Source organism: Lepisosteus oculatus, chromosome 17 (genome assembly GCF_040954835.1).
Source record: "Lepisosteus oculatus isolate fLepOcu1 chromosome 17, fLepOcu1.hap2, whole genome shotgun sequence".
NCBI classification, from domain to species: Eukaryota; Metazoa; Chordata; class Actinopteri; order Semionotiformes; family Lepisosteidae; genus Lepisosteus; species Lepisosteus oculatus.
This window is the reverse complement of record NC_090712.1, coordinates 526130-805170: the sequence shown is the minus strand read 5'-3', so window position 1 is coordinate 805170 and position 279041 is coordinate 526130. Positions and strand designations below refer to the sequence as shown.

Genomic DNA, 279041 nt, shown 5'->3' with positions numbered 1-279041 from the left:
ACTCCACAGTGTACCACACACCACACCACCCCACCCCACAGTGTACCACACACCACTCCACCCCACAGTGTACCACACACCACACCACCCCACAGTGTACCACACACACCACACCACTCCACAGTGTACCACACACCACACCACCCCACCCCACAGTGTACCACACACCACTCCACCCCACAGTGTACCACACACCACACCACTCCACCCCACAGTGTACCACACACCACACCACACCACCCCACAGTGTACCACACACCACACCACCCCACCCCACAGTGTACCACAGACCACACCACCCCACAGTGTACCACACACCACACCACTCCACCCTACAGTGTACCACAGACCACACCACACCACTCCACAGTGTACCACACACCACACCACCCCACAGTGTACCACACACCACACCACACCACTCCACAGTGTACCACAGACCACACCACACCACTCCACAGTGTACCACACACCACACCACTCCACCCTACAGTGTACCACACACCACACCACACCACCCCACAGTGTACCACACACCACACCACTCCACACCACAGTGTACCACACACCACACCACTCCACAGTGTACCACACACCACACCACACCACCCCACAGTGTACCACACACCACTCCACCCCACAGTGTACCACACACCACACCACACCACTCCACAGTGTACCACACACCACACCACCCCACAGTGTACCACACACCACACCACTCCACCCCACAGTGTACCACACACCACACCACCCCACAGTGTACCACACACCACACCACACCACCCCACAGTGTACCACACACCACTCCACCCCACAGTGTACCACACACCACACCACACCACTCCACAGTGTACCACACACCACACCACTCCACAGTGTACCACACACCACACCACACCACCCCACAGTGTACCACACACCACACCACACCACTCCACAGTGTACCACACACCACACCACCCCACAGTGTACCACACACCACACCACTCCACCCCACAGTGTACCACAGACCACACCACACCACTCCACAGTGTACCACACACCACACCACTCCACCCCACAGTGTACCACACACCACACCACACCACCCCACAGTGTACCACAGACCACACCACACCACCCCACAGTGTACCACACACCACACCACACCACCCCACAGTGTACCACAGACCACACCACACCACCCCACAGTGTACCACACACCACTCCACACCACCCCACAGTGTACCACACACCACACCACTCCACAGTGTACCACACACCACACCACCCCACAGTGTACCACACACCACACCACTCCACAGTGTACCACACACCACACCACACCACCCCACAGTGTACCACACACCACTCCACCCCACAGTGTACCACACACCACACCACACCACCCCACAGTGTACCACACACCACACCACACCACCCCACAGTGTACCACAGACCACACCACACCACTCCACAGTGTACCACACACCACACCACTCCACCCCACAGTGTACCACAGACCACACCACACCACAGTGTACCACACACCACACCACCCCACAGTGTACCACACACCACACCACACCACTCCACAGTGTACCACACACCACACCACACCACCCCACAGTGTACCACACACCACACCACACCACCCCACAGTGTACCACACACCACACCACCCCACAGTGTACCACAGACCACACCACACCACCCCACAGTGTACCACAGACCACACCACACCACTCCACAGTGTACCACACACCACACCACCCCACAGTGTACCACACACCACACCACACCACACCACAGTGTACCACACACCACACCACACCACCCCACAGTGTACCACACACCACACCGCACCACCCCACAGTGTACCACACACCACACCACACCACCCCACAGTGTACCACAGACCTCACCACACCACCCCACAGTGTACCACAGACCACACCACACCACCCCACAGTGTACCACACACCACACCGCACCACACCCCACCACACCACAGTACACCACTCCACACTGTAACTTCACACCACACTTCACCAAACCACACCTCACCGCACTGTGCAGCGCATGGCCCGAACGCCTCAGGAAAGCTGCTCCCAATTTGTAATTCTTCTGTTTTGTTATCTGACAGATGTGGATGATAGATTGGAAGAATACCCTTCACTCTGTTCCATTCGTTTATCTAAACAATCCAACATCTTGCCTGGAGCCAGCGTTCCACTCTCCTGGCTGCAGTGCGTGACGTGATGTCAGAGAGATAGAAACAACAAATGCTTACTTATTTTTCTTTTTATTTATTTTCTTGGGCACTCAGAACAAGAGCTTTTTGTTTTTGTCCTTCATAACACCATTTGTAGGAAATTCAGTTGAGAAATGACCTGATTGGTGAATAAACGTCTGCGCTTTCCAGTGTAAGGCCTGGGTCTTCACAAGCTTCACATTGCTGACACTGCTGTGTCATTTCCACACATCGTCAGCGCCGGGTACAGTCTAGCAGATCTCCACACTGATTGTTAAAAATCACAGACTCAGGAAGAAAGTAAAACTGGCTCAATTTGCTCACAAAGAGCTCAGGCTCAGTGAAACCCAGGAGACCTTGAGGGTCTGTCAGTGCCTGACAGTTGCATCTCCCGAGCCGAAGATGCTCGTGGTCTGGGGCCGACAACGTGACGCTGGGAGATTCCAGCACCGCCAGGCATGGGCCAGGCTGTCAGAACCGAGTGTCTGAGCGCGAGAGGGACTCGGGCAGCGTGGCTGCAGAGCCCTGTGAAACAAGGCATGAGCAGGGCTGGGCTGGGTCTGACCGGGCGTCCTCCCTGTCACACTTCGCACTGCTTTCTGAAGGGCCACCAGGCCTACCAGCGGGCATGCCACAGGCATGCACACACCACCAGAGCTGGCCATTCAAAACATTGTAGCGTGCAGGAAAATTTCCACCTCTACTGCCCTTGTATCTTTAGAAGTTGTAGCAAAAGTTAGGGAAGTATAATGTCTTATTTTTCAGAATAGCTCTCAAATCTGACAATTAAGTAATGTTGCTGACCAAAATGGCCTTTAAAAAAACCCACTGTAAAGTTTATCAAGTGTAAACACATGCCTGCATATCACAGATCAATAAGCACGGTTAGGCAAGTTTTAAGCCTGTTACTGGAGCTGTCACAATTGGCTGCTTATCTGAAAGATGATTTCTGTACTAGACCACAGGAAGAGCCAACTGTACCAGCCTGCTATGATTCCCGCAGCCCCTTGTGTAAACAAGCAGATTCCTGGTTCTGTTCCAGCGTATATAAATGTCTTTGAAGATGTTCTGCTAATTTACACTGGAACACAGCATTGCCTTACACGACCCAGCTCCGCTCATGAGCAACACCCGAAATTAAACACCAACGCACCTGGAACAGAAGAGCTTCGGAATCTGCTGCTCTTCTCCTGTGCTGGTTTTTCAGGAATTTTATACTCGGTTTTACATTTCAAACCTTGAAATCCTGCCTTGATTTTGTAAGATGTACACCAGTCTTTCACTTTTTTCTCCAGGGTAATATTGCAACTACACTTCATGTTGACAAACTGAACTATTTTCTCTGCGAAGGACTGTTGTGCAAAGTCGGACCACAGCTAGTCAGGCCTGAAGGGCTGCCATTGGCAGTTCTTGGTGAGCTAGAGCTGCATTGTGTAACAAACAGGTCCTTCTAGGATTTTTAAACCTCTGTATATTTGAGAATTTAGGCTACATGAATGTGTTAGGTTACTAGATGCTACGGAATCAACTGTGCCAAAAAAAACAATCAGCAAAAGAAAAGTTAACATAATTTCCACAAGCGGAGCATAAGCACAGGAAATATTTTACACATGGTGTCAGGTGTCTGTGTTGTATAAGCTGACACCTTTAGGAATGACTGGCTCACCAGCCTCACCTCTTCTGTAAAGTCATTTTCTTGACAGGGACACACGTTGGTATTGAGGGAAACTGAGCAATCAAAAATTCAGTGCCTTGAAGGCATCTGTTCCATCTGACCTCCATTTACATAATTAGTGAAATGGTTTAATTAACTTCAAAACTCCAAGGTATTAAAAGTAAGAGTCCAGTTAATATAGTGAAAATTATGAGTCATCAACTTTAGGGCGCCTGAAGAAAATTCTTATACAGGTCTAAAAAACTAACAAGGCTAATAGATTAATTGACCCCAAAGTTGAACAAAAATGTGAAGATGTCCAGGAAATGAGCTTGAGAGCCCTGGAATAGCCTTATTTGTTTGAACTCTTATTCATTCAAAAAGATGCCAAAATAAATTTCATGAATGTATGATTTACTTTTGTATCCATTTCAAAATTTAACCTAACATCCCATGCTTGTGTAATGGAACATTTTTAAAACCTTTGTGCTGATGAAAGACTTCAAACTATTTCAGCCGCCTCCCATTGTAACAAAGGATAGACTTCCAACATCTTCCAATTCAAAACTAGCAACACAAAACACAAGAGAGGAGTTATGCTTATAATTTAAATGTTCTTTGACCTTCACATAATCAAATCACACAATCTATTAAACAGTTTTCAATTCAGAAAAATCTACTGCACTGATAACTACAAAAGATTGAAAAACATAGCTGTCCACAAACAGCTGTTGAACTTCACCTCATTTTTTATTTCTCGATAATAAGGTGTATAGCACCTTCCTATAATCTGTGCAGAACTAGATTAATATTTAGGTCAGGGGTCTCAGACTCAGTTGATGGAGGGCCTTGTGTCTTCTGGTTTGTGTTCCTATCTGTGTAGTCAATTAAGCAATTACACTTATTTACAGTCTTTCTTATGTCTTTAATAAGATGAAATCATTCAGTAGTTTGGTACTTACAGTGGTAGTTAATATTACATACACACAACACAACTAGTTCCTCTGTTCCCTAATATTCAGTACACACCCCTCAACTGGCTCCTCAGTTCCCCAATATTCAATACACACCCCTCACCTCTCTCCTCAGCTCCCAGATACTCAATTCACAGCCCTCGACTATCTCCTCAGCTCCGCAATATTTAAAAAAAAACCCTCGACTCTCTCCTCAGCTCCCCAATATTCAATACAGACCCCTCGACTCTCTCCTCAGCTCCCAGATACTCAATACACAGCCCTCGACTATCTCCTCAGCTCCCCAATATTCAATACACACCCCTCGACTCTCTCCTCAGCTCCCCAATATTCAATACAGACCCCTCGACTCTCTCCTCAGCTCCCCAATATTCAATACACACCCCTCGTCTGGCTCCTCAGTTCCCCAATATTCAATACACACCCCTCGACTCTCTCCTCAGCTCCCCAATATTCAATACACACCCCTCGACTGGCTCCTCAGCTCCCCAATATTCAATACACAAACTCACCTCTCTCCTCAGCTCCCAGATACTCAATACACAGCCCTCGACTATCTCCTCAGCTCCCCAATATTTAATAAACACCCCTCGACTGGCTCCTCAGCTCCCCAATATTCAATACACACCCCCCGACTGGCTCCTCAGCTCCCCAATATTCAATACACACCCCTCAACTCTCTCCTCAGCTCCCCAATATTCAATACACACCCCTCGACCGGCTCTTCAGCTCCCCAATATTCAATACACACCCCTCGACTCTCTCCTCAGCTCCACAATATTCAATACACACCCCTCGACTGGCTCCTCAGCTCCCCAATATTCAATACACACCCCTCGACTCTCTCCTCAGCTCCACAATATTCAATACACACCCCTCGACTTTCTCCTCAGCTCCACAATATTCAATACACACCCCTTGACTGGCTCCTCAGCTCCCCAATATTCAATACACACCCCTCGACTGGCTCCTCAGCTCCCCAATATTCAATACACAGCGCTCGACTCTCTCCTCAGCTCCCAATATTCAATACACAATAAGGTTATTATTCTTTATGATGTTCTGTGTGTTGCCTCCAATACCTTTGAACATCAATGATTTTTAATCCCTGATTCATTTCATCCCAAACAAAGCTTTTGGGAGATAAGTGGAACAGAGGACGATAAATAAAGGGAATTCCCAACTCTGTGTGAAGTGTGTTTACTGGTTAGGGTAAAAAGACGAGGTTGTGGATCTCAGTGATGTGTGGTATTGTGATTTCTGAGCCTCAGCATTGCTGCAGATTAAGAAAGATCCTTTAAGACATGACACACAAAGAACAAATATGGAGGAGGCAGCATATTTATCTCAGGTTCACTGCAAGTCACAAACTGCACACATCCAACACTTGACTGGGAACAATAACTTTCCCAGCAGACTCATGCCTTCCCCAGCCATACTGAACATCGCCAACCCTTTGATGTTAATATGAATAGTGATCGTTTCGGCTCATTTACGCCACAAGAGAGATAGATGTTTTGGGTTTTTTAAATGAATGGGGCAGTGTAGCATTCGTAAACAAACTGTAGATCTATAGGGACTCAAAAAGCACTTGTACTACATATACATTTCTACGGAAAGTGTTTGATGTAAAAATAACACACCCAATAGCATCTGAGATAAAAGAGGGTGTGGGATATCATTTATTCCAGTGAAAAACTTGTCCTCTGTAAAAATGATCTAAAATACACAATCCTCTTTTCCAAATATGTTGTTGTCTCTCTTGCAAGACTGTGAACTTTAAAAAGCCTTTCCATTACCCTTTAGGAGCAAACCTGAAGCCCAAGCTGTATGAGCGCATCAGGCTGATGTTTATTAATAACATTTTCAAGGAAAGGACATCAATGCTCTTTTGGATTTTTACAAATTAGTTCATTCCAATGCAGAGAGTGCAGAGGTACACAACCAAATGTGAGACGTCTACATCTTAGCAGGGGCCACAGTTCAACTGCCCCTCGACTCACTCACACACGCAGTCACATTCCAAAAAGCAAGATCGTGGGTCGAGTCCACTGATGGCTGGTGGATTTCCCAAAGCACGACCTCCTGAACGTGTGCTTTAACTGCCTTGGAGACGAAAGGACCCAGAGTCATAAAATGGCACTATTTCTGCTACTTTCTGATTTGACAGGAGGCTCATGACTGAGATCAGGTCAAACCAGAAACAATGACTGTTGGCTCAGGTCTTTCTTGGGCTCCATCGTGCTCGTAACCGAAAGATCGCAGAGAGCGGGGTTTCTCGTCTGTTTCTGCCCCAGGGGCCACAGACGGAGAAAGAAAGGCAAGCGGCCACCTACTCACGGCTCATGCCCGCATGGAGCAGCACTGGGCAGAGCTCCAGGGCACTTTGTGGGAAAGACTACAAAGAGGCATGGAGGAGCTTTGGAAACAATTGTGACGGGTGTGCGGCTCTCGCTGGCGTATCAGGGGCTGATACGTTATGTTTTAAGCTTCACATTATATTATGTTTCCCACTCTTATGAGCTAGGGTGGGAAATCAAAGCAGCAACTGCAATGAATGAATGAATTAGTTCTTCATGCAACAGCTGACTATTTACTTTACGGTACATGCACCAAAAGTCAGAAGTCAGAAGACAGTTCCATATCCTGGAGCATTGTGACTGGATGAAGGGATAGTTAATATTCACACACATAATTAATACCCCCCATCACACATGTAGCAGATGCCTTCAATGTTATAAAGGAGTTTCTGTCCTAAACCTGACAGCCAGGACGGCTGATCTCCAGCAGGTGTCTTGTCCAGCAGGAGAGGTACAGAGACACAAAGGAGGACAAAAGAGGGAGAAGAGGGTAGTGTCAAGAAAGAGTCAGCAGGAGAGGAGTGAAAGGATGAGGAGGAGCTAGCAGGACTGCGACAACCAGAGAAAAGCCACCCCCAGAAGGGCAGAGACGACAGCGGCCGATGTCCTTGTGTTGGTTTTGTGACTGCTGGCGAGACGCAAAACGAGTGTCACACCTGGACATTCCTCTTATTCACAGAGCGACAACATCGGACTCCCACCGGTCACTTGCCTCATGACTCGACTGGCCAGTGGACTGAAAATGTGAAACCTGGTAAGTGCTGCTCAAGAGCAGGCTTGTCCCAGCTGTCTTATTTTAGCCCTGACTCATCAGGAACTTCAGAGACAAACCTGGATACCCCATATCAGAACACTTTCAACGGGACTTCTGACTTGCTCCTTTGTGAGCATTAAAACGTACAAACTCAGACAAAGTTCCTATAATAGCAGGTACTGCAGTAACAGGGAATAACCAAGTGAATCAATGGTGATTCCAAAGTATGAAGTGCAGTAATCTTTAGCTTTTGGACATTTGTTTCCTTCACCAATGAAAACAAAGTAACATTTCTCAACTGTGAGATGCAAAAATGCCCAGTTTGGGCTATCTACCATAACAACTGCACATTTTCAGTCTGACTGCTATGTTTATAAACTCCCTTTTCAAGGAGTCTTCACTGATAGAATCAGATCAAAAGGCATTTCCTATCTACTGCACTCAGGAGCACCAGAATGGACTGCGCCCTGTTTGTTTCAAGAATGTTGCTTTAGCTGTTGTTGGTTCGGCTTTGGAAAGAGCAGAGAGGACATCAGGCGCCAGAGCCACACGGAGGAAGGAGGGTTTGTGCTGGACTGTGTGTGTGCAGAGGGGCATCCTCGTGCTGAAGATCCTGAAGATCGGCGCACAGATTTCGTGTTTTGATCAGCGCTGTGCACGGAGGCACTAAGGAAACAGCTCCAACAGGAAGAGAAAAGGCACCAAGCAACTGTAGCTGTCTATTTGTCCATGTTCAAGGCACGGTTCATCTTTAATTTCTGGTTTTACCTCATAAGAAAAGAAAACTTGTTCTCCGCAATTAATCCTAACACCTAGCAAACTTCAAGAACCACTGATTACTCTACAGTTTCTCTGGTACTTCTGAGCAGGTGTGACTCTGCCACTCACCCTGACATTTCACAGACGGTGTGCAAACCTGTGCCAGTCAGTGCTGATTAACATTCTTTCATTGAACTCATAAATACAAATATGAAACCAACGGCTTCAGAAATAAGTGCTAAAGAAGCAAACGTCAGAAATGATTAAAAACTCCTGACTCCACTCCTCACATGCTAAGTGTCATCAAGACAGAATTTTGGAGTCAGGCCTGCGTGAGGGATGAGCTCTTGCTTCCTGTTTTGTCTTAATGTGGCAAAAGTGGACATCACAGTTACAGAAAGGACGAAGCCAGCATTAAATAAAAAATAAAAAATCAATAGTATAAAAACTGCATTCCAACGCTTAAATCTTCTTTAGAAACGATATTCCCACGTGACTCTCTCCAAGCTGCCTTCCAAATGTTGCCTGAATTCAAAATGTACGGCTGAGAGAGAAACAGCACTCAAAAAGACTTAACAGCATCAGCTGTAGCAGCTCTCCTGAAAATGTCACCTAGAAATTCTACACCCAAGTTCATGAGCTTGTAAATGATATTTAAGCAGATATGGCGGGGGTATCTGCACCAGAGGTCGGTGGGTCCAAATTCCAGGTGCAATGCTGCTGTTGTGCTCTAAAGCAAGGTACTGCACTTGGACTTCCCCCGCTGTATTCATGGGTTTCCAGGTTGTCACTGTACACGAGTTTGCAATTGACATACCTGGCCAGGCTCTGAAAATCTCAAATAAATATCTACATCTGAATGTGTAAGGTCATCTGTGTTAATTGTACGTGATAGACGTGACAGACTTTAGAGATGATTTCATGGGGCTGTGAAGTTGCATGTGGTGTGGGCTGAGAGACACAGCGGATCTCTGCACACAGTGTGCCTCCCCTCTGGCTCTTGGTACTCAGCACTGCCATCGCCCTTGCCTGGCAGAATATAAGAACCAGATTTCTCAGAGGAGCGCGCTGTCGCGTAAGCAGTATTTGATACCATGAGGTTTCTGCAATAATGAATTTATGAAGACTGAGTCAATGTCTAGCCCTTATGCAAACTAAGCACTAAATAAAGCCCATTGAAGCACAAATGCAGCAGAAAAACTAATAGACTCCAAATGAAACAAAACCTTCTTCAGGATGAATGAGAAGGGGAATATAAACACTATAAAGATACACACGTATGGTTGTGTTTTAGTACATTGCAGTACCTTATTATAACTAAATAACTAAGGCTGAACACTCTTGTGCTTGTAGAAGTTTATGTTTTACATCTGTTGCTCATTGGGTACATCTATGATGTTTGTGTAAATAGAGTTCTTTGGGATAATAAAATACTGAGCTCAAGTCATGAGTGTTCGATACTGAATCAGTTCATTTGAGACTTGAGACTTGTCAAAGTGGACTGAATAAGAATATGTACAGAGTTTTAATTAAACATAGGAACAGTTTAAGATATGAGTAACCAAGTTCACCAGGTTGCTACTGGCATGATCTTGAGAAGCTGCAGTGAGAATGAGCAGCAACAAGCAGCAGACCAGGGCAGAGAAACCAGGAAACCAGCCCTGTGAGACACGGGCCATGTCCTGGAAGACAGACACCAAACCAGTCCATCACATCCAACTGATTCATCTTCTCAGATACGAGAGGCTCCAGGAAGAAATAACCCGCTCATTAGCCAAACGGCTGTAGCTCTCTGTCTGCAAGAAAATGAAAATGATCTGTGTGCTCTGGGGCCATTTGGGGAATTACAGTCAAGAGACAAACTCGACTGTGACCAGAGAACATCCAGCATCCAAGAAGAGTGGTGGTGTTTCATTCAGTGATGAGGCAGATTCCCCCCTGACGAGCCTGACAGAAGGAATTGCGGTGAGTGTAACACTGACTGATGTGTTGTCCAAGCCAACTGATGGAGCCAAGGATGGCGATGACGTGGAGAAGTGTCTCCTTTAACACAAGAAAGCCTGACGACAGCCTTGCAGCTCAGAGATACTTAAATAAAGTCCTGGTTCCAACTGTTTTTCCATTACTGCAATCAGGAAGAATCCAGTTTCCAGCAGAACAGCGCAGAACCACACAGTGCCAGGATTGTGCATTTCTGTGTAAATGAATTAATCTTGATTAAGGAAACTGCTCCCCTGTCCTCTAACAATGTCTTTAAAATGCTGTGAGGGACGATGAGTTGCAGGGACAGCACTATACTGTCCTTGTGAAGGTTCTTGGACAGCAAAACAATCTGCTGAAATGTGATCTGAATCTTTCATCTTTATCACAATAAATATATGAAAAACAGGTTGGCAGTCAAGCTGTGCGCCCAGCAACAGGGAACAGCTGTGAGGAACAGGATGCATTGCGTGAGAAGATAAACATCTATTGTTGTGTGAACTATTTATCTCAGTGATGCACACGTCTTGACTTGAAAAATTAATCTCTGATGTTGACCAGGACGAGGATTACCGGAGAGTCGGCTGAGCACTGCATGTTACGGTCTGAAGACCAGATCTCGAAAGATATACTGTTTTAGACATAATACACATCGCTGTGTGATATTTAACTGGTTCGGGTTAAAGGTACCAGGAAAGCACAACAGCTCTTATGCAGCAGTAGGGTAAAGGAGGGCTTCGAATTCTGGGCTGTCTCCAGTTCCGTCGTGTTTCGTGGTGGAGCACAGCCCTGCAGTGCAAACAAAACCAGTTTGGAGACGTGTGTGCCAGCATCCGGCAGGACAGAGTACGAAGGGATGCAGGGATGAAGGGATGGTTTAGCCTGAAGTGTTATGAAAGGAAAAGGAGGCAGCATCAGTGCTCTCTGACAGATAAGTTTTAAATGCTGGATCACAAGCTCTACATTTTCCAGGAGAAACTGGCCAAGAGGTGATGGGAGTTTCACACTACTCAGATGGCACATCCCCCGTCATTCCTAATACCGTACCTGTACTCCTGTCCTACTTCCCTGCTGTCCTCTCAGACCTTCGAACTGGGACTTCACTGCTGCACACACAGCAGAAGAACTCTATAAAACTGGAGAATAAAAACAGGAAGAAAACGACTTATCTAAACACAACATGAGGAGGTAATACAGCCAGTGACAGCTGTAAATGTGAGTCATGCACAGGCAGTCTTTAATCCAGTCAAACAGAGCATAATAAATGCGGTTAGAGTGTCATGTCATGACTCCAAGGGGAATTTACATCTATATCAACACAGAAGCCTCCAACATGATGTCAGCATGGAAGGGTCCTCTGAGTGCTGTTCTGTTTTGAACCGAAGTTTCTAAACGCAACATTGGGTAATAAAATACTATTTCAAAAACACGAAATCACATCCCCCAGGGAGCGTCAAGCTGCTGGACTGGAAAGAAAAGGCAAACATCTGCAAGCAATTAAAGAGTGGGTCATGCTGCATGTTTTACTAACTAATGACTTAAGCAAACTGTAATAGGCTGCTGGTGTCCTATCGCTGGTAGCCATGAGGCCACAACAAAGGCAGACTTCAACAGGCACACGAGCTAGGAGACTCGTGAAAAATCAAGCTGTCTCCGTGTTTTTGAAGTTTAAGTGGTTATTTTTTTGGGTGTCCTGTTTAACTGCTGTTCCCCTTTGTCTGATGTTTCTGCTAGTTATGGGGTGGGTCCAAACGGGTCTGTCACAGCAGCACCCACAACATCAAGAAAACTGAGCAGAACCCTCGACTTCTGGGCTTCATATCAACAAAAGTCCCATCCTTAAAGATACCTGAGAAAAGAAATTACTTAACTCACATCTTTTGCTTCACAATTGTACATTGCGTGCGGACGAGACTGCAATATTTCAGGAAAGCAACGTTACTGAAACATTTATGCAATGAAACAAAGTTCAGCGCCTGACACACCTGATTAAAATCACTGAAATGTTGAAACCTTCTCAGAAGACCTCTGTATTTTGGTGGAAACTCAAAAGTAGGACTCATTTAATGCTAGTTACGTAGGTTAGAATAAGTCTCATAATTCATAGATTTATTGCACATTTCTCACGTGAATTTAACTTGTATTAATATCCTAGTCAACTATCAGTGTGAAAGAAATGGGAAACAGAAAAAACTGCCTTAATTACAGGATATCTAAGAAATGGGTCTTCGGCCATTACTGAGAAGCCCTTGAATAATCACACAACAATGACAAAAGAAGACAGAAATCCAGTGGAAAGAAAGTGGATCTATGTCACTGGAAAGCTGGAGGTTTTTTCAATGAAAGCACCAGAGTGCAGAGAGAACCCTTGTAACAGCTCTCTAGAACTTTTCAAAGCATTTTTTAATGTTCATGTTTTCAGAGGAAACTGCACACTGGCCAAAAATATCTTACTGGAAGCAGCCTGAGTCAGTGTAACTTGGCATCAAAGGACAGGAACGAGAGCAGCACAAGCTGCCTTCAGCACAGTGTTCTGGATTTGTCAGCCGCTACTAAACGGGCCAACAGACAGAGCTTCCCGGAGAAAACTACTGCACTACATTTTACACACAAATAATGTAGTGAAATACCACAGCCCAAAAACCTACTGTAAATATACTCATTCATAGAGTGTGTATTCAAAACAAATTGTAATCAGACGTTGGAGAATTCCTATGTAGACGTACAGACAGAAATACAAAATGTGCTGACCTAGACTGCTTTCTAAACTGTGGAATAAACCTATTACTTGTTCCTTTGCAGCCTACGCATGCTGACACAGCTACCCACCTATACTTAGTAATGTTGCATAGTTGCACAGCATTTAATTTACTGCACTGTTATTGACAAAGATTTTATTCAGAAGTGTATACTTTAACATTGACAACATCTAAAAGTGTAGGGTGTTCGCAGTCCAAAATCACAAGAGGGGCCAGGATTTTTGTACATCAACAGGAACATTTCTAAAGCAAATAAGGACCTCAGAAACTGCAGAACCACGAGCGCTTGTTCAACTGGCTGCTGGCCTGATATATCCACACTCAGGAGAGGAAATAACCCCCCCCCCCCCCCGACAGGTCATTAGGAAGAAAAAAAACCTCCGGGAATCTCTGGGCAGACTGGCAGGCTAGCAGGTGTCACCGGAGAGCCTCTGCAGTCCTGCTCGTGGCAACAGATCTGACAGAGGAGCCGCGCAGATTTCCTGCAGCAGGGGAATGTGGACTGTGAGCTGCATGGTCAACACTTCGTGCTACAGAAGCGTGACTTGGACTGAGACATCTGAAGGGAGACAGAGTCCTGCAACAGTCCCCTGATTCCTTCAGCTCAATCAGATGAGGAAGGCTGGACTCGGGCAACATTTCTAAGGCGGAGGAAAGAGCACTTCAGCCACTGTCTGGCGTCTCCTGTGCTTTCCTTAGTGCTCAGCAGGAAGAACTTTCATAACAAGACAGGGGTTCCCCAGCTCCTTTATTCTCTTCTAACACCTGAAATAACATTGAGATCTTAAGTCTTCACTTGCCAACAAGAAATACTGGAATTGGTTGAATGTATTGATTTGCTTCACTAAAGTGGCGAATTTAAAAGCCTTAATATTTCATTTCCAAGCGGAACCTAGACACAGCATGTAAACAGCAGCACAACCTTGGCCTGCCTATTTAATATTTACTGATAGTAAATGTAATGATTTCATAAACATGCGTCCCTTCCCCAATTCAGCAGCATTTTCTCATTACGTTCAGTTGGCCTTCTTATCGAAGCGCTGCCTTCTGCTTGACAATCGGTCAGTTCTTCTTCCTGACTGTCAATTTTAAAGGGCTTTTTAGCTGGTCCATAGCCAACATCCCTTTGCGAAACCAATTCATTAATCCATTTCTAATGTCGAACGAGATCAGCCAAGATCTCAGGTGGACATGAGCTGCAGAGCTCAAGGGCAGGAGAAAACTAGGTACGAAACACAGATGCTCATGTCCAAGAACAGAAACGACCAGGAAAAGCAGCTGCTAGAACTGATCGCTCTGAAGGTGACTCATAACTGAGCCCCCCCGCCCCTTGTACAAGACCTTGTTGTGTAACCGTTGAGAGAAAGGGATCATCTAATCTGCGCTGGCTTCAGGAATAAAGAAGGAGTCACGGGACAGGGTGGATGCTGGTCGGAGTCCAGTGACCTCAGCTGGGGAGATTACACAAGCCTCCTGCGATGGTGCACTCCCCACAAAACTGCCTCGCGCGTCATCAAGATGAAGGATGTTTGGCCCTGGGGGACCCCCCTTTTCACCCTCTCCGAGGAGGGCAAGCCACCAGGGTAGCCAAAGAAGGCACCACCCATTCACACCAAGGCCACGCTCCACCAGGGTTCAACACAAATACGATGCTTCTCCATATTTACTACAAACACAGAGAGCAAGTACCTCAGCGGTCATGCATTTCTGATGATTTATGCTCCTCAGAGTGGGGCCTTGGGCTCCAAGAGCCCGAAAAGACTAAATGCTGCAGAACAGCATGATCAGGTCAGGCCCGTGGCATGTTTGGTCCCTTGCCATCTCACAGATGGGACAACAGCTTCAGAACTATGTGATCGAAGCAGCAGACCTCTGAGAAACAGTGTTACACATCACCACACAACCCTGCAGCTATTGAAATCGGTGGCTGGGTTTTTTAGCCATGTTGACATGCTGAAGATGTTGAATTTCTGAGTTTAAAGTTCCACAACACTCACTTTCAGGTCCAGCTCCCACAGTGTGCGGTGGTCCTGTCCTTGAAGCTGCTGTCTGTCTGTCCCTGTGGGCTCTCCCCTCACGCAGGCTCAGAGGCAGGAGCCAGAGAGAGACACAGCCTGCACTGCAGTACCACCCCAGTGACTGGAAGAGTGGGGAACAGTCTCTGTCTCCGAGTGGTAAAAGTTGCAGTGATGTAGCCCATCCTGCTGTTTGATCCTGGACCTCTGTCCTCTCTGACGAATCTCAACCCAACAGAGCCTCCGAGCCATGTGGCCACAAGGCTGATCTTCTGACTCAGGGGACCCGGCAGACCGGCAGCACCACCTCAGACTCACTGTGATGTGACAGGCCACTCTCAGAATACTGTACTGTGTGGGCAGGTCACACCTGTTACCAGCTCCTGGATTTACACTACCCCCTGGCTCAGGCTCGCCATTAAAACTGCAGAGCTGTTACCTTTCCTGTCCAGCACGCGCAGAGGAGAGAGAATTAAGATAGGTTGCCAGGAGCTCCCAAGCTCTCTAATCCCAACTCAGCTCTCCTCTGGACCTTAGAATGGCCTTGCCAGTCTGCTAACTGTGTCTCAGGCCCATGGGGTAACGACACAGTTAACACATCATGTGCTTTAGGGAGACTGGAGGGTGGCTGAGACCTGGTGAGCTTTGAGGGCAGTGTGGTGTTTTTCTTTCCTTTCATGCAGTGCAACGTTTCTTTACAGCAGGACGGAAAGAAACACTGACCATCTCATGAATGCAGCAAAATTCATGAACTAGCTTTACAATTCACATTCCATAGTTCTGAAAACCACTACCGTGGACAGCTTTCATGACTTGGCTAAAGGACATAGAGCTTTCCTTCAGAAATCCTCTGTGAAAAGATTAAACCACACGCTTCTTCACACTCAAGAGCAGGTAACCTGGGGCCCCACTCTCACTTTCTTTTTAAGACGGACCAAAAAACAGGGAGGAGAAACACTGACATTAAACAATCTCCCAAACCTTAAACATCAGCCACCAGTTACAGCACTCGTGACTTGAGCCTAGAAGCTGTAGGAACCTGTAGGTCCGCACCCATCCAGGAACAGAAGAGTTTCCCTTCATGCAATCGCAGGCCAATCGCGACAGTGTTTCAAACTGACTCCATGAAACTTCTCATTCCAACGGGAAGGTGACATTATCTACGCCATCTGTGTGTCAGAGGAGTCCCAGGCTGTTGTACTGTGTAGCAGATACCAGGATGGGCTCAGCTAGAATAGGGAGAAATCAGGAACTCTAAAGCACAGCTCGCCAGCACAGAAGCCAGAAACGAATGCAGGCTAAGAATGCGTGTCCTTGATTGTATAAATGTGTTCAAGAACAAGTCATTCACATGACTCCCTGCGCTGATGTACGAAGCCATTTCTACAGTGGTCCGAAAAGAACAATTAACACTGGTTGAAAAAAAAACAAGTTGCAGTTTTTGAAAAATGAAATGTTTTTGAACCAAGTACAACACCAGCTGGGTGACATCGGTGGATCAATTGGCTACTAGATACCAATGACTGGCCATCACTTGTGTGCGACTGTCCCTGGGCTCAGACTCTAGACTAGAAGATGGGATGGTGGCTCTGCGATTCCCGCCAGCATGCGGCCTGCTGCTCGGGCGTGCTGGGGCGTGTTTAGCGGGGCGCCCACGCCCCAGGGGTCGCGGCAGCCGTGACGCGCCCCGCTGCCCGCGGGCGTGAAGGCCTCACCTCTGCAGTAGTTCTGCTCGTCCGGGGCGAAGCCGGGGGCGCAGCGCATGTGTCTGTGCAGGACCTCCCGGTGAGGGGTCGGCGCGGGCGGCGGGGGCTCGGTGAAGATCTGCGCGGTCTTGGGGAGGCACAGGTAGCCCCCGTAGTGGTTCACACACTTCATCCCCCCCTTGCAGGCGTCCGACACCGTGGAGCACTCATCGATGTCTGCAACAGGGCAGGGGGAGGAGGGTTACAGGCGCCCGGTCGGTCTGCGGACATCGCCTTCTCGGGGTGTACGAGGGGTCATTCAGACCTGGCAAGTGCTCTCTCACAAGTGTCTAGACTTTCCAAGGGCACCATCTGAAGAAGGACTAACAGCTGAATTCTGGAGCTACTCTAGGACTGTCCCTTGCAGCTTGTGAGGAAGATAACAAATTGAGCACCGAGGACAGACCTCAGGCTGGTCCTGAGAGAGCAGGGAGGATCGATCCCAGGCGCTGATGGACGCCGTGTCACTAAACACTCAGGCTTAGGGCTTGGTTTAAAAACCAAGCCGTTCTGAAATACAGCCAAACTCAGCCGTTTTCGCATTTTGCAAGGCCCGATATTTCCCTTGCCATAATCTGGAATTGGCGGTAATTCATCAGCTTGTTTTATTTAGACTCTCAGTCCAGCATGGGGTGGGTGGTGTGGACCTTTCTTGCTGTCCTCCAGCGCGTACACCTGTCACAGCCTCCGCCCCCGCGCGATTCCCAGCATGCTCAGGGCACAGTTAGGACTGACTGGTCAGCCATGTGCCACCCACTGACGTCAGGATGCCACAGTGGTCCCGGGCCCATAGTGCATCTCCAGTCAGCTAATGACACAGCCCAGACAGGGCAGCCTGCGCTCGAACCCTGGCGGCACCACTCAGGAGCCCAGACAGCCCATTCTGACAGTGAAGAGCCAGACTACTAGCCTGAGAGCCGAACTGGGAGGTGAACTTATTTCGTGATGCTAGCAGACCGATAGTGACGGGCTGTCCCGAAAGAGGTGAGGATCGACGATATTTTTTGCTGTCTGGATGGACAGGAAGCGTGTGAAACCATGCTGCACTAAAGCAAACCCATGATCACAAACCTACCTGGGCGTACGTGGACCGCAGAGGGAAAAGAGCAGAATTCAAATTCAACAAGCCCTTCCCAGAGTTTGTATTATCACTGTTTACCTGAACTGGATCTCCGAAAGGAGTTCAGAACCACAAGGTCAGGAGAGAAGACAACCTCCTCAGCGCTCTGAACACGGGGCTCTGACTAGGGTACCCCACACACCCCTTTTCTCAACCCCTCTGTCTAATCACACCAGTACTGTAAGTGTTGGACAGTTTCTTTTTGTCAAACTTAAAGGGGAACTGCAACCCTATTTTTATATTCCGGGGTTAGAAAGAATCAGCACGGATGAGTGCATATTAAACTGCAATGAAAGTAAAATACACAGTAGCATGTAAAACGTCCAATTTACATCACAACATAGAGGACGTTTCCAGGTATGCGAAGCACTATGTTCTGCGATTCACAATGAGGCAACAAAACTTCTGATGAGTTGAAGCAGCCCTTTGACATTTTAAACAGGCAGGCTTGTGAATCCATCTCTTTTAATCCAATAGAAAAACTGCTCTCGACTTCGAGACGGTTTTGCAGACAAATACTACTTACTTGTTAACTCTGCATGCAGATCACATTGGAACATTTATGTGGGGAAATATCTGCTGCACAACCTGTACTTATTCGCTCTACACCACAGTACATCAGTCATTACAGGGACTAGTGAGCAGGAAGGGCCGCCTCACATCATAATTCTCGCAAACTCTTGCTCTCACCTGTGGCGAGACGAGGGGTTTGCGACAGCATGGCGAAATACAGTACTTTCACAAAGTTCACTATCTTGTGCTGAATTCAAAACGTGTAAACGATTTCTGATACCGTCGATGAAATCATTTTGGTACTGAGATTTAATAACTGGTCTGAGAAATTGGGACTGCAGTTCCCCTTTAAAAGAAACACAGTACCCAGCTGCAGTCCGAGTGTGAGAGAGACACCAGAAGCAGCAGCAGCACTCAGCCTGTCGGCTCTGTGACTCACCTTTGCACTGCTGTCGCACGGGATCGAACTCGTAGCCGTCGGTACACTGCTGTGGGCGAGAGGAGAGAGTGAGCGTTCACTTCGCTGGCCCAGAAGGCATCAAGCAGGAGCTTTAAACCTTCTTAACTTTATTACATAGAAAGCTCATGTTTTTTTTAGGATTAAGATCAGTGCAGCGGGGTGTCTGAAGGCAGAGGATATCCTGGTGTGCACTGGGTTTGGATGCTGTTGCATCAAGCGACGACGCCGAGCCCGCCTGTAAACAAGGTAAGAGACGATTCTTTCGGTTTTCGCTGCTGCAACAGAAAAACAAAAACGGAACACTCCGGATTTCAAAATGGAACAGAGCCTGAACTAAACCTTTTAGACTTTCAATATTTCAAACCTTTGGGCTCTGGGCTCTCTCTGGGGCTCTGGACTCTGGACTCTGGACTCTGGACTCTGGGGCTCTGGGGCTCTGGGGCTCTGGGCTCTCTCTGGGGCTCTGGACTCTGGGGCTCTGGGCTCTGGGGCTCTGGACTCTGGGGCTCTGGACTCTGGACTCTGGACTCTGGGGCTCTGGGGCTCTGGGGCTCTGGACTCTGGACTCTGGACTCTGGGCTCTGGACTCTGGGCTCTGGGGCTCTGGGGCTCTGGGGCTCTGGGGCTCTGGACTCTGGACTCTCTCTGGGCTCTGGACTCTGGACTCTGGGCTCTCTCTGGGCTCTGGGGCTCTGGACTCTGGGGCTCTGGACTCTGGGGCTCTGGGGCTCTGGGGCTCTGGGCTCTCTCTGGGGCTCTGGGCTCTGGACTCTGGGCTCTGGGCTCTGGACTCTCTCTGGGGCTCTGGGCTCTGGACTCTGGGCTCTGGACTCTGGACTCTGGACTCTGGACTCTGGGGCTCTGGGCTCTGGGCTCTCTCTGGGTTCTGGACTCTGGACTCTGGACTCTGGGGCTCTGGGGCTCTGGGCATCTTCACAAAACGTAACTCAAGTAGATCATTCCTGCCGGGAACAGTCCAGTCCAGGATTTAAAACAAAGATTTACAAATACAACAAACCCCCTGCGTTGAAAAAAGAAAGTTCTGCCTCACATTTCGCACCGTCAGTTCAAGGATGACTATTTAGGCTTCGTTAAACATATCTCAGGACCTTCACTCAGCCCCGAGACGCGCACTGCCCGCCCTGCGGGACCTGGCTGGCGCGTGGATCGGCTCCCGCCCAGGTGACCGCGGGACAGGTGCGACGCTGGCTGCGCGCGCCTCCCCGCCTTCTCGCCCCCCCCCCCCCGCGCCCGCTCGCCCGCGCACGCATGCACGAGCGCGCCCCTGCGAGACTTACCGTGTAGGTGACGGTCTCTTCCACATCTTGGGAAACAGCGCATCTGACAAAGACGCTCAGGTACAAACAGGCTCTCAGCATTGTGAATCGTCTTGAAAAGAGAGTGGATACGGAGAGAAGTTAAATTGCGATGTTTTTCGCTCGTAGCGTTTCCCCCTGACGATGAACACAATTTACACACCAATAATTACATCAGTAGTCGAATTGTTGAGCAAGTGTGAACTTCTCCCAGCGGACTGGCTCTGTTTTTATTGGCCAGTATCCAGCTAAACTTGAAATACTGGGAGGCAGCAGCTTGCTTGCGTCTGCAGTCAGAAGACCCTCCGTGCGCTCGGGACGCTCTGATCAAGCGCTACCGCTCAGCGATCAGGGCTTGCTCTCACATCAGTGGAAACAGATTCTAAAGATACTGTAAAGATACTGCTTGTACTCATGAACATACAGCATGGCATCGGCGGTAATGCAACATATTTGCACATTGTACAACAAGTCTGATCACTTATTATTCTGTTCTGAAACAGCGACATCCCAGCGTTAAGACACAATCAGAAACAGTGCTGCACTGAAGTAGATTAGTCATCATCAAGTTATTTACGTGTCGCGGCTCTCGGCGATGGACACGCGAGCACGTTTACTGTCAGTGTCTTGCGGCGCCTCGAAACGACACGAGTCCAGGATGCGGAGCGTCCGCGCAGGTGCCGCGTGCAACCGGAGAGTCCGCGCGCCGGGCAGGTGAGAGCCGACAGCGGCGCACCGGGGTGGGGGGGGGGTGGTCAGGGGGGAGCGCGCCCCTCCCTACCTGGGGGACATCCTCCTGTCCGCGGGGGACGCAGGCTTCAGGACGCGCGGTGGCCCGGCGGGTGATTCACGTGCTTCACGCGGCGGCGGACCTGCGGCTCGCGGCGCTCCGCATGGTAGAGTAACTGGCGGCGGCAGCTCGCGGGGTTTAATACCGACTACAATCGCGGCGAGCGCGCGGCGGCAGTGGAATGCAGGGGGCGGCGCTTCCCGCAGGTCGCACACGCAGCGGCGAGCACAGGGGGATCTCTGTGCGCTTCATTTCTATCGTCTTCTTGATCGCCCCGAGCCCTGCGGCGCGGAAGGCAGGGTGGGGCGCCCCCTGCCGTCGCCTCTGCGCTGCTGGCTGAAAGTGGGGCACTGTGAGTTGTAAGACCGTTACGCAAATGTTTCAGATATTTAGTAAATGCAATGGATTTGATTTTTTTTTCTTTCGGAGAAAGAAAAGAAAAACTGCTATGATTAAATAATGAGTATCGACACAAAGTTATAACCGGCATTAGGAGAAATGAGCAACAGGAGACGGAATGGAGGTAAAGAAATGTTTGTTCAAACCCTGCTTTGAAATGAGTTAAACCATTACAAATAAAGTGGTCATGAACTGTGGTCAGTGATCCTAGAAAAGAAAGTGCAACTAACTGCATTTGATACACTTGCTGAGGAAACAACATTGGTACACCGGTGACTTAGATTAATTATTTGCGCAGACGTGACACGACAGAATGTCAAGTGAGCTGTTAGCTGCGTTAGTCTTTCAGGTTTTGTTAAGTAAAATCCAAGAATTTGTGCAAACGACAACACGCAGAGGGGTCCCTCGCTGAAGACGCAGAGGTTTCTGCCGCTGAGACACCTTGTGTTTTTGAAGTGAGTCTGGGGTCTCCCCGGCGCTGAGCTGGACCGGACGGAACAGTTCGGCTGGGAAGTTTATCTTAAGGCTCAGAGGAGAGTTGACGTACGTCTTGGCTGGATGAGGATTGCTCCTGAGATGATAGAACAGTTATTACAGTTTTCCAGATGCGGTGCTGTCCTGTCGTTCTCGTATATATGCGTACATAATGTATTGTAAGTATATTAACTGAACAAATACCACTTTGCTGGCGTTGCAGGCTAGCTTGTAATTTAACATCAATATTCACTTATAAACAAATTGTATTTTTATTCTTTAAATTATGTTCCAGAATAAAGTTTTTTTAAAACACAAGGCGGTCACCGTGTTTTCGATCTCGATATAATCTGATAAACATTTACAAGACTGCATCCCGGAAGAGAATACCGGCTTTGAAGCCATCACCCCTCAGGCTGATATCGACTGGGTCTGTTGTGACCCCACAGTTACATCTGTTAAAATATTACCCGGATGTTGTGGTGAAATTCGTCAGAGTACACAGCAGATACAGTAAACCACAAACTGGTCGATCGATCAGGTCGCTATTCGATGTCTACCTTAGCGATATAATGTTACTGTTTATCAAACATTATGAATTTAAATGACTGGACTATACTAAACCATTGTGGATCCGTGGAGCCAGTGTCACAGTAAATATAGTCACCAGGGAACTCTCTGCGAGCTCCTTTCAAACCGGCGTGTGCTCTTCACCTGCCTGTTGTTCACCAGACTGCGATTACATCAAATCCGACAGGTTGTTGTTTTATTCAGGATACCAATTACACCTTTTCCTGGAGCAAAAACATATTTGTGACAATTTTTGTTAGACACACGTAAGATTTAAAGAGATTAATATTTCGTGTTTTTTCACACGGCACATTGTGAGAGGGTAACGTTTTTGGCTCGTTTCTCTTATGTCTGAGATTCCCCGGATTAACAGATTTGTAATCATGCTCGTTCTTTTCTCCAGATTTACACGGTGGTTGACATGAGAAAAATAAATAATAAATCCCTGTTTGGAACTGATTGGATTACGAACTGGCGGTCCAGTGGAGTGTTGGGTTCTGGCTCTGTCTCCTCCGGACTGGTTTCCCGGCTCTGCCCAGTTCCGCGGCGCGACAGGCGCTCCAGGGTGCAGTGGGGAACCCCTACCCCCAGACCCAGTCTGCAGGGCCCACACCGCGAGGGTTTCCGGGCAGTGGCGTTTCGGCCATATGTCCCGCTCCTGGCACTGTGGTCCGTCGGCCCCTGGCTGGAGAGAGAGGGAGCCAGCAGCTCCAGGAGCGGCTCTCTGTGTGTGGGTGGAACCGGCTCAGGTACTGGATCTGGATCTGGAACCGGCTCAGGTACTGGATCTGGAACTGAACTGGAACCGGATCCGACTCAAGTTGTGGATCTGGATCTGGATCTGGCTCTGGCTCTGGGTGTGAATCCTGCTCCGGTTCTGGTTGTGGTTCGGGATCTGGATCTGGATCCAGCTCTGACTTGAGCAGGACTTGAGCAGGAGTTGAGGAGGACGTTAGCAGGACGTGAGCAGGACTCAAGCAGGATGTGAGCAGGAGTTGAGCAGAGTTTAGCAGGAGTTGAACAGGACCTGAGCAGGAGTTGAGCAGAGTTTAGCAGGAGTTGAACAGGACGTGAGCAGGAGTTGAGCAGGAGTGGAGCAGGATGCAAGCAGGACTCGTGCAGGATGTGAGCAGGAGTTGAGCAGGACTTGAGCAGGACATGAGTAGGAGTTGAGGAGGACGTTAGCAGGACGTGAGCAGGACTTGAGCAGGACTCGAGCAGGAGTTGAGCAGGACTTGAGCAGGACATGAGCAGGAGTGGAGCAGGAGTGGAGCAGGAAGTGAGCAGGACGTGAGCAGGACTCATGTAGAACTCATGCAGGACGTGAGCAGGAGTGGAGCAGGACTCATGTAGGACGTGAGCAGGACGTGAGCAGATATGAGCAGGATGTGAGCAGGACTCGAGCACAAAGAGTAGGACTCTGGGGAGTCTCTGCAAAGGGTTAAACTGGTTAAACTCCACTTTTAACAGATCACTTCAGCTGGCTGTCCGAGAGCCGAGCTGGAGAGAGGAACAGAAGTCACTGAGTGCAGGGACATGAGTCACAAGCCCTGTCTGGAATCTGTACGTCTTCACTGGTGCAGAAGCTTTCTGCTGCTTCTTCGAGACCTGAGCTGAGTCTGCTCCTCTTTGCCTTGAGGTGTTGGCAAAAGTATCAAGACATGATATATGATATTAAACCACCAATATAGGAGCTGTTTTTTTCTTCAGAAGCCCCTGTCTTATCTGCTGTCAGTTTGTGCGGATGGCAGACTGCTTACAAAAAATCTGTTATGTACATTAGTGCACATTCAGAGGAAAACAGCCTCTGGGTGACAAAGTTATTAAAATCACTCTCTGCTTCTTGTTTCTTGTTTCTCGCTGAGCTGCTCTATCCCCAGTTTCAGGTTTCTGCATTGATAATCCCCCCAATGACAGATGTGCTAAACGAACCGGGGGTCTGTCACTCTGTGGTGAGGTTAAATATCTTACATGGCATCACACATAATTTATTGAAAACCGATACACACCTTGGAACACATGTGATCTTTTTTATTATTTTGCATTACAACATGTGAACGAAACCTGCATTCCAAACCTGCTGCTTCAGTAAGTGGAGAATACAGAAAAGTCTCTGAAGGTCTGTTTAGTATATTACTTTCAAGGTCCATTATTAAGATGGAAACAGCTTATGCAGGAATACGAACGAACCGAAGCTGCAAATGTAAGTAGTTTTCCGTCCACTGCTTGTACCCGCTTGTTTCAGACTTTGCAGGATCGTGTTGATGCAGCACGGCCGGGTTCTTCTCTCTCACACACGAATGCACGCATCGATTCAGAGAAACTACGACCTGCGACACTAACAACTACCCCCCCGGCGCTCTGCTCTGCTCTGCTCCCCTGACTTGTGCTGCTTATGTTCGGACTGTAGGGGCCCAGTTCACAAAGAAGAACAGCTGTTGCTGTAGCATTTAGCCAATACATCGTAGGGATGCAAGGAGTCACAGCGCAGTTTGAGGTAAGTTTAATTACAACGAAAATGGACATTTCCGGGAAATGGTGACGGAGACACACACACAGGATGCCACAAATTGCAACAGTTACAGAGGGTTTTGTAGTCCGGCCATGTGATTACAATTAAAGAGAGTTTAAGAGCGATGATTTCCCTGATTAGCCCAACGGCTATTCCTGATTACTTTATCCCACCTTTCAGCTATTCTTGAAGTGTCACCTACCAAAGCAGGTGTCTCTTTAACTTCCCTCAAGCCAGGTCAACGGTAACGGCCCTAGGCCAGAGTTAGATCTCTGCATCGTACAGTGCTGGATGAAAAAATACATTATCTACTCTCTGTGATGGGTCATAAGCCAGCGCAAAGGCTCTTAAAAAAGTTATCCTAATCTATTTACCATTCAGTGGTGTCGCCGACAATCCGCCAGTATTTGCGAGTTGAACCTGTGATGTCGGGTTTGCGGTGAGCTGCTCGGCTCGGGGAAAAGGAACACGGCGCCCAGGGCTCGGACCTCGTCAGCTCACAGCGGGGCTGTGAAGTGCGCAGGGCTGACCACAAGGCGGCACTCTTCATCTGCTTTTCGTTCCCAGCGCACGATAAAGGGAGGAGATCCCGCACGACGGCAGGGACCTGATGCGAAGCTGACTTGGTGCCTGTATCGTCGTAGCTGGATTCAGGAGAACTGGACGGAAACGCTCCGTCTTTTTGACTCACTGCAGCCTCCTGCTTGCGATTCAACAGCGAGTATGAAAGACACTTTCCTGTCAGGGTTGCTAGTGGTTTGATAATCACTACCCACAGTCACAGTGCTGTTGTAGCCACATGCCTTCTGTCTGGCCTTCCCATGCCTGTGGACGAGCACTGCACTCCCCTGGTCTGAACTAGACCTAGGCAAATTATTCACTCCCCTGCATGGACTTCAAAAATATGTAATATTCACGACTGATGAGGTCTAAATTCCATTTGAATGTATTTTAAACATTTCTTATGATAAAATCATCTATTCCTGATCATCAAACGCTGGTTCACTGTGGAGCATTTCAACAAAGGGGAGACCAAACAGCCAGAAAGGCAGGACGGTGTCCTGTGTAGGATATATACACACACCCCACACACACACCCCACACACACTTATACACACACACACACCCCACACACACACCCCACACACACTTATACACACACACACACCCCACACACACACCCCACACACACTTATACACACACACACACCCACACACTTATACACACACACCCCACACACACTTATATACACACACCCCACACACACACCCCACACACACTTATACACACACACACACCCACACACTTATACACACACACCCCACACACACTTATACACACACACACCCCACACACACTTATATACACACATCCCACACACACTTATATACACACACCCCACACACACACCCCACACACACTTATATACACACACACACCCACACACACTTATATACACACACCCCACACACACTTATATACACACACACACCCCACACACACTTATATACACACACACACCCCACACACACTTATATACACACACCCCACACACACTTATATACACACACACACCCCACACACACCCCACACACACTTATATACACACACACACCCCACACACACTTATATACACACACACCCACACTTATATACACACACACCCCACACACACTTATATACACACACCCCACACACACTTATACACACACACCCCCCACACACACCCCACACACACGTATATACACACACCCCACACACACTTATATACACACACCCCACACACACTTATACACACACACACACCCCACACACACTTATATACACACACACCCCACACACACTTATATACACACACACACCCCACACACACTTATATACACACACACACCCCACACACACTTATATACACACACACCCCACACACACACTTATATACACACACACCCCCCACACACACTTATATACACACACACCACACACACATTTATATACACACACACCCACACTTATATACACACACCCCACACACACTTATATACACACACACCCACACACAATTATATACACACACCCCACACACACTTATATACACACACCCCACACACACTTATATACACACACCCCACACACACTTATATACACACACACACCCCACACACACTTATATACAGACACACACCCCACACACACTTATATACACACACACACCCCACACACACTTATATACACACACCCCACACACACTTATATACACACACACCCCACACACACTTATATACACACACACACCCACACTTATATACACACACACCCCACACACACTTATATACACACACACACACTTATATATACACACACACACACACACTTATATATACACACACACCCCACACACACTTATATATACACACACACACCCACACTTATATACAGACACACACCCCTCACACACTTATATACACACACACCCCACACTTTTATACACACACACCCCACACACACTTATATACACACACCCCTCACACACTTATATACACACATACACAGGCACACACCCCTCACGCACTTATATACACACATACACAGGCACACACACCCCACACACTTATATATACACACACAGGCACACACACCCCACACACTTATATACACACGCACATACCCCCCACAAACGTATATACACACATACATAGGCACACGCACCTCACACACATATATACACACACACAGCCACACACACTTATATACACACATACACAGGCACACACACCCCACACACTTATATACACACATACACAGGCACACACACCCCACACACTTATATATACACACACAGGCACACACACCCCACACACTTATATACACACGCACATACCCCCCACAAACGTATATACACACATACACAGGCACACACACATATATACACACATACACAGGCACACACCCCCCCACACACTTCTATACACAGATACACACACTTATATACAGATGCACAGGCACACACCCCTAACACACTTATATACACGCATACACACATACCCCCCACAAACTTATATACACACATACACAAGCACACAAACCCCACACACTTATATACACACATACACAGGCACACAAACCCCACACACACTTATATACACACATACACAGGCACACAAACCCCACACACTTATATACCCACATACACAGGCACACAAACCCCACACACACTTATATACACACATACACAGGCACACAAACCCCACACACTTATATACACACATACACAGGCACACACACCCCTCACAATTATATACACAGGCACACATACCCCACACACTTATATACACACATACACAGGCACACACACCCCTCACAATTATATACACAGGCACACACACCCCACACACTTATACACACACATACACAGCCACACACACTTATATACCCTCATACACAGGCACACACACCCCTCACAATTATATACACAGGCACACATACCCCACACACTTATATACACACATACACAGGCACACACACCCCTCACAATTATATACACAGGCACACATACCCCACACACTTATATACACACATACACAGGCACACACCCCACACGTCGTATACATGCACCCTCCACATATCTGCATGCACACCAGTACAAATTCAAGCCACTGACTAACCCAGTCAGCATGTCCCAGGGAGGCGAGAGGAAATCTATATGGGCTCGAGGATTTAACCTGTTTTTCAGTAAGAAAAAGTTTGACGTTTGTGCCATAGAACAATTCACTGAAATGGCAAAAAAGAAAGTCGTAATTCAGTTCATAGTAGAGAAATATATGCTGAATTGTTATGTTTCACTAATAATGTAAAGGAGCATTAAAATTCTAAAGTTTGGCACAGTAAGTACAGTGTTATGTTTTTGCTGGTCTTGTAACAAAATTTCCTTCATAATACCTGAGATTAATGCAATCAGTTGAAGACAAGACCTGTTTCAGCTCTTGGGGCAGAGATCAGAGAGTGGGAGGTCATACAGAAAGTTAAATACAGCTGTTTTTGGAGGTGTAAAAATAAAATGGTCTCTTCCTCTTTTTGATGGATATTTATAACATCAATTTCACCTTAAAAAACAAAAGGAAAGAAAAGCAATTGGAAGAAAAAGAAATTGTACAAATAATATGAATAATCTGGATGAACAAATGTAAACATTTAACTATGCAATTTTCTAACTTTCTTGTTCTGTAATCTATGTTTACAATACACAGAAATAAAATGTCCATATACATAACCCTTAACTGAAATCATCTTATGTGTATTATTGCTATTAATACTGGATTATTAATGATTGTGCATTTCAAACTCTTTCTGATGAATAAGACAAAACTGTTGAGAAACAGTCACGGCCTTCCAGTCTGCATTACTTTCCAGTGCTGCCTAAATGATCAATATATTGGTATATCGTGACAAAGATAAACCGATCAGTTTATTTGTGCAGGGATATTGCACAAATAAACAAATAAATTATACTGCTGAATCAGAAATAGCTTAAGAACCAGAAATGATTTTATTTCTTCTATCTTGTTTCTTCTCATACCAAATAAAAATGTATTTTCTTTCCAGTACTGCATCTTTATTTTGGTGACACGCGCTAGACTTTGTGCTGAATAGTCCCAGCATGCTGTGGTGCTTCATTCGATGCTGAAGGCAATGCATCAAGAACTGATGGCCCCTCTACATCATCCAATCAGTTCCTGATGCAGTATCTGCCACATCAGAAAGCTCAGGGTTCCCCCAGCGCGCACGCTGGCTCAGCATCTGGTCCGCATCTGGAATCAGCAGAGGTGAGGCCAGCAACTGAGGAAGGCGCACTGGATTTAAATGAAAACATCAGAAAGGTGAGGATGAGGATGAGAAGGAAGGAAGAAAATGAAAAACAAAAGAAACAAAGGACATAAAAAGGCCAAGAGAAGAGGCAGCAGGCGGTACTTTCGACCGGGGCAGTTGAACTCGTTAAGACACGCTTGCTTAATTGCAGTGACATCCCTTTTCAGAGCCTCCTGCCCCCAGCCTCTGAGCGGTGGCCGTGGGGGCCGATCGATCCTGGGGCGCGGTAAAATCGCTGCGTTTAGCATAATCCCAGCGGCCACCATGAGAGGAGCTATTAACTGCTCACAGTTGCCAGCTGAGATTACGCCAGACCGCAGCCGCCACGGCGGGTGGCAGGAGGGCGCGCGTGGGCACACACCCGCAGGTCAGAGCTGGCGCATGGCGCCCCTGTGGCACAGCCTGTGGGGGCTGCGGAGCCAGATCCTCGCAGGCCAAGAGGCAGGAATATTCGGGATCACCCCTCAGTGCAGTCTGGAGACGCCCGAGCTGGGCTCTGTCGGCACAGACTGAGCCACAGCTACTTCCTTCCTCCGAACTCCAGGAGGGACAGACAGCGATGGGAGCTGGAGGAGAACGATCAAAGGATCTCTGACATATAGGAAGATGTTTGAAACATATTAAAGGTTCCGAAAGAGAGCGTTCAATCCGACTTGCTGGGGTTTGTCAGCTAGTAGCTTATTGATCTGAAATCTTATCCCAGAGAGAATCCGTCTCATCAGTATGTCAGGGTGGATACATTTGCCCAATGTGAAACAGACAGAGGACTTCTTTTAAAAAAAACAATCTAACCTTAACTTTTATTTGAATAACCCGTGATTTCATGTTCTGTATTTGTAGTTCCTAGGATCTGAGAGTTAAATTGATTTTATTCCATATTGCTCAGAAATAAAATCATATCTAACCAGCTGATGTAAAGTGGGTAACTGTGAACAGGCTAATCTGTTTTTTAAAGACTCGCTTGAGGAAATAGCACAGTGGGATAGTGGTTGGCTCTACTTGTCCCACAGTTCCAGGGTTATGGGTTTGATTCCAGATTGGGGTATCTGTGTGGAGTTTGCATGTTGTGTCTTACTTGAAGCTGTGTTCAAATAAGCTTTGCTAGGTGCTTCAGGATCCCAGCCGTGTGCAAGTTAGGAGCGGCTGCTTATTTTAAAGTCATTTTCTAAATGGTCCCTATCCAGGAGGGAGATCAAAGGGATTTGACACTTCATTCCCAGCACAACCAGTCCTGACAATGAGGCTCCAGAGAAACAGAACCAAACGAGCTTGATGGAGTGAGCGGCCTCGTCTCACCTGTGATCGTGTTCTGACACTGCGGGGGCGCGGGAGGTCCGCAGCAAAGGACCCAAGCAGGCCGGTCCCAGTCCCGGCACGGAGCGGACGGACTGCCGAATCTCTCCAGGTGATTGTGAGACACGGAAACACGTCACAGTTGCCTGCAGAGATTACACAGTCAGGCCCCAGGCCGGCAGGGCGGCCCTCCTGCTTCCCTTCCGCTCCGGGAGGAGGCCACAGTCTGGACAAAAGTCAGAACATAATCGCTGAGAAACGAACTGGGCGAATTTACAGCCTTCAGGTTTAAGTATCCTACCTGTCAAATAACTGAACGTGTGTTAATGTTCCTGCTGTGCCTCTGGAGTGGCATGGTCTTTTCTGCTTCCAAAGTTCCCTGTGCATTAACCCACAGGGCTGGAGGGATACTGGAGCAATCAGCTCCACATTTACTGGCAAATAAATACCGCTTTCATGTTTTTAGGAGGGAAAAAATAAAAATCGCTCTGTCGGATGTGCCTCTTTTTTAAAAAAGACCCTTTAAAATAAAGGTCTGTTCTGGATTCAGCATGCTGATTTTCTCCCTGAACTTGTACGGCTGTTATACAGATGTTTTTAGCTGCAGCAACAACAGTCACATAAATGAAACCACAGCCGGAGGTTTATGTTTTACTCTTCAGCTCTGTTTGCTCCTGTAGAAATGAAACGGCAGTCACTTGCACATGCAGCTGGGCTTGTGAGCTCCAGTACTTCCCAGAGAGCTTCCTGGCCTGTCCCTGGAGCTGCAGCAAGGTCTCCTTTCGGGATGTGAATAAACGTGATGCAATGGTGTTCGGGGAGAAGTAAACAACAGCTTAACCTGCTGCCCAGCCTGGCGAGTGGCAGAGTGCCCGCTGACGGTTAATCCCCCGCTGGCGAGCAGCGCAACAGCTGCCACACGTCTTGTCCTCAGTGAGCCCCCCGCAGCTCGGACACCTCTGCCATTGGTAGAGTCCGGTGGTTACCGTGGCGACGGCGGAGGCCGCACGTGCCCCATTGTTGGCGCCCCCTCCTCCGGGGTGAGCCGCGGGCCCCGGGGACGAGGCGCCTTTAAAGTGAGGTCACGACCTTTTGACCCCCCTCCCAGATTCGGCAACAAATTGAGAGGCAGTAAAGGCAGGAGACGTGGGGGGGTGGAGAAAGATGGATGGGGGAGAAAAACAAACACTTCATTGCTGTTGCCTACAAAAACAAAATGCTGCACATGCTAAAGTGTTACATTGAATCTGATTTTTTAATGTGGTAAACTAATCTACGCATATGGTTACCAAGGATACTTCTCATTTTCCATTCCTAAACCTTCCACTCAGAGCAACACCAGACGTCTGGGAAGGATTCATACGGATACCGCTCGCAACCTCGTTTCAGCAAAAGGCACAAAATATCATACAAGTTTCTTTAAATTCTTTAAATCTAAATTAGAACTATTCAAATAGAACAGTTTTTTCTTACATTCACAAATGATTAAACGTTCGCGTTTTGTTTTACTCCACAACACGGAGAAAAGTAAATGTTTCTGAGTTGCAACTGGTATTCGTGCTGTTGCTTAAGCTGTGGGCTCCCTCTTCTGGTTTACTAATATGTCGGTACAGAGGAAACACTGCTTAAATGTCCTAAGGTGAGGAGTAATTTCTCACTTTGTAAACTTGGGTCCTGCGGCCGCTCCTTCACAAAAACAACGCAGAGTCTGACGTGATCCAGAAATCAGTGTCTGTGTTATTCGTGCCATTCTGTGCGAGTATTGTTTTTGCTATTCAGAATAACACCATTATGCCTTTAAATATCACATTTCAAGCTACAGTGAAATAATACGGGTTATGTATTTTTCAACTGAAACACCGGGCTGTAATGGTCATAAACCATAGGTTTCGGTAAAAAAAAATATCGCACAGAATTGAAACTAACAGAATGTGTAAAGTGTTTCCTATAAACCCAGAAAACAGAAATCGGAACACGACTGCTGCTTCTATCAAGATGATTCCAGCCTGCGGTAGCTGGGCTCCTGTGCAGTCTGACAGCAGAAGAGTCCTGCGATTCAGCTCCCAGGAAGTTGCTACTTGTAAGCTGTCAGACTGCCATTCAGAGAAGTACAATTATTAACATACCAAGAGAAGGGGCATGTTTAAAAATCTCCTAAAAGATAACAGAAATCGAAATCATAATTAAAAACGTACAAATAGTAATTTAAATTGCGAAAACCTAATGCAATGGTGATGACCTAACATGCCGTAATTTCAATCTCCTTTCTTAAACTCTGTCATTCTGTTCAGAGAACATCCGAACAGAATAAGACACGAGCATGTTTATTTTTTTATTTTAATATACTGTTTGCGAATCAGCATTAAAATAGCCAATATTTCCCGACCGATTAAACTGAACCATACCTAAATCACGTTAGCTAAAACGTGTATTAAAAATAGTATTGGAATTAAAACATATCGGTATAAAATATTTGATGACATTTCTGTAAAAAAATATCGAATAAAATATCTCAGTATACCCCAGTAGCAACATTTGTTAAGGAAAGCTCCGTTTCCAGACCTGAGAAATTCGGCTGGTTGCTTGTGTGACAGAACTAGTAACTCGCTAGTGAAGGGACTCAAAATATCTCTAACTTGATTCAGAATCCGTACTGTAACAGACGCCTTCGATATTATATAGGCCAGATGAAAACAAATGACTGTCTGGTCCAAAACGTAAATAAATTGTGAACAGAAACTTAATCTTAAAAATTAAAAGTGTTACGTTGAATCTGATTTTTTAATGTGGTAAACTAAACAGAACTAAGTTCGAAGTGTGCACCTAGTAAGAACTAAGACATAACCACATGCACACTCTTGTTAAATCGTCAACTCTTTCATGCTTCTAATGAGCTTAAGTTAACACGGAGTATTTTCTCTACTTCATTACAGGTAACCGCGTTAGCAAGAAAAGGCTTCGAGAAACGGCCTACCTGATTCTAAGCTTGTGATAACTGCGCCTCCAAGATGAAAGGAAGAATAAAACGTGTACTAGTCATTCTTACAAAGCTGCGGGTCTCCCAGCCCTGACACAGGCCAGTGCTTAGTAACTCTGGAGTGCTCTTTTCTGTCCGACAACAGAGAAATGTAAAGTTTATTGGACGGAGCAGGCTGGCGGTGCTGGCTGCGTTATTCAGTCAATGGGCAGAGTCTTTCTGACAGTCCTGACCCTCCGAGCCGCGGCCCCGCTGCGCGCAGCAGGGTCGATCGCTGGACGCCATCTGTCAGGGCACCGGTCTGCTGCAGCTTTACAGCTGAAAAAAGTGTACAAAAGCAGAACAATTTGTCCGACATAGCTAAACGACGATTCAGCCATTAGCCATTTAAAAAAAAAAAGACCAGAACAAAGGTCTTAAAAAACACTGGCGCATTTCAACAAACACGTGCCCAGTCGTATTTGTTCTACAAGCAGGCTACGCGACAGAGAAGTTGATAAAGTCAGGGATCGGGCCGCTGTTGGTACAGCTGAGACAGGACGAGCACCGTTAGTCCACCTGTCCAGGCGTCAGTTCCTTCTCAATAATGGTTTGCGCATCTAAAAAAACAAAACATTTCAGTACTTGTTGCCATTTTGCAGAGATAATGTTGTGAACTCATGGTCAATAAACGTAATCACTGATTACAATTATTAGTACAAGACAGTGTATACTAGCAGTGATTAAAAGGCTTTCGCAAACAGAAATATCTGACTGGGAAGAGTAGCAGCTCTCTAGCCTCACCGGACCGAGTGGTCCGCAGTGCCTTGTCTCAGCACCTGCTGCCTTTCTGCTGCCCTCTGCTACTCTTCTGGTGGGTATTGGTTATGTGTGTCGCACCAGCTGCCGGCCCGGCGTCGGAGCCCGCAGTGACGCAGGGCGGGGGCGTCCTCGCTGTGGCCGTGGTCCGCGAGCCAGTTCACCGTCCCTCCGCCACACTGGAGCTGCTGAATTTGAGAAAATGCTCCCGGAACTTAACTGTCGCGAAAACGCCTGCTGTTACACAGTGTAGTTTTCCTATGTCATTACTTCAAAGCTAAACTAATTTTACAATACACATTCAACAGTAACATTATTTTTTCCTTTTACCTCAAACATATAATTAGCCTAAATTGATACAAAATAAGGACTTTAAAACAGGATGCACACCAGAACAGATCTCAACATCTTTTTTCTAACTCCAAACTAAATAAAATTCTATTTTTGTCAACCTTTTTAACTAGATGCAGGGGTAGTTTAACTATGTTGAGGTTCAATAAAAAAAAATAACAGTAACCTTTGAGCGTAAATAGTTATTTATTACAACCACACTGGAGAGCATCCTCCTCACCATTCAAAACAACATGAAGAGCCCATGCAACAGCTCTCATTATCTGGTCCTCCTCCTTAGTGTTGTGATAACAGTTATACCACATTTTCCTAAAACTGCAGGTTTTAATCAATACGTTCCAAAATGTAACTTCTTACAGATAACACCGACTGGACAATTCTCACCAGTTACACGGGAAAAGCGTTAGATGTAGAATCCAGTGGGATCACACTAATGTAACCCCTGTGCGTAATATTATCTTATTTGGGATTCATCCTTAAAATCTTCACCACCTGTATGCTACTTCAAGAAATTCCAACCCCTAATCCTAGATTTCTCCAAACATAAAAGATTTAAAGTGACTGCAGAGGCCACTTAACAAAAAGCTCTGCTGCTTCCAGATCCCACTGAAACATGAAGTTATGTGACCAGTCCTACCACAGCATTTTGGAAAAGTACAGCAGCTGTCAAGTTTTGGAATAATCCTGGAGTTTTTTTTCCTCAACTAGCAGACTCTGTTTGGCAGCTACAGTTTTCTCCCAAGAAAAAACAAGATGGAATTTGTCAGTTGGAGGCAGTTTTCAAAGGCCCGCTGCACAATAGCCCTGCCGCCTGAAGTCTGAAGGAGTCGGGGCAGCGGTGACCTCCTGCAGAGGTTAATTGTACTGCAGGTCTTTAGGCCCGGAGGACACAGCACTGTGCAGAATGACACTGAGGGAGGGGCAAGGAGGCAGGCAAGCACTGCAGGAGAACCGGCCTCTTGCGGATTATCCCAGACCTGGTCCTGGAGGGCCACATTGCCTGTAAGCCTTCCGTCCGACCTCTTAACGAGCTGAACCACCTCGTTACTGGTTTAACTGGACCTGTTGAACAGCTACTGTGCTTTAAACAGAGCTGGAAAGCCTGCTGACAGCCCCCTGCTAGGAGCAGGACTGGACACCCCTGTGTGAAATATTAAGCAGTGGGTTACATTATAAAAGCAGACCTGGCTGCTTTTTCATCAACCAATTAATTTCATATAAGGGCATCACAGATTACAGGAACCTTTTCAAATTACCAATTCATCTACTACATTCCTCCTTGTCATTGCTGTTAGCAATGAAATAGGCTGGTGACACATCGTGCTCTGATTCCCATCTAACAATATTTATTTCAGGTCTTCTTTATTGGACACATAATTTCTCAACACCCCATTGTGTCAGATGACATAGAAAGCTGACAGAGGAGGAGTGCGATTACATTTTACAGGTTTGCATATATCACCCCGGCGATTTGCAGTGGTTTAAATTTGCATTTATGCTGCATGCAAATGAAAGGAAAGCAATTTAGAGCTTGTGAAATCAGTGACCTTTCTGTTGCGTTCTCTGTTTGGGTGATCACAGCGATCAATACAAAACACGCATATGAGGGGTTTATAGCTGGATTTTCATTATGCTTTTTGGCATTTCATTCTTTCCACTAATTCCACTGCCTTTTGCTGTAACACAGATCTTCGGGCAAGAAGAGTTCACAGAGGCCCTGCACTGGCATGTCTACCTCCAGTGCAGTAACTTGAGCAAACTGAGACCTGATAACAGGGTGTAGGCAGCAGTGTGGAGCAGGAGTCAGGGGCTACACACTCTGAACCAGATGGTTCAAATCCCATGCAGGGCTGTACAGTTGTGACCTTCACTAAGACTACTCAAGTAAAAGCCCAGCTGTATACAGTAAATGGGTCTCCAGGTTATCACTGTAAATGAGTGTGAATTGTACTCAGTTCATCCATGTGCTAAAGAAAAGAATACAAAAATTACTAAAACAATCAAAGCTCAGGAAGACCTGACACATTTTTAGCTACTCCTCAGGTTTATCAGTGTCAATCTTACAAAGCCCTGATATAGCTTTCTGTTGTGAAAACCTGGCGGACCGTGACCAAAAACAATTCTCTCCTAATTTTTCGAATGAAAATGAAGCATCAAATATGGTCCAAATCATGTTCCTTTTACCTTAATATTGCCATTATAGACAATATTATTAATCACATTGTTCTGATTGGAATAGGTTTTTCAATCAATATTTATGATACTATTATAAATGGATCTTGCAGGAATATTCAGTATTCAGTCAGAAAAACTGACACCCAGCATCTTATCGTGTAATCATGAAGTTGCAGCAAATAAGTGAACAATGAAATACACGATGATTCCAATACTTATTTCTGCAATTCAAAAGACCTTTATAATGCACCGGAACCTTTACTCTTTCAAGGTACCAGATGACTTATTGGAACACCTTTCATACCTCTTGCAAGGATCAAGAGGTGTTCGGTACACTTGAAACTAGATCATTTTAAAATAAATGCCCCTTGACAAGCAATATTATCTAAACTGAATAATGTAAGAAAAACACATGTTTCAGATGCAGGTAAATACTCTGGCAAAACCAGACTCCAAAGGTTCAATGTTTGTTTATGCCACAACCTGTGCTTGTGCAGATCCTAGCTTTATTAAGGCCACACTTACAACAGCCACAAAAGCCACACATGCTGCCTTTGAAGGTCTTTTCCAGAGTTCTGCATTAAGACTGGTGGCATTGTATTGAGTAGATCCTTGGAGAGTCTGGTTTGGAGACAGCAGATCACCAGCATCTCTTCAAGGCAAAATGAAACGATGTGAAACACATGCCACACGTCTCCTTACCTTCCTCAGGAGAGGCTCCCAGCTGGCTCCCGGGGCTGGTCTTGCAGATGAAATGGCCGCGGGACTGGGGAACCTCGTGCCCCTGTGGCAGCGTGTGGGGGTCAGCAGTGAGACGCCCCTCTGTGCAGCCGGTCCAGCAGCCTCGCTCCTCGTGTGATGAACGGCCAGATTACATCGCCGTTGTACCGTTCCTCATCCAATTACCAGCTCGTTCAGATGAAGAACAGCCACAAAAGGTTGTGCATTCTAATAAGTGACCTTTTAAAATGATTTTATGACGGCACTACACGAAAGGAAGACACAAGCGTATCTCCGTATAAATCTGCACAATTCAGTCTCCGGAGCCAGACTGAGGGTAAGGCGTCTGTCACAGCAGGCAGGCTGTCTGTCCACCGAGGCCAAACTGCTGCTATCAGAAGGACCCCTCTGGCAGTTCTGTGGTGGAGGTTATTCATTAATGTGCTGATGAAGGACACTAGACTCCAGCTAGCTTCTCCAGTCTCAACAGACTGGCGCTGTAGTTCACTGTTAACATCACAGAATCGCAGAAAGTAGATGTTACAGGTTGACAGATGAAAAGTATCCCAATAATAGTAATATCGCCTTTATAAAATCTGTTCAGCTCTTGCAATGCAATGCCATCCTACATCCTACATCCTAGAGATTATTATCGAAGCTAAATTTAGGATGGACACTGCTCTTCAGATATTCTGAAGGGGGCTTTCTTCCACTCCCTGGTGAGATGGGCGATGACGTGCAGTTCTCCATCGCTGGAATGAAGAAATCAAGGGACGTCAACGCCAAGAAGTAAAAAAAAAGCTTTCTGAGGAGTCAGGAACTTTGCAGAACTGACCTGATTAGAAAAGGCTATTTTTATCAACACAACCGAAACTGCCCACTCTGAACAGGAGAGAGAGTTGGGTGCTATGCCTGTCCATAAGCACCCTCGCAGAGGAAGCAAGGCTGGGCCTCAGCGGGGCAGTGTCACACAACAGCTGGGCCCAGGCGTCCTGCCTCACTTATCAGAACCTATGGACACCCGCTCAGTATGTGACCTGACACCATGACCTGCTCAGCATCAGTGCTCAAGGGGTTGAAATAATAATAAAAATTTATAATTGCTTACACTTATATAGTGCTTTTCTGGACACTCCACTCAAAGCGTTTTACAGGTAATGGGGATCCCCTCCACCACCACCAATGTGCAGCCCCACCTGGATGATGCGATGGCAGCCATAGTGCGCCAGAACGCTCACCACACACCAGCTATCAGTGGGGATGAGAGCAGAGTAATGAAGCCAGTTCAGAGATGGGGATTATTAGGAGGCCATGATTGGTAAGGGCCAATGGGAAATTTGGCCAGGAAGCCAGGGTTACACCCCTACTCCTTTCGAGAAACACGCTGGGATTTTTTAATGATCACAGAGAGTCAGGACCTCGGTTTTACATCTCATCCAAAGGACGGCACCTGTTTACAGTATAGTGTCCCCGTCGCTATACTGGGGTATTAGGACCCACACAGACTGCAGGGTGCCGTCAATACTGGCCCCCACTAACACCTCTTCCAGCAGCAACCTTAGTTTTTCCCAGGAGGTCTCTCATCCAGGTACTAGCCAGGCTCACACCTGCTGAGCTTCAGTGGGCTGTCAGTGGTGAGTTGCAGGGTGACATGGATATGGCTGCTGGCATATAAGTCACAGTTCCTGAAATGGCACACTGGTGTCCGGGGTATTAAAGTAAGAAGCGTTCTGCTGGGCCGCACTTTGCCCCCTCACTGCTGATGGGGTGTCTTATCGGTCCCCAGCGCCAGCTGGCTTCTTCCCGCTGCGCGCTCCCACCTGTCCGCGCGCCGGTATCGGCGGGGCTCAAGGCCTCCCGCGCGAGAGGGAAGCCCGCAGCGCGCGGGCACAGGTGAGCCTCCGTCCTGCTTTCCCAGCGCTGCAAGTCAGACCTCAGTACAGTCAGACACGTCTATTTAAATATCATACGTTTAAAAATGATCACAATCTCTGCTGTCCGATATCCAGTTGCACCCAAAGCTTTCAGGGAGAAACGAAGCTCTTCCTCCGGTCTTGTCAGTTCGTGCTGGTTTTCGAGTTTGTGAAGCTTGAGCATACCCCTTAATCCCGGCTGCGGATTCCGGGACGGCCTTTCAGCCTCTCCGTGAGATGACTGATAGTTGTATTAGCAGCAACACTGTAAAAACAGCGAATGCCCAGACCCACCTGCCCGGTTTCTTGCCTTTTATCACCGCAATGAAAATCCACACCTGTGGGCAGCTGTTCCGCCTCCCTGCAGCAGCACCGCCCTGCTGGTCGGTCATCTGTGGGAATGACGAGTTCATATGATTCAAAAATAAAAATTCCACATCTGGAAAACTGAGACATACTGGTCATGCTTCCAGGCCATGCACAAATTCTGTGGTGGCTGTAAATTGCATGTGAGACCTGACAGTTTCTGTCACTGTGCGAAAGCTATATCCACTGCTCGGATTGTACTACGGAAGATCTGCTACAGTATATACAGTATGGCAAAATAAAATCGAGCCTCTTTTTTTCGCAGTAGTGCTTGTAAATACATGTTAATTTTTAGTTAACCCAGAAGATATTGTAACGCATATGAGTGTAACGCATATGGCCATCAGAGCGGGGACGTCACCGCCGTTCCCTGTAATAGCAGGACCACAGCCCCTGGGCTCTCTCTTTGGCTCACCGGGCTGGGTCCCTGTTGAGTGACGCGGGAGTCCCGGGTTCGAGGGGCCGACCTAACGCGGCAAGGGCGCCCACCTGAACTCCCGTTGCGTTACAATATGATTCTTTAAGGAAATTGCTTTCCCATCATGAAACTAAGACCTGCGATGATGTTATACACGTGGAATGCGGTAATTCTGCGAAACTCTATCAGTAATTTGAGTGAAACTCATTCTTTAGTTTTTCAAGACGGTATTTCAGCTGGCGGGATGTTCTGTAATGGACAGTGGACACAGCTCTCAAGACTGCGAGCGGCGCGTTTCCGGCCGTGTTTGTGTCGGAGCAAAGACCCGAGAGCCCGGGCGCCTGGGCAACAGCACGAGCCGGGAGCGAAACCGGTTCAGAAAGCGTTAACAAGTCGTGCGAGCGACACGCGCCACGTTCCGACGCGCAAGTACTCGCGCGGACAACCACAAGAGACGTCAGGCTGCCTGGCTAGTAACAGAAAATAAATAACTGCACGTCAGTCTAAAACTTCTCTGTAGTCCTTCCCTGTGTGGGCAAGCATTTAGTGGATATCGCTGGAGTTTGTCAATATTCAAACATGTTCCCGTTCAAAAAGTCTAAATTTTAAAAGTAAGGAATTTCATCTTGCAGTTAGACATACAAGTAGCTTTCCTTCTAAACAGATACTGGACGTAAAAAATGCACAAAGTGTGAATATTTGGAAATCCCCAAAATAGAGATATATCAATTGCCCAGTGCATTTTTGTTAGTTCGGGTTAGATTTTCATGTTTCGTACAGAATGTCCACTACCTCAGTCCTGTTTCCAGATCAATCACTCCCAGTGTGTTGTTCACCCTGACACACTGGTGCCACGGTGCTGTGGACACTGTGGACATTCCTGTTGGCTGAGGCTCACTTGCACTCATTTTGCAGAACTGTAATGATTATGACTTTCAGGAAAAGCAGCACACCTCCCTAGTTGGTGCAGGAGCCCTGATTCAGACAGCTCATACAGTGGTGCAGACAGGCCATCAGCACCAAAAGCATCTTATTTTCAACTCATCTGACTAGGGCCAGAGGGTCATCAGGTTGTCCTGCCAACTGAGCTTGTAATTGGTTAATTGAACTTAATTAATCCAATTGAACACCATTACCTGTCTAATAACCAGGAACTGATAAGCAGGATGCTGCTCCTGTGTTCTGAGAGGAGTATCTCTAAACTTTAGGAGCCCTGAGTTTGAAATGAAATCAGGGCAAAGATATTGGGCACAAAGACTTTTCCAATAACCCGACACAGGGATCCATTAAGGAGAGAGCAGTGTTGCTCACAGTCCGAGATCTCAATCCAGCTCACCCTTTGGCATTTCCATGGTAAAAGGAGGAAGAAGGCTGTCTGATAATACAAGGTTATCAGATGCCTGGTAGACAGAACTGCAGTGTGTGAAGACCATTGGCTCTCTGATGCTTTTACCCAAAGCAGCTCACATCTGCAGCCATTTCTGCAGCTGGGTGTTCCACTGCAACAGTGCAGCTGCAGACACACCTCCCTGAGCACCTCCCCGAGCACCTCCCTGAACAGCCCTGTCTCACCTGGCAGGTGGGAGGTGTGTTAATGAGCGCTGACGTCTTACGTTCCTGCACATTTGCAAATGTAACTTTCTTCTGTAAAATGTAGAGAAAGTTTTTTATAAATGAAAACATATACTGCATAAAAATCAACTACAATAAAGAGGGCATTAAATGCAGTAGCTTCTACATTCTATATTGATAACATACAAAAACACTTTTACTGTGATCTGTGCAAGGTACCAAATGCCTAAAATGTCTTGCAAACCAGGATTATGGCAGCTTCAAAATCTTTTACAACAATGTGTTTGTTTCTGCACATAAAAGACCAAAAATGACTCTCAAAAGCAAGTGAATTCTGAACACCTGGAGCAGGAAAGGAGATACAGTCTGGATGCCCTCCTGTGACCATCCCATAATATCCCATGACAGATGCTTATGTCACAGTCTTAAATTTCAAAACACTGCAAACATTTTGACAAGAGTTGTTTTAACAGGGCTGATTGTGGCTTTGCAGTGGTGATTCTATAATAGTGGCTGCTGTACCTTTTCCTCACATATCAAACTGTCGCTCCTTCACAAGGTTTTCCCTGCTGCTCGTCAGCAGGGTGGTGATTCACTGCGGGTGCCTCCTGTCCAGCAGTAATCTCACGGCACAAGCATGACTCACAGACAGGGCCTGTGCTTGCTTCAGACTCGCTGCTGCCTGTCCTGCCGGGGGTGGGAACAAGCAGTCTGCTTCACGCTGGCGCAGCGCGGGCCGGCTGCGGAGTGTTTCAAACCAGGACTCAGCGATCCGGACCCAGGCGGCCTGGTGTGTCTGCAGGCCCTCAGGCCAGCTGCGCGCAGCTGATCATGGACTCAATGGGACCAGTCTGATAGCTCCTCCCAGCTGCTCTGAGGAGACCGGGAATACCTGCAGTCACAGCGCCCCCCGCAGGACTGGGGCTGCCCTTCCCTGCTGGATCTGATTCATCGGGATCCTTCAACGAGGGCTTAGAATAGATTTGAGGCGTTATGTCCTTACGGTTATGAGACAGAGTTCTGAATTCAAATGTGCCTGAATTATTCAACTCCAAAATGATGTGCAATTTTTTAAAATTGTTTTCCTTTCCTTAGCCATCCCATTTTAAAAGTGAAAGAACCATGTTGCTTCAGGTTAAACTGAGACCAAAAAGGGAGAAACTTGCAGAAAGTCCAGCCCGGAGAGGGAGGAGACAGGGAGATAACGACCCAGAGACAGGAGCAGAGAGGCCCCGATGCTCTGGAGTGGGGTTTGCTGGGGCAGCAGATGGTGGCAATGTGCTGGTCAGATGATCAAAGCTTAAGCCACAGGTAAAGCCAGCTGTCCAGTTTAATTGGATGGTGACCCGCCCCCTTTTCCAGAGGCCCAAGATTATCCCAGGCAATCACAGGCAACATAAATTGGATTCAGCTATCTCTATAACATGTTATATACAGTATACTTCAACCACTTCAGTATAATCAACTGTTACTCTTGCATCTAATCACTGTTCCTTCTTATCAACACAGAGTGTTTTATTGAAACTACCAGTGAGTTCACCTGGCCTGCATCAGCCTTGATCACAATGTTTTGGTGTAGAATGGGAACAGACAAACTGATGATTTACTGTCATGAATTCAAGCTGTTTTATTTAGTGGGGTCAGGTCTTACAATTAGTCCAGATTTAAAAGTGTTTTTCTAAGACATAGGAAATAAGAACAGATTATCCCGCTCTTTCTGTACTCCCTATAGCTGCATTGTTTTGTAAACAAAATGTCCACTGGATATGAATTACAAGCCTTATTTGTGTCTCACAAATCCATAATCTTAAACTATTATATTTTCTAAAATTATTAGATATTGTAAATAATTTAAAAAGTCAAACATGAACCTTTAAGATGTACACTACGTCTACTGGTTATGTGCTTTCCTCACACCTCCCAGAGATGTGCTGGCAAGAGTGCTTGGTGTCTCTATAGTGTCCCTGTGTATTTGCAATGAGTGAGTGTGTGATGTAATGGGCTCTCTGTGATAGACTGTCCCATCACATGTCCAACCACAGACTCTGTGATGGACTGGTGTCCCACTTCATGCTCTGTGCTTCTGGGATGATCTCTGGGTTGCTGTGGCCTTTACCTGCAATAAGCATCTTTCTGACAATAGAAAGATGGATGTTTTTGCCATACAAGCTGGATTAAAAGAATATTTTAACCCATCCCCCAGTCACCAAAGACAAACGCAGCACTCAGTAGTGACTTTGTTTGACAGGGTCTCCATCCTCCACAGTTTCCAATGTTTGCTATTGGAGTAAACAGGTTCTGTTTTTACAATGTGTGATAACTGTGACTTCTGAGCAGTGTGTTACAAACACATTAGTACTTGTCTTAAAATGAACTTTTTATTTAAAAGAATAGTATTTCAAGCTACTACAGGTCTAAAATCATTTTAGATGGCCTGCTGTTCAAATAATTGACCTGTCAAACAATAATTTATGAGCATTCAAATGAAAAATTGTTTACATGTGCAATCTTCAGCACACAATAATTTAAAAATGAGATCTTCAAAGGCTCTTGATTTAAAATTATCTTTATATTCTGCTAAAACAAAACCAACAACCCAATAAGAGAGGTGACTCACAAAATAACTTATGCAGAATTGTTACATGATTAAATCATATTGATTACGTAAAGGGGCCATAAATATTTACAATTTAGGAAATAAATTAGCTAAAGTGCAATATCCCTGGAAAAGAGTCTGGGTTGAGGGCTATTTTGTTTGGAATGGTATCTTATAAGCTGCAACCCATATCAATAAATATGGCTGGTGTATTCACCAGAGGGGGTGAAGAATTGAGCACTAAGGTGATTGATTGGGGACCCTATTCCAATAGCAATCTGGGTGACCTTGCCCTCTCTGGGGTTAAACTAATTAGCCTCTGCCTCAGAATGACCTCCGCTGACCCCTGCCAAGAAAGGAGTGAAATTGAAAGATGACCACAAGCCAGTCCTCACTGGCCTTCTGTTAACCTGCTTCCCGGCCTGAAGAAAGTGACCGTTAGGGCCACACAGGGAAGCTCCCCGGCTCAGCTGCATGCCCAGGGCTAATGCCATTAAGAGCGCAAAGCATGCAAATGGAACAGAAGAAAGGACTCATCCCTTTGTGTTCCGTTCCGGGAGATGACCTAGAGTGGCCTCTGTTCGCCTGCCTCGGCCACATGCAGGACCCATACTAACCAAGCAGTAATGAAAGCCAAGGCTCACGTTAATACGCACAGAGGAAAGGACAGAGAGCTGCCCTCAAGTTATGCTAGGAACACACGGGATACAAAAAAATAAAAGGGTGAAAAACATTTAGCTGAGATTTCATAAAAGAAAAAAATAATAACCATAAATATAATGATATTAAATATATATGAATAAATGAAAAGCTACATTTTGAGAAGCACAAACATTGTATCAGAGGAAGCAGAACTCTTCAGCAGTTTCAGTGCTCAGGTTGCCCTTAAAAGCCAGGGGACAGTCTAGCAAAATAAGTCACCCTCCCCGCCAAGTGCCAGCGATTCCTAAATGCCTTGTGTCACCTCTGGACGAGCCACATCGCTGACCACATCGTCCACATGCTTCGTCACGCCGGCAGCCCTGGCTGCAGCGGTCAGCCTGTACCCTGGCCATGTCTGGCTGGGGCCAGCACCGCCTGCACGGACGTTCCCACCTCCTTCCCAGATAACAAGTGCACGGGCTGAGAAAACTGTATTTGTGTGCTACAATGCAAAAAGCTGTCTATGTTATCTACTGTACTAATTCTGTTCTTAATTTTTTTTTAAATAGATTGGATTCTGTGTCGGCACACACACCTGTTTATTGTAAAATGCCGTGAGCTCAGGGCTAATTTCTCTTCTAAAGCGAGTGGAGGCTGAACGCTGAATGTGTGTTGAGGGCCTGGTGTTGCCAGTCTCTCTTCGTCCATCAATAGGTAGCTCTGTCGCAATGGAAATGGAGCTGCTCTTGTCGTGAAAGGGGAACATAGGGTTCACTGCTGTCCTGCTACAGGAAAGGACAATAATTCTATCTCATATTATTTAAACCTAAAATAACACCAAATATCTCTCCATGCACTTCAAAATGTTTATGTGCTACAGTATCACTGGCACACCTAACATGTCTCAAATTGTAACCTGCTTGTTTTATGCATACTAGAAGCATCAAATATATATACTCTTCAAAGTTTAGCACTATATCTGACAAGCATAGCTGTTCTCATTTAATGGTTTTCTAATCTGTATCAAGGCTTCAGATTTGTCTGACATATGCATACAAACATACAAACATACCAACACGAATACAAGTACAGTGCATCTATCTGTAAGAATTGAAATACTACTTGTACCAGGGATTTAATCATAGTTAAAAAGCACCATTTAATAAAATTAGGAAATGCCTGTAAATCTCACTGGCTTCATTAGTATAATTTAATACAGTATGTTCATGAAATGCAAATACAATCACCTTCCTTTAAACTGTGGAAACTGATGCCGTGCTACAACAAATCACTGAGCGTGTTATCAGCATGTATCAATAAGCATAGAGTCCCAGTCATGTTTAAGAACTGTCTGTATCTATTCTGTTGAATATGCCCTAGCGTTCATCTCTCTGCACACGATCATATCATAGACAAGAGGCTGGCGTCTCAAAAAGTCTAGTTTTGCAGAAAGTCTGTGCAGTTTGACAAACAAGGTGGGCACGAAAAGGACCATCACAACAAGAACTGCCAACTACTGTCTACAAGTGCAAAAACACTGCCAGCCGCTGCCAACTGCCAACTGATCAAGTCTGTTTTTGTGTCCTAATTCCACAAAGTTGTGAAAACTCAGTATTTGCAATTTTGATCACAGAAAAAGTACATTCGCCAGGAATGAAGAGCTTACCAGCAGGTACTACTTCAAGGCAATGTGTAAAAACCAGGAAAGAAATTACCTCTTGAAACTAGTCGCCTTTTGTCTTACAGGAGAGCCACAACTGTCAGCTGCACAGCAGGTGTGCCAGTCCGTGGCGAGGTGCTCGGTGAGAGCAGCCGGCTCCTGGGGCGTCTCGGCTCCGCGCGCTGCAGCCTGCGAGCTGTCCCTCGGACTGACCTGAACTGGGGCCGAGACGCTGGGGGAGGGAGGGTGAGTGACCGCAGCCCATAGATCAAGCTCCAGCTCTGTCCGCGCTTCAGCCCCAGCACCCTCCTTGTTAATATTAATACAGAGCCATTCATCTGTAGGAGACGCAGGCCGGGCCAGCTGATGGTCCACAAACTGCCGCTCTGCCCTTTGGTGTGCGTCGTTTTTCGTGGCCTCACTCAGTCTCATTATACTACAGCCGGGATTAAAGCTGAAGAATAAGGAAAATCTGGTCCCTGGAATAATCGCTGCAGTCCAGCTCTCGCGCCCTGCACACACACACACCTCTCCCTCTCTCGCTCTCTGCACGAAGCCCCAGCTGATTCAGGCTGTATCCATCCATACATAAATCATTCCCTTATTCCATTGGCTACATGCTACATGGCAAGTATTGATTTTTCTCCTCTCTCCTTATTGCTAGGGAACCCATGGTTTTAGCAAGACTGGAAGCGAAATACAAAGGAAAAGAAAGAGAGAAGGAAAGAAAAAAAATAGCTTGTGCACCAGGTTACATTTCTGAAAGACGTCACAGCGGCTGTAATATTTGAATCCCAGCAGCTCTGGGGTTCTCCTGTACTTGTTTCCTGCACTGCACTGAAAGCCAGAGGGGGTGAGTTTCACCTTCGGGAAGTGGGATGAAACACAGTGCACACCCAAGACACAGGTCCAAAAACGAGTAGGCTTGGATGAAAGCACATTTGTGCAAAGACCTGAACTTTAAAAGACCAGAGACCGGCAAGCACTGCAGCTCATCCAAAGGACAGAAGACCTGGTGCAAAAATAGACTTTTTCATCACATTACGCTGCAGTAGCAAGGAATAAAATGGATTAGCTGTGAAAGTGAATGAAAAGCTCTGCTCAAATCGAATTTATTCGCTGAATTCAAGGATCTTTAATTAGATTCGTACTCCTGCACAATTTATTCCAAAAATATGCATTAGCTAGAAAAACAGACGACCTGTTTATGCTGTAAATGGAATAATTCAGATTTCCCGTCTCATACCAATCACACTTCTGATCAGGCCAGTGGTGCTTGCTATGGAAGTGAAGATTAAATGCATCTTTACCAATGACTGTCCTAAGTAAAGAAGGAATAAGAGGAATTGAATGAACATAATTCGTATTTTAGTCAGCGCTGAAAAACCAGTACTGCAGTTTGGGTCTTTTTGCTGAGAAGCCATGGTGGCGAGTATGTTACTCATTGTGTTTCCTGAACTGATCTACCTACGAGATACCACTGCTGTTAAAAACCACAAGAACAGCCAAGAGCAAATCCATTCAATGTAGCCTTTTCTCAGAGCTGGGAAGTGAGGAGTCCAGCTGTACTTTGCATCTTCTGAGAAACAGTTGTGCTGATGGACCTGAGATCACTTTGATACATCCTGCCTGTTCAGATCGGAAGGTCTGGGCGCCTCTCTCGAGGTCCGATCTAGGGCTGTTGGTTTCTCTGCAGGTCAGCAGGACCCCTCGACATGTCTTGTTCAGTCTCCCGGAGTTTTACAGCGGGACACCATACGACAGCCACAAGCACTGACCCAGAAAGAAGACCGCTGCAGATGTATCCCTGTGGTTTGGGGTGAATGGGTGGCAGTGGCTGCTCAGGGTCTGGAGCTGAGCCCTGGGCTCAGGTAAACTGGAAGAGTAAAGCAGGAAGAGGCGGCAGAGACAGACACCTTCCGATGCCCCTCTGCTGCAGGGGAATGTGGACAGTGTCACTCGGAGAACTGCCAGCGGTGGGCCAGCACCCAGTCCCATGTGATACACTGGAACTGCACTTAAACTCTACACTGTCTGATTGAAAACTTTTCTAGCAAAAAAATGAAAAGAACACAAAGCATTTGTATAATTGCTGTACCTTTATCCAGGACAGACTTATTTATTTGTTTTTAATGGTTTAATTCTTCCTGTGTTCTTGAATGTGTGCCTCATGAGTGGTGCACCACAATTAAGCACTGACAGAAACCTTCCTTTCGCTAACAGACACAGCTGAGCTTGGTGAGAAGTGTACTGGCCTTCTGATGTCTGATTGCAGGTTTAAAGGCAGCTTCACTGTCTAGAAACAAACTCTAGACACACTGAGCACAATGATTAAGTCAAGTCAATGGCCCTGCAGAGGAAACACCTGGCTGCAGTATTAGGCATCAATCCATTTACTGACCCACTAGAGCAGCACAGCTCTGAGTCACTACCCATCCAGCTAGAGCAGAACCAAACACTGAAGATAACTGTCCACACAAGAGTTTTTTATAAAAATATTTCAAATATCTGCAAAATCATAGGAGTTTCTCTAGGATGCAATTGGGTTACCAAATGGTTGCTTTAACAATATACAGTATCAAACAAATGTTTGCCCAATAATAAGTGTCCTGGAAGTTAATATATTATAAAATAGTAGCGCAGACCTGAAACATTGATTTAGAACTTTCTTGTGAGGTGACAGTAAATATGTTTATAATGAATCAAGTCATTTTTGTGTGCAAAGCTCAGTAACTGACAAAGTCTGTGATTTTAATGGGAACAGTCATGGACTCAGGCTGTGGGGAACTCAGTCTCACTCCCTCGATGGAGATACGCCTTGGAAAACTCAGCTGGGATGACCGGGGAAATCACAGAGGAGCGCCAGAATCCCAGGAATACCAGACAGGATGAAAGGTCATCTACAAGAACAGCACGTGGGTCGTCTCTGGAGGAGTGACCCACTGTTGCTGCACAAGTGGTTCACAACAAAATCTTTTCTTTGGGTCCTCTAGAAAGCAGAATGCGGACTTTGTTGACGAATAAGAGATAGTGCTTCACTTGCCACCAGAGGGAAGAAAGACAAGCGTGAGGCGGTTCAGGGGTCAAGCTGTCAGCAGCACTGACTGACACTGACCTCTGACCTCTGACCCGAGCTGTCATCGGGGGAGTTCACTGCGCAGGCTGCACGGGTGCGAGGGAGGGCGTTTCCCTCATCCGTTTTTTTTCTTTAGAATGGGCCTGTCACAAAATCAAAGGAATAAAATTGTTTTGATTCTGAGGGTTTGCCAAAAAAACATCATTTTCACACAAATAGTCTAGATGAACAAACGCACAGGTGGGGACAAATCTCTCAGCAGGAGACAAACCCCACACCTGTTAGGACAGCTCACTGCACGGGCCGGGTGGCAGAGGGGAGCCTGGGCGTGGCACCTTACTGGGCACAGTAGAGGGGGGCACCAGCCTCGCCATCTGCTACAGAGCCGAGGGCTTGTGTACAGCTCAAGCTGAAATGTACTAATGGAAACGATTGTCTAAATCACTGAAATTAGACCAGACCCCTGCAGGCTAAGCTGTAGGGGCCGGCCAACTCTTTCTTATTTTCTCATGTTTGATTAGCGCCGCAGTAATTAGAGAAATTACTGTCTGGCTAAGATGAAGCAGCATATGTAGCATGCTTCTCTCTCTGGAGTCCACCCCTACACCCCTGCTTAGTGTTTAAAAAAACCTCTCTTATTCCATTGCTCAGACCCCCTCTCATTATCACAGCTCTTCGTCTTCAAAGTTGGGTTAACTGCAGATAAGCGTGGAATCATTTTCATATGCAACACCTGTCTATTAAGAAAATGTGGTGGTAAATACTCAGTATCGGGGTAACTCGGTGTTGGGGTGCCACCAGGAATTTACATTTGTTTTGATCCTTCTATACAAGATTGACAGCCACCACCTTGGGCCTGATGTCTTCAGATGTCTTCAGGAGCTCCGCAGGACTGGGGCGGGGACACAGCCTGATGATGCATTCAGTGTTGAACCAGGAGGTGGCGCTCTTCCCCTAGAACCAGAATTTCCATTCCAACATCCCAGTATGATGGAAGGGGCACCGTGTTGGAAGAGAAGCCATCTTTCAAATGAGACATTATATAGAGGTTCTGACTAATTGGTCATTAAAGTTCCTTCAGAACTGTTCGTGAGAGTTGAGGTGACCAAGCATCCTGGTGAAATTCCTCTCTGGGCTGGTATAGTCCGGCCTCCCTGCAGTTGCCCTTTGACTCAGCTGGAGCAGCTGAGTTTCTCTCTCTTGGCTCTGGCCTGCAGTGCATGGGGTTGCACTTCAGTGGGGGATGAAGTGTATCTTCACTGTATTTGTATATATCCGGCTTTTAAAGCACTTTTGGACGAAGTGCCATATAAATGCAAAGAAATATGATGCATTATTATGTATTATGTATATAATATTATTGTTTTCTGACATGACTCTTAGTATTGGAATATTTGTCCATCTCACCCTGGAGCTGAGGAGGGGAGAGGCGCTACCTCAGCTGGAGCAGTGCTGCAGTGCACCCAGCAGGGGGTGAATGCTTCGGCTGGGACGCCCCTCGCCAGAGCAGCAGAAAGAACCTCATTCGAGGTTTTAATGAACAGCGTGACACTGCAGCTGAAGTAAGGGTGAAGTAAATTGATTTTTTCTCCCCTGCATTTGAGAAACTGTGTTTGAGTCCTTTACTTGTTCATCATCTGCTTTTACCTGACTGAACTAGGCAGAAGCAGGAGACCAAGAATTCAGCTGTGCCCTCTGAAAGCACGTCCTGGCAAGACAGCCGTGTTGAACTAGAAATCTTCAAACAAACAACAAGGATAGTAGATAAATTAACAACACAACCTGATACAGTCCGACTTTCAGAAAACTATTAATAAGGTTCCTCATATAAGGCTGATTCACAAATTAATGAGCAATAGGAATCCACACTAACAGGAGACTGCACCTTGTCTGACTGAGCAGACGTAAGCTGTGGTGTACCTATGGGATCCGTTTTACATCCATTGAGCTTCTGACCAACACCAACAAGTTGGATTTCAACAGTTAGTAAACAAAGTGTTCGCTCTAGGAATTGGCAAACAGGGCAACAAAGGTTTACAAATGACTTCCTTGTAGAATGGGCAGACACGAGGCAGTGAAATTGAACATGGACAGGTCCGAAGTGATTCACACTGGGTATAGGAAAACATGCTGTACAGATCATGTGGGTGATTAACACTGCAGGGGGCATTTCGACACCTTGCAATGTAGCCGGATAGACGGCTCTGTGTGACATAACAACATTCAGTGACAGGCTCAGGGCAGGTAAGGACAGTGTATCAGGTAACAGAGACTGCCTATAGTGCCTCACACACAAGTTTGCGCTTCACAGATCTGTACTGCAGTTAACAATGTGATAACAGGAGACCATGTGGGCACAGAAAAGAGAACAAACTCCTGTTGGGAGAAAGCAACACTTTGGGGCCTCAGACCCCTCTGTTCCCTTCCCAGTCAATCCCTTAGTGGTGCATAAATTATCTGTTATCCTGATCAGTTTATGGAAAGAAGAGGGCTGGTATTCTGCCCTCCTGGGTCTAATTTGAAGCCTACAGAAGTGGAGATGGACAGAATCACCGAGTGTCTCATTCAAGGTCTTCGATTTGCACTTAATGATTCACCAGCTGTGGAAGGAAGCAGATGCATTGAACTCCTGGGTCCTTCTGTCCCAGGAGATGAGCTACGGACAATGATGCAACAAAAATGCTCAGCATCCCTCCTAAGCTGAAGCAAATTCCCAGTTCCAAAGGCCACATCCAACAAAATCCGGCGCCCTCCGGCATTCAACAGACCCTACAGAGCCTGAACTGTGAACAAAAAAGAAGCCAAGAGCCTCAGAGGAGCCAAATGCTGCGTGACTTCAAAAGATATAATTTACCTGTCAGGATGATCACAAGTCTTGTTTAACAATCAGCACACCAACAAAGGGACAGGATCCAGAGTTGGGCTCCATGTGATTCACAGCGCTGTTGGACGTTTGAGAAACCAGGCTGTCTTGTATGTGCTGTTATCCACCAGCACAGTGTCACGTTCCTTTCTGCAGCCCATCAGAAATTCTCTTTGAACATTTAAACTCTACCAATATTTATATTAACATTCTGCATCCTATTGATTACAATGACTATCAAAGACTGATTCTATATAAATCCAGACTACTAGTATTGCCACTGTATTTTCACGGTTGTTGCTCTGAGCTTGAGAAATGTGGACACAGAATAACTGAACAGATCAGTTTTGGTCTTAACCTGGAGACCAACGCACTCAAGTACTTGCGCTCTTTCCTGAGTGGAATTTCAGCAGCGGAGAGAGCAGGCTCAGCCTGGCCTGGCTCTGACGCAGCAGGCAGAGAGATGCACGGGACACAGGCACAGCAATGGGAAGCCAGGCTTTAGGAAGATCAGACTGGGCCTGCCATGCAAACAATGTGCTTGGAGGTCATTACTCTCATTCTGAGCATTTGTTGCCGGTAAATCTTTTAGAGACGTAACCAAAGGGAGAAAAAGGGGGTCACAGACAACGACAGATATTAAGACATAATCTGAAAATGCCTGTAATCCTTGAGGAAAAGCTTGAGCAAGACAGAAGCAAGACAAGGCAGCTTACATTGGGGACGGAAGTAATTGAAAATCTGTCTCTTCAGCAATAATGAATTCACAGGGTACTAATTTATGGACAGCTATCACCCTCTCTAAGGTCCCACATTACAAAAATTCAGCACGTTTCTTACCAACTGCCTGCCATGTGGACAAGGAGATAATACTGTTAAGCCTCAGCAGAAACTGCAATATATTCCACATTCTTCAGGTCAAAGGGGAAATTAGTACAGGCAAAAGAGTTGATCACTAGAAGGGATGCAGCTCTCCATCTTAATGGCTTGAAAAACAGATTTATATCAGCCACAACATCTCTCCCATGCACAGACAGTGGTGTCCCAAATCCCCTCATCTAATAGGATTGACTGTGGTTGGTTATTTTTCATCCAAACATACATAAAACATGATTATTGCAACTAAAATGTATGAATCACTTTGGAAAAAGTCCAGTCTTTAAAGGGACAGTCAATATGTAACCCACCTAGAAGAACATAATTTGAAAAAGAAAAATCGATTTCTAAGAAATATTGTAAATATGAATCATGGTTAATAAAGTGAAGATGTCTTTCAGTTATAATTCTTGATGTGCTTTTGCACATTTCCAAATCATTCTCAATTGTGCTCAAAAAGCACAGTATTTCCAGTATAAGCACAGGCCCAAAGTATAAGCACAAATTTCGTTCCGCTTCCCAGTTTTACTTCTCACCTGCTGGAGGGCATCTGCCACGGCAGTCCTCTCCCTGGACTGTGGTCCCGAGAGAGGAGTGCCATCTGCTAGTACACCACCCCCTGACCCTGATCCTGACCAGACCCACTCAGCTCCTGGGGTCCTGACCACGCTTGCACAACCACATCAGTTCTCGTTCTCTGTGGACTGATCCTGAGTGGCACCAAACCTTCCTTTTCAAGATCCTGCCCACTAACCTTCACCACCTCGAGTTGAGTAGCGGTTCCCAATCCAGAGTACCCTGTGTCTTCTGGTTTTTGTTCCAGCTCATTTCTTAACTACAGGGTGACTATTTCAGTCATCCATTTTGTAAAAAGCAGGGCAGTTTTTGTTATCCGTGACACAAACATCTGAGTGAGCAAACCCCAAAAATTAACTAACTGGACCACTGCAGAAGGAAAAACCATTCTTTGTGGGGGTGTTTGAGACACTGTCTTTCTCCCTTGTGTCCATTCATCAGAAATTGTATTTAGACAAAAATTGAGCAAACCTGATACAGAGGTTGAGGAGAGACTGCATGAAGTTCTGTGGACTGCAGTGTCTTTTAAACAAGACTCTTGATTGAGACTGGGAGCTCAGGTACAAAATTCTACTGCACATCCCTATGATAAAACCTGACAGCCTGCTGTGTTTTCCACCTGGTAAAGCAGAACAAGGACCTGCTCAGCTGTAGCGAAGGATGTCCAGTAGGTGGCACAGTTTGCCATCGCTGAATACGATGAGGTCGGCCGGCACAGCTCACCATCTCCCCTGCCGAGAGCGATGCCAAGAACTCCCCCTGGCACCTTCCCCTGCTCCAGCCAGGGCTCAGACATGCTGCAAGGACAGGTGGTTTACTACCCCCTGCCCGTGTCCTGTCAGCATGACAGCAAGGGATAACTTCAGATAAAAACCACAGTGCTCCTCGTCTGGGAACTAAATCAAGTCTGAGACAGTTGATGTGACGAAGATCACTAGCTGGCTTTAACTAGTGGTTACAAGTGAGAACAAACTGCAATTCTCTGTGGCACAATGATGCCCTGCAAGCAGACCCATCCGAGTGGCTCAGTTTATCTCCACTGACGGCTGCTTGTTTCTCACAGGAGCTCCAAGAGTTTCTGCAGCAACTTCACAGAAGACAGGAGAAAGGACAGGACGTCGTCGTCTACATTTATTGAAAATGCTAAAATAATATCAACAGCACAACATACTTGCTGATACTGGTTTGATTCCTGTACAAATCTGTTTCAGTTAGTGTTCTACAACCAGTAAAAAATAAAACGAACAGAAGGCAACTCTGAAAAATGTACAGGAAAGGGGGGAAAAAATTGGAACTTTAGTGGAATGTAGTCCTTGCCAACCAAAATCCATCAATAAAAAGGAAAAACAGACTTTGGCAGAGATATTTCTCAAGAGTGGCTGGAGAAATGCATTCAATTTTAAAGGCCTTTAGCTGGCTGCACTTAAGATGTGAGGCTCCTGTGCAGAAAACTGGGAGCCCTGTCCACACCTAACACAGAACATCAAATCAGCCACTTTTTAACTGCACTCGCTTACTTAGAGTCTACTACCAAGTGCAAGGTTTTTCTGAAGGGCTCATCATTTACTGCCAGGCTTATCCACAAACTATAGTGACCTAAGTGGCATTACTTGTCACACAAGCCTGATCATTAAAATTAACATTACTAACGAGTACCATCCGATGAGTGTAGTGCAAGATCACACATTTTGAAATGTGTTCAAAAACTGCTGCCAAACGAGGCTGAAAGGAGGAAGAAATGCAGTCAGGCAGCAGAGAGCTTCTGAAAGAGAGACTCTCTCAGCCACTCTCCTGTCTGTATTAGAACAGATGTCCAAGGACTGACACTGCATGAACAACTTGCACCTAAAATCTACTCCAGTCTCATCTGTATCACACATAAATAGTTTTAAAAAATATATAAAATACTGAACATCAAAATAAAGAGGTTTTGTATACTTAGGTTTCAAAGACCATACCAGACTGAAAAGAGAAAAGGATTTTAACTGTCCTGTTCTCTGCACTATTCAGATGTACTGTATGAGGTCCTTTAAATGTAAATACCCATCCCTACTGATGCCTTCTAGTTAGGTTGTTTTTACCTGCAACTTTTAACAAGACTGTCAGCTTAAACAGTCATCCTGTTTTAGTCATTACCTCATCCTCATCTTGGTGGGAGTAAAGGAATCTTTAAAAAAAGAACTGAACATTTAAAATTATTTGCTTTCACATAATGTCACGACTAAAACATTGCGGATTTTGTGAAGATGAACAGCACTAAATGATCTCAGGACATCTTGAGCTCCTGGAAATACCCCATTCAGCTCTTTTTAGGCAAATCTCCGTCGTGTACATGCTAACAATAAGAAAATACTCGCCCCTGGACAGAATTTACATAAACTGTAACAGTAACTTGCTGAGGTGTGTGGACAGGGCCCAATTAACCAGCCATCGAGAAATCGCATTGTTCTCACGCCGTGAAAGTACAGGTGCTGTCGTACAATGAAATATGTATTCTACATTTACTCTTTAAAAAAAGTCACGCGCCGTTCGGGTTGGGCTGGGGATTGGAAAGTCCAGTGGATGCAGGCTGATGGCCGCTGGGATCCTGGCAGGCGTTGGTCTCTTCCTAGAGGTCTTCGGGTTGGGGTGTGAAGAGAGATGAGAGATCCGAATTCTCACCGTCCACAACTTCCACACCGGTCTCCGGCTTCACCTTCTTGAAGAGTGAAGGGAGGTTGCGGATGTGAACCTCCTTCTTGAACTGCTGTCCCACTGGTTTCTGACAGGAAACAAGAAGCTGCTCATTCCCAGGTGACACTGAGGAGCCTAATCCAACTGTTACAGTGAGGTAGCAAACCATCTTCAAAGAGTACCATCTTAAAAACAGATTTGTATCCACAAATCAGGAAGACTTCCAAAACAACCCATCAGGGATTTTCTTTAACCTCAAGAACTATTTTCGATAACATGCTAAAAACGTTTTTGCATAATACTGTTACTGAGACGATTCGTTTCCAAATAAACCTTCCCTTTAGTCAGGTGCCAGCAAGCCCCCTGCCTCAGTGTGGGGGTGTCTAAATCCACTCTGAACAACCTTCAGTATTTCAAAAACTCGGCTGCCAGAATCCTCACCAGGTCACGTGCAAGTGATCACATTACTCCTGTCCTAGAGTCCTTGCATTGGCTTCCTGTCGAAATCCTCATGCTCACCTGTAAAGCTTTATATGGCTTGGTATCACAGTACCTTTCTGAGCTACTATCATCCTACTCCCCACCTTGCAACCTTCATTCGTCTGACTCTGCTCTCCTGTCTCCCAAGCTTGTCTATATTCAATGGGTGACTGGAGCTTCTCCTGCTGTGCCCCATAGCCCTGAAATTCTATCCCCAAGGATATCAGAGAAAGAAATCTTACCTGAGTGCTTTGAAATCCAGATCTAAAACCTTTTTAAAAAAGTGTATTTAATCAGACTGCTCTGTGCATCACCTTTCACATTCTAAACCCTTGATTTTAATTGTGTAAATTGTTACCCCATTGGCCTTTATCAATCATGGCCTCATAATAATCCCCATCTATGAACTGGCTTCATTACTCTGTTCTCCTCCCCACTGAGAGCTGATGTGTGGTGCGAGTACTGGTGCACTATGGCTGCTGTCGCATCATACTGGTGGGGCTGCACACTGGTGGTGGTGGAGGGGATCCCCATGACCTGTAAAGCGCTTTGAGGCGAGTGTCCAGAAAAGGGCAATAATAATAATAATAAATCATGACCTTCAGGTTGCGACTGTTCTTACCCCAACAATGCCAGTGATGAGCTTTTTGAACTGATCCTTCCTTTTCTTGTCCCCCTGCTTCTGAGGCACGGGGTTCAAGACCTTCTGCTCGAACAGGTCGAGGGCTTCAATCTGGAGTTTCGGGATCTGAACCATGACGGCCCGCAGCTCTGGGTAGCGCGGCCTCTGTGAAGCACAAGAGTGGCTGAGCGGGGGGGCGTGCCTCACACCTGCACACAGAGTGCCCTCTGCAGCACTCAGACTGGTGCACAGTGGCATCCCAGGCAGGTGCAGGGCTTGACTGCCGTTTCAAAAAGAATATTCAGCTCTCTCTTCTACTGAAACATTCATCAACAAGAATTTAACAGCACCAAAGAACCCAGGAAAACACACGAGACCAGAAACAAGGAAAGTGAAGGAAATAAACCTTTTCCCCAAACCATTCCTGCTCTTCTAATTCATCTATATTAAAAACCTTCTCTTCAAAAAATGTTTAAAACAGTCCACTATTTGTCTTCCTGTATATCACTGTTCGGAATGACCTATTCATCCTGTTCAGGATGATCGTTTTTCAAAAGCAAATTCAAAAGCATTTTTCAACAAACGCATGAATTTTGGCATCAACCCATAAGTCTGGAGAAGAGTTTTCTACAGTTACTGCTGATTGCGGTAGAGGAAGTGTGGCCACAACAAATCTGTCCATTTTGTTCCTTACATCAGTACCATTTCAAACCTGAAGCCACTGCTGAGACCTGCATCGAGGTGCTAAAGGATAAGAAGAAGCTATATTGGAATGAGATGCCTTACAGCTCAGTGTCCTTTCCGCCAGTTTATCCGCTGCTGGAGAGAAGGTGCTGCCATGTGAACAGGGTAAGCGGAGGTCAGAGCAAGCAAGCAGTGATGACTGCTGAGCTTCGAGCCTCTGCTGGAGGCGAAGCAACTATGAGGAAGTGATGTTGAAAAGACACTTTCCAACACTGGGCCCGTCTGGGCCTGTGAGCGGGGCGCAGAGCCCCAAGGACTTACCAGGGCGTCGTAGATTTGGAAGGCCAGCTGGGTGAGCGCAGCATTGCAGCCCTCATGCTGCCCGTGCACCTGCAGGCCCTTCAGCACGCTCATGTAGAACCAGCTGACGGCGTCAGGCAGCAGAGTCCCGCCAACCACCTGCACACACAGACAGGAGAGACGCCTCTCAGAGCAGAGTCTCCCACCGACAGGGGGAGACGCCTCTCAGAGCAGAGTCTCCCACCGACAGGGGGGGACGCCTCTCAGAGCAGAGCCTCCCACCGACAGGGGGAGACGCCTCTCAGAGCAGAGCCTCCCACCGACAGGGGGAGACGCCTCTCAGAGCAGAGCCTCCCACCGACAGGGGGAGACGCCTCTCAGAGCAGAGCCTCCCACCGACAGGGGGAGACGCCTCTCAGAGCAGAGCCTCCCACCGACAGGGGGAGACGCCACTCAGAGCAGAGCCTCCCACTGACAGGGGGAGACGCCACTCAGAGCAGAGCCTCCCACCGACGGGGGGAGACGCCACTCGGAGCAGAGTCTCACAGAGCCAGGAGACAGGGGATAGACGTCCCAATATGATCAGTGTTCGCAGCAGGTTCGGCAATTTCTTACTCCATTTAAGAACAATTCCGACCCAGTTGTACCGATCATCAGTAACGAGTGACCCACCTGTCTGAGAAGAGTCCAGCAGACGACGGACGCTGTCCTCTGGCAGTTACTGGTGTCCTTCCAGGACAGGCAGCTGAATGCAATGGTGAGGAGGGTGGAGTATATGTCCTGAAAGAGCAGAGGCAAACATCAAGCAGGAACATTCTTCACGCCAGACAGCTTCGTCCCAGCCTGATCCCGAGGGTGACCCTGCCAAGTTACCTCGTGTTTCAGCAGACACTTCCCCAGTTCCGTCAGCTCGTCACTGGGGTACGTCGGGGCGACTGGGGGCTGAGAGGAATCCGTGGCCATCATCTCCTCCTCTAGTAGACCAGAATTAAAAAGAATAGCAAAAAAATTAAACAGTGCTTTTTAGGGATCGGTTTTTAATTTTTAAGAACAGAAAGCGAAACAATCTGCCTTACCGTCCAATTCCTCTTTATTTCCTGAAGATTCAGGTGCCTTCTTCAATATGCAGGTGACCGCTGAAATACAGAAAATCACTGGTCAGCTGTTATTTCAGCTAAGTGGACATGCACAAGTGCAGAGTCCAGTTGTAAGTGCACCTGTGTAAGGGACTGCACCGAAACAGAACGAATGGCCAAGAGCACCTGTTGTCCTAGAGTAAAGCTTTTTAGAGATGTGCCAATTTTATCCCAGGGATTACAATAAGAGACTGACCAAGTGCATTCTGAATAACCTGCACACCAGTGGTTACCAAAGAAAACGTCTACTGGGACACAACAACAATACAAAATTCAAACTGACTTAAGTGACTTCATTTTGTATTTCTGAAAACACCAAAGACAGACAAAAACACCACAAACATACAGCCCTAAGCAGAGGTTATGAAATCCAAAAGCGTTTCAGGTTTACCACAGCAGTGACAGAACCAGCCACTGCAACTGGCCAGAACTTACTGAGCAGATCCAGGATCTCCCGAATCACCAGGCGCACCAGCTGCTCCTCCAGCATCTCCTGAGTGACCGGCTTCTCCTCGCAGACCTCCTCTTCCTCAGCGCCACTGCAGACAGCAGCAAGAACCAGACTCAGGACAGTCACACAGTGCAGGAACCACCAGACTCGGGCACCTGCCCCTTTGACTTCATGACACAAATCAAAATTTCCATGCAACAGTGAAGAGTTAAATACAAGTCTCTCTCATGAATAACCGCTATTTTATCTATAAGTTTGTGACAACTTTCTGGGTCCTGTGCTCTTGAAGACATTACTCTGCCCAGTCTGTTGGGGAGTAAATGTTGGAGGCAAGAACACAAATCTTACCAAGCACTGCTCCTCTGATCGATAATCTGCCACCTTTGGTGAAACCTCTGTATTGGAGGGAAGAAAAAAAGAGATGATGTTCAGGGCCACAGTGATTCCAACAGTCTCTCTAAATCACCACGCCTTGGTTCAGGGAGGCAAAAAAAACCTTGCTGGCATCAAGGGTTTGAACAATTTGTTGAGATTTTCCATTTTGCCACAACCCTTAGCAGGAATAAGCCTCTCCCTGTGAATGGATGGCCATATCCGGCCTTTTAATAATGACAAAAGTAGATTCAGTTGTATTTATAGAAGAAAATTGAAAAACAACAGCATATGGACAGTATGCGTATGGTTAGGCACATCACATCAGAATATTTCAACCAGATAGCAGTATGTGAAATATGACCATTGCCCAGCCCTGTTTTTGTCCAAGTTTTTTGCTAGGCAGGTAGGTCAGGAAAACATCCAACATGCCAGCGCTTCTGTTCACTCGCCCTCCCACACCCTGTGCTGTTCTTCAGGGGATCTGCCCCTGTAACCCCTCAAGCTTGACACATATTTCGTCATTAACTACAGACACAGCTGTGTGGGGGGTTAAAACACGCAAGGCTGGGTAGGGAAGAGAACTGTCCAGGAGAGAGGTCCCCAGTGGCTCCCTGCAGAATGACACAGCACACTATCTCGAGGTCACAGACAGGCAACTGGGGAGCGAAGCAAGAAAGTCCTTACCTGCAACAGGTAGGTGAAGAGTGGTCCGAGCAGCGGGCAGAGCAAGCTGTCGTAGTACTCCGGCGGGCAGGACAGCACCAGCTGCTTCATGAAGACCCGTGGGCACAAGTCAACATTAAGGAAATGCAACACACGCTGAACTGCACATCTGCCTACACTGGCCTTGCGCTCTCTTTAAAACAGCTTTCGAGCGCAGCGCCAGACCAAAACGAGGAAGGCTAAGGAGCTCATAGCGCCTCAGAGCTAGGACAGGCCTCCCTTCACCCACCAGAGGAGGGGCGGAGCTCGACAGCCACCCCACCCTGCCCGTATCACCTACCCCGCCCCGCCTGTTCCGCCCCACCCCCCGGAATCGCAGAGTCGGGACACCTGCACACAAGGATATGAAGCATGGGCCGCAGGCGGTGGTCGGGGATGTGCACCAGGTTGACAAAGACGGAGCTGACGATCTGCTCTGCCAGGCCCTCCATGGCGTAGAAGTCCTGCTGCAGGGAGTTGCCAGCGTTGCCCAGGATGTGGTAACTGCACAAGACACACAGGTCACAGGGACCCAACCAGGAACCAGTAGCCTCAGCTCCTGCCTGCTAACAACCCTGACTGTTTCCCACAGTTCACCTCAGCACATGGATTTGTCTCAGGTTTGCTGGGCACTGCCTAGTGCAAGAACTCCCAGTGCCCTCAACACGCACCCTCTCACTGCTGCTACAGAACTCATCCTGTATGGCAGCCTTGTGGTCTTGGAGTTGATGGATGCTTTCTCGTTTTGAGCAGTACAACTTCCCCATACAAATGCAAGTAGGTAGCTGCATCAGCATGCGTAGACTGCATTTCTTTTCTTCTCTTTTTAGCATAGAATTGTACTTTACTTGTTCCTTGACTTCCTCATAGGCATAGTTCCCAGTAGAGAAATGTCCAACATTTCCCTGAAGCTGCTAACAGGACACTGCCTGAACCATTCTAAACCAACTACCTGATGGATTCATCTGATTCATCTAGCTACTCCTGTCCCAATCCAGGAACCTGCTTGTCCTGGGATCAAGTGCTTCTGGGGTCTAATTAGAGCAGGGTTTTTTTTATGTTGGCACAGCAGCAACCTAGTTAAAGACCGTATCACAGTCGAGAACAGCCATGTGGCTGGACCAGCCCTCAGACTAGAAATATGCAGAGATAACTAGTAGCCCACAAGGCCATGTGGAAAGAGAGACAGTATAAGTTACAGCTAGGGGACAGAGGAGCAGGTGAACATCAGATCAGGAGAGCAGCAGAAGAGAAGGCAGTGTCTTCCCTCCTTAATGAACCAAAACAGGGAGCTGAGACCTTAAGGGACCTCCACTATTTTCAGGGAAGCACAGGACAGAGACAGGTAGCGACAGAGAAGCTGCACGACCGAGAAGAGCCCTCACCAGTTGTCGTAGAGTGTGCAGAAGAAGCCCTGCATGCGCTCTAGCATGGTCTTGTACACCGGAGCATCGTAGATCTCCAGCACAGGCTGGGGCAGTCCTAGAACACAGCACCAGAGGACACATGACAGCACCCAGCACACCTCCAGCAAAGCCACTGCTCTGCTCAAGACAACTCTGCAGCAGCACAGAGAACCACACTTTGTTTAAAGAGAGGTGCAATATGTTTTATTCTTAAAGGAAGACTGCAGCATGATCCCTTTACAAGTGATTTACTCAATGCATTACTTTTAATCCAGATGAGGAGCTTTCAGCCTGTGAAAGCATAGAAAGATTCCTAAGAAATAAAGCCAGGTGGATAAAAATCCAAATTTACTCTCTCCAGCTGTTCCAAGTTATTTAGGGCACAAAACTCAATCCTCAAGTGGATGACAACTGGGAGACCTTCACAGCAAACAGTTTTTGGAATAGCAGAAAACAGCATCAGATTAAAGGTCTCAGGTTCTGAAAAAGGTGTCTCACTGGGCAATTACATTTTAATCCCATATTTCGGCCACAACTGCATCAAGCAGGATAACGGACAGCACTGCAGTCCCAACAAGGGAAGCAGCTCCCACATTCGCATAACCTTCAGGACAAAGGGACACTCCTTACCCAAAACAACATTCTTCTCCACGTCCATCATGTCATAGGCCCGGGTGAAGGTCTCGCTCAGCCTGGCCACGTTTTCAGGCAGGAAGAGGTCATTCTGGATCCTGCAAGCGACAGTTGGTCCAAGAGTCAAACCCTTATTCACAGAGCGCAGGGCAGAAGAGGAACCTTTGATAACCCCTGCCTTGAGAGTGGATGAAGAAGGAATGCCTGGATATTGAACATTATTCAAAAGAAACAAAGATACATACACACAGGTTAACCATGTCATTCACAAAACAAGCAGTGCAGCAGGTCCTGAACTAGGATGGTTAGGGGTTAAATTGCCAAAATCTGTAAATGAGATTCCCCTGCAATGCCAGCGGGCTCTGGGAGAGTGGCTTCTCACACTTCAAACATACCAACCCAATCAATTCTCCATTAGTGCTTAAGCAACATCACTTGCTGTGTGAAGAAGAGTAATGCTTTTATCAGATACTGTACTAGGAACAGCCCATCGGAACTGACATTTCTGAGCAGCTTCACCAGGTAGGTAGAAATGGCAATAAAGCACCTGTGTTCAAATAGCAAATCAATTGGACAGATTTCTGCAACTGCTAGCAAAGCTGAACAACACAGAGGGAAGCAGTAAAAAAACAAAATAAGGCAGTAATGATGAAAGGTACATGGATTTAAGTTTGATGGAATACTACAATGTGAGACAGAAAAGTTTTTTGAGCTCACAAATACAATGACGAGAGTTACAAGAGGTGAAGAAACGTGTCGAGCAGAAATGACGCCTCACCAGAAAGCACCCCGAGCGCAATGACCAATCCAGAGAATTCTTTAAGCTTAAGAAAGAGGGTTATTGTTGACAGGAGAGGCAGATAGACAGAAATCCAGTGCAAGCCCCGAAAATGACTTTCCTAACAGCTGTTTGGATTGCAAAGGCTGAGAAACTGCTCCTGGAGAGGAGTTAAGACTCCAGCAGCAGAGGACATGTGTGAGACCATGGCGGGGAGCAGAGATGGCAAAAAAAAAAACTCAAGGCTGTTTCCCTGTCCAACAACCACAAACGTCAAGATGAAAGAGTCAAAACCTGGAAAGGTTGCTGGAAAAGCGACACCATTGCTCGATTCTGTACTCTGCGTGGAAGTAGACAACCCTGAAGACCTTTTTATTTCACAAGGGTTCAACAGGAAGGATGACAGGGACAGAAATTCCCCAACTTACACAAGGGCTGCTGTCGAAAGGCTGGCCTGCAGGTTGGTTGTTTGGAATACGGAACGTGTCTATCCAAGGACACCGGCGCTGTCACTGTCGCTCAGCGCACTGCAGTGGGGAGTAACTCAGCACAAACCCCCTCACCACTTGTCAAGACAGACGGCCACCTGACTGGAAAAGCTGAGCTGGAGTTGCTGGGGATTTTAGGCCACTCATCGAAAATCAAAATTCACAAACAAGCAAACACCAACCCAGTCTGGACCAGCAGCTGGGTTGACTGCTGAGAGACAGAGGACTGAGAGTAGCCTCCCTTCCCCATTCCTCTCTCAGCAGGGTCACCTGAGGGTCATTACTAAACTTAGGATTTGAAAAGAGGTCCATGAACTAAAACCTGAGAATCACTGCAGCCAATATGTCTGGACAAATGCCGAAATGTTGCAGAGGACCAGATGCTAATTATTTTTTTATGCTAAATAACGCAGCATGGAAACATAGAGGAAGCAGTGGAGTCACTACACAAACTCTCACACATTTGTATTCCTACAAAGTACAGTACTTCACAGTACTGCCCATCCCACTCCAAATGTTAATTTCATTTCTTCCCAATAACTCTGAAGAATCCATACTACAAAAGCTAATCTACAGCTGTGGCCCAATTCTTAATCTTCTCACTTTATTCCTCTCTCAGAAAAACAATAAAGAGCAATAACTGCTGTTACCTCTAGGTAGTACAGAGCCCTGCCACTTCATACACATCAGAGCAGTTCAGTGTTCCCCACATTTCCATGCCCAGAGTACACCGAGAACATCTTCAGGCCCTGCAAGATGCCCTCAACATGAGGTTCTGCGCACAGCTGCTCTGCTGGACGCTCTGTGCCTCACTTAGTGTTGTACGAGCCGCATATTCAACACCGAGGGACTCAACACCTGAGCAATCTCTCGCTGAGAAAAAAGCAATAAGAGACCTCGAGAGATTGCAATGTGAATGCAAGGTCCTTTCACTTACCTGTCATCCAAGACTGCAGACTCACAACCAGTGCACACGCCTTTACTTAGTTGTGGAGGCAGTGTTGGATCTGCTGGGCCTCTCTTTCTTCACAGTGCATGGCCCAGAGATCAGGATGCTCTGACCTGAGCTACTGTCTCAGAGCAGCTGGACGCCCCCAGACCCCTTTCCTCACCATGGAGCATTAATGATCTCCCAAACACAGAGCGATGCCTTAGAACATGTCCTCCCGCTGTGTGCCTTCATCAGGACACAAGCTCACTAACTTCACCCTTCTAATTGAAACTCTCCAGACTGTTCTCTCGCCACCACAATCCAGCACGGTCACTGCTCGGTGATTCATACTCCACTTAATTGGCCAAAAATAGCACACTCATGTGTTTTGTCTTATTCTGTGAAAGCCTTAATCTTAATTATAACGGCAAAAGACACTATGCACGCCGCCACCTCCTGAAGGTCAGCATCACTTCAATTGCAAATGAAAGCCCAATGCCAAGGACCTACCACTGACTCTCACCGGTTCCATGTTAACCCTGAACTTGTTAACCCAGCTCCATCAACGCCAAGAGCAGTAACACAATGCAACAATACAGCACAATGCATCACCTTCCTAGATGCACCACTAGCCTGAACTCTTCGATGCCCTCAGCATTGCTCAAGACAGAATTATGCAAAATCCTAAAAACCATCAACAAAGTCACCTCACTGTGCAGTGAAATACACACCAGCGGACCCAAGTGGAAAAGAAGGGAAAGCACACTCAAAACTGAGAACTGGCACATCTTTTCTCCAGAGGTAACAGGAGTCTGGTATAAGGTACAGCCATGTTGTTGAAACCATACCCTGGTTTCTTTTAGGAAGTATCTGGATGAGATCTTCAGATCAATTAGCTAACAGCAACCAAATACGCTACCGAGGTCAAATTGCTCCTCTTGTTTGTTAATTTATGCTTTCATGCAGGAAGTCATCAATACATACTGTAGGTAATCTTCTTGACTGGATAAGAGTAAAGGCTTCAGTAAATTAAGACCAGATACAACTCAGAAGGCACGGCTCAGATCCCAGTACAACGGTTTGCACTGAAGTACAACCCTTCTGGGCTTGGCTGATCATGTTAGCATAAATAAACACATCGGGAGCATTCCGGAGCTGCCGAGTTCCCCAGCCTGTAGCGATCAGAAGACCAGGCTGAAGAAATGCATGTTTCTTCTCAGAAGTGAAGGGCAAGCCAGCCCCTGTGATCTAAACATTGACCCTGTTCTCAATCCAAATCAATGCGTTTCCTTAGCAGACACGCTCAGAGGTTCAGAAGGGCGTCTAGGACCTTGCGGATCCAGGCAGTTGAACGGGGGCATCTGGAGAGAGTAAACGTTCATATTCCTGACCTCAGGAACTCCCGATCCAGGTGCTGCAACACCTGAGCTGCTCCCCTGCACCCCCCTGCAGGGAGACCTCACAACCTGGAGGACTGTCGGTCAGCCAGCTACGGTCTGGCCCTGTCCAGCTGCGTCCACAGCACTGTGCTACACACACCTGTCTGACCACCGTAGGTTCCCTCTGGTAATTAGCAGGGGAAAATGCACCTGCTCTAGAAGACACAGAAAGCTTCTGCACTGGCAGTACTGCCTCCCACTGAAAGCAACAAGAGAAAACATTGACCTCCCTCAAGACCAAAAAAAAAGAAAGGGTCAAGGATTAGAGGGGGAAAAAAGGGGGAAAAAAAAAGAGGCACGACTTTGTTTCCTCCCCTGCCCTGGCAGTACCAACTCCCGTTGGGAAAGCAATGAGAGGTGGTCCTGCGCGCATTGCTAAGGTGACGGCTCCCGGCACGCTCACTCCCATTGGCTGAGAACGGGAGCTGCGGTCCAGGAGACAATTCCCGCCCAGGCTCGAAATTCTCTGCAGTCTGAGCCCCAGTACTGCTGCCCACTCCCAGAAGTAGGCCTCAGTACTGAGCCAGGCGCCCCGGTGCCCCGCGCTCCCACGGTTTCCCAATGGGAGAGCGCGTGCGCAGCGCACTCCAGGACAAAGCAAAGCAAGAGGCCGCCAGGGCGGCTCGGTACTCACGTCCGACTCGAACCCACCTGATGAGCGTGAGCAGGCTGGGCAGCAGGGCTCGGACCTGCTCAGTGCAGGGGTTTCGGTAGACCGGACTGCCGCTGGGGGTGAACCCGACCACAAATCCTCCAGCCTTGGCCTCCTCCAGGTCAGCAGGCCAGCGGGCCCGCTTGACCACGCCCAGAATGGTGTACACACAAAAGCTGATCTACAGCAGAAGAGGTCAAGGGGGGGAAGGTGGGGGCAAAAAATAAATCATAAAAACAACGGGGAAATAAAAAAAGAGGAAAGCTGCTTTTTAAGAGATAAATTATTGTACACAGAAAAGCACATCTGAACAGACAGAGCAGGAATGGGGAAGGCGGTGTGGAGGACAGAGGGAAAGTGCCCGCTCAGAGACAGAAGGATCGCTTTGGGCTGCGCTGGCGCTGAGGCTGCCCTCCACTGCACACACAGCAGTGCCTCTGCCTGCTCGGCCTCCAGACCATCCCTGGCACCCAGACAGCTCTCCACAGGCTGACCCGACCCTCCCCCCATGCTGCTGGAGCCAAAATCCCCCCCCCAGCAGACACGTACACACTCATTTCATGGCAAAACGCATTTTGTCCCTATCAAAAGTTTCCAAGGGAAAAATCACTACAAAGTACATGAAAAAAATTGCACGACCTGCGGGATACCAACAGGACTGGAAACAACTATCTCTATTGAACTGCACCGCGCCTGGTTAAAAAGAGATTTCTTGATTACTCCTAGAGATATAGTGCAAATTCCCCCATACTGCCAAAGCTCATAATCAAAGGCAATGCACATTTCCCTAAGCATATTCCAATAGCTGAAACAAGAGAAAGAATTCCATGAGGAAGATATGAGAAACAACTCCTTCCCTCCAGTGGTGCAACCTGACAAACACTGAGCTGCATCCACCCCCTGTCCCTCTTCAGCAGCTTGAGCTCACGGGCAGCGTCTCATGGCCGAGCCCACAGCACAGCGCACAGGAGTGCGCTCTTAACCCCTAACCGCAGCTCCAGAAGACACAAGATCACAGCAAAAATAGAGAGGGGAACGCTACATGAACAAAACTAAACACAAATTAAGACTGATGTTAATCTGTATTCAACATTAAGAATGCACCCCAAGAAAGCATTCTAAGGTTCCCCTTCTAAGGTTGCATTTGTCCACCTAGATTTGATTTAGAGATGCATATCTAATAAATACCTCCCATCTGGAAGGAAACAGAGAAGGTATAAAGAACTGGAGCTCTGCACATGAGCAGCTCTGGGAGCGACTGCCGGGCCTGACTGGGTGGCCGCTGAAGCAGGCAGGAGCAGCTCTGGGAGCGGCTGTCAGGCCTGACTGGGCGGCCGCTGGGCTCCAAGGCCAGAATGCTCACCCTGGACCTGTTGATGCCACTCTGATCATCGATGGTGGGGTCGTTCAGCTTCTGGTCGGCGCCGACGTACGACAGGAAGAACCCCGGATCACAGAGCACACTGAGTGAGAGAAGGAAGACGAGCCGTGTCACAGCTCTAGCGGGCAAAGAATTTAAGGTATGTATCTGGCTCTGCACTGTTGCCAGGATGAAAAAGTCACGCTCTCCGTTTTCTCCCAGTGGAATCATTGTAGTGACATCCTGCCTGGATTCTGACCTGTTTGACTCCTGGACTTTCCCAGCACTCGCAGTACTGAAAACCACAGCTCAGTGCACACAAGAGCACACGGGCAACTGCTGAGATTGTTCACACTGACAGCTCTTGCACACGTGTCTGCGCTCTTGTGAGAGGAGAGCAGCTGAATGAGGACCGGCAGCTGGCAATTCCACCAAAACAAGCAGGCAAGGAAGAAAGCCGACTTACCGTCTCATTTCCTCAGACTGCCAGCGTGCAGACACGGGTGCCATGAGCTCCTCCAGGAAGGCCTTCTGCTTCTCGTAGTCCTTGAACTGGTTGCTGATGAGCACGAGGGCCTCCATCAGGGCGCACTTCTCCATCTGGGTGAGCAGCAGCTCGTTGGAGAAGAGCTTCTTGACGTGAGTGTAGAGCATGTCGAAACAGGGCTGCAGGGCAGGGGACACACTCTGGTTTTAGTTTGAATTCAGCGCTTGTACCTGAAGATTCATGCATTTAGAGAGCACTGAATCAACCAACGTCTACTTTGTAATGTGTAACGTGCAAAGCAGTGGGTGGGATTTTTTTTAAAAACAGAACATGTATGGTAACCATCACAGCTTGGAAAGCAATTAGACTCTCTTTTTTTTTTATTTTGGAGGTCACGTATGATGCATGTGAATAACAACTCTTTCTTTTCCGATCTGCAAGACTGTACTGTGGCCAGCGGATCAGCGAGGTGCGAGGTCTGTGAAAATGAATCTGTGGTGCTAGAGCCACAGAAATCCCCCTCTGTGCACAAGCCCAGTTACGCACCAGAATGAAATATGGGTAGTCCCTGCACATCTTGATGATGGCGGAGCAGGCATGCCTTCTCACGTTCTTCACAGCCCGGGTCCTGGGTGCCTGGCGAGCAATTAATCAAAACACCTTACAGCACCGCGCAAAATCACGCCTGCCCCCGAGCCAACAGCTGCAACACGCAGCACCACACATCTGTCCCAGGCTGCACACACCCAGAGCAAAACCGAAACACGCATGAACAGAGGCAAACGTGTCAGGCAATGGGGGACAACTGACGTTCATTAAAATGGTAAAATACAAAAATCTTAGCAAGCATTTATATATACCTGAAACAACAGGCATGCCTGCAGGCAGCGTGAATAATTAATACTTAATCAGAGTGCTCTACACAAGCTACAGGTGCAGAAAACCCTTCAGAAGAACTGAACACAATTTACAATAACTACAAATAAAGATGTAAGCATCATTTTAGCCCAGTGAAAAATAAGGCAGGACTTTCTTGAAATGCGTTCATTAAACATGCAGTTTTCTTACCTTGCTTTCCTCGATCACTTCAAATACAATGGACGCAAACAGCTGAAAATGAAAGGAAAGGGTTTTCTTAAATTAAGCTCCACGACTCACACCATCATCCAGAGTGATGCACATTCTGATCCGGCGCTGGAGTGGTGCCGGACTTTCTGCCGACACCTCTCGACAGCTGCACACTGGCCAACGCCAGAGATCACTAGGGCAACAGCTGAGGACGCAACGTGTCCCGGGTTTGACACAGAACTTGAAAATGGACTCGCCTGTCTATCTCTTGCAGTCATGTGTGCATTACTGTGACGCTCCCTGCTAGCAGCCTGGAGGAGACCAAGTTCAGAGATCCTCTGAAAGTCAAGATTCAATGAAGGACAGTGTCCAGTCCAGTGCCTATGTGGTGGAAGAAGCCAGGCAGCTGAACACTCTGATTATTGCCCACACTGCCTCTTACTTCTGGCTTGTGAGGAAGCATTACACGGTGAAGCACATGTCACCTTAGGTGGACAAAGATGGGAAATCAAGGTGCCTTGATCTTATCGCAACCTTAATTCAAAACAGGGCCGCAGGATTCTAAAAGCCAGCAGGTGCCCTGTGGTTCAGAGAAGCTCTCTCCTGCCCAGAGTCTGGCCAAGAGCCATTGTATGGACCCTGATATGTCCTCCTGCTATTATTCCTTGGAGGAGTTCACTGCACATAAGCACTTTGCCTTCACCGTATACCAGACCTTCTCTGTATCCCCTATGGACCCAGCTGCTGGTGCAGCCCGGTTATCTGTATCTCAGATTGGGCCATCTTCAAGTCGCCTATGACAGGCAGGGAGACCAATGTCATTGTGATGGGAGAGACCTTGACCTACCTGGCTGAGATGGAGACCCTGGTCAGACACAGCAGCCACAACTACAGAGTCCGGAACACCGGAACACTCCAATCAAACAGCTATCTGGATGGTGCTCTTTGAGAGCCGCCCAAATCTTCTGGACTAAGGCCACACTTCCACTCTGCACATCCATGCCCACCAATCTCTACCCTACCCATGAACTACCATTGGCTTCTACAACTAGAACTTCCAGTTCCTGGACTGCACCTCCTATCAGCACCTGGACAGTGAGATTTACAGCATGTGCTTCAGGGTGGTATGCCTGCCTGCCTGCCCTCAGAGAGGTGCTGTGCAGAGGGCTGCTTCGACAGCCAGAAGACTCCAGAGAAGAACTCGAATGTTGACTGGCATTATGCCAGGATAATTTACCCAGGAAAGATGACCCGTCCTAGATCCTAAGGTTTGTTAATGTGTTTATGTGAATGAGCGTTATATGTTGTTTTTTGTAAATAAAAATTGAAAATGACATACTAAAAAAAAAGTATCACTTTCAGCACTGCAAAAACAGGAAAATGGGGTCTAGAGTCAACACTAAGGTAGTGATTGGGCCTTGAGGAGTCTACTCCAAACCCCACAAGCACACAGGTCCGGCCTCGGGCTTAGAGGAGAGTGAAGGAAGACAGAGCTGACCTTGGAGAGGACCTGGGGCAGGTAGCGAGGTCTGTAGGTAACGAAGGGAAAGAGGGAGGACACGTTGGTCAGCACGCAAGACAGGATGAGAGGATCCCTGGTCTCGTAGTTCAGCACAGCCTGCAGCAGCTCGATGCCCTGATCAATGGGGAGTTTCTGGGAGAGAGGAACAACAACAGTCACTATGCTGTAAGGATTAACATGAATATGAATATTAGAAACAATACATGTTTTATTCATCTCTGCATATGTTGGCATTAATTAAAATGCATACATTCGATTACATTAAAACAAACTCATTCTTTTGTTTTCATCCGGAGATCTTCAGTGACTGTAGGTATTGGAAACATAAGCAAAGTCTACACTGCTTTAAAGTCCCAATATGTTTGGAGGGATAATGTATAAACCAATGCAGTTCAAAGTGGTGAGGCTGCACAAAGCCCTAGAGCAAAGTTCACACCTCAGATGCAGCAGGACAGACTGAGGAGCCCACACAAGGCTGGATCCTCGAGCGCCTGTCACTGCTGCTCCTGTAGAGGCCCAGCCTGTGGTCTAAAGGTACCTCAACATATCCAAGGCCGAAGACCTGGAAACCATGGTTAACTGGGACAATTAAGATCTTGATCAAATCAACAAAGGCATTAAAGAGCTCAAAGTGGCATCAAGTCCATACGATGCTGAACTGCTGAGGCTCACTGTCCTAGAGATAAGGACAAGAATGGAAACACTGTAATCTACTGACAGTCACACTGCTGGTCTGAAATGTAACTAAAAATGACAGGATCCTCTAATACCACTCGCACCAGTGGTGACCGGCAGTAGTGTCTTACACTTGGCCGAGATTAAGACCTGAGAGAATATCGAGCCAGGCATGGCTGAAACACCAGGCAGCCTCTGTTCGGACTCATCATGGCCCTGAATGCCCACCTCCTCCTCCACGTTCTTGAAGAGCTGCCCCACCACGCTCTCCGTGAAGAAGGTCATGGCATCCCACTGCACCACCGAGGGGGAGAATATGGAGCACAAGCCCTCACCCGTCTTTGCTGGGGAGGGAACAGGAGGAGAAACGGACAGCGTTTCAACACACTGGTCTGTCTGTGAAGGCACAGCCCAACTAGGGATTCTTGCCAAGCTTCCTGTAAGCTTTTACATACTGTACAAATGCTTACAAATATGACATGCGTCAATACTGATCATTTAGCTTTTGTTTGCACTGTTACAAACACCCTGTGCCCTTCTGTGACCTGACCTAAAAGAGCTCTGAAAAGCTCTCAATTCTGCTGTTAATTCAATATTGCTGGTACGTAATGCACATTCTGAGCTGCACATTCCAGTATATCCTCTACCCCTGAAAATCAATAATACTTAAAAGGTTAAGTTAAAACAGGGAATATAACAGCAATTTAAATACAAATGCCAAGAGAGTAACAAATTCTTATTGTTGAGCTCTGCTGCTATGTTCGCAAGGGTTGGCAGCAGAAATAAAAACTAACACAAGAGAGTCTTGTCCATTTCAATGATGGCTCAGCTGTTCAAAGAATCTTGATGTTTAACTTCCCCTCTGTTCTGCCCCAGTGTTCCCTGACAATACTTTGATACTTCCCTCCTCTCTGTATCACTCCAGCAATTAAACTCCAGACTGAAGGCCTCCCTGTCTGGTATTTATTAACTCCTCAATAAGGACACACGTGCTGTCCTGAATGCCTGAAAATTCACAAGTATCTGTCCATGTGAATTTTCTTCCTGCTCCTAAAAATCAAATAGGATTTGCGATTGGCATCAACCCTGCATAAATATTAGGTGCAGAAGTACTCAGGTGTTTCCCAAAAAGTCAGCAAATGGACCCGTGAAGAAGGATAAATGCTCATTGTGGGCGTGTCTGATACAGAGATATTCCACCCTGTGTCTGTTCATCATTAATGAATTGGCTATGAATTGGCTGCATTACTCTGCTCTCCTCCCCACTGGGAGCTGATGTGTGGGGAGCGTTCTGGCGCACTATGGCTGCAGTCGCATCATCCAGGTGGATGCTGCACATTGGTGGTGGTGGAGGGGAGTCCCCATTACCTGTAAAGCGCTTTGAGTGGAGTGTCCAGAAAAGCGCTATATAAGTGTAAGCAATTATTATTATTATTATTTTTATTATTATTATTAACTGATCACTAAGAGCTGTTACTCAGAAAGCGGCAGCTGCTGTCCGCTGTCCTGCTGCAGTCCCTATGCTAGATTGTTGATTGCACTGAATTTACAGGACTGTAAATTGTACATTTGGACCACACTACCTGATTTTTAAAGGGCTTTCTGTTGCTCAGTTTAATATCTGTCCAGATCAGTGGGGGCAATGGCGGTGCAGCTTACACATGGTGGTGCCGATGTCGATGGGCGTGTTGATCTGGTACTGGAGCCACTCTCCAGCGATCTGGAAGGCCTCCAGGGGGATGATCCTGCAGGCGTTCCGCACCACCTCACCTTGCTGAGCCCGGAAAGCTGCACACAACAAACACATGGGCTCGAACCCCTCTCTTAAACCCACCGCTTTAAACACGCGCTACCGGACACTCCCGGCACGAAGAAGATACATGGGCACATGAACCGGAAGCAGTGGTAGATAGCGCAAAAACAAGCCAATCACAGCAGTCTGACACTCCAGACTTTCCTCTGCTTTATGTATAAACACATTCCAAGCAAGAGCGCAAGCAGAGGAACTCACAGTTAAAAAAGGAATTGAAGTCTTCGTCGCTGTCAAAGTCCATGCGGGAGTACTCGCAGCTCGGGCTGTCACTTTTTGAAGGGAAGCCAGTCTGGAAGGAAGAGGAGAGAATCCAGGAGCTTGGACAGGCAGTCCGATGTGAGGAGGTATAAAAACTTCTTAACACTATCCTACTCAACTTGCTTTAAGCACTGCTAAACCATGCAATGGATTTCCAGAACATACGGAATACAACTAGAGGTCCCTCCAGTCCTGGGTTTAGAAGACTCAGAGGAAAACAGAGTTCGGCCTTCCCTTATTTCCAAGAGCCTTGAGGAGCACGAGGTATCCAGAGCTCCTTACCTTCACAAAATTGGTCATGGTGGCCCTCATGTACTTGCTGGTCATTTCTATGATGACAGGTTCCTTCGACAAGACCTCGTGTCTGAAGAAGGAGCCCCATGTGACCTGGGTGGAAGACCTTAAAAACTGTGGGCAGAAATAATTCAATTCATTTTTATATAGAGCCTTTCGCAACAAGGTTGCCCCAAGGCGCTTAACAATACAATTGACGATACATTTTGTCAATACAGAACAGAAAACCAGAAGACAACGGTGGGGTGGAACCAAAAACTCCTTAATAAGGAGAGAAAAAACCTCTAGGCGTCCAAGGTCAACTTGTTGCCCAACCCTTTGGACATATAAGACAAATATAAGGCAAATAAGACAGCAGAAATCTGATGCAGCAGCCTTCCCTGGACCCTGGCTCGAACCCGTGTCTCAGGAATACTTGATCCAAACAAGTGCTAAACTCATGACTCCACAGAGGGTCCCTGTTAGATCCCAGGCCGACAGTAAGCCCTTGCTGTTGAGTATCAGGGCTCTAAGCAGCCTGGCTGCATGACATCTCAAGGACCTGACTAGAGCACACAGCCTTTCTTTAGTGGGTCTGAGCTCATGTGCATTCCAAGATGAGACTTCCCTCTGTTAGTTACCTGACCTGCTACTGTTTAGCGCAGGACTGTCCCGGAGACAGGGCAGTAGCTGCACCAAGACTGTTAGGATTTTTAAATCTCTTGAAACATTCTTGGCGTTCATTCTATTGTATACCATGTCTCAGGGTCTGTTTCCCCACGTTCACCCTGACAGCTATGCTTTGCTGCCAGGGAGAAACTCCAGGAGATGAGCAGGGAGGAGCTGACAGAGACTGGGGGTACAAGGCTCTTCCTCCTCTGTTACCTCATGGCGGCTGCAGTCGTACCTGGCTGGGGTGAGTTGTGAAGGCGAGGAACGCTTCCATGTACTTCCCCAAATTGGCAGGGACATCCACCTTGACATCAGAGCCCTTAACAGGAAAGAAACGTCTATCACCAATCTGCTGAGCCGACAGTCAAAGGCCTACAGTACTGTTCAGGGACCTAGAATGCTGTTCAAACGCACTGCTGAGGCCTTGCGGTTTTGCAGTGATTTGTACCTGGGGGCTGTGACTTTCTCCTTTCTAACTGTGCTGTTAAAACCTGAGTATACGTAGGGCTTTGAAGTTCTGATCAGCAACCACACAAGCCACACATATCATATGAAAGCCCTTCAAAGCCAGTAAAATAGTTTTAACAACCCATTAAAAATAAAGGCAAGATCTTTATATTTGTTCACAAAAGAGCCCAAGGTGTCTTGGTAAATGTAATGGTTTTTGACATTTATCTCTGCGATACACAGTGCTCCCCACTCCTGCTGCCCACAGCGGTCACGGACAGGCTCTCTACACCTTCTGTGTAGCGGATTCATGTGATTCCCGAGCCGGAGGAGACGCTGCCTGCCTCCAGAGGAGGAGGAAGGAGGACGACTCCCTGGCTCACACAGCAACAGGGACCAGCGTGCTGGCAGTTCACTTACCACCAGGGAACACAGCTGGCTGCCCAGAGCACACAGCACCTGGCACAGCCTCTTCAGGAAGACGTAGTGCCTCTCCAGCAGCCCCTCCCCGTCGGCGGTCCTGACACACAGCGAGACCAGAGGTATCAGCACAGGAACCCCCACAACTCAATCTGCAGCACTCAACCACAGACACACCTCATGTCTCTAAAAGGTCCATTATTCCACAAATGAGAGCTCTTGCACACTTGACTGGTTCAATTTCTTTGACCAAACGATCACATTTTATGCTTTCCACATCCTTAGTTATCGGCCATTTCAACACACCAATCCTGGCGGACTCTGGCCTTTTGGCACAGCGTCCAGCACAATGCAAGATACACTGACTTCAATGGATACAAGGTATTTGTCAAGTGTCCAAAAAAATGTAAAAATAAATTTAGATCACTGATAATCTGTCTTAATGTAATTGCTTTCAACGCAGCCAGAATCTTTCAGCGCAGCTCGTTCCACCCCACGCTGTGTCAACACGAGATGAGAGCGTGCACTGTGCGCTGCCCGAATGGGCCCAGACAGGTACGCCCCAGCCCTTACTGTGCAGCAGACAGGAAGTAGTGTATCGCCACGTCGTCAAAGAGGACCATCAGGGGCTTCCTGTCTTCCAGCTTCCCCTAGTGAGACAAACACAGGCTATAAGAGGACAACACTCAGGCCTGCCTCAGCTAGAAATCATGCTTTTATTTGAGCTCTTAGATGGAGCTGAACCTGCCTGCAGTTTCCACTCCACAGGGTCATGGAGAAAGGAGACCCATGTCTCAGTGTGTAAAAACCACAGTGGCACAATTCACATCTTTTACTACCAGTAACCCAGAAATGATTCAGAGCAAAGATACACCCAACACACATTTGTGCCTTTACGGCTCTAACAAGAGCTCTAATCCCAAATCGAGCCTCTCTGAGGCAACTTCTCAGAATTTCCCAATTCTGAAAGTTCTTGTGCATATGCTAATTTTATAACAGGCTTTAATGTGTTTCCTCTGGTTTGTTCCCAGCTTTCCTTTTGAGATCACTCAGATCAATAATCGTATCCGTGGCCCTGGACACTGCACCTTGAGCTCTAGGTGTCTGGGGAGCCTGCTCACCTTCCGGCTGACGGCGATGAGCAGGCACTCCGCGGCCTCCACCTGCAGCTCCGGCTCGGACAGCAGCAGGCACAGCATCTCCAGCAGCCGGCAGTTGTCGTGGGTGATGTGGACGAGGGACACCCAGTCGATGTAGCCCGCCAGGGTGTTCAGAGTGGCCACTCCCACACGGCAGTGCGCCTTGGCCTGGGAGGACAGACGGGCTGGGACCTCAAGTGCTAACTATGGAATGCACCTCTGTACTCTGCACTCTGCACTCTCTACCTGACTTGTACTACCTGTTGTATGTGTTGTAGTCCAGTCATTACATTTTATTATCAACCGTCTTGTAAAGTACTGAGCACATTGTGTGAAAGTGCAGTCTGTTGTACTGTGCAAGTCCAGAGAGTACAGTGTGAATACTAATCCCAACGTACATGCACATATGGCCAATAAGCTTCTCCCTCTTTCAGACTCTGCTCCTAGAGGATCTCCATCACTGCCTGTGTGTGGTCTGGTCACACACTCTACAGTACAGACGACAACAGGTGCCTCCTGTCTTATCACATCACAGGACACCGATATTCACTCCTGCTCATGTCTTTCACTGCCCTCTGGACTGAGCATCTTTAATAAGCTGCTCGCTTCACTGGTCTGAATTCAATGCAAAGTGGTCTGAAAGACCACTGTCTCCAGGTCTTTATTCACAGGGGATTAATAGTTACCTGCAGCACTCAGTGGGATCTAAAATCTTTTAGGATAGAGGGCAGAGTCTGTTACACAGGACCATTTTCAAATCATAATGTTAGTATTTAAACAGAAACCTCAATAACTACTCCAATGACGCTGTGAAAGACCACAGGCAGGCTGCCACACAACTGTCAAGCGTTCGAAGTTCGGATTACATTTTGGTCAAAGGACAAAGTACTCACAAGATATCTGATTTCACATGTTCTGCACAATATCGTAGTGACTGAAGCAATTAGAGCTTACCTTCAGCTCTTGGGTGGGATCCAGCTTCTGAAAAATAAATATTGACATGAAAACTTTCTTTCAAACGGACAAGCACTGTTTATTTGCCATTAAACAAGTGTGGATGGTGGACTGCATGAGACAGAACAACTGAGCCCGACAGCTCCAGTGGCCCCCTCAGTGCTCTGGAGAAGCTGTTCAAGCGAATAAGTTGCTAACCAATAACAGAAACATCAGAAAATGCTGAACATATAACAACAGGCTTTTGACCAATCGAGGTGAGAGTCAAACAGTCTCATCACAGTGGGTCTGAAAACGGAGATAAGCTTTTTAAATAGAAGATGAAAAGAGCAACTGACTTCACATTTTAACAGTGTTACAACACTGTTTCCCGGTTTGAAGTGCTAACTTTGTAAGTCACCTGAGATAAAGGTAAGAGGTAAAGTAATAGGTTTCTCAGCTTCTGCACACTGGTGCCCTAATCTAGTTCTCAAGTGCCAGAATCCAGCAGGATAGGTCACCTTAGAGCATCAGCAGCTGAAGACTGGACTGGAGCTCTACATCACTGGTGCCAGCAGACACACAGCACAACAACAGGACGACTGAATAGCAAACCCCAGGAGACTGATGACAGGGGACATCATCTGTTACAGCTACAGTCTGTGAGATGCCCCTTCACTGTAAATTTCAGAAACTAGATTAACCTTCTAAGCATCAGCCACATTCAGGATGAATTATAAAACACTCACATGGAAGAAATTAATTATTTCAACTATAATATCTAGGCTGTCTCTCCCAGACTTGGAAACTGGATGCCATGAGCAAAACACCCCCAACTGCAGCTGACAATAACAGCGACACTGACCACCTGGCAGGGCAGGAGTCTGCAGCACACCTGTGCACAAAATAACTCGGAAACCAATGGAGACAGGAGTGAGAAAGCACACGCAGGACATCAAATTTTTCATCCCAGACTCAGCTAAAGAAGCAGCTGAAAGCTGGGCCGCAGGCTGGGGGGGGAAATCACCCAGTTCAAGCTCAGGAAACGAGTTTAAGTATTAGCGCTCAGTCTCTTCTCTCGACAGGCCAGCTCACCAGCACTTAGTTAATCTAAAGCCACAGGCCTGCCTGGACACATTCTGGTCACTCTAGACAGGAGCGAATAGGAGAATTTACATGAGATGCCAGTCGCTAGGCCACTCTGGCTCTGCTGCCCTGGCACGGCGAGGGCTCACCAGCTTGCGGTACTTGTTGACGTTGAGCTGCAGGATGGAGAGCAGGAAGGAGAAGATGCTGTCCATGCTCTGGGTCAGGGTGTGCTGGATGTCCCTGCGGCGCTGCGTGGGCAGGGTCTGGAATGTCACCACGTCCTCCGCCAGCCGCAGCAGGATCAGCATCACCAGCTCCGTCTGGGCCTCCTGGGAGGGAACAGAGCGAGACGCACTGTCGGGTCAGGCGCCAGGGGCATCACGGGCACAGGAGCATAGCTCACAGTGCGCCCTAAACATCAGGGGCACAGGCCTACAGGATTCACAGGTTCAGACGAGAAGCCTTGACCAAACAGCAGTTTGCATTCCCTTGGCCAGCTTCCTCATATCTGCGAGAGCTGTTCTCACTCTGGTACGTGTCCTGATATGGCACTTCTTCGAGCCCTGCTTCCCCGGATGAGACACTGCCAGCTGCCACTTGCGATCAGTGGGCTAACCCGGCCCTGGCCACAGCCCAGGAAGTGACACAGCTGCTCGTGCTCAGAGTGCAGCTCCCGCAGAGGCTACAGATGAGTCAGATCCCATCACAGGGGCTGCCACTGCGCAGACAGGAGGCGTCCGAGTGACAGATTAAAAGCCTGAGAGGAGAACAACTGGACAACAGGGCGCTTCTCTGCAGCTTGAGCTGCTCACGAGCCCTCTGTCCGACCCCACCCCAGCTCCACACAGGGAAGGTGAACGTCTGAGCCTACCCCCTGCTTGGTGAGCGCCTCCAGCTCCTTCAGCATGTCAGGCCAATGCTGGGGCCACTCTCTCTTGATCATTTCCACCACAATACGCGACAGGGCGTCCTTGATGTGGCTCTCCTCTTCCAAGATGGGGTATGTGCCCTGTCATTTGGGAACAAGACATCCCACAATAAAATTTAAACCAACTGAGGCAGATGAGCACAAAGGATCAGAAAACCATATACCTACTTTCCTTCTTCTCTATGCTCCTGTTTTTTTACTTTCATGCATCATACAGAGAAAACTCTGATCTCTGTTTTAAAGATGTTGATTTAACGGTATTGTAACCGTACCAGACACAAGAGCTCAGCTGAGTTCAACGTTCAGATCTATAACGGGTAACTCACAGTGGAAAGCAATCCCATGGTGCAGTTTTTCAGATAGATCTTCTCTCGCTGTTGCATACTGTTCCAACGAAACCTGAGGTGTGAAAAACAAGGTACATCCACAGGCTGCATTATCCATTCCAACACTGTGCTCACGCAACGACAGTACATTATACTCACCACCCTCAGTTAAAGCACAGCTACCTTAACTACTCCCTTAGGATTTTGTTAGAGCACATGAGTAGAAATCCTGTTTGTGCCAAGACAATTTCTTATCTAAAATGCATGTTTTTTACCTTTATTTCAAAACTTTTTAAGATTAGTCAGCAGATGCAGTGATTGAGCGCAGTTCCTTGCCCTCAGTCACTCTGCTGCTGTGGAAGAGGAGGAGGAAGACTGAGTCTTACTTGATGACATGCTCCAGGATCTGCAGGCCGAAGTGCCTCACCAGCGCAGGCTGGGACTTCTCTGACAGCTTCAGCCCGCAGGGCACACAGAAGGGGCACTTCTCCTTGAACTCTTCGCAAAACTGAGGAAGGAGGCAAGGGGAGACAGTGTATACAACTATAAAGCATTTGTCTATTTAGTGACACAGTCAAATACAGTTCTCCACGTTCTGAAAACAAAGCAGCTGGAACTACTCTTGGTTGGGTTCAGACAGCTGTGTGGCCACCTAGTAAGCCTGACTATGTCAGCTCTCTGGAGCTGAACAAGGCTGGGACTGACCAGTACCAAGATGGACAGTTTCTAAGGATCTTGGCCTTGATCCTGAAGCAGTCCCAGTCTTGTCAGGACTTAGTTCAAACTGAGCCCTTAACCTCTGAGGTCAACTTATCTTCAGTTAACTGCTAAAATTCTCAAAACGCTGTATGGTGTCAACATGTGGCGTTGGTATCAACCTTTAACTAACCTGTGCATTGTAAGAATTCTCTTATATCCCACACATTCAGGGCTAACCTCTGCAGAACTCAGGAACTCTAATCAGTGGGATTCTAGTACAGCATGTGGAGCTGTGTAGGCAGAATTAATGCTGCTACCATGTAATAAGGAGGAGAGAATGCACAATATTCACCTTGTTAAAACTTTTTTAAAAAAAAACACCTGCAGCAATATTTCTGAAACAAAACTGTGCATGTTAAACAAATGAAACAAAAAATCTCACTAAGAACAAACAAGGGGGTCAATTAGCGATTAAGAGCTCTGTGAAACAAAACACCAATACTCCAGGACTAGGGTTGAGATCCAACACTCTTAGGAAAAGCAGGTCACTGCGGTAAGTAGTGCTGGTGGACCAGTATGGAGTGCTCTTCCGTCCTGACCAGAATTTCCACACCAATGCCCCAGTAGGGTGACTGAGGACACCGAACTGTAGGAGGTTCGGTCTTTTAGATTACATGTAAACCAAGGTGCTGACTGCTTAGTTAACAGTCGTCTGATGGGCCTTTTGTAAAGGGCAAGTGTGTTCATTCTGGCGTCCTGATTAAACTCAACCCGGCCGCCCTAGAGCTCCCCCTTAATCCAACTGCCGAGAATTTCTCTCTCCTCTCCCGATCGACCACTCGTACGATAGGCTGCACACTCCTTCCTACACAGACATCGCTTGGGGATGAAAGGCTGCACGAAATGGATGGATGAATGAGCACACAAGGGCTGCCCCGTATCCCTAAACTTAAAGATTGGTAACAACTCCCGCAGGACAAAGCATGCATGTCTTTTCGCAGAAATGCACAGAAGAGCTCCAAGGTTTTTATCGGTCGCCTCTGTATCTGATGTAGTAGTTAAATTCTACAGACATTCTGCTTTCGGCGAGTCGCTGCGACTTTCCTCGCCGCAGGTGTGTGTGGCTACACGACGGAGCGATGTCAGAGGACGGTATAAAGTTTGCCTCAGCCTTTCCAAATAATACCCACACACAGGACACAGGAACACGGTCTGCCTTTGACACAACACAATGAAAGACGCGACCACGGGCTCACTTTTCACAAATTACAAGACTAGTGTGCCTAATTCTTTGTGAACAAATTCACATTATTCGTTCAAGAGCAAAAATAAAGAAACAGCGCCACCCCCAGCCGTGTTCCTCCGGCAGTTTTATTAAAATTAAACAATGTGGGCACCCCTCTTCAGCAGTCTCCGCGGAGCGCCCGAAATGTGCATTCATATGAACCTGCAGACATGCAACACACGATCCCATCCCAAAAAATTACCTTCAGGGCCTCCAGGCGGTACCGTTGGCTGGAGTCCGCGTCCATCATCACATTCACCGCTTTAATTAGCTGCTCGCACATCGCTGCTACCGGCTCGGCCGCCATGGCTTCGACACTTGCTTTTAAAGAACAGCGAGAAATAAACCCCCGGTGCGATAGTACAGTGTTCAAATCCAACACGAACACCAGAACAGCAACCCAAACGCTCAATTCTATAGTCTGTACACACACACACACGCAACGTGCTAGGCCGGGAGACGGAAACGGCGCATGGGTTTCAGAAGGCTGTGGGGGATACTGGGAGTTGTAGTTTGTAGTGTGTGTACTGTATGTCGATAAATTCTTTAGTTTATTTATACTCCACTACTGTGCAAATTTGTCTTTGGCTTTTCCCATAAAAGTACAAAACACACAAGCAAAACATAAAAGACTCATAAGATCACATTAAGTACATTAAATCACAACAACAATATGCGTACATATTTATATTAATTTAAATATGTATCTATTTACAATAGAAATACAACAGTATATTTATTTACAACAGAACAATAAATTTACAAACAGTTAAATAAATGTTGTATTTATTACCTTTTTTATTTATTATACAGTAAATAAATGGATAAATAAATAGATCTCTATCTCCACTGTGAAACAGAAAACAAGAAACAGGTAAAGGTTTATTCAACACTGAAAGGAAAAGAAGCACAGGCTCAGGCTGTGGAGCCTCCTTAGGGTGGGGGAGAGCGGGAAACTAGCAGATAAATAAATCATAGAAGACAGAGTGGGTAAGAAGGGGTGGGGAGCAGGGGGGGACAGGTGTGGATCTGCAAATGAGTACAGAATTTCTCCAGTGCTAGTTTCTCTCTCTCCCTCACACCTGAAGAAGTTCCTCAGCTGAACTATTGTCTTTTTTCTTTTCTTTTCAGCAGGGAATAAACGTTTATCTGTTCCTTTGCAACTTACGCATGCTGACACAGCTCCCTACTTGAACTTTATAAAACAATTCCTATGCATGAAAATATCTTCATCAAAACATATTAAGTAATATTTTTGACCTGGATATTGTACAAAATCCAATGTATTGTTAAAGATTCAGAGGGGTCTGAATAACATTTAAATTGACACACAAAATAACAAAGCTACACCCTAGACATTATCAGGAAATTGACCTGGTAACAACATAAGGCAGGACTACACTCCAGATCGGACGCCAGCCCATTGCTGGCCCACACACAGACAGGGACAATTTAATAATAATTTCTTACACTTATATAGCGCTTTTCTGGACACTCCACTCAAAGCGCTTTACAGGTAATGGGGACTCCCCTCCACCGTGCAATATCCACCTGGATGATGCGACAGCAGCCATAGTGCGCCAGAACGCTCACCACACCACACAGCCATCAGTGGGGAGGAGAGCAGAGTAATGTAGCCATTTCATAGAGGGGGATTCTTAGGAGGCCATGATTGGTAAGGGCCAATGGGAAATGTGGCCAGGACACCAGGGTTACACCCCTACTCTTTTCAAGAAACACTCTTTTTTTAATGACCACAGAGAGTCAGGACCTCAGTTTTAAATCTCATCCAAAGGACGGCGCCTTTTTACAGTATAGTGTCCCCGTCACTATACTGAGGCATTAGGACCCACATGGACCGCAGGGTGAGCGCCCCCTGCTGGCCCCACTAACACCTCTTCCAGCAGCAACCTTAGTTTTTCCCAGGAGGTCTCTCATCCAGGTACTGACCAGGCTCACACCTGCTTAGCTTCAGTGGGTTCCCAGTTGTGGGTTGCAGGGTGATATGGCTGCTGGTGTTTAGAGACATCAGTGAACCTGCACAGCACATCTTTGGGAGGTGGGGGAAACCCGAGACCAAAAATGCACTTGAACACAGGGGAACATGTAGACTCCACACAGATGGTGCCACGACACTGTGTCAGTCATTGGCTCTTCTACATTGCCATGCTGCCCAAGCAGAGCTACAGTATCCATGAATTTCAGTCTCCCCTCAAACATCTGCAGGAACTGCACTGAGGCCTGTCCTGATGCTGGAGTTCCTGAGCCCTGTCCTGAACAGACCAAGACACTCTGCTTGAAATCAAACTGGTGCAATGACTCGTCCGATACAAAAATAGGTCACCATACTGACCCCCATCCCACATCAGTGTCTACAGGGGGCAGGCTCCTCACAGCCCAGCTGTCTTTACAAACCACAGCAGTCAAAACTGATATTTGTGTTTTATAGAGAAGTAAACTGAATTTGTGAGACTTTTACATGGTGAAATTGACTTAAAGCAAATGTGTCCCAATACTTATGGTCCCTTGAAATATTGTGGTTAATTTCACATTTTCATTAATTTTCTAATTACACCCCTAAACACACAAAGTAAATCCACATGTCATAGAGGGACGAAATACATCGTAATATCTTTAATTTTCAAGCCACCTTGACAATGCACTATTTAATTTACCAATTACAGATTTACTTGGCTGACACTGCTGTCTCCACAGCAACGCAGGTTTGCACCCATTCATACGGCTGGGTATTCTGCTGCAGCCAATCGGCCGAGGATACTACAGCACTGTCCCCCTTGGCCAGCCGTCCCACAGCCCTCCAGTTCCGAGTGCGGAACCCGAGCCGCTGCTGTCCGTGCCGAGCGGCAGTACAGTGCAACAGCGCTCGCGGACCAGACAGAGGAAGCACGGAGACGTCAGCCCCGCGCGCAGCCCGGCGGCCAGGCTGCCCTGCTCTGCACGCACCGTGCCGCGAGATGGCGCTGTCCTGAAGCTACACCGGAAGCCAGGCGCTGGCGAGGCTCCTGGGCGCGAGGGGTCTGGTGGAGGGCACAGCGACGCACTTAATTTCTTAATAGGGTGGTACAATATTAATCTTTAGGTAGAATGCATGCTCTCTTATTTTCCATGTTTGAGTAAAAGCATCCCCTCGTCAAAAAATGTTTTCACGAAAAAGAGGTTGCTGCTGGCCCGTTGCTAACCCTCCTTTTAAATCAATAATAATAATAATAATAATTATTATTATTATTATTATTATTAATTGCTTACACTTATATCGCGGTTTTCTGGACACTCCCCTCAAAGTGCTTTACAGTTTTCTGAACACTCCCCTCAACCACCACCAACGTGCAGCACCACCTTGATTAGTCAATTAGTCTGGTTTCCGTCGTCTTCCAAATGTCCCGTTTTATTTCTGAATTATAGTAAGTGGTTATTTGTTTATATGCTTTCACAGTTGTACAGTCATCGAGTAAGTGCTCACGGTGATAAACGTGGAATTTAAAGTAGTCTGGACATTATTAGAAATGAACATGTCGGTGCTGGCCGGCTGCCCCTCTAGCAGACGGAGGGAAGCATCAGGAGATCCGCGTGCCACATTCCCCTTCTTCCTCACGAGCTTTTCAGCTCCCATCTTCGCGTGAGCCCATTCCCAGCGAACCCGGACTGGACTCAGGGGGTTGCATTTCATCAGCGTTAAGCAAAAACGAACCATGGGGATTTGATACTGTTGCTAGCGGCGTGCAAGTGTCTGATGCCAGCATTGATTTGGTGAGCTCAGGCAGTAAAAACTACAACTGGCATGTTTCTAAGAAAACTAATATAATTTTATTCCTGGCTGATTGGGTTACAGATTAATAGTCCCTTATCTTTGTGCCAATTTTATTGTTTTTTCTGATAACCTTATTTTTCTTGTGTTAGAAGAAGTTCCCTCAGTTGTAAAACGCATCTGATGTCTGTGAATAATAAAAATAAGAGCAACGACGCACACGAAATACTGTAGGTATATCTGTAACACTGAGTACACCTGTAATACTGTAGGTACTCCTTTAATCCTGAGTGTACACCTGTAATATTGCAGGTACATCTGCAATACTGAGTGTACTCCAGTAATACTGTAAGTACACCTGTACTACTGTAGGTAAACCTGTAACACTGAGTGTACACCTCTAATGCTAATCTTACTCCTTTAATCCTGAGTGTACACCTGTAATACTGCAGGTACATCTGTAATACTGAGTGTACTCCAGTAATACTGTAAGTACACCTGTAGTACTGTAGGTATAACCTGTAACACTGAGTGTACACCTGTAATACTGCAGGTACACCTGTAACACTAAGTGTACACTTGTAGTACTATATGTAATACTATACTATATGTAATACTATGGGTACACCTGTAACACCGAGTGTACATTTGTAATACTGTAGGTACACTTGTCCTACTGCAGGTACACCTGTAACACTGGGTGTACTCCAGTAATACTGTAGGGACACCTGTAACACTGAGTGTACACCTGTAGTACTATAGGTACACTGGTAACACTGAAAGTACAACTGTACTACTGTAGGTACATGTGTAACACTAAGTGTACATCTGTACTTCTGTTATACTGCAGATACACTTATAACATAGGTACACTTGTAACATTAGGTGTACACCTGTAATACTGCAGGTACACCTGTAATGCTATAGGTACACCTGTATTGCTGTAGGTACACCTGTAACACTAAATGTACACATGTAATACTGCAGGTACATCTGTAACACTCGGGAACACCTGTGTAATACAGTTTCTGCATGACTAATCCAATCGGAATAAAAGATCACCCTTATATTCATTGCTTATATTCACGGCTTTATAAAACTCATTTTTAAAATAGCCAGAAATAGTCAAAACACAAGAAGGACTACACACGAAACTAATACCGTTGGTCTTATCTAGATCATTAGGTTTTTCGTAGCTTATCGCTCCGATGGGCAGCTCGTCCCCAGTTCGTTCCAGCCTGTTGGTTGCGACGAGGTACATCAGGAGACACGGAGAGGCTCCTCCAGACTTCCCTGGATACGGAGGAGGAGGAGGAGTCGGAATTCCAGTGGGATGAGTTTCCTCCCGCTACGTCACTCCGGGCTGGGCTGCACTTTGTTGATCCAACCGGAGAGCCCGCAGAGCCAGTTCGCTAAGAAAGCCTTGACGACCGAGCGCTGGAAGCCTTTTCGTTGTTAAACGTGTTTCTGAGTTCGTGCGTAATTATATTTTTCGAAATGAGATTGAAATCTCCAGGGCGATGCTTCAGGCACGATTGAGAGTTCGGCATCCGCTTGAATTAGGTCTTCCTTTTTGATCTATTTTTTTTTCTTATCGGGGAAAAACTTTCCTTGTTGTGCGAGGAGGTCGAGAAGGCCTCGCCGTGCCTTTGCAACAGGTCTGTCGGGAGCAACAAAGCGCTCGACGGCTCCGCAGGTGCGATTTTAGTCTGAAATTGAGAAGGAGTGGCGAAGGATCGAGAGACTATAACTCCTCGTCTGCCATTGCTGCTGACTTCGGAATCACCCGGATCAAGCGAAACGTCTTTATTTCATCGGATCCACAAGATTTACAGACTGGAGTTTAAATGCGGTACGGAGCTAAAATGATGCCGGTAAGTTGTTTATAAACCACGTAAATAAATTCAGTGATTAAGATAAAACTGCGTTATGTTTTGTCACTATATTTTAAAAAGTGACTGAAGCAATTTTGGTCGAAATTTATTTAATCCAGTTCATACTTCTCTTTTTTTTTTCCTACGATTTGTGGTGCAGCAGAATTGCTAATGCCCCTGTCCGCCTGTTGCGCGCCCTGTACCTGTTGACGAGAGAATCGGCTAGATCCGTAGGTCACAGAGCAGGAGAACTGGCCCTTCAAGAACCGATTTAAAACGTTTTTGAATGTTAAGATTCAGATCAAGGCGCGGTGTACAACGTGGAGGTGTAGTTGGGACTCCGGGCTTGTAACTGGAAGGTTGTGGATGAGACACTGCTGTTATACCCTTAAACACTGCGCTAGTGAAGTACCCCAGCCCTCTAAAAGAGTGCAAACACGAGTAGAGTCGATTTGGATGAAAGCCTCGGCCACATAAACAGTAATCCATTATACCCGGCCGTGTACTTTCTCCTCGTCATCGTCCTGGTAAAAGCGTAGCAGCGTTTTTTATCGCCCAGTCGAGTTTCACTGTTGTTCAGTGTGATATGTTTAGAGGTACCTGAAACATGGATACGTTTTCCTGACCGACTTTATCTTGCTTATGGACGAATATTTTAATCTACAAGCCAGAGCTCAAAGCGACGGTGCTAAAAGCGAGGCTCTTCAGCAAGTTGCGGTTGAGTTGCTCCCGGCGAGCGCAGGTTCTGCGGTTAACCCGAGAGCCTGGCGGGCGAGCTGGTGCGCCGTCTCCGGAGCACAGCCAGGTAGCGGCAGGGCGCTGCGCTGAAACTCGATCTGCATCCTTTGCAAAACTACAGCATGTGCGTATGGTCTCATCTTCTACGCGAAATGTTGCCCTAAGGGAGGTTCGATTGCGGTAAGGCTCCAGCTCCCTCTCGACGGCCAGGGGCGCTCTGGCCCGGTGCTGGCAGGCGGCACGGCTGACCTGAACACAGGACCGGCCGGGAGGAGGTGGTGGCCCCGGGACACCGAGCTGCAGGGGCCCGCTGGGTGCGCTCGGGTACCGTCTCCGTTCAGTTGGCGTCCGGGGGAGGCGTTGCTCCTCGCCGCCCCAACACACGGCACGATACTGTCTTTCCGCTTTGAAAAGTTTATTCCGCGTTGGATTGTAAGGGCCGAGGAGGAATGAGACAAAAACAAAGGGGAGGACTTGTAAGTCGGAATGTGCTTGCCGCACAGGCGATGGCGTTTTGTCCAGGTGTTGCCAGCTGTGCTCTGTGGGGACACTGCGATGGAAGTCGGGGCGCTCCTGTGAGGACTCCAGCTCTGGGCTGGCTTGTGGTTAAATGTGGCGCCACTGGGTGAGCGTTGCTGTCAGTCTGTGTTGGCGATTGCGATTGATCGTTGGTGTGTCACTGTGACGTTACATGATTACAGTGGGGGGTGGCGGAGTAGCTTCACACCGTCCTAGGTATTAAAACCCTGGTCCACACAGTTTCAGAACCGCTTCAGGGTCAGAACCTGTGTATTCAGAGATGCTCCCGGTTCAGGGCCTGTGGTACAGGAAACAGACGCCAGTGCACATGTGCTGAGAGGTTCAGCCTAGGCCAGATACCTGCAGACACTCTGAAGAGGTGACGTCCTCCAGCCTGGGGAACTCAGCTATGAGCCAATACTGTACTGACCCGCCTCCGGGTTATTCAGTACAACTCCTCTGTGTCTGTGACCTGTCTCTCCGTGGAGCTCGGTCCTGAGCGCAGACAGGTTCCTGGCTGCTGGCCCAGGCCGTGGGAGGGCTGCCCGGCACGAGCGCTGCTCCTGGGGACAGGAAGGGTGGTGGTGGTTATTTTTAGGTGCCAGTCACAAAGGTTTACCACACTACGCCCTTGTCTGTCGGTGTTTCCGGGGAGCAGCAGCTGCAGTCGCAGCCCGGCTGGACCTCAAGCTTGTGGGGGCGAGCTGTGTCTGCCCGGAGGAATTCAGATTGCTGCCTGTCCGAGTGGCCGTCTCGCCACCGCAGTCCGGGATTAGACCAGTCAGAGGCTTTCCAGTTCCGCAAGAGTGGCCCTTTTCCTTTTCCCTCTCTCCCACCAGTCTGAGCTTTCGTCTCTGCTGAAACAGCCGGTGAGTAAATCCGTCTTTCAGAGCCTGTGGTCAGCTGAATGAGATCGGCTCAGGCCCTCTCTGCCGGCGCCTCTGCTGTTCGTCGGGCTGTTATTCCCAGGGAGAGAGCCGTCGCGCTCCAGCTCAGGCTAATTAAGCCAGTCCTCTCCCCCGCGCGACTGGCGCCGCGCCAGCGGGCAGCAGGAGCCCCGCGGGGGTTCAGCGCTGCCCAGGTGGCCCGGAGTGACTCTCCTGGCCGGGGCCCAGTGTGTGGGCTCTGCGAGCCCCTGCCCAGCCTGAGCCCGGCCGTCTGTCGTACCCTGAGCCCTGGGGTCCCCTGGCCTACATTCCTCCACATGAGCCGCGCGCTTGTTTGTGGAGCTGGTCTCTCTGTGGGGACGCACAAGATGTTTGGGAAAGAGTCCTATTTCTCCAAAAATGTCTCACCCCCCCCTGCTGGAAGGGAAGATGTGTGTTTCTAGCGAAGATAAAAGGAGGTGACTTTTCTGAGCTCAGCAGGATGTCAGTAACTAAGGTTTGCTCTAAAGGAGAAATCTGTAGCTGGATTCTTTTCCTTCAAATAAGGTTAGAATGAGATGCAATATTTTCAGCTGTTTGAGTACGTTATCGCCTCTGAGATACGATAGCTTCTTTTTCGAACAAGCTACGACTTTGATTGGAAAAGGTTTAAAGTTGTTTCGAGTTTTGCAATGGCTGTTTTTCTTTGGCGTTGCCCGCTGTTAATCCATGGAATCTGCCACTGCGACCCTTTGTGAGAATATGAGGACATTCTGCACAGGAGGTGCCATCATGCTGCCTTTCAATTCAATTCAGTTCAAGGTGCTTTATTAGCATGACCGATGGGTACAATCAGTGTTGCCAAAGCAAATAAAAATAATACAATTAACATGGAACAAAACATAAAATAAAAGTAAAATAAAATCTATAGACATTACAGACATTTACAACAGAGACATGTCAGAAAATATTGACATATACTGTAGGCGAGGTGGCCGAGTGGTTAAGGCGATGGACTGCTAATCCATTGTGCTTTGCACGCGTTTTTTGGGCGGAGCGGTGGCTCTGTTGCTAAGGATCTGCGCCTGTGACTGGAAGGTTGCTGGTTCAAATCCCGCGGCCAGCAGAGGAATCCTACTCCGTTGGGCCCCTGAGCAAGGCCCTTAACCCCAACTGCTCCAGGGGCGCCGTACAATGGCAGACCCTGCGCTCTGACCCCAAGCTTCTCTCCTTGTCTGTCTCTCCTTGGAGAAAAGCTGGGGTATGCGAAAAGACGAATTCCTAATGCAAGAAATTGTATAGGGCTAATAAAAAAGAAATAAAGAAACATTGAAACATTAGGCGTATGGAGCATTATTGGGAGACAGGCTCACTGTTCCTCAGGCTGTGACAGGAGATCACATACTGGGCTGCCAGTTCAACTGAGTTCTCTCCTCTCCCAGTAGGATTCGGACCCATTGTGATTCTGGCAGGTGTGGGAACTGCCCAGAGTATCTGTCACAGTGCAGTAGGAAGTGCACCTCTGTCTCTACTTCTCCCCGCTGGCAGTGGGAGCACAGCCTGTCCTCTCTGAGCAGCCAGGTCTGCCCGTGTCTCCCAGTTTCTATGGCCAGGCTGTGGTCACTGAGCCTGTACTTGTCAGGGTCTGTTTCTTTTTGTTGTTTCTTATCTTGGTCAAATATTCGGCTAGTGTGTATTGTCTGTTTAGGGTTCTGTAGCATTCCAGTTTATGTTGTGTGTGTGTCCCAGTGTGTGAGATATTGCTGTGTGATCTGTGCTGTGATGTGGTTGAGTTTCACTGACAGTACTGCAGGTTTACAGGCACCTGCACCGCCACAGGGGGCGCTGTTGCTGGCAGTCAGTGAGACCCCGACTGATCCCCCAACAGTGAGGCGTTAATAGCAACGGATTGATTCTTGAAGAAAGCAGCATCTTTTTAATCGGAAGGATTTATAAAACAACGTTTTATTTTATTCTCTGTTGGTTTCGCATAACAATGGCTTCCTGCTGATTTTTGTTGAAGTTATGAGTCAGTCTCGGTTATCTGATCCTCAAAAATGTCTGCGATAAGATTCCTCCCCGTGGGCCCAGAGAACGAGAGAAGCAGGCAGTTTCCTGTTGTACAGCAGTTTCGGTGCACGTCTGCCGCAGGCACTGAACACACCGTTCTCCTTGCGCTCATTTAGAGCACAGCGTCTTCTCCCAACAGGGTGGAGTGGTCTGGGGAAACAGTTGTCATGGTTTCGGTTATTCACGACACCAGTACGCAACGATTCATCTGCACCTCCAGACTCAGGAAAGTGGGACGCTGGGCCTTGAGCGGACCCTGCTGTGGCTCTTGGGTCCGTTATGCAGGTACCAGTGAGAAGTGCTGCTTGCCCTGCAGGCAGGACAGTGAGGACAGCTGGTGTGGGACCGGCCCAGTGCAGCCCGTTGCCAGGTGCTGCTCCCGTCCGGCACGGCGCAGACCCGAGGCCTGGGTCTCGGCGCCCGCAGACGTGGGGAAGAGCGTCGTCCTCGTTCAGCAGCTGGGCTGTGTGAGGCGGTCAGGGCCGTGTGGCCAGGAATCCTGGAGCGCTCAGTATGGATGCAGCAGGGAGAGTGGAGCTGCGTGTTGAGGATGTGCATCCTGGACGTTCCTGGGGCTGTGCCTTCACTGCAGTCACCAGCTGTCCAGTGAAACAGGTGGAGGGTGAGAATTGCTCGATGAACCCAAAAACGAGGCCAACAGAACCCAGATTTCTACATGCTTCTTCATATTTATACATGTATATGCGTAGATATTTTCTTGTACTGCCACATAACGCACAACGTCATCAGTGGCTCTCTGTGTCCTGGAGGGGTACAGGCAGATTAACGATGAAAAGTGGCAGAACTGCACCTAATGACTGGCACAATGGCAGCATCTGGCGTGCGGTATTCTTTTGCTTGGCTTTCAAGATTTCTTGGCATGCAGGTCAGACTACTGGAAAGCGTTGGTATTACACCGTGAACATCTGTTACTTTTTTTTACTCTGACATCTGAGGGGCCATTTTTGTGTTTTGCTTTGCTCGGGTTAATTATTACCCCAGTTGTCCTCAGCCAAACCCCACCCACCCGATATGAATCTTTGTGTCCCAGCTGAGCTGAAGGCCAGGGCAGAGGCACAATGCTGGACTTCCGCCCTGTTGCTCGAGCCCATCCCTCGCTGAGGAGGGCGCAGGCAGGGTGGTCTGGCGAGGCTGGAGAGCACAATGGGCCTTCTGAAATTAGCAAGTGCTCTATGTGAAGAGAACAGCCCACTGTAGCTCAGGTTTGGGCTTAGGCTGCTCAGCTGAAGCTATTGTTTTACAGAACAGAGCAGTAAGGTTAGTGCACACGCCTCCTGCACAGTGGAGTGGGTGCATACCTGCCAACAGCTTAGGAGCAGAGTGTTTTGTTTAAGCTGATTTATTTGCACTGCTAACTGAACTGTAGCAAAAGCATGCTCTGCTGTCACAGGTTGCGCAATATGTAGGGAAACATCTGATCATTTTAGATTGGTTAGGATCAAATCAATCAGAGCTCTGAACCGCTGCAGTTTCTGCAACCTAGGAAAATGACTAACAGATGATCCAGGCATTGCTGTCACATTGGCTCATGTCCTGCAGTGGGTAATTGCATGTGTGTCCGGGGGGCAGGGCATGGATTGAGTCCTTGGCCCTGGTGTAAGCAGGCTCTCTGGTTGCGTGTCATTTTAACTGGGATGTTTGCTGAGCGATTATGTTCTACCACATAAACCCATGGTGGGATTCATTTTCCAGCTGTCCTGCCAAATAATGGCCGCATTATTTTTTAAGGAAGAATAAGAGCAGCCCTTGTTTCTGAGCATTTTTTTTGCTACAGATTTTAGGGCAGAGCATTGTGTGAAAAACTCCTGAGCAGCCCTGATAAGAGTTTCCATTTTCACTGGCCAGTGACGAAAGAAACGCAGCATGTCTTTGTTTCTCTTGAGGAGTGTGAGAACCCAAGGCGCTTGCTTGGGTTTCTGTGTGCACAGTGTGAGCTCAAGGCCTGTGCGATCTCTGAGCTCTCCTGGGCTTCAATCCATTAATTCTTAAGTGGATTTGGGCTCCCCAGGGCTGGAAAGGTGTTGGGCTTTTAATGACTTCCCTGTCAGAATCTTATCAAGTCAGTGACTTATCTGTTCACATTGTCTGTCAGTCATTAGTCCCGTTTCCTGTAGCTCCTCAGTTGACTTTTATTCAAAATAAATCTTGGTGGATTTAAGACTGACCATAATACCCAATTGACCCTTTTAAACTGTTTAAAATTGAGCTGTATTTGTTATATGTTTATTTATTAGTTCAGGTGGGTAGCTGCGTCAGAATGCGTAGGCTGCAAAGGAACAAGTAATAGGTTTATTCCATGGTGGAAAAAGAAGAAAGAAAGCACAACGTTTCGGCAATGGAGCCTTCTTGCGTTTTCTTTCTTCTCTTTTCAGCATGGAATAAACCTGTTACTTATTTATTAGATGTGTTATTCAGTGTCTTATTTTGTTAGGTTGTGGTTTGTCTGTATTTTGTGAGGTTTGTTAGGTTGTGTTCAGCTGGGTTTATATTTGTAACCTTCCCTTGAAAGCTTTGTGTAATGCTTTTACTTGAAAGGGACTAGCGGCAGTTTCTTCCTTCCTGTTCGTCGCTGGCTTGCTGCCGGTGTGCAGGTGGAGGGTGTGGTGGAGTGAGGTTCTGGCCAGTCCCTCCTGCTCCCCTCTGTGCTGTCAGTCCTGCAGCTCCTGGCTTCCAAACCGCTCAACAAACTCCCTACAGTTTCCCCAGCATGTGTACTAGTCTTTTCCAGGATATTTGTTCCCTGATGAGTCTTGTGATTGACGTTGTCATCCCAGGAAGCACCTTGTAGGAACTTCCGGACGTCCGGTGCGCTCCGGCGGGGTGTGTGCTGCTATGGTTACGCGGTTGCTGTGGTGGTGTCAACAGAAACCGGAGCCGCCGGCTGGGCGGGCCTGGTTGCCCCAGGGGAGGGGTCGCCCGCGCTGCTGACGGAAGTGCTCAGGTGAAACCCAGACTGACGGCCAGGAGACACACCTGTCCCTCACGCACTGCGCTATTTGTTTTGATCCGGAACTGCTTTTACATCAGCGTTTACAACAACTTCTTCACGGGGAAAAACACAAATTACTGCCGTTTCATTGCGGCTTGTGTGTGTTACCGTTGGTTTCAACACTAGTTTTTGACTGTAAGTTAGTTACAGACCCTGCTACCTCATTTTCTGTACATTTCCTCAGACATACGTTTGAAGTACTATTACTGCCAAATATACCAGCCTTTGTCCTTAATTGGTACCTTCCATCTAAGAACTTGTATTTTGTACATGACCATGCAGTTCAGAAAGCCGGACGGCTATGCAGTGGGAGTCTGGTTTTCCCCCTCTGGCAGTCAGTCCAAGCTTCGCTTTTCTTGCTCTAAGAGTTCAGTCAGCAGTGCAGATGCAGGCAATGTGAAGTTGGGAGCAGAGAGATTGGTTTCAGGACCTTTGTAATCCTGTGAGTCGGTCTCTTTCGTGACTCCAGCTGGTATTGTGTAATTTTCCAGAAGCAGACCGGTCTCTGGTCTGGAGTCCCTTGCGCTGGCTCAAGGACACTGACTCATGTGTCCTTAGTCATGAGTTACCCAGACTACTTTCCCTTCACAGGGGGCGAGTGGCTTGAATCAGTTCAGTCCCCTGTCCTGGCTAATCACTTTCGGAAAGAGCAAACAGTGGGAAAAGGGCAGTTTGAGGGGAGACTGAGCAGTCATTCTTCTTCAAAGCTTTTCAAACCTTCTCTGGTCATAAATGAAATGCAGTCCCTTTCAGACAACTCCAGGACATCACTCCTCCACCACTAGACCAACAGCAGAGAGCTGATTGCAGTTGGTAGCTTGGAGAGTGGCCATGTGGTCACGCCACATCTACTGGACTGGCTGGACAATTGTTGGTCATCACATTACGTATCGATGCTGAACTCTTTCTTTGTCGATTCCACTGAAAAAGCACCAGGACACAAGTGTACCTTTGTTTTTTTTTACAATTAATCTTTAGGAAGTGTAAGCATACTGGTCATCGACCAATAAACTGTGTAGGGAGGTCTGGGAAGATCAACGTCACCACGAGTTGATGTGCAGTTCAAAAACAGTTAAGTAGTGTCAAGGGGTTCATAGGTCATCAGATTTTTAAAGGGTCTTGCAGGGCTCCAGACTGCGACTGAAATGGTTGCAAATGCGCCAAAAAATAAGAATTTGCGACAATTATTTAAAATCTAGTCGCCATTAGCGACAGACACCAAAACTTTATTTTGTGTCGATATGTGGTCGAATTTCATCTGGTGGCGAGGCGTTAATTCCATCTTTAGAGTGCACGCCTGTACGTCCCTTCATCACAGCACACGTCAGTGATGGTTGGTTTAAAGGTAGCAAGCTAAGAACCTACGCACTAGGACACAGGCTGCTACAGGTGTTCCACAAGCTGGCTGATCTGCTAACAATGATGAAGCGTAAAATTGCAGACTTTTCTAAAGAGTTTGATGCATCTCCTGGCGGATTTTGGACCACTGCCGGGGATCCTCAGAATCCAGCCAGCGAAGTTTACGTGAGTATGGACGACACCTGAGCAGCCGTCTAAATCGAGCAATTTGAACAAATGCTGTATCGCGGCTTTTGTTCTAAAGCCGGCCAGGAAGTTGCAGGGAAAACTGAGTTTTTCAAAGGGACGAAGCATTTTAGAAAAGAAACGGTAAAAAAACATGGAGGCAGTCAGAAGCAATCAAAATGCTCGTGATTGTGTGAATGCGAAGTGTGCTCATTAGCCCGGGCTGTGTCTCGCGCCTGTCAAAAGACAGCCTCCACTTTGGAGGGTTTCACTGGGATCAGCTCAGCAGGCCCTTCACTTGAGCAGTGTGATCCCGAGCTCTGTGAGAGGCTCTGGCTCGGCTCAAACCAGAGGAAGAGGAGGCTCAGAATCTGATGAGTAGACACTCCATTTGTGACTGTATATAGTTTTAAAGTTTGAAAAACAGACCAATCAGCCGTCAGAGGTCAGGCACAATGGAGTAGGGCAAGAATCAGGCAATAAAAGAGGAGGACAGACCTATGGGCACAGAAGCATGTGAACTATTTTGATTCTGTAATTTGGCGACTAAAAAAAGTCATTTGGCTCCAAAATGTTTCATTTTAGGACCCAGTTGCTCCCAAGTAATTTTTTTTGTCTGGAGCTCTGTCTTGCCTGGTTCTGGGTTCTGGTTTCTGGTTGTGCCACCATCACGGGGGAAGCATGTCTTGTGTTCTGGGTTCAAGGACATGAGCGAGTCACACATGGAACGTTTTGGAATAGTGGCCCAGCGGACAGGGAATATTCCTGCCGTTCTGGAGTTTCTTCCCATGCCTGAGGGTTTTTTTTTGTACCGGCATCTTCTGCTGCGTCGACATTATACAGGACCTTGGTGATCTGGAAAAGTGTCAAAACATCGCCCTGTCCCTTCAGGGCTGCCGATGTCCTTCCTCCTGTCTTCGATAATTGAATTTGGAGGTTGCTGATTTGACAGAATGGGCTGCTTACCTGTGCAATATCGTTAATGGGAGAAGGAGTGTTTCTAAGCCTGACTGCGACACGTAGAGCAGTTTTTTTAGTCTTTGCAAAGGACACAGCTGCAGTGCATTGTGACCTCTTCCAATGACCTCTGCAATCCCAGCGTCCCCATCTCTCTCTCGCTCGTGAGTGCGGGGGCCGGGGGCTGCTCTGCCAAGCCGCGCCTCCGTGTCTCTTCCCAGCCGGCTCTCTCTCCGGGTCGGCTGGGAGCGCGCATACGGGCTGGGGCCGTGCCGGAGAACGGAGTTCGCTCTCTGTGTAGTCAGGTCATTTGTTGAGGTAAGTCTGATTTTTCTAAATTCGTAGCTATTCAGGCTGAATTATTTTGATCCCGTTCAGACAAAAAGGCAGTTTTTTATGACTTGCATCTGCTTATGGTGCAATACTAGAGTTATCCCTTGGTTGGTGGTTTCATGGAAACTTCTGTGGAATGCTTTTTTTCTCCCACAGTAGAAGAAATTCCTCCAAAAATTGGATGGTTTTGTATTGTCTCCTTCTTTCATTGTACTTTTTCAGACTGTACTATGCTCAGAAAATATGGTGGTTGTTTTTGCGTTTTGTACTTTTTATAGCAAATAGAGGTTTCATTGCCACACAGTTGCATTCTCTAGACAGTGTTATTTTTGCACCACCCTTTAAAAACTGGTGAGCAAAGTGAGGGTGCAACAGGTCAACTGTGCGCTCGTGACGCACCTGGACTGAGCCCACCCTCTGCGCCCAGGCTCATTGTGCTCGGAGGCGCTTGTTTCGCTGTGTATCTTGCTTGTGATTTCTCATACGGCACGACGCAGGAGTTTCCGAATGTTTGGCTGCAAAAAGAAAGAAGGGACTGGGATCCTATAGGGCAGGGTGGAAACTCGCTGTGTGGAAAACAGAACTACAGCTGAGTATGTTCTGGTTTATAAATGAGCAGTCACCCACCGAGAGTCACGCCTCTTGGGTGCTAGCAGGCCAGAGCACAGGTTACATCAAGACTGTTGTTCTCCCAAGTCACGCAGCCTTGCATAGGAAAGGCAACAGATAGCTGCGTTATCCAGGCGACCCTGAGAATTTCTGCTCCTCCTGTGCTGTAGCTGTGCAGAGAGCCCCAGTGGAAGAGACTGGGCCTGCGAGAGGCAGCAAGTCTGACCGATGGCTTGTGGGCGTGTCTGAAACCTCTTTGTGATGTTGTGTGGTCTTGTGTTGAGCTTTAGCTGTTGTGCATTTCTGTATCTCCCGTTAAAGGTCTGTCAGTTCCCAAATAAAAACAAGAAAATGCTGATGGCACGCTTTCCTCATGATCAGAGACTGTCACGCAGGTGAGAGCAGGTGGACAATGGCCCAGTGTCGGAAGACAGGTTTAGGGAACTAGCAGTGAGTTCTGCCCAGGGCAGTAACCCTCAGTGAAACAGGAAGGCCTGGGTTCTGTTCTGCACCTGGCAGGAAGTGTGCAGGAGGTAATCAGACTTGTCCTACTAGCCTGATCCTGATGCGGATTGTAATGACGCAGGCACTGCGCCCAGGATTGTGGGCATCGTACCCTGTGCTGTAGCTTGTCTGATGCCATCTTTAGCAGAATCAGGAGAGAACTGTGTCTCTCATTCGTGCCCTAGAGCACCAGCAGACCCTCAGCTGTAGATGCAAGATTCTGCTCACCCTGTCTGCACTGAGTGAGTGTGGAGGGGTTATGTGGCATTCTGTTTTTTTTCTATTAAATGTTTAACTTAAATAAATTATTCACGTGTTTACTGCTCAGGATGATTTTGTGGATCATATCTACAGATCTGCAATTGTCTGGGAATCCTGGGGTGTGTAGTTGGGGTTTTTAAACTGCTTTGATTTAACATTGCGTATCCAGAGATCTTTAAGCATGTTTTCCTGGAAAATATAAGTTGGTTTGCAAGCAAACGTCTGAGCCAAAAAACAAAACGGATGTTTTGTTGAGCGTAAAAGCACATTCAAAGTAGTGTGTGCTGCAAAGCACACATGATCTTAAAAGACTAGTGAGTGACCTTTTTTGCCACCGGGACTTGGTAGCCGAATGCCGAATACCAGAAATGCTTGCTTGATTTCTGGATTCTGACAAGGGAACCCCTGCAGCTCCGAGTAGAGAACATCTCAGATTGTGAACTTCTGGTTTGAGCCAGTGCAGAGCAGCCAAGCGGTTTCGGTGATCTGGGGGCAGGAAGCCAGTCGAGACAGGTGTGCTGTAGCGCCCTCCCTGAGACGAGGCCGAGCCGGGGCTGCTGGGGCAGTACTGGGTCAGGGGAAGGAACCTGGAGTTTGTCTCTTAGGAGAGGGCTGATGACGCGATTTCATCTCCATCCTCCCCCCCCTTAGCGTGCACACTCTTGCACAGACTGCTCCTTCTCCCTGATCTGGACGAAGAGGGAATGCAAGCTGTTGGGAGAGAGGAAGACAGATAGTAGGAAAGCCTGTTTACATAGCGAGTACTCAACAGCCCTCAGCTTTTCCAGGTAGCCTGAGAAAAGCTCAGCAAAGCAGGGAGGGGACAGGGTGTTGGTGTTTGTTAGGGGATGCGGGGGCCCCTGCTCGTGATGTGACCTCCCCTTCCTGCCTGTGTGGTGTTGGTACAATAGCGTCTTGTGTACCTGTGGAGGACGCTGATGTCATCTCATGACGCAGGGTCATGGAAAGTGTGACCTCATCATAAACCAGAATGTCAGAACAAATTCCTCGTGTCCTCTGACATCCTCTGGCTTTCTGTTCCCCCCCTGCGTTCCCACTTACCAGACCAGATCCCAAACTGTGCCGAGTGCGGAGCTGTATCAGCTCAGCGCAAACAGGTTCATTGGCTGAGCACCTAAAGAAAAGGTTCCATGATGAAAGCAGCTCACAGAAGATACTCGGCAGATGGATTTCCTCACGTTATACAAAGCCAGTGCAAATGGTTCTGCAATATTAAAGCCTGATCATGCACGAATCTGCTTTCCTCGCCCAAAAAACAGCCTTTGTTTTGGATAAACGGGAGCACTGTGTCTTCATCTGATTTCAGAGTTCTTGCAACCTTCTTAATTTGATTTATCAGAGACCTCTCAAAAAACACAGGCCCAGGTCCCACCTTTCCAAGAAATCGGTCCCACAGCTGTGATTAAATGCATCCGTCTTCTTGGAAGTGTAAAGGAAGGTGGACATGTTTCTCGCCTGTGAGCGAGTCTGTGACACAGATGTTCTGGTCCTGCCCCTTGGAGACGAGACTGCAGATCCCCATTGGATCAGCGCAGCTGCTGCTGAACACCACAGTGTAAGAGTGCAGCAGGGAAGGGGGTGCCAGCCCCTGAGGCGGAGCTCGTGAGGAAGTGAAGATGGCATCCGTCTTAGGTGCTGCAGTCTTAGTCTGTATTGCATCACTGCTCAAGACTGTCCAGCAGTGAGGAAAAGCTTATGATGAAGCCTAAAGGAGAACAGAAAAAGTTACCAGGTTAGGACTACAGGAATAGGAAGCAATAACAGGATAATATGCAAAATGTTTGTTTTTTCTGTAAAGAAACTCCAGCTAACGTGTTATAGCTGTGTTTAAGGCAGTGGGGAATCCTCTCTCTCCCCTAACTGCATCCTGACCTTTTGTAGTTTCTGTGAATAAGAAATTAGATCAGGAGCAGTTTGTGCACTGGAGCTCAACTGGGGTATAAACAACTAGCTTCTGGTCGAATGTCAGAGTCTTTTTAAAAGTGTGTACCTAGATTCTCCAAGTACCCTTAAGGTTTTAATTAAGGTCACATTGCACAAAGCTAAAAAATCTGTCAAGGCTGGGATAGGAGAGTGTATTGTGAGTAGAAAAGTAAGTTACAGGGTTGTTAAACAGTCATACCACCTATAGTAGTTGTGGGTGTGTGTGGCAAGCTTGTTAGCCCACCTGTGTGAAGGTGTGAGGAGGCCTGGAGTGATGAGCAATCGTCCTGGCAGCCACATGGTCTGTTTCAACCCTGTACTGCATATCTTATGAAAAGCACTGTAATAATAATCATCATCAAATCTGTCTCCTCTGAAAACTGCAGTATTTCCTGGTAAAGGTTATGATCCTGTTGTGTTTAGGATCTAAACTGCCTTTTCACAGGCACTCTTGCCTTGAGGATCCCGGAAGCACGGCTGTGCAGAGATCTCGGAGCTGTCGTCGGGAGTTTAACAGTGCTAACGAGCCGTCCTCTCTGCCCCCAGATGTTCCTGACCGTGTACCTCAGCAACAACGACCAGCACTTCACAGAGGTGCCCATCACCCCTGACACCTGCTGCCGCGATGTGGTGGAGCTGTGCAAGGAGCCGGGGGAGACCGACTGTTACCTGGCGGAAATGTGGAGAGGCTCTGGTGAGACTGGGAGTGGGGTACCTCTGTAGGCTCCGGGCTTCGGCTCGCCAGAGATGTGTCCAGTTCAGGCTTTTTAATTCTGGATGCAGGTGAAAATCTCTGGCTCTGTCCACAGGGACTGGTGGAAATGGGAATTTTCATTCTGTAAAGTATAATAATAATAATAATAATAATAATAATAATAATTGCTTACACTTATATAGCGCTTTTCTGGACACTCCACTCAAAGCGCTTTACAGGTAATGGGGACTCCCTTCCACTACCACCAATGTGCAGCATCCACCTGGATGATGCAACGGCAGCCATAGTGCGCCAGAACGCTCACCACACATAAGCTATCAGTGGGGAGGAGAGCAGAGTAATGTAGCCAATTCATAGATGGGGATTATTAGGAGGCCATGATTGGTAAGGACCAGTGGGAAATTTGGCCAGGACGCCAGGGTTACACCCCTACTCTTTTCCAAAAACTCCCTGGGAATTTTAATGACCACAGAGAGTCAGGACCTCGGTTTTATGTCTCATCCGAAGGACGGCACCTGTTTACAGTATAGTGTCCCGTCACTATACTGGGGCATTAGGACCCACATGGACCGCAGGGTGAGCGCCCCCTGCTGGCCCAACTTAAACCTCTTCCAGCAGCAACCTTAGTTTTTCCCAGGAGGTCTCTCATCCAGGTACTGACCAGGCTCACACCTGCTGAGCTTCAATGGGTTACCAGCTGTGAGTTGCAGGGTGATATGGCTGCTGGCTGTCTAGTGCTCTTGTGTTTTTGTCTTATTTCTGGGATGTCGTACTGCGGTATCTCATACCTCTCATGTTGGATCAGCAGCCTGTCTGCTGGATGGCGTGATGGGTGGGTTCTGGGCTGCTGTGGGACAGAGGTGCGGACCTGCCGCGCAGTATGAACATGCTCAGCTGTGACACGGCAGCCTTGTCAGAGCCGTGTAGAATCCAGGATCCTGGTGGCATGGCTCTCATGCAGACGGTCTCCAGGACTACCTTGCCAAGAGAAAGGGTGTCCGGTCAATGTGTCTGAAGGGCTGATGTCTTCTAGTTCATAGCGTTGCTCGCCCTGACAGCTGTGGGTTGTGCAGTGTGACAGACTGGTGTGAATAGAGGTTATTGTTCCTCCGCTGTCTTGTCTCAGAAAAAGATGTGTGACACTCAGAGATACTGGGCGACACAGACAGACCTGGCTGCCCAGAGAGGACAGGCTGTGCTCCCACTGCCAGCGGGGAGAAATAGAGACAGAGGTGCACTTCCTACTGCACTGTGACAGATACGCTGGGATTAGAGAAACATTCTTCCCTAAATTGAGAAATCTAGTCCCAGAGTTCCCACACCTGCCAGAATCACAACGGGTCCCAATCCTACTGGGAGAGGGAGGAAAGAACTCAGTTGAACTGGCAGCCCAGTCTGTCACAGCCTGACGAACAGTGAGTCTGTCTCCCAATAATGCTCAATATGTTTACGGTATATGTAAATACTTTATGACATGTATCTGTTGTAAATATCTGTAATAGGTCTGTAGATTTTATTTTACTTTTATTTTGTGTTTTGTTCCATGTTAATTTTATTATTTTTATTTGCTTTGGCAACACTGATTGTACCCATCGGTCGTGCTAATAAAGCACCTTGAATTGAATTGATACCCATAAATCACAACTGTACAGCCCAGAGTAGTGCAGGACTAAATTAAAAAACTGTACCCAAACTTGGCAAATGATAGGTCTCCTACTTCAAGGCTGCCCTCCTGGCTTGGTCTCGCCTGCAGTCAGGCTGGGTTGGGGTTCGGGGTTCGGGCTGCCGTGTTCAGCCCGTGAAGGTCACTGTGTGCAGCCCGTGAGCTCTGGCCAGCGTCTCAGTGTTTGGCTGCTCAAGGACGCTGAAATGTGCCTGCCAGAAGCGTTCAGCCCGTGTCAGCACTGTAAAATGTGGATTAGACGAGCTGGAGTTGTTCGACCGGTCACATTTCTGACATTCTCTTGAGAACCTGTTCCTTTGTGTTGCCTTTTGGTGTCTGTACTTGGCAAACTTGACTGTTTCTCATTCGCATTGGCTTCTGCCATGAGGCTAGTTTTGCTCTGAAAACTTGCTGTGGAGTTTTGTGTTCAAGAGCCAGGAACAGTCCATCATAGCAATTGACACAGCCCCCCATATTCAGGAATCCTGAAGCATGGTCAGCCCTTTTTTAAAGCTTTTGTAAATATGTGGATTCATGGTGGGTTAGTCTTCAGAAGCACACCAATGGTGTATTTAATTGCGGCTGAGTCCTGACCAGAGTGTCTCCCCTCTATCTCGTCACCCTGTCCGTCTGCCAGCGGATCCTTCTGCCTCTCTACCTCTAGTCTCACCTTGGCTCTGGCTCATGCCTCAAGTCCACAGTAACCTTCCTTCCCACTGGCCTCTGTGTCCATTACCTCATGGGTGTCTGTTCTGACAGTGACGTGATCTGTCTCGGCAACTCCACGGCATTGCCAGCAAGGTCACATTAAGTTGTAGTTCATCACAGCGGTTTTACTAGAGATGCAGAGCAAACGATCTTTCCCTCATTGGACTTTGAGCCTGCTGTGTAACATGAAAGCATCAAAGACAATTTTGGTTAAGTAAAACGATCAGTTCAGTTAGGGCTTCAATTAAGTAATGAGAGCACAGCTGTCCCAGTGTCCAAGGTAGATGCTCTGCAGTCTCGTGTCTCTATTGGTCTGATGTGTCAGAATTCAGACCTTTCTTCCAAACGGGCACAGTGTTATTGACCTCTGTCGCGTGTGTCTTCTGGAATTGGGGTCCACACTCAGTCTGCTGGCCCGGGGTGTCCTGGAATTGGGCCGCAGGCTCAGTGTGCTGGCCCGGGGTGTCCTGGAGTGGAACCAGTGGCTCAGTCTGCTGACTCGCTGTGCCTGCCCTGCAGAGAGAGCGGTCGGCGAGGGCGAGAGGATGCTGGATGTGCTGCAGCGCTGGGGCCAGCAGAGGGCGGAAGTGCGGTTCTTCCTGCGGCACGAGAGAGCGCCCAGCAGGGAGCCGGGTGAGTGCAGCATGCTGGGAGAGCCGAGCGGGGGGGGCGCCTCAACATCACCATGAAACAAGCTGCGCAATGCTCAACACTAGTGGACTGTAACAGCTAGGGTGAGCGCTTTGTCTTGTATAAGTTACTAAAGCTCTTGATCCTGATTATATAAGAACTAAGTTGTCTCCGTGCACCGTACTGAGCCATAGAAGGACTAACTAGGCCCTGCTTTCCTGCATGAACAAGGCCACTGCAGAGCTGCAGAGTTTCTGAGAGGAGACTCTGGCGTGAGAAAGTGCTTGCCGGACAAATCCCAGTCTTGGCCTTCATGGCAGTCCTTGCATCAGAGTTTCCTGTCCCCCTCCCTTCCTGGGTGAAAGTCTTTTCCATCCTCTGTTACAATTCAGCTGTCAGAAAAAAAAAACAGAAAGCAGTCTCAAAAAAACAACCATATGTCTCCCTGAAACAGACAGCCTGGTAATTTAGATCATTTGAATGATTGCCTGTGTTAACAGTTTGGAAATATTTCAGGATTCATGTTTTTTTGTCATTTGTGTGTGCAAACAATATGCTAACAGTGTGCTGTGATCGCTATCAGGTGGATCGAGGGCTCAGAGCAACGGTCTGAAGACTCCCATGAACAGGCAGAGTGAAAATGGGGTAAGTACAGGACTGGCACTGCTACTGCAAGTCTCTACCATTCCACACATCCCAGAACTGCAACCTGGGAGGGCTGCGCTGCTGTCCTCTATGAGCGTACCTCCCAGGACCCCCTCCCACGACACGACAGATTGGCTCTGAGCATACCAGACACCAAATCCCAGAAACTCTGACTACACTGCTAACCAAGCCTCATCATGGCACTACGGGGGCTGTAGGATTGATGAGTGAACAAATAGCACTTCACCATTGATGAGACGCTGGTGTTAAACCTTTTCATCTCCAGAGGCTTAGTGACGATTCTCTGTAAAGATATTTCATGACCTGAGAATCTAGAACCAAAGACTGACAAGTTGTGTAGGGTTAGTTTCTGCTGTATCGTAACTTTAGGACATCCTTTTGTTTCTGGGAAGCTTAGTTTCAAGTACCACTGTACTCGGTACATTAATCCTTCTAACAGTGTTCTCCATGGGGTGTTTTCATGAGAACCTGTGACTCATTTGGAAACAGGGTGAGTGCAAAGAAATGCCTCAGGCTACCTGCTAGTGAATATACAGAGCTGGAGGGGAGAATACTCAACTTTTCCGCTGTTGAAAAACAAAACCAGTCTGTCCGCTGTGTTTCTGATGAGTCAGGCGCATGCTGGCAGGTGTGGAGATCAGCAAAGGCTGGTTTACAGTCACCTTCAGGTCACCAGTCTGTCTGCTTTCTATTGTTCAAAAAGTGTTTGCACACTAAATATGAAACACCTGTGTTCACCTGTACAAGGACTTAAAATTTATTGAACTGCTCTATGTTTGCAGTCTTAATCTATTTCCTTGTAGGCACTTAAACCAGGATCAGTGCTCTAGTCATGGAAAGAGGCCTGAGTTGTAGCCTATATTTCTCTGATCTTTAAAAACTGAATCCCCTGTCCAAACATGTCTGGAGTCATCCAGCCACTGGAGGTTGTTCTTTCATGTGGCAGGTGCAACTGGCGTCCATTCCAGCTTCAGGTGTTAGTTAATTATTGAATATGTTTGGATGTGTTTTAAGATAACTTTGATGGTGATTCCAGTTTCAGTTTACAGTCAGATCTGACCAACTAAAATTGGTTTGAGAGGGCTGGAGCAGAAACAGGAAGACACTCAAGGAGGACTGGAGAGCACTCTTGAAGGAAGGTTGTCCTTGCTGTCCTCTCCCTGTAGGTGGCAGTCCCACGCACGGACATGACTCTCGCGGAGCTCCAGGAGATGGCAGCCCGGCAGCAGCAGCAGATCGACGCCCAGCAGCAGCTGCTGGCTTCCAAGGTAGAGATCTGGGGCTCGGAGGGGGCTGGGGAAACGCGCAAAAGTCAGTGTCAGATCCTCGCCTCCGTCCTGCTGATCCAGCACGTCTCCTCTCTGTTCACAAGGGGATTGTGGTCTCTCGCGCATGGTCACGCGAGTGACCGATGTGGATGCAAAGGTACTGCAGTCCAGTGAGCTGCAGGAGAGATGGAGGAGGAGACTGGGGGGTGTGCGGATCTTCACAGGGCCTGAGGGGTCATGTTCCTCGGTCAGTTGACAGCTGAGTGCTGCAATGGCCAAGCAGCTGTTTTCCTACGGAGAGAAACTTATTGTATTTCTTATTTCTTTAAAATGACAACTAGAGCTGTTGTAACGCAGTGACGTTTAACATTTACTAATGACTTATACAAAAGTAGTGCGAGCTTGCGGACCTGGCGGCTGTGTCTGCCGGCCGCTGAGGGAATGTGGCCGGAGAGCCCGCGCCGGGAGAGTTGCAGCCCCACAGCTGAGCGTGTCGCCCCCTGCAGGAGCAGCGGCTGCGCTACCTGAAGCAGCAGGACCACCGGCAGCAGCAGGCCTCGGAGCAGGAGAAGCTGCAGCGGCTGCGCGAGAACGCCGAGAGCCAGGAGGCCAAGCTGAAGAAGGTGCGGGCCCTGAAGGGCCAGGTGGAGCAGAAGCGCCTCAGCAACGGCAGGCTAGGTGAGCTCGGGCGGGGCGCAGACTGGCGCACAGGTCCCCCGACCCCACTTCTCTCTCGGGCATCAGGAGGCGGAGGCAGACTTCGGTCATTCGGGGCTGCGGGGAGTCAGATTTGCATTCTGTCTGCGGACGAGCAGCTGTCCCCCAGGGCCAGCTGCGCACATATGGCTGAAAGGTCACAGAGTCTAATGTATTTACCTCATTCAGGTCATTAATGCTGACTGAGATGCTAAACGCCTCTAGTCAAAGTGCCACAGAATAAGTGTCAGCTGCTAGGTGTTCCTCTGAGGCTTCTTGAATATGCTGGGGTCACCGTCCTTGGGAGTCATTTACCCCAAGTGATGTCATCGCCTCCGGGGATCTGGCGTCCAAAGAGACGACCATGTGGAGATTCTGGAAGTGCTGGGGTTTGAATTCGGGAGCTCCTGAAAACGAGATGGACTTGTTTACTTTAGCAGCTCGACCACCTCGCCTCCAAGAGGCAGAAGTGTAAAGCATTGATTTATAAAATTTCATTTGAGGATAAAAAATGCATGAAATCTTTTTGGATAAAAAAATTGGGTCTAAACATCCTGAGGAGAACCTGTCTCTGTCTTAAACACAAGATGGTCTCAGGTGTCAGTCCTGCAGTTTGCCAATACAGTGGCAAATACCAGTCTTAACAGACACCTGTAGGAGAGAAACAGACAGAATATCATCATCATCATCATCATCATCCATCTGCATAGAGATGTCATTTTATTTCTGTCTTTGAACCTGCGTGATAAGTGGGGAAATGTGCCTGAATTTGAATAGGTGGATTGTTAGTGTAGTTCTGATGACGGGAAGGAAGTTGTTGAAACGTGTCATTTGTGAGGCAATCAAGAATTCAGAGAAGAGCTCAGTGCTACATGTTATCACACTGCCAAGATGAGCAGGGGGGAAATGGTGGAGACTCTGCCTGCCTCGACTCCCTCTCCCTCTGCCTGCCTGCCTACCTCGCTCTCCCTCTCCCTGCCTCGCCTCACCTCCCTCTCTCCCTCTCCCTGCCTCGCCTCACCTCCCTCTCTCCCTCTCCCTGCCTCGCCTCACCTCCCTCTCCCTCTGGCTGCCTCGCCTGCCTGCCTCCCTCTCCCTCTGCCTCTGCCTCTGCCTCGCCTCCCTCTGCCTCTGCCTCGCCTACCTCACCCTGCCCCCGTCTTGACCCCCGTGCCTCTCCCCGCAGTGGAGGAGATTGAGCAGATGAACAGCCTGTTCCAGCAGAAGCAGAGGGAGCTGGTGACAGCCGTGTCCAGAGTGGAGGAGCTGAGCCGCCAGCTGGAGATTCTGAAGAACGGCAAGATGGACACTTTCCACAACAGCCAGAGCTCTGTAGCAGAGCTGGACCGGCTGTACAAGGAGCTGCAGGTGAGGCAGGAGGGGTCAGGGCTCTGGTGGTCCTGAACAAGGGGCTCCACTCCAGGTCAGTAAGACCTCCATCTGCATAAAGGAGTACAAATGTTAGTCACTTTGGACAGAAGAGACAGACACATTAGCACTAGGAACAGGCGAGTGAAGACAAGAGTTTGGCTAATTTCAGGACTGCAGCTCCATCTAGACTAGTCTCTTAGCTTTGCCTGGCTGACAAACCTCTAAGCCAAAATAAAATCATCAATGTCTGAACCTGGGTTGCCACTTTCAGACACTTCATTCCAGCTGAGCCCTCATTACTTCAGTCTGACAAACAGGGTTACTGGTCTGAGATCAGTATGATCCTTTGCCACTGGTCCCAGATCGCTGCGATGAAACCTGAGTGCCAGGGGATCCAGTGGGGGGCAGGGGCAACTGTTTGAACAGTAAAAACACGTGGGATGGGACTGTTGGCTCCAGTGCCCCCCCAGGCAACTGGGCTCATCCCTGCCCTCTGCCTTCTGCCAGCTGAGGAACAAGCTGAACCAGGACCAGAATGCCAAGCTACAGCAGCAGAGGGAGTGTCTGAACAAGCGCAATGCGGAGGTGGTGGCCATGGACAAACGCGTCAGTGAGCTGCGCGACCGGCTGTGGAAGAAGAAGGTGGCGCTGCAGCAGAAAGAGAACCTGCCCGTGAGTATGGCCGCCTGGCACTGACGCGGGGGGGACACATGGGCCGCCTGTTGGCCTGGCACCGAAGGGCTCGCATGTGGGTCACATGGCGGCCTGGCGCTGAAGGGGGGTGCATGCAGGAGCAACATTCCACGATGTGGGACAACATGGGCCCTGGAGAACCAAAGTCCAGCGGGTCTCACCCTGACTCAGCAGCTTGTCAAGACTTGGGACACGTGTGAGTTCTGATAACTCACACGTGTGCCCCAGCCATATCACCAGTAACTCACAACTGGCAGCCCACTGAAGCTCAGCAGGTGTGAGCCTGGTCAGTACCTGGATGGGAGACCTCCTGGAAAAAACTAAGGTTGCTGCTGGAAGAGGTGTTAGTGGGGCCAGCAGGGGGTGCTCACCCTGCGGTCTGTGGGGGTCCTATTGCCCCAGTATAGTGACGGGGACACTATACTATAAACAGGCGCCGTCCTTCGGATGAAACGTAAAACTGAGGTCCAGACTCTCTGTGGTCATTAAAAATCCCAGGGCGTTTCTCGAAAAGAGTAGGGGTGTAACCCCAGCGTTCTGGCCAAATTTCCCATTGGCCCTTACCAATCATGGCCTCCTAATAATCCCCATCTATGAATTGGCTTCATTACTCTGCTCTCCTCCCCACTGAGAGCTGATGTGTGGTGAGCGTTCTGGCGCACTATGGCTGCCGTCGCATCATCCAGGTGGGGCTGCACATTGGTGGTGGTGGTGGTGGTGGAGGGGAGACCCATTACCTGTAAAGTGCTTTGAGTGGAGTGTCCAGAAAAGCGCTATATAAGTGTAAGCAATTATTATTAATTATTATAACATTTGTGTGCAGAACAAACAAAAATGATCAAGGCCATCTGTGGACCTTGAGGGTGCTAAGAGTCTCATTTCAGATGATCTCTACACATAATTTGACAAATCACCTTGTTCAGATCAAATCAATATTGTTCAGTTGTTTTAAGCTTTAGAAACTCAGCTGGAAGAGTGACCACTGTGGCTCTGTGGGATTAGGACTGTCCACCCTGGTGTTGGGTTGGGAAGTGTGAGAAAATTTGGATCCTCTTTACTGTCTCAGGCCCTGATAGAAACAGAGACCACTGTTGTGTTACATTAGCTTCTTTAATGTGTAACTTCATTAGGCTTGTTCAGCTGTATTTTTAATACTATTTGAATACTCTGCAGTTGTCTTGTTCTCAGCCCTGTAAGTTTAGATCATTGTCTGCATAATTCTACTGAAGTGTTGTCTTTAGTTCTTTTCCTGTCTGGATGAGGTCTCTCTTAAGTATGTCAGGTTCCTTAAGTCTTCCCCCCAGTCGGAAGAAACAAGGGCAGGGCTTTTAAGTGCTCATAAATTAGCATCACACATCCGAAGCTGAGGAATCTGAGCCCCAGTTTGTAAGATGCCAGCCTCTTGTTGGTTAGTCTGGTGTTCTCAATGAGTCAAGGCTGCTTGAGTGCAGTTTACCACCAGTGTAAGGTGTTAAAAGTAGTTTTAGAATCACAGGAGTCTGTATGTTCTGGATCAATGTGACACAAGCTTTCATTGCAGCAAAGCTCTGGAATGTCATGTCTGGTGATAGAGGTTTCTGAATATTTCTGTCTAGAATTTGTGTTGTATTTGTTGGTATTCTATGTGTGGCACAACAATCTGAGAGGATTAAGTCCACATATCCTCAAATTTTACCATTAAACTGCTTTGGACATTGTGAGAATGAAACCCTCCAGGCAGCTCATGTGCTGTTCAGATTGTGCAGCAGATGTGTAAGACCCTCAATAATGAAGAGCAGCTGTAACTGTTTCATAGCCATAGTGTTTAAAGCAAAGCTCTTCATCTACATTGTATGTCACAGGAACAGTAATAACTCAGTAATGTGGTGGTATTATTATTGTTGTTGTAATAATACAAGGTTGTCCCATAAATAAAGTAGAGAAATAAAGGATCCCAGAAAATAGATATTTTCCAGCTTTGTTAGAGGTGTTTGTGCAGCAGCTGTGTGGGGCAGCTCTTTTCTGCTGCTGTGAGACACAATTGATTGATTGAGCATTTAAGGTCTTGGATCGTACCAGGAGTGCCCCGGGACTGAGCCCACAGAGCCGAGCTTTTAAAGCACTCCCCAGTGCAATCGGACCGCAGGGCTGACTCGCGGGCACTGAGCGTGGCAGCCTGCTGCAGCTTTCCTCTGGAAAACACAGGCTGACGGAGGAGGCCGATTCCGGTCGAGGCCCGGTTCTGAAAGGCGCAGAGGCCCGGTTCTGAAAGGCGTGGTGTGACGGCTGCCGAGAGAGCTCCAGTCAGCTCAATGGGCTCTTGTCGCAGTGCTGCAGTGCCTGTTCTGACTGGAATCTCAATCAGCAGGCTGGGGCTCGGGCAGAGCGGCACTCGCGCCACCCTCTCGGGCAGGGCTTGGGCAGCCAGACAGGCTGGCCTTTTTAAAACAAACAGGCCAGTTTTATTGAATTTCTTCCTTTTCTTCCCTCAAGAATGGCTCTCCTGGTAAAGACAAGGCTTCAAAAGAGACGCCGTACAAGGTAAACGACCAATGACCTCAATGTTTTAGATCAGGGTGGTGATGATGCAAGAAAAGTTGTTCCAGACTTTTTTCTTTTCTTTGTATTTTGTTGTATTGTGTGACTTTTTATTACCACGTTTTGCTTTTCATTCTGGTTTGTTCATGCTGATTTGTTAATATCTTCTCTCGGGCTATTTAGCAACGTCGGTAACAGGGCTGGCAGTCAGTATTTAAAGTTGATTTAGCAGCTGGCAGCCCAGCCTGCTTCTGCTGTAGTAATTTGCGAAGTTCCTGCTGGGGCAATAAGATGTGAAGGAGCTGTTCGGTAAAAATTGCACATCCAGTGTGGAAAGTTCCGGCTCTCGTCTGTGTGCCAGTCAGTTTTAATATCGGTGTTTCCGTGCTGACTGGAGCAGCGGGGGTTTCAGGAGAAATGTGCTAGCCTGTGCTCTTGTCCCCACTTCAGTGTTAACCATGTGGTTTCAGCAGTGTCAGGCGTGGGAACGACGGTTTATTAACACAACCGTGTCCATTTTATAAAACAGTTCTACATGAGAAGAGTTTCTCTCCGTTAAAACATGCTGCTGGTTATTTGTTAAGGTCAGTTACTGTCAGGGGAAAGGCGAGCGTAAAGTGCTAATATATCTGAAAACCATGCGACGGCAGAATTTAATTTGATCTCAGTTCTGTTAGCTGAGGAATATCAGAAGGAGTCCAGACACCCAGCAAACTTTAAGACTTTTTCGAACATATCTGAAAGTCCTGAGACACAGGCTCCTGAACTGCTGGCTTTAACTGTGTTCATCTTAGATAGCCGTGTCTGCGAACATGTTTTTGATCCCTTGTCATTTTAAATGTTAAGCAAATTAGCTGAGATTAGATGCCTGACAATTTTATGTGAAGGAATCTAAACTATTAAGGAATTCAGGAGTGTCTTGAATACTACACTTTAAAAGTATTGCTATGAATTTAGCGGGAAAATCAGTTTTCTCTGTACCAGCAGTGCCCTGTGAGCACACAGTGTTACCTGTTTGCCAGTCTGGAGAGGGTTTCAGAGGTTGTCACAGAGTGCTGCTGCTGAGACAGCCCTGAAGCTCAGCAGCGCCCCTTGTGGCCGACCTGCGAACGAGAAAGGGGCTGAATGGCCTCCTCACATTTGCCACTGTTCTCATATTCTCATGTACCAGGCCTTCGGCGGTGAAGCCGAATTGATTCTCTGCTGGCAGATTCAAATTAGAGTGAAGAAAAATAATTGATCCTGTTTTTCGTTGAAGAAAAGGAAATGCATCAGCATCCTGGTCTTTGCTTCCAGACCTTTTTTTTTCATGCTTCCTCTCGCCCTATTTTCTCTGTGGTTGATTTATTCTTCTGTCCCTGTGTGTCCAGACCCCTCCGGACGGCCCTCCGCAGACCTCCTCCTCCCAGAGCCGGGTGGCCGCTGTGGAGCCCTATGTCCAGTCGTCCACCATGCCCCGTGGGCCTGTGAGGCACGAGCTCCTGAAGCCAGCCTACCCAGGGGGCACCCTCCCTCTGCCCATGCAGGACAACGCGCTGAAGGCCCCGGCCAGGGCGCCCGCTAGCAGGCCCCCCTCAGGTACGGCGCCACTCTGCACAAGAACTCCAGCGTAGCCCGCTGCTGGGCCTCTCCCACTGACCGCTGCTGGGCCTCTCCCACTGACCGCTGCTGGGCCTCTCCCACTGACCGCTGCTGGGCCTCTCCCACTGACCGCTGCTGGGCCTGACATGTGCTGGGCCTCTCCCACTGACCGCTGCTGGGCCTCCCCCACTGACCGCTGCTGGGCCTGACATGTGCTGGGCCTCCCCCACTGACCGCTGCTGGGCCTGACATGTGCTGGGCCTCTCCCACTGACCGCTGCTGGGCCTCTCCCACTGACCGCTGCTGGGCCTCTCCCACTGACCGCTGCTGGGCCTCTCCCACTGACCGCTGCTGGGCCTGACATGTGCTGGGCCTCTCCCACTGACTGCTGCTGGGCCTCTCCCACTGACTGCTGCTGGGCCTCTCCCACTGACCGCTGCTGGGCCTGACATGTGCTGGGCCTCTCCCACTGACCGCTGCTGGGCCTCTCCCACTGACCGCTGCTGGGCCTCTCCCACTGACCGCTGCTGGGCCTGACATGTGCTGGGCCTCTCCCACTGACTGCTGCTGGGCCTCTCCCACTGACTGCTGCTGGGCCTCTCCCACTGACCGCTGCTGGGCCTCCCCCACTGACCGCTGCTGGGCCTGACATGTGCTGGGCCTCCCCCACTGACCGCTGCTGGGCCTGACATGTGCTGGGCCTCTCCCACTGACCGCTGCTGGGCCTCTCTCACTGACCGCTGCTGGGCCTCTCCCACTGACCGCTGCTGGGCTCTGGGACTTGAAACGCGAGGCTGGGACCTGCCTCTGCAGTCTGTCCTGGGGGGGCGCGAGTAGGGCTGTGTGTCCACTGGATTGCAGACGTGGTGCTGTGACCTCTTGGTTGCCCCTCAGCTCCCCCTCTTTTCCTGTTTTCCTCATCTAAGGTCATGAATGCCCTTTTGTCTTCTGTTGATTTACATAACGGATAGATGAAAAGAGTCTTGGGATCGAGCCGTGCTGTGAATAGCCACAGGTTCAGCTGTATTTTTTAATATAACAGCAGATCACTTTATTAGCCATATACAATTTCTTGCATTAGAAATTTATCTTTTTGCATACCCCAGCTTGCTCTCCATGAGACACACAGACTAGGAGAGAGAAGTTGGGGGTCAGAGCGCAGGGTCAACCATTTATACGGCACCCCTGGAGCAGTTGGGGTTAAGGGCCTTGCTCAGGGGCCCGACAGAGGAGGATTCCTCTGCTGGCTGTGGGATTTGAATCTCCAACCTTCCAGCCACAGGCGCAGATCCTTAGCCACAGAGCCATATAGCTCTGCCGCATGTTCCTCCCGCTGTTTTTTTCTGCTCACAATGTTCGCAGTCCTATTGAAGCCACCTGAGCTGGGCGCCGTTTCGGTGAGCTACATGGCAGCTGAACAGGAAGAACTGAAGCCTGAGTGTCCGATTAGACAGGAGAGCGAAAGGGAGTTGTGATAGGCTGCTGGGAGCTGGAAACTGTGACTGGTGCAGGAATGTGATTGGAATTGTGTCCCTGTCCCTGCGCAGGGGTGGAGCGGGCCAGGGGGCCCCTGACCTAGGGCAGAGTCCTCCTCTGCGTGCGTTAGAGCTGGAGAAGATGACCCCTGATTCCTGTAGCTTTGCAGTTCCCTGTCGCAGTTCTCTTGCGCCTGGGTGGCTGTGCTTTCTGCTTGCCTTCCCCTCTTGACTGTCTCCACCTACTGGCCATGTGTGCTACTACAACTGCACATAAGAAACATAAGGTGCAGACAGCTGTGTGCCCTGCTCGGAGAAGGAGTTGTGTTCAGATCACAGCAGAAGGGGTCAGGGCATTGCCCGACAGGATCCGTGCTTGAGCACCTGAGGGTTGTCCTTGACCCAATCCCATTCATCCTGCAGTATTCCTCCTGGGGCAGCTCGGGGGGGGTGAATTGTTTCCTGGTATTGTGTGCACAGTGGCTGAAAGCATTGCCTTTTCATCCCTCCTGCCTCTGCACTTGTCAGCCAAAGAAATCTTCCCCAACTAATGGGGAGGATATTAATGGTCCCTGAGAGGAAATTTGCATGCCTACAGACTTGTTGTGCATGTTTGAAAAGTAAATGGGAGATATGGCATGTAAGCACATGATGTTCTGTGATGTAAAGCAGCGCTTATAATGAGGACGGGAAGAAACCTGCCTGAGAGTGGACATTTCTCAGATATGAGTCAGCTCTGATCATTCTTTAAAGAGATCTCCCAGGGATGAGATCACCGGTCAATCAATAAAGATGGGGGTTCTCTGATATGCCTCCAGTATGTCTTTGATTTAAGAGGCATGTGCACAGAGAGGCAGGAGTTAAAAGTAACAGGTTTTCACAAGCCTGCCGTGATGTTGGATGCAATTGTTTCTGCATGGTGAGCGAAAAGGCAGTGAGAGGAAAGAGCAGGCGGGAGTTTTCACGGCGCACAGCCCTGCTTTCCTCATCCTGGCCTCTTGAGAAGCCGTGGTTGAGAGACTTCAGGTTCTCCTGTGGATTCTGAGCTTGTCTGCTCAGTGTTTAAGAGGGGTTGTTTTATTTTCATTTTATTTTTGTTTGCCTTTCTTCCAAACTGTGCAATTTTAGAAGCTATGTTCGTGCTCAAATCTCTGAAAGAGCTGTGGGATAAGAGAAAAGGTACATACTGAGCTTGTTCTGCTCAGCTAGCTTTTGTTTTCTACCATGAAGCGATGTTTCAGTGCAGTGCCTGGGCTCTGGACCTTGAGTTCCTGTTGTGTGTGGATGTGTAGCGATGGGTGTACGTGGCCACTGTTGTTACTAGGTTTAATGTATCTTTAGTTGTTAAAGCAGGGGTCTCAAGGTTATTCCAGTCTGACGTGTCGCTTGAAGCAGTGGCTGTGGGGGTCTGGAGCTGGGACTGGAGGTGACTGCAGAGAGCTGGTCGGTAGCATCATGTTTTCTTGTGACTTGCAGGCGTGGGGTCAGCCAAGACCGGCCAGTCCCTGTCGGAGTGGAGCTCGGAGTCCAGCGGCAGCCACGGCTCGTCCTCCACGCTGCCCAGGATGGGCCCTCACAGCAGTGCGGAGCAAGGTGACCCCCTGTCCCGCTGCACCCCTGGGGCCCCCCGTGGCTCCCTGTCCTGTTACTCTGCTGACTGCAGTGCGTGGCCAGGCTCGAATAAGTAACAAACAGATCCGAGGCTCGGATTCAGTACTGTTACTCAGGACTGATAGTTGGCATCATTTCTGGACTATAGGAGGCTGCGGGTATAATGGCCACAGGTGTTTCCTCCTGTCTGTATGAACTGCAGCTCCAGGACAGCTGTGGTTCATTTCTGACTCGGTCTGACTCCTGATTCCTCTTTCCCTTGTGGCTGCAGAGGACACAGAGGTGCTGAAGAGGGAAAAGGACAAGAAGGTCCGGCCCTTCTCCATGCTGGAGTCCAGCGAGCCGACACCAGGGCCGCCCTCCGCCGCGTCTCTCCGCAAGAACCAGAGCAGCGAGGACCTCGTGAGGGACGCCCAGGTACTGGCCGCGCCCGTCTCGCCGCCCGCTTCCTGCTTTCTGGCGGCGAAAGCACACGGCCGAAACCGCTGTCGGTGTAACCGGTGAAATGTTTTCAGTGCAGCTGTCTTCCTGGTGATCTCGTTTAGGCAAAAGCGTGCTCGGGTCTTCGGGTATTCGGTTTCAGTCGATTGAACTGACTTGCATTCAGCTTCGTAAAGGTCTTGGCTAAAAGTGTCTCAGACAGCCACAGATCTGGCTCTTTGTCAGTGATTCGCAAGCTGCTCTCGGCAGCCAGTCGGCTCAGAAAGAGTCTTGGGCCTTGATGGGTAATCATTTACAATGTTTTAGAAGTAATTAAAGGGGAACTGCGACGCTAGTTTTATATTTCTGGGTTAGAAAGAATCAGCATTGCTGAGGGCATTTCAAACAGCGACAACAGGAAAAAGGAAAACAATAACCTCCATTTTACATCACAAAATGGATTACATTTCCAGGTTTGCGCAGCACCGTAGTCTGCAATTCAGAAGATAGCAACAAGACTTCCGGTGATGTATTGTGGCCTTATTCCACTGTAACCAAGCCGGCTCATGAATCCATCTCTTTTAATCCAGCAGAAATATTGCTCTAGACTTCTTAGATGGTTTTGCTTACAAATACTACTTGTTAACTCTGCATTCAGATCACGTTGGAACATTTCTGCAGTGAAATATCTGCTGCACACCCTGTACTTATTCGCTCTCCATCACAGTACCTCAGTCATTACAGAGACTAGTGAGCAGGAAGGGCCGCTTCACATCCCAAATTCGTGGGAACTCGAAGGCGAGTTGCGTTACCATGGCGACTTCCACAAAGTTCATGACCTTGTGCTTCATTCGAAATTGGTCATTTCCTTCTATAAAGTCAGTTTATTTATTTTGTTACCGAGAGTTAATAATCCGTCTAAAAAATTGGGACCGCAGTTCCCCCATTTTAAGTTTTAGTTTTAAATGATCCCTGGAGAGTGACTCCGCTTCTGGAGGAGCTGGACAGCAGCCGCTGGCTGTGGGCTGTGTGTGATTGTGGGGATCTGTGCTGACAGTGTGGAGAGTAACAGCTGTTTCTCCTCTGGCTCCCCAGAACGTCGCCAAGGCCCCCGCGAAGGTGCCGCCGCCCGTGCCGAGCAAGCCCAAGCAGGTCAGCCTGCCCGGCCAGGCTGCAGTCAGCAGGCCGGCCTCCAGCACAGGGACCTTCCCTGGCAAATCCAAGCCGGCCGGGCAGGGCCAGCCAGCGGCGCAGCAGTCCGCCCACACCCTGCCTCTGCCCTCCAAGCAGGAGGCACCGCCGGCGGCCACCGTGCGGCCCTTCACCCCCGAGGTGGCGGCCCGGGACCCGGCGCCCCAGCCCTTCTGCAAGCCGCCCACGGTGGCGGCCAGCTCCATCTACTCCATGTACACCCAGCAGCCCACACTGGGCAAGAACTTCCAGCAGGCCGTGCAGAGCGCGCTGACCCGGGCCCAGAGCCGCACCAACCCCTTCGTCAGCGGTGAGTCCCGGACACCCCTCCCTGGCGCCAGGCCGAGGGCAGCGGGTTCACATCCCTCCTGGGGTGGCACAGTGCCCGCCCTGTGCTAACACAGCACTCATGTCGAACTGGCTTTTAAGGGAGTTAGTTCCCCGTAAGGACGAAAGAAAGATTCCACACGAGAAGAAGCAGTTCAGTCCATTTGGCTCGTTTAATAGTTAGCAATTGATGGATCCCAGGGTCTCATCCAGCTGTTTGTTGAAATAAACCAGGGTATCGGCTTTAGCACCTTCACGGAACGGCATGTTCCAAGCTCCCATCACCCACCTGTTCTCGGTTTTTAGATAGATCGCTTTACTAGCCATATACAATTTTTTGCATAGGAATTTATCTTATCGCATACTCCAGCTTGCTCTCCATGAGACGCACAGACAGGGAGAGAAGCTGGGGGTCAGAGCGCGGGGTCAGCCATTGTACAGTGCCCCTGGAGCAGCTGGGGTTTAGGGCCTTGCTCAGGGGCCCAACAGAGTAGGATTCCTCTGCCGGCCACGGGATTTGAACTGGCAACCTTCCAGCCACAGGCGCAGATCCGTAGCCACAGATCCACCACTCCACCCAATTCATTAGGAGAATCATTTGTTAACCGGCATAGACCTTTGAGAGAAAATGGGGTGGAAGGCAGGAATCAATCTTAAACCTCAGATGATCCTGTTTTTTTAAAGAATTGTCTGCTGATGTGTGATCTGCTGCCACCAGATCTGGAGAGGATGATTAAAGGTGCATTGGAAGTTGGAAGCTGGCAGCTGCAGTGGGAGTGTCCGCAGCTCTGGCTTGACCTGCCCTGGCAGCCAGCTGTTAGAGTCCAGACGGGTGACTGCTGGGCACTTGAATGGCACCTCGTCCAGGGACAGGGCTGCTGTTACAGCCTTCAGGGGCAGAGTGATCTGTACTGAAGAAGCACGACGGCATGTAATCTCGCACTGGAAGAATTTAACTGTTCTTCCAAATAAGCTACTGTCGGTGTTAGACCTGTTGAAAGCGATGTGTTACAGAGAAACATCCTCCAGACTCAGAACGAGCTGAATCTGGCCAGCAGTGAAGGAGGGTGAAGGGAGACTGCTGTGACCCCCCCTGCAGGGAGTACAAAGCCCTGACTTTATTTGCACAGTCAGATGTATAAAATCTGAGACAAGCCCATTGAAGCAGTCATGCGTGGCACATCTGTCAGGCCAGCATTCCTGTGCAGAGCAGAAACGTGCAAGCCTGCTCCCGAGACCACTCGTGAGCTCCTTCCACTGATGGGCTGTGTGGCTGAAGCAGTGTCTGTTTCCAGCGTTCAGTGGGATGCAGCCAGAACCCACCCTTACACAGCCCAACCCCAGGCCGGATAGGAAAGAGACTTATTTGTCCTGAATCCCACAGCAGATCTCACAGGCTTTTCTGGATAATCTGCCGTAGTGGGAAATCCTTCTCGTGTTGTGTGGCAAGCTGAAAAATGCTCAGGTTTATTAAAGTATGGATGAATATGTAGAAATTCAGCATTTTTGGTTATCCATGACATGCATTTGCTTTGTAGCCTCAGCCTTTTCTGGGCATGACCCGGCACAGCAGACTGAATGTCTGGCAGATCAGCCGTGTGGCAGTTTCTCTGCCGTTTCCTCGCCTTATCCCTGGTGCTTCTCTTTTGGCAGTTTACGGAAAGCCTGTCATCAGTGGCAACGGATCCGGGCAGCAGCCAGTTCCGGCCATGCATCCGGAGAATCCCTATCAGGACCGGCCCGGTGGCCTGGACACGGAGACGGATCATAGTGGGAGAGCCCCTCCGCCCGAGCCCCAGGAGACTGAGCGCATCCCCCGGCCGCTGAGCCCCACCAAGCTGCTGCCTTTCATCTCCAACCCCTACCGCAACCAGAGCGACGTGGACCTGGAGGCCCTGCGCAAGAAGCTGCACAACGCGCCGCGGCCCCTGAAGAAGCGCAGCTCCATCACCGAGCCCGAGGGCCCCAGCGGCCCCAACATCCAGAAGCTGCTGTACCAGAAGACGACGCTGGCCGCCATGGAGACCATCGGCTCCATCACTGCTCCCTTCTTCCAGCCGGAGTCCGGGGCCGAGCAGGAGCGCGCGGCTGCCCAGAGCGCGGACGCGGGCCCCGCGGAAGGAGAGGCGCCTCCGCCCGCGGCCCCGACGGACGTCCCGGCCGCTGCCAAAGCGCCGCCCGCCCAGGAGCCCACAGAGCATTTCGTCCTTCCGCCGCCCCCCTCCCACCCGCCTCCCGCTCATCCCCAGGGGCTCCTGGACGCTCACGGCCTCCCTCTGCCGCCGCCGCCGCCCCCTGCTGGCGAGGAGGAGGAGCAGGAGCCCGGCCTGCCCCCGCCCCCCGAGAGCTTCGCGGAGGAGTACCCCCCCTACCCACCCCCCCCGTACCCCGCTGTCGGCGAGCAGGACGGCCTCGGGGAGGACACCTTCAGCATGCGGCCCCCCGAAATCACCGGCCAGCTCACCCTGCCGCCGGTGAGCCCCGCTCTTTACTCTCTCCAGTCAGGCGATTCCTGACTCTAGTTTGGTTCACTGTTGGGTGCATTTCTAGACAAGAGAGAGAACGCCAAGTCTGCAGTACCCTTCTCTAAATGATTTGAGAATTGGGAATGAAACCTGAGCTGGGCTGCAGTAGGGCAAGTGTTCCCTTCAGTGTGCCTAGCATTGTAAATGGATAAAATCCCAGTTTATCCATATTTTAGGATACTGTGTTTGACATACTAAGTAATATCAGCAGCCATATCACCCTGCAACTCACCACTGGCAACCCACTGAAGCTCAGCAGGTGTGAGCCTGGTCAGTACCTGGATGGGAGACCTCCTGGGGAAAAACTAAGGTTGCTACTGGAAGAGGTGTTAGTGGGGCCAGCAGGGGGTGCTCACCCTGCGGTCCATGTGGGTCCTAATGCCCAGTATAGTGACGGGGACACTATACTGTAAACAGGCGCTGTCCTTCCGATGAGATGTAAAACCGAGGTCCTGACCCTCTGTGGTCATTAAAAATCCCAGGGCACTTCTCGAAAAGAGTAGGGGTGTAACCCCGATGTCCTGGCCAAATTTCCCATTGGCCTTTACCAATCATGGCCTCCTAATAATCCCCATCTATGAATTGGCTTCATCACTCTGCTCTCCTCCCCACTGAGAGCTGATGTGTGGGGAGCGTTCTGGCGCACTATGGCTGCCGTCACATCATCCAGGTGGGGCTGCACACTGGTGGTGGTGGAGGGGATCCCCATTACCTGTAAAGAGCTTTGAGTGGAGTGTCCAGAAAAGCGCTATATAAGTGTAAGCAATTATTAATATTTACGTGCATATAATTAGAAAAGATTATAGGCACGTTTAGTCTATATTGTATCTGAATACTGACAGGATCTCAGAGGTGTAACCTGATGTTGTGTGTGGGCATAGTCTATTGGAACGGGTCGGGCCTGGTGCAGCTGGTGTGCCTTAGTTGTCGGTAGAAGGACAGCAGTAGAATTACAGTAGTCTTTTCTTTTTCCTCTGCCGCCAAAGAGCCTTGAGAAGGAGCCCAGAGCCTGAGCTCTGAGAGAGTGCTTTGTCGGCTCGTTTCTGCAGGCTCCTTTGTCAGTTAAGGAGCCCACTGGCATGTTAAACCATAGAAATTCACTTATTTTCATCCTGCTTGACCTGCTTGTGCAATTTGACAGGTCAGGCAAAATGGCACTTCCTCCATCTTAATCCTACCCCTGTCAGTGGTAGAGGAATGGATCTGTGTGGCACAGATAATGATCGATTTATTTATTTTTTGTTATTTGTTGGACACCCTGCCTTGACTCTGTCTTGACTGTGCTGCTGAACAGTGGCGTCGTCCAGAGCTGATTGAGAAGAGGAGCAGGTTGGAGGTGGCGGGTGTGTTCCTAACTCGCAGTGACTGTGTTTTTAAACTGTGCTGCAGGGCAAGAGGACCAACCTGCGCAAGACAGACTCGGAGCGCATTGCCCACAGCATGAGGGTGAAGTTCAACCCCCTGGCCCTGCTGCTGGACTCCTCCCTGGAGGGCGAGTTCGACCTGGTGCAGAGGATCATCTACGAGGTGCGTCTCCTCCCCGCCGGCCAGCCATGTCAGGTGCTGAGGCGGCTGAGGCCTCTTGCTCGGCTCGTGCTCCTGGGGAGCCCTGTGTGAGCAGGACCTCTGTGCCTTGTGGGGTCACAAACACATCGGGGGCCTTTTTCACACAACCAGAGCTCCTGGATTAGCTGCGGAATCGTGTAGGCGCAGAGTGGAATACTTCAGGGCTACCACTGACTGATGGTAAGTTTAATGTTCGACAGCTTAATTTAAAAAGCTGCTGGAACGTGGTTCAGTGATTCACGAGCAGTTCTGCCTCACAGCCTCAATGTCCCTGGTGGGTGCTGAGATTACAGAGGGATGGTGGGAGGGCCCATACTGACAGCAGGCCCCTCTGTCTCCTGTCTTGGCAGGTGGAGGACCCCAGCCAGCCCAATGACGAGGGCATCACAGCGCTGCACAACGCCGTCTGTGCTGGACACACGGAGATCGTCAAGTTCCTCGTGCAGTTCGGCGTCAACGTCAACGCAGCCGACAGCGATGGCTGGTGAGCATCTCCCCTCGTGAAGCCAAGAACGAGGTTCAGATCACTTAGCCGGTCTGGTACGGACCTTGTTATCTGTGAATGGCATCATTCGTGCCAGGGAAGGGTTTTTGAGCTATTTCTGGATATCCAGAGTCCGCCAGTCAAGGACATTGGAACTGAGATGCCAGCAGTGTGGCTTCGGCCCTTGTGAGCTTTAATGCAGCTCTCGAGAGATACTTCTGTATATTGATGAATCCTTCAGACTGAGAGGAACTCGGTGCTTCGCAGAAGCACAGGGTTTATCCTCACTGTGCGGAAACTGCTCGTCCATATTCATGCCTCAGGTTTGGTCCATGGAGTAACCGTTTAACCTTTTAAGAGCTGCTGGGCAGGCTGGTAGGAAATAAGTGGGCGTCCCTCTGATGAAGCATTGTCCCCTGCTCTCAGGACGCCTCTGCACTGCGCCGCCTCCTGTAATAACGTGCAGGTGTGCAAGTTCCTGGTGGAGTCGGGGGCGGCTGTGTTTGCCATGACCTACAGCGACATGCAGACGGCAGCAGACAAGTGCGAGGAGATGGAGGAAGGCTACAGCCAGTGCTCCCAGTTCCTGTATGGTGAGTGAGGCGGTTCTTCTCCACTCTTCCTTCTCTTTCTGAAGAGACGAGACAGCTGATCTCTCCAGCACGGCCTCAGCAGCCTGGCTACGTGGTGCGTCTGAGCCCTGGCAGCTCCTCTGGAGAAGACAACACATGTGCCGATTTTACTCTTTCTTAATTTTATTGTTGTTGATTTCTTAGTGTCGTCTAAAGTAAGAGGTTTGACCAGTCACTGCTTTCCCTCACTCAGGCACTCTCTGGAGTCTTCTGAGTTGTTTGGTGTCCCTTTGCAGCTGACCAGCTGTGTGTGTGTGTGTGTGTGTGTGTGTGTGTCCCTCAGGTGTGCAGGAGCTCTGCATGGCCTGATGACCTCTGTGTGTGTGTGTCCCTCAGGTGTGCAGGAGAAGATGGGGATCATGAACCGGGGGGTGGTGTACGGCCTGTGGGATTACGAGTCGGAGAACGAGGACGAGCTGGAGTTCAAGGAGGGCGACTGCATGACTATCATCCGCCGGGAGGACGAGGATGAGATCGAGTGGTGGTGGGCGCGCCTGGGAGAGAAGGAGGGCTACATTCCCCGAAACCTGCTGGGGGTGAGTCAGTGACTAGATATGTAGTCCCACTTCAACCTCTGGGGGGCGCTCTTCCTCCCCAGAGCACGGAGCTGTAGAACCTGCTGCCAGTAACTGCGTGTAGAAATGCCTAGAACACCTCTTCAGTTGTTAAGGGAAAGATAGATTTTTCAGTGATTTTTTTTTTCTTGTTCCTGGAAAGGTTCACAGTATTTCTCTGTTGCATTGTAATGCTGTGATTGTTAAGTCACTGACCAATGTTTTTCTTCTGCTTGACAGCTGTATCCAAGGATCAAGCCCAGACAGAGAAGCCTGGCTTGACGATGCTGGTCTGCACTTCATCACAGATTAAACTTCGACTCCTCTCTTTTGGGGAAAGAAGGAATCTCATGCCGGGAATGAAGAACACTAATACATGAAGGAATAATCTTTTCCTGTCTATCATTCGGGAACAACCAAAACTGAGTCTCACACCGCACTGGTGTTGACAGGCTGGACCTCAGGCTGTCTGTAGAAGCACGCGCCACTATTTTCATCTTGGAGGATTTTAAAAAGGAGATATTTTTTCAGTGAACAAGAGATGGGAATTTATCTGAATACAATCTGCATCATACTGGCAGAAGAAAGTTTGTAATTAATTTTTGTATTGAACGAACTATATAACATTCCCTCTAAATGTTAGATGAGAATTTCTAAATTAAAAACAGTATTTTCCATAGTTTCTTTTTCCACAAATGCATTTATGAGCCGATTCTTTATATTAGTTTTAAACGGAAGCAGGGTTGAAGTGCTGTTTAAGACTTAAAACTTTCTCTATCAGAGAGGTGCAGAGCTTTTTAGTACAGATTGAAATAAAACTGGATATTTCATAATATACTCGTGCACATGGACACAGAGCCTCACTATTAAAATGAACAGCTTTGGCACAGGGAGAATGTGCCTGGTGCAGAACACTAAGCATGAAAGGGAGCAGACTCAAGCACGTTTGTATCAGCGTGGCCTTGGGTCCTTCACAGCAGGCTGTGACCAACAATATGGCACAAAAGTACAATGGGAAAAGGGGAGAAACTTTAGTGCTGTTGGGGTGTTCATTTTAATATAGACAGCTTCTGTATGTATCTCAGCCTACAGGAATATTAGTTTTAGTAAAGTAAGAGAAATAAAACTCAGCATATATGCTATGTATTCATTAAGCTATGATTAATGCACTAGCACTGTAGGTTACTCATAAGGCCTCTGCCATCAGAATACTAGTGTAACATCTTTCTGTTTCTTTATCTATGTTAATGAGCACACAACAGAATGTTGCCTGTATTCAGATAAAAGCATATTACACTTAGTATATCTATATGTCTCAAGGATCTGTCCAATTCAATGCCTTGGAATAGCGTCCGATGGAGACCAGGCTGTGGGCAGCACTGAGTGGTCAGATATGTAGTGACTTCATTTACGTGAAGGACCAGTAAGACCAGTGCTGCAGTGGTTCTGTGGTCGAGATCGTAGCTGGTGCACTGCGGACGCGGCGAGGGAGCCCAGTACGAGGGTGTGATTGCATCACTGCCATGGAGCTCAGTGTAAATACCTGCAGTAGTGCATTCCCATCTGACTAACGTAGCCTCGTGCAGTGTGCACTTGTCAGCCCTGATAGCAGCGCAGCTCACTCCATCCTGGGGTTGGTGGGGGGGTCGGTTGGCGGTATTCATTTTAATTGTCCCCCTCCCCCCACCCCCTGGTGCACTAGTGCGATTTGTCACAGTATCGTCCCCAGGTGGCTGTTCCCCTGCACTAGCGGAGAGAGAGGGGTACTGATGCTTTTCTTTTTTTCCCACAAATGTATTTATTTTCCTTGTGTTGATATTGACTAGAAGTAATAACATCACATGTAGAATTTACAATAAAATGCTTTTGTCAAGAGGTGTGTTGTGTGTCTCTGTGAACGGAGGAGAAGCTGTTCTGTCTCTGGTGGCGCTGGCACATTCTCGCCATCAGATCATCCTGCTGTTGGTAAAGCAGCCTAATCCAGCTCAGCTTTTATAAACTGCAAGTTGCATTTGTTTGGTATTCAAGCTTGTTGACCTCTTTTGGAGTGAACTTGATCAGAAGAGTTAAAAACTGTGATGCCATATAAATTTTTTCTGTCCTGGCTTCTAGCAGGGAACCAGGGTGGTGAAACTGGCAGTAGGAGCAACTTCCTCCCTAAATTGGCAAAACTCTGTATCTTTAACAAGCTGCTGAGCCAAATTGTTGAATCGGATACCATGGGATATTTCAGGAAGGTGCACCCAAAGCTCAGGTCAGTGAGTTACTAGCAACTAAACCACTGGTCTGTTTCTCTCCTGTGTACTTTCATTCTTCCCTGCAGTAACACCTCACAGGACTGAACAGTTCCTACCCTATAGGTCTTCTCTGACCAAGCAGTTGGTTTGAGGAAAGATGAGTTATATAATAAACTTTTCATATCGCACCTTTAAATGTGGCTTCTCAAAGCACTTTACAGAATGACAACAAAAAAAAATACACAAGATGTGTATGATGAAAATACACAATGAGACGAGATAGTAGATGAATACAGTAGGAGTAAAGGGGTATATAACAGAACCAGTTAAGTAAAGGTTCTTCTCAAGAAGAAAGATTTGAGTCTAGATTTGAAGCAGTTGCGAGAAGGTGACTCTCTAAGATCCTTAGGGATAGAGTTCCAGAGTTTTGGGGCATAACAGGAGAAGGCCCTGTCACCCACAGAGTGTAGACGGGCTTGGGGGACAGATAGGAGACCAGAATTAGAAGAGTAAAGGTTGAGAGATGGGGAGTAGGATGATAGCTCAGGTAGGTACTGAGGTACCAAGCCATGTAGAGCTTTATAGGTGATCATGAGGATTTTGAAGTCAACACGAAACTTGACAGGAAGCCAGTGCAAGGACTCTAGGATAGGAGTCATGTGATCACTTGCGCCAGACCTGGTCAAGATTCTGGCTGCTGAAATATGGATATATTTGAGTTTGTTCAATGTGGATCTAGAAACCTCAGTGTGTAGAGCAGTAGTGTTACAGTAGTCAATTCGGGAGAAGAAAGTGTATTTATCAGCTTTTCATCAAAAGTTAGTGGTAACATAGGATGTAGGAGATATTGTCAAAACATCATTTTCTCCTCAGAAATATGTTGCACATGTGGGCGGAATGTCAAGCCTGAATCAAATATCACCCCCAGGTTTTTACATTTTGACTGAAGCTCAAGTACAGTACCATCCACAGATAGGGTTGCAGCATTGGCTTTACAGAGTTTAAAGGTGGGGAGCCAATAAGCATGACTTCGGTCTTATCACAGTTTAGATTAAGGACATTTTGAGTCATCCATGTTTTGTCAAAGAAGCCATTAGAATAGAGACTACATCAGGTGTCAGCTTTGGTATGTACTGTATGTAGATTTGAGTCAGTATCATCAGCATAGAAATCGTAGTTGAGGCCATGTGATCTTAAAGGCTGACCAAGTGGAAAGATGTAAATGCTGAAAAATAGAGGGCCCGGTATCAAGCACTGAGGAACACCAGACTTATCGAGTCCAATTTCAGACCTAAATCTGCCAAGACAAACAAAGTGACAGCGATCAGTGAGGTAAGATTTGAACCATTTAAGAGCAGTGTCAGAATCTCCAGACAGTCTCAAGATGAGTAAGTAAGATATCATGGTTTACAGTGTCGAAAGCAGCACTGAGATCAAGAACAATAAGGACAGAAAGAGAATCAGAAGCTATTAGAAGATCATTAGTGACTTTGATCAGGGCAGTTTCTGTACTGTGAAGTTGTCAGAAAACTAGATTGGAGGGGTGTGAAAAGGTTATTTGCAATGAGATGGTAATTTAATTGAATTGCAACAGCATGTTCTTGAATTTTTGAAAGAAAGGGTAAGTTGGAAAAGGGGCAAAAATTATGATACAGGGGTAATTGCAGTAGTTTTGAGGACCACTAGTACAACACCAGTGCTCAAGGATTAATTTATTATGTTGAAGACAATGGGGCAGAAAGGACTCTGAAATAGGACTGAAAGTGGGAATGGGATCTAATAGGCAGGTGGTGGTAAACCATTTTACTGATGATTCCAGAGTTAAGAAGAGAGAATTTAGAGAGAAGGGAACCAGTAAAGTTAGGCAAACAGAAGTTAGGCAAACTATGGCTGCTGTCGCATCATCCAGGTGGGGCTGCACATTGGAGATGGTGGAGGGGAGTCCCCATTACCTGTAAAGTGCTTTGAGTGGAGTGTCCAGAAAAGCGCTATTTAAGTGTAAGCAATTATTATTATTATCTAGTATAATGTGATATATATGATATAATGTGTAACCTGCTTTGAACAGCACGAAGTACAGTACTGTACTTAGTTGACCTGTTAGTTCTGTTTAATAGAGGAGTCTGATCACTTGCATTGAGTAACTGTTTTAGTTGTGAATTTAGACAGTTGAAACAGTCTCTTAATGGTGTGATTCTGAGACCGTCTAGTGAAAACAGGAGACCTTTCTACAACAATTGTGCTTCTCTTTGAGGCTTTCGAAACGTTCTCCAGCGCTTACCCATGTATTTCTCTAACCCCAATGCATTCTCAATTCCCAGAAACATTTTACTCTAACGAGGTGTTCAATAAACGGATTTTCTGAGAGGTACCCATGACAAGTGGCAAGAGTATATCCTACTTTGCATTTTAAACCGAATGAATTAAGAAATACCACCCATCATTTTACATCTAGAAGTTGATAAGATTATCCCTTCAAATAAAGTAATACTTGACACCTTTCACTCTTTTCTCAATGCCATCCCAGCTAGTGCTGTATGCTGTATTGATGACGTTGTCACCGGCTCGTTTTGATGACGTGTTATCGCTGCCTGTGATGTTGGAGGGAAGTCCGAAATAAGGAGACTGTTTTGGTTGTGGATTCAGGGTTTCGTAACAGTTCTGTGGGGACCGCTGTAGTAAGTTTATCGTTTCTGTGTGAAATATTCTTCTTTTTTAACAGAATAACTTGTAGGCGTTTGAGTGTTTTATTTGACATTTATAATGCCACTTTAACATTTATGTTGTATTTAAAATTTATTTCGATGGTTCTTAATGATGCAGGCGGAGGTCTGTGATAACATCGGAAGGTAAAGAGTACAGTTAACATAAACATAACCACTACACATTTACACCTTGAGTTGTAACTGTAACTGTGTACTGTTGAGAATGCCGCCGTTTGTAATTCTCTTACTTCTTTAGCGTTGTAAAGCCTGTGTCTTGGATGGTAGTTTTAGTTTAGAGTTACAGTCAGTCGCTGTCAGGATACAATACCTGGGTGTGCTCGTCTCCTAGGCTGTTAGCCGTCTGGATCTGAGAGTCTCATTCTAACTCCAGTTTCCAGAATCAGCCACACGGCCGACACCGAGCACCCGTGAGACCGTGTTCCTGCGTGGACTGTGGACTGAGTGCCACTGCCGCCGGTCAGTGTTTCCTGACCCGCTGGGGGTATCAGGGAAAATAAGTAAACACGCTACTGTCCTTCGGCAGCGTACTTTAAAACACCTAAATATGGCCACAGCACGTATAGATTACTTTTGTTCTGTGATTTAAATTAAGTACATATAGCCGCAGCAGGTACAGATCAATGTCCTTCTGCACTGTAATTTTAAAGAAATATTGCCACACAACACATATAGATAACTGACCTACTGCACAGTAACTTAAAATAAGTAAATATAGCCACATTATATGTAGATGAAAACGAATATTTAATTCCCATGCCCAGTAAAAGTGTAGAACCGATCTTCTGTTCACTATGAAACCTGAAATGGCGCTTTGGAACAAATCGGTAACCTCATTCCCCAGTGTGTGTTGTTGGATCATGAGCAGGGGTAATAAATGCTGATTCCCCTTCTTGGACAGCTGTTATACCTTAAAAGTCCTCGTAATAATAATAATAATAATAATAATAATTGCTTACACTTATATAGCGCTTTTCTGGACACTCCACTCAAAGCGCTTTACAGGTAATGGGGACTCCCCTCCACCACCACCAATGTGCAGCGTAGACGGATAGGTAATTAAAAATAAGTCAATAACTGCTTCAGCGCAGTGCCACTGATCGAGATCTAGAGGTGTCACTGTTCCCCCGATACCGAACGTTTCTGACGTGACTCATGGGAATGTCGTGTGTGCCGCCCCTCAGGAGCCGCGCCCGCGATGCAGTATGGGAAGGAGCGCGTGGTGGCGCTGGTGGACATGGACTGTTTCTACGTGCAGGTGGAGCAGCGCCTCAATCCCGAGCTGAAGGACAAGCCCTGCGTGGTGGCGCAGTACAAGACCTGGAAGGGCGGAGGGTGAGGGGCGCGGGGCCGCAGCGTCCACCAGTATCGCCGGTTCTTTCTCGTCCTGACGTCCTGTCCCGTCCTTCTCCTTCTCCTTCTCCAGCATCATTGCCGTGAGCTATGAAGCCCGGGCGCACGGAGTCACCAGGAACATGTGGGCTGACGAGGCCAAGAAGCTCTGCCCTGAGCTGCAGGTGGCCCGGGTTCGAGAGGCCCATGGCAAAGCTGACCTCACCCTGTGAGTGAGCAGCTCGCTTTGAACTAGCATAACAACAACACAAGGAAATAATCTTATAGTTTGTGCCAGACCCAGAATAGTCTATTTAGAATCAGATTTTTTTTTGCTTACCTTTCTTCTGTGATGCAGATATATAGAGTTTATAGACTCCCCATGTAACGTGATGCTACCAGAACTCTTTTGTAATGTGTGGCAGTCCTGAGTGGTTGCGCTCTGAATGTCTGTCTGTGTCCCTGTCCAGTTACCGGGAGGCCAGTGTGGAGGTGATTGAGGTGATGTCTCGCTTTGCCGTGATCGAGAGGGCCAGCATTGACGAGGCCTATATGGACCTGACCAGCACTGTGCGGCAGAGACTCCGGGAGGCAGCTGAGCTGTGTCCTGATCCCAGTCTGCTGAGGAGCACTTATGTCGAGGGGTTTCCCCTGACAGCCTCTGGCCAGCAGGGGGAGCCAGAGGAGCAGACTCTGCAGGATAAAGGTGTGTTTGCAGCTGGGAAAAATGATAAAACATGCACTGAAAAAAATCCAAAACAGGAAGTGTTGAGAGCTGTCTGCAACTCAAATGTAGTTGATGTAAGTGCTTCTGTAGAGTGAGGTTCATCCCCTTCCCTGACGGTCTCATAGCTCATAGCTGTGTGTGTGGTGCCATCCTGGCTGGGGTCAGCTAGCTGTGCTCTGCTGTGTGTCTCGCAGAGGAGAGACGCTGTCAGGGCCTCCAGCAGTGGCTGGCCACCCTGCCCTCCCCGCTGACTGTGGCCTGCCCCGAAGTCCAGCTGGCGGTGGGCGCTATGATTGTGGAGGAGATGAGGGCTGCCGTGGAGAAGGAGACTGGTTTCCGCTGCTCGGCAGGAATCTCACACAACAAGGTGAGGCCCCTCAAGCCCCTGTTCACAGGCCTGGAGCGACCAGGGGGCGGGGGACAGTCCGGGCAGCCGTCAGCCACTAGGGCAGTCTAATGGCTTAGCGGCCATGGTGTGTCGGAATTAACAGACCTGCAATCTGTCTGCCTCACATCACTGGGTATTCCTAGACCTGCAGAATCTTCTGACATTCCCTGACTGAAATAATTATTTAATTGGACCAAATGAGATTTTCACCAGCTGGTGATTGAGAGGGTCGGGCAGTTTGGCCTGAGCAGCAGCAGTGAACAGCACTTCTCTAGACCAGTAGTTCTCAAACCTTTTGGACCAAGTACCACCCCTGATCAAACCAAAGCATCCAAGTACCACCTACTGTACAAGTCATTTTCTCAGAGGAACCCCAGAAAATCTCAATGACCAACATGAGTGTGCGTGCACGCACACTCTCACATACACGTATAATAAATATTATAATAATAAACTTTATTTGATATAGCGCCTTTAAAGGTGGCTTTTCAAAGCACTTCACAGAATGACAATAGGAACAACAACAATTAAAAATAAACAATAAAAAAGCACCATTTCAGTGAGAGGGGTGAGCCTGTTTAGTTGAGCAAAGGAAATGGGAATTCATTAGTCGAGCCTTGATACAATTCACAACAGAGTCTAACAGATTTTAAATCCTCAGGCATTTTCTTGACGGCCAAGGCCTTGCGGTGGATGCTGCAGTTAATATCTGGAGCAACCTCTCTAATTCGTGCAACTACATCACTGTTTCGGCTTGTCATTGCTCTAGCACCGTCTGTACAAACTCCGACGCATTTGATCCAGTCGATGCCATTCTCTTCGATAAATTCAATCAGAAGTTGAAATATGTGCTCTCCTGTAGTTCCTGTTGGTAGCGGTTTACAGAAGAGAAAGTCCTCATGGGATATGCTCTTAAACTCGTATCGAACGTAAACGAGCAAATTGGCCAAATCAACGACATTTATAGACTCATCTAATTGCAGTGAAAAGCATCTGCTCATCTTAACACACTCTATCAGTGTACTTTTGACATCATCTGCTATATCAATAATTCTATGAGAGACTGTGTCTTTCGGAAGGGGCAACAGGTCGAGCTGTTCAGCAGCTTTTTCTCCCCACATAATACGTGTCAGTTCTTTTGCCAACAGTAAACAAAGTTCTTCACAAATAGTGTGGGGCTTACCTGCTTTAGCAATCCGTAAGCTTGCATTTTTCCCTGTTTCCATTTCAGGAGTTTGTCTCAGAAGTTAAAAGAAGTTTATATTTCATGCGCATGGGAGCAAAACACAGAGACGCTCGGTGTATTTTTCTCAAATTAACCTAGAACAGTTCTTAAATATATTTCTGTTATCTATCACGCTTTCCTGTGCTCACGAGATTGCCAGCGTTTGTAGTATGCATTTCTATGCTTTCCTGTGCTTACAACATTGGCATTGTTCCAAAATCACATACATCCTCTCTCTTGCAGGTGTTGTCGAAACTTGCCTGTGGCCTGAACAAGCCGAACAGACAGACCATCCTGCCCCTGGGGTCTGTGCCTCAGCTGTTCAGCACTCTGCCCATCAGGAAAGTGTGAGTATTGTCTGTGCTCACGCCCACGTTCCCAGTTTCGGTTTTCTGCACTGCCTTCACAGACATCTCTTAAACCACTGGAGCCAGGCTCCCTGTACCGGCCTTGCAGACTCTTGTAATGTAAACATTTCCTTGTTTACGAGACACACGTAAGCAAAACTTGCTGAATGTGCAGTAACAAGACACATCGCAGCCCATACAGACGTGAGCGCGGGGAGTCCGCGGAGTGAGTAGGTGACAGCTCTGTGCTCCCTCACTGTGTATTGAAGCTGCGGTCTCTTCTGTTCATGTGGTGAAGACGTCACCTGGGGGGGAAGCTGGGAGCCGCTGTTGCCGAGAGCCTGGAGGTGGAGCACATGGGAGAGCTCACCCAGTTCACACAGGGGCACCTGGCCGAGCGCTTTGGGGAGAAGACGGGGTGAGTCCACCCAGCGGGAGACAGACTCTGTAATTCTAGCTCCTTGGGAAGCCTGATGAAGGTGCTTCAGGTTCACCGGCGCGTAGGAAAGATCATATGAAGTTCCACCAGCCGAGCAGTGATTGACTGTACCAGGCCTGAAGGTGTATTTGACACAAGTGGCTTCAGGTGCTTGTTAATGGAGAATTTGCATCAATTGTATTGTTAAAGCACTGCTCTTATCAGTTAAGAGAAATTAAATGGCTGTGTCAGAAAGTCTTATTGGGTGAGGAATAAAAAAAATCCAGATTCCATGTTGGAGTGTCTGTTCTGCTCTCCTCCCAGGCAGTGGCTTTACGACCTGTGCCGAGGGATCGAGATTGAGCCAGTGAAGCCCCGACAGCTGCCCAAATCCATTGGCTGCAGCAAGAACTTCCCAGGGAAGACTGCCCTGGTCACCCGAGAGCAGGTATCCCAGCATCCTCGCGCAACTACTATGGACTCCATTTTCAAATCTTTGATATAAGCTTCTTTCAATGGTTTGTCTCTTGACAGTTTTGCAGATTCTCACTGCTGAATGTCGTGTTTCAGTGTAGTATCTGTGAAAATGTATTAATGTTGTATGTGTGTGCTCCCATGAAGGGTCTTAGTCTCTGTCTGTGCCCTCAGGTGCAGCATTGGTTTCTGCAGCTGGCTTTTGAACTCGAGGAGCGACTGACCAAGGACAGAGAGATGGTGAGAATTGGCTGTCCCGCAGACAGTGTCACATTCTTGCAGTTTTAAAGTACAAATTGTGCGCAACTCTGGGACAAAAACATGCAAATGAATGCATGTTTTTATTCTACTACAGTTGAAAAGTGTAAAAGATTAATCTTAACAGTTATCACCAGCAACACCGTAAAACCAGATTCTGATTGTAAGTACTCTACGTGCTGTATGTCTGTTAAAACCCCTGAACACAACGAGAGATAATTATGGACTGACAGGGGCTGTTAAACATTACTTCTGCTTTGTCTTTGTGTTTTCTGGCTGCTGAAACAGAGCCACATCATGGCTCAATAAAGTGACAGTCAGCAGGTGTTTCCTGTTCCGTTTTGATTATTGATAAGTTTGTATCTAACACTGTCAGCCACCATGGGTAGATCTGTGCCTTTGAAGTTTGTGCTTCAGGCAGCAGTCTGCCGTAAAGGTCAGGGGTTGTGGGTCCCGATCCCAAATGGGACCCCACTGTCAGGCACACACACTGCCTCCGTGTTAACAGGTCTGCAGGTCATTATTGTGAATGAGAATGTGTTCTTGCCAGACCGATCTGAAGGAGTAAAAAAGAGAAGAGAAAGCAGATTGCCAGATCCCTAAGGGCAGGCCAGGAGTGCAGACTGCTCTGAACTCCTGACCCCTCCTCTCGCTGTGCAGAACAACAGGGTTGCTCGGCTGCTGACAGTGGGAGTTCGCGTGATGGGGGACCGCCGGGCCAGCAGCTTCTCCCGCTGCTGCGCGCTTGCGCGGTACGAGGCCGCAAAGATCTCCAGCGACAGCTATGCCCTCATCAAGAGCCTCAACACAGCTGGCCCCCACCAGGCTGCATGGCAAGTGACCCTCCCCCCGGGCTGCTGCTGTCCTGCTTGTGCAGTCAGCGCAGTTAGTGCAGTTCACAGAGCAGATCAGTGGAGGTTTGAAGGGAGAGGTGCTCTGAATCCAAGCAGTTTTTCAGAAAGATTTTACAGCCTGAGTACAGTTCTGGTCACTTTCTATTGCTATCATGAATGGGTTACCAGAAGTGATCATTGTGTACATTAGAACTATACAAAATATGTCCACATGGCCCAGTGGCTATTCCTGATCAGGTTATCCCTGCCTTTCAGTTATTGCTGAAATGTCACGTGCAACAGCTGTCTGTGAATTTAAGATGCACCTCAAACCCAGCTCACCTCAGGTCAGGTCCAGCGTGCTCCTCTGCTGCTCTGATCCCCATTGCTCCCCAAGCAGATACAGGCACACCTGCCCCTCTGGTGCTACAGCTGTCCAACTGGTATGTGCCATCTTAAAATCCTTAAACAACACTCATTGCTTAGGATCTTCTTTAAGTGCAGTGTGGCAGGTTTTTATTTGAGGTCTCCTTTTTGATATATAAGAAAGGTTTGATTCCCAAGATCTTCAGGTTTCTTAGTTTGTTGTTAGCAGTAAACCTGAGTGTTGGAGGTTGAGCAGTATGAGCAGGTGGTGAACAGTGGTGGGGGGCAGAGCTCTTGGCTTATGTCGGCCTGTGCTCTGTGCTGCAGGAGTCCGGCTCTCACTCTGCTGCACCTGTCTGCCAGCAAGTTCTCCGAGCCGCCTGCAGCCTCGGCCGGGGGAATCACCAGCTTCCTGAGCAGCGGTGCCGCAGCGACACAGACGCCCCCCAGCCCAAAGAGAGAGGCAGGACCCAAGCAGCCTGGTGCCATCCAGTCCTTTTTTCAGAGGGCCTCTGTCAAGAAGAAGGAGGGCTGTGAAATGTCAGCGCTGTCTTCCTCCTCAGACCTGACATCTCTTCCTCCTTCTGAAAACCATCCCCCCACTCCCTCACCGGCCAGGCCATCGGTTGGCATCTCTTTCTTTCACAGGAAGGCTCTAGAGGACGGAGGAATGCGTCTCTCTGAAGACTTGCTGGATCCGGCCAGACCAGTAGCCTGGGCACAGGCAGGGGTGGGTCTGAGGGAGGAGCAGAGTTCTGGGGCAGAAAGCGCAGCAGGAACTGATAGCATAGCAAGCAGTGCAGAAACCCAAGAGAAAGCCGTGGAGCACATTGCCCCTGGGGTCTCCCCTGACAGCGCCACTGCCCCTGGGGTCTCCCCTGACAGCGCCACTGCCCCTGGGGTCTCCCCTGACAGTACTGAAGCCCCTGGGGTCTCCCCTGACAGTACTGAAGCCCCTGCCCTGCTGAGCGATGTGGACCTGATGAGGTGTGAGAAGTGCAGGGAGCAGGTGTTGGCCTGGGAGATGCCAGAGCACATGGACTACCACTTCGCCCTCGACCTCCAGGAGGCGCTCTCCTCCAGCCCTCAGATCTCCCCTCGGCCGCAGCACCCCCTCGGTAACCCTGGCCCCTCCTGCAGGGGCAAGAGCAGACCCCGGAGCCAACCTGCTCCTCGCCCCAAGAGGCCGAAGTCTCAGGGCTCCAGCCACACCCTGGACTCCTTCTTCAAGAGGAGCTAGGCCGGCCAGCCCGCGGACGCGGATGACCTCAGGCCGTGGGAGTCAGTGCCGAGAGTGCAGGTTCCATTCCAGGGCACTCCAGGAAGCTGGAGCATTTTCAAGCAAAAAAGCACAGAGAAGCAGTGACCAACAGAAGGCCGACTCGCTTCCTTTTCTTGTTTGAATCAAAAGATCATGATTGGATAAATCCATAATGGTCTGCCTTCAGCCGTGCTGAGTCAGTGTTCAATTTTAACACTGTCAAATGGCCCTACAGGGCACTATACATAGTGTTTTGTACCTGTTTTGCCTTCTGATTCTGAAGTTTAAAACATGATTTTCCTCAAGGGGGCAGTGTGGCCTCACTGGAGCTGACATGACATGAGTGTTGACTTCCCATCAGCTTTTTGCAATTAAGTACATTTTTGCTTTTATCAAGTGTTGCACAAATGTAATTTACCTTTCAAAATGGCAAAAACTGCTTTTTAACAATGGACACATTTATTTTTAAGTAGTATGTAAATTGAGGAATATACAAGAAGTGAGTGTTGAATGATCGAATGATCGATTTTTAAGCATGTTTACCCTATTAAAATCTATTATGCAGCTGCTCTCTGTACCGTTCATTCTGTAACATTTTAGAAAGTACAAAGCATCATGTCAGGTGTTTCTGCTATAGTGTTATTGCAGTTGAACGCAAAATCATTTCTGACACTGTGGAGAAGCTCTGTCCAGGTAAAGGGCTTGACTCTCTTTGATGCTTTGTGCTCCTGCTCTGGAATAAGAAGTTGTTGCAGTAGTGTTTATGTACCAAACTGAACCCTCCCATACAAAAAGACAACTCCTGAAGCATCATGCTTGGGTAAAATGGGTATTCCTAAAGTCTCACTCTCACATCTCAAGAATTTAAAGAAGCTTAAAGTGAACACTGACTTTTCAATGGAGTATTTAAAATGACCAATGGAGAGAATACTACAGGATAAGATGTCTGTTGGCCACCCATGCAGAGATACGGTTTTATATTCCATGATACAGATCATAGGACACGGGCAAGGCAAAGTGAGACATGATATATGCCTGGAGCAGCTAAAAATACCTTACATAGAACATTTTCTCAAGAGCCCTTCCTGAATTGTTGTGAAAGCAATGTAGGCAGCCTGTATTTGGGGCTGTTGTCCTGGAGAGCTGAGCTCCCTAGGGCAGTGGGACTGACCAGGTCTCCCACATGGTGCAGCAAAGCCTATTATATGGCAGTGTGCTGCTTTCAGTCATGTCCCTTTGACCCTGATTTCCACCTGCTTTGTTTTAGTTTCATTTTCCTGAAATGATAGCCCTTGCTGATAGTGTTGAACAAAAACTTGCCTGCTGAGTGCTGGCTTCAGAGTACCACAATGCACGCTGAAAATATTGCTGTTCTAGAATGTTTTTTTGCCATTATACTAATAAGGCAACATTTATGCATAACAGTTCTGCCTGCTGTACAGTTCTCAGACGAGACCACTTGTGCACAACAGCTGCATAGCTGTAAATAATTGCTGAAGTGAAATGGTTTTATTTCCTGTCAAGAGCAGATGAAAATGTGTCCATTTTATTAAAGAAAGTTAGGTAACATTCAAGACTATTTAATGTTTGGACAATACCATTTATTCCTTTTTTTCAAACATTTCATGGCCTACATGTTCATTGAGCCCCAACTGAGAAGGTGTGATTAAGGGCAATACAATTAAGTTTGATTCAGACAGAGGCCTTAGTATTCAGGGTTCTGTTTTGGCAATGAATTTGTTTCTTGTTGTTTGCGGAGGGGCAAAGTTGGCACCCTCTGGTACTTGACTGTTGTGTCTGGACTGTGAGGCCTGTGGTTCCTCTCTCTCGCTTATCTCCCTGTGCAGGCCCAGGGTTGAGGGCTGAGGATTATCAAGCCTGTGGACGCAGTTTATCATCAGAGCAGACTCTTGCAAAACAGCTCTCCAGCTTCATCAGGGCTTCTGTTTCAACACCCTCAAGCCTGTTTGTGTCAGTATTTACAATAGTTTTCACAACCAAGTCTCATAGCGAGTGCCTGCTGAATTTAATTTAATTTCATCTCATTCCTGGAACAGTTTAAAGCTCTTTGTTCTTGATTGAACTCTTCACCTGTGTTTCATCATATACAGGGCACCCCAGGTCAAATTGCATGTTTCACAATGCATGAAAAGAGGCTAACAGCCTCTGCAGAGTACAAACTTAAACATGACAGATTTCTGCACATTTAATAAACAATTACTATTTGCTGAATTTAACAGATTGAAAAAAAAAATGAATGTCACATGTGCAAATGTTTCTGCAGGTCCTCTACAGTCCCATGTGGATTCTGCTTTGCATACCTTACCAATGTATCGTCAGTTCTATCAGACATTTTTCTGAGGCTTCCAGATCTTGCCTTGACTTCAAGTTCCCCTTTACTTCCATTTCTTAATGATCAATAATAACAGTGAAAATTCCAGCTAGAAGCATTAAGATATCTTTTATAGTCTTCCCTTGCTTTGTAATAGTCAATTATTTTTATTTTCAAGTCCTGAGTCAGCTGCTTAGAGGAGCCCATGGTTGTTGAGACCAGGCACAACATCCTGAAAGGTCAGAAGGGTTAGAGTATTTATTCAACACCGGAATTGTCTTTATCCGTCTTAAATTAAGATCTAACAAGTCGATCAAAGAGGCCTTAAAAAATATTAACCAACTGGAAGGGTGCCCAAACGTTTGCAAATGCCACATACACTTTTTTTATTTTTTCAATCGGTTAAATTCAGCAAATCAATCGTAATTGTGCAAAATATGCAGAAATATATCAGGTTTAAGTTTGTACCTTAAGGAGGTTGAGGCTACTTATTTTCCCTTAGAGATTCAGTTAAACATGCAATTTGACCAGGGGTGCCCAAACTTTTGGATACAACTGTAAATATGTGAGAATGTATAAAACGTGTTTATAAAGACAGACACGTTGTAAGATTTGAAGAACAAGAGGTAAATTGATTTTTACCATTAATCTTTTTAAGTGTAAAATAAAAATTGTGTAAGTAGAATGCACTGTATGGAAAACATTAATTTGTGATTATCTCACTGAGAAAAGGAAACCACCTCCTTTCATAATGATCCATTCCAGCTTGTTAACGGTGATCTGAGGTTTCAACGCTCAAACTCCTGGTCCCTTCACTCACACCAGTGGCAATTTTCATTCAGCTCTTTAAAATTCACAATACAGAAGAACACAGTACACAGAAGTCAATAAAAAATCTATTTATGTCATTATATACAAACTGCATTTTGTACATACATTTCCGTAACTTCACTCAAAAGAAGATTAAAATAACAGAGAACTTGTGCAGACTCATATTTGTGAAATGGGAGACTGCTGTAAAAAGTCTTCTGGAAAACGTGGGTGGAGATCAAAAATCTTACCAAAGAAACATTTTCTCAATGCAAGAATAAAAGTAGTTTTCTGCAAACAAGTTTACATGAGCAATTCATTCAACATTTTGAAAGTGTGTTTTTTTGGTTTGCATACCTTCATTGCACGAGAACACAGAAAAGAACAGAACAGTAAGAACCGAAACGGGATGTAGGAGCTCCTGCAGCAGTCCTGTTGGTGTTCGCTGTGTGTTCCAGTGAGGTGGGAGGCACGGCTTAGCAATGCTCCACATGGAGAGGCCACAGCAGCAGTCACAGACCTGACACACACACAGAGCTCAAAGGGGTCCTGTTCACCCACCCAAGCACCCTACACAATGTCGAGTTAAAGAATAGCACCACATGAACGTTACAAAAATTAATCCAACACCACAGAGCTCTAAAATAATTCCTTCTTTTATAGGCACTGTAATTTCAATCCCCTTTATAACAATCCACTGGTGGAAAATACAAAGATAACTGCAGTACCGCTACTGTAGAGGAACTTTCAGTCAGTTTGTCCTTTCTGAAATCCAATGCTGAAATTGTACCTTCACAACTCAAGTTCCCCACCATGACTAAGCTGGTAACCCCATGTAAACGACATTCTCAGGACATCATGCTGGACAGCAGACCGACACTGTAGCATGAAGGAAAGTTGGCTTTCAGAGTGTGGCAGACAGCATATTCACCAATTCAAGTGTTCTCCATTACTCAGCACATTATGACCTGCAGTACTTAAGAGGGAAACTTTTTTCCACAGCAAGCAAGCTGTCAAGGTAGATTTTACTTCTGTTCCCAGCTCCAGGTGTGTAAAATAGGTCTCTACCAAGATGCAGTGCCTGAAGAGCTTGGAGAATCTTTTAGACTACTCAAATTAAGCCTATAATTAGTTCGATCAGCCCCTTGAGAGCTGGGCTGGACTAAAAACCTGCACAACTGGTTTTTCTCACGAACCCTGCTTCAGAAGCTGCAGAATCCTGAACGAGTGGCAGATGCTCTGTCCAGCACAAGCACAATGTTCCACATTGGAAAGCAACGACTGCAACAAAGCACCTGACAGGCCCCTGCAGAGGCCGCAGGACAAGGGAGCTCTGTGGCCTTAGAGCACTGGACACTGGGCCAAAGGCAGCCTCTCCTTCACTGAAACACAAGGTTCTTTATTGCGTACGTAATTAGAGACAACAAAAAACACAAAGTCACTTGTGAATATGGAAATAAAGAACTGCGCCTAGTCAGTACAACAGCCCAGTTCTGTAGATAACCTCAGTTGGCAGGCTGCATCACAGTATTGGGCATATAAAACAGCACCTTCAGCCTTTCTGCACAGCCTGCATCATGCTGCTGTCACAACAGCTTCATGTGGGTCTGTTTCAGGCACTGAAGGCAATAATTCACCCATTCTTGTATAACGCAACCTCTCCAGAAGCACAAAGCCCCACTCACAGTTCTGAAGAGTGCAAGAATCCCAAAGTAGTCGGGGGCAGACTCTAGCGCACAGATCCACCCCACATCGACAAGTCAAAGCTGCCTCTACAGTGCCCACAGAGCAATTTCGTTAGGTCACTGTTTTCTACTGCAGACAGATTTGCTCAGGATTAAACAGGAATATGACTATTAAAGAAGGGTTATGTTAGAGAAGAACAGATTGCTTCTCTGTATGAAAACACAACAATCCAGAGCAAATAATGCACTTGGACACTTTCCCCACTGTGGTTAAAGGTACTTACAGAAAAAAACACTTCAATCAACACCCAGCAGGCAGAGGATCAGCCAAGCAAAACCCATAAGGAGAGGAAAGGTAAATAATCTGTATGAGGACACCAGCTGCCACGTGTTCCTGTAACACTGAACTCAGGACTCCACACACAGTCCGACAGAACACACAGTCACACAAATTTCCCTGTGGGGACAATAAAGCCTGAACTGAATCAAACAGTCACAGCTGCTGGAAGGAATCATCTTCAAAATTATGTTACCATGATGATCACATGCATAACATAAAGATGCTGCTGAACCTCCCAAACAATATTTCTCAGTGGCTCACTGATCCATTTCTCCACAGGCTCAATTTTCCTTTCATGGGAAGCCTGACTGAAGATGTTTTAGTGGTCAGAGACTGTTTTAAAACCATCTTGCTACATCACTTCTGGTTTGGTACTGTAAATATCGCTGGGCAAGTTATCAAAGTTTTTGGAGCAGAAAGGTTCAGTTCTTCAACAAAACTTTGTGCACAAACCACAGTACGCGCTATGCTAAAACTCATTCACTTCCACTCATGACGCCACTCCTGCATTGTGAGGGACTGATGGTGGTTCAAATGGTGCTTTTCATTAAATTAAAGTCAAAAATTAAAGACCTTTTGAATCTGAGATTCTGGAGCCATTTAAAGATTTGGCTAATCTCTGTGGACATAATCCCAGGCACACGGGATTTCGAGAGAGTCTCTACAAGAATCTGCACCTTAAAAAAAACAGCAAAATGAAAGGAGACCCAAGTGTAAAACGTAAAGTTCGGCTGGCTGAAATTAAAAGTAGCTGGCCAAGCTACAGACAAGTAAAAAAAGGCTGTGGGCCAGGCATACGTGTGAAGAACAATCGCTTCTGTAATGATAGCTGTCAGATTAAAGGCGAGCAAATGCAGGTCAAACGAAACGTAGGTCCCTCTGCTCAGACTGGCTGGTGATGAGGTGTCCTAGGAGTCTCGTCCGTCTCCTAAGGGTGGTGCTGGTAGAGGGAGACGGGCTGCAGGTAGGTCACATGGCCAATGCCCTTGGTCACCCCCTCCCGGAACAGCAGCTTGGCTCCCACTTTCAAGTACTCAGGGTGCTTGATGAACTTGAAGCGCACTACCGCCTTCTCCCCAGTCCGCAGCTCGTCCTGAGATGGGAGCAGAGAGCGCCTTTACCGCCACAGCGAAGCATTCGAAACAAGACCAACCCAACAGCACCAAGATCATTTAGAAGCAGTTGGGGTCACTGTAGTATGCACAGCTGGAAGAGAAAAACACCATTCCCCAAACCACACTGGCCACCATCAGCGCTGGCAGGTGCAGGCGAAAACCCTCGCATTCTTCTATATTAAATCAGCAGACTGGAATGTGGGGTGTTGGCACTGTTGCACTGAGAAAGGTGCTATGGAAATACACATGGATGGACTCAGCACAGGAGAGGTGGACACATGGAGGACAAGCTTAATAGACAAGGGGGGTGAAATGGAAACTGTGACACCCTGGACTGCACCCGACCCGAACTCCGGCCTCACCCACCTTCCCGCGCAGGCACTCCACGGTCGCAGTCTGCCGGACGTTCCCCACGTGGACGGTGACCTGGAAGCCTTTCCGGAAGGTCTTGGCATGGAACAGCAGCACAATCTCGGCTTCGAACAGCCAGCAGATGGTGGGATTCATCTCTGGACTGACCATCACCATTCCCTGCAGCCAAAATCAACGGTGAGGTGCTCTCGCGTATGTCACTGTTACCAGACTTAAAAAGACAACTTCGCAGAAACTCTCCAGATACAATGCTAGTGTTTGAGAAGCATTTCCAGTGTAAATAGTTAATTCTTGAAATTATATCCTGTAGCTCTTTTCATCCCAATAGCATTTCATACATATAAAGGGCCCACTTCAACCCCCCTGAAAAGCAGCTCCACCTGAGTGACAGCCAACTGCTCAGGCCACGAAACAACTTCACCAGCTGCACTGAAATTGACCAAGCCAGGAGTCAGGACACCAGGCTGCTCTCTAGTCTAGTCTATAAAAATGCCCTTAGAGTTTTATTAACCATGTAGCTGGGACCTTGGTTTAACATCTGGAACCTCTGGTCCACAGGGAACAGCGCTACCTACTGGTCCACCCGCACCCCTTACACCAGCGACCTGGTACTGCTCCTCCGGCACATAAGCACATGGAGCCATTCGGCCCATCTGATCCGTTTGGTAGTTAATCGCTTATCGACCCCAAGATCACACCCAACCATTTCTTGAAGGAGGCCGAAGTATCAACTTCAACCACTTGGTCTGCCACCCACCCCAGACCCGCCCCATGCATGCCCAGACCCACCCCAGACCCGTCCCAGACCCGCCCCATGCATGCCCAGACCCACCCCAGACCCGTCCCAGGCCCGCCCCATGCATGCCCAGACCCACACCAGACACGCCCCAGGTCCGCCCCATGCGTACCCAGCCCCACCCCAGCCCCAGCGCTGAGCTCCTGAGACCAGGGCCGGCGCCTCACCTTGCGGAGCAGCGAGCGGTCGAAGTCCCCGAGCGCCAGCGTGGCGGCCTGGCCAGCCCGCAGCACCCTGCAGGCGGAGCGGTTCCTCTGGATGCTGCACACCTTCAGCCCCAGGAACTTCCCCTCGTCGGTGGGACCCACCACCAGCCGCTCGCCCTCCCGGCAGATCCCGCTGGGGAGAGAGGGGGAGGGAGGGGGCGGCTCAGTCGCTGCAGGGAGCGGGGAGCCACACGGACTGCAGGGACACCGCAGAGCCCTCACCTGTACAGGGTTCCCCCAACCACTGTGCCCACGTCTGGAACGGTGTAGATCTCATCAACCTGGGGAGAGAGCAGTGTTTTTCACAAAGATAAACACACACCTCTTGTACAAAGAGGCAAAAACACTTGACCGCCACACTACAGCAGACAATGTGTATGAGTGTCCAGTGTGATGCAGAGCCCAGGCCTGACCGGACCTGCAGTGTCCAGCGTGGTGCAGAGCCCAGGCCTGACCGGACCTGCAGTGTCCAGCGTGATACAGAGCCCAGGCCTGACCGGACCTGCAGTGTCCAGCGTGATACAGAGCCCAGGCCTGACCGGACCTGCAGTGTCCAGCGTGGTGCAGAGCCCAGGCCTGACCGGACCTGCAGTGTCCAGCGTGGTGCAGAGCCCAGGCCTGACCGGACCTGCAGTGTCCAGTGTGGTGCAGAGCCCAGGCCTGACCGTACCTGAAACTCAGTGAGCTGCTGCATGAGCTCCTCCTGCTCTTTGCTGTTGCTGAGCGGGGGCAAGATGTTGAAGAAGACCTTGAGGAGGTCCAGGCTCTCCCCGGACACGCTGGACAGGGTGAAGATTGGCGTGATGCTGTGAGGAGAAGACAACACAACAAAACGAACACTAGAATAAAAAAACTCAGTCATTCAGTGAAATAAATAATAAATAATGCTTCTGAGATGAATAATACTTCTAAAGAGTATTCCCAAATGGCTTTCATTGCACAAGCCTCGCTCCATGTTACGGAGAATTCGAATATGTGCTGCGTCACCAGCCAGCTGGGACCACGATTAGCCAAACAGTGGCACTCAGGTGCCAAGCGTGTGAACCTGAGGTCTGGTATCCTCAGCTTGCCAAGTAACAGCAGCCCCTGAGGCCTGCCAAGTGCCCACGGGCTGGCCAGTCTGTCTGCCAAAGCTGTGGGCTTACAGAGGGAGAGAATCGAGCCTGGGGGCATTCCAGAGGCTACGTGTGGCTCCATCTCTCCCTTGACAGCAGCAAGCCATGTGGAAATGAAAGAGAGTGACTTACCTCGGAGACTGCGCGAACTGCTGGGCGGCGGTGACGGCGTCGTCAGCGTTGGACACCACCATGGGCACCTTGTTGCAACCGGGCTGCTTGAGGATGCGCTCCAGCTGGCGCACAGTCCTCTCGATGGTGCCCTTGGTGCACAGGTCCACCTTGCTGACCACGATGAAGATGGGCACCTTCAGAGCCATGGCCAGGCCCAAGTGCTCCCGAGTGGTGCCCGCTGCAGACACGATAAACACACGTTTCCCTGATGAGTCACACAGACGCAGCGCTCAACTCCATCATCTGTGAGCATGTTACACTGTGCAATGCAAACTAGAATAATAAGAACGATAAATAAGTTCAAAGAATATGAAATGGTCCTTAGTAGAGCTCTACTCACTAAAGTCCGGATTAAAGAAATAAAGCCAAAGAAACATGAGCATGTTACACAAAACTCTGTTACCAGGCAGGCCCCTTTTCAACTTGTAAAGGGAAAGTTACACAGAACTGATAAGACATGAAAGAGAAGGACATTGGAAAAACAAGCAGCACTGAACTCAAGCTTCAGAATGATAATTTCAAAGTCAGAAATACAAATACTGCATGAAATACAAATACTGTGAGCTTGCGTCCATTGTTTCATCTCTTCACCCTGGTTTTACACTGTGATTTTGAAAGTGAAGAATGGAAAGGAAGTCATGTACAGTTCTCCTGATCCCATTGATCAAAAGCCCTGATCACTGCCACCTTTTCCATTGGTTGGGTATGAATCCCAACCTCTGAACTTCAGAGACAGGATCTTGTCCTCATACTGTATGCACAGTAAATGGCTACAATCTCTGTTCGACACTGAAAGAGGACTCATTCATCTTCCTGTTTCACTGCCTGAACTCCTGAACACCCCCAGGTGCACTCAGGAATGCCGAAGGCGGTGGGGCTGAGCTGGACGCCGCGCGCTCTGCTGGGCCACTGAGACCGAGAGCCATCAGCAGGTTTAACAGCGAGGCAGGAGGGAAGCAGAATTTCACAGAGCCGCTCCAGCCCCCCCGGCATCACGTGTCCAGCATTGCACACGTACAGCTGTCAGCCGACCCAGCACAGTTTCCCTAAAAATAACACCTCTTACACAGCGTCAGGAGGTACTGCAGCAGCTCAGGTGTGCAAAGCCTGACCTCTGGTTCTGTTCACTACTAGCTCAGTGCTGGTGACACACAGCCGGGCTTCACTGATCCTGTGAATGAACATGGTGTCGCTTGGCTGCATGGGGCTTCGCTCCTACACCAGCTTGACTACCCTGTTCGTGAGAGCACCTCCACATCCTGCTCCTGCACCCCTGAGCTCATGTCAAGAGCAGGCTTGTCTGAACTGACGGCCAAGTCACAGAGCTCCCTTCTGTGTTTCCAGGACAGGGTTAATCTTCCCTGGAAAGACGCATACACCGGAAATCGCACTAATAACTGATTGTGGAAGACAGCCATTTTAAAACACTGCTCGGTCTTCATTTATTGAATGTCAGCATATATAGGTTGTGCCAGCTGCAATCGTGACTGCTGACTGCTTTTAAAAACATATCTAGAAGTTAGGACAACCTCACAGTCGCTTCTGTAAATTTATATTTTAGCTCACCAACACTAAAAGGTAGATACAGTTTTGCAGATGTAGGTCATGTTGGCACGTGTAGGCTCTCTACTCACTCTGCCCCCACTTCTGTCACTCACTGAAACCCAAGAACCCCGGAGAACAGGCAGCTAAAAACAGCCCCAGCATTGCAGATCTCCTCTGCTGTGAGAAACTTGCTGTAGTTCCCGCCACTCCAGGGCAAGGTAGCCTGGGTTTCAAAACCTGATCACAGGTCATAGGTCACAGGTCACAGTATTGTCCACAAAGCAAGTCAGGGTATTTGCACAACAGAAGAGGGAGAAACAATGCACCCTGACCTGAAAACACAGTCAATGACTCAGACCTGTCCAGCCCTGTTTCGGTCAGTCCTCTAGGAGGGATTACCTATGCCTGTGTTTGCACCGACCACCAGCATGGCGAAGTCCGGGCAGTAGCTGGTCAGGCCGAAGATGGTGGTCTTCAGGTACTTGTGGTGGCCAGCCAGGTCGATGAAGGTGATCATTTTGGAGGCGCTCTCACAAATCTCCTCTGCTGTGCGAGACTCGCTGTAGTTCACCACCTGCAAGGGGTGTCGGGGTTAGGGATTCAGATAGCAAACCTGCAGCGTGCAGCCCTGCTGCCCTCCACCACTGACTGCACTGGGCATGATCACCCTGAAACAACCCTAAGAGGAGGGGTCACGCGCTGGGCACACTGACAGAGAACAGACTCTCATCAAAGCGGCCCAGCTGCTGTGCAACTTTCTTTTTTGCGTGCAAGAAAGCAAACACCTTTTCTGTTTCTACCTGCCTATGCATGCAGATTTACTCAAAACTAATGTAAATTACTAAGCAACAAGTGCAGAGTTGCTTCAATCCAACTAAAACCCTAGACTGGGTGAAAAACACTTTGTAATTGCTTATTTGCACCTGTGCACTAGGTAACAATCAGGAGTTTGCAGTGGTTCTTCAGGTCCAAAAACAGCAGTGCACGTACACACGACAGCCTCATCTTGAAAAACGTATATTTCTGTCTTCAGAATGGATTCAAAGGAGACTACAGCCAGTGTGACAAAAAAAAGGTATATATGTGAATTCAGCTACACAAAGAAGTGCCACCACTACAAAGATCAGAACTTGCAAAAGACTGCCAGTGTCTCTTCTGTGCTGTTAATGCTTGGTCAGAATATCTTTGCAGGCTACTGATCCAAAATTGACAAGCAATATCTTGTAAAACAAGCCAATCAATCCATGCTCAGAACAAGGCAATTCAGCTTATACGGTCCTTATCCTGAGTCAGAAATAGCCTTCAGTATGGCTCTGACTCCTGAATCGAATACCACTTCCTTTAAAGGAAGTCTGTGCTCCCGGCAGATCCACCTGAAGGTCAGGATTACTAATCTATGGATAGTAAGGAGCTCCTGACACTGCAGCCCTACAGGGCTTCCTCACCTCTCCCTTGCTGTTGAAGCCCAGGATCTCAAAACTGATGCTGGACGTGCGGCCCGACTGGATCTCGTGGAGGTGTCTGAAGAGGTTGAGGCGCGCACGCCCTCGCCCGTTGTCCAGCTCGCCCTGCGTCAGCACCCCCAGCAGGGTCGACTTCCCCGAGTCCACGTTGCCCAGGACAGCCACGCGCAGGTCCAGGAACTGAAGAGCAAAGGCACAGCGCAGGGCGCTCAGAGGTGAACGCTGGCTGACAGACTGCATCGCCAGAAACATGTGCTACACAGCGACCGCAAGTCAGTACCGTCGCCACTCCTCTCGGTCTTTGACTGCTGTGCTGTTCTGTTCGGGACTCCCCTGAAGCCCTCTCTTTTAGTGAAGCATCTGCCAATGACATGTTTCCACTCCACTGTCTCATCAAACCTCTTCTACCGCTCGTGAGGAGCAGTGCTCCTTCAAAACAGCTCACCTGCTGGTCATCCGGCACTTTCCTGACCAGGACTTCGGCGATTTTTCGGGGCACATCAGAGTCGTAGTCCACCTCTCTCTCCCTGAGAACTGTGATGTCAGCGCCAACCCTGGACACAGACCCAGGCAGAGGTCAAGGGTCATATAAACTCCACAAACATTTTGATCCTAATGGTTTACTTGAGCAAAGTGTGTAATTGCATCATCATTTCTAACTTGTGACTATTTATATCATTCTAACTCATGTCACACTTGCCAATTATGAACTTACTTATTTGTCTGGATGCTTAAAAAACATCACATATACATAATTCATGCATTTCCAGTCTACAGGCTGGCAGCAAAGCTCCGAGGCAGGTCTTTGCTCCCAGGCTGCTCCTTGGTGAGGTCCACCTACTTCTCGGCCATGCGGCGCAGGGTCTTCAGCGAGGCCCTCATGTCTTCCTCCGACAGCCCCACCAGCAGCCCGTTGTCCTCCACCCCGATCTGGTAGACCGCCTCGCCGCGCCCCTCCTGCAGCCTCCACTTCATCTGCGTCACGAGGTGCTCGAAGCGGTACTGCGTGGGGCTCACCAGCTTCAGCTGCACACACACACAGCTCGGCTGAGTGCACCAGGACTCGCGGCGGCCAGCTCCCCTGGCCCCAGCATCCCCGATCCCTGTCCGACTGCTCCTCCCCGTCACACACTCCAGTCCTACTGCTCTCATGATCAATCACCAGAAGACTCGGCTACGCTTCGGGCAGGAGGAGCCCACAGGCCCAAACACAGAGGAAACCCTGCCCACCCGCTGGCAGCACACGCCAAGGTTTGTGCTGATGCTCAACGAGTCCTGGTTGCAGAAGTGTCTAAGACGAGCCCAGATTTAAACCCACAGTCCCAGAACGAGTGTACCCAGCCAAGCTCGGGCCTCTACCAGCTGAGCCCCTGCCGGGCCAGAAGGAGACTCGCAACGTTGAGCCCCGCTATTCCTGACCAGCCCCATCCAGACCCGGCAGTGTCTGTCTGAGCCCTGTGGAACAGGAAAGGGGGCCATGAGGGAGAATCCCTCAGCAGGACAGGCGCTTACCTTGTACTCTATGTTTCCTTCCTCAGCCTACAAGAGAGAAAGAGAGAGCATTAGCACGCAGGGCTGGAAGAACAAGGCTGCCGCCGCACACGGGACTCAACAATATGGCAACAGAGGTGGAAAGGCAAAGCACCACAGGGCAGGATAAAACCTACCAGGTGTTCCCTTCAGTGTGCCTGGCATTGTAAATGGATAAATTCCCAGTTTATCCAATATTTTAGGATACTGTTTGACATATTAAGTAATATCAGCAGCCATATCACCCTGCAACTCACAACTGGCAACCCACTGAAGCTGAGCAGGTGTGAGCCTGGCCAGTACCTGGATGGGAGACTCCTGGGAAAAACTAAGGTTGCTGCTGGAAGAGGTGTTAGTGGGGCCAGCAGGAGGCGCTCACCCCGCAGTCAATGTGGCTCCTAATGCCCCAGTATAGTGACGGGGACACTATACTGTAAACAGGCGCCGTCCTTCGGATGAGACGTAAAACCGAGGTCCTGACTCTCTGTGGTCATTAAAAATCCCAGGGTGTTTCTCAAAAAGAGTAGGGGTGTAACCAAATTGCTGCCCAAATTTCCCATTGGCCCTTACCAATCATGACCTCCTAATAATCCCCATCTCTGAATTGGCTTCATTACTCTGCTCTCCTCCCCACTGATAGCTGATGTGTGGTGAGCGTTCTGGCGCACTATGGCTGCCGTTGCATCATCCAGGTGGGGCTGCACACTGGTGGTGGTGGAGGGGATCCCCATTACCTGTAAAGCGCTTTGAGTGGAGTGTCCATATAATTGTAAGCAATATATATCATCTAGAAGAGACTGTGTGTTCTGTTTTCGGAATCTATTAGTGGACTCTACTCTCTTCAGTTTAGGATATTGGGTAATAAGGCTTATTATTTCACATTCCCCGATCCATCCATTTTCCCATGCAGTGTATTGTATGGAAATGTATTTCCCAATACAGTGTATTGACAGAAAAGTAAGTAGATGAGGAATCTAACACCTGAATTTCAGGTTCCTCTTCAAACAGAATAGGTCAGTCTGTGAGTTGTTACCAGTCCATAGTATTTCAAACTCCTCTGACACCGCGGCCTCCTCTTCACTCCTGGCAGGCCACTATCCTGGCTTATTTTTAGTGCACCCTGGCTGCCTCTGTGGAAACGCTGGGATCAGGTTACATTCCAGCACGGCACAGCCTGCAGAGTGGCACGCTTACTCGGCGCCGCCCACAGCAAGAAAAGAAAATGTTCAATTCCCAGATGTCTTCAAATCCGCTCTGAAGACAGCAGGGCACACATTCCAGATACACTATTCTGTTTACAGTAACTCCGAACATTTTTGTTCAAGATCTTGTGCTGCACGATGGTATGCCCAACAGCTCCAGGATCCCGAGTTTGGAAATAAGTAAAATCTGCCCGCGTTTTTCCCCCGCTGTTATTTCCACTCCTGTGATGCTGCTCAGATTAATTCATCTGACACAAGTGCAGTTCCTTAAAACTGCAGCAGCTCTGAATATGCTAGAAATGATATTAGCTAACATGACTTCTTCCTGTTTTCAGCTCTGATGGGCTATTTGCTTCCCAGTTATACTGTAACACAGATGAAGTCAGCAGGCAGAGAGGGACTGGGGCCTGTGGAGACAGAGCTCAGTTCCCTCCACTGTGTGATCTGACATACCTGAGGCATCAATGCTGATAGTGTTTCATAGATTAAGTTTCTAAAACTGTACCGAGGCCCAGAAGCTGTTTTGCACTGACGCTCCTCTCTCTCTCTCTCTCTCTCTCTTACTGACTTTATTAGCCTGAGGAGCAGTGAACCTGTCTCTCAGTAATGTTCTATATGTTGTATGTAAATGTCTTAAGTCTTTCAACTTCAATATACAGAACTTTATGCACGGGGACACTATACTGTAAACAGGCGCCGTCCTTCGGATGAGACGTAAAACCGAGGTCCTGACTCTCTGTGGTCGTTAAAAATCCCAGGGCGTTTCTCGAAAAGAGTAGGGGTGTAACCCCGGTGTCCTGGCCAAATTTCCCATTGGCCCTTACCAATCATGGCCTCCAAATAATCCCCATCTATGAACTGGCTTCATTACTCTGCTCTCCTCCCCACTGAGAGCTGGTGTGTGGTGAGTGTTCTGGCGCACTATGGCTGCCGTCACATCGTCCAGGTGGGGCTGCACAGTGGTGATGGTGGAGGGGATCCCCATTACCTGTAAAGCGCTTTGTGTGGAGTGTCCAGAAAGCGCTATATAAGTGTAAGCAATTATTATTATTACGCAGTCTTATATCAGCTAGGTCATTAAGAGTTTGCTTCATACTGCCTGACTAAACTGCTCTTAACATGTGACCGACTTAAGATGAACACACACAGGTGAGAGTGACACTGTGTCAGATTCTCCTTGTATCACTGTGTCAGTGTCTTTTCTTCTGCCTCAGTCCAGATGAATATCAGAAATCAAAATAAATTTGCTAGTGATTAAGAACCCAGCTGGAAAAAAAACAGCAGACACACAGGAGTAATCCGGGACCAGGGCTAAGAACCACAACATTACCATAACGCCAAAGCACAACAACAGACAACTAACAAACTACAAAACGTGATAAACAGCTGTATAGCTATTATTGTAGTATTACAACAGAAAAAAACAACTATATAACACAACAACAACAAGGACACAGAAAACATCTGTCAGCTGACTGTCCACAATCAGACAATCAAACAACCTTCTCTCTTCCGTCCTGTGCCCTGACAGCACTCTCTCCCTCTATTGGTTCACTTAGCGAAAAAAAAATAATAGTAGTTGATACTATGACTACTGTCGTCTTAATGTTCATTCCTAACCACATCTCAGGGCTGTTATTCTGAGTTAACCCCAACCTCACGGGTTTAAAACGCTCAAGCCCAGCCAGCTGCCTTCCTGTTTGTAAATTACATGCATTTGTAACATCGCGGGAGCTCGTATCTGCTCATCCGAAACAGAAAGCAAGTCTGGAACACGAACTGCGGCTCAGCACAAACATGCTGCAGTCCGGACGGGTTCTGACTGGGTCCGAGACCCGGTCTCCGCTCGCTCCGCGGTCTCACCTCCGGGGGCAGGTACGGCGGGTTGTTGCTGGGCTTCGTGCTTCTGCTCGCCCGGTTCTTCGCTTTCTTGCCGTTTTTCGAGGTCGACTTTTTGGACATCATCCCGAACCCGTTCCCCGAACCGGCAGCCAGTCCCTGCGAGCCCGACTTCAAGCCGGAGCCGGTACCGAAGAGCTCCGCCATCCGCGAGTCCATCTTGCGGCCGCGGCCTCTCTCCTCCCCCTCAGATGCGTCGCGGCTCTTTCGACTTCCGAAAACCGGGACAGCGCCGGTAACGCATCTGCTGGGCTACAGAGAGGGAATAAAAACAAAAACACTGCACCCCCTCTGCACCCGAAAACGATACCTCAGCACTGAGCTCACTGAAGCGGATATACGTCAAGGCTGATGACAGAGAGGGAAATATTTTCGATGACGTTCACTGAATATTCATGAGGAACCAAAAGTGGGCTGGGATTTCAATCCAGTCTCTCCTCCTATTGGCTGTGACTCACATCAGAATCCCCGCCCACGGAAGAGGGCATGTCTGCGCTCGACTCTTGCCTGTCTTTGCATCAGCGACGGGTGAGGTTAGAGGTGAAGAATGTCAAATGAAGCCACCAATATTGTTGTCCTCATTGTGAAACTACTCCTAGGTTGCAAATGCCAAAACATGTTTTCTTAGTTCAACAAAAACAAAAACCATGGCCGGCCCAAGCTCCCTGCGGGCACTAGGCAAGGTCTTGGAAAGGGGCCTCCCTTATTCATGATTTGCACAGACATTACTAGTATCAGCTCCCAACACAACCTTGTTTTACTGTTTAGAACCATTAAATAAATTAATTATTTAACTGGAAAACGTACTGTTCAACTTTGAAGAGCACATAATATGTTACAGACAAGAACAAGAAGCATACATTTTACAAAGATAACAGGCCAAGCAAATGGGAGCATCCAAAAAAATGTTCTATAAATCATTCGACTAGATTTTCGGGAGGCAAAATCATCAATTGCATCTTCATGCCATAGTAGTCGACCCACAGCGTGACTGATGCTCATGATGGCCTTGTGCCAAGGCTGACCTCAGGAGTGTTTTAATCATCTTGAGCTCTGAGCAGCTCCTCTCTGCTCCTGCCACTGTCACTGGGAGAGAGACTGCAATCTGAAGGGCTACAGGTTGGGTTCACGATACCCCCATTCATTGAAATACAGCAGAAACCCCAAGGAAAACAAATATGTTTTAACTCTGATCACGTATAAACACTGAACAGTTTTTTGTACTGCGCATTCACCTTCAAGCTTTTGTTTGGCCTAGCAGCACTGATTTTTAGCCAGGTATCCCACACAGCTTGTGTACAATTAGAGAAACATGAATCTGTTAACTTCAAGTAAAACACCTCTCGTAGTCTACATCTTGATCTTGAAAATGTGGTTCGTCTACTATTTGCTACTAACATGGATCTGATAGACTCAAAAGCAAATGAAATCCAAATTACATTATCATGCAAATGATGTATTATTAAAATGATTGGAGCGTACCTCTGTTTTGAGATCGCTTATCCTGCTCTTCTTTTCTGCGCTTCAGAAACTTATTTGGTTATTGGTTATGATTGGTTATTTTTTGAGCGGGCTTCCATTAGGATTATCCACATGGAAATGTTTCCATGGAGATCCTTATCAGTGATCACTGAATATTCATGAGGAACCAAAAGTGGGCTGGGTTCTTAACCCAATCTCTCCTCCTATTGGCTACAACTCAAATCAGAATCCCCGCCCACAGAAGAGGGGATGTCTATGCTTGACTCTTGCCTGTCTTTGCGTCAGCAATGGGTGAGGTTAGAGGTGAAGAATATCAAATGAAGCCAGCAATATTGTTGTCCTCATTGTGAAACTACTCCTAGGTTGCAAACGCCAACATGTTTTCTTAGTTCAACAAAAAAATACTTGCAGGCCCTAGGCAAGGTCTTGGACAGCAGACTCCCCTGATCACGATTTGCACAGACACTACAAGTATCAGCTACAAATACAACACAACAACAGCAGCAACAGAAAGTGCCACACTAGGGAATTTTTCACTCACAAATTGAACATGCTGAGTAAAAAAAATGTTGTGTTGCACATTAAGGGGGATCCCTGATTGCTCTAGACAGTCTCCTAGTTTGCCCGTGCCCACACAACATACTGTAGTGATCTCAGGATCACAGGATCTCATCCAGCTGTGTCTTGGGAGAAGCCAGGCTATCATCTTCAGAAACATGACAGAGTATCCTGTTCCCTACTCTCACAACTCTTTTTGTCATTAGACACCTCAGGATGTTGTCTGTGGAAGTGTAACATTTTTCTTCTTTGAATCGGGGCTGCAGTAGAGCAAATCTCTATCAGGTTCTTTGACTTGGCAATGAAGTACTGAACTGAACCGTAAAGAAATGTCTCCTGTTCTTGGTTTTAAATGCACTCCTACCTAGTTTCCACTTGTGTCCTGTGGTTTGTGTTTCGCTGTTCCACTGGGCTGGAGTTCATTTCAGGATTTTGAATATTTGTATTAGGTATTCTCTGTACAAGCCTAGAAATATTTAGGTCCTTTTGCCCGACAGTGCAGGACATTCCTTTGAGTTCAGGAATGTATGTGGTTACTCTATTCTGGGCTGATTGCAGAGCAACAATTTTATAACACACAGATAACAGTTGTATACAACATGCTAAATTAGGTCTTTCTGGTACATCAAGTCAAGTCAAAGTCAAGTCAAAGTTTATTTATCAAATGCACAACAATACAGCGTGCAGCAGTAGTTGCTGGCAATGAAATGTCTTTTTCTGCGAGCTCACAAAAATCACAAAATTCACAAAAACACAAAAATCACAAAACTGAGGTTACATTTTTGAAATTGAATAAAACTCAATATGAGTAGAGCTGTTATGTTTCCATGGTGTATGCAATATATACATGTAGTGCAGTTATGCTGAATACAGTGAAAACTGTGTGTCCATGTAGCCATTACAGGTGATCTGATAAAGGAGCTGCAGATTGGCTATTTCGCAGTTTTATTGCCTGGAGGTAGAAGCTGTTCCGTAGTCCGTTGGACTTGGACCGAATGCTTTGGTACCGTTTACCAGACAGTAGGAGGGAAAACAGTTTGTGACTGGGATGACTGGGGTCCTTGAGAATGGACCTGGCCTTCTTCAGACATCTAGCTGAGTAGATCTCCTGGATGCTTGGTAGCTCACAGCTGGTGATAAGCTGCGCTGACTTCACCACCCTCTGCAGTACTTTGCGATCCCGGGCGGAGCAGTTCCCATACCAGACAGTGATGCAACCAGTCAGGATGCTCTCAATGGTGCACCTGTAGAAGTTGGCCTGGATATGTGACGGCATGCTGAACTTCTTTAGCCTGCGGAGAAAGAACAGGCGCTGCCGTGCTGTCCTGACCACGGTGTTGGTGTGGTGGGTCCAGGTTAAGTCCTCTGAAATGTTAACTCCCAGGAACTTAAAACTGCTGACCCTCTCCACTGCAGTCCCATTGATGTAAATAGGTGTGTGGTCTCCTCCCTGATGTTTCCTATAGTCCACAATCATCTCCTTTGTCTTACTGATGTTAAGAGAGAGGTTGTTCTCCTGGCACCATGCTGTCAGGGTTTCAACCTCCTCCCTGTATGCATTGTACAATTTCGACAAAAAAAACCTTGATACAAATTAATTTTGTCTTAAGGTGTGTTCTGTATCTTAGTAAGATCACTTTATTAGCCATATAAAGTTTCTTGCATTAGGAATTCATCTTTCACAAACCCCAGCCTGCTCTCCATGAGACACACAGACAGGGAGAGAAGCTTGGGGTCAGAGTGCAGGGTCAGCCATTTATACGGCGCCCCTGGAGCAGCTGGGGTGAAGGGTCTTGCTCAGGGGCCCAACGGAGTAGGATTCCTCTGCCAGCCACGGGACTTGAACCAGCAACCTTCCAGCCACAGGCGCAGATCCTGAGCCACAGAGCCACCACTCCGCCCTGTACATTTGCTGCACTACGTGTCTTAACACTGAGGATATCCATAAGCATAACTGGTAATATTGAGATTTACTCTTCTGCTCTCTATGTCTGCATGACAATTGTGGAGTCCTGATGACTAGTAAAGACAGTGAAAACGTTGACTGTGTGCGCCCAGAGAAATTAAAGTATTAAAGGTGGACAGTGTCTCAGACAGTGGAAGACTGCTGCCGCCTTGTGGTCAGGCGTGAGATAGACCTGAAGACCAGCGGCATGACATCTTTATTCGTGAAAGATAAGAAAGATGAAGTCCACAGCGGCTCGTCGATTGGAGCTCAGCCCGGTTTCCAGCGAGTTAAGCGGACGAGAGAGCACGTGACTCCCCTCCGTGTAGGAATTATCCCCCAACTTATTATTACACAACTGGGTGAACTGGAGCAAATGGGGTACAGTATCTCACTCAAGGCACACCAGCAGCGCCTGCAGCAGGGACTCGAACCCGCAACCTGCCGCTGTTGTGTTCAAACCCAATAGGTTATACCGCTCCCTTATTCAAGATTCAAGAAGAGCGAGCAGAAAATAAAACAATCTTAATAATAAAGCCGCACGCCGAGGTGACCAGGCGTCAGGAATGTTTTTTACATTTTACCTTTCAGCGGCATCCGGGGCTACGGCACTTTTCGACAGAGGGCAATGAGATCTTATTTGTGTGCCAGAGTAATTAAGGAAGTGTACTGTACAGTCTAGGCGGTGTCCGACATTAAGACGTCGGCGTATGCCTCAGCAGCTGGACTGCCGCTGGTGCAGCTGCGCAGACTGTAGGGCTCGGCAGTCCGTCTGACGTACAGGAAGTGACGCGTTTTTAAAAACCTGAAAGAGATTTAAAAAATAACAATACAAAACCAAATCAAATATACGATTAAAATTAAGAGCGCACGGCACGGCCGGGGCTGAGTTTTGCGCTGGGGCTGTGAGGAGCCCCGTGCTGTCAGACCCGACTTCCTGCGGGCTCCCGTGATGCCGCAGCCGCGGCGGCGGATTCAAACCGAGCCGGGGCTGAGGCTGAGGATGGCGGAGCAGCGGCGGCCGGGCAGCCCGGTGACGGTGTACCGGGACCCGGAGCCCCTGGACCAGAGGATGGCGGTGCTGGACATCGGTGCGGCAGTTACGTCGGAAAACACAGACGTCTCCTTGCCTGGCAAGACGGGAGCGGGCGGCCGCGGCGAGGAGGAGAAGGAGAACCGGCTTCCCGGGCCGGGCCAGGCCGCAGGTGCGCTCGGCGGTGCCGCCCCGGCTGGACAGGGGCCTCCGCTGGCCCAGACACCTCGCGTGTCCTGTATCAGGAATAGGAATCCAGCTAGATTAATAGTAATCATTTAATTGGGTTAAGAAGTTCATTTCCGAAAGAACTACATAAGCATATTAAATATTTTACTACTTTAAACATGTTTGTGGTTTGTGTGGGCATTCAGTATACAGACCTACGTTTTTGTGTACTGTAGCCTAGACGGCTGTACTTTTGAGATTAAATTTGTCATTAAAACGCTCCTGACAGTTTGGTCTAGGCGTCACTGATTGCCCGCACTAGAGAATAGGTGGGTGTTGTTGTCCAACTGTCTGATGTTTCACACGTGGGAGCTCTTTAGGATGAATAATTTACAGCTTTTCAGACCTGGGCGAGCTGAAGCCCCCAGGTGTGTATTTCCAGCACAAATCAAGTTCTGGTTGAGCTGATCTGGAATGGTCTTCCAGGTTAGTGTGGGTTACTGAGCTCCTGTGTTTTACAACAGTGTAGGACTGTCCAGTGTTGTTTTCCTCCTCTGTGCATGTGGTGTAGAAAATTAAATCCCTGACAGGAGGATTTTCCGCTGTGATTTCCTTTCAGTTTTAGTGGAAGTCGACACTGCGACTGGGGGGTCAGCCGGCTGCCCTCGGTGTGTGGACGCCCCGGCCAGAGGCTCTGGGCCTCGCGCGCAGGCGGAGGACGGCCGTGTGTGCGTGGTGTTCCGCGGTGCCGTTGCCCACACCAGCTGCTGCAGGTTTGCCTGCGAGCTGCTCAAGTTCGTGCTGTACGAGCGCCAGCAGCTGCCCGCGCCCTACGACCAGCTCCTGCTGCTGCAGGAGGCGACAGCGCCGGCGGGCCGCCAGGTGAGCTGGGCGCCCGCACTCCTGTGGGCACGGACACGCGGGCCTGGCTCGCTATCGGGACTCCGGGCGGTGCACGGAGCAAGAGTACAGGAAGCGCCGCTCAGGTCTGACCTCTGCCCTTCCTCTGCAGGGCGCCCTCCGCAGGCCCATGAAGACGGGCGGCCTGGACGGCCGGCGCTGTCAACAGACGCTGCGGGAGCTGAAGGAGGTGCTGCAGAACCTGGAGGTGCTGTTCTCCCTCACCCTGGTGCCCCGCGTGCTGCTGCTCCTGGGGGGCAACGTCATGGCGCCCAAGGAGCTGTTCGAGATCGATCTGGAGGCCCTGGTCCTGGGCGAGGAGGCTGGCAGCCTGGGCACGGCCGCATGCCTGCGTCAGCTTTTCCACACCCTCTTCGTGGCGGACGTCCTGTTCAAGCCGCAGCCCAGGAGCCTGGTGGCCACCACGGTCATGGTGCTGGGCCACCGGGACTGCGGCGTGGGCTGGTTCCGGCCCAGGCAGGACTACACGGTGCCCACCAGGGCGAAGAGGCAGGTGATCGCTCTGTCCTCCGACACGCACCCCCCCACCCCCGCCCAGGGCGAACAGCGGGACTGGGAGGATTATATCTGGTTCCAGGCGCCTGTGGTCATCAAGGGGTTTTGCAAATGAGAGACAATGGGGTGAGAGCCAGACGAGATACGCGTTACACTAAGCGATGTGGCAAAATAAAGTTGGGCATGAGTCAGCATGGGACTGTGGGGGTTATCCGCACAGGGAGAAAGCCCCCCTTTCCTGCTTTTTACCTCTGCGGAGCCTCCTCATGGTCAGTGCGGGAGGCCATCGGTGCTGTTTTTTTAACTTGTAAGTTGTGTGGATGTCTTTCAATTCTAATGTAAATTCGTTTAAAGTATTAAAGTTTTAAAGAATGCAGCACAGGAAGTGAGATTTTCCTTCCCTAATGATGTGGAAATTCATTGAAGGTTACAGCAGCAGCCGTCAGTTTCATTGCTGTTGGAAGCTTTTTATTGTGGAGAAGGAGTAGACCTGATGGTTTTTCCATGGGCCTTCTCTAAAGTTTAGATTAAATCTGCTGTAAAGTGCCTTTCTGAAGAGCTGCAGTTTAGTGTGTTGTCAGATTGTGTTAAACTCTTAATCTAAACATCATGTCACCTTTCACAATTAGTGCTAATTTAGAATCCCCTTCAGCAGTATCACAAGCCCATTGTGGAGAACCCAGTCTATCAGGTTTAGATGCCTCATACAATCTCATTGATCTGAACTAACAAAGCCAATTAGTGGTCAGTAAGTAACAGATCTCAAAATCAGAACATGCAGCAGTGCTCCAGGACCAGGCCAGCAGGATCCTCCTCTTAATTTTTTTCAATTTTCTCCACTTTCTTTGCGAACTCGCGGAAGTCGTCGGTAAGCAGCTCTGGCTCCTCGAAGGCGGCGAAGTGCCCCCCCCGGGGCATGTAGGAGTAGGAGACGATGTTCTTGTAGCGCCACCTTGCCCAGGACCGCGGGCAGTGCAGGAGCTCGTGGGGAAAGGCCGCCAGGCCGGTGGGAACGTACACGCCCACCCTGCCAAAACACGCAGGCCAGGGACGGTGTTAAAACAGGCCTTGATTTTAGCATCAGACCCACTGCTGTCTCCCCAGCACTGCAGCTCCCTGCTAGAGCTGTTCCACACCTGTTTAACCCAGACGAGCACCGTGGCCAGGAGCCCTACTGAATACCTGGACAGAGGCGGAAGTCAGACATGACCCACTAGTCTGCCTCAACCTGCCTCAGCCTCTACCCAGTGAGGCCCTGCCGGGAGCCTGCACAGCGCCAACAGGAGAGGGAAGTAACAGCTTCCCTGCGCTGTTATGAAGGTTTTGAAGTTGCATCCTCCAAGCATGATTTATCTAATTGGGAACCAAAGGGAGAGGAGGCCAGAAACTGAAAGGAGTAACCCTGTAAAGACCCCTTGTTCAGGGTGTCCAGGAAAGTGATCTCACCTGGCATCCACCCTCTTGTGAATGTTCTCCTTCAGGTTCTCTTTGTAAAACCGCATCGAAGGCACAATGGAGCCTGTGGTCCAATACAACATGACGTTCGTCAAGAGATCATCGAGGAAAAACTTCCTGGAAGAAAAGGCGGATCTCCTGTGAACAAACCACCTCGTGTCCTGCTGCTGTCCCCGCCGGGTCACACAGCTCTTGAAACTCGTTCCTAAGCAGAGGCGGGTCCCGGAGCAACTGCAGTATTTCCAGTGCTGGTTTATACCTGCTGCACACAGCACTGGTCCCCAAGGTCTTAGCTCTACCAGTTCTGTGCTCTTAGCATTTTGAAAACAAATTATTAAAATGTTCAAATATACATTAATTTCACAGTCTATGTAGAGAGAGGTCAGCATTTTATTTATTCCAGTCCCTGGAGGGGGTTTTGGGAGCAGCAAGAGGTTCTTACCTCTCCAGCCCCCCGTCCTCCAGGCCTCTGTGCTGGAAGTCTGTCCAGGTGGAGAACTTCTCCAGGATGTAGGCAGCCAGGCCCACAGGGGAGTCGTTCAGCCCACAGCCTGCAGGGGGGAGACACAGCCCCTCTGAGCTCTGGTGAGTAGCAGACCAGCTGCATTTCAGAGCCCAGTGTTCTCCCAGATCATTTTCATCCCAGTTTAACATTAACTGGGCTAATATCGGCTGACTGCTCACGTTCTTCATTTCCAGATTTTTAATTCCCCTATTTTAATTTACATTTTTATACAGCAGACGTGAGGCCTTTTCTAATTCAGTTAATCAAAGTAAGATATAAAACAGGTGTTTTGATGTAGTGAAAAGTTTTGGATTTGTCTTTTCCTGAATATGGGTTTTACCTGTTTATTCATGGTCCTACTTCTATGTGTTCTCATACAGTAGGTGCTCAGAGTTGTCTATTGTCTACAAACAAGTTTTTTTAAAATAAAGTTTAAATAATCAAATTAAGCACTTGCATTTTAACCATGTGTGAAAACCCTCACAGTTCCATCCACACCATTGATCATAAAGAAGCAGTGCAATCAGAGCTATCTCCCCCTTACATATAAATTGACACAACATACTTTACAATACAGCTCTGTAGCTCATCTGCAGAAGAAACTGCAGTCAGAGGTTCACCCAGCAGTTGGGCTCCCGGTTCAACTGGCTCCAGCTGTGCGCTGCTACACTCACCTGCGCTGTCTGGCTTGGTGGCCTGGATGTGCAGGTACCCTGACTCCCTCAGGATCTCATACACATTCCTCTCCATGTAGGGGAAGAGCCGCCTGACGTCCTCTCGGGTGAGCCCCACCAGGAATGGCAGGTAGGGCCCCACCAGCAGGGAAAGGAGCATCCCCAGCCCCCCCCGCGTCACAGAGAACATGTTGAGGTGGAGCCCCTTCACGCACCTGGGGGAACACGCAGAGCATCTCCTGACCTGATTTGCTCACCTTCCAACTTCCTGATCTCCTGACCTCCTTCTCCCCTCCCCTTCCGTCTTCCTGATCTCCTGACCTCCTCGTCCCATCACCTCCTGACTTCCTGATCTCCTGAACTCATGATCTCCTAACCTCCTCACCTTCTGACGTCCTCAGATGCTGGCTCACCAGGATGAACTCAGACTTTAACCACTGAAAAGCCTAATTTCAGAACTCAAGATGCATCTCAAAACTCAAAACCTCTTCCTTGAGACTGATTAAATCAGGGTCCTTGTCTCAGAGGGCCAGACTATCTGCAGGTTTTCTTTCTTTTAAAAATGCTGCATCAAAAGAGCTGGGAGAAGTTGTTAAAATCATCCAGATAGTCCAGCAGCAAGCTGATTTAGCACATTAGCTACCAAATTGAAATGAAATTCTGCAGACAGCCTGGCCCTTCAACATGAGGACTGGACACCCTTGGTGCCGCCCCAGGGCTGTGTAAAGGTGGGCTCTTACTCAGGCTTCATCTGGGCCATGTTGGTGGTGATCAGGGACCCCCAGTCCCCCCCCTGCAGGTAGAAGTCAGTGAAGCCCAGCCGCTCCATGAGCTTGAGGAAGACCCGGGCTGCAGCCAGCGAGTCAAAGCCTGGAAACAGCAGTGGGGACACACTGTTAGAGACAGGAATACACAAGGCAGACATTTATATTTTTAAATTGCAGCAATATTCTGGATTCCCAAAATAAATGGATTACTCAGTTTTGGATTACTCTGCTAAAACTGACTCCGGCTTTACAAGAGCAGCTGGCCTCCGTCTCTGCACATCTCTCACCCTGCTTGTGGGGGGCTTCGGAGTAGCCATAGCCAGGGATGGACGGGCAGATGACCTCGAAGACCAGGCCGTCCCGGGGCTGTGTGAGCAGGGGCAGGACCCTGTAGAACTCGTAGAAGGAGCCTGGCCAGCCGTGGACCAGCATCAGGGGTCTGAGGGTGCAGCCCTGCGGGACTGTGGCAGGGCGCACATGGATGAAGTGCACATCCAGGCCTGAGCGGCAAAGAGACTGGCATCACGTCACCTGCTGCACAATGCCCAATACACACACCCCGCCCCCACACACCCTCCGCACACATCCTGCACACACACACACACCCTCCGCATACTCTCCACACAAACCCCACACACACACACACAAGATTTAATTCCCAGAACTATTTACAGGTTGGTGGGAGCTCATGAAACTTCTGGTTTGGCAGTGGAGATTCTCATTGTTGTGAATTTGTTTCATGTCCTACAGTTAAAGAGACACTAATAAAACTTCATTTGCCTCAGCAGTATGGCTCACCAGAGTCTTACCTTCGATTCTGGTTTTGAAGTGGGGGTATTTGTTGAGGACTTTTATTTGCTTTTTCCAGTCAAACTGGTTCCTCCAGTAAGAAACCACCTTCTGCAGGTAAGTGAGATTGAAGCCATAATGGAAGCAGCTGTTCTCCAGGGGCACACTGAACCTCATCTGATCAATACGCCTGTGAAGATCCTGACAGAGACACCACAACCAACACATCAGGAATCAGTGGAGGCTGCATATTCTCACTCTCTCCCTCACACACCTCAAGAGGATCCATAATTGTGTTCTTCTTCTTTTACTTTTCAGTGTGGAGTTAATGAAGTCAGTGGGCATTCTCTTACCTCAAGTATTCTAGCTGAAAGCAGGACAGGGCTTATAAATTGCCTGGTGTTGATATGTTTACCACCCCTCAGCTGCATAAAAACTTTTAAAGTGTACAATTTTTCAACTCCATTCAGTTTCACATACACTTTTTTAATCCTTCACATCCTATCAAGACATAAAAGTCTGGTCAGTTGAAAAATCTCCATCTGTGTACTCTGAATCTGGGCTTTTAGTCAGGCAGGCCTGCAGTGTAATGTCCAAAGGCACCAGACTGCAGAGACCTCAGCTTAGTTCTCCTTTACATGAATAAAAAAAAATGCTTTTATGAGTTACACCGCACATAATAAAATGTTTTTTTCACTGAACTCTTTGATTTGTAACTGAATCATTATTATCGAATTAATCATTCATTATTCTATGAATGTATCTCACTTTATTATCTTTGCCAAATCTATGCACTGTGTGTGGAAAACAATCATTAACCAACCGAACAGCATCAGGATATTCCACGTGGGTGCAGAGACCTGTTAGCAGCCTATACCTATTCTGCTGTAACAAAGAAATTCTTTATATTTTCTATTAACCAAAGCCTTTCTACAGTATTATGGCAATTGCTTCTATTTTTTCCTTCAGTCCATAAAAGTTTAAAGCACAGACTATTACAAAAGAGACCTGGAATGCGGCACCACTCTTGGGAGTGGACACACGTCCAGCAAGCCTGGTGTTACCTCGATTTCTGTGTCCGAAGTCGTAATGACGAAAGGCCGAATCTCCTGGTCCTCCACAGCCGGCCTGTCCCCAGCCCCCCACCAGCCCTCCCCCACTGGCAGGGTCCTCGCTCTCCTGCGGCAGGCCAGGTACCCCACCAGCAGCCCCCCGACACCCACCGCCGTGGACACCGCCAGGAGCCGCAGGCCAGGCGCCTCCAGGGAGCAGGCAAGAGCCTGGCTGCAGGACAGGAGGCATTGCTTTACCCAGAGGGTGGTGGGGGTGTGGAACAAGCTGCCAAGCTATGTTGCTGAAGCAGATATCCTGGCTTCTCTCAAGACACAGCAAGATGTGCTCCTCCAGTCAGGACAGGAGGCACTGCTGTACACAATGGGGTGTGGGAGTGTGGAACAAGCTGCCCAGCCAGCCAGCAGATACCATGGCTTCTGTCAGGACATAGCTGAATGAGCTCCTGGGATCAATTAACTAATAATTACCAAAAGGACAAAATGTTTGTAAACTTTCTTAAAATTCTTGAAAACTTATTTTTCTAAATTGCACTTCAGGTTGCCATTTTTGTTCTCCGAGTTACTACCATTAGAATTGTTAAGTGACTCAGACAACAGATGTATGGCCATTTGCAGTTTTACTGTGCAAATTAAGGTGATGATAATATTGATATACAGTTTAAGATGAAAAGGGAATGTAAAAAATGTGTAACTGCAGTACAAATAATTAAAGAAAACAATAACCTCCTTATGTCACCAGGACAAGTGGTTATAAGTAAACAGAAAGAAGGATAACATTCTCTTTTAATTTTAACTTTAATAAATGCTCTCTGCTGAGAGCTCACACCAGAAGAAGGCTCCATGGCCGAAACGCTGTGTTTTCTTTCTTCTTTTAAACCTATTACTTGTTCTTCTGCAGCCTACGCATGCTGACGCAGCTCCCCACCTGAACCTCAACAGCCTACACCTGCTGCGACCCACTATGCCTTCCTCCAAATCTTCTTCTAGATCTCTTCTTCATTCCTTCTCTTCCTCCCTGAGCCACTTGCCCGCTTCTCTCACTAAACCAGCATTCCGTCTCTTCACAGCGATCTGTTCCAAGACCAGGCTTTCTAACCACCTCCTATTCCTTTACAGATGTCGTCGACATAATATCATCCCTAAAGGATTTTGCCTGAAATGTAATACCTTTTATTTTGACTCTGATACCACCCAGAGTAACACTCAGAGACTTCTAAAACAATTTTCTAGGAAACTGATGCTTTCTACCATTTTCTCCCTCAAAACAGATGATCCTTTCCAATAACAACAACAAAGAGGCTAAGGAATTTCTACGGCAGACAGCTCCACATCATCTTCCCAGCTAACACCTGAAGAAGGCTCCACACTGACCTTTCTTCTTTTTTTTCAGCATGGAATAAACCTGTTACTTGTTCCTTTGCATCCTCGTATAACGTTCAACAAAAATATATTTGAATGTGATACTAAAATTAATCCATCCACCCAGAGCCGGGTTTTGGTGTTCATAGGCCCTAGGTACTTTCACTCCGAAATGTGCAAGAAGAGGGGTAAACTATTTAAACCGATTTCGATTTTTAAGAACTTTATTTTCTTTTCACAAAAAAATACAGGGCATCACATATTAGAATTGATTGATGGAGGGGAGTCGAGCTACCAATCACTTCGAGACTTCCAGTTTCTAGAACAGCCGCTAGAGAGCGTATGATTATTGATTTAGAGCACCTAGAGTCGATCGCAAGCATGTTGTTTCAGCTCGTTTTTTGTCAGTCACTAATGTTTCCCTCCTTCATAGGCCCTAGGCCCTGTGCCTAGAGTGCCCAATGGGAAATCCAGCTCGGCATCCACCCATTTTCTAACCGCTTCTTCTAACAAGAGTCGCGGAGGAGCTGGAGCTTCTCCCGGCAAGCAACGGGCGCAGGGCAGGTACAGCTACAATCGGCGTTTCTTGTGTCGGCGCTGCCGCCCATTTGGAACAAGTAGCCGTTCATTTTATACAAATATACTGCACGAACTGTGATATCTACATGACACAATGACTTCTAACAAGGGCGTTTTCGACAAGTTGTGGAAAAGGATTAGTTAATCGTTTCAAAATTAGGAAAACTTTCAGAATAATGAAGGGGAATCTTATTTTAATTCCGTCTTGACCCTACATCGACGGATTTTTAAAGCTACATTGCTGTAATTGAACTAAACAAATATGGTAGAAAAAAGCGTATAAAATACAATTTGAATATTTTACACACAAATATACAGTGACTTCGGTGCAATTTGTACACTTTTTGTTTTTACTCACTAGGCGGCTTCCAGAGATTGCATATCAGGATCCGTAGAGTACAAGACGAAGCACACCTGAAGGACTCGGATTGTAAACCTGAGTCAACACTCTGCAGCGCACTGGGTAGTTTGTGTCGACGCTTTAAAACACACGACCTTAGTTCAGAAGTTGGAGGCTCGTCACTGCCACCGTGTGGAGAAGTAAGAGTGCAACTATTTTGCTGTTAACGTACTGATCTCAGTGTTGAGTTAACCTGTCGACTCAATTTTTTAATAATGTAATGAGGACTTTAAGAGACAATAAGAGTAAAACCACTCAAATGAACTTCATCCATAAAACACTTTATTGATGCATCAGCAGATGAATGGGAGGAATCCTGCAAGATCTAGCAGCTTTTGAAGACAGCGGATTGTTTCAATTAAAATTTGTATTCCCCAATAAAATCTCATTTTGAATATTCAGTGAAAGAAAATGTAAAGTCTAGCTGCATTCCCCACTATAGACTTTGAAAAGGAAACAACATCAGTGGCATCTGTAAGGTCATACAGCCATTACAGGTGGTAAGAAAACTGCTCGCTACCTGTGTCAAGCACAGATCAAACACTTCAGTGCGTTCTTCTGCATGCCCACTCCGTGTCTTGTGCAGGATTATAAAGGCCAGATTTAAAACGGGACGAGTCCTGGGCTCCACCCTTCCAAACCGTCTGCTGAAGTTCGGTCTATTCCTGGCACTGGTCTTCCAGGAGGTGGCTGGGGACGCTGGAGTTCGGCACGGCCAACACAACAAACCTACACACCACGGTCTGAAAGGGAACAGAGAGGAACCTCGGATGTCAGGTTCTCCCCAGTAGAAGGAGAAAGCAGCAGCAGTAGTAGTATCGTGGGAGTTGCTCTTCTATCCTAACTGAAAGGGATAAACATCGAGACACTTTGAATCAGGCCTTCGAAGGCGGAGGTTTGGAATAGCTTTACTCCAGACACAAAGCTTTAGCTTGGTTTCACCCTTCCTGTGAAAACCACCCAGCGTCCTCAGTGCTCAGATAACACCCTGAGCAAGGCCATTGGCATCGACAGGCTCTCCTAACGCACCACCGCAAATCCTGTTCAGGTGTTACTATCAGACAGGAATAAGAGCCTGTAAATCCTGAATACATACTGAAGGAAGAGATGGATAGAGAACTTTATTAAGTGAAATAGGTTCTACTTTACTTGAAACTGAATTTTCAATGCATTGTATCTTTAATTGGGAAAAATAGCCATAGTGGGCACGCTCTATGTTTATCTTCAGTCGATAGCAAGAGAACTGTTGACTCAATACATAGTCTGGTAGCTTCTGGATTCCGGGTAACTGAACACAACTGTGGCTGCGACTGTATGAGACGTCATCGTACCTTGGCGTCTGCTCCGCTCTGCAGGGCGCAGCCCGATGGGTTCAAGCCCTGCTCGTTCCTGCACACGGTCCTGCCCACTTCTGCTGTCAGGAAGTACTCCACTCGAGATGGGGGAAACATCTGCACCAAGAACACAGACGTCTGCTTTAAACCTGCAGCCACACAGGCGTGTAGTCTGAATGAGATCCTATTGTAACACAGTAATGCCAGTAATCTTGATCACTGGGAGCAGGGGGTTCATTCAAAGTGAAAGTGACAGTGTAGAATTTAACACCCTTGACATCTCTCTGTAATATTCCTCAACATCAGCACACATTCCTTACAGACTCCTGGAACCACACCATGGGGCTCCTTCAGGAATTCTGCTGTAAGGACAGGAAAGGGACACTTGTGGATTTTCGGGAGTCGGTAAGGATCTGGGCCTTTTTGTCAAATCTACTGTGATTTGTTTGCTTGCAGAAGCTGATCTGTTTTCTAGCAGGTCGAGAGTGCATGACGGCTTGTTTTCTGCGCTATCAGGAGGAAATCAGGCCTTACCCAGAGGACTGCAGGCCAACTGAGAACAGAACACTTTACCTCAAAGCTGGCCGACTCGATCCTGATGATTCGGAAGGCGTACTCGTTCTTGGAGAGCTCGTTGTGAACCTGCATTGCGAAGTCCGCCGCATGGCGCGCCCCTGGGTCACTGGTGCTGATGGGCTCCGGCGCGGCGCTCACCGAGAGGGTCGCCACGACGATGGGGAGCAGGAAGCGCAGAAGTCCGCTCATCGTTCCACTGAGGCTGCAGGAACAAGGTGCAGGTCTGCGCAGAGGTCCGCAGTATTTAAGGATGTCTTATCACAGAACAAACTCTTCAGATTCTAATCAAGAGATAGGTAAACATGATCTCAGCACTTTCTAACAATAGGGTGCCACAAAAGCCACTTAATGGAAATTAAAAACACATTACCAGCAAATATTATCATCGATTTTTGGAACACATTTCTCTACCATTTTGCAATACTTTATTTGCAGATTGTATCAGACAAGGGGCTTGAAATGGCTTCAATTTGTTTTGTGATGAAATTAACAAATATTACCTCATAATGCAAATACTTGCAACCTTTTGAAGCATGCTACAGAGGGGAATAGAGAGGAAAGAAGAAAAAGACTATTCACATCTTCTAATGCAGTCGAAAAAAACTCTTTATGTACTTTGCTGTCGCTTGTATAGAGTAAAGCACAGCTCCCCACAGTATGGTCCTTCAGACCAGTAAGAGCTACTGTCTAAACACTGCCTGGCTACGTTTCGTCTCGAAAAGGAGTCAGTACTGTCTTTTTTGCACTCTGATATTTTATATCACCACATTACTGTATCTTATTAAAATCTCTGTCCTCCAGACTGACCACAGTGTGACAGGTTCTCTTTACAATAGCCAGCTGAGGATTAGACTTTGTCCTCTCCATTCAGCACATTACACAGGAGGTCTGGCAGAAGGACAAAAAACAAGCACATGTAAAAGGAACACATACTGGTTATCTAAGAAGAGTATTTACGTACATCTTCATTTTCTTTATCTGGGATATTATCTATGGGAATCTGATTCTTTGATGTTGCTTATTTGTTGCCTTTATTATGATCTTCTTTTCACTAATAATAATGATTCCATTCAAAATATGTTTCTGAAAAGATTTCTTTAACCTAATATTCCAAGATCGTGAGTCAAGAGTATCTGAGGTACAATCCTTCAGGGTTCAGTCTGTTGCCCTCAGTCACTTTCTGATTGATTACTAGACTGATCAATGTTCTGATTCGGCACACGGCAGCTGGAATTGAGTGTGGGTGGCAGGTCCCTGCAGCTTTCCTAGCCCCAGACTGGAAACCCCAGTGACCAGTAGTTAGGAAACGAGGAGGAAATTAGACAAGATAAGAAAACAGGCAGCAGAAAATCCCTTTTAAAAACACTGCTCCAACCCCGGAACAGCACTGATTGCTGTACTGCTCAGGGACTGCATCCTGGAAAGCCATGCAAATGTGAAGAAAATAGTTAAGCCCCCTTACCAGCCATCCTGATGCTTAAAAAACATGGATTCCTGTTAAGTTGACATCTGTAGTGTACATCTATGTCAGCACTGCTGCCAGCTGCTGCACTTCCTGCTAGCAGCACATCCTGCTTCCTGGTCACCTGACACTCCTCTTTCCACACAGGGCCCTTCCCTGAGATGGCCTGCAAAGTTCCTGCTAGGAAATAGGCAGGAATTCAGGCCAGAGCCCTCACTACCTCTGAGACGCTGGATGTTAAAAAAAATGTCCTGCAGTTATTTCAGCATGGAACTTAAAACATGAAGGGGCACCGATATCAGATTTAATTGAAACATAATACACCTAAACATCACATCGGCATCACATCACTTTCAGTAGCTGTTTTTGTCCAATCCCAGGAAGCATTGGGCACAAGGTGGGATACACCCTGGATGGGACTCCAGTCCAATGCAGAGCTCACTCAAGTAAATATGCACACACTCACATCAGGGCCAGTGTTAATTAACCTACCAATTAACCTACCAGCACCTCTTTTGACTGTGGGAGGACAAAAGAGCACCTGCTCTTAGGAGGAAACCCATGTGAACACAGGGAGAATGTGCAAACGTCGTGCAGATATTACCCCAGTAATTGAACCCAGGGCCTCAGCTTTGTGAGGCAGCAATACTTACACTGTGCCACCCTCCCAAATACCATTATTCTAATTACGTTGCCACCACAACATGAACACGGTACGTTTGAGTTTCTAATACTTTAATTTCAAACATAGAGAACTGAATGTTTCTTGATTAAATACATTGATCTCCAGAATTTAAGATGATAAAACAGATAAGGCAGTTATACTTCTGAACTCTGTTGGCATGAACTAACAGCTAAACCCAGAGGGAGCAGCTGCTCCCTGCTAAAAAGAGAATGTAGAACATGTACATTTGGATGGAAATAATATTTTGAATAAGAGTGGGCTCTCTTGGTCCGAAAAATAATGTCATGGCTGCTGCCCTGCAAGGAATAAACTAATTATGTTGGGTTCACCAAGGTCTTAAGAAAGAAACGCTGTTGTAACAGTTTAGCAAATTACATGGTTTGATGTGACTGTCTCACCAGCTCTGCTTGAGAGTGACAACACGGAGCAGACTACCTGCCTGACATTCCAATCTATTTATTTCTTATGGAAGATAAAGACTCTAAAACCGTCCTGTCTCGATTACAGACTCTGTCTAACACTCAGTCTCAGAGTGCATCATAGTTAAGGCCTGCTGGTAGTCCTCTGCTCTTCACCAGTATATCACTGTCTCTTGCCCAGTACTCTCATTATTTGTGCTTCTGGAGATCCTCTGGTCTGGCTTCTGCTTACTCTGTTATTTGCCTGCAGTCTGGGACTTAAAGACACGTCTCGAAGCCCTGCCAGGGGAGAGCAGAGGGAGGCACCTGTGACTGTGGCACTGCATTGCAGCTCAGGCACAGAGATTAGAGATTAGAGATTAAAGAAAGTCTGTACAGCCAGAAGGTCTGATTAATTTTCCAACTAGTGCCCATGGCTTCAAAAACAGAACTTTCTGTCAGGTATGGAGCAGTAAGTAGAATGGCTTTAGTACAATGTGACAGAAGCCCCCGATGATGCCTCATCCATTTCAGAAACAAAGCATTTCAGATCCTGCATTTCAAGTTGTTGGTTTTAAAACTTGGAAGAAAGCAAATGAAAGATGCCAGGAACACTGACCGAAGCGAGAGTGCTATCTATCTCCCATTGCTGAAAGGAAGGATAAACAGGTTTGTAAAACTAGGAGTGTTGCATATCGGCTTGACAATCAGGACAAAAACGACTAAGGAAAGAACGACTGAGGAAACATACTGATTTCTGATTAAGAAACTCTCTAGATTCCTCAATACTGTGGGGGCTCCGTGATAGCCACAGTGCTGAGTCATGCAGAAAACTTGACCTAGAGTATTTGTGGCCACTCATTTGAGTCACGGTATAATGGCAACAGTCAGTCAATTTTAGACAGCTTTCCTGCATTTCTGCCACCTCCTGTTCACTTCTACTGAAGCTCTGCTGTCTGGGCCCAACCAGACACTATAAAGACACTATTCCAGCAACTGTGACCCCAGGAACAAGGGGACATCGGAAACACAACATGGCTGGGCAGCTTGTTCCATGCTCACACAACCCTTTGAGTAACAAAGTGCCTCCAGCTCGGTTTAAAATGCACTCCTACACAGTTTCCACTATTGCCCTCTGGTTCACTTTTCAACAGATTCATCTGAAGGGTAAATTCATCACAGGCTAGAAGGCAGCAGCCCACACAACAATGCTTTAAGTGAAACTTTAAGACATGACCTAAAAAGAACGTACCTGCCAAGAAAGAATTGCCAATACAGGTAAGAAAGATATTACAGGAGAGTGTGGCAGAGAATGGCACAAAACACTCAACCCAACCTGGAGGGCAGCTTGTACTGCACAGCTGCCCCCTGCGGAGTCCAGCAAGCAGATCCCAGGTGCAGCTCCTGCAGCTGCAAGACTGCATCAGGGACCCTTTCCCTTCCACAGGCTGCTGCTATATTATATTATAATAATAATTCCTTACACTTGTATAGCACGTTTCTGGACACTCCACTCAAAGCGCTTCACAAATAATGGGGACTCTCCTCCACCACCTGGATGGCGCCAGATAGCGCCAGTTTGCTCCCCACACACCAGGCCAGCGGAGAAACACCCTGGGATTTTTAAAGACCAACGAGAGTCAGGAGCTTGGTTTCATGTCTCAGTCGAAGAATGGTGCCTTTTTACAGTATAGTGTCCCCATCACTATACTGGGGCATTAGGAGCCACAGACCACCCCCTACTGGCCCCACTATCACCTCTACCAGCAGCAACCTTAGTTTTTCCCAGGTCTCCCATCCAGGTACTGACCAGGCTCACACCTGCTGAGCTCCAGTGGGCTGCCAGCTGTGAGTTGCAGGGTGACGTGGCTGCTGGCTGGTTTTGGAAATCAAAGTCCATGAACAAAACACAAGAGAATTTTTAAGTCGGTTTGTCAACATTTTTCTCACGGGAAAATCCAAGAGCAAGTTTCAGAAAAGGGATATTAACCGTTGGCTCACATGTGACCATCAGTATCACTCCATCAGCCTGGAGTGGAGCATTAATACCCCAGCTTGGTCCTGACTAATATTTGCTCTGCTGGCTCTGTCTGGAGATCCGGCACAAAGGCCGATTAACCGATTAAGGCCGATCCTGATTATCTGAGTTGGACGACAGAGCCTCAGCGCGCAGAGGAGTCAAGGTCAAAGGGCTTAACTGCACACCCTGTCTCTGTCCTCACAGGCCTGCGTGGACTTCGTGGGGTCTGATTCAGATAAGAAGCTCCACAAACATGACAGCACATTCACAGACAATCTGTGCAGCCGAGCGTATTACAGTACAGCCGTGTGGGGTTTGACCAGACAGTAACTCGAGTGAACTGCAGTGACCTCGGTTTATCCAATTACAGGACCTGCGCACCATCAAACAGACACGTTGACGTGAACGTGATCAAAAACAAGTCTGCTTGGTGTCAACAGGTTTCCATTCTACAAGCGAAGTTAGGGATAACAATAACATTGTTTAGGTGAAGATTACTGTCATTGTAGCGCCGATAAGTCTGAAATGTCAGTGTTGTATTGCTTTAAAAGATAAATGCCTGAGAGCGATCAGAAGAAACAGATTTAGGCACGTGTTGTTGACAAAGAATACAGACTTTGGACGAACAATCAACACAATCTACAGATAATAATTCCGTTCCCTATTGGTCTTTACTGTAAATATCTTTATAATCAGAGGGTGACGTATTGTTACGCCCGAGACTATGCGGTAACCAGTGAAACGTAACATTAAGACAAGCAAGTCTGCCGCCCTGTTATTCATCAGAGTACACTGCGCGTTACGAAAATTAGAGGTTGAGTTGAATATTTACAGTAGCTACCGAATCCCGCCTCCGCTTCCCGGTTCGGCCCGCTGACTCGGAGCGGGGGCCGCCGCTCACGTGCCCGGGAGGGGCAGACCGCTGCTGACGTCAGTGTTTAAAGTCCCCCGCATCCAGGCTGGGCTTGTTTACCCCGCTGAGAGGCTGTAAGAGGAGGCTGTTTGCGCAGAGATCAGCAGAGATGGCGATGTCCTGGAAGACGAGCTGGCCGCTGCTCGCCGTCATGTGTGCGGCTGCAGTCGTCGGCGCTTTAGGGGGCTTAGTCGGAGCCCCCATTCAGGCAGACCTTTCGGAAGATGGGGTGAATGAGGCCTTGAATTTTGCAGTGGCCGAGTATAACAAAGTCAGTAACGACATGTTCTTCAGCAAGCCTGCCCGTGTCATCGACGTCAAGAAGCAGGTAAGTAACGGACTTTCGCCGGAAAGAAGCTGGGAAACCGGACAGGACCGTTCGGAGGACAGAGCTTATTTTCTCCTCCGGCTCTCCAGTGTTTGCCAAGACAGATCGCCTGCAGGCCTACAAGGCACTGCAAGAGCACTGACTTATTCACAGATTTCCAATTAGATATTAAAATGGTGTTGGTTCCGGAAATGTGTTGTGTTTAATTCTTAGTGCATCTCAGTATATATTTACTCCTTAATGTTTCTTGTGTTTTGTTAATTTGGTTGTTCGCAGTAGTGTATCTCTTAAGAGTACTTGCAGTAATACATTAGCGCCGTGTGCAACAAAACGGGTGAATGCAGCGATTTTCAAACATTGTATGGGGAAGAACTGATTTGTGTTGAAATATGGACGCAGGGTCGTTATATTTTCAGTTATTAGTGTTGGGAAACCTGTGGTTTGGCACAGAATCATTACGTCACGGCGTAGACATTGTGTTGATTTGTTTGTGTTCTGCCAGTTGTCCTACGGACATCCGCCTCACAAAAATATGTAACGGGTGTGTCTAAATTATGTTTTATTATACTCGGAACAGGCTGGGACAACAGCTTCACACACGGTTTCTGTTCATCAGGAACACGTGACATGTTTGGAAGCAGAGTTATCAATCATGACGTAAATATTTTCCAAAACAAGAACATGGAACTTATTCAAAATATGTTGTGATTTAATAGCTAATAAAGAGTCCAACACCCTTGTTAATAGCACTTTCTTTCCAAACTAGATTGTGTCCCAGCAGTATGAAAAGATCTTTAATCACTGCTTGTGCAAATTCCTGGTGCTGTTGGCAACAAGTCCCTCCAGGTGCTCTGGACATGTGGAATTCCAGCTGTGCCTACAGCTGTTTTCCATTCCTGTAGCTCCAGAGTGGAGCTCATCCAGGCCGAAGTCCGGACCAGGGGGGCATCATGGCATGTGACAGGACAGCCCATTTCCCTGAGCAGTAGCTGCAGGCCTCAGGCTGCTGTGCCTCTGTTTACAGCTGTGCGCCTCAAGCTGTGGAACAAGGCCTGGATCTTGCACTGCGCCCGTCAGCAATAAAAGTGTCGGATTTTGTGCGTCTGTTCCAGGTGGTTGCAGGGATGAAGTACATCATTACGGTGGAGATGGGGCGCACAGCCTGCAGGAAGGGGGCAGAGGGGAACGTGGGTGTCTGCGCCATGCAAGATGACACTCAGCCTGCCACGGTAACCACACAGCTCTGCACCTCTAGACTATCAGAGGGGATCATCAGTTTAAATTTAACTTGGCGCTTAGGTGAAATGTGATTTTCAAGCACTGGGTACTATTTTGTTGCTATTTCTGTCAGTCAGACTTTTAATAATTTGAAAAGCTTGAAAAAGATCTCCTTAGTCATAAGCAGCTCAACTGAAAGGAGAAGCAGCTGAAACCTCACCCTTTCCTTGGGAACAGCACCAGGATGAGTAAGATTAACTGCAACAGCCTTTCCCAAGATCTGCAGCATCTTCTAAAGCATCATGCTGCCAAATCTGCTACAGTTTTCCAAAGGAAAAGCTCAAGCTGAGGCACAGACAGCACCTTAGTGTACCATTGTGGTGCCCCTTCCTGGTCATTTAGTATCTTATTTTCTTCCACACCTGACCTGTGGATGGTGCAGTATTTTCGCTGCTCTGAACCCAATGTAAATTATTTAAGACCCTATTGATTATAGGGGACTTCAACTGCTTTTACTCAAGTTGTTGATTATACAGCTATTAAAATAAGTACATAAATATTGTTGTAGGCAAAACCATTGGCAGTGTTTTCCAATTTATCGGATTTTGCAGTCAAAGGTTTGAAAGCTTTTTCTTTACCATAGATGCTACTTTTTTAAGATGGCAGTCTCCAAACAGATATTGCACAAGGAATTAAAATGCCTTTGATCAAGATACAACCAGAAAGCATGATACACTAATGGCAAAAGTAGATATAGTAACTCACAACATACAGTAGCTGCTGAGGTATTTATTCATAGTATTGTATTCAGAACTTTTCCCCTTTCAATTTCAGACTGAGACGTGTACATTTGAGGTGTGGTCCCGCCCCTGGTTGACCGATATCAGGATGTTGAAGAATACTTGCCAGAAGTGAAGACCTGCAGAGCCCTGGCGGACAGTGTCCAGACACATCCACCCTATTATTAACAAGCTTCTGCAGCCAGAGCTAAGAAAGCAAAAACTAACGTCTCTTTCAGGCTTATTAACCAGTGTTATGGAAATATAGTGAGATTTAACTCTTACTAATTCTGTTTATTTTTGAAAGCCAGACTGATTAATATTGTAGTTGAAAGCTATGCAATTTGTCAAAGTGAAATAAACACTTATTAAGGTCTTTTAGGTTTGGGTGTCATTTTTAAGAGGTTTTCCTACATAAGGGATAAGGAGTGACTAATTTAACTAATCGGAGAACACAGTGTTTGCCATCTGGAGTCCAGTTAGATTCAAGGCAAAACAAAAAGAGGATGTATTCTTCTAAAAATGCAAAAGATGTTAAAATGAGCAGGGAGCCACTGGGTCTATTTACTCATTTGGTTGCCAATAGCCTAGGGATCCAAACATCTACTCCAGCTGTTTCATGAAAAAACCCAGGGTATTGGAGCTCAACATCACAGCTTAAAGGTTTTCTGAATCTAGAATTCAAATAGGTTTACTTGAGTTTACTTTCTTGTAAGACATTGTAAAAAGGCAGAAACTTTAGTCCAAATAAAAGCTGAATTCAAGCAGGATTCAGAAGAAAGTCAGGTAGTGAGTCTCAGTGGTGGCTGTGCTGAAGCCAGAAACCTCAATTGTTCAAAACAAAAAGTCACAGCTGGAAACCAAGAGGGAATCACAACAGAGGGAGAAAATGTTTCTTCACTCACATGAGTTGGGAGAGTCTGGAACAGGCTTCCTAGACAGCAGGTTTTTAGAATTTATATTCTTGATTCACTTAGAACCAAACTACCCAATGAGCAGGATGGGCTGAATGGCAGGTGATGGCAAAACCTCTTCATTTTTCCGTTTCAGTCTGTGAATTTCTAAGATGCTGAAAGAATGGGTTGGAAAGCTGCTGCTCATGCATGGATGAGCTTCTTATCTAAAGTGCTGTCGTCACTCCAGTACACTGTGTCTACTTTAGCCCTTCCTGTGCAGCTGGACTCGGGAACGGATGTCCAGCTCTGAAGAGTCTTTCCAGGGATTTGCCTGCCGGTGCAGAATGGAGAGCAAGGTTTGTTCTTGACTTACCATTGTATGCTGGCAGCCAGGAAAGGCTACAACGATGTATGATGTCTCTTTAAGGGTTAAACTCCAGCTGTTCAAATACTTAAGTTAAAGATTAACAGAGGCAATTGAACATGATCAAATGTTCATCATAATTCATGTTTATAAAGAATGAAAACTGAGGCTTGTCAGATGAATGTAAGCCTATTTGTATGCTGTGGTTATTGATAAGTTTGGATTCCATATGCGGCCTGACACTCAGTCTCAGAGTGCATCATAGTTAAGGCCTGCTGGGAGTCCTCTGCTCTTCACCAGTATTTCACTGTCTCTTGCCCAGTACTCTCATTACTTGTGCTTCTGGAGATGCTCTGGTCTGGCTTCTGCTTACTGTTATCTGCCAGTAGACTGGGCTTTAAAGACACGGCTCGAAGCCCTTCCATGGGAGAGCAAGAGGGAGGGAGGCACATGTAACTGTGGCACTGCACTGAGATTCAATAGCATAGCTGGGCAGCTTCTTCCAGACTCCCACAACCCTTTGGGTTAAGAAGTGCCCCCTGTTCTCGGTTACAAATGCACTTCCACGTGGTTTCATCTTGTGTCCTCTGCTTATTGTTTCCCTGTCTGTTCTACTGATATATATTACAGTTACAGAAGTGCATTCTATCACAAAAATGAGCACTAACAAAGTTCTGCTTACATTAAACAAAAAAACAGTGTGTCAACGTGGTGCTTTGAAACATAACTTTGCGAATTCTCAAAAAAAACTTAACTGTCCCGGACTGCCATCATCACCTAGTTCCTGCTCCAAGTGAAACAAGGTCCAGAATTTAACTTCAGGCTCAAATTTGAAAGTGGTTCTTGTGAAGAGCTGACAGTCACAGCCAGACGTCCACCTCGAGCCCCACCTGTTCCTTTGCTAAGCCAACGCAACCTGCAGGGCAGCTCTTACTGCAGGAGTCCAGCAAGCAGATCCCAGGTGCAGCTCCTGCAGCTGCAAGACTGCATCAGGGACCCTTTCCCTTCCACAGGCTGCTGACCTCTGTGACCGGGGAGAAAATCGAAGTCCATGAACAAAACACAAGAGAATTTTTAAGTCAGTTTGTCAACGTTTTTCTCACGGGTAAATCCAAGAGCAAGTTTCAGAAAAGGGATATTAACCGTTTGCTTACATGTGACCATCAGTATCACTCCATCAGCCTGGAGTGGAGCATTAATACCCCAGCGTGGTTCTGACTAATATTTGCTCTGCAGGCTCTGTCTGGAGATCCGGCACAAAGGCCGATGAACCGGGTTATCTGAGCTGGACGGCAGAGCCTCAGCGCGCAGAGGAGTCAAGGTCACGGGGTTTAACTGCACACCCTGTCTCTGTCCTCACAGGCCCGCGTGGACTTCCTGGGGTCTGATTCAGATAAGAAGCTCCACAAACATGACAGCACGTTCACAGACTCCAGTCTGTACAGCCTGCTTGGCGTTAACAGATTTTGCTTCTACAAGCACAGTTAGCGATAATAAAATTGTTTAGGTGGAGATTTGTTTGAAATTATCAGTGTTGCATTGCTTTAAAACATTAATACCCGTACCAGAGAGATCAGAAAACACAGATTTAGACATGTGATGCTGTCAATTTTGAGTAGAGTATTTGGTTGATTTCTGGAATTAATCAACATGGGAAGCAATGATTTATTATGTGGACTATATTAGCAAAGATTTACTTTTATAATTACAGCTGTTGTATCGTGATGCCCAAGGCTTGCGGTATCCAGTGAAACATTCTGTTGGGACACACAAGTCTACAACCATTCATCGGAGTACACTACGCATTACGAAAATTAGAGGTTAAGTTGAACATTTACAGCAGCTACCGAATCCCGCCTCCGGTTCCCGGTTCGGCCCGCTGACTCGGAGCGGAAGCCGCCGCTCACGTGCCCGGGAGGGGCAGACCGCTGCTGACGTCAGTGTTTAAATCCCCCCGCGGAGAGGCTGCGAGAGGAGGCTGTTTGCGCAGAGATGGCGATGTCTTGTAAGACGAGCTGGCCGCTGCTCGCCGTCCTGTGTGCGGCTGCAGTCGTCGCGGATCAATCCCCCAGTGACGGAGCCCCTGTCAAGGCTGACATTTCGGAAGAAGGGGTACAGAAGGCTTTGAAGTTTGCAATTGCTGAATATAACAAAGGCAACAACGACGTGTTCTTCAGCAAGCCTGTCCGTGTCATCGACGTCAAGAAGCAGGTAAGTAACGGGTTTTCGGCGGAAAGAAGTTGGGAAACCTGACAGGACCGCTTATTTTCTCCTCCGGCTCTCCAGTGTTTAACAAGACTGATCGCCTGCAGTTCTACAAGGCACTGCAAGAGCAGAGACCTATACACAGTACCAGAGATATTAAAATGGTGTTGGTGTCACTGCTTGTGCATATTCCTGGCACTGCTGGAATAAGGCCTGGATCTTGCACTGTGCTGAATAGCTCTGCTTTGTTAACAATAAAAGTGTCGGATTTTGTGCATCTGTTCCAGGTGGTCGAAGGGATGAAGTACATCATTACGGTGGAGATGGGGCGCACGGCTTGCAGGAGGGGGACAGAGGGGAATCTGGAGGTCTGTGCCATCTATAACGATCCTCAGCTTGCCAAGGTAATGAAACACACTGTTGCCACACAGCTCTGCACCTCATGATCACGCATGGCGCTGTGATTGTTTTTCATACCAAAGGATCCATTTTCGAACTACTTCTTCCAATTCAGGGTTGCGGGGAACTGGAGTCTATCTGGGCAAGCAATGGGCACAAGGCAGGGTATGCAGTCACAAACATGCAGACACTCACACCAGGGCCAATTTTTACAGAAACCAGTTAACCTACCAGTTTCTCTCTGAACTGTGGAAGGAAACCACATGGGGAGAACATGCAGACTCCACACAGATAGCATTTCGGAGCTCCAGAGCTGTGAGGCAGCAATGCTAACCACTGTGCTGGCCTGCTCATCAATTTAAATTTAACTCAGCAAGTGTTTATGGGAAATGTAGTTTTCAAGCCACGTACCCAGTTTTGATTTTGGACAATCAGGCTTTTAATAGCTGGAAATGATTAAAAAAGATCTTCTCTAACTGTTTAACAATCTCCATCGTCATGAGCAGCTCGGCTGGAAGGAGAAGCAGCTGAAACCTTACCCTTTCCTTGGGAACAGCACCAGGATGAGTAAGATTAACTGCACAGCCTTTCCCAAGATCTGCAGCATCTTCTAAAGCATTGTACTGACAAATCTGCTACAGTTCTCCCAAAGGAAAAGCTCAAGCTGAGACACAGACAGCACATTAGTGTACCACTGTGGTGCCCCCTCCTGGTCATTTAGTAACATCTTATTTTCTTCCACACCTGACCTGTGGGTGGTGCAGTATTTAGCTGCTCTGGAGCCAATGCAAGTTATTTAAAACCCTGGTTGTTAGGGGACTTCAAGTGTTTTTACTCCATAGATAAAGTTGATGATTATACTGACATTAGAATTACATTCACACATTGTTGATTATAGTGAAAACCATTGGCAGTCTTTTCCAATTTATTGGATTTTGTATTATTAGAATTCTGTTCAAGATACTTTATTCATCCTGGGGTGGCAATTTAACAACACAAAACAAAAACAAAGACAAAAAAAAAATTAAGAAAAAGTATACATAGGTATAATGGCAAATGAACCATAGAAGCAAGTGACAGTAACAGTGTGTAGTATTAGGAAGGTATTAGTACAGGCCCATCTGTGGGGGGGATGGGGTGGGGGGCTCTGTCCATAGGACATAATTTACAGTCATTGTCTGTGAGCCTGATGGCCTCTGGAGCGAAGCTGAATTTCCTTCTGTTTGTCTTGCACTGTGGACAGCGAAAGCCTTTTCTTTATTGATGCCACTGTTTTAATCTCTGGGCAGTTTTAAAGTCATTAAACAGATATACAAAGAATTAAAATGTTTTTGCTCAGCCAGAAAGCATGATAACTCCTTTTGCTATTAGTGTAACATATAGCAGCTACTGAGGTATTTATTTAATTCACAGTACTGTTCCGAAAGTATTTCTATGGAGTACTTTCATGTTCATATGTTCATACATCTCTCTTTCAATTTCAGACCAAGAGATGTACATTTGAGGTGTGGTCTCGCCCCTGGTTGACCGATATCAGGATGTTGAAGAATACTTGCCAGAAGTGAAGACCTGCAGAGCCCTGGCGGACAGTGTCCAGACACATCCACCCTATTATTAACTATCTTCTGCCGCCAGAGCTAAGAAAGCAAAAACTAACGTCTCTTTCAGGCTTATTAACCAGTGTTATGGAAATATAGTGAGATTTAACTCTTACTAATTCTGTTTATTTTTGAAAGCCTGACTGATTTATATTGGAGTTGAAAGCTATGCAATTTGTGCAACTTGTTAAAGTGAAATAAACATTTATTAAGGTCTTTTAGGTTTGGGTGTCATTTTTAAGAGGTTTTCCTACATAAGGGATAAGGAGTGACTAATTTAACTAATCGGAGAACACAGTGTTTGCCATCAGGAATCCAGTTAGATTCAAGGCAAAACAAAAAGAGGATTTATTCTTCTAAAAATGCAAAAGATGTTAAAATGAGCAGGGAGACACTGGGCTTATTTTACTCATTTGGTTGCCAGCTGTTTCATGAAAAAACCCAGGGAATCTGCTTCAGGAGCTTGGCCCCATTTGGCCTATCGGGAACCTTACAGTAGGTAGTTACTAATTGACATGAGAATCTCCTCCATCTGTTTCTTGAAGGAAACCAGGGTATTGGATCTCAACGTCACAACTTAAAGGTTTTCGGAATCTAGAATTCAAATCAGTGGAAAATTTGAGTTTACTTTCTTGTAAGACATTGTAAAAAGGCAGAAACTTTAGTCCAAATAAAAGCTGAATTCAAGTAGGATTCAGGAGAAAGTCAGGTAGTGAGTCTCAGTGGTGGCTGTGCTGAAGCTGCAAACCTCAATTGTTCAAAACAAAAAGTGTCACAGCTGGAAACCAAGAGGGAATGTTCCCTCTAAGCTGTGCACATAGGAAATTGAACTGCACATAAAAACATGAATTCCAAAAAAAGTATGATAATAATAAAACAAACACGGTCGTCAATTGAAAAATGTTAAATTGACCACATGTAACTGGCTGCGAGAGGCCCACCTTGGCTGTGTGCATTATTACTGCTACTCGATCCTCGATATCTCTGCTCTCATAGTCTCGTACCTCCCTGCTCATGCTCGCTCGACACTCAGTCTCTGTGACTGGGCTCCTTGAATTGCTGTCTTTTGGATCTCTATGCTTCTATGAGAATGCCTATATGAATTTCAGGTGTATAATTTTACATACACTCACTTTAGTATGCACAAGCTTTTGTCACTGGGGAAATACTTGTGCACACAGGCCATTAAAAATTAGAGGGAACATTGCCAAGAGGGAATCACAACAGAGGGAGAAAATGTTTCTTCACTCACAGAGTTGGGAGAATCTGGAGCAGGCTTCCTAGACAGCAGGTTTTTAGAATTTACATTATTGATTCACTTAGAACCAAACTACCTAACGAGCAGGATGGGCTGAATGCCCTGTGTTATCTTTTCTCATGTTCAGCTGAGGCTTGCTGCCAGAGCCTACAGTCCAGCTCTGACAGTCACACCAGGTAAACGCCTTCGGTCACATCACGGCCATTCCCTTTGACTCGTGTGGCAGGAGCCCTGGGTCAGTACTTTGTGTGCAGAAGATGTGAACTGTCAGGGACAGACAGAAAAACCTTGACAACTATCAGTGCAAAGATCAGAAACAAAATTCTGGGAGGTTTTCTAACCCCAGCAGACCCACACAAAAGCACAACTGTACTTTGAATTCTTGTGCAATGGCAAGCATTTAATCGTGTTTTAGTGTGTAAGTGACCAACATGTGGCAAGAGTGACCTGAAGTTAAAGAAAAAAACAAAGGCAATAAGGGACAAAATTATCATTTGTATTTTTCAGAGTTTGTTCGACTGACAAAACTATATTAAGATGGAGACTGCAGCCAGCAAAAGCCTTGACAACGACTGATGTCTTATCAAGGGCTACGAAAGACTGAGAGGCGAATTAACACAATCGAATGCTGAAAATAATTAACAAGTTCATGAAAACGTCGTGACTGTAATCAGTGGTTTAAACCGAAATATACATACACACCTGGTACAGAAATATAAAGATGTTATTTCAAATCGGATAGATTCACTTGCCTTTTCGCTCTTTAACGACACATCCTTACTCAATATATTGTAACGCAACGGGGGCTCGGGCGGGCGCCCTTGCCGCATTAGGTCGGCCCCTGCACCCTCCGGGGCTCGAACCCGGGACTTCCGCGTCTCTCTGCAGCGACCTAGCCCCGTGAGCCAAAGAGAGATCTCTCTGCAGCCCAGTAGCTGTGGTCCTGCTATCACAGGGAAGGGCGGTGACGTCACCCGCTCTGGTACGCCGGCTCTTACACAGTGCCTGTCGGCCGTAAGCGTTACACTCTCCCCCGCTTAAATCGCCGTCCCCGGCGAAGGGCTATCCCGCCCCGCTTCTGACACCAATGTAACGCAACGGGGGCTCAGGCGGGCGCCCTTGCCACATTAGGTCGGCCCCTGCACCGTCCGGGGCTCGAACCCGGGACTTCCGCGTCTCTCTGCAGCGACCTAGCCCCGTGAGCCAAAGAGAGATCTCTCTGCAGCCCAGTAGCTGTGGTCCTGCTATCACAGGGAAGGGCGGTGACGTCACCCGCTCTGGTACGCCGGCTCTTACACAGTGCCTGTCGGCCGTAAGCGTTACAATATATTCCTTTCAATTACCAAACTTTAAAGAAAATTAATCATTTAATGTTCACCCAACTAGAATCTCTTATAAAATAAACACCCACATTTAATTAATATACTAGCTCTCTGCTGAGAGTTCCTTTAGAACAGCCACTCACACATCTGCATACGACGCCTCATTTATATGTCGTCACGAGAGCCGGCAGGGAGCTTTTTTACGGTCCCCGGAATTGTACGTCATTCTATAAGTCCCTCCCATTTCGTGCTAAGTAGTCGCTATTACACTTTATGTGTTTCTGTATAGACCACAAAGTTATTTTATTCATTTCATTGTGGGATTTAATAAAAATATATTGTTTAATACTGTCACAAAATAAGGAAAATGTACACTTAATGACGCAAAGACACTTTTAGATACACAGCAACCTGACATGACAACGCGGCAGGAAGAAGTAGGACGATGAAGGTTTTAAACTCAGAAGAACTGGGGACAGTGGAGACAGCTCTGGAGTCGTACTTTCCTCAGAGTCTGAAGGTAAAATAACTGGCTAACTGGACAATCCACGGTGATCTAGCGCTTTCCACTGGGCGAGTTGATGTTCTGCTGTTTCACTTAGCGACTTATGGTACAACTGGAGGAACACAATGACCAACCAGGGCAACCAACTTCTCTAACGTTTCACAAAGGGTTCTCTGCGCCTCTCTCCGCAGGTGTACGGATACATCTTCGCCATTAACAGAAATAAACCCCACACTCTGGATGTCCTGGTGGATTCCTGGCCGGATTTTAAAACCGTCATTTGCCGACCAGACTCGAAGGTGCAAGTTTCCCTGTGACAACTTGTTGAGCTCTCAGTGTCCCCTCGATTGGAACCCTTAGCTAACTTGTCTTGTCCCCTGAACAGAATGAGAGGTCGGCTGATTTCCTGAACAAGGTCACAGTTTTCAGCAAGGAGGCTGAGGGCCTCAGGAGTGTCCTGGCTGAGCACAGCGCTGTAGACTGGAGCGCCTGTTTCATGGTAGGAGGTGAGGCTGTTTAAGTAGATTCTTTTGCTTATCAAGCACAGCAATCAATATTTTTTTTAACACCTGTAACGTGTTTGCATTACGTATCTCTTTAAATTTGGAGAAGAAGTGACTTCTGTTTGAATTTGTTCTTAATTTCTTGCCCTGATTTGTTTTAATGTCTTTTCTTCCTGTGAATGAACTGTAAATGGATGTTTTATCTAACAGTTGGGGGAAACTAAGAGAAAAATAAAAGTTGTAAATGAGGGGAGCTCATTCCTGCCAGCCTTCTCTTGCTGGTTACTTGTCATTTATTGACTCTTTTCCTCGAAGGATCTTGTGAAACCAGCTGCAGTGCTGAAGGGTTTATACTCCTGTCTCCTGCCTGGACAGCTACAGTCTGACAGCTGATGGAGCCCCAGTTTCCTGTTGCTTTCCTCCCATTTTACCATTGAGAGTGAGACCATACTTGTTTTGTCCTGAAGCTGTTTTCATTTTCTTTTTTGAAAGGACTAGATGTCAACTATGCCACCGTACTGAAGGAGGCTGCTGCCTACAGGGGCATCAGAATTAAACTCCTCACTGTTGAGCATTTAATGAGATTGCAGGACCCAAGTCGCCTGCCTGACCTCAAGATTGACAGGTAAAAGACTGAATCTGTGTGATATTAATGCACTCAGCATATCATTACAAGTCCATGGTAAAAACTACATCATGCATTGCTTCTGGTTCAGTGAATTGTGGGCATTGAATTTAGCTTTCATTCATTTTGCAATAACAAGAGCAACAAAGGGCAGAAGAAAAAAATTCCTTACACTTATATAGTGCTTTTCTGGACACTCCACTCAAAGTGCTTTACTCGGGACTCTCCTCCACCTCTGCCACTAGTGTGCAGCCCCACCTGGATGATGTGACAGCAGCCAGAGTGCGCCAGTATGCTCCCCACACACCAGCTCTCAGTGGGGAGGAGAGCAGAGTGATGAAGCCAGTTCAGAGATGGGGATTATTAGGAGGCCATGACTGGTGAAGACCTGGAGAAAAGTTGGCCAGGAGTAACACCCCTACTCTTTTTGAGAAACACTCTGGGATATTTAATGACCACAGAGAGTCAGGACCTCAGTTTTACGTCTCACCTGAAGGATGGCACCTGAATGAAAGAAAAATATATAATTCTAGCTATTTGGTCATTGAGGATACCTGGGCAAGTTTGTAAGAGTAGGGATGTTAACCCTGGTCTCCTCGCTAAATTCTACTCTAGGCTTTTAAAATCTGGCATTCTTAATGCACACCCTTAGTTTAATTGGACAAATCATTTCTTACTTCTGCACCTGATCAGCTCTGCGGTGGAGCTGCTCTTCAGCAGTGGGTGAGGTGGGTCTTCTCCTGTAGGAGAGGGACTTTGGGATCCTTCAGGATGGAAAGCACTGTATAAGAGCAGTCCACAAAGTACTTGATGTGGCTTGAGGTTTGTCCAAGACATTATGCTTCAATGCAAAGGACACAAGCCGTCCAGGATTGTGTTTGTAATTGGTCCCTGGGTGAAGTTTTAATGCAGCTCAGGTCTGAAAAACAGTTCCTGAGAGGGGACTTTGTGAAAATATTTGTGACTGTATATTTTAGAGCCCTGGCATCTACGCTGGAAAGAAAACACATTTGTAAGTTTCTTACTTGTGTGGAATCTGAACCGAGCACATTATTCTGAAGGAGGCAAGCTGAAACGTGTAACCAAGAGTTTTAGTTTTTCAGAGAACATACACATGTTCTGTTTTTTAACAACTAAGTTCATTTCCTTTTCTCAGCGACACGGCGGCCAGAATTTCCTCTCTGAACGAGTCTCATGTGGGCCTAGTGAACCAGGCCTGGAAGTTTGGAGGTGGCGAGCAGAGCTTTCGGCTCATTAACAAACTGATATCCTGCTTCCCTTCATGCTGCATCACAGATGACGGTGGGAGCCCAATCTCCTGGGTGCTTCTGTACGATTACTGTGCGCTGGGAATGTTGTACACTGCGCCGGAGCACCGCGGGAAGGGCTATGCCAAAATTCTGGTCAGCACCATTGCCAGAAGGCTGCATGCCCAGGGCTACCCAGTCTACTGCTTCATTGAAGAAGAGAACGAGCTATCTTACAGGCTGTTCAAAGGCCTGGGCTTCACGGAGGCCCCTGACTACAGAACCTCTTGGTATGAGCTGAATTATTAACAAGGTGTTGTGGTCCATGTGATACAAAGACAAATCCATTTGCTGGAACTCTTTCTCCTGGAAAATCTTTAGTTGGGATTTTGTGTCACATTTTATCATGCTTCCCTGACTATGAGCACACTTTTAACATGGTTTTCCTATGCTCTGCTGCAATGTGCTGCTTTCCCCTGTATGCTACAGTAAACAATCTTATTAAAGGAATGCTAACGTGTGACTGAAGCTAAGGTAATGCAATCTTCTGGTCATGGCTTGGTGCCAGTCAGAAGACAAGCAAGAGTGACTCTGCTGGATGACAAGACAGAGACAGGAGATGCTGTCAAGCTGCAATACTGAGATTCACCTGCCAGCTCTGTCTGGGCTAGTGCAGGCCAATATCCATTTTGTAATCCATCTTGAAGCTAAGCAGGTGTAAGCCTGGTCAGTACCTGGATAGGAGACCTCCTGGGAAAAACTAAGGTTGCTGCTGGAAGAAGGTGTTAGTGGGGCCAGCAGGGGGCGCTCACCCTGTGGTCCATGTGGGTCCTAATGCCCCAGTATAGTGACGGGGACACTGTACTGTAAACAGGCGCCATCCTTCGGATGAGACGTAAAACCGAGGTCCTGACCTGTGGTCATTAAAAAATCCCAAGGCGTTTCTTGAAAAGAGTAGGGGTGTAACCCCGGCAAGAGCTTACCAATCATGGCCTCCTAATAATCCCCCTCTATGAATTGGCTACATTACTTTGCTCTCCTCCCCACTGATAGCTGATGTGTGGTGAGCGTTCTGGCGCACTATGGCTGCTGTTGCATCATCTAGGTGGGGCTGCACACTGGTGGTGGTGGAGGGGAGTCCCCATTACCTGTAAAGCGCTTTGAGTGGAGTGTCCAGAAAAGCTCTATATAAGTGTAAGTAATTATTATTATTATTAATCCTGGCAGCTGTAATACGCAGAGGCTTCCAGCAGGTGGCGATCACCTTGAAATACTGGGATTCCTGGCCAGTCACACACCAAAACAGTCCTGCATTGCACGGTGTTGCAAGATGTTTATCAGTGTGACGTGTTTAATTCAGGATGCTTAATACTGTTCAATCATACACTCAGATGAGTGAGGAGAATTGTATTGCTTGAAATGCAGCTCTGGTCCTGACTTGACCTGAGAGAGTTAGCTCTTGCTGGTGTCCTTGAATTCAGTGCTGCTGGGTCAGTCCGACTCTCCATCTTTGACCTGCAGCAGGTAAGGGGAGCAGCTGGTCTCTTTTTAAAAGTTTTTTATTTTAGACATTTTTAATATTTTAAAAAGACAAAATCTAAGAAACATAAAACCACAACATGTAAAAAACAAAGAAAAACAACAGCCAGACAAATAACAAAAAGCTCAAAACTTGCTAATGCATTTACAGTTTTCTTATGGAGATAAGCATCTAGAAGTAATCACAGAATGACTGGATGTGTAAAATAATCGGGGATCTGTATAAAGCGCAGTCTCTTTCAAAACATTCAAGGAAGGGACCCCAAATCCTATAGGGATTACATTGTAATTTAAATTATCCTCTCATCGAGCCAGCTCTTGACACTGGGTTCAATGACACATTTCCACTCTTTAAGAATAATGTTTTTGGCCACAACCATTCTGATCGTCAGTGCTGATTACTCTTCCTTTGTCTGTCTGAGTGTTGCCTCTGTACAAGAATGCTTGTTAAGGATCTGGGGGTGTATTTTCTCTCTAACACTTTTTGAGTACTCCTGACAGCTTTCTGCACAGAACTGATGTAACTGAGGCAGAGAAACGGAGCAGCTGGTCTCTGTAGGAAAAGCAGATCTGCATGTCACAGAGGGGGGTGGGTTTCCAAGGCTTTGATCACAGGGAATAATGGAGCTGCTTTCCCAGCAGGAGGAAACCGCTCTGCTGTGGAGAGGCTGAGGCCTGGGGCAGTTAGTGCACGCTTGCTGTCTCTGAGGAGCTCGTTGCTCAGAGTTGCCTGACTGGTGCTGTGCGACTGCTCTGCTCCGGGACCATGGAGGAGAGACAGAAGAGGTGTGGGGAAGATTTGGTAAAGAGTTTAACGGCTCCCTCAAGTTTTTGTACAAGAGAGAATGAAGATATTCATTGTTTAAGTTGCCTCCCTCTGTGATATCATGCAACATCTTTCTTCTGGCTTCTTTTAGTTTTATTTGCCCAGTTTATAACAGCATTGTTGTGCACCTCTGTACAGTGTGGTTTAAGCATTTTATAAATAAAAACTTTCTACTCTGTTTCCAACAGTATAATTATGTCTTAACATAAATAAAAAAAAGTCACAAAACAGGAGCTTGACTAAAAGTTCATCTTGCAGGATCACAATCCAGCTGAAGACTTATGCAGTTTTAGGACAGACTCTCACAGAGAGTCCCTTCAGGGTGCAGAGACAGCAGAAGAACATGAATGTTTCAGCACAGAGCCTGTGCACATTACAGTCAATGTCTTTATAATTACTTTTTAACCATAGCCTGCACTACACTAACCTGTTTTAATTCTCAATCATTGTAAGAGGCTTTTTCTAATATATGTACATAATTAACAATGTATGGTGATGAGCAATTAAGAGTATCTACCAATATTAAGTCCATTTTACTGTACTCACATATATTTAATACAACTTTTGTTCATTGTTTTTTTTAAATGTATTGTATGTAAATGAATTGGACACAGTCTTGGAGAACATGAACAGTAGTATCTGATGATAAACAAGTTTTTTTTTTAAAGACAGAAAAGATGAAAGTCCACATATTATCCTTCATGTTTGAGGGAGTGTTTATGAGTCAGATCTGGCCAGTGTTGAAGAGATCTTCCTTAGCTGCCAGACTCCACACCACAGCCCATCCCATTCAAGCAGCACTGCCTCCTCCCTGAGTGACGTTTTAGGTCAAATGACCTCCTGCCAGCTACACAATAGAGCTTTGCAACAGAATGGCAGTGCTGGAGTCAGAACAGCTCCAGATAGCAGAGGGGATACTGAGACAGTTCTTCCCAGAGTCCCTGAAGGTGAGCTGTTGACAGAACACAATTGAAGCAGACCACGTTTTCATTTTGATAACTTTTTTTAACAGCTGTAATAGTGTCGGTAGATTTGGGAGGCTGCCTGAACACCGGCAGAGCGCGTGATGTTTTCTCTGCGGTGTGCCGGTGTGTAGTCGTCTGCAGAGATTGCGGTTCTCTCGTACAGGAGGAAAATCTTTCTCTAAGGGAGAAATTCGGTTCTATAGTGAACGAGTGAACGCCGTCTGTGGGCGTGTGGGGATCTTAATTCGCAGCGCATATTGGCGTCAGGTGTGGAAGCTGCACACTCCCACGCGCCGCTGAGTAGGAAGTACAGTGGGAGAGGCGTTTCACTGTCACACAGCATTTTAACCTAAATCCTTCACTTCTTACACAGTATTTAAGCAAATATAGTAATGTAGACATTATCCTCCTCAGCATTCAGATACTTTTATTGTGAGCAAATGTTTATTAGCTTCAGTGCTTCATACATGGATGCACAAATACAAAACAAAAACAATTACATCAATTATTGTAGCTAATTCTGGAGGATAATCTGCTGCATTCATGTCTGGTTAGCTTGCTGCCTGTGTCTGTACTTTGTTTCTTCAGGTGTATGGCTGCCTTTTCAACATCAACAGAGGCAAACCGCACAACATAGAAGTCATTGCTGACTCCTGGCCTGCCTTTAAAGTCATCCTCTGTCGACCAAAACGACAGGTAAAGACTTGTAGGGCAAGGCTTTGTGCTGAGAAACAATTCAGTCGGTCCTGGTACGTTTCTTTCTGGAGTCTTCTGATAACTACAGTTTACAGAACCATGACGCAGTACCCAGAATTCACAGCGTGTTCCCGATCTTGCATGTGCGCTGTGAAATACCGCAGTGCTAGAACTTGAAACTTTGCCATCTGTTAATTTTGTGTTGTTTCTTTGTTTCTTACTTGTTACATTTCTATAATACAATTTTTCGGAATCTATCTAATCTAGAGGAATCTCTTTCTTTTTTAACAGTGAGAGAAATAATAGTCAGTTAATACAACTTCAAAAACAGAGTCAGGAAGCAGTAAAAAGTTGATTAATTCTAGTTTTATAATGCAGCAGCAAAGTTACTTCATTTAGACAGGGTTTTGCTCCTTTGTAACACAAAAACAAAAAGTGAAAACAAAAAGATACAAAAAATATCCTTGCAGGCAGCTGCACTGCCAAATGAGTTACAAATGTGAGAAACCCATTTGAATAATCTAATCTAGCTAGTTGACGATTTCCAGGTTGTTTGCTTTAACAACACAATTGTTCCCAATGACTGTTCCAGACTCTCACGATTCTTTATAACAATAAGTGCATCCTATTCTCAGTCATAAAGGCACTTTAGTCCTCACACACTTGATCTGTGTCCTCTGGTCAGTGACAATCTTTCTTTGCACAGAACAGAAGTTTCATCACAGTGCAGATGCCCAGATTAGACTTCAGATCTAACACATATTCCTGAAGTGAAGCAGCTCTTTCCTCTCGGATTGACATGCTGAGCCATGTTTTGTACACCTGGCAGCATACCAACTGTGTCAACTGCCCAGACTATCAGCTTCAGGACACTTTGTCTGAGCATTAATCATCTAGACATGGAAGACTTAAATAATTAAATGATACAGTCCTTCCAGCCTGATCTGGGAAGTCACAGCTGGACTTCATACCCTGTGATTAACATCTTACTCATCTCACCTGTCTCACCCATTTCTTGTTAAAGCGTTTGTTGCTTAGGAGAGTGGATTGCAGTTCTTTTGATTAATTCACTGCTTGGAGAAAAACAAGCTGCATGAGTTGAAAGGGCTCCTCTCGTTTATACCCCACTCTGCCTGAGCTTCTGTAGGAGTGTAGCCCTGACGCTGTTGTGCTGTGTCACAGGGGGTCCTGGACCGAGAGGGAGACTTCAACATACACAGCATCTTCTCCAGGGACAAAGAGAGTTTGGGGAAACTGCTGCAAAGGCCTGGTGTTATTGACTGGAACCGGTTTTCTCTGCTAGCAGGTGAAAAGAGCTAATCCTTTCCTATGGAAGGTGACACGCACCACTACAGATCAGTAACTGACTAAATTTTTTTGCACAGCTCAAGACGTCTTATGGTGCAGCTTCATCAGTGACCTGTGCTGAGGAGCTGTTATGATTTTCCTTCAATGCACAGGCTGGTGAATTTGTGCGATCCAAGGGCTACTTAAAAAAATAAAACCTTGTATATCAGAAAACAGAAAAGATGAGTCATGCTTCAGTTCAGATATTCTCCTGGACCCCTGTCCCTCTGCAGCAGCCCTGAGCAGTGACTGGCCAGGGGCACAGAGGGCACAAGTCTGGGAATCATATCTCAGGAGGACACACAGATGTTGAAAACCTTTTTGTCAGCAGTCAGTGGACATTATATGTCAATATGAGTAAAGTCTTCCATCCCATCCATCCATTTTCTAACCACTTCATCCAATTCAGGGTTGCAGGGAGCTGGAGCCCATCCTGGCAGGGAACAGGCTCAATACAGGATACACCCTGGACTGACACCAGTCCATCACAGTGCAGAGACACACATACACAGGCAAAGACATGCAGAAACTCACACCAGGACCAGTTATCCCAGATGCCAAATAGCCTACCAATATGTCTCTGGACTGCAGGAGAAAACGGGAGCACCCAAAGGAAACCTGCATGAACACAGATTGAACATATAAATTCCATGCAGAAAGAACACCAGGAATTGAATTGGACCCAGGGCCCCAGTAATGTTAACCACCATGCTACCCCAGAAAAAACTTCACTAGGAGTTATTTTTTAATAAAGCATTAATCATACCAGCAGTATGATCAATGACGTGATCAATGATTTCTTTCATGCGTGTCTTCATGTGTGTCTTTCATGTATCTTCCTATCCTGAAAAAGTAAAGGTCAGGCAAGGGTTTTCATCTTTGCCTCTGTTTAAGGTGTCGACCTCAAACATCTGGATGTTGTGAAGGATCTGGCACTTTCAAGAAATGTTCCTGCAAGAACACAAACTGTTGTCTATGTGATGACACTGGAAGACAGCAGTCAGCTCAGGCAGCTGCCTGAACACAGGTAATAATTAGGAGAAGGAAACTGAGGACATGTTCACTGGTCACTGGTAGCCATGGGCTTTTGGTTATTCGGTTGACTTGACCGCCGATTGCAGTTGGTGGAGGCAATATTGGCTCACACTTGTCCTGCCTTTTTAAGATCAGAAGGGCCTTGTCCACTTTTTGGCTCATAGGTGTGTTTTCATCAGTTCACCTGTGGCTCTGTTTTATTTGCTTTGACAGTGATGCCGGATGCAGGTTGGCACGGCTCAGTCCCTCTCATGCTGAGCTGGTGAATGCAAACTGGTCATTTGGAGGTGACAGGAACAGCTACAACTCCGTTCTGAATTACATCTCCCACAATCCCAGCTTGTGTGTGCTGGACGAGAGGGGGAAGCCCATCTCCTGGATCCTGATGTACCAGCACTGCGCCCTGGGGCTGCTGTACACCCTCCCAGACCACCGACGGCAGGGGCACGCCAAGCTTCTGGTCACCGAGATGTCCAGGCAGCTCCTGGAGCAGGGCTACCCTGTCTACTGCTTCGTGGAAGAAGAAAACCAAATATCCTACCAGTTATTCACCTCTCTGGGCTTCAGACACAAACCAGATTACAGAGCAGTCTGGTTCCAGCTCAGTCTCCGACAACAGGCCGGGAGCAGTGGAGCTCCTGCCTTGTGACGGCCCTGGAGTCCTGCCCTGAAGTGCTGTCCTCACCCTCTCGAGAACAGACACCCGGTTCGGAAAGACAGCTGCTCTGTGTTGAAGGCTTTCATGTGCAGCATTGTCAGAGTAAAATACTCAGAGTACAAATAAATAGTTTGAAGAGCAGTGAATGAATCAGAAATAATGAATGAACATTTTTTAGCACTCATGGCAGTTTGTTTCCTGCATAGTACTGAAAATTATTAATTTTTCTGACAGTTTAAAAGTTAGTTTTATTATACTGCATTCTCACAACTACTCACAATAATTTGTATGAATTGCTCTAGGCACCAGCTTTATTCAAATAAGCATAAGAAGCTACATCTTAGGAATCGTTTGACTGCAGAACCTGCCTGCCACAGTCTTTGGGTCTACAGCCAACCGAATGAAGCTCAGCAGGTGTGAGCCTGGTCAGTACCTGGATGGGAAACTAAGGTTGCTGCTGGAAGAGGTGTTAGTGGGGCGCTCACCCTGTGGTCCATGTGGGCCCCATTATAGCGATGGGGACGCTATACTGTAAAAAGGTGCCATCCTTCAGATGAGATGTAAAACCGAGGTCCTGACTCTCTGTGGTCATTAAAAATCCCAGGGTGTTTCTCGAAAAGAGTCAAGGTGTAACCCCGGCGTCCTGGCCAAATTTCCCATTGGCCCTTACCAATCATGGCCTCCTAATAATCCCCATCTATGAATTAGCTTCATTACTCTGCTCTCCTCCCCACTAATAGCTGGTGTGTGGTGAGTGTTCTCGCGCACTATGGCTGCCTTTGCATCATCATCATCTGGATGCTGTACATTGGTGGTGGTGGAGGGGATCCCCATTACCTGTAAAGCGCTTTGAGTGGAGTGTCCAGAAAAGCGCTATATAAGTGTTAGCAATTATTATTATTACAGCTATAGCTGCAGGTGGGTGTGTCCTGTTGTTTCTCCGCCTGCTGGTGAAGCCTCAGAAAGAGCTCTTGCAGGGGGGTTTCAGTTACACAGGTAGGACACTCAGCAGGACACAGGGTTAGAGCTGTATTGACTCTGGAGCTTTAATATTTTGATGGGACCAAGCTTATTTATGTTGGTTGGATTATTTTTTTCTCCCACATATTTTAAAAGAGTTTTGAGTGTGGATCTGGTTAATTAAATTAATTCAAGGTTAATTCTGCACTGAAAAGCAAAAGGAGAAACACACTGTCTGGGTTGTTAAGCCTTCTTCTGGTGTGAAGAAGAGAGAGTAACAGTGATCTGGGTTTGGGACTTATTACTTTACAGCTGGTGGGTTCAAAGCCCAAGAAGACACAGCTCTTGTTTCCCTGAGCAAGGTGCTGTAGTAAACTCCCAGCTGTATAAATGGAAAACCATACAACTATACACTGTAAAAGATTTTATTGTAAAAGAATAAAAGATCAGGAAGTAATCAGAGAGGAAAGCAGCAGGGAACAAAAGACAGTGGGTGAGAAAAGTATCCAGACAGAAGGACATCCAGGGAAGAGGTTTTAAATGTAAAAAAAAATCTAAACTTCTGTATGTACAGATGCAGCCATTCAAAATGCGCGGTAAAAACCCGCGGTACGGTAACCTACCCACAAACCACCGCGGGGCACCGGAGCATACCGCAGGGCAAGTGATTGGCTGGCCAAAATGACCGACAGGGGCACTCGTGGTGCATTGGTTGGTAGTGCAAAGATTTAATCATTTAATGTCTTTACTGTGCACATTTTAATCCGCTTAGTTTTGAATATTTATATGGATTTTACCACTAAAGGGAAATTTTAGTAGCTGAGCATAAAAAGAAGAGGAGCATAACGCATCTGAAGGTCATAAACGATATTAATTTAAAACATTACTGTATGTATGTAAACTGTACTGTGTATGGCTGGTCTTGGTAGTTTAAAGAAAAAATACACACCAGTCTTCCATTTCTCCCTAAACATTTTAAGCATGAAAGTTTTATGAAACGGTACCCAAATATGCGATTGCTGTATAGAATGAATTTTAATTTAAAAAAAATATTTAACACGAACATTAAGCTGTTTACATGTTCCGCCTGAGAACAGTCACCCGTTGCTACCCAACGCAGAATGGTGATTGGCTGACACCATCTGACACCCCCCTGATTGGAGAAAAAAGACGTGCTGGTTTGCTATACCAGGAAGAGGATTTCTTTCAATTCTAAACGTGTATTTTAAAAGTTTAAGAAGTAAAAACCTTACAGCGTACACAGATTTCTAAACTGATCAGGATCGTTATCTTTGTCTTATGCATAATAATGTTCACCGCTCTGTCCAGCAAATTAATAATAAACTTTATTTTATATAGCTTTTTAAACGAATAAGTAATTAGATTGCTCATAAACCTAATCACTTGCTTTTTATTTTTATTTAGGCTCAGATTTCAACTATAGATCGTATTATTAATAACCATAATAACAACCAACCAACAAAAACAACCATATAAACATAATACCAACCAAAAACATAGATAACAACCACAATACAAAATCAAATAATCAAACCATTTTACACTCGCAAAGTCCTCCAATTATTATAATCCCGCCCCTTATGCAAAACCAAACCTTCCTCCCATCCCAGTTTATCCTGTTTATCATAAACAAAATCCACCTCAATTTTCAACATAAAGCATTACAAAAAATCAATACCTCAACACTCCATACTCAACAACGATAATTCACAAACAGCCAGAACATGTAACTACACATTCCCAAACATACCTAATTTCCATAGCCCCGCCCCTTATGCAAAACCAACATCCCTCCCCTGTTCTCTCTCTCCCCTGTCGGTTGTAATTGTTTTTATTTTCAAATAAATTTTAGCAAAGTCATGTATTTTAAAAATCTTAAGATCTTTCTATTTATGTCTTTATTTAGTGGTTTCATTAGTGACAAAGGCTAAACTTTCTTGGAAAAATGTATTTTATGTAAACCATGTTTGCTATTAATTCATTCAGGGCTAAAATATGTTCATTGTCTTCTAATGAAAGAAGGGTTCCTTTCGCCGTAGTCGGGAGCCTAGCCTTTAACTAGTAAGTACTGTATTTACTGGGTTTTTGAGGGGGGGGGTGTCTTTCGCTGGAAATCTCGCCTCCTACTTTGAAAATACCCGTGAAACCGGTTCAATTCGTCACAGCCAGCACTCCTGCAGAGAGTTGGGTTGTACTTGCAGTGCATACAGTACACGCGTTATGCTCTTCGTTAATGTTTGTGAAGTTTTTTTAATCTCTGAGCCATACTGATTCTTCTGGAAGCCAGTTTCCGCCAGGGAGTAAAAAAAAACACACTATGGTATTCTCTCCAATGCAGTGCAGTTAAAAACATACCTCTGATGCTGCTCCTAAATGAATATCGTTTAAGACCATCAGAAGCTTTATGCTCCTTTTCTTTTTTCCAGTGGATTGAACAGGGAGAGGCATTTCATGATGTACTTTTCACTGATGAAACAACAGTGGCTCTGGAACAGTTTTCAACCAAGTCGTTTTATAAAAAGGGGAGATATGTACACGTTACTGAAGCTAAAAGTTTAGCCTTTGTCACTAATGTAAACACTAAATAAAGACATATAGAAATCCCATTTTTAGGATCAGAGTCTTACATGTGGTTATTTCGAAAACGTTTGTACGTGCTCCTTCTTACCATGTTACTGTTTACCGTTCCTGACCATATTAAGTTTAAGTGCCTGTGGGCACTTTTCCTGTCCGTGGGGGGTGGACCGTCTTTCATTAGAAGGTTAGTCTGTTCTACTCTGAGAACGTAGAGGCGGTGGGAAGTGCCCGCGGTCATTTAATTAGTATTAAAATCTTAGTTATCTTTCTAGTTCACAGGTTTGCATGCATAATTTAATTTTGAAAGCCACTGAGACATCAGGTACTACTGTTGTATTTATGAAAAAGAAACAAAACAAAAAACATACTAACAACTGTGCCATCCTACTCCTTAGTTAATACATTTTATTCATAAACAGTTAACATTGTTAGCAAAATATTTTGAATTATATTTAACCCTATTTTTTCTTTAGTTTTGTATTTAACTTATTATATGATAGTCAGACTTAATGTATATTAATGTATATTTGAACAATGAAAATATATTTTTACAAGATTTTACATTAAGCACTTAAAATTAATATGGTTAATAATAGTAAACTGTAACATGCTGTTACAAGATCGGTTAACTGCGAAGAAAATCCTTTCAGAGAAAATGTTTCAGGTGTGAAGAACAAACCTGTTCCCACACACCCTGCCCCCACTACCATCAGAATATACACAAACATTTTAGCGTTTCATTCTGAGCAGAAGACCCTCACACCTGAAGAGTGCTGGCTGTGACGAATTAAACCGGTTTTACAGGTTTCAATCACAGATTGGGACTCAGTAAAGTAACACACAGCGCCACTGGATTTGATAATACTGTACCTAACCAAAATCCGCAATATGGAAACAGAACCTAATTGTTGATAGATGATGTACTCGTAACATTTTTTCAAGACGAACTACAACATTTAAAAAATGACTTGTATGTACTTGATATCTCTAATCAATCCACGGGTTCCAGCACAAAACGAAAGTAAAACGCATACCGTTTTGCGCTTCTTATTAGTTGCTCAAAAGTAATTTGACCGTATGAAATGCATAATATAAACCTAGAAACATATACGTGAGCAGCACTGTAGTATCGGTGTTAAGACATACCTCTCAAATACTGTAAATCAAGTTAAAAATATCTCAAGACCGATTCTGGTCGTAATGAAACCATGTTTCGTGTATGTTTTCTTTTTCATCTTGAAATAACTCATTTCTAAATACCCTTTTCACTGTTAACATCTTGTAGCAACTTTGCGACAAAATATACACTCTGACAGTTCATCCTGCTACCAACATTAAATAAAACAAATCTTAAGATTTCTATATTTATGTCTTTATTTAGTGGTTTCATTCGAAGCTTACAATGTTTAGGGAGAAATGGAATACTGGTGTGTGTTTTTTTCTTTAAAGTACCGAGACCAGCCATATACTGTATGTTTATGTTAAGATTTCCCTTCAGTGGTAAAATTAGATATGAATATTCAATACTTAAACGGGCACAGTTAAGACATTAAATATACATATACATATTGTATACAGTACAGTTTGCATACGGTAATATGTTTATGTTACGCGATTAAAAAATAAATAAATAAAACTGAAAGGTCCAGCACTAGCTGGATTCGAACAAACAACCTGCCAGTTGGTAGTCACACACATAGACTAGTAGGCTACAAGACAGCTCGCATAAGCAGGCAGGCGAAACAGTCCTGCCGCAGTACACGGATATAATCATACCGTTATTAAATTCTTGAGATACGCGATTCCATATTATATTCCCTTTTAATCAAATTCTAAAAGTATGCTTGTTGACTCCGGTATCACGTTAGTTAAAGACTTCAAAGCTTACAATGTTTAGGGAGAAATGGAATACTGGTGTGTATTTTTTTCTTTTCATGATAGGTGTCGCATTTTAAATCATTTTCGTAGTTAGAAATTATGAAACGCCCTGTTAAAAGCAAGGAAGTTTTTATGCCCGTTGAAGTAAAACAAAATGCCTGACAAAGTATGGCTTGGACAGATTCCAAGTGCTTGTACAAATGTGCTAAAGAAATTATACTTTGAGTATACAGCTTGTCCAAAGTCATCCATTATTAATACTATTAGTAATATCTTCAGTAAAGGCTTTGATGCATAAATATTTCTGATAAAGGTAGGTTGTGTACTTTTGTCCAACTGAGCAATCTTGCTTTCATAAAATATACCAACATTTGAATGACTGATGATTAACATGCTGTAATACACAGTTCAAAATTAAAGGCTCAAATGCTGTACATGAGAGGTTAAGCTCCCCCTGGCGGTTTTACAAGACGACGCCGGATAGCTAGTCACGTGACACACGTGATACCGCGTGATACCCCGGTGGGCGTGTCGCGGTATGCCGTGAAATACCTCACCCATTTTGAATGGTTACAGGCAAGTTACAGGCAAGTGGGAACTTGTGTTTCAGTGAAACTAAGGCTGGTATGTGGTCTGATGGCCATATTTGATTTGTAGCAAAATTGACTATTTTTATAATTCTACTTCAATGAAATCTGCAGCAGTAGAAAGCTGAATCTAGGACAATGATTAAATCACATGTTCAAGAATTAGATCTGTTCAGGACGTGTCCATTTAGGTTTTGACAAAAACACATGCAACTCTATTCCTATTGTTATTGGAGTTATTGTCACGCCCTCTGCAGCCAGAGGGCGCTCCTTCTCTGTCCTGTCCCTAGTTTCCGGTCTGCTGTCCTTCCTGTCCCTCTCTTTCCCTTGGGCTATATATTTCCGGGTCTTGCACTCTGTCCTCGCTCAGCATTGACGTTCGGATGTCCTGAGACCCGCCTAGCACCAGGGCGCCCCACGTCCGCTCCCTGAGGGCATAGGTTTCTATACGGCATTCCTGAACTCTTTGCACTAATGAGCCCGGGCCTTTTTCCCGTCTCGCCGCTATGCATATGGGTCTTTTTCCGCTCTCCTTCTCCCCACGGTTAGTCCCTTTGGACGTCCATGACAGAATGCTGAGCCACCTAGTGACCCCGCGAGCGGCGCTTTTTTTTTTGTCTTGCCGCAGTTTTTTTTTTGTTCTCTGGGCTGTTTTTTTTTTCAGTTCCTCTATTCTAATCTCTGGATATCACTCCGATCTTCCGTGCCTGTGAGCGGGTCCTGTACCTGGCTTTCCTCGGGTAGATCACTCCGATATCAGTGATTGAATGTTGAGCTGGCTTGCCTATTCTTATTACTGGATATCACTCCGAGCTTCTGTGTCTGGAGCGGGTTCTCGTGCCTGGCTCTTCCTGGTCTTGCTCTCTCCGATATCAGTGATAGAATGGTAAGCTTTCTGCCGTTCCTCCATTCTTTTCGCTGGATATCACTCCGGGCATCTGTGTCTATGAGCGGACTTCGGTCTGGCTTTCCTCAGGTTGTCCACTCCGATATCAGCGTTAGAATGTGAACGTGCCAATTGCCCAGTCTGCGGTATTTTTCCCCGGGGTTTTTGTGTTTTTTTCTTGTTTTTTGCCTTTTGTTTTGATTTTTTTTTCTTCCTGGTTTCCCCTCCTTTTTGTTCCCCCCTGCTCCCTGTGTCTCGGAACTTTGGTTCCTATGTTTTTTGTGGTTTGTCTCCCTGGCCTTTCCCAGGTTTTTGTCTGTTGTGTTTGTGCTTGTGTACTTTTTTGTTTTAAGTCTCCGGAGCTCTTCTCTACCCCCCCCTTCCTCCACCCAATAAAGGTTTATACCCCGGAGGAAGGGGTAGCTCTCAGCCGTGGATTCCCGGAGGTTTCCTTTCAGTTAAATGAGGTTTTTCCTCCCCCCAGTGCTGGGCAGCTCATTTATTTGTATGGGCGTCGGGAGCCGCCCATGAAGGGGGGGGTACTGTCACGCCCTCTGCAGCCAGAGGGCGCTCCTTCTCTGTCCTGTCCCTAGTTTCCGGTCTGCTGTCCTTCCTGTCCCTCTCTTTCCCTTGGGCTATATATTTCCGGGTCTTGCACTCTGTCCTCGCTCAGCATTGACGTTCGGATGTCCTGAGACCCGCCTAGCACCAGGGCGCCCCACGTCCGCTCCCTGAGGGCATAGGTTTCTATACGGCATTCCTGAACTCTTTGCACTAATGAGCCCGGGGCTTTTTCCCGTCTAGCCGCTACGCATATAGGTCTTTTTCCACTCTCCTACTCCCCACGGTTAGTCCCTTTGGACGTCCGTGACAGTTATGGGGTTTTTGATGTTTTTTTTCCCTCCTTTTTGGGAGGAATGCAGGAATAATAATAATAATAAAAAACTTTATTTTATATAGCACCTTTAAAGGTGGTTTCTCAATGCGCTTTACAGGATGACAATAACAATAAATAAGAAGACTACAACAATAAAGAAGAATACACAAGATAAGACACAATTAAAACAATACAACAATAACAATAGAGGAGACTGTGGATGGTGGTACTAAGAAGAGCAGAGGGGTGAAGAATGTAACCAGTTAAGTAAAGGCTTTTCTGAAGAAGAAGGTTTTGAGTCTGGATTTGAAGGAGTTTAGAGAAGGTGACTCTCTGATATCCTTGGGCAAAGAGTTCCAGAGCTTGGGGGCATAGCAGGAGAAGGCCCTGTCACCCATACAATGTAGACGGGCTTGGGGGACACTAAGGAGGGCAGAATTTGAAGAGCGGAGGTTGTGAGGTGGGGAGTAGGGCGATTATAGTTCAGACAGGTATTTGAGGTGCCAAGCCATGTAGAGCCTTATAGGTGAGCATGAGGATTTTAAAGTCTATGCGGAATTTGACCGGAAGCCAGTGCAAGGACTCCAGGATAGGAGTAATGTGAACACTTGCACTAGACCTGGTCAGGATTCAGGCTGCTGAATTTTGGACATACTGCAGTTTGTTCAGAGTAGATTTAGATACCCCAGCGAGTAGAGCATTGCAGTAGTCAATTCGAGAGAATACAAATATGTTGATCAGCTTTTCAGCCACAGTTAATGATAGCATAGAGCGTAGTCTTGCGATATTTCTAAGGTGAAAAAAAGATGTTTTGACAGTACATGTGGGTCAAATGTTAAGCCAGAATCAAATATAACCCCAAGGTTTTTCAATTTTGATTGAAGCTCAAGTACAGAGCCATCTACAGACAGGGTTACAGGACTGGCTTTACAAAGTTGATGGGGGGTACCAATAAGCATGACTTCAGTCTTGTCACAGTTAAGATGAAGGAAGTTTTGAGTCATCCAAATTTTTATGTCAGAGATGCAATTAGATAGAATAGAGACGGCCACATCAGTGTCAGGTTTGGTATGGATGTATATTTGAGTATCGTCAGCGTAAAAATGAAAGCTGAGGCCATGTGATCTTAAAAGCTGACCAAGTGGGAAAATGTAAATGCTGAAGAGCAAGGGGCCCAGTATTGAGCCCTGGGGGACACCAGACTTGACAAGACCAATTTCAGGCCTGTACCCATTGAGAGAGAAAGTGACAGCGATCAGTGAGGTAAGATTTAAACCATTTGAGGGCAGTGTCAGAAACTCCAAACACAGTCTCAAGACGAGAAAGTAAGATGTTATGGTCAACAGTGTCAAAGGCAGCACTGAGATCAAGAAGGATGAGTATGGAAAGAGAACCAGAATCAGAAGCTATTAGGAGATCGTTGGTGACTTTGACCAGGGCAGTTTCTGTACTGTGAAGTTGACGGGGTTCGAAAAGGTTGTTTGTCATGAGGTGGTTATGTAACTGAAGTGTGATAGCATGTTCTAGAATTTTAGAGAGAAAGGGTAAGTTGGAGATGGGGCGAAAGTTGTTAAGATTGTCGAGAGCCATGTTAGGCTTCTTTGGCACGGGGGTAATGGCAGCAGTTTTGAGGACCGTTGGTACAATGCCAGTGCTCAAGGATTCATGTATAATATTGAGGACAATGGGACAGAGAGAAGAGAAACAGGACTGGAATAAAGTGGTGGGAATGGGATCTAAAATAGATGTGGTGGGTTTAATACTCGTAACTAGTTTGTTTATGGATGCTGAGTCAAGAAGAGAAAAGCTGGAGATACGGGAACCAGAGAAGTTGGATGAGGAGGGAGGAGGTATGGAAATTATATCCGTAGTGGAGAGAATGTGATGCCGGATGTTGTCAATCTTAGAACTAAAGAAATCTAAGAATGTGTTGCAAAGTTGTGATGAGGCAGGTAATGTGGTAGGGCAGTTTGGCTTGAGCAGTCTGTTGATGGTGGAGAAAAGATGTCTGGGGTTGTTTTGGTGATTTTCAGTGATGTGAGAGAAGTAGGTGGATCTAGCAGACTCTATAGTAACCTTATAATCAGATAAGTAATCTCTCCATGCCTGATAATGTACATTTAGGCCAGAAAGACGCCACCTACGCTCAAGTTTGCGAGAGGCTGCCTTCATGAATTGCAGATGGTCATTGTACCAGGGGGCAGGGCGAGAGAAGGAGATGGTTCGAGTTTTTAAAGGAGCAAAGGTCTCGAAGGTAGATAAAAGAGCATTGTCAAGTAACTGTATTTTGTCCTCTAGAGGGTCAGAGGAAGAGAAACAGGATAAGGAGGACAGAACAGAATTTGCAAACCTTGGGTGATCAATTGATCGCCAGTTGCGGAAATTTACAGAGCGTGGGGAGGAGGTGTTAGAAACAGCTAATTCCAGATTGAAGAGAATGGCTAAGTGGTCAGAGAGGCCTAGATCAAGAGGAGAGCAGTGGGAGACAAAGGAGTCATTTGCAATAATTAGATCTAAGGTGTGTCCTTTGTTATGTGTAGGGGTACAAACAAACTGAGTAAGGTCAAAGCATCCCAAAAGAGAAAGGAAGTCTTTAGCCAGACTGGAAGAGGTTGAATCAATGTGTATATTAAAGTCCCCTAGAATAAGGATCCTTTTAAACTTAAGGGATAAGAATGAGAGAAAATCAGCAAACTCACCTGAGAAGACTCCACTGGGTTTGGGTAGTCTGTAAACTGTGGCAATAATAGTAGATTGGGGGATAGAAACATTTAAAACAAGACACTCAAAAGAAGGTATAGTTATAGTTATAGGACTGGGAGGAATGGGAAGCGAGGAGGAGTTTAATAAGAGTGTAACATGACTGAAGGACATGTGCTTTGGCAGGCATATGCCACCCATGACTAAATGCAGACAGACATCTACAGTATGAACACGTCTTCATGGTCTGCCCGAGAATAATCTTGAGTGAGCTTCTGGCCTCTTCTGAAGTTAAATACAAAGCTGTCTCATTGCATGTTTTATTTTATACGACTCTCTGCTTGTAATTCTAGAGTCAATATCCGTTTAAATTTCTAAAATTGCGTTTAAGTTAAAATGTTGTAACTATCTTCCACTACATTTATGCGATGCCTGATTTAAACGCGTCGACAATCACTTCCGTTAGACATGCTTGCTGTTCGACTGTTTATTCGCTGGGCAAAAACTACAACGCCCATGGTGCATCACTCATCGGAGCTTGTGCGGGACGGCTAAGAAAACCGAACCCAGTGTTTTCAGAAAACGAAAGAAACGAGACGAAAATGCCCCCAAATAAGGCTGTTATTGTACCCGGGAACGGCGCTGGGGATGTGGAACACTCCAACTGGTACGGCTGGGTGAAAAAAGAGCTGAATAAGGTAAATAAGATGTCTGTCGCGGGAGCTCTTTCACCGCCGACGTGGCGCAGTCTGAGCAGCAGGGCAGGAGAGCTCCAGCCTTACTGCCGTCTCCAGCAATGCGTCTCATTCCTGTCTCCCGTTTCCTTTACACAGACCCATCCAAAATAAATCCTACGTGGAATCCTTTCAGCAGTGAATATTTTATGAAAATCATTTCAGAAAGCAGTTTTCTGTTTCGTCATTGCACTACTACCACATGCTCGGCTCATCCCAGCTGCAGCGAAATTCAGTGCGAGACGACCAAATGATCTGGGTTGTTTGCAGAAAATCAGAAATATCACTGTAATTAAAAAATTCTAACGCTTGGCGATTTTCCCGTTGCAGATTCCAGACATGTCGTGTTTGCTTAGAAACATGCCTGATCCCAGTAAGTCCGAAGTCTTTTCATTATCGGAAATCTGTCAGTCCATCTAGAAAAACTGCACCTGTGCTTGTTTACTGCACTTTCTCTGGATAGGCCAGGTTTCCACAGTTAAGAACAAGATCTTCATTTTTATTAGAACTGCCAAGTGCACCATGAAATCCAGGTTTGAGCAGACTGTCCCACATGCCTGGACACGCAGCCCAGAGTGACTGGACTGTCCCACATGCCTGGACATGCAACCCAGAGGGACTGTCCAACATGCCTAGACACAGCCCAGAGCGACTGTCGCATGCCTGGACACGCAGGCCAGAGCGACTGTCCCACATGCCTGGACACAGCCCAGAGCAACTGTCTAACCTGTGGACATAGAGCCCAGAGCGACTGTCCCACATGCCTGGACACACAGCCCAGAGTGACTGTCCCACGCACCTGGACACACAGCCCATAGCGACTGTCCCACATGCCTAGACACACCCCAGAGCGACTGTCCCACATGCCTGGACACACAGCCCAGAGCTGACTGTCCCACACCTGGACATGCAGCACAGAGCGACTGTCCCACGCACCTGGACACATCCCAGAGCAACTGTCAAACCTGTGGACATAGAGCCCAGAGCGACTCTCACCAACCTGACTATCAGGGTCCAGTAAGCGATTCTAATCCAACAGTTCACATCTTGTGTGAGACTCAGCGGCGTGTCGTCCTCTCCCTGCAGTCACAGCCCGGGAGAGCGTGTGGTTTCCCTTCATGGAGCAGGAGCTGCAGTGCGACCAGGACACGGTGATCATCGGACACAGCTCTGGGGCTGTGGCCGCCATGAGGTTGGTGCCCAGTGTGGAGTCCACACAGAGAAAGAAAGTCAAAGACACTTCCAAATCTGCTGTTACTTAAATGGGATCTTCTTAATTAAAAGCTTATTGAAAATGGGATTCTAGTAAGTGGAAGACAGCTGTTTGTCAGACAGTCAGGTGCTGTAATAAACACCCATTCGACACCTACTAGGTAGGAAATATCCTACTGGGTTTTCCAGCACAGGAGTTCTGTGTCCTTGATTCACGTGAAGCGGCTGTTTCTCGGCACAGGTACGCAGAGACACACAAGGTGTATGCTCTTGTGCTGGTGGGCGCCTACACCTCGGACCTGGGTGATGAAAACGAGCAGGAGAGTGGTGAGTGTGTTGTATAGGCAGGGATTTCCATAACAGGGGCTATCCCACGAGAGAGTGTAAAAAGTAAAAGGGGATTGTGCTACCCAATCAGCATTTTTTAAGTTTTTAGGTGCATCTAATTTGAGAAGAATAATCTAGCCTTAGTTGTCTTGACACCTCTGGCTTGTCAGTAAAGGCCAGTGTGGAGCCTCCAGAACAACAGTGACACACAGGGCTGGCCCTTTCTTGGGGTCTCTAGGCAAGATCTTGGAAAGGGGCTCTCCACGTCACGATTTGCAGAGACACTGCTGTTATCAACTCCCAACACAACCTCATTTTGCTATTTAGAACAATTTAAAAAAAGAATTATTTAACTAGAAAACATATCAACTAGCACAGTATTAAAAGCACACATTTTACTAAGACAATATATTTCAATGTTGACTGTAAAAAGTAGAACCATTAATAATAAATAACAATCAATAGATCAATAGAATCACCAGTTAGGTCTTCATACAGTAGTGGTTGACTCCCTGCATGATTGATGCTCATGATGGCCAGTCCATTGAGACACACTGGTGCCAGGGCTGACCTCAGCTGTGTTTTAATCAGCTTGTGCTTCAGAACGTCCTCTCTGCTCCTGGCACTATCACTGGGAGAGCGACTGTAACCCCAAGGGCTACATACAGGCTGAGTTCACTGTACCCCCATTCATTGAAATACAGGAGAAACTGCAAGGAAAAAAACAGTGTTTTAATGCCAATTACACATAATTGCTGAGCAGTCTTTGTACTCTACATTTGTTTTCACACTTTTGTTTGTTGGCCAGTGCTGAGTTTTAGGCAGGCAACCCACATGGCATGTGTACAATTGCAGGAAACATGAATTTGTTAACTTCTAGTAAAACACCTCCAGAAGGCTACGCGTGTAGCTTGAAAATGTGGCTCGTCTACCTTTCGCTAGTGACATGGATCTGACAGACTCAAATCCAAATGAAAAACAAATGCATTATCACTCTGACCTCTATTTTGAGAGGTTTTATCCCGCTCTTCTTTTCTGCACTGCAAAAACAAATTACATACTCGATTATAATTGGTCGTTTTTTGACTGGCCTTCCATTAGGACGGCCTACAGTGGAAACAGGAAGAGCCGCTACAGGGAATTTTTCTCTACATTTGAATGTGCTTATAAAAAACCTCTAGGGGCCCCTGGGCAGTTGCCTAGTTCTCCTGTGCCTAGAGCCAACCCTGGAAACACGCTAGGTGTCCTGTTGACATCTCAGTAGCGATATGCTGGGTTTTGGCTCTCACTCAAGACTCATTCTTCTGTGTGTGCACAATTCCTCATGACTGAGTGCTAGAAGATATTTTTCACTAGGGATATGCAATGTGCTAAACAACATGTGTAGTGTAAGTACTAGAAGATTTTTCATGCATTTATAGTGAAAAAGGCTGCCGCTGTCTGTAAACACAACTCCTGTCTGTACGCACTGTACGCACTGTTCACAGACTGTCAGTTACACACGGAGGTGGAGAATAAAGCCCGATCCTTTCAATTCAGTTTATTTTTATATAGCGTCTTTCACAACAAGGTTTCCCCAAGGCACTTAATACAATTGACGATACATTTTGTCACAGAAGACCAGAAGACAACGGAGGAGAGGAACCAAAACCTCCTTAGTAAGGAGAGAAAAAACCTCTAGGGGTCCAAGGTCAACTGGTTGCCCAACCGCTCTGGGCATGCTAACATTATATAATTTAAAAAAGGAAAGGATGAGGGTATTAATCCATCCAGCCATCCTGTCTTCTGTGTGCAGATCTCTGTAGACCAGTAAATTCCTCCTAAACAATAGCTTTATCCACGATGTCCCTCTTGGATCCATGGCAGTGATGCAGCATCCAACTCAGTATGATCCTTTCATACAGGATGCCTGATTGTTGATGTAGTTGCTCAGGGCTGGATCTTAACACCCCTCTGCTGTTCTCCCTCAGGCTACTTCAACCGTCCCTGGCTGTGGGAGGAGATCAAGGCCAACTGCAGGCACATAGTGCAGTTCGGCTCCGCCGATGACCCCTTCCTCCCCTGGAGCGAGCAGCAGGCTGTGGCGGACGGGCTGGGCTCGCAGCTGCACAAGTACTCTGACCGCGGGCACTTCCAGAGCTTGCACTTCCCGGAGCTCGTCAGCGCCATTCTCAGCATCCATGTGGGAGTGTGAGGAGGAGGAGCCCCCCGGCAAGCACAGCTCGCTCTCGGAGTCCTGCTCTCACCCAGCAAACCGAGCCTTCACAACCTCGACTTGTACCGTCCCGGAGCAAAAGGGAAAAAGACTCGGAAATAGTTTGGCAATGTAGGACATTGAGCCCAGGACTGGTGCCTCTTAGCGAGTCAGTTCAACACCAAACCTCACACAGAAATGACAAACTGAGACAGATATACAGGTTCGTTATATACACATTTATTTATACTAAAGGTGCTTGTGTTTCGCCATTCACATGACAGGACTTTACCATTTAAAAGGCTGCCCTGCATCGTGATGCAGAAACTCTTAATTTCTGTTAAACACTCTGGTCTTTCCTGTACAGCTGATGTATTAAAATATCTAGAATCCATCAAAAAATAAAACAACCTTACAACACAACCAGATGAGCGACACGTCCAAGACGGGGGCAGCTGGAGTCCCAGCACTGTGTGGCTCTGCTCACAAAGCACTGTTCTGTGCAGAGGAGGCAGCACCAGTGACGACAGGTGGACAGGTGGGTGGTGCTGTCCAGGTCTCCTATGAGGCCACATAGGTGGATTCACTGCTGGGCTACACCACTGGTATCCACAGACTCTTTTACACAGGACTGTCCCCATACTGAGCTGTAAGTGCAGATACTGGGATACAGCTGCGAGGTGGTGTAGTTGAAATTGCAATACTATTGAAACACTGCAGCACACATCACAGGTCCAAAGGAGAAAGAAAAACTTTAGATCTCCCTACGGGTGTCTTTGGTACAGTGTTGTGGCAGTTACTTTTTTATTTTAGGAGATATAAATAATTTTGACAAAATAAAATATTTTTGCTGCAGGTTAAATAAAACAAAACTGCTGCCATCACTTCGGTCTCTCTCTTTAGACCAAATTAAAGTTGGCGATCTTGCAACGACCCCTGTGGCAAAGTCCGGCACGCGGAAGAGTCCAGAATCCAGAACACATGGGAGCCCAGTCAGAACTCCAGCCACTCGGTCATGTAGATGCAGTTAGAGGGTGAGATCTCGCCTCCCGGATGGCAGTCATCAAATACCTTCAAGAAAAAGGATTTCACTCACTTCAGGTCTGAGCTTTGAACTGCTCACCCAACTAGTAGCATGGGGAAATTAGTAGATTCTTCTAGATGAAAAAAATACCCATTTTTACAATGTAACCAAAACTACAAAATTAATGTAGCTTTAAAAGACATCTGTAAGGATTCTACACTTTTCTATCATTCAAAATGTTCTTTTCTGAGAGTTGAAACCGAAAAGCTAATCGGTCACAAATCCCGTGGGCTTCGTACATGGATCTCATTAAGGCTCAAGAAATGAACCGAAGGTGCTGGTATTACATTGTTATAAACCACACACAGCATGCAAGAGGAAGCAAGCTGTAAGGGTCACGTAAACTAAATCTAGAAGGATACTCGTATAAAATCCCTCAAAATTCTCAGTATAAAGGACTACTTGTGTGACAGGTGTGGTGTCCCCTGGGACAGGCTCTGGCTTGCCATGACGCCAGACAGCAGCGGCTTTCCGATAAAGAGATGTTTTGTGGACATTAGGTTACATTAACTTTCAGAAGAGTGGTTAAGTTTGGGCTCAGTTTAAATCAGAATATTGACCCAAACTGCAGCTGCATGTCCTCAGAGAGAAGAAACGGTTCCCCGGCAAAGAGCGTCAGAAACCAATACCGTGGCTAAAAATCTAGAAATATCTGCACAATCTTCCACGATGTGTCACACGTGACCCCAGGGGTGCACAGGCAGCTCTGGCAAATTGGCCTCCGACAACGGCAAGAAGTCACGTGACTCCCCGGCTGTGTCTCAGGAACGTAAGCAACACAAATAGTACTTTCAGCAGTGCAAACGAGCATGGTGGGTTTCACTGTGCTGTTTGTACGGGTGCCAACTTTACTGGTCATCCCAGCACCCACAGTTGGTCATTTATGGGGGTTGATATCACATGGCCCAAGGTGAGATGTAACCAAAACACGAGTAAATAACAGGGGCTCACAGGACACACGCCACAGGGCGTCTTCACCAGGCCTGTGGGCTGGATGATGGGATTCACCCCTCTGTAGAGCTTCATCTGTCCATCCACACTGCCCACAGTGCCCTCTTTGGCCGCGATGATGGTCATCTCCACCTTCCCATCATAGATCAGCGTGTTCAAGATGGTCTCGATATCCTCCATCGATAGCTCCACCTGCCGAACAAGCAGTTGCATGGAAAACTAGCAGTTGTGGACGTTTTTCTTTAACCAAATAATAAGATCCATTCAATAAGGAAGAGCCTCCCCAGGAATCTAAAATCCCAGAGTTGGACTGTAGCAACAGCACATAAGGACTAATGGAGGAGCTGCCGTATTTTTATAGTGACGGAGAAAGAGGGCAAGGCAGCAGATACTATGAAAAGGCCACATTAACTGTTGTTCATACCAATGGGTTGTGTAGTGGAAGTTTTGTTAAGAACCCAACCAAACACCAAGAATCCATGAGCACAGCTCAGACAGACCGGCTTCCTGTGTCCGTGACGTATACTGCCTCACCTTGCTGATGCCCAGCTCACAGATGTACTTCCACACCTCGTGGGAAGAGGCGAAGGAGCTGTTTCTCTGCACCATGGGGCTCTGCTTGCTGTCCCTGGCTGCCTCCGCCTACAGAGGGACACCAGCGTTAAGAAGTGAATCTTCTCTTTAAAGAACCCAGCTGTGAAGCCAATTAGCTCTCTGGGGACACAGTTATACAACTGCAATTTTGTTCTTCCAATGTAGTTGTGCTCGAATGGGGGGATTTTGGTCATGAAACTCACACTGTGGCCTGTGGAGTTTTTTTTTTATTTCTGCAACCCCAATTTTGCAATTGCCAAGTGTAAGTCAATTCGATTTACGTGAGGTGAAGACTCCATAATCAAACCTCTAATGACCTCATTGTCATCCTCTGTTTCACACAGTGAATACAGCACAACAATACTACTCAATACAACACAGAGACCTAGGGGTGCAATGAAGCCCCGATGCACCTCACTGATAACACTGCCAGCTCACAGCAGACTGCTACTTTCTGTTTAAAGATCCCAGCTGTGTCAGCAAATCACCAAAGCCAATGAGTCTCTGAGTCTCTGGGTCACAGTTACACAACAACAGTTTTTGTCTTCCAATGTAGAATGGGGGATTTTGGTCATGGGATTCACACTATGGTCTCTGGAGTTTTGCAATTGCCAACTGTAAGTCAACTCGATTTACTCTTGTTGGTTGATAACACTGCCAGCTCAGAGCAGACTGATGAGGCAGGCTGAGGAAGCCATGGCTGATTTCACAGCTACTCAACCCCTGCACCTCTCAGTCAATCTGTGTGCAGTACCGAGAGAGTGCTTGTCGAATGTTGGACAGCGACTGATATTCTGGGATTTAGGCACAGTTTCAGGCTCATAGCTCCCAGCGGTATTTTTTTTTTCTTACCTTGCTCTGCAGGAATTTAAAGCACTGCTGATTCAGTACTTCCACAAACTCAGACTCAAAGTCCTGGTCACTGTACCATGCCCCTCCTGTCACTGAGCGATCTGGCTGAAGGTTGTACAGCATGTACACCTTCTTCTTAGAGGCCTGGAATTCACAAGAGCATCAATCGATCAGTAAACTGCATTACTTCAATGCTGTGTACAAATGGAGGAGACTGCATGCAGCAGCACTGCACCATTGAACACCTGGAACACATGATCATTCTCACCCACTTATATTACAATAATCTTTTGACTATTTAACCAATTAATGACCAACACATTACTAAACTTTGTTTACATAAACAAACTAGAAGACCTCAAGGAAAAGAACTGTCAAGAACTGTCCAGCCCTTCTTCAGAGAACTGCCCTGGGCAGTGAGAGAAACCTGGCCCAAAGATGATCCAGAAGAGTCCACTCACAGCCACTGACTTCACAGCCTTGATGAGCTTTTTGCTCTCCAGGTTCTTCAAGATCTTGTTAATCTCCGTCAGAGGGAGGTTGCTTTTGTACCGGATATCCCTGCTCCAGATTCCTGCCAAAGTCAAGGGAACGATAAATGTGTTTATAATACAAATTTATTTTACAAAGACCACTGTAATCAAAATTCCTTTCCACTAGAAATATCTTTGAGTTAAAGATCTATCTTTAATGAAGACACTGGGCATGTTGGTAAATAATAAAACAGTTTTAGTTATTAGTTCTTTTCAAAGAGCCCAACACTGCACGTATAGTACTAAGGACATCAGCCATGCTGAGCTACTGGTTTGGATTTTCTGTTTGTGATGAATTAGTGCCTCCTGGTGGTGCCCCAGAGTTACTTCTGTCAGAAACCTGAATATCCTAGTGTGCCCCATCCCAGTACTACCTGACCTGCTCCAGCCCTGCTTAGCTTCAGAGACCTGAGGAGGTGAAGCTTCTAAGTGGCAATGAATATAGACAAGCTGTGTAACAGTTTTAATACGTGTAATCTTACTAAAGGTATGTTCTCTGTGATTCTCTTTAACCAAAGATTATTAATAATGCAATGCAAAAAACACACTGAAAATATATGACAAACTCAGGTCCATGGAGGTCTGCAAATATGAACCAATGAAACTGAAGCATTGTACTCGTTCACTTTCAAAGAACAGCAGTAGTGCAGCCCACCGATTCACTCAGAACTGTGAAGCAATGCTACCCCACTCGCGGCCTCAGTGCTCCAGTTTCATTTGTGCTCTAGATAACTAAGTCAGACTATGACGTTCAATGATAATGATGGGACATATTAAGGATTTTGACAGGTAGGCAGTGGCTTTCAGCTGAACAAACTCCTGATGTCAATCTGAAGAAGTGATTGGAAAACAAACGGCTCAAGGCAAACAACTGCTCCATATGAAGAGGTTATTACAGTTGCTTAACCTCCTGTTCTCTCATGTCTTCATCTCCTACACAGATAATTAATGTAACGTCTACAGTTACAGCAGTGCAGCAGTGTTGCCGTTAATGTGGTGAAGCACATGTGCAAATGAGCAGATTTTGATTTCCACAGCAGAAAGCTCACCTTTGTTTCCGGCATCCTCTATGACCTGATACACCAGCTTCTCCTGGTTGTCTGAGCCCTTCATCTTACTGGTGAAAAGAGGAAATTTCACTTTAAATCACTAGCATGTGATTTAAATCACTAGCACACAGGAGTACATGAATGATGATGAACTGATATTCAATTTAATCATATAACCAAATGCAAAATGTTACGATATAGGTGTCCATCAGTGTAAGTACAGACAGACAGTGCATTTTCTTTAAACTCACTGAGAAGACATTATACAATGCTGACCACCTTACATTACAAAGAGAATCACAAATTCAGCTTGCACGCATAAGACCTATTTCCTTGACTGAAGGTCACTACAGCTCTAGGCAGACTCTAAGGTGGCAGAAAATCTGTGGTTCACTTAGTTTGTCGAGCCTCTTGAACACTGCTACATAATCATGAGAAACATTTTTACCCTACTGGACAACTCTCATTTTTGAGTTATGTTACAGTGATTACACTAAATACCACACAGTTGAAGAAATATCTAACTGCTTAGAAATAATTTCTGTGTGCACAAAGAAGTCCTTCTATGGCAGAGCAGTACAGCGCCAAAATGTCACCCTCTCAGACTGGAATACAACTTCAGCTTTCTACAGAAAAACTGCTCATCTCCAATTTTAGTTCAATCAAAGCAGGGTCTATCACGTCCAATGGTGTTGAGGTAAAAGGTATGAGCACCTGGCCACCTGTGCGTCTTTCAGCCTGTACAGAAGACCATTGCTGTTTCTCAGGAGGTCCAGCTGACCCTGAAAGATACAAGAGACAAATCTTACATATTTATCATCCAATAAACAGATATCAAGCAGCTTCTCAGCATGGAATAAACTCCTTAGATTTGTTTCCCTGTGTGTCAATTATTAATTTCCTGCATTGAATGTACAATTTTAGGTCCTCTGTCTTTCTATTGTCTGAGAACAGCAGTATTAGGTGAAAAGAAAGAAGGAGAAGGCTCAGTTTACGATCCCCACATAATAACTGAATAGTTATCACAATGTTCCAATAACAGGAGATTATAAAAAGATGTTTAAAGGCATCTTAATAATCTGCCAAATACCAACCATTGTACATTAAAATAAATGAGTAACTAATGAATGAAATGGAAAATAGTTTGGAAACAAACCATTCCTCTTCCTCTAAACCAGCGTGGTCTCCCCAGTCCTTGACAGGAGCGCAGCGCTAGCTAGTGTGCTGACAGCAATGAAAGAGGGTTTGTGGGATGTACCATGGAGAGCAGCCTGTTGATGGCCATGGCCCGCTGCTGTGGCTCCACATGCGGCATGTCGTTCTGGATCACCTGGTCTGTAATTCCGTGCGGGAACTGCTGGCACAGCTCCTTTATTCTGGAAGTCGGGAATGACTGAGGGTCAGTTATCCAGGTTCTCATGCTGTCATTTCTCAGTTGTCCTCTACGTGTTTAATGTACAACACGCCGTATTTAAAGCTCCTTGAAGGACTGCATACAAAGTTTTGGTTTGGACAAATTATCCAACACTTAGACAAGCAGAACCCAGCAAGACATTACAACAACTCGGTACACGTCATATAAAAGGAGACCTAAAATAATCTACTGTTGAAACGCATAGCCTTCCCTGCTCTCAGAAACTATTGGACGAGTTCCTAAGATCGATCAAATCCATTGTCCTAACGATCTACACAGAGCCCATGACCTCTCGTTCGTGAACTGTCTTATTGTAACTTGTATCTTCAAAACTGCACGAGTTACAAAGGTCGCTGCATTTAAGAATATCGCGACACTTTCAGCTCCAGCGAACTTCAATTTTTAAAATAATCTAATTCTAAGGTGAAATGGCGCTAGGCAAAACCACGTGACTTGAACACTTTATTAATCAACGTAACAGCCTAAATATTTTTTTTTTTGTCGGAGACGGTGTGTAACGTTTCTTGAGCGTTTTTGTCTTGTTAACTTCGTGTTGACATACGGTTAAAAGAAGACAAACCTAACCTGTTTTCAATGTCCACGGGATCCGCAGATTCTTGTTTTACCTTAACTTCTGCCATGTTCAACTGACAGAAGAACACAACTGAACTATCCAGTAATCCCTAATTCACGATGAACTCCGGAACACCACCTCTATGTCAACACAGCTTCTCTAGGTGGTAACCATGCTGCATTTCCGAAAAGGTTGGGGTCCTTCTACCTCGTGTCGCAGTTTTAGTAGTCTCTCTGAGTGCCTGACCAAAACGTGAAGTTAAAAAGCCTATACCGCGTAGGAAATCTTTCAAATATTTTTTTATTTTATGTTGAAGTGCACGAGAAATTAAGACTATTTAAACACCCAGACATAATTTAATTGTAATACAATTGTATATACGTGATGTACTTTACGTTTGTAAAACAGATACATGAGATGCATTTTTAGAATATATGTTTTTAAATTGATCTTTAGGTTTAATCGGCTTAATTAGTGATTTAAAGATGATATTTGTGTTATTAGTCTCAAGAATAGGTTTCAATAGCCAGCAGCCAGATCACCCTGCAACTCACAACTGGAAACCCACTGAAGCTCAGCAGGTGTGAGCCTGGTCAGTACCTCCTGGAAGAGGTGTTAGTGGTGCCAACAGGGGGCGCTCACCCTGTGGTCTATGTGGGTCCTAATGCCCCAGTATAGTGACAGGGACACTATACTGTAAACAGGTGCCGTCCTTCGGATGAGACGTAAAACCGAGGTCCTGACTCTCTGTAGTCATTAAAAATCCCAGGGCGTTTCTAGAAAAGAGTAGGGGTGTAACCCTGGCGTCCTGGCCAAATTTCCAATTGGCCTTTACCAATCATGGCCTCCTAATAATCCCCATCTATGAATTGGTTTCATTACTCTGCTCTCCTCCCCACTGATAGCTGGTGTGTGGGGAGCGTTCTGGCGCACTATGGCTGCAGTCGCATCATCCAGGTGGGGGAGGGAACTCCCCATTACCTGTAAACAGCTTTGAGTGGAGTGTCCAGAAAAGCGCTATATAAGTGTAAGCAATTATTATTATAGGTTTCCACTCCATGTGAATGCAGCTTTTACATTAGGTGTCCGAGCTTTGCTGTTTTAGCAGCCATTGGTCCGCTGGTTGCTAGGGGCCAAGCTGTCCTCCAATGGGATTCTGAGCTGCGCTGTTGTGTTGGTTACCGTAGCGTAGCTGGTTGCACGCAATTCTGGTGCGGAGCGCGACTGCACAGTCCGGTCATTGATTGATTGTATATGTGCAGATATTAAATTAAATAGGTACAATTTATTTTTTCTTGGGATTTTAAAATATACATCATCGCAGTTCGTGCGGGGGACGAATGGAAAGATCGTGAAATCACCTTAAATCCATATCCAGGATTTGTTTCGCCTTCAGCTGGTAATTGGAATAAGAATGCACACTTGTCGTGTTTTTTGTACGCTTAAAATTGATCGGAAACTGATTCAGAGGTAGCCCGACAGTTTTCCAATTACAGTTCTTTTTAAATAGCCTTAAGATCAGAAAAAGAGGTCTTTAATTGCGTGTCCCGTTGTGTGACGTTGAGTGAAGTCCTGACTGCTTGTTCATTTGTTCATGACAGATTCCAGCGCTGTGTGTAAGAGCAGGGCTGTAACCCTCAGGTTCGGGCTAAGTTCCGCTCTGGGTCTTCACAGTCTCACAACCCTCACGCTCTCATTAATTCGGTAGCTGAACTCAGTGAGGGGCGTGATGGGTCTCTTCCTGTGTTGAACGATCCTTTTGGACCCTTTGTGTAGCAAGATGTTGTTTTCTGTACTGATACTGGTTCCAGTGGATTATTATTATTGTTGTTCTTATTGTTATTACACAGAGCGATCTAGACCTGAGTAACTTGTGAGTAGTTTTCAATCATACATGGTAAATATCTGCCTCCTTCATGCTGCCTTGAGTGTGCCGGTCATATAAATGAATTGCATTAAATCATAGGTTTGGAACGTTTTGGTTCAAATGGTTTATTTAAAAAGAAAGGACAAAACAGCCAATCGCTTTGATCAGCAGGTAGAATATCCTACAGCTGCTGTATCTGCCCTCAGGAGCCCCACACTGCATGTGCATGTAAAGGACTGCTCAATGCGTGGTCCGAGAGTGTTGTGTAATGCAGCCCAGGGTTAGATCCTGGCTCAAGACACCAGGCCGGAGGGGTGCAGGCTGGGCTGGCGCTCCAGGTTGTGACTCCAGGCTGTGACCCCCACCCTGTGGGGGCTGCAGGATGGAGGTCAACATTCCGGCTTCACTGTCCGGATGAGCTTTTCCTCTCTCCGGCTGTCCTCTGGGATGCAGACACAGCTTCCTGCTGCGCTGGCTGCAGGGCGTGTTCTGTCTAGTTCTGATCCTGGGCAGGATACCCAGGCACAGCTAGTGGAGAGGTTCGGGTTCGGGGTTTGGAGGGGGTGTCTGGGTTTCTGTGGAGAGAGTTGTGTTTTTCTGGAGCAGGACAAGAGCAGTTCATGCCTGGGATCTGGTTCAGCACCTCTACTGGCCTGGGAAAAGGGGTACTAGCCTTGCTCTCACCAGAAGCAGTTTTCCGAAAATGAGAGAATGGATCCTTCTGCATGGAAAATAGACGAAAAACCAGACCTGCCCTGTAGTCATGAGTGATCACAAATGAGACGCTGTATTATAGACATATACTGTTCTGCGTCACTGTCTGCTGAGTGCATGAAAACTATGCATCTATATTTGACTGGACTTCTACTTTTCCAGGCTCAGTTCGACAGAGCTGTCGTTTTCTTGAGTGAACATGACGGCAGGCTCGATCGTGGCACCTCAGATCATTCCCATCAGAATTCCCCTGCCTGGCAAGGCCAAGCACCAGATAGACACCAACACACCCGTGGAGATCAAGTCAGGTAAGAGCCAGGAGCACCAGGTCCAAAGTCTTCATCGTGGAACCATCGACGTCCTGCCGGGGAGCTGCTGTGTTTTCTGGGATTTTGCTTGTCTTGCTGAACATCCTCCAGCATGTTATTCAAGTCACTGGAAATGCCAGAGGCTGCAGTGATGTCCTGATAATGTTGTGCAATTTTTTTCTCAGGTAGATAATAATGCTGTACCTTGTAGAAACTGACCTTTATATAAGGATATCCTCCACATGTCAGTCGGTCACTCTCCCACTAAAACAAACCAATCAGTTTCAAAACGAATTGATCCAATTCAATGGAACTTCCTCAGCTGGAGTTGCAGGCCGTGTGCAGAGGCAGTGCTGGCCAGCAGACCTGTAACTCTCTGCAGGGAAGGGATGGCAAATGGGATTCAGGGTTTTCTCTACGCGACGAGGGGAATATGAGGGACTAGGCTGGTGTGTCAAATTTGAGTGGCTGACGAGGTTACAGCACGTCTCCTTCACAGACACCCCAGACGTCAGTATTTTCTTCACCCTGGACGGCAGTAAACCGGAGGTGCTGAAGAAGCCGGGGTTTGGAGAGAGCAGCACACTGCGATACCGGGGGCCCGTAGCCTTACCTGAGGGGAAGGTAACGGTGAAAGCACTCGCTGTTAGCAGGTGGGTCGCAAAGGAAGGTCCAGGGTGCTTCTGGCCCCCTCCCACCGAACCAGGAAGTTTGGTTTAGAAATCCTGATTCAGAGAGAAAAGAGGAAATAGCGCCACCTACTGGTTGACACCTCCAGTAACAGCTTGATCCTGATACCTCCCATCCTAGCACTGACCTGGCCTTGCCCTGCTTATATCCCGGGAGATAATGATGTTAGAAAACAAAGGAGGATCAGCTGTTAACTAGCAGCCTGAAAGTGGTTGATTGCAACAAGCAAGGACTGGGCATTAGTCAAAGAAGTTAGCAAAGGTGCAGGAGGCTCAATGTGGACACCCTGATTTGAAGTTTCCAGCTTCTGTAGAGTGCAGTTAGAATGTACCTGTGTCACTGAGGTGTCCAGAGCCTTCAGACACTCTTACACTCTCTCTGCAGCAGCTGTTTGCAATTTAAATACCAGCCTTCTGAAGGCTAACATGTAAAACTTTGCTTTGCTGCTTTCAGATTTTTAGTTAAGTGCTGAATTTGACAAAGTTTTGTGTTTCCAAGTAGAATATTTTTGTTATGTCTTGTGTGTGCAGTTTGTTTCAGGGGCATCTGATCACCGTGGTGTCACCAAGAAGCTGAGCTTCCTCAGCCCTGCACGTACAGCGGTGCTGATGACGGCGTGTTCTCGTTGTGTTTCAGGGATGGCAGGGAGAGTGCAGTCGTCACCAAGTTCTTCCTGGTAGAGTATCTTCCTCCTCCTGATGACCCAGCCTTACTTGAAGATGATAAAGACAACTTTCTTGAAGAGTACACCCAGGACACGGCCCGCGACACTGCCTGGGACACGACCCGAGACACTGCCCGCGACACAGCCCGGGACACTGCCCGCAAGGCAAGCGAAGTCTCACCCGTCACAACTCGCTCCAGCGAGGCTCTTAGACACAGACCTGCTGATGCTGCTGATGCTCGAGTGTGCTCAGAGTGAAGTTCTCTGGTCCTGGCAGGGTGAATCAGTGAGACCAGGGCTCAGGTCTTTGTTGCTGCTGCAGTGCACAGCCGTGCTGGTCTCACCACACTCTCAATGCCTTTCCACCTGCAGGAATCCCTGGAAGGAAGCGCTTTCTTTCCGGGCGGGAGAAGAGCAGCAGGCAGCGCCTGGGAGGAGACGGCACAGAAGCTCCAAGGTGTGTTTGAGGTTTCAGGCAGAGTGGACGAAAAGCTGCTGTGCCTCCCGGAGAGACTGCTTCAAGATGCTTAAGAACCTGGTCACAATCACTCTTGAAGGAGGCCATGTCCACTAATCCTTGTTCCTCTCTGGACAGATCAATCGGCAGACAGATACACAGGTGGACAGATCAGTGGGCAGACAGATACACAGGTGGACAGATCAGCGGGTGGACAGACACACACACACACTACAGGACTTGTCACAGTGATCTGTATCACAAATCCACTGATCTAAACAGCAATTTTAAAGCCTGTGTTTGCAACAGACATGCTAATTAAGAAGATTGTTGTGGGGTTGGCATGCATTTTTACATAGCCAGAAAGCCATTCATCTGTAGTCGTTTCCAGATTTACATTGAATGTGTGAGCGTTACAGTGCAGCACTAAGACTCAGACTCGGCATATTGTCAGTCTTGTAGCACCCAGGCTGTGATGACACATGTTGTGATGGATTTCCAGTGAACTCTTTGATCTGCTCTTCAGCTGACTCATCCTTCAATGTCTCTCAGCTGTAAAGATCCAGGGCCGCCTCTCCCACAAGCCTCCCAAGGGACCTCACTACCTGACCACTCGCCTGGGTCCCCTCTGGCCAGGCTCAGAGCCTGTCTCCGCCCTGTCCTCTCACCGGCTACAGGTACAGCAGGCACCATCTGGGTGGGACAGCAGTTGAAGCCTTTGTACCACTGGGTCCCCGGTTCAGACCTTCGCTGTGCCTCCCGTTTTGCTTTGTGTCACCTTGTGTGAAATTGTTCTCCTTGTGCTCCTTCAGCTGAGACATCAGACTGAGATCTTGTTGTTATTGGCTGTGCTGCAGGGGCTACTGATGTGTAACTCATGCCTATAGACTCTTTAATTTGATTTGGCAGACAGGTTCTAGTAAATGAATAGACACCGATCAAAATGGACTAACAAGGGGGTTCTGAACATCTGAGTGGTGGGTGGGTTGAAGGTCTGGTGTGGCCTCCTGCTGTCTGAAGTGATAGCTGTCACCTCGGGGCAGCCAGAAGTATCTTCTCCTGTCGTTTCAGGCAGAGGAATCTGTAGACAATCCCCGGAAAAGTCTGACTAGCACCCAGATGTCCCGAATCCAAAGAGAAACAGACTTCCTTAGGTGAGAGCGCTGCATCTGGAGTTGTGCTGTAAATCCCTCCTCTGTGTGTTTACTCGTGTCTGGGCCCTGGGGCTGGTGACTTTAACTTGTTGGTCTTTCAACTCAAATGATGGGCCAGTTGGACATCCCAGTCAGGATAGTTTTGGGATTTTCAGCAGCCAGATAATAGCTGCCTGTTTACTGTGGTGTTCTCCAGCACTGCCCCAGTGACACAACGGTACTGTCCACTGGTATCCCTGTAGGTGTGCCCAGTGCCTTTCTCCTCGCCCATCGGACCCCTTTGCCCGTTTCTGCCTGCAGTGCGGCGCCCCTGTGCCCCCAGTGCCGGGCCAACGACTGCCCCCCCCAGAAGGAGGACAGGTACTGTGGGGATGACTCAGGAACACTGAAGCACCACTGGGGCTGAACCTCATCAGTGCTGTGTGGCTTCTAGAGGGTCAGAGAACCCTGAACCAGGACCTGTCCTGTAGCCGCATGGTCATTTTGTTAGGTTATTAAGCAGTTCGAAGTTTTGCCCTCTATGTTTTATTCCTCTGCCTGTCGAGTAGGGTTTTCTGTGGAAATTCCTATAAATAAGAATTGTGAGAAACTACCCTTTATGAATACCAATACAAGGAGTGTTTTTGACAAGCATACTATTGGTTCTGTCAGCTTTGGGGCAGATAGGGCCCCCTTGTGACCTGCTAGACTCCTGCCGGGCTGCAGTGATGTCAGTGCTCCACCAGGTGTTGCTGGAACACCTGTAGGGAGGATTGTGTCAGGTGCTGTAGGCTGTAGGCTCTGTAGGCGGGTGACTGGGTGTCTAGTTCTCTCCCAAAATAATAAAAAAAGATAATTGTATATTATAAAAATAAACATGAATAGCCAGTGTCACAGGGACCTGTTACAGTAATTGTATATTGCGCTCAGTTACAGTGTTAGTCTGGTCTCACTTGTCTTTTTTCCACAGATGGTGATGTGTGTCCACTGCAAAACAATGGTGCCCTTGAACACCTCCACCTGCGTCATCTGTGAGGCTCCTCTGGCCCCGCAGCTGCAGGCCCAGGCCGGCGTCAGGCTCCAGGTGCAGCTAGGGGGAGGCGCTGTTGTTGTGGTTACGCTCTGGCCTGACAGCTACTGAAATCTCTGACAGGGTTCGGGTGGCTGTCAATAGCAGTGGAATTTGAAACTTAATTTCTTTCTACATGTCTCATGCTACCCCAGAGCAAACAGACAGGGACATTTTCTGTGATCTTGTGTATCCCAAATATCTACAGCAGTTACTGTGTTCATTTTCATTGTATGAACAGAACAGAATGCAGATACGTATGCTGTAGTACACATAGTTTCATTGTAAGGGGTTGTGCTTCAGGAAGGATGTTATTTGTTTCTAATAGAGAAAGAAAGTTCCTTCTTTGCCAACTCATGAAATGTTGAACAGTGCTTTTGTGCTTGCTGACTTAAGAGGAAATACTAGCCTGTTGACCTTGAGCCTGTCTTCTGCTGTCCCCTGCTGTTTTAGGACAAGCTCATATGTCAGGTGTGTGGGACAGGCAACCCAGTGCACATCAGTCACTGCGTCACCTGTGAGACCAAGCTGCCTGAATCTCTGAATGTAAGTGACTGAACAGACCCAGGTTACATAGAGCTCTGAACATCATAGTGCTCAGTGTAAGAGATGAAGGTTACACACAGCTCTGAACATCACAGTGCTCAGTGTAAGAGATTAAGAGGCCCAGGTTACACATGGCTCTGAACATCACTGTGCTCAGTGTAAGAGATGAAGGTTACACACAGCTCTGAACATCATAGTGCTCAGTGTAAGAGATGAAGGTTACACACAGCTCTGAACATCACAGTGCTCAGTGTAAGAGATGAAGCGGCCTAGGTTACACACAGCTCTGAACATCACAGTGCTCAGTGTAAGAGATAAAGCGGCCTAGGTTACACAGAGCTCTGAACATCACTCTCCTCAGTGTAAGAGATGAAGCGGCCCAGGTTACACACAGCTCTGAACATCACTGTGCTCAATGTAAGAGACGAAGATGTCCAGGTTACACAGAGCTCTAAATATCACAGTGCTCATTTCTGACTTGTTCTATGGAGTAACACACAGTGTTGCAGAAATGTACCGTCCTGCTTGCCCGCGGATGTCTTCAGCTGTTTAAAGTGTTAAACACACTGGTCTGACTGCATGCCTTGTTCAATGTGTAGGCTGTCTTTGGCGGGCAGAGTGCAACACCTGTGCCCATTTCTGATGGCAAGATGCTCTCCTGCTCCAAATGTGGGAGAGTCAACACATCAGATGCCCGTTTCTGTGACTGGTGTGGCGCCAAGGTGGGCAACCTTCATCTGTACTTAAACCAGAAAGCCCCCATTTGTCGTTTTTTTGGTTCATGTTTCTGTCAGGTAAGATGTACGGTGTAGGTTCTACATGTAAGAACCTTCTGTTTTGATTTCTGCACTTTGATTTTGTTATTACTGAAGACAGGAAATTGTTATTGTCATTTAAAATGTAATTTTTGGGGGGGCTGCACAGACCGATTTCATTTATTCTTTTCAATTGCATGCATTTTTAGAACCTTGTCGCTGGAGGACAGCCTTCATTAACATAAATGTGCAGGTTCTGCTCTCTGAGAGATTGCCATACTGCATGTGCTGCTCTCTGAAAAGATAACTGTGGCTCACCAGCCTGTGAAATCAGCCCCTTCCTTTAAGAGCCTGTCCTGTTGACGTGTCTGTCTCTTTGGTCACCAGCCTGCGCAGCCAGTGAGCTACGTGACCTGTTCTCGGTGTGGGGCAAGCAGTCACCCCTATGCCAACTTCTGTGGCTCCTGTGGGGTGTACCTGGAGGCCCCCCCCAGACCAGACTCTCGCGCCAGCATGTCCTGGTCAGCTCTAGACCCAGACCAGGTCTGTCCGTGTGTTCAGACAGGCTTATGTGTGCCTGAAATACAGCAGATTCCCAAGAGCATTTAGTAATATTTCCCAGTGTATTTTAAATTACTATTTGCTGTGTAATGTTGCAGTAGGTGATAATACTTTCAATTCCAATAATTATTATTCCAGAGGTGGAAAAATAATCCCAATGTAATTATACATGGAGTAATGTGTGACTTCATTGTTAGTTCCCATTGAATATGTCTAGTCAGCTGGGTGCATGAAATTATCTATATTTGTTTAGGATTTTTTGTATTGTTTAATCATGAAATGCTGCTTTTGAAGGGCTTTGTCTGCTTTTCAATTTATTTAAAATGTTTTTCAATTTCATAACACACCTGTGCCCACCTCTGCTCATGTGTGCCCACCTTTGCCCACCTGTGCTCACCCATGTCCTCGCAGATCCGCTCAATGCAGGCGCAGGACGCCACCTGGCAGCCCCTCTCCCTGTCCCTGGCACAGTCCTGGGCAGAGCAGACCCAGAGAGTGGACCGGCAGACCCAGACAGTCGGGCTGTTCTACCCGTCCAGCACCGAGCTGCAGAAGAAGGAGCAGCAGGTGGCCCAGCAGCTGGAGAAGCAGGAGCAGATGAGGGACCGCAAACCCTTGCTCACGGCCGTCAGCCCCGGCAGAGGTAGAGCTGGTGCTGGTCAGGGGCTCGGGCTCAGGGTCAGACACGCTGACCCCCGACACGAGGCCACGTCTTACTGACTCAGCTCTCCTCTGCCCCTTCAGGGTACTGGAGGAAACAGCTGGATCACATCTGCGCCCACCTCCGGAGCTACACGCAGAACAACACCGAATTCCGAGCCCTGATCGGCGAGCCCCGGATGGGGAAGGTACATTTATTTGATTAATTGGTTAGTTTATAATCTTGTAAGAAGGTTAAGTCAGATCTGAGTGTGATTTTACAAAATCTTGATTCAGATACATGTGCTAAAGCAAACAGATAGATACTTTATTGAACCCGTGAGGGAAATTGCAGAACTAAGCAGCACTAAGATGAAACAGTGGATTCTATCTGACATCTAAAGGAGATACAAGATCCAGATTATCCAGATCAACAAGAGTCCAATGATCACTCTCACATACAAGATGGAATCAGTACATAGTATTACAGTGTTTTGCTCAAAAGTAGTAAGACACTTTCTATAGTGTCTCATTTTGAATTGAAATTACAAAATGATGTATATATATATTTTTATCTTAATATTATACTCAGATCTTAATGCTTATACTTAATGCTTAATACTTTCAAGGTGAAGAATAAGTGACAGCAAAACTGGAGAAAAAAGTAAACTATGTTGATTGGATACATATTCAGATCTGTGAAGTGTATGGTGGAAGCACCTGTGGCTGCATTTACAGCTTACTGTAATTTTGGGTAACTCTCCACTAGCAAATGGACAAGCACTTGGTGCAATCCCTGCACATTCTTCTCGAGAGATTTGCTCAAGATCTCTCAGGTTGCTTTGGGAGTTTTCAGGTGATCCCACAGAGTCTCGGTAGGATTCAAGTCAGAACTTTGACTTGGACACTCCAGGACACTGCACTCCAGTGTAGCATTAGGCTTGTGCTTTGGATCGCTGTCCTACTAAAAAGTGTTTTTTTTTGTCAGTTTTAGATCCAAAGCAGATTTTCCTCTAAGATTTGCCAGTACTCTGCTCCATGTATGTTCCTATCAGACTTCCCAGTGTCTGCTGGTGAGAAGCAGAAGTGTAACATACTCCTGCCATTGCCATACTGGACAGGGATTAAGGTCTCTTTCAAGTTTTACTGAAGCAGTAAAGAAGCATTTTTAATTTTTAACACGACACAAATATCATGAGCTGTCATCTTGCCTGCTGACATCAGCCTGCTGCAGATCTTGAAATCTGTAACACCTGAAATGGATCGAATTCTTGTGCAATGGAAGCCTCATCTATTTTTCAACTTTGACTGAATACTGATCCTCAGTAAGCGGTTGTGCAGTTTGTTAGGATCGGTGTTTTTTAAGTTCTTTTTACTTTAGTATTTCTCAAGGGTTGTGTTCTTGCATGATGTTTCTAGGATATGTTATTGTTTGTATAGAAAGAGGTTAACTCTTTTTATATTGATGGCTGAAGTTTTCCCACAAAATTCAATTCTGATAATTCACAGATGATCTCAGCTGTTATACAGGAAGACAACTACGAAGTCAGTCTGAGAATCAATTTCGTTCTGGCAGGAGACAAGGTCTGTAAATCAGGTTTCATCCTATTAGCACTAATACTGTCAATAGAATTACTGGTATTGCACACAAAGTAGTGTAGATTAGGGTTTTTAAATCCTAGCCATGCACTATCAGATAATAAGGTATTGTAGTTGTCTAGCTGCGTTTTCAATTAAATAATCTGTTTAGAACTCATTTGGAATGAGAGGCAGTAGAGACGGGGATCTGGCTGGAAACCCCAGAAAGTTGTAAAATGCAGTACAATTTAACACATTTGTATTTGAATGTGCGTCAGCCAAACGGTCTGGCTGTGAGACGGGAGACGGGAGACTGGTACTCATGTCGCTCCTTCCCTCCTGCCAGCACGGCCTCACAGGCAATCCGTTCAGGCCGTCCGGGAACAACCTGCTGAGCAGCGTGACGGAGGGGAGGAGCAGCCTGTCGGGCAGCCAGGCCAGCCTAGGTGAGGAGATGTTTCTGCTCGGGGTGTTCAGGACGTGAGGCACTGAACTGACATTAGTTGGCTTGTGTTAGCTTGGGTCACTGGGGTCTCAAGCGACCTCATTTGAAATCTTTGTGATGTCTGTGTGCTCCGTACGCAGGATGGACAAATGTCTGTAAGTCTGTTTTCTGCGTGTTTGCAGGAAGTGAAAACAATGTCCTGTTTGCTGCAGTTCCCAAGAAATCCAAAAAGAAGAAAAGAAAGCCCTTGGAGACGCAGGACAGTGTACCAGTAAGTTGTTTTCGCAAGGCATGTTGGCTACAAACCTGCTGAATATAGGCGAGGGGCTGTAATAACTTTACATTCTCCCTTTGCTTCCTAAACCTAGAACAGAAAGCAAGTTGGAGAACTGTGTCATTCCCTTACCCACCTCACAGCCTGTGTGTCTCTCATGCATTGCCTCCATTGGGACAACAGGGGGGTGGTTTGGGGTCTGAGTCTTGTCTCCTTGTCTCCTCGCAGTCCCGGGACAGGCAGCTGCTGCAGGAGCTGGGGCCCCAGGGGAGAGGCCGGATTTCCGTGGTGCAGCAGCTACTGGATGAGGTGAGAGTGAGAGGCCGCGTGCTAGCATGCCCCCTGTGTCAAAGCAGACCTGCAGCAGCGTACTGTCCACTCCTGCCTCACAGGGGCTCCTGCCCATTGTAGCTTGCGTGTTTCTGGGCAGGAGAAAGATGTTTTTGCTATATTTTGAGATCTTAAAAATGATTTTCCTTGTGAAAGACTTACCGTGGTTGGTATAGATTGTATCCTGCTTTACTATCCTCTCTAGGCTTTATAATAATAATAATAATAATAATAATAATAATAATAATAATAATAAACTTTATTTGATATAGCGCCTTTAAAGGTGGCTTCTCAAAGCGCTTTACAACAACAAGGATGACAACAACCATAAATAAGAAGAATACACAAAATAAAACACAATTACAATATATAGAGGAGACCGTGATGGTGGTACTAAGAAAAGCAGAGGGGTGAAGAATGGAACCAGTTAAGTAAAGGCTTTTCTGAAGAAGAGGGTTTTGAGTCTGGATTTGAAGTAGCTTAGAGAAAGTGACTCTCTGATATTCTTGGGCAGAGAGTTCCAGAGCTTGGGGGCATAACAGGTGAAGGCCCTGTCACCCATACAATGTAGACGGGCTTGGGGGACAGTAAGGAGAGCAGAATTAGAAGAGCGAAGGTTGCGAGGTGGGGAGTAGGGCGATAAAAGTTCAGACAGGTACTTAGGTGCCAAGCCATGCAGAGCCTCATAGGTGAGCATGAGGATTTTAAAGTCTACACGGAATTTGACCAGAAGCCAGTGCAAGGACTCCAGGATAGGAGTAATGTGAACACTTGCACTAGACCTGGTCAGGATTCTGGCTGCTGAATTTTGGACATACTGCAGTTTGTTCAGAGTAGATTTAGATACCCCATGGTGCTCTCTGTTCTCGAGGCAGAATCAAAGGGCAGAGCTGTGCTTCGTCTGCCTGAGAGCAGAGGTTTCTGGGACGTTCCTAAGGCTGTAATGCTTGAGGCCTGGGCTTCTCAGGAAGCATGTCCACGACAGGATGGAGGTGTCCTCAGAGCACTGCCCACAGCCTGCAGGTCAGACCTGTGCAGAAACCTCATGTCTTTTCCTTGTAGGGCGCTGACCCGAACCATCTGAACAGCGACGGGCGTCCAGCTCTCACTGTGGCTGTGCTGGGTGGGCACCATGAGGCTATCCCTGTGCTGGTTCACAAAGGAGCCGACATTGACCAGCAGTCGGGACCGTGAGTAACTCTTAATGTTAAGGCAGTTAAGGCTCTATTCTATTTTAAGTGATGCCCATTAACGTACTGAAAAGGGGATAATTATCATCGCTCTGCTGAGCCTGTGACACCCAGATCTGTGGTGCAAATAATCTACAGAAGCCGTTATGGACTATTTTCACATTGTGTGTCACTGTTGTCTTCTGCTACACAGGGTGAACAACACAGCCCTGCACGAGGTGGCTGCTCTGGGGAACCAGGGGCTGCAGTGCGCCGAGACACTGCTGGGGTGAGAACCGCCTGTCTGGCTCGTCTGTGTCCTTCCAGAGCCGAAGTCGAGTTCAGTGAGAACCTTGTACTGCCTGTAGAACGCTTTCGAGAAGTGCCTTTTGCAGGGATTATCCAGCTTGCAAGTAAAAACTAAGCAGCATCAGTAACAGAGTAGGTTGTTTCGTGTCTGTAGTAGAGCACAGTGAGATTAAGGGAAAACCCACCACTTAAACTCACTGCAATACTGCAGTACACTCATACTCATGTTCGGAAGGCGGGAGTAAATTGAAAATAAAGATTCCCTTATTTCTTATTGGGAAAATTCCACCCCGTTCTGAACCGAAGACAAGTTCATTCAAAAACCACCCTAAATATATAATATCATACAGAGCGTTATAGGAACCTTATTGAACAATGCAGTTCTACTCAAAAAAGCCAACTATAGCTGTAAAATAATTGACATCATATTTACATTTTTCATTCTTTCGTAATAGACCGCTATCGAAGCGATCGGCTAGAACGATGTGCATACCGTTGTCGATTATCACGCTAAAGAATCTTTTCTCTTCCTTAGGGCCCATAATGAACAGCAACTACAAAACAAACACTTTGAAAATGAGAGCATAAGCTTTCGCTGGTATCGTAAAACAAAGCACTGCTCCCTCACGGCGTCCTCAACCACAATGCCTTGCGCCCGCTCAGAAACAAGCAGCTGTTCGTTGGCGCTGAATTCGCATGAGATTCTTGGCCAAAATCGGTTACTTTCGAACTTCAAAATTCAGATTAGCAAAATGTTGTTCTTGTAACGAATTACAAGTTATCAATTCTTCATGTTTGGATTTGTGAAAATTCGGATACCAAACGTTCTTATACCAGGGTATGAGTGTATTCAAGAGAAAGGCCACTGTCTGGGTCTTGCTGGTTTGCATGTGATCAGACTGCGGCTGTTTGTGTGTCTTTCAGATGTAACGCCAGCATCAGGAAGAAGAACGACAAGGGTCTGACGGTTTATGACTTGGCTGTGAAGTCGGGCTGCAATCCACTCATTTCGTTGTTTGCTGCCAAAATGGGCCAGGGCCTGGTGGACAAACTGTCCAAGCCCAGGACCGTTAGTTTAGATGCATTTTAACAACAGGCACCAAGGCCCACATACACATACATCTGCTTCCTACGGTCCTCTACTGAGAGGCCTGTTTCTGTTAAGTGGAATTTCACAATGTCAGATTATGGGAGTGTATTTTTTTTTTGTTTAAATCAAACCAATTTATGGACTCTTTTCTATTGCGTGTGCTAGGATTTGTCTTGGTTGGCAATCCATCCACCAGTGCAGTAGGCAAATGAATTACAGTGAAGTAATTTCAATCACAATGAAAGAGTGTTTTCTTAACGGATTCTGACAGACGTAGGCCAAAATAAGGTTCTTAAGAAGATAAGACCATTTGGCCTATCTGGTAGTCAGTAGTTTATTGATCCCAGGATCTCATCTATCTGTTTCTTGAAAGAAGCCAGTGTATCAGCTTCAACAACATTTTGAATACTTGTATCAGGTCCCATCTTAGTCTTCGCTGCTTTGTTCCCTCAGTGATATTAATACAGGACATTTGCCTTGAGCCCCAGAATGTTTCTGGTTGCTGTTCTCTGGGCTGATTCCAGAACAGCAATATCTTTTTTGTCAAGTGGTGACCAAAATTGTGCACAGTATTCTGAAGAAGGAATCCTTACTGGCGTATATACTGTAAAACTACATAACATCCCGTAATTTGAATTATACACCGTTGATAGCCCTTATAGCCTAACATTTTGTTTGGCTTTAGCTTTCTGCTTATTGTTAATGTTCAACTATTATTAATGGTAAGAACAAAGGATTGATAAGGGGTTGTGAGTTTTACACATGAAAATTCACTTAAGATAAATCTTACTTCAGAACAGCCTTTTGTGTTTTTGATCTATTGCATCATCAGCTGTGTGTGTGGATAAATCATAATACTATAAATTACACTTGTCACCTTTATGCCTCTGAAATACAAACTTTTTAGATCAATCATTTTAAAATATTTCTTGCTTCATGTTTTTGCTGGTGCCAACATCAAATGGAATTAAATGACTATTCAGAGCCCATTAATTAGCTATTAGAAATGAAGGTGAGGCTATATGATGATTTCCCTGTGTAACGCTAAGGATTTTCATGTGAAAATACAATATTTTAATTAAAACACGTTACATTTGATGAAAGCGTTTCTTATCTTCAGTCTTAAAAGAACAAAGGTCTTCTACTTTTTATTCAAGAGTGTTTGTAATCTAACTCAATTATTCAGTGAAATCAGTGTTACCATTTTCATCTGTGCAGCATTGCAGCTCTTCTTGTGGGTTAAGCAACATTTATCCAGTTAACACTAAACAGATGTCTGAATAATCCTCTGGTTCAGTTCTGCTTTAATGCCTGCTATTGTCACCAACCTGTTGCTGAAGAACTGCACATTTTATAAGCCATGAAGTTTAAAATATACTGGATACCGTTTTCCAAATTCTCTACTTTTTAAAAGAGTTGATCAGTCTTTTAAATAAAACATATTCCTCCATAAAACACTGTTGCTATAGCTGATATAAATAGGAAAGACAAACACATGTAAGAAAAACTTTTAATAGGAAAAGTAACAGATGGGCTACACATCAGAATGTTTAAAAACATGGATTTACAAGACCGATAATTTAGAAACATGACTTTCCAAAATCAAGAACAATGCTGATAACACTGACCAGTCCTTAAAATAAGAAAAAACAGTCCCAGAGTAAATCCCTGGATGTTGTACTAACCTTTGAAACACGTTTCGTGGATGCTGCAGCCCAAACACAACACTAAATTAACAAAAGAAACTCATTTCTGTGAGAAGATTCCCTTTGTTTCTCTGTCGAAACTGAAGACAGAAAACAGCCTGGGCACCGTTTTCAGTGCGAGGTGTTTTTTTCCTACAACTGTCTGGATTTCACCACAGGAACGAGGGTTCTGGACACACACTCGAAACAGAAGAAGTTCTCTCTGTGCTCCTACGGCCGCGGGCCCCTGCACTCAGGCACGGCGGGCTCAGTGCCCTCGCAGTCAGCCAGGAGAGGGGTGCCCAGCGGAGTCAAAGGCCCTTACCGGCGCAGGCGCAGGAAGAATGCGTGGCGACACTCCTTGCTGTCCACGGGGTAGTACTTGTCATAGAAGTCCAGGATGTACTCCTCCGTCTTGAAGCCAAACTTCTGGTACAGCAGCATGGCAGGGTTACTGGCAGAAACATGCAAGGTCACGTCCTTGCCCATACAGGTCTGAAGGAGAGAAAAGGCGTTTGCAGACTTAGCCAGGGGACCTGGAAAGACACACTGCAGTTTCACCGGTCATCTGCATGTTTTTTTCATTTCAGATGCGTCTTGCTACAGTCTGAAACAAGATGTAATTCATAGTCAGATTTGAAGCTTTACACTCATGCCCAAACTTGCTTTAGAGCATTAAAAACATTGACCTTGAAACAGTTACAGATGATGATATTTCCAAAGGCTGGGGTCTTGGTCCTACAAAGTAACATTAATGACAGTGTTTGTATAAGACAATGCCTGTATAAGATTATAAGATCGCACCTCTTTAAGATGATACCCTGTAACAGAACTTGCCTTTGCTACACCCAAGGTAACAGCTTTACGGGCAAATACCTGTATAAGATGGTAAATCATGAAGGTGGCAATGCCTGCTCTTCTCCACTCCGGGTGAACCAGCAGGAATGATATGTAGGCTTCATTGTACTTCACATCCGGGACCATGAACCCAAACCCAATGACCACTTTCTTGTACAGAACCACAACACTGAAGTCTGGATACTGCAAGCACTCTGACAGATCGATGCCTGTTGAACACACACAGGTGATAAAGAATCTTAGATATAACATGACCAAGGCTGTAGGAACTGTCAAGGATGAACGACATGTGCAGGCATGAAAACTTTCTGAGGTTGTTCTGATCACAGGAAGACCTGCTGCTCTTCAGTGAATTCTGTAAATGTCTGCCTGCTCATTTTATCAACCCAGAAACAGGAGCATGCCACTGGACCTAATCTCACTAAAGCGAGACATGACATTATGTCAGCTGCAGTCCCAACAAAGAGCAGTAAAAATAGGGAGAGAAGTGCAGGAGTACCAGGCCAGAAGATCTCCTGGCACATGGAGTTGACCGAGGGGATGTGGTTGGGCCGGACGTAGCAGTAGTCGATTGGGGCCTCTGGCTCGGGCTTCCAGCTGGGGTCGTTCCTGTGGGGGTAGGCTCTGATCTCGGCCAGCAGGCGCAATTTAAGCGGCTTGCTCTCAAAGTCTCTCCTGCATACACACACACGACACACTGAAACTGCTGCTGGAAAGGACAAACATTTTATTACAAAAACATCAAGCAAAACTGCATGAGGCCGTAATAAAACCCCAGACTCCTTTTACAATGTGGCGCTGGCTACCGGGATTCCTATACTACACATGCACAACTGTACCTTATGAATGGCTTCAGGGTGCGGGAGGTGTAGGGGCTTCTGATGCCTTGGTTGAGGGTGCAGTCCAACCCCATCAACCGATGCCAAAAAGAGGTGGTGGGCTGATTGTACCCTTTCCTCGCGGACACAGTGGTCTAGAAGATCAAACAAAACAAAGCTGACCACTAACCCTTAAGAAGGCTTTCCTCAGCCAGCTGTAAGTGTGGCCCAGACTTTGTGCCCCCAGATCAGGTCTGCACTGCGCCAACAGTCACAGCATGTCTGGCCAAGCGCCATGGCCCTTCAAGAGCAACTAGGCAACCAGCAGCCAAGTGAGCAAGAGGAGCCGACTGTGCCTGATCTCACTCGCACACTAATGGACACGAGGGTGGAGTCCTGTCCGTACCTGGAAGCGATCGAGGATTCGGAGGTCCTGGCTGGTGGTACGGTAGGTGCCCACAGAGGCCCCCCCGCGCTGGCCTGCAGCCTCCTCTCGGGCGCCGTAGACACCCCCCACCAGGCTGAGCGCGGCGCTGACAGCCTGGTCCAGGTCCAGCAGGGGGAGCCCCCTCTCGCGCTTGGCCTGCCGCACCAGCAGCTTCCTGTGCAGCCGCCTGGCCTCGGGGGTGACGGCCAGGGCCTGCGGGCAGGCCTCCAGCCGCCGCAGCAGCAGCCGCTCCTCGTACAGGCTCAGGGGGGCGTAGTGCGGGCTGGCGGCGGCCGCAGGGCAGCCGTCCTCTCTCTCTGAGGACAGCGGCTTCTTCCTGTCCCCCCTGCCCCGGCTGGCCTGTGCAGATCCGCCCTCGTCCGGGCCGCGGTCTGATTCTTCCTCGCCCCGCTCACCGCCCCTCTCCTCCTCGCTCTCCACCTCCTGCTTAATGTGATCGGCCGGCTGCAGCTTCTTCCGCATGATCAGGGCGCCCGTGGCCAGGGGCAGGCTGGGAGGGGGAATGTACTCTATTCCAGGGTCGATCACACCCTCCCCATCCAGCTCTTCATCGTCTGTGGGAAGAAAAGCAAGACGGATTCAGCACATCTACGCTTTCCATACAGAAACGGGTTCTGCCCTCGCAAGGGTGCCATATCATATGACATTAAAGCAACAGTCTTCAGCCCTATTCCTGGAGATTCACAGCTCTGCATTCTTCATAGGAAACTGCAACTCCCCCAAGACCACAAACAATGCCAATCAATACCAGCTGCAGGAATGAAGAGTTTGGAGTGAAGATCTCGGGTTTAATTTTTTTAAATAGAATTATTCTTCCTAAAAATGATCCATCCGTGTCCATGTTATTCACTTAAATATTGTTGGTTACAAAAACGTATTAAAAGTGAAAAAAGGTCGGACATGATTTGTCTTGACTTCAGCCTTGACATTTCCACTGCATCTGTGATACAGCTGCTGGTCAGACCCCAGGGTCTCTTTCAAACCCCCTGTGTTTACATGGCGAAAACTCAAGCCCTTACAGACACCCATCGTCAGGAAGATGGAAAAGGCTCTCGGGCCCGGTCTGCTGCAGCCCAGCCGCACATGAGAGAGGGCAGCCTCACCGTGGAAGAGCGCCTGGGGGGGCATGACGTCCGGGATGAGGTCAGCCTCGGACAGCAGGCTGGGGGTGGCGGAGTGGGAGGCCGGAGTGCCGGGGGCGGAGAAGTCAGGCGAGGGGGACGGGGAGGGGCTGGTGAGCGGTGTGCGGTCCGAGGAGCTGAGGGAGGAGAAATCGATCACCTCCCCCTTCTCCAGCACCAGTTCCGGCCGCCGACCCCGGCTGCCGAACTTGACGGGCGTGGAGGAGGCGCTGCGGTCCAGGAAGCCGGCCGCCTCCTTCTGGGCCCGACGGATGTCCTTCGCCTCCTGGGTGCGCGAACGCTTCTCCTTCAGCTGCATGGCGCTCTCCACCGGGTTGCGCCCCCCGCGCTTCCTCAGGCCCTCCACCGTGATGATGGGGTCCAGCGGGGGCTTGGAGGGGGCTGAGGGGGCAAAACACACCACAGTCAGATGAGGAAAACGGCCTCCTCCCCCCTCCCCACAGACACAAGGGGAGCAGGAACTGAGCACTGACTAGAATGAGAACTTCTCCATGCACAAGTTCAGCAGTACAGGCAAAACAGATTTACTGCTGAAGCTTTCCCCAGGCAGGCCTGCAAGAAAAAGCTGGACCAAGACTCTTGCAGGTGTTTGTAACCTTGCTGATGTTTGGGAAGCCCATCATGTCAGGGTGAAAAAGTCCTTTGTCTCCCTTGATTGACTGCTGGCATTAAGCTTTGAGAAGCCATTTTCCAAGAACAGTTGATCAGCAAGGCCATATGACCTCTATCCAGACAGAAATATGAGATGCTGGAACAGCATTCCTTTGGATTGTTTTACTCCTGTGCTCCAGGCACATGCCTCAGCTCAGAACCAGAGGAGAGAGCAGCGTTTCACCTTTTGTCTTCAGCAAGGAGACGGAGGTCTTGTCCCCCTCGGGCCTCAGGGTGGGTGGTCGGTTGTGTACCAGCTTCCACCAGCCTGGCTCCCCAAACTCCTGGGCTCCAGAACGGAAGAACATGGGGCTCCCCACCGACAAACACCCCGCCACTGTGCTCCACCATGTGGATGTCTTCTTCCTGCACGGTAGAGTCAGAGGGAGCAGATCAGCCACACACACCGCTGTCGTCCGTTCTCTCTGTTTCCAATTGCCAGTGCTAGCAATTACCCCAGTGCCCTACCTGGATCCCAGAAGGAAGGTCCAGTGTCTCCCGATAAAGGCACAGATGTCCTCCTTCCACCGGAAGTAGCCCTGTCGGCCGGTGCCCTCCAGCGAGAGGTTGTACATGGCCAGCATGACCACCTGGAGGACAGGAAGTCATGACCACTTCAAACATCAACAGGTGTCAACAGTGTTAATAACGTCATAGTATTATATGGCCCAAAATCGTAAATGTCAGCATGAGTAATTATTTTTCTGGAGAGCTGAAATAAGACCTTTAAACTGGACTCAATCAGATGATTTGGAGCCTGGAGACCCTTGAGCAGTCAGGGGTGGCCCAGAGAGAATATCCCTGGTTCATACCTGCTGCCAGGTGAGCCTCATCCTCTCAAAGTGCTCCTTGTCATCCTCTGAGCACTCACAGCAGGTGAACTTAAAGAAGTTGTCGCCTTTCAGGTAGCTGGGCTGGTCTCCTCGCAGCTGACCTGGATGTTGAACAAGGAAGCTAATGTTCAGAATCAGCACAGAAAAATAGGATTTTACTTTACTTGGGGCAACCTTGGGCAACCTTGTTGTAAAAGGCGCTATATAAAAATAAATTGAATTGAATTACTCTAAGGTCAACGCCCTCCCAAGAATAGTCAGAGTTCAGACAGTGTGAATATGGAGCTGTGATGTCAACACCCTGTAAGTCTGTATGCCTTCTTTACTGTGAGGAACTTAACTTAGCAAGCCCCTTTACCAGTCTATGAATTAGCAATTTTATTGCAACATGAGGGTTACTGAAGGATGCAGATGAGAGCTCAGATCCCAGGAGCTGTCTACACAGGCCAGTCTTGAGCAGGTGCCGAAAGGTGGTCAGGGACCGAGTGAGCAGTTTTAATTTCTGGGGGAGGTCCACTCCACTTTGAGGGGTGAGGGTGGAGAATGAACAGACTCTAGACGTGAGGGAATGAAGAGGAGGAGCAGAGATGGGGTGGAGAAGGCTGAGAGATAAGGGACTGAAGACCAGCAAGAGCAGAGGCGCTGAGTAATCAGTGTGCAAGAACAAGGGCTTCGAGGGGGATGTGTGTGTTAATAAGGAGCCAACAGAGTGACTAGAGCAATGGAGTGGCAGTAGAGCAGGGAGGAATAGAAAGGACAAGGAGAGCCACAGAGGTGTAGCTGACATCTGTCAGAGTCCGTCATCCGGCTGGCTGAGTCAGAGAGGGAGTTTGGCCAAGAGGGAATTGAGTGCACTGGGGAGAGCTTCCCGGCTGCAGAGATAACCCTTCCCTTCTTTACAAGAGCCAGTATTAGACTGTAGTTTAAAAAGGAAAAAAGCTTTAAGCCCACAGTCACCATTACAGATTCGGAAGCTGGCAGTGAGCTGCAGGTGCGTCTCACCGGCTGGGATCCACTTGTGACACTTATCACAGTAGAAGGACATCTCCTCCGTCCAGCTGGAGTCGGGCTCGTCGCCGAGGTCGCTGTTGAGGGAATCCCCGCTGTGGTCATGGGAGAGGTCCACAGAGGCCTGGTCCTCTGACTCCACGATCAGCAGCGTCTCCCCCTCCACCTCCCCCTCCTCCAGCCCCTCCGAGGCCGAGGTGCGCGTGGCCTCGTCGTCCATCCGCTGGCTGGACAGGCCCCTCATCTCGCCAGATCCCCCGTCCATCGCTGGCACGTACTCGCTTGACAGGGGCGCTCTGGGCCGGCTGCCTGCAGAGCCCCACAACCCTGCGGGACAGGGGACAGTTTCACTCCAACAGATACATTCAGGAAACAAGATGCAACTGGCAAAGCAGGTCCTGCGCTGATACTACAGAGGAAGAGAGAGAATCAGTAATAATAGGATTTTATCCAGACCAGTGTTGCAACAAGGTCTCTCAAGGAGCAAGGCCTTTTGTAGTTCTGATGAGCTGAATGGCCTGTACACATCATGAAATTTTCTTACACGTCCCATGTAAAGCAGACTCCCACACCCTCAAGGAAACTTACTAAGTATTCCAGCTCAACCCTCAGTTAAATGATTGAGCCTGGGATTGAACAGATCGCTTGCTTAAGCACCACATTTTGAAATTATGTTTATCTGCTGAAAATTTCAAACAATTTCAAGTAAGTAACTGAGACCTTGACTGGAACTAAAACTTGAAGACACTTCTGGCCTAGAGCCCATCAACCACGTTCAGGTACACACACCTGGCTTGGAGGACAGAGTCATTCAGCATCGGCCACACAGGCCAGAACACCCACAGTCAGCGGACCAGCCTGACTCACATAAGCTGTTGGCGATGTCTGAGCCTCTCTCAGGGTGGCCTGCCAGTCTAGGAGCCCTGAGCGCCTGCTGCTCTCCTCTCCCGCTCCTTCTCCAGCTCCCTGGTCAGACTGATCTGCTCTTCCAGTTGCCGCAGGTTCTCCCTTTTCCTGGCCTGCCGCTCCAGGTCCCGGACAACACCCTCCCGAAGTCTCTGCCGGAGATGCAAGAGCAGCACGATCAGAACAAGAGCATCAACAGGTGGCTCTCACACTCCTTGAGACAACTCTGTTAGATTTGCAATTGACTTAACCCCTTAAACGTCTCTTTAAAGCACAGGAGGACTAGTTCATTCTTTTGACTAATTCATGTCAAACACAAGTATAGATACACGGCTATATGCGTGCACACATACACAAGATTCTGACATTCATCAGCTAAAACTAACTTACTGAGGTAGCAGCATAGCAACAGAGTGTTTTCATAGAAAAAAACAACGTTTTTTCAATTCACACTGTTGTTAATGTATTTTACAGGTCTGTGTCCAGAATGTTTTTAAATCTGTTGACCTTCAATTAACTCGCCCATATATCCTGTATCCAGTCAGTACCTCACAGGGGACCTCTTACGCCAAACTCTATGCATTGCTAAAAGTCCTTTATCCTCCCCACACCACCCAGACTTATTGGTGCATTCGTTTACAAGCCTTTGCCCGTGTAGAGAAGGAAACAAATGCTGCGACGATGTGAGTTCTCACGGGAATACAGCAGCAGAAGCTGAAACACTATCGAAATAAACAAACCGGCCTGGGAAAGCTGAGGCGTCTCCGGGCTCTCACCTCTCGATCCAGACTTTGTTTGATGTGAACTCCCGCCACCGTTCCCAGAGTCAGAGCTAGAGAAATCCCTAACACCACCTTGGAGGTTGTAGACATAGCTAAAGGAAGGCACTTAAAAATCCGAAACGCTCCAACACCACATTATCTGTCAAGGGCACTACTTCGAGTAAAACCAATGTGTTTTCACAGCAGAGCCGTCCCGGCGCATGGCGATGACGCAATAACCGCGCAGTCAAAATCAATTGAGTATAGAACAATTCGAGGTTCACCACAGCGTGGTCAGGAACAGTCTGAAAGCAGTGAATAGATGCACAACGTTGTACGTACCCAGGTCCTGGCAGGTGGCTTCACGTTTTCCCCCTTAAGCCGACAGTACGAGCGCACAACAGTGATGAAAGTTTTTACTAACATATGATCTCCTATGATCTCTTCGTAGACAATTTTTTTCATTATAAATAAGAATTAATTCCAATTACTTTCATCGGGTATAAACGTTCCCATTTATCGACTTGCTTAATTTACTGTCACAAATTACAAAATATATATTTTATGAAAATAATAGACAGGAGTAGATAAGATTGTACCACGTTTTTAATTCTGACAGAGGACAAGAAAAACTCATATTAAGCACCTGAAATCACAAGGGAACCCAGGAGAAGCAGTACGTTAAATCAAGGACCTCCTGTCCTCTGCTCTGATCTCCCAGGCCAGAAACACAGTCCTGCAGGGTCTGCAGGTCCCTATGAAATTATTACCCATGAAGATAGAAAAGAATAATTAGTAATTAACACAATTCAAAATATTTTATTCATCCCCAGAGGGGCAATTTAAGAGTTTTATTTATTTATTAGAAGTCTGACTTACATGTAAATACAGTAGATCCTTTGCCGTGAAGGAACAGAACAAACATACAGTGCATCAAGATGATGGCGATTACAGACACGCGTTTTCTTCAATCACAGGCGTGGTAATTAACCCTGCTCTCCGAGGTCAATTTGAAGAATAAAACCCAGGGGTGCTGCCTATGATGGGTTCTTTGTTTTCCCGTTTTTCCTTGCCTTGGCTATGGCTGTGTCCACACATGTACGCGTGTATTCACCCCAGTGCAACAAGCGCACAGGCAGCCTGGTTCCAGGCTCTGGCTCAGACCTGCCCCAACACCCTCGGCCACGACTGTTCACCACCGAGAACTGAAAAAGAAAACACTTTTTGATTTGAAAACAACCAGAAAGGAAAGCGGGTGAATGTGACAAACGCACTGTTAGCGTGCCGCCGCCGCACGTGACGAGTGTGCGGAAGGGTAGCAGCCTGGAAGCCGTGTAAAGAGCTGTGCACTCCTGGGCTCTTCTCTCCCGCTCCCTCTACTGCTTCTCCAGGTACTCCTCCAGCCGGAAGAGCCACTTGGTCCAGTACTCCAGGCACAGAGCGGAGTCCATGAAGTGAGGGTGGGCAGGGGACCCATCCTTGTAGGCCACCACAATCAGCCCGTCTTCCACCTGAAGGCAAGCAGAAGGGAAACAGGGAAACATCCATCTCGATTAAATTTAATATATTTATTACCGAGATCTTTGCAGTCTCTATATAAAAGGCACTTCTATGTGCAATCCTTTCTGTACTTCAGTGTACTGGAGTTTCATAACAGGAGAATTACAGGGCTCACAATTCACAGAACTCAAACTTCTCTAGCTAGATCACCAGTGACAACTTGAAACATGAAGAAACAGTAACTACTCAAAGTACATGAGATTAAAAATGTTTATATGACAAAAAAAAGCACATATAGAAGAAGTCATCAGTTTGAATCACACAAACCTGAAAACCGTAGTTGTCATCATTGTTTATGGCTCCTATATAGGCTGCAACTTGTAAGGGGTTGTCAAATGTGTTGTGCAGAAGTGGCTTGGGCTTCTCTGAGGTCTTCCAGTCAATCACACACAGCTTCCCCCTGTGAGGAAAGAATCATGGGTCACACCGTGTCTCTCATGAATCAGACACTCATAGACAGAGCTTCTATGTTGTCGCTAAAAAAATCTAAAAACACAAAGTAAACGCCACAGATGACAATTCCACCTAAATAAATATTAAAGATGATAATATTCTACAAGGATGATATTAAGCTAAAATGAAGGATACGTTGATTTTCAGTTCACATGCCTGTGTGTGGTGACATTTACAAAGCATGATGGTCCTCCAGTGTTACAATTTCTCAATTTTCTCAGGAAGATTCTGGGGTGCCGAATTAAACACAGTATTTATTACCTTTGAGCCTAGTAATGGCTGCCTTTCTCCTGTGTTTTGAAGGGAGAGAGCCTGGAGATCGATCCTCAATGTCAGAGTAAGGAGTTCAATGCATCATGGGATGCCGCATGACCGAATTCAAGGAGCAAACTGACTGTTAAGAGGCCATTCACCTGTACTGGGCGACGCAGTCCACCAGGCCGACGTACTGCAGAGTCTGATGGGTCACGGCACTCTCTATGGCGCGCACCCCGCTGATGTCCGCCAGCACGTGCTGCACACTCTGCACGTACCCACACACGCCCCCCGCAGGCGCCTCCGCCTCTTCGGGCACCTCTGTCGACATCAGGATGGCCTCTAGTGCTGCATGGAACTGGTTTCCTTGCCTAAAAAGATCTAGAGAGACAGATTTGACTAATTGAGCAGGTGTTTATAACAAGCCACTGCTCAGCTGACAATTAAGAGATCCTTGCTTTCAGTGAGTATTTGTGGGCAATATTCTTCTCAGTCAGGGTTCCTGCATTTATAAATATTACAGCCAGCTCCTTAGTCATCATCAGTAGGGGTGTAACCCCGGTGTCCTGGCCAAATTTCCAATTGGCCCTTACCAATCATGGCCTCCTAATAATCCCCCTCTATGAATTGGCTACATTACTCTGCTCTCCTCCCCACTGAGAGCTGATGTGTGGGGAGCGTTCTGGCACACTATGGCTGCCGTCGCATCATCCAGGCGGATGCTGCACATTGCTGGTGGTGGAGGGGAGTCCCCATTACCTGTAAAGTGCTTTGAGTGGAGTGTCCAGAAAAGCGCTATATAAGTGTAAGCAATTATTATTATTATTATTATTATCATGACTGCCCTTGGCTTGTAACCGATAAACACCAAAGACCTGCAGGCACCATGCCAGCAGCCGGAGTTTGCACTGTTGTGTTAGCGTAACCTCTTAGACCAGGGCAGCAGTGTGGGACAGTGGTCAGAGTAACTGGAAGGTTGTAGGTTCAAATCCAAGGTGAAGCACAGCTATTGCACCCTTGAGATTCACCCTGATTGCTACACTGAAATCCCCAGCTGTGTAAACACGTGCTTTGGATGGAAGTGTCAGATGAACAAGTGAGTAGGCAGTAACTCAAACTCAGTTACTGAAGAGACTCAATCCAGCAGGTCTCATGACTCTCTTTGAATTCCCCTCTCCTGAAGAACTAGAGGACACCAATTAACCTAGTTATCAGCCCCATTAGGTAAATAAAGGCTTGTATGGAACACAAAGCTGCAACCTTGTGGGCCCTGCAGGTCAGGAGCTGGGCTTCCCTGTCCAAGTGTCTGTTGGTTTTTACTCCAACCTCCGTAATCAGTTAAGCAAAGAACCTAATTATTTCTTAGTTACACACATATGTGATTTTATGAAGGTCTTTCAAAGTTGAAAACTCACAAGAATCTTTGTTAAAGGTAGTTACTGAAGAACACATAGGGATCTCATTAGAAGTATTACAGTTAAGATGTCAATTAATTAGACCAACTATATAATAGAGCTGTGAAGGTTAAAAATCAGAGGACAGTAAATCCAGTAAATTCAAGCGGAGCTTGAAGCCCCTGCTGCAGAAGGACTGAGGCCCAGGCTCAAACTCAGGTTCTCCTTGCTGGGGAAACAGAACTCCACAGCTGGAGCCTTCCCAGAGGACTGAGCTGCTCCAGCCAAGCACGGCGTGGCAGAGCTCCGCAGGCAGGGAAGACAACCTCAGACACAGCGCCGTGCGTCTGGGGCCTGACGCTCAGCCTTGACGCTGGAGCAGGGCTAGTTGGCTTACTGGCAGTGTACTCCTTGAAGCCTTCCTCTCCCAGCTCCCCGATCATCCTCTTCCTCCACCTCTCCAGGTAGAAGGCCTGCTCCAGGGGCATGCTGTGCTGCAGGATGCGTGTCACACTGGGGGCGGCGGGCCTGCCCTGGGCTTTCCGCAGGGCGATGCGCATGGGTGGGGGCAGCTCTGCCTCTACAGTCTGCTGCTCCAGCACCTTCGCGTTGTTCAGCAAAGGGACGATGTTCTTCAGAGTCTTGGCCTCGGTTCCCTTAGCAGCAGGCTTGGATTTGACCACAGGTCCATAGAGCTGTCCGTCCTCTTCCTCTAGACTGGCTGGAGTCCGGTAGCTAACTTTCGAGGACACAACCGAGTGAACCAGCGAGGAGTATTTCTCCGTGTCCACGGAGTCGTACTGGCTGCCCTTTCTGCGTCCATTCCAGGGGCAGGATGTGGATAAGCACCGGACCACACTGAAGCTGCCCTGGGAAACCAGCGCGACGGACAAGCTCCGTGATTTCGCGCTCCAGACTGCGCTCAAGAGCCGATAGATCCTCATTCTCCCAGCACTCGGTTCACACCGAGCTCTTCTGCAGCTTCTTCTATATGTACAACCGCAGGAAACACGCCTTTAAAAGCCAAGGGAAATACATCAGTGACTCAATGAAAGTGAATTAAGAACCTAAGATATTTTGTAGAATAAAAAGATTTTTATAAAACTAGTCAATACTGAAATGCAGTGTAAAAGAAAAAAAAGCATGTGTCGTATTGCGCAAAGATTTGTTTTAGATATAGTGTATATGTAGTGGAAACACCTCTATAAATATCTGAGTACAACTTCAAATCAATTCATTAATTTGCATTATTATTGCATTACTAAATTCCATTTAAATCGTGGTTCATAACTCAGATGAATGAACTGGTAAATGGTTTCATGGTGAAGGTGTTGGACGGTTATACAGTCTAGAAAATCCGTGTCAATAACATATCGAGTCACGTTCGTCAGTTTATTACAACACATCCCTGGTTCTCCGCATTTAACGTTTCACCAAGGAAAATAAACTTTGTACTTAGTATTACAAAATAAAAAACAGACACGAGGCCCTTTACTGTACAACAGTACCATATAGATGTAGCAATGAAAAAGACACCAGTAGATAACTGTAAGATATGAAGTTAAAGTGCACACAATCAATCCCGATGCAATTCATTTTCATTCTTACCATTGAACTAGAACTAGACGAGCGCCTGGGCATTGTTTTATTTCCGGTTGTGGGTATCGGGAATCATAGTTTCTCGTGGCGCCAAACACTTCAGTCCACGTCTGTAAACTACAGATCCCACAGTGTAGTACTTCCGCTCCTGTGCGTCTTTCAATCCCGTCCGTGTGGGTACAGGAAGTTCCTGCCTCGACTGGAGTTAACTGAAACGATGGGATCTGCTGTGATTGACAAGCAATCTATACTATAGGAGCGCGGTAGTCGCTGACCCCCCGCCAATCGGAAGCGGTGGTGGGCGGGGCTTGAGCAGGGTTAGTGGAAGTGGTGGAGTGACAGGGACGGTACGGCGAAACGGCGGAGGGAGGTATCTGGGCAGCTGTGAGTTGATGTACCAACTTACTGTCACTGTGCGAAAAGCTTTTGAGTTCTGAGATAGTTGCTATTTCGACGTCGTTTCGCATAAGATGGCATCAGTTCCCGAGGAAATGGAAAACGACAAGGTAAGGAAGAAATACCGGAGTTACTGGAAAAGTGTTGTTTTCCACAGACAGCTGGCCATCCGCAGCTCGAGTCATGTGGGTTTCCTGTTCAGGACGCGTTTCCAGCGGAGTCGGTCTGTGAAGTTCGGCGGCGCTTTGCGCTGTGGGATCCGGGGAGGTTCGGATCAAGAAACCGCAGATCGTCGCCCTGCTGTCCTGCGTGTCAGCAGGCATAAGACTGATAGAAGAATTGTATGTCGCTCACTTCTGGTGTTTAGTCAGTTCTCTCGAAAGTGTAGCAATAAACTTCCCATTCCGGATACTCCGTTTTTGGATTTTTGTCCGTTAAAAAAGCTGTAGCCCCTGAGATAGTGTTAAAGAAGTTAGTTGATCAAATTTCAGCATTCCTTATATAAAATTCCTTATTAAGTGGTAGCGATTGATGCATTGATTGGATGGTGAATTATTGCACCCGTGGTCTGTTAATGAAAGAGAAGGTTTAGGATGCTTGCAAGAGATTGAAATTACACTTTGCAGAGGGGCTGTCGATTGAGAGCAGCCTATCTCCAGTCTTTTCATTGTGGTTTTGGTTATAAATATCAGTTTTTACTCCATTGCTGCTCTTCTTTTGCACTGGCCTCTGTGGGTCATGGAGAAAGCCGTTCCCAAGGATAAGATGAGATGCTGAGGCCTACTGCTTCAAAGAAATAGCTTGCAGCTGTGGGCAGGTTGTTGGTGGACCAGTAGGTGGCGCACAGCCCCCTGGACAGGAATTTCCAAACTGTTATGGTGGCCAGGGACACTGTAGGAGGTGCTATCCCCTCTGAAATGCCCATGTCGGTATGTGATTTAGTGTAAACTCTGGTGCAGTCCTGCAGAGGATGATGCAGTGTTAACATGCACAGGTATCGGGCAGAAAAGGTTTAGTTACAGGCATCCTCAGATATGAAGTTTCAGCTCTCTCTGCGGGTTGTCCTAGTGACTGTTAGCAGCAGCTCGAAAGGACTTGCATTGCAAAACGTTGTGGAGAACACAGTAAATGTCCGGGATAGGAAGGTGTTTTCCAAGTCACCAGCTGGGCCCCTGGTTGCCTGTCTTGGCTGGGCAGTTAATTGAATTAGCTTTTGATGACATTTTCTTCTTCGTGCGACTTGGATGCTTTGTGTCTTTATTAGGAGTGTGCAAGAGTTAATAAAGCACAGGGAGAAACCTCAGGAGTCAGCATTTCACAGGTCCTGTTTGTTTAAAACTTCCTGAAAGGCATTCCAGAGGAAACGGTTATTTCCAGCTTATCCTTTCTGCCCTTTCTGCTGAGTCATCAGTCCACACAGTGCAGTCAGCTGTGTAAGGCACAGACTCAAGAGTACTTTGAACTTCTTAAGGTTTTAGCAGTGGCTCTTAGATCTGTAGTTTTCTTTGTTTCAAAATAATCTCAGAAGAAGATTACCAGCTCATGAACTCACTTTATTTGATCTTGTCCTGCTCACTATTGAGAGAGTTAATTGAATCACTGAATCGTTTCCACAGCCTGGTTGGGAAGTTTGTTCCGAATGCCCACATTTTTAAAGAAGACATACCTCAGTGTTTGAGTTTCTAAATAACTCCCATTTTCCTTTTCAGTCCTTGCTTCCTTTTTGATCCCATAGTAAGATTACCTTGTTAGATTTGACATTGAGATATTCCTCTGGGTTTGGTGAGCTGTGGTCTGGTCCACACAGCCTTCTCGGTTCAGGACGAGAGGAACAAGTCTGTGTCTGTCATGAAGTTCTGTGGCCTGTCATTGAACTCTTTCTAGAGCAGGATCATCTAGACCTTGAGTTACTGGCCAGATGGGAATCGTGGGATTGACTCATCATATTTTTGATTCAAAAGTGATTGCTGGACATGTGATATCAACACAGATATCAATGTGACCAGTGTACCATTCACCATTCCATACGTGTATAAGCTACAAGTGCACAGAAACCCTGTTTTTATAGTCTCAGTCAGGTACACAGAAATGGGGTGTGTTGAGATTTGTGCATCATCTATGGGTACCACGTGTTTGCAATGAGCACCTTGAAGTTTAAATCTCACTGATTCTCGTTTGGACTCGAGATATGTGTAACGTGATGCAGTTTCATACTGTATGCCTGTCAAGTTATGTCAGCCAGTGTGAGACACTTATTGCCAGTGTCAGCGCAGGCGAGTGCAGTTGTATTGCTGCAGCCACACATCTGGCTAGCTGGTGAGTTTAGAAGTAATGTCAACAGAAAGATGTTTGTAGGGCTGGGTTTTCCTACAACTTGAAATGAATAGGACCTTTAAAAGCTTCCGTATGGCAAACGTAGTATTGGCACGTAGCTGTTCGTGTCCCAGTCGCAGTGTGACAAGGCCAGGAGGTGGCTGATTCACGCCAGGACTCCAGACCACCTCTGCTTGTTTAGTTGCTAAACAGGGGGCATGATAAATCAAAACAGATCATTGAAATATGGGGGGATGAGAATAACATAATTTTTCTGCTTTGGCAGCCATCTAATCTGAGCTAACAAACGGTGCGGAAAAGTGCCATTTGGATGCACGTCTCTGAGAAACATCTGGAGTTGTTGAAACTCTTGTGGAACGTGTAGCCAGATGTTTTAGCTGTTCCCATTAGATATGGACTCTCTGCACTGTAAGCTCTCCTCCCTGAGGTCTAACAAATGCTTCATATTTTCCCATTAGTCATTTAATTTTGGTCTTTGTGCATGTTTTAACTTCCGACACTGCCTCTTTGTCCTTTCATTGTAACACAGCCGGTGTGGAAATACTGTTATGATTTATTATTTATCAGGGAAAACAGTTTATTTCCAGGCTTGTGCTTCTGACTCTGGAAGAACGTTAAACACAAGCTTGTTGCACATCTGAGTGTAACTTCCCTATTTAAATACTTGAAGAAATATTCTGAGGTGCAGGAGTGCTACTTCAGCTTCGGTTCAGGGAACAGAGATCCCTTTGCTATTAATGACTGCCTTGTCAAGCAGTGGCATGATTTTTCAAGGGGTTTGGCTCTTTGGCTGTTTTGCAGACAGTGTGCATTCTGACGTGCAGAGGCAGAACACAGCCCTGGTTGCCAAATACTCTGCAGTCTGTTGCAAGACACCACACATCACATGGGCAGGTCCCGATTGTGAGAGTGCCTTAGCAGTCAGCTGCTGTGATGTGTCCTGCCCAGGGCTCAGGATGTTTCTGCAGCACTGCATGGTTAGGAATAGTGCTCTTGGTGTGTCCCAGATTCTCAGATATTTCAGGTTTTTTTAGTCATCTGATTTTTGATTTAAAATTATTCTTGCTAATAGCTGTCATATCCATCTTAAAAATGTTTAAAATACTTCTTGCATTTCACCAGTGTGCTTGGAACTCATTCAGCAAAGGGGAATTTGTCTGTGAACATTTTCAGTAGTGTGTAGTGATAAAGATTGCTTGCTTGCTGCCAGCCTGTCTCTCCTTCACTCTGCCCCCAGGTGCGCTCGGTGTCCGTGGATCTGAACAACGACTCCTCCCTCATGATCGACATTCCCGACGCCCTGTGTGAGCGAGACAAGGTCAAGTTCACAGTGCACACCAAGGTAAGGGTGCTGGAGGAAGGACTTCACTGTCTTGGATTCTTGATATATAGAGTCAGAAACGACAGGCCACATAGTCCCTGAGCTTTAACGTAATGATGCAGCATGAAAGCATGAAGATTGTCCATTGTTTTCTAAGTGCTGATTTATTCATCTTCTTGATCTGCTCCACCTTCGTGTGCAGACATCAGCACGTGCTCCGCTTGGCCCTTTGTCGAGCAGCTCAGCATGGGTCCTGCCTGGGAAACACGTTCTTCCTTTGTGCTGATCTTTCTCCTGGCTGTGTTTCAGACCACGCTGGGCACCTTCCAGAAGCCGGAGTCCTCAGTGCCCAGGCAGCACGAGGACTTCATCTGGCTGCATGACACCCTGGTGGAGACGGAGGAGTACGCCGGCCTTATTGTGAGTGTCCGCGACGGCCCTGGAGGCTTGTTGGGGAGTCGACATTCGTATTCCTGACCTAGCTGGGAGGTTTGCTTGTCACTGTTACAATCCTGTAAAAAGGTGACAGTTGCAGAAGAAAACAATGAAGGGCTATGATCCTCCCAAGCCTTGTTGCAGAGCCGTGTCTGCAGCCCCTGTGTTGCCTGGCACCTGTGCTCACGGGAGTCTTGTGTCCCGCAGATCCCCCCAGCACCCCCGAAGCCCGACTTCGAGAGCCCCCGGGAGAAGATGCACAAGCTGGGGGAAGGGGAGGCCTCCATGACGAAGGAGGAGTATGCCAAGATGAAGCAGGAGCTGGAGGCGTAAGAATAAGCCCGGCAGTTCCTGGGGTGCAGGTGGGGTCAGGGTGGGGTTACGGGAAGCAGAGCACCAGGTGGCCTGAGGGCGTGGTCCTGCTCAGAGAGCTGCGCTGGCCTCTGTAGCCTGAGCGGCTGCTCTAAAACTACCCAGCAGTGATGAGGGCTGGGTTCAGGGCTGGGCTCCGAGCTGTGTGGTGCAGGAGTACCAGGTGCGCCTCTGCAGTCCTGGCCAGGACAGACTGGGAGAGCTCACACTCCTCAGGGGTATTGACAGTCAGCTGCAGTGACCAAGTTTCAGGCTACTAATTCAAGCAACGTTCCTCCTCGTGGAGCCTCCCTAGAAGTCTCCCATGACGTTCTCTCTCGCTTGCGCTAGGGAGTACCTGGCAGTGTTTAAGAAGACAGTGCAAGTCCATGAAGTGTTCCTGCAGAGACTCTCCTCTCATCCCGTGTTCAGCAAAGATCGCAACTTCCAGATATTCCTGGAATACGAGCAGGATGTAAGCAGCTTTCTTTCATTTCCTCTTCCCCAGTCCGCACAGGAGGCAGAGAGGGGATGCTTGCTTTCCGTTTTGAATTTCCTTCCAAACACCCTGCATTTTTCAGTGAGAGTGAATTAGCATTTGGCAGAAGCATTGTGCTGAGGTCTTCACAAACCCTAGTTTCAAGGTACTTAGAGGCTTCTTGATGTGAGGAATCTGTGACATCAGGTTGCATGCTGTCCTTTTCATCTGATGCAGAGTGGTTCAGATTTGATGCTGATATTGATTTAGAATCATGTGCATTCCTGACCAAAAGCTGTTTGTCACAGAAGGCACAGACACAGCGGAGTCTGGTATCTTGGCCCTATATGTTGTGCCTGGCCTGAGCTCTGACAGTCATACAAAAAGGTGGCTGTTTTTACAGTGGGCTGAAGGAGACCTGGGGGAAACTTGAACAGTAGCTCTGTTTTAATTCTGTTTTTGGTGGGTGTACACTGTCCCTCTTTGTGGTGATTAGGGTTAGGGTTTCCTGTTACACAAGTACTGTTCCGAATCTGAATTTTAAACTTTATAATAAAACGAATCCACAAATGAGTATAATGTAGAGCTGTTGTCAGACGTTTTCTTAAGATCTAAGATCACTTTACTGTCCATATGCAATTTCTTGTATTAGGAATTTGTCTTTTCGCATACCCCAGCTTGCTCTCCGTGAGACACACAGGCACACAGGGAGAAGCTTGGGGTCAGAGCGCAGGGTCAGCCATTTAAATGGCACCCCTGGAGCAGTTGGGTTTTTTTTTTATACATCATAATGGAAAATTAAGATAGGCAAACTAAGAACTGCAGGCACAGAGAGGATTCATACAAGTTGAACTAGGCCATTTTGCATCAGAGAGACCAAAGGAGCTGCAGACATTATTCCCAGAATATTGAAGAAAAACAAAACTAGGCCAGCAGGATCTTGTATATTGGTGTTGCCCCACCCAGGCTTCGGGCTGAGACATGAGTAGCTGTTGCCCCCTTCAAGCAATCTCTTCACTGTTGGAAAAATCCAAGTTCAAAATCTGGGCTTCTCTTTTAGTGTTACTTTCTATTATGAGACTGATTGCAGGCCTGCATGTGAATAGCACAAGACTTGTAGATGCCAAAGCTCTTTTCTCGGGTCGCACTTGTGCAGCTCAGCGTCCGGAGAAAGAACGCCAAGGAGATGTTTGGGGGTTTCCTGAAGAACATGGTGAAGACTGCGGACGAAGTTATCATCTCTGGGATAAGGGTCAGTTGTGTTTCCTCCTAAATGAGCTCCCACTTGGCGCCAAAACACTGACAGGGACTTGTGGGCCAGACCTGCTGCGCAGCACTGTCTCGCTCAGAAGGGTCTCGAGATAAACATACGAGATGCAGGCCAGTGAGGGGGTGAGTTAAGCACCTTCATTTCGCCTCACTTGCACTCAACATACCAGAATTACCTGTAGAATAACAAATTACACGGGCTATACCAGCATGTGAGCAGTTTCTACCCCATTATTCCACCTCTGAGGGAATAGAGGTGGAATAGATGTGCCATTATCCAGTTTTCTCCTTGTCTTCACCTCTTGTCTCAATGAGTGGAGCTGATTAATGATTTACAGTTATGAAAGCAAAATAAATTGGTAATTCCAATGCTGGAGTGTCAGTTTTCCTAGTAGAGCACTTTCACTCCAGGCTCTTATAACCAGATTTTTGAATACAGCTCTTCAGTTTTTTTGGAGTGTTTTTATCGTGCTTAACCAATTCCTGTCTTCCAGGAGGTGGATGACTTTTTCGACCAGGAAAAGACTTTCCTCCTCGACTATTTCAGCAAGATCAAAGACTCCACTGCCAAAGCTGAGAGAATGACCCAGTCCCACAAAAGTGTGTTTTTATTTCACTTTCTTGTCCTTGTTAAGATTCTTAATGAACTGTTGTTTTTACGAATGGCCTGATTGCTCCTGTTTGCTTCCTTAGATGTGGCTGATGATTACATCCTTATCTCGACCAGCCTGAACAGCCTGTCTGCAGGTGAAAACACAGTGCTGAAGGGGTGAGATCCCATCCACACTGTCTTATAACAACCTCAAGATCTGTCACAATCTGAAAGGAATTACTAACAAGTCATTTATTGTCCTGTACTGGAACTGTGCTTTGCCTGATTTTATTACATCTACTTGTTCAAAGATGGGATTTTAAAGCCTGATCTTTCACCTGTTGTAGGCACCTGGTAAAACTAGCAGAGCTGTTTGAGAAGCTGAAGGTAAGATTTGGGTTTGGTAATGATTTGCTTTAATAGAATTTATAAAATTGTGGATAATATTTTTAGTCCTAATTTGGAACAGAAGCCCTGGCTGAATCATTTATAAGGCAACACAGCAGGCAAGGGAACTGAAAGATGTTCAGGTAGCCTTGACTTATGGCCTGCTGAGAGCCCTGCGTGACGCTGGTGTCACGCTTCTCGGAGAGAGGACACGGCTGTTCCTGCTCACTTTCTGTTTCCTGTGATCCTGCAGAAAGTGGAAGCGCGAGTGGCTTCGGACCAGGAGCTGAAGCTGACCGAGCTGCTGAGATACTACATGAGAGACATACAGGCAGCCAAGGTAAGCGCGTGGCTCAGAGCAGTGGTGTGACACGTCCGCCCGTGCCAGGGAACCACACTGTATGCGTTGTTCTCTCCCGTCAGGACCTGCTGTACCGGCGCGCGCGGGCGCTGGCCAACTACGAAAACTCCAACAAGGCCCTGGATAAGGCCCGCCTGAAGAGCAAGGATGTGAAGCAAGCGGAGGAACAGCAGCAGCTGTGCTGTCGGAAATTCGAAATGCTCTCTGAGTCAGCGAAGAAAGGTACCCTGTCGCTAAGGGCTCTGTGTCCTCACTGTACACTAGCTAACAGGTTCCAGGTAGTAGACCTTCCAGCATGTTCCACAGCAGGATTTTGCAGCACCAATCTTGTTTGTGACATGACTGCCTGAAAATCAAGTCAATTATATGGACAGCAGGTTATATCAGACCCTGGACAGGGTCAGACTGGCCAAACCGCTAAATTCTAAAATATTTCCTAAATTGGAGGTGCTCAGTCGTTGTCCTGTGGGGCATTTGTGTTTGTGAGCTTTTATTCCATCTCAGCTCTTATTGAGCAAAATGAACATGGACCAAATCAACACCTTCTCCTCGCTTTCCAGATACTGCCACTTTAAAGTGGCAGGGTGGCCCACTCTTATCCCAGATGTTGACCTCCAGTCATTACTGGGTTTTGAAGTAGTTTTCCTACCCCATGCCACAGTCAGCTCTGCATGGTTTTATCTTCTAACCCAGAGTGGTTAAGCATCACAGCTGGGATGAACTGCTATGCTATGTGAGGTGTGAGCAGTGGTGCTCCAAGCACAGAAACATCCAGAGCTACAGCAGCAGTGGGGTAGTGCTGACCATGCAGTGAAAAATACACTGTTAAAGGAACAGGAACTGGGAGATGATAAGATTTTCCAGAAGCACATTCTATTTTAGGACAGATTAGTTTCTTTGCATTTGTTCCCACAGTTGTGGATGAATAAGAGCCTGCAGTGTGTACGTTTTGGTAGGAAGAATAGAGCCTGTCGTGTGATTCTCTCTCATTTCTCTCCATAGGCCCTGGGCTCTCTTGTCCAGGGTGGAGAAACGGAAAATGCCAGTGAAAGATGAGAAAACCCTGCGTGTTGTTCAGATAAAAATCCTTGTTTTGTCGTTTTACAGAACTAACAACCTTTAAGGCACGCAGAGTGGTGGCTTTTCGCAAGAATCTCATAGAAATGGCCGAGTTAGAAATCAAACATGCCAAAGTAAGTTCTCATTGCAGTGAAAGTGTGCACATTTAAAATCTAGGTCAAATTAATGCTAAATATAACTTAAATTCTCATTGTTTCTTATTCCAATTGTTTTTTCTTAGCTCTGTGTTTTTTCTTATCTTTGCTCTGTAAAAATAATTTAAGATTTTAGAGAATTGGAAGCAGAGCATAACGTACAGAAGTCACGCTTAGTATTCTCTGTGCTGCTTTTATTTCCAGAGCAACATGTCCCTCTTACAAAACTGCATTGAGCTGCTGAAGACCAACTGAGGGCGCAGGCTGGTGCAGTTTAGGGCTGAGCAGGAGCTTTGGGGGCCGTGGTCAGTCTCCACAGCACCTGCACAGCTGCCTCTGTGTTTACAAGACCAGCCTTCCCTGTCCTGAACCTCCCAGCCTCTTCTCCCTTTCTGTCTTGTCCAGCGGGCAGCTTCGTTTGTGTGTCTCCCATGTGCTGGGGGGTTGTGAAGAAATTCTGTGCCAGTTTTGCAAAAGGCTTCCAGGTGGCAGACCTGCTAAATCAAGCTCAATAGTATTAAAGAATTCAGAACGGATGCAAAGGAAACATTTCATCTTTCAGCCATCTGAATGTCTTCAGGTCGTATTTGTAAGCTAGAGGGCTGCTAACTGGAGGAGCTTGGTGAAACTGTCCTCTGTCTCTTATTGTCCCCGCAGTCCTTTTCAAAACACGTGAAACAAAGCCATGCTTACACCTTCCTCTCGCGCTGCTGTTTGACTGGTAACTGTGGGAATCCAGTCGATGTGTGTTTTCCCCCAGGGGCTCTGCCACGCGACCGCGGCCCCAGCGGCCTGTAAGGCATCCTGCTGAGCACAGTCGCAACAGCATGGCGACGTTGAGCTGCAGGGAAAAACAATGTGCTGGTTTTTCAGGAGCCTACAAGAGTTTGGCACTTGGCGGCTCAGGAATCCAGCCCTCCACTCCTCAGGAGGCTAGGAGCTGGGAGGACTGCAGTCTCTGGTGCGGTGACTGGGAAAGGGCATCCTGGCAGCATGAGAAAGTCCTGCCAGGAGTTAGAAAACCGCTCTTCAGTGTTGGCGTCCACATAAATTTTAAAAACCTCTGTTCTGCGTGCAAACAGGGTCCTGTAGTCCACAGTTCCTCAGCCAGCTGGGAAACAGCGCCCCTCTGTGGCGTGGCCACACTCCTGCCAGCACCGTTGTTCTAAGAGCTGTATCTGTCCGCCGTTAGAAGCGCGGCGTGGGGACCCCACGTTGGACCGTGACGGCGTCGTCATCCGAGCTCAGGAGCAACAGTCGATTCCGAAACTGGGGGGTCGAAAAGGGAAAGCAATTGGCCGTCCCGTATTGTTTTCGTACAGAACGGCGCGTGTTGTAACGCGAGGGCCGCGAAGGAATGTACCATCCCACATCACCCGCGATGCAGACAGACGGGTTTGGAAGTCCTATGTGCCTACACCCTCCTGTACTGTAACTGCTCTAAGGCGTTTTGAGACTTTCTCCCCTCGGTTCCGACTCGGACAGGGGCATGTGCCCTCACCCAGCTCCTCGTGTCCGGTCATCTCTATGCACAGCGTACGGGGCCGTGTCTGGGATAGATATGCATTAATTTGTTTTGTAGTTTTACAATTGCGTGGTGTTGAATTCTTCAGATAGTACCAAGCTTATTTACCTGTGGAAGCGACACTTTGTAAGGGACCAAAATGTTTAATCTTGTCACACTAATAAAAACGAAGCAATAATAAAAAAAATGTATTACAGAAACTGTCATAGAATGTCAGTATCTCATCGGAGGGCAAGTGAAAATTATGTTTTTTATAACTGTTTCTAATAGAGAAAAAACTTTCAGACTCTTTAGATGTGATTTCTCCCACAGAATGGCTGGAGTTGTTCGTTTTATGAAGAAACTTGTTATACTGAAAACACTTAAATAAAGGACTCTAGCCATTCTGATCTGTGCACGAGTCTTTATCACACGGACACGGAGACTCAGCGTCGCTTGGATTCTTAAAACACTCTTGTGAGTTTAAGTGTTAAAAAGTAGACGTTTCTGAAACAGATTATGCCTTGAATGTGCAATTAATTATTTTTTCACACAGTATTTTTTTTTGTATATCATCAATACACCATTACAGCCTTCTACATGGGAACGTCTACTAAGTAGGTACGTGCTGTAGCAATTTTTTTAAAGTGCAGATATTGTAATGTAAACAGATGAAGCTGCAACTTAATTTCTTATCATCAGAGGGCAGTGTTCGACGATCTCCAGAATGTAATGGCACACGAGGCTAAAGCTACGTGGCTGTTCTTCAGCAGCTCAAGTGTGCTGATGGTGAGTGAAGACTTTGTGTCGCTCTGTTGAGTTGTTATACGAGCCATACTTTCACACAGTCTGCTGTACTCTTTCCTGCAAGGATTACCATTCACCGAGCTGGAGAGAGAAGAACATGGATCTCTGATCTCTGGTCCTGAGTTGCTACTGACTTGAACATTTCCTACAGACTGGGTTAATTCAGCTCACAGCATTACTTTCAGATCATGTGCTTGAACACACATTGGGTCAATGTTTGTAAAGGTCCTGCAGGTTTCATAGAAACTGTACTGTGTTTGGCAATTTAAGACCTGGAACAGTGAAAATGCAGCTTTGTTCATACAATAAAGCTGCTGCAGGATTCCAATACAATAATTCCCTCAGTTCACCTTTTAAAAGGCAACTCTGATGTTTAATTTGAGTGCCACAACCTGTTTTGCTCCACAATACACATTGAAATCAATTCAATTTTGGAAAATTCCGGCAGAGTCCATGTCCTGAGCTGCTATTGATCTGAACATTTCCTACAAACTAGATTATCAGACCACAGCATTTCTTTTGGAACATGTGATTAAACATATTGTACATTGGGTCAATCTAGATTTAAATCAAACCTCCAAAATCTGGAAATAGTAAAACCGGGTTATGTTGCTCTTAATTTGTGTCTGTTTATTTCAACTTGCTTTGCAAGGTCATTCTGCCACACAACCTAAGCAAGGAGGAATGCAGCAGGGAAACAGAGGCCTAAAAGAGCCCCAGTAGACCAGGACTCTAGACCTGGAACACTGCAGGAGAGCTGGGTTGGCACTGCTCTCCTTATTACATTTGGTTTAATGCATTAAGTCAACAGCAATGTTTGCTTTTCCTCTAGGCGTTTTACATACCGGAATGCTATCTTTGTCTTCTGTAAATACCCTCTGTGCTGGAGATCCTGTTCAATTAGGAACTGTCCGGCTTATTTGTCCAGTCCCTGCCTATGCTGCTGATCCTGTCTCTCGTACAGATCCAGACTCTCATACAGACTGTCGACCAGCACATGAGAGAGATCTCTAAGCTGACGAGCGCTGCCTTGCTCAGCTAGGATCCACACTTCCTGCTTCAGGCACTGACTGGACTGTAAGTAAACAGGATTCAACAGAAATCTGCAGCCCTTCAGGCAGGCTGAAAATGAACCGCCAGAAACCTTAGGATTAAAGGACACTGTGGAGGAGAAAAGATGCTAGAGCTATCTAAGCTATCTTTTTTTAAAAAAAAACTGTACTATAAATAAAGGTGTGAAAGAATACAAATGGTGCATTGTTTTGCTGAATTTATTCTTGGATTTATGGAAATATCTATTTGTGTGTCTGATCATGCCAGGAATCCCAGTCTGTTGCTATGGAGTACAGGAAATCCTGTCCTGGACTGAGACAGGGGAACCTTAGCAGCTGTCTGACTCTGGATTGGCTGTGTGTTGCAAAAGGAAACTACACATTTTCTCGCTCTAATACAGCTGTACAGATGTGTTGTAAAGCACAAAACTGCTTTCCTAACTTCCAAACTTAACAAAAAAGGAAGCCAAATTTCTTTTTGCTTCTATTTAGTTTTTTCACATGGTTTTGCCTGAGTCTATGTTTTATTTGCCCTTTACCTTTCTCTGTGTTAACCCTGTCTTCCCATCTGTGCTCCGTGTGAAACCATATCAAGATCATGGCTCCCTGTTGAGAAACAAGGCGCAGGATTGGGAAAGGTGTTGCTATTCTTCTGGATTGGGGGGTCAGTTTGACCGAGCAGACCTGAATGCTCCCCAGGCAGGGCCACTGAAGTGAAAATCAGGTAAACACACAGGCAAATGGAGAGACAGCAAGTTCAATTTAAGCATTTAATCACAATCCAATATGCAGCTCCCTACTGTTGCTCCTACATCACAGAGCATCCTTAGAAACATTGATGTCCTTGACCCAGCTGTGCTCCAGTTACAGTCAGCTGCATGAAAGCTGTTTTCCAAAAGAGGAGTTTTAAATTTAGCGTGCAGGCTTCCCCCAAGCTGCCAGAAGGGAGATCCCCAGGGCAGAATCACAGCAGGGGCAGGCTGCCCTCTGTGATCCGAAGGCACAGGAGCAGGTGCCCGGTGGAGAGAAGAAGGACCCTAACAGTCAGACCAGAAAAGGAACCAGGTTGTTGTGTTTATACCCTCCATCTCCATTCACACCCTGTGCACCAAGGACATGATGAAATGCAATTTAAAGACCTTTTTTTTTAAACCCACCTCCACCCCCCCAACTTTGGAGGACTTCCTTTTTTTCACTCTCTCATTTCTGTTCTTATTAGACAATAACAAAAATAATGTTCACAAAAAATATTAATTCAAAAACTTCCTACTAATATTCTTAACATCCAGTGCCATTCAAGTATGTCTCTAATGGGCCCCAAACATTCCTATACCCATTAAGTTTCCCCTCTAAATTATATTAAATATTTTCAAATTTAACTTACAGCCTTTTAATCCATTCTTTGTGCAACAGTCCTGTACTGTCCACCCATTTTCGCAATATTATTTTTTTAGAAATAATTCAGAGAGTCAAAAAAGTATTTTTATATTGAATTGCTACTTTAACCTTTGATAAATCACCAAGGATACATATAATGGGAGTAAGCGGAATTGAGTTATTTAGGTACCGTAGAGCTGTCCCCATTGTGGAGGTCCAGAATGACTGTATACCATATTAAGTGCAATAGTGATCCTTTATGTGTGTTACATTTTGAACAAATTCCTGTATTATTAATCTTTTTCAAATTCTCTGGGGTATAACAGTCTGTTTAAAATTCTGTACTGAAGCAGTTTGCTATGTATAGCTCTAAATGGATAACTAACATTATGCCACACGATGTCCCAGTCTATGTCCTCTGACCCTACAGAGATCGGCTGTCCACTGAGATGCACAACTATCAAAAGACTTGTCTGACCTTGCATTAAGAAGGTTGTAAAAAAAAAAGATCTTATGTTATTCATTTCTTGTGGATGATTATTCCTTTGTACAATCAAATTAGCTAAAGCAATAATAATTAGTAAAACAATTACAGAAAATATATTACTAGTTTTAGATATTTAGAACAAAAATATAAGTTTTATTTGAGAGACTCACTCTGTGTTCCCTTGGCTTGACAGGATTATACTGGGCTGCAGCTTCTGTTGAGTTTCCTCCCCCAGCAGGACTAGAAGATGTTCTGATTCAGGCAGGTGTGGAATTTCCGGGATTAGATCTGTCATTGTAAGGAACAATATTTGTCTGATCCTGGAGTATTTACTATTTATTCTGTATAATGCACATTAGATAAAGCTGCAATCAACAACAAATGCCCTTCAAATATGATATGCAGAAAGTAAAACTGATCAGTGGTTGGTAATAGAAATAATATACTGATAGAAAGGAAAAGCCAGGAAATCCCATTTCGTAATTAACAGTTTTGTTACAGGCTCCTCCTACCTTTCAATGACTCTTTAAACTGGATTTAAGGACTGAGGACATTGAGAAACACCTTCCAGATTCCCACCTGTGTTTTCTGTACCAGCCCCCACCGTGTTTCTGTGGCTGGAGTAGGTCTAGAAAGTCTTGTGTGTTCTCAGTACATTTGTTTGACGTTTGCTTTCTGGCAGAAAAAACAATGACTTTTCATAGCAGCTTGCTCAGACCAGTGGGCACTGTGAGAGCCATTGGGGTGGTGTTGCTCTGTTTCTTTCACAAAAGGGCCAGAGCCATCAGACTCCTGTCTGCAGTGCTGTACCAGCAGAGCCAGTCAGACGCAATGGAATGTTTTGGCATCTCCTTTGACTCTCTGATGCTTCAGATCCTAATCTGCGTGGAACCAAGCCAGGATTGGAGAGCCGACCAGACTCTGCAGTCGGGCTGCACTGAGCACTCAACCCTGGTTTCCTGTTTTGAAAACATTAACCCCATAAAAGTGGTGATTACGTTTCCATTTTTAGTCCAATAGCATCTGTTTATCAAGAAAATGTGGAGCAATTTGTTTTTCACTATGTATAGCACTCTTTGTGCCACCCATTCCTTGGGCAGTACAGAGATCTCTGCCTCCTGAAAGATCAGGTTTCAGGCCCAAGGGTAGATTATGGTACTTACATCTCTCCTTTACAGTTTACAGCCTTTACACTGTTGTCAGCACAGGACCTGAAGTATCCACCTATAGGAGACACATCAGACCATGGACTCTTCCACCAAAGGGTTTCTATGGATAAACACACAGCAATGCAATCTTGTGTCTTCTGCTGATGAGATGAAAAGTTGGCTTCTGACTGTGTGGACCTAAGTACCAGAGCAACATGTTTAGAGAGAAATGTACAGGTGTGATTTAATCTCAGCCTGGAAAAAATTCACTGCAATGAAATCACTTCTTATTTTTAAGACCAATTGCCATCCCTGCTCCTAGAGAGAGCCAGACAGGCCCGCACTGTCTTCAGTACACAAATGAAAGTGATGATGTACAAGGCCAGCCAGACTCTACAATAAAACCACAATGTTGAGACACTTGAGACATCTGTGCTTCTCATGCTTCTGCCACTGTATGCTGCACACAGCGGCCAATGTGCTTGAAATGATCTAAAGCTTAAAGCCTTCTGTAGCTACTGTAATTTATCAGTCGTGACACTTTAAACACAGAGGCAGGACTCTGCATGGAGACAGAATGCAGATGTAATTGAGCTGTGAGTGGTGATGCTGAGAGCTGCAGAAACTTGCGAGTAGACTGGCCTCAAGGTGAGCTCCATCTGACACAGAGGGACAACAGGAAATGCCAAAGACCTCCAGAGAATTGCCACAACCAAAACACACACTCCACTTCCTGTTAGGGGCAGTGTTGCCTAGCAACAGGACCCAAACAAAACAGGCTCTCTACAGAAGGCCTGTAATGTACTGTGCAGACATCCTACTGTCGGAGTTTCCTGGCTGCTGTGTAACTTGGCCGGATCAGATGTTTGTCCAGCACCCATGCAGTCCAGTCTAAGGCTTGCAATCACCACACTGACACTCCTTTATCCTGACACTCAGCTTCTATCAGGTGGAGCTGTTCCGGCCTGCTGAGGTTCTTAGCCATCACACTTAACCGAATACTAGCCCAACCCCGTGTGACCTCTGACTGAAAAAGAGTGAGATAGGAGTGAGAAACTTCACTACACTAATGTATCCTAAAATAAATAAAGATATATCAGGAAATGAGCCTGATTCTCTTTCTGTTATGTGCTGTGAAGTTCCTTCATGAATCTGGGATCTTTTCTGAAGCGAGCAAGTCTCCAAACAGTATGGGAATATTTGAAGGTTATTTTAAAATATGATTGTTTAATCTATGAATTGTTTTTGTTTTTTTATATGCAGCACATGATTGTAAATATGTTTCTGTACTATATCTGTGCATGTTTCTCTGTAGTGAGGCTGTGTGGACTCTGGAGCCAGACCCCCTGCTGACTGACATATTCCAGTCAGACAGGGGCTAAACACTACCTAAATTAAATTCCACAGGCAAAGCAAGTAAACACATAGCACTGCTCCAGTGCAGAGTTCCCTGCTCTGCAGCAACCTGCCACCTGCCCTATGCCAACAGGAAATTTACGCTGGCACCTTGAAAAGTGAAGCACAGATAAAACAAATGACACAGTTCACACACACTGGAGTTTTGCTGACTGGATTTGTTCATTTTCTAGAAATGACTATATGGAATGTATTTACCCTCTGGGATTTTAAAGCCAAACTGCAGTAACTCAGTTTTCATGACTACAACTTTAGAAAACCTGGTTATGCATAAGAACATAACATAAAAAGTGAGGTCAGTTACAAGCAAGAGCATTTGTCTTTTCTTTGGAAGTCAGAAGCTAATTGATGTCTGGATCTTATGTTCTTGAGAGAAGCCAGGGTATCGGTTTCAACAATATGGCTCGGTAGCTTGTTCCATACTCCCACCACCCTTTGTGTAAAGATGTGTTTCCTGTTCTTGGTTCAAAATGCACTTTCCTGTAGTTCCCACCTTTGTCCCCCGTGTCATGTTTCACTGTTCCTGCATGTACTGCCCTTGTTAAAAACAGCTTCACATCTGCTAATGTCAGCAACTCCAGGATGTACAATGTTTGAATATAAAGCCAAGAAGAGTAATAACAAAATATGCAATGCTACAAAACTGTAACTCAGTTAAAAAACAAAGAAAACATAATAGTGTAAGACTACAAACAGTGTGGAACAGTTTACAGTTAAAGAGAACATTTTTAAAAACTTTTCTCCATGTGAGATAGATATCTCAAGTATGTGCTGTGAAGAAAGTTGGACAAACAATGTGTCAGGTGCTCTTGTGGGTCTCATTCCACTTATTCTCAATAGGCAGCACAAGACATGTAAAAGTCTCCTGTGTCCAAGATTCTGATTTCTCTCCTGTAGTGTGTGTCTTTGTGTGTTTGTTGACAGGCAGGACTTCACTGGCCACTGTTACCTTCTTAAGCTGCCGAATTCTGGAACAGAAAGCAGGCCTCTCTCAGCTTCGCTTTCTAACTCATTTTTCCAGGTCAATGATTAGACATGTAGCAGTGGCTGACTCACTGAGACCCATTCTGCAGGGTGAATAAACACTGAGGGGAGAGGAACACTGCAACACTGCATGCGCTCCATGGTCTACAAGCCACATATTTAAATCCTGAGTGTGAAATTATAGACTTCCCACGAGAAGAGACACAATTCGGCTCAGTTGCTTCAAGTTCAACAAGGAACCTAGGACTGGAAGACAGCAATGGGATTTAAGAGCAGCTTTATGTTGGTCGGACAATTGGAGAAAATGTGATGAAAGCAAATTGTCATGAACTTCACCATGTTTTTTCTCACGTTACAGAAATGCTTTTAGCTGAGCCATGGGAGAGCACATCTTTTCATATGATAGAACATGTCGTGTTTGAATGAAGTGTGTTCTGGAGAATGTGTTATTGCCACAGTTCAGTCAGGGAAGAGAGGTGTCAAACTAGTCTTTATATACCCCACAACCAAAAACATCAAGTCAATAAATGTGCTCTTGGGCTGTGTCACTTTTTAAACGGATCCCCTCATCACAACAACAGAAATTCTGAAACGAAACTGCTTGCCGGATCTCGTGCCGGGATCTGGAACTGCCCATGGAGGAAAGCAGAGCCTCGTCTCTCCACTGCCTCACTCCTCCTCTCCCTCTCCTCTTCCTCACTCCTCCTCTCCCTTTTCTGTGCCTCACTCCTCCTCTCCCTCTCCTGTGCTTCACTCCTCCTCTCCCTCTCCTCTTCCTCACTCCTCCTCTCCCTCTCCTCCTCCTCACTCCTCCTCTCCTTCTCCTGTGCCTTGTTACTGGTCCCTGTTTCCCAGACAGCTGTGGTGGGAATCTTGTCCAACTCTTGCCTTTTTTTGCCATTAGGCGGCTCACTCAGTGTGGCTGCCTACAGACTCTGCACATGAGCAGGAACAGGAGGAAACACCAGCCGGGAGCTCCTTGCAGACCCAGGGACTGAGAGGAGTGTGGCTGGCACAGATTTCTGAGGCAGCTTCAGTGCCAGAGGTAACCCAATTTGCTGCATTTCTGTTTCGTTTAGTAAAACACACACATCAGGATAGGCAGAAGCTACCCCTTTAATATTCTGACAACAGCTCTGGATGGAAAACAACATGGATGTAACAGACAGACAGCCCAGGGCACACAGTGGTTGGACAGCAAGCTCAGTGAGGGCTCCAGTGAGCTTAGCATTCTGCTATGACTGGGAACAGGAAGTTTTTCAGCAGAAGTGGCGAGAGTTCAAAGTGACTGGTAATGACTTCCAGGCCTAAGAACTGAAACTGGACTGGGAGATGTCTGGGAAAGTGTTCCCACAGCTGTGTAACGGGAGCTGGTCCAGGCTCCCGTGAAGCGTAGTTTAGGACCCTATGCAGACGGAAGTAAGTGGAGAAGGACAACAGGGAAAAGACATAGACGATCAGGACAGGTTGACAGACAGGAGGGTGTGACAACGGTGATCCTGTGCTCGGGGGGAGTAGCGCAGGCAAACAAATCCAGACAGTCCAAAGGGGGAATCTGGGGCGCAGTCCAGGGTCCAGGAACTGGGAGATCCATCCAAGACAAACAAGGTTAAAATCCGGAACATGATCTTGAACAGGAACAGGGAGTAAAACCAGGGTAACGAGGTTAACGGGGCACCCCGAGCCCCGGACTCAGATGGTCAGGACGCCATGATGAAGCCTATGCCATCAAGTCTCTCCTGGACCCACTGGTAGGCGGGCTTCTGGGCGTCCGTCTCCCAATTCTGAGCCAGGAATACTGAGAGCACCAGGCTTAAATAATAACAGACAAAACTGGGGGCAGGTGCACGTAATCAACTAAAATACGAAAGGGTCAGAGCGCCCTTAAGAGGAGGGATTACGATCGTGACAATCTGACTGCGTGCTGCACACGGATTGGGAAATCGCTCTGGTTGGCACTCTGCTGCAACACTTACTCTCTGCGTGTCCAGTGGACAGTTCAGCTATAAAGCCTAGTTTCATATCATATAAGAAGCACACCAGTGTTCTGCCACCATTCTTGGAAAAGGGTTAATCTGGAATCAGCTGAGAACATAGTAGCATAGAAGAGGGGGTGGAGAGAGGAGGAACTGCAGATGGAAGTGGCTGATGGTGGGCAGGATAGCAGGTGAAAGCAGGAGTGGAGACAGGTGGCCAAGGGCTCTTGGCTGCACCAGGCCCAGCCCGTGTCCAGGCCACAGGAGCCGCTCAAATGGACTCTTTCTTACTGTGTGACTGTTCTGGGCTCAGTTCAGATCTAGTTTAGTTTCCTGAGTGTTTTGAGGTGGGAGAAGGCCAATAAAAAAAGAGCACCAGCATGACTCTAAACTGCAGAAATGTACAGTGGCTGCAAAGAATGAAGATCATTCCTATTCTTACCAGTAGAAAAAGCCTTTTTTAAGGCATTCATACCCAAACACCTGCAGCTCTTCTGCAAATCAAGGGACTACCAACAGGAGAGGCGACGTGAGGTTGCTCTGCCTCTGCAAGTGCCACCTTCGAACCTGAGTGCGCAAGACAGTCATGCAGCCTGGTCCTTTACAGCTGCTGCCACAAGGAAGGGCTGCTTTCGAATGATTGCAACAAAGTCTATTAAAAAACACTGGGGGTTTCCCTTCACATTCTGAGAACCGAAATGCAGCTGCATATCGAAGATAATGCAATGTGACCAAGTCACGCAGTGAAAAGGGTTCATTAGGGCATAGTAACTAGTCAGACCCCATTCACAATACAGTGTATGATTGTGGTCACCATGACACAAAAAGTTTAATCTGGAATCAGTCCAGAAAAGTCCCATTCTGGGACTTAAGGGACTATCCTACACTCTAATATTAAACAGGCTCAAAAAACCAAAACTCTTCAATAGCAGAAACAGAAGACTTTTTTTCCACATATCCAAAAGCCTCAAAGTCACAGTCACAGCTTAACCTAGCAGACGTCCTCAGCATCAACACTGCAACATGAATTAGAGATTCCAACAATGTGGTAGTGTGAAACAAACTAACTAACTACATTGTTAAAACTGATACCCTTTTTTCTTTTAAAAAATTGATTAATCAATTACTAACTACCAAACAGGTCAAATAGTTTGTAACTGTTATTGTGTTCTTACAATGTCTGCCATTCAGCACAGCACCTCAGCACAAGATAAGAATAAAGCCAAATGTAGGTTTTAGTCGATATGTGCAGCAATAAGTCACATTTTTTAAAGGACTTTTCAAGGACTGTTGTCTCGTGATTTAATATATCCACTATGGATGTTTTACAGATAAATTCTATTTTTATCATTATATAAAAGCAGAGCCACAGGATTATTTAACAGGCCTGGCATTCTCGTTTGTCTCTAGGGCCTAGGGACTCTGAGAAATATGGCTTGTCAGAAGAGTCTGAAGTAATGACTGGGACAAATCAGTCTTTGAGCAACAGCTGCCTGAGCTGAGGTGATCGTTAGCACTGAAAAGCGGACCTAGTCTCCTGAAATGCTCAGGAGAAGAATGTTCTGTGATGCATCTTCTAACATTGTTGGTTTTTCTGGAATTTGCATTGTCCTTTTTTAGAAAGATGCTCTTGTCTCAGCCGTTTCTGTCAGTGCAGTGAATTGGGTCGCTGTTATTTCTCCCAAGGAGGAACAGCCAACACTCTGTGCTCGATGCTCAGAGGGGAGAGCCTGAATGTCCTGCTCCAGCACTTTGGTGTTCCCCTCCTCAATGCAGCAGCAGATTCTAAACTCTTCCCGTTTGAACAGCCTGGGGGAAGGAATTTTTCTGTTTATTTTTCTGATGGCTCTTTGCAGAAGAAGTTATTTTAATTCACGAAGAACCGAGGCAACTACTTCAGCTACCCATAAGGACATAAAAACCTAAGAAAGGTTACAAAGGAGAGGAGGCCTTTTGACCTGTTTAGCTCAATACAGTATATGTTTAGAAAGGTAGGGTCCTGTTTTCATTTCTACATGAGCCGTTCGTTACATTTCTTTTCGTGTCTTTGCTTTACTTCTGATCTTAAAGTTTTCGCTTTGCTTGGTTATGGGCTGTCAATACATTTGAGGATATTGAATACTTAATAAGGCACATTTGAATAATTCTTTCTCTGCATTAGAAATAATTATACTTGCATGAGCTCTTTCTAGGGCAGAAATATACATTTGTTCTATAATTTCCACGGGATACTGTATTCTAGTGTTTTTGTGTGCTTGAGATAGGAAATTAGAAGTTGTAGGGTATATGCTACCCCAGAATCTTTTTAATATCAGTAGTAAACATGGACACATTGAACTAATACTTCAACTGACATGATCTAGGTTCAAGGCACAGTCCAGTTTTTTAGTATATTGCAAGGTCAGAGATGCAGCTTGAGAGCTGATGACCTAGCAGAAATTCTGCTTTTCTGTGGTTCATGAGTGACTGCATCACCCAGCCAGTTCTGAGGCACTCAGCCAGTAAGGGCCCAAATGCAGGTTCAGCTCCTTTATCTTTGAGCATCGTGGGATTGAGCCTGAGTCATGTGACCAGCTGATTCAAACAGGGTACCCAAGTGATTGCTTGATTGGTTGAGCCAGGTGGGGGAGGGTAACACAGCGCCCCCTGCAGCCTTACGAACACTTGTAGGCACATGGGGCTGTCAGAGGTGAATGAGTCTGCCCACCACTCTGATCAGCACTGAGCCTCTGGCATGAGCCTCACTGTCCCCATGTGCGGCTACAGGGTTTGTAGATGTGAGCCCGGCAATTCTGAGATTGGGTGGGCTTCTAATAAGAAAAATAACTACCAATTTTAAATCAGAAAAATAGAAAAAACTGTAATTAGCACTGCCTCAGCTGTTCAGACTGTTGATCTAAAGATAACAGATAATTTTAATGATGGAATCAGCTCATCATTACACACAGGAGCAAGCCATATGGTTTTTCAGTAAACGTATATGTTTTGTTATCAATTTAGGGAACTGTGTTCAATTGTTCCCAAGTCAGGATACTTAATGATGAAATCAGTCACTTTATTGTAATGCCTGCCAGCTACAGTTTACCGCAATTATGTAACACTGGCCACAACAGTGCTTAAAAATTTAGTTGGTACCATCTGCTCTCTCATTTTATCTTTTTTTTGACTAGTTTCACATCCTGTTGTGTGTATTCATGCTGAGTCTCTGTCATTGTGATTGCCGTGAGTATTTTCAGGTCTTCTGGAACAACTATTCCAGCAAAACCTGTTCTATGGTCCTGGCACCAAAATCAAGTACTTTGGGATACTGTGGTTTATCATGGTAAACAAACTGTTTTACTACAGCACGTCACACTCCAGTGTTTAACTAGTTTACAACTTTATTTAAAACTTTGTTGTGTATGTACACGCAACCTTAGTTAAAAGCTAGGAAATACTCTATTGATTGCAGCTCATGAGACTATTTTTAGAGAAAAACAGATCAGCAGTAGCTTTGAGAGCTGGATGATATAAATTTGTGTGCAGGTTAGAGTCTTATAAGCTAACAGTGGGATCAGGAAAGCAACATCAAATCTGACAGGAGTAAATGCAATAAAGCAAATAGTATATTTTTCTAACAAATCTTACAGTTACTACCATCAGATGAATTGATCAATTTAATATGCAATTCTGGAAGCACACAGTTGACATGTTAAAACATACTGCTACAAACAGTAGTCTACCCCAATTTTATACATTTTTCAACAAAAATCTGCTGCAGTCTAATTTCATACATTGAAGTAACAAAAGTAACAAATGGAAACAACTGTCTATATATGCTTGTAAAACTGGCAACAGGAGACACTTCTTTACACGAAAGGTTGTAGGAGTGTGAAACACGTTGAGCAGCCATATTGTTGATACCCTTATGTTTTTCATGTGCAAGATTCTTGGACTACCAAACAGGATAAGTGGCTTCCTCTAATCTGGGACATTTTGTACTTTCTTTTTCCTTGTACCCCAGGATAATGTGATTTATGATTCCCAGTGCTTTGCATTTTCAACAGGACAGAAGTAAAGGACTTTAAAGAACAGGTTTTTAAGTTTCTTTTTGAATTTCTAAGCTTGGTTTTATTTTTATTTTTTGGCTGGTTAGAGACAGAGCTTTGACTAATTCTGCTCTCTGGTTTCATGATGGGACACTAATCATTAGCCAGGGCTGTGGCTCTTCCCGGATCTGGGACCTCTCTGGCCAAATCCTGTCTGCCTGGGGGCGGTGAGGCCCATGTGTCAAGGTGTCAGCACTGGGCTGCAACACGCTGTTCAAGCTGGAGTTGGATCCACTGGGACCAGAGACCTTTGGTGCTGCAAACTCAGATTCCACCCAGCAGACCCCACAGCCCCTCAGCTCTGCTGGTTTAAGGGATGAGCAGACACAGGTTGGAGTGTCACAATCAAACAGTCTTTTTCATGCTGCACAAGTCCAATTGATGACACTTCAGCTTAAATTGGACGAGGGTTGTCCTGAAATTCACTGATTGGTACAGGGTATGTAGCCATTAGAAAACCTGACAAAAACTATTAAAATCACAGCTGTCAGATTTACCACAGTGCTATCATTAGGATATAAGCACTGGGAGAAATAGCTAAGTGTGCAATCCTGTACAGATCAACTTTCACACTTGAGTCTCCTGGGGTCACAGCATTCCTGGCTCTTGTTTAACTGTTTCAGCCTAATTACCTGCTTTCATCCACACCTGAAAACATTTTATAGCTATGTTTGCCTTTTAAATCAGCAGCTTAGAAAGGTCTTAAAAGATGTTAGGTGTCAGATCCTGCTGAGCCTGTTGTAAGTACGTTAAGCTAAATGAAAGTTTAGTTTAAACGAGGAGCAGAAACAGTTTAATCGGGTAATTAGGAACTCATGCAACAGGCCCTGTGGCTACCAGGGGCTGCAGCAGGGTGACTCAAACCCAGTTCCTGGAGGAGTAAATTAACCAATTAACCTCATTATTTTCTAAGTTGCACTCATATAGACATATTTTCTTGAGGTCTTTTATGATTGGTTACACAAGACATTCTATAATGGCATAGTTACCTATAAACCACCTCAGAACCTGGTTAGACGTATTACAGTTGTGCAGTAATTAAATAATCATTGTGAACTGAGACCCAGTGGGTGTACTGCCTCTGATTGGGGTTGGACTGGGGACAGGCAGTGTCTCTGAGAAAAGGCAGTAGCTTCTCTACTTGTTTCCTCCTGCCCTCAGATACCAGCCGGACTTTTCTAATGAAATCCTCACAGTGTCTGACTCCCTGGGCACCTCACGAAAAGTACTGGGTGGCGGGGGCTGAGTCCCCTCAGGGGTTAAGCGTGCTGCTTGACTGAAGTGTTGCACAAGTGTGTGCAGCACAGTGGTCATCGTTTCTGCCCCAGCTCTCGTCCTCAAACTGCAGCAGTTTACATAACCCTGTGTTGAGGCAGGAGGTCAACTTCAAAGCGAAGGCTCACTGTTTGTGTGTCATAATGCCTCCCCTGCCCCCACCCCCCCAGACAGCTTGCACACCCCCTGCCTTCCCCCGCACAGCTCTGAGAACAGGGCCCTCCAGCCTCACACTGATTAAACACATTATCGATCTGTTTAATCAAGCCCTTTAAATGAATCACTGGCATCTCTTAACACACCGATCAATGTGCAACAATGGATAAGCTGTCAGCCAGGCCTGTGTGTCTCAGAGGCAGAGGCTGCCGCAGTGCTCTGTACACGGTATGAAGAGGATTGGGCATATGTTTGTGAACAGTCTTCATCGTGTGGTGTCCTCAGAGAAAAGTGGCTGTGGTAAGAGCAGCATGGGTCCTGCCCCAGTGTGTGGAGCGGAGCTGTGAGAGGAGTCACTAGATCATCAGCTGGCCAGTCCACACATCAACACACAGAACAGGAGCCAGGCCCAGTGCCCTCTTCAGAAGAGCAGCCTGGACAGGCCTTTGGACTTCACTCGGTCTGCTGGGACACAGGCTCATGTGTGCACAGAGCCTCTCGTTCCCCTGCTCGGGTGCTGCTGCTCAGTTAGGGGAAGGCTTGAAAGGGAACTAAAAACCATAGCTGTCTATTTTGTTTTCATTTTATTAGTTGTGTGTTCATTGTAATTGAGTAATTTAGCATTTCTTAGATTTTTTTGCAGCCATGGAGTTGTTTTCTCCTTCCGAAATAATTTATATATCCATCTAATTTGCATAAGCTCATCCCAGGAATAGGTCATCTATGGGAGTAAGTCAGGCAAATGAATCAGCTCACCCCTCAGTTTCTTTCCTTTCAGACAGATTGAAAGCCTGTCCTGTCCCAGTCTGACAGCTCCCCTGGGAGCAGCCGGTGCCCCTTGGCGCTGTGAATCTGCACATGTTGTGATTTTGAGGAGCGTTTCGGCCCCCCGGCCGGCTCAGGGTCAAGCACTCCCTCTCTGTCTGGCACTGCACTGGTGCGGCTCGGCCGGGCTGAGCCGGGCCGGGCTGCCACCCCGGAAGTCTTCACGATCCCGGCGGTTCCACAGCAAGGAAGTATGTCAGCAGGGGTATGCAAACCTCGCGAGATCCACATTTAAATAAAGGACATGCTCCATTGGCTTGTGCAGAGGTTAAATACATACAACAATGCTCCTGTAGGTAGTTAAACCGTTGCTCTATGTGTACAGAAGTGGAGGATCCCGGTAAACAGGACACAAACTGTCTAACTGGCTCTTGAACCAGGAGCATGTCAGCACAGCTGGGGAAGACTGCCAGGCGCTTGCCTTGTGTCAGTGGCGAACAGCTGTATCACTCACATTGCTTCATCATGGTTGTGGGACTCAGGTGCCACATGATCCTGTCCTGGGAATTTTCTCCTCTGCTTCACGATAGCCCTGCTTCTGAAGTATCGGCTTTCAGCAGGACTTTGCTCCAGGGCACCTTTTTTTTTCCAACCACAAATAGTTTTCCTGATTTGCCAGAGCTCTGATTAAGTGGAAAACACTTTTTATTTCTGCATCTGTGTCTGCATCCATATGTTGTCTCTTGCTGTGTTGGCACCTTTCACTGTAACTTTGAGAATCCAGATGCCGGAGCTCTCAAAGTCCAGTTTTAAAATCACCCAGACCTTGCTGAGGGGAGAGCGTAAAAGCAGACAGACAGTAGTATTGATAAGAATTCGAAAGCCTCACCTGGATCCAGTGTTATGCCACTGGATGGGCGAAGTGACTGCATAGAGCAGAAGGCAGGAGCAGTCTATATGCCCATGCTGTTTGTAGTACAGTGACCAGATCTTATTTAATTACAATTGACTTTAACTAGAGATTAAGAGCTGTGCTCTTGATAAAGGCAAATGTTTAACAACAGTCTATCTTTGAAAAAGAGCCAGATCACAGACTGTCATCGCCATGGGGCTCACTATGCAAAACCCATACTTGCTCACAGCAAACACTTAGACATTTTCCTAATTAATAGGTTTTAAATATAAGCAATACAAATATGATCTGAAGGGTTTCAGTTCAGAGGCCCAATAACAGTTAGTATGTAAAGTACTGAAAATATATTTTATGTAAGAATATAGCTAAGAGCTACTCATTTCCAAATGCTTGTACCTACATATTATGGTTTAGTCTAATTTTTAAATACATTTTTTTGTTGTATAGAACCTTTTCAGGTTAAAATTGAAATGTTCTTTTAAAAAACTAAAATTGAAAGCAGAAGTATTTAGGGCTGAAAACAGCAGGTATTTCAGACCTGGAGGCTTGGATCAGTGATTTCCTCAATTTTTTACTTCTGTCATATTTCTAAGTGCACAAGTCTGATTGATCTACACTACTAGGGATCTGGCTTTTGGGAGAAGCTAAATGTTTGCTAAATGCCAACCTACAGAGTGCCTATAGTGTCTATAGATTAGAGCAACATCTGCTGGGCAGAACATATGGCTTCTTTTAACTCCAGAATCATTGATAAGCACTGGGAAAAGCTGGGTCTTGAAATATGAGATCAAGCCTCGCTTTAATGTAGTGTCATCATTCACGAGCTACAGAGCAGAGTGATGTTGTATACTAGTCAATGGTGCTAGTCTGTGAAAATCTGAATTCCAGTGTGTGCATGTTGCTTGGCTTGAGCTGAACCTCATGTGTTTCACTGGACACTTGACCACCTCTAGATGTGGTGCAGAGGATGTGAATGGGTAGGCATGGGTAGGTGTACACTACTGCAGTGCTGCTCTTGAACAGGCACTTTTCCTTAATGATGGAGAACAAACAGTAAAAACGAGAGGCATATTAACCATTCCTGATCTCACTGAGTCAAAGAACTGCATCTCTTAAATCCCGAACATTAACAATTATAAGGGGACTGCACTGAAGTGGTTCACATCATAAGCAGTGAATGTCCAACCACATGTTCATGGCTGTCTGGAAGACAGCAGGAGGAAATGGTGTGTTCCTGGAGTATCTAGACATGCTTTCAAGACACATCTGGAATGGGAATCATGGGATTGACACCTGTTGGACAAAATACCTGATTCCAGCTGTTGACACCATGCAGAGCATCTGTACCGCCACCCAATAAAGAAGATGGATACAAATTTAAGCAAAAATGTTAAAAGAAGAGTCTTGGAGCCATGGATGCTAAAGTCGATGAAAAGTAACAGAACAGAAACCAAATGGTCACAGACAGTTTCCTCTTCTGCTGGATTCTGCTGCAAGACAGAGGTTTGTTTATATCACCTCCTAATCCACTCTCAGTGAAATTCCTGAGCTCTGATGAGGCAGATAAAATCCTTGCTTGCTGTGGCCCAGACTAAACAATAACCAAGCTCTGAGCATCACTGTGTCCTGTGCAGGGCTGCTGGCACACCCGCCATGACACTTCACTCCCCCAGTATTGAACTGGTGTCAGCCAGCCAGAAAGTGCTGTAGGGAGTATGTAGAATGTTTTTATTAGGAGTCATTACAATGATTTTATTATGATTATGTCTTTTATTTTTCATTGATCTTTAATGCTTTGCTGTATTTATGTAAGAAATGAGAAATAAACACAATATGAAACATATTGGAACACAGCAGATACATGAGCTATTGCGCAGTGCAAAAGTGTGGCAGGAGGACGATGCAGAGTCCGGCTTCACAGGTGCAGAATAAACCAGGACATTTAAAATTCAGGAGACTGTGCACAGATATGATGCAGTCCTGATTTGTGTGGCTAACTAATCCCTCCACTAGAAAAACAGCTCAAAATGTTTTTTCTGAGTACAGATCAATTTATGTCTCTGCTTTTAGTACAGATCTCATTATAGGAAGGAATCTATAATGTGAATCCATCCTCTGCTTTGCTGAAGCTCTTCCAGTCAGCAGCAGGCTGCCTGTGGCCTCAGAGGAGCAGGCCAGCGCATCATTCTGCCAAGGAGATAATGAGCTGCTGCCTCATGTCCTGGGCTGGAGAGCATGGGAACTGTGGCCTATTTAACCCTGTTTCCCAGGCTAATAATAATCCTTCTGGATTCCCCTGAGCCACCAAGCTGTCCTTGGAAATGGCCTTCATGGTGTGCTCTGTCCCAAAGCCATCAGGCAGGCAGGTAGGATAAGAGGTGAAGCAGGTAAACAAGGACAAACCAGGCCCGAGCTAGACGCCAGGAAGGTGTCCAGGTGTCTCCGAAGGTAGTGACCGAGGAGAAGGAGAAGCAGTCTCCCAGGGAAGGCCACATGATGACCAACATGAAGAATAAAAACAGTAAAGACAGAAGACGTTTCTCCAGACAGCTGGATGCTGCTCTTCCATTCGAACCTGCCCTGGTGAATGAATAAATAATATTAACAATTGCTTACACTTATATTTTCTTACACTTTTTCTGGACACTCTGCTCAAAGCGCTTTACAGGTAATGGGGATCCCCTCCACCACCACCACCAATGTGCAGCCCCACCTGGATGATGCGAAGGCAGCCATAGTGCACCAGAACACTCACCACACATCAGCTCTCAGTGGGGAGGAGAGCAGAGTAATGAAGCCAGTTCATAGATGGGGATTATTAGGAGGCCATGATTGGTAAGGGCCAATGGGAAATATGGCCAAGATGCCAGGGTTACACCCCTACTCTTTTCAAGAAACACCCCAGGATTTTTAATGACCACAGAGAGTCAGGACCTCGGTTTTACGTCTCATCTGAAGGATGGCGCCTGTTTACAGTATAGTGTCCCCATCACTATACTGGGGCATCAGGACCCACATGGATCGCAGGGTGAGTGCCCCCTGCTGGCCCCACTAACACCTCTTCCAGCAGCAACCTTAGTTTTTCCCAGGAGGTATCCCATCCAGGTACTGGCCAGCCTCACACCTGCTGAGCTTCAGTGGGCTGTCAGTTGTAAGTTGCAGAGTGATATGGCTGCTGGCAAAATCCTTAGAGGTAATCTACAGCTGCCCTCCTGTGTCCTGTCCAGCCCACAGCCTGTGTGCTGAGCTCTGATAGTCTTCATGAGCTCACTGGCGAAGCCCCGCTCGCCCATCTAGCGCAGGGCTGATGAGGAGCAGCTACTGCTCATAGCTCTTCGCCTGGGCAAAAGAGCAAAGGAGACTGACA

The 279041-nt window shown here is 46.9% G+C and overlaps 19 protein-coding genes and 3 long non-coding RNA genes across 34 annotated transcripts in view; 12 read left to right on the top strand and 10 right to left on the bottom strand.

Annotated features, from left to right (window-relative positions):
- Nucleotides 1-21672, bottom strand: part of LOC102689216 (EGF containing fibulin extracellular matrix protein 1) — a 61178-nt gene extending 39506 nt beyond the window's left edge. The window contains exons 1-4 of one of the 6 annotated variants that reach the window (XM_069179911.1): nucleotides 21427-21672; nucleotides 20628-20718; nucleotides 19309-19354; nucleotides 17207-17413 (exon numbers count right to left, since the gene is read on the bottom strand). In XM_069179911.1, coding sequence (XP_069036012.1) covers nucleotides 17207-17413; nucleotides 19309-19354; nucleotides 20628-20718; nucleotides 21427-21437 — 355 coding nt within the window. In that variant the 5' untranslated portion in view covers nucleotides 21438-21672. Of the gene's footprint in view, nucleotides 1-17206; nucleotides 17414-19308; nucleotides 19358-20627; nucleotides 20719-21222; nucleotides 21335-21426 lie in introns of those variants that run through there. The other 5 variants (XM_069179910.1, XM_069179912.1, XM_069179914.1 and 2 more) reach the window with 5 other exon arrangements.
- A 15152-nt stretch (nucleotides 21673-36824) lies between these two features.
- Nucleotides 36825-43692, bottom strand: LOC138223885 (uncharacterized). The gene is made up of 4 exons (XR_011182281.1): nucleotides 43360-43692; nucleotides 40776-40873; nucleotides 38551-39320; nucleotides 36825-37640 (listed from the first exon to the last, which is right to left on the bottom strand). It is a non-coding gene; the product is annotated as an uncharacterized lncRNA (long non-coding RNA).
- A 12547-nt stretch (nucleotides 43693-56239) lies between these two features.
- LOC102688929 (exportin-5) lies at nucleotides 56240-84735 on the bottom strand. The gene is made up of 32 exons (XM_069179905.1): nucleotides 84473-84735; nucleotides 82673-82794; nucleotides 82287-82359; nucleotides 81904-82041; nucleotides 81179-81361; nucleotides 79965-79991; nucleotides 78993-79178; nucleotides 78445-78521; nucleotides 77872-77971; nucleotides 77240-77323; nucleotides 76342-76467; nucleotides 76000-76090; nucleotides 75648-75776; nucleotides 74217-74332; nucleotides 73290-73445; nucleotides 71792-71833; nucleotides 71270-71359; nucleotides 70703-70902; nucleotides 70240-70339; nucleotides 68876-69057; nucleotides 64586-64686; nucleotides 63935-64031; nucleotides 62918-63053; nucleotides 62532-62630; nucleotides 61821-61867; nucleotides 61457-61560; nucleotides 60962-61021; nucleotides 60759-60859; nucleotides 60558-60665; nucleotides 59907-60044; nucleotides 58902-59066; nucleotides 56240-57887 (listed from the first exon to the last, which is right to left on the bottom strand). The coding sequence occupies exons 1-32, from the start codon at nucleotides 84575-84577 to the stop codon at nucleotides 57735-57737; spliced, it is 3636 nt and encodes a 1211-aa protein (XP_069036006.1). The 5' UTR covers nucleotides 84578-84735; the 3' UTR covers nucleotides 56240-57734.
- LOC138223887 (uncharacterized) lies at nucleotides 77174-78242 on the top strand. Its single transcript, XR_011182284.1, has 3 exons — nucleotides 77174-77248; nucleotides 77695-77993; nucleotides 78157-78242. It is a non-coding gene; the product is annotated as an uncharacterized lncRNA (long non-coding RNA).
- Nucleotides 84736-89387: 4652 nt separating the features above from the next.
- On the top strand, nucleotides 89388-128411 carry tp53bp2a (tumor protein p53 binding protein, 2a). 4 transcript variants are annotated; one of them, XM_069180073.1, is made up of 19 exons: nucleotides 89389-89910; nucleotides 103792-103939; nucleotides 106851-106964; nucleotides 107545-107606; nucleotides 108794-108895; nucleotides 109402-109573; nucleotides 110778-110959; nucleotides 111470-111634; nucleotides 114128-114175; nucleotides 115543-115750; nucleotides 118705-118821; nucleotides 119111-119256; nucleotides 120355-120760; nucleotides 122431-123251; nucleotides 124692-124829; nucleotides 125219-125352; nucleotides 125779-125945; nucleotides 126321-126520; nucleotides 126779-128411. In XM_069180073.1, the coding sequence occupies exons 1-19, from the start codon at nucleotides 89884-89886 to the stop codon at nucleotides 126818-126820; spliced, it is 3399 nt and encodes a 1132-aa protein (XP_069036174.1). In that variant the 5' UTR covers nucleotides 89389-89883; the 3' UTR covers nucleotides 126821-128411. The 4 variants fall into 4 exon arrangements, with proteins under 4 accessions (XP_069036177.1, XP_069036174.1, XP_069036175.1 ...); XM_069180074.1 differs by lacking the exon at nucleotides 89389-89910 and adding an exon at nucleotides 91815-92036; XM_069180075.1 differs by lacking the exon at nucleotides 89389-89910 and adding an exon at nucleotides 99831-99912.
- A 2952-nt stretch (nucleotides 128412-131363) lies between these two features.
- Nucleotides 131364-140694, top strand: polh (polymerase (DNA directed), eta). Of its 3 annotated transcripts, none has more exons than XM_069180077.1 (12): nucleotides 131374-131453; nucleotides 131830-131957; nucleotides 132683-132833; nucleotides 132925-133059; nucleotides 133301-133536; nucleotides 133752-133924; nucleotides 135414-135517; nucleotides 135816-135935; nucleotides 136260-136383; nucleotides 136584-136649; nucleotides 137328-137500; nucleotides 138194-140694. In XM_069180077.1, the coding sequence occupies exons 3-12, from the start codon at nucleotides 132697-132699 to the stop codon at nucleotides 139104-139106; spliced, it is 2181 nt and encodes a 726-aa protein (XP_069036178.1). In that variant the 5' UTR covers nucleotides 131374-131453; nucleotides 131830-131957; nucleotides 132683-132696; the 3' UTR covers nucleotides 139107-140694. The 3 variants fall into 3 exon arrangements, with proteins under 3 accessions (XP_069036179.1, XP_069036178.1, XP_069036180.1); XM_069180079.1 differs by having other exon boundaries at nucleotides 131380-131453; nucleotides 131872-131957; XM_069180078.1 differs by lacking the exon at nucleotides 131830-131957 and having other exon boundaries at nucleotides 131364-131453.
- A 1649-nt stretch (nucleotides 140695-142343) lies between these two features.
- Nucleotides 142344-156066, bottom strand: gtpbp2b (GTP binding protein 2b). The gene is made up of 12 exons (XM_006638510.3): nucleotides 155676-156066; nucleotides 152593-152619; nucleotides 151922-152106; nucleotides 151526-151634; nucleotides 151063-151260; nucleotides 150017-150191; nucleotides 148031-148250; nucleotides 147454-147589; nucleotides 147006-147064; nucleotides 146745-146916; nucleotides 145776-145940; nucleotides 142344-145387 (listed from the first exon to the last, which is right to left on the bottom strand). Exons 1-12 carry the CDS (start codon nucleotides 155868-155870, stop codon nucleotides 145223-145225), a joined length of 1806 nt encoding a protein of 601 aa, XP_006638573.1. The 5' UTR covers nucleotides 155871-156066; the 3' UTR covers nucleotides 142344-145222.
- A 4368-nt stretch (nucleotides 156067-160434) lies between these two features.
- Nucleotides 160435-162552, top strand: mad2l1bp (MAD2L1 binding protein). The gene is made up of 3 exons (XM_006638509.3): nucleotides 160435-160901; nucleotides 161517-161779; nucleotides 161910-162552. The coding sequence occupies exons 1-3, from the start codon at nucleotides 160649-160651 to the stop codon at nucleotides 162426-162428; spliced, it is 1035 nt and encodes a 344-aa protein (XP_006638572.2). The 5' UTR covers nucleotides 160435-160648; the 3' UTR covers nucleotides 162429-162552.
- Nucleotides 162553-162759: 207 nt separating this feature from the next.
- On the bottom strand, nucleotides 162760-170015 carry ephx5 (epoxide hydrolase 5). 2 transcript variants are annotated; one of them, XM_069180069.1, is made up of 9 exons: nucleotides 169873-170015; nucleotides 167568-167787; nucleotides 166524-166704; nucleotides 166002-166214; nucleotides 165688-165817; nucleotides 164948-165162; nucleotides 164211-164319; nucleotides 163760-163885; nucleotides 162760-163340 (listed from the first exon to the last, which is right to left on the bottom strand). In XM_069180069.1, exons 1-9 carry the CDS (start codon nucleotides 169893-169895, stop codon nucleotides 163130-163132), a joined length of 1428 nt encoding a protein of 475 aa, XP_069036170.1. In that variant the 5' UTR covers nucleotides 169896-170015; the 3' UTR covers nucleotides 162760-163129. The 2 variants fall into 2 exon arrangements, with proteins under 2 accessions (XP_069036170.1, XP_069036171.1); XM_069180070.1 differs by lacking the exon at nucleotides 167568-167787.
- Nucleotides 169305-172900, top strand: LOC107079332 (uncharacterized). Its single transcript, XR_011182331.1, has 3 exons — nucleotides 169305-169499; nucleotides 171571-171653; nucleotides 171765-172900. It is a non-coding gene; the product is annotated as an uncharacterized lncRNA (long non-coding RNA).
- LOC138223902 (cystatin-like) lies at nucleotides 170175-177296 on the bottom strand. The gene is made up of 5 exons (XM_069180071.1): nucleotides 177222-177296; nucleotides 173287-173463; nucleotides 171822-172026; nucleotides 171246-171365; nucleotides 170175-170657 (listed from the first exon to the last, which is right to left on the bottom strand). Exons 2-5 carry the CDS (start codon nucleotides 173310-173312, stop codon nucleotides 170574-170576), a joined length of 435 nt encoding a protein of 144 aa, XP_069036172.1. The 5' UTR covers nucleotides 173313-173463; nucleotides 177222-177296; the 3' UTR covers nucleotides 170175-170573.
- A 115-nt stretch (nucleotides 177297-177411) lies between these two features.
- LOC138223903 (cystatin-like) lies at nucleotides 177412-180003 on the top strand. The gene is made up of 3 exons (XM_069180072.1): nucleotides 177412-177630; nucleotides 178743-178859; nucleotides 179683-180003. The coding sequence occupies exons 1-3, from the start codon at nucleotides 177412-177414 to the stop codon at nucleotides 179761-179763; spliced, it is 417 nt and encodes a 138-aa protein (XP_069036173.1). The 3' UTR covers nucleotides 179764-180003.
- Nucleotides 180004-182795: 2792 nt separating this feature from the next.
- LOC102687713 (cystatin-like) lies at nucleotides 182796-185305 on the top strand. Its single transcript, XM_015362539.2, has 3 exons — nucleotides 182796-183098; nucleotides 183380-183496; nucleotides 184976-185305. The coding sequence occupies exons 1-3, from the start codon at nucleotides 182880-182882 to the stop codon at nucleotides 185054-185056; spliced, it is 417 nt and encodes a 138-aa protein (XP_015218025.2). The 5' UTR covers nucleotides 182796-182879; the 3' UTR covers nucleotides 185057-185305.
- Nucleotides 185306-187911: 2606 nt separating this feature from the next.
- LOC102684673 (glycine N-acyltransferase-like protein 3) lies at nucleotides 187912-193094 on the top strand. The gene is made up of 5 exons (XM_006638492.3): nucleotides 187912-188189; nucleotides 188366-188473; nucleotides 188560-188680; nucleotides 189170-189302; nucleotides 190459-193094. Exons 1-5 carry the CDS (start codon nucleotides 188115-188117, stop codon nucleotides 190856-190858), a joined length of 837 nt encoding a protein of 278 aa, XP_006638555.2. The 5' UTR covers nucleotides 187912-188114; the 3' UTR covers nucleotides 190859-193094.
- Nucleotides 193095-193561: 467 nt separating this feature from the next.
- LOC102687507 (glycine N-acyltransferase-like protein 3) lies at nucleotides 193562-197756 on the top strand. The gene is made up of 5 exons (XM_006638506.3): nucleotides 193562-193861; nucleotides 194468-194575; nucleotides 195758-195881; nucleotides 196817-196949; nucleotides 197171-197756. Exons 1-5 carry the CDS (start codon nucleotides 193787-193789, stop codon nucleotides 197604-197606), a joined length of 876 nt encoding a protein of 291 aa, XP_006638569.2. The 5' UTR covers nucleotides 193562-193786; the 3' UTR covers nucleotides 197607-197756.
- Nucleotides 197757-208590: 10834 nt separating this feature from the next.
- rbbp9 (retinoblastoma binding protein 9) lies at nucleotides 208591-212991 on the top strand. The gene is made up of 5 exons (XM_006638505.3): nucleotides 208591-208799; nucleotides 209166-209208; nucleotides 209922-210027; nucleotides 210289-210374; nucleotides 212345-212991. Exons 1-5 carry the CDS (start codon nucleotides 208704-208706, stop codon nucleotides 212566-212568), a joined length of 555 nt encoding a protein of 184 aa, XP_006638568.2. The 5' UTR covers nucleotides 208591-208703; the 3' UTR covers nucleotides 212569-212991.
- On the bottom strand, nucleotides 212787-219818 carry polr3f (polymerase (RNA) III (DNA directed) polypeptide F). The gene is made up of 9 exons (XM_006638491.3): nucleotides 219631-219818; nucleotides 218890-219007; nucleotides 218346-218413; nucleotides 217632-217699; nucleotides 216511-216623; nucleotides 216050-216193; nucleotides 215138-215245; nucleotides 214604-214795; nucleotides 212787-213639 (listed from the first exon to the last, which is right to left on the bottom strand). The coding sequence occupies exons 1-9, from the start codon at nucleotides 219684-219686 to the stop codon at nucleotides 213562-213564; spliced, it is 945 nt and encodes a 314-aa protein (XP_006638554.1). The 5' UTR covers nucleotides 219687-219818; the 3' UTR covers nucleotides 212787-213561.
- A 1008-nt stretch (nucleotides 219819-220826) lies between these two features.
- dzank1 (double zinc ribbon and ankyrin repeat domains 1) lies at nucleotides 220827-235142 on the top strand. 2 transcript variants are annotated; one of them, XM_015362533.2, is made up of 21 exons: nucleotides 220827-221018; nucleotides 222363-222508; nucleotides 223008-223161; nucleotides 223835-224027; nucleotides 224235-224319; nucleotides 224872-224996; nucleotides 225391-225473; nucleotides 225716-225833; nucleotides 226423-226536; nucleotides 226975-227067; nucleotides 227667-227789; nucleotides 228210-228365; nucleotides 228795-229026; nucleotides 229128-229231; nucleotides 230532-230606; nucleotides 230947-231046; nucleotides 231228-231316; nucleotides 231548-231628; nucleotides 232712-232839; nucleotides 233033-233107; nucleotides 234052-235142. In XM_015362533.2, the coding sequence occupies exons 2-21, from the start codon at nucleotides 222400-222402 to the stop codon at nucleotides 234215-234217; spliced, it is 2403 nt and encodes an 800-aa protein (XP_015218019.2). In that variant the 5' UTR covers nucleotides 220827-221018; nucleotides 222363-222399; the 3' UTR covers nucleotides 234218-235142. The 2 variants fall into 2 exon arrangements, with proteins under 2 accessions (XP_015218019.2, XP_069036085.1); XM_069179984.1 differs by having other exon boundaries at nucleotides 220839-220897.
- A 571-nt stretch (nucleotides 235143-235713) lies between these two features.
- On the bottom strand, nucleotides 235714-241925 carry kat14 (lysine acetyltransferase 14). The gene is made up of 10 exons (XM_006638490.3): nucleotides 241655-241925; nucleotides 240632-240753; nucleotides 240288-240409; nucleotides 240004-240185; nucleotides 239130-239549; nucleotides 237985-238580; nucleotides 237600-237733; nucleotides 237260-237435; nucleotides 236779-236969; nucleotides 235714-236397 (listed from the first exon to the last, which is right to left on the bottom strand). Exons 1-10 carry the CDS (start codon nucleotides 241923-241925, stop codon nucleotides 236224-236226), a joined length of 2388 nt encoding a protein of 795 aa, XP_006638553.1. The 3' UTR covers nucleotides 235714-236223.
- Nucleotides 241926-242574: 649 nt separating this feature from the next.
- Nucleotides 242575-243602, bottom strand: pet117 (protein PET117 homolog, mitochondrial). The gene is made up of 2 exons (XM_006638503.3): nucleotides 243343-243602; nucleotides 242575-242718 (listed from the first exon to the last, which is right to left on the bottom strand). The coding sequence occupies exons 1-2, from the start codon at nucleotides 243436-243438 to the stop codon at nucleotides 242575-242577; spliced, it is 240 nt and encodes a 79-aa protein (XP_006638566.1). The 5' UTR covers nucleotides 243439-243602.
- Nucleotides 243603-244605: 1003 nt separating this feature from the next.
- On the bottom strand, nucleotides 244606-248750 carry mgme1 (mitochondrial genome maintenance exonuclease 1). Its single transcript, XM_006638502.3, has 5 exons — nucleotides 248598-248750; nucleotides 247387-248003; nucleotides 245754-245976; nucleotides 245155-245287; nucleotides 244606-244838 (listed from the first exon to the last, which is right to left on the bottom strand). Exons 2-5 carry the CDS (start codon nucleotides 247931-247933, stop codon nucleotides 244704-244706), a joined length of 1038 nt encoding a protein of 345 aa, XP_006638565.1. The 5' UTR covers nucleotides 247934-248003; nucleotides 248598-248750; the 3' UTR covers nucleotides 244606-244703.
- A 147-nt stretch (nucleotides 248751-248897) lies between these two features.
- On the top strand, nucleotides 248898-259640 carry snx5 (sorting nexin 5). Its single transcript, XM_006638489.3, has 13 exons — nucleotides 248898-249094; nucleotides 252556-252660; nucleotides 252949-253059; nucleotides 253282-253403; nucleotides 253777-253900; nucleotides 255060-255155; nucleotides 255667-255772; nucleotides 255866-255941; nucleotides 256112-256151; nucleotides 256405-256491; nucleotides 256575-256734; nucleotides 257620-257705; nucleotides 257931-259640. Exons 1-13 carry the CDS (start codon nucleotides 249059-249061, stop codon nucleotides 257979-257981), a joined length of 1200 nt encoding a protein of 399 aa, XP_006638552.2. The 5' UTR covers nucleotides 248898-249058; the 3' UTR covers nucleotides 257982-259640.
- The last annotated feature ends 19401 nt before the right edge of the window (nucleotides 259641-279041 follow it).

What these genes read in the sequence shown, in the direction of transcription:
- LOC102688929 (XM_069179905.1), bottom strand. Translation starts at nt 84,577, where the DNA reads ATGGCGGCCGAGCCGGTAGCAGCGATGTGCGAGCAGCTAATTAAAGCG. An exon ending in TCACAACTCACCCCAGCCAG is followed by an intron (nt 76,468 to 77,239) that starts GTACGACTGCAG and finishes TTCTGCCCACAG; the next exon opens with TTTTTAAGGTCTTCCACCCA. An exon ending in TCATCACTGGCATTGTTGGG is followed by an intron (nt 57,888 to 58,901) that starts GTAAGAACAGTC and finishes GTTTCCTGTCAG; the next exon opens with AAACCAGTGGGACAGCAGTT.
- tp53bp2a (XM_069180073.1), top strand. Translation starts at nt 89,884, where the DNA reads ATGCGGTACGGAGCTAAAATGATGCCG. An exon ending in CAAAAGAGACGCCGTACAAG is followed by an intron (nt 114,176 to 115,542) that starts GTAAACGACCAA and finishes CTGTGTGTCCAG; the next exon opens with ACCCCTCCGGACGGCCCTCC. An exon ending in ACCTCGTGAGGGACGCCCAG is followed by an intron (nt 119,257 to 120,354) that starts GTACTGGCCGCG and finishes CTGGCTCCCCAG; the next exon opens with AACGTCGCCAAGGCCCCCGC.
- polh (XM_069180078.1), top strand. Translation starts at nt 132,697, where the DNA reads ATGCAGTATGGGAAGGAGCGCGTGGTGGCGCTGGTGGACATGGACTGT. An exon ending in GCAGACTCTGCAGGATAAAG is followed by an intron (nt 133,537 to 133,751) that starts GTGTGTTTGCAG and finishes TGTGTCTCGCAG; the next exon opens with AGGAGAGACGCTGTCAGGGC. An exon ending in CCCTGGTCACCCGAGAGCAG is followed by an intron (nt 136,384 to 136,583) that starts GTATCCCAGCAT and finishes CTGTGCCCTCAG; the next exon opens with GTGCAGCATTGGTTTCTGCA.
- gtpbp2b (XM_006638510.3), bottom strand. Translation starts at nt 155,870, where the DNA reads ATGGACTCGCGGATGGCGGAGCTCTTCGGTACCGGCTCCGGCTTGAAG. An exon ending in CTGCGCCGCATGGCCGAGAA is followed by an intron (nt 151,635 to 151,921) that starts GTAGGTGGACCT and finishes GTCTGTGTCCAG; the next exon opens with GGTTGGCGCTGACATCACAG. An exon ending in CAGTTCGCGCAGTCTCCGAG is followed by an intron (nt 147,590 to 148,030) that starts GTAAGTCACTCT and finishes TTCTCCTCACAG; the next exon opens with CATCACGCCAATCTTCACCC.
- mad2l1bp (XM_006638509.3), top strand. Translation starts at nt 160,649, where the DNA reads ATGCCGCAGCCGCGGCGGCGGATTCAAACCGAGCCGGGGCTGAGGCTG. An exon ending in CGGGCCGGGCCAGGCCGCAG is followed by an intron (nt 160,902 to 161,516) that starts GTGCGCTCGGCG and finishes ATTTCCTTTCAG; the next exon opens with TTTTAGTGGAAGTCGACACT. An exon ending in CAGCGCCGGCGGGCCGCCAG is followed by an intron (nt 161,780 to 161,909) that starts GTGAGCTGGGCG and finishes CTTCCTCTGCAG; the next exon opens with GGCGCCCTCCGCAGGCCCAT.
- ephx5 (XM_069180069.1), bottom strand. Translation starts at nt 169,895, where the DNA reads ATGCAATCTCTGGAAGCCGCCTA. An exon ending in CGAAGCCCCCCACAAGCAGG is followed by an intron (nt 165,818 to 166,001) that starts GTGAGAGATGTG and finishes TGCTGTTTCCAG; the next exon opens with GCTTTGACTCGCTGGCTGCA. An exon ending in CACCAAGCCAGACAGCGCAG is followed by an intron (nt 164,320 to 164,947) that starts GTGAGTGTAGCA and finishes TCCCCCCTGCAG; the next exon opens with GCTGTGGGCTGAACGACTCC.
- LOC138223902 (XM_069180071.1), bottom strand. Translation starts at nt 173,312, where the DNA reads ATGTTTTTTAAGCATCAGGATGGCTG. An exon ending in TTTAAGCATCAGGATGGCTG is followed by an intron (nt 172,027 to 173,286) that starts GTAAGGGGGCTT and finishes TTGTTCCTGCAG; the next exon opens with CCTCAGTGGAACGATGAGCG. An exon ending in AGAGCGGAGCAGACGCCAAG is followed by an intron (nt 170,658 to 171,245) that starts GTACGATGACGT and finishes GTTCCCTTTCAG; the next exon opens with ACCGTGGTGTGTAGGTTTGT.
- LOC138223903 (XM_069180072.1), top strand. Translation starts at nt 177,412, where the DNA reads ATGGCGATGTCCTGGAAGACGAGCTGGCCGCTGCTCGCCGTCATGTGT. An exon ending in TCATCGACGTCAAGAAGCAG is followed by an intron (nt 177,631 to 178,742) that starts GTAAGTAACGGA and finishes CGTCTGTTCCAG; the next exon opens with GTGGTTGCAGGGATGAAGTA. An exon ending in ATGACACTCAGCCTGCCACG is followed by an intron (nt 178,860 to 179,682) that starts GTAACCACACAG and finishes TTTCAATTTCAG; the next exon opens with ACTGAGACGTGTACATTTGA.
- LOC102687713 (XM_015362539.2), top strand. Translation starts at nt 182,880, where the DNA reads ATGGCGATGTCTTGTAAGACGAGCTGGCCGCTGCTCGCCGTCCTGTGT. An exon ending in TCATCGACGTCAAGAAGCAG is followed by an intron (nt 183,099 to 183,379) that starts GTAAGTAACGGG and finishes CATCTGTTCCAG; the next exon opens with GTGGTCGAAGGGATGAAGTA. An exon ending in ACGATCCTCAGCTTGCCAAG is followed by an intron (nt 183,497 to 184,975) that starts GTAATGAAACAC and finishes TTTCAATTTCAG; the next exon opens with ACCAAGAGATGTACATTTGA.
- LOC102684673 (XM_006638492.3), top strand. Translation starts at nt 188,115, where the DNA reads ATGAAGGTTTTAAACTCAGAAGAACTGGGGACAGTGGAGACAGCTCTG. An exon ending in ACTTTCCTCAGAGTCTGAAG is followed by an intron (nt 188,190 to 188,365) that starts GTAAAATAACTG and finishes CTCTCTCCGCAG; the next exon opens with GTGTACGGATACATCTTCGC. An exon ending in TTTGCCGACCAGACTCGAAG is followed by an intron (nt 188,474 to 188,559) that starts GTGCAAGTTTCC and finishes TCCCCTGAACAG; the next exon opens with AATGAGAGGTCGGCTGATTT.
- LOC102687507 (XM_006638506.3), top strand. Translation starts at nt 193,787, where the DNA reads ATGGCAGTGCTGGAGTCAGAACAGCTCCAGATAGCAGAGGGGATACTG. An exon ending in TCTGTCGACCAAAACGACAG is followed by an intron (nt 194,576 to 195,757) that starts GTAAAGACTTGT and finishes GCTGTGTCACAG; the next exon opens with GGGGTCCTGGACCGAGAGGG. An exon ending in CCGGTTTTCTCTGCTAGCAG is followed by an intron (nt 195,882 to 196,816) that starts GTGAAAAGAGCT and finishes CCTCTGTTTAAG; the next exon opens with GTGTCGACCTCAAACATCTG.
- rbbp9 (XM_006638505.3), top strand. Translation starts at nt 208,704, where the DNA reads ATGCCCCCAAATAAGGCTGTTATTGTACCCGGGAACGGCGCTGGGGAT. An exon ending in TGAAAAAAGAGCTGAATAAG is followed by an intron (nt 208,800 to 209,165) that starts GTAAATAAGATG and finishes TTCCCGTTGCAG; the next exon opens with ATTCCAGACATGTCGTGTTT. An exon ending in TGAAAACGAGCAGGAGAGTG is followed by an intron (nt 210,375 to 212,344) that starts GTGAGTGTGTTG and finishes GTTCTCCCTCAG; the next exon opens with GCTACTTCAACCGTCCCTGG.
- polr3f (XM_006638491.3), bottom strand. Translation starts at nt 219,686, where the DNA reads ATGGCAGAAGTTAAGGTAAAACAAGAATCTGCGGATCCCGTGGACATT. An exon ending in AGAGGATGCCGGAAACAAAG is followed by an intron (nt 216,624 to 217,631) that starts GTGAGCTTTCTG and finishes TGACTTTGGCAG; the next exon opens with GAATCTGGAGCAGGGATATC. An exon ending in TTAAATTCCTGCAGAGCAAG is followed by an intron (nt 215,246 to 216,049) that starts GTAAGAAAAAAA and finishes GTCCCTCTGTAG; the next exon opens with GCGGAGGCAGCCAGGGACAG.
- dzank1 (XM_015362533.2), top strand. Translation starts at nt 222,400, where the DNA reads ATGACGGCAGGCTCGATCGTGGCACCTCAGATCATTCCCATCAGAATT. An exon ending in ACCCGTGGAGATCAAGTCAG is followed by an intron (nt 222,509 to 223,007) that starts GTAAGAGCCAGG and finishes TCTCCTTCACAG; the next exon opens with ACACCCCAGACGTCAGTATT. An exon ending in AGACGCAGGACAGTGTACCA is followed by an intron (nt 231,317 to 231,547) that starts GTAAGTTGTTTT and finishes GTCTCCTCGCAG; the next exon opens with TCCCGGGACAGGCAGCTGCT.
- kat14 (XM_006638490.3), bottom strand. Translation starts at nt 241,925, where the DNA reads ATGGACGGGGGATCTGGCGAGATGAGGGGCCTGTCCAGCCAGCGGATG. An exon ending in CCCCCAGGCGCTCTTCCACG is followed by an intron (nt 238,581 to 239,129) that starts GTGAGGCTGCCC and finishes TTCTTCCCACAG; the next exon opens with ACGATGAAGAGCTGGATGGG. An exon ending in ACCCTGAAGCCATTCATAAG is followed by an intron (nt 237,436 to 237,599) that starts GTACAGTTGTGC and finishes GTGTGTATGCAG; the next exon opens with GAGAGACTTTGAGAGCAAGC.
- pet117 (XM_006638503.3), bottom strand. Translation starts at nt 243,438, where the DNA reads ATGTCTACAACCTCCAAGGTGGTGTTAGGGATTTCTCTAGCTCTGACT. An exon ending in AACAAAGTCTGGATCGAGAG is followed by an intron (nt 242,719 to 243,342) that starts GTGAGAGCCCGG and finishes CATCTCCGGCAG; the next exon opens with AGACTTCGGGAGGGTGTTGT.
- mgme1 (XM_006638502.3), bottom strand. Translation starts at nt 247,933, where the DNA reads ATGAGGATCTATCGGCTCTTGAGCGCAGTCTGGAGCGCGAAATCACGG. An exon ending in CTTCAAGGAGTACACTGCCA is followed by an intron (nt 245,977 to 247,386) that starts GTAAGCCAACTA and finishes CTGTCTCTCTAG; the next exon opens with ATCTTTTTAGGCAAGGAAAC. An exon ending in GACTGCGTCGCCCAGTACAG is followed by an intron (nt 245,288 to 245,753) that starts GTGAATGGCCTC and finishes CTTTCCTCACAG; the next exon opens with GGGGAAGCTGTGTGTGATTG.
- snx5 (XM_006638489.3), top strand. Translation starts at nt 249,059, where the DNA reads ATGGCATCAGTTCCCGAGGAAATGGAAAACGACAAG. An exon ending in AGGAAATGGAAAACGACAAG is followed by an intron (nt 249,095 to 252,555) that starts GTAAGGAAGAAA and finishes CTCTGCCCCCAG; the next exon opens with GTGCGCTCGGTGTCCGTGGA. An exon ending in TAGAAATCAAACATGCCAAA is followed by an intron (nt 257,706 to 257,930) that starts GTAAGTTCTCAT and finishes TTTTATTTCCAG; the next exon opens with AGCAACATGTCCCTCTTACA.